General features: G+C 48.4%; 7 protein-coding genes and 1 pseudogene across 23 annotated transcripts; 5 read left to right on the top strand and 3 right to left on the bottom strand.

The window, feature by feature from the left end:
• The first annotated feature begins 2,307 nt into the window (after positions 1-2,307).
• On the top strand, positions 2,308-10,834 carry SPATA20 (spermatogenesis associated 20). Of its 3 annotated transcripts, XM_065910449.1 has the most exons (18): positions 2,308-2,422; positions 2,612-2,807; positions 3,101-3,218; positions 3,367-3,546; positions 3,648-3,712; positions 3,883-4,037; positions 4,116-4,259; positions 4,364-4,565; positions 4,933-5,063; positions 5,167-5,271; positions 5,494-5,568; positions 5,666-5,875; positions 5,958-6,150; positions 6,471-6,639; positions 6,920-7,131; positions 8,548-8,747; positions 9,730-9,810; positions 9,978-10,834. In XM_065910449.1, the coding sequence occupies exons 3-18, from the start codon at positions 3,142-3,144 to the stop codon at positions 10,146-10,148; spliced, it is 2,370 nt and encodes a 789-aa protein (XP_065766521.1). In that variant the 5' UTR covers positions 2,308-2,422; positions 2,612-2,807; positions 3,101-3,141; the 3' UTR covers positions 10,149-10,834. The 3 variants fall into 3 exon arrangements, with proteins under 3 accessions (XP_065766521.1, XP_065766520.1, XP_065766522.1); XM_065910448.1 differs by having other exon boundaries at positions 2,612-3,218; XM_065910450.1 differs by lacking the exons at positions 2,612-2,807; positions 3,101-3,218 and having other exon boundaries at positions 2,313-2,422.
• Positions 10,835-16,189: 5,355 nt separating this feature from the next.
• On the top strand, positions 16,190-78,297 carry CACNA1G (calcium voltage-gated channel subunit alpha1 G). Of its 4 annotated transcripts, XM_065911046.1 has the most exons (35): positions 16,190-16,874; positions 23,916-24,027; positions 24,182-24,315; positions 24,711-24,808; positions 27,115-27,274; positions 27,757-28,057; positions 28,225-28,317; positions 30,572-31,355; positions 33,092-33,468; positions 45,339-45,490; positions 46,301-46,486; positions 46,585-46,699; positions 46,780-46,935; positions 51,249-51,333; positions 51,416-51,609; positions 52,605-53,036; positions 53,745-53,845; positions 54,035-54,158; positions 55,919-55,987; positions 56,146-56,330; positions 57,112-57,238; positions 58,679-58,804; positions 59,397-59,486; positions 60,280-60,472; positions 62,242-62,295; positions 67,200-67,351; positions 68,107-68,216; positions 68,923-69,056; positions 69,342-69,412; positions 69,539-69,617; positions 69,710-69,831; positions 70,168-70,521; positions 75,247-75,424; positions 75,752-75,921; positions 77,214-78,297. In XM_065911046.1, exons 1-35 carry the CDS (start codon positions 16,633-16,635, stop codon positions 77,952-77,954), a joined length of 6,801 nt encoding a protein of 2,266 aa, XP_065767118.1. In that variant the 5' UTR covers positions 16,190-16,632; the 3' UTR covers positions 77,955-78,297. The 4 variants fall into 4 exon arrangements, with proteins under 4 accessions (XP_065767118.1, XP_065767119.1, XP_065767116.1 ...); XM_065911047.1 differs by lacking the exon at positions 62,242-62,295; XM_065911044.1 differs by lacking the exon at positions 16,190-16,874 and having other exon boundaries at positions 23,921-24,027.
• Positions 78,298-84,977: 6,680 nt separating this feature from the next.
• Positions 84,978-133,911, top strand: ABCC3 (ATP binding cassette subfamily C member 3). 3 transcript variants are annotated; one of them, XM_065910417.1, is made up of 31 exons: positions 84,978-85,111; positions 98,023-98,199; positions 98,542-98,667; positions 98,873-99,010; positions 99,835-99,960; positions 100,171-100,232; positions 100,898-101,029; positions 102,426-102,617; positions 105,883-106,060; positions 106,158-106,319; positions 106,835-106,927; positions 108,179-108,382; positions 108,487-108,633; positions 109,046-109,133; positions 109,485-109,551; positions 109,770-109,896; positions 109,978-110,154; positions 115,663-115,830; positions 116,147-116,339; positions 117,861-117,975; positions 118,202-118,295; positions 118,393-118,600; positions 118,886-119,196; positions 120,330-120,529; positions 120,673-120,799; positions 121,812-121,913; positions 124,490-124,636; positions 124,772-124,930; positions 125,519-125,685; positions 130,248-130,442; positions 132,986-133,911. In XM_065910417.1, the coding sequence occupies exons 1-31, from the start codon at positions 85,067-85,069 to the stop codon at positions 133,092-133,094; spliced, it is 4,536 nt and encodes a 1,511-aa protein (XP_065766489.1). In that variant the 5' UTR covers positions 84,978-85,066; the 3' UTR covers positions 133,095-133,911. The 3 variants fall into 3 exon arrangements, with proteins under 3 accessions (XP_065766489.1, XP_065766488.1, XP_065766490.1); XM_065910416.1 differs by having other exon boundaries at positions 118,148-118,295; positions 132,986-133,910; XM_065910418.1 differs by lacking the exon at positions 108,179-108,382 and having other exon boundaries at positions 118,148-118,295; positions 132,986-133,910.
• A 1,153-nt stretch (positions 133,912-135,064) lies between these two features.
• Positions 135,065-151,169, bottom strand: ANKRD40 (ankyrin repeat domain 40). 2 transcript variants are annotated; one of them, XM_065909046.1, is made up of 5 exons: positions 150,780-151,169; positions 144,650-144,798; positions 143,458-143,943; positions 138,078-138,250; positions 135,065-137,467 (listed from the first exon to the last, which is right to left on the bottom strand). In XM_065909046.1, the coding sequence occupies exons 1-5, from the start codon at positions 150,911-150,913 to the stop codon at positions 137,321-137,323; spliced, it is 1,089 nt and encodes a 362-aa protein (XP_065765118.1). In that variant the 5' UTR covers positions 150,914-151,169; the 3' UTR covers positions 135,065-137,320. The 2 variants fall into 2 exon arrangements, with proteins under 2 accessions (XP_065765118.1, XP_065765117.1); XM_065909045.1 differs by having other exon boundaries at positions 138,069-138,250; positions 150,780-151,167.
• On the bottom strand, positions 150,966-159,696 carry LOC136150143 (large ribosomal subunit protein eL15-like; annotated as a pseudogene).
• A 23-nt stretch (positions 159,697-159,719) lies between these two features.
• On the top strand, positions 159,720-182,820 carry LUC7L3 (LUC7 like 3 pre-mRNA splicing factor). 8 transcript variants are annotated; one of them, XM_065908688.1, is made up of 14 exons: positions 159,904-159,956; positions 168,920-168,986; positions 169,223-169,398; positions 170,072-170,129; positions 171,884-171,923; positions 172,915-173,059; positions 173,437-173,511; positions 174,323-174,427; positions 175,653-175,814; positions 176,202-176,485; positions 177,175-177,335; positions 180,669-180,809; positions 180,915-181,020; positions 182,375-182,820. In XM_065908688.1, the coding sequence occupies exons 6-14, from the start codon at positions 172,937-172,939 to the stop codon at positions 182,406-182,408; spliced, it is 1,191 nt and encodes a 396-aa protein (XP_065764760.1). In that variant the 5' UTR covers positions 159,904-159,956; positions 168,920-168,986; positions 169,223-169,398; positions 170,072-170,129; positions 171,884-171,923; positions 172,915-172,936; the 3' UTR covers positions 182,409-182,820. The 8 variants fall into 8 exon arrangements, 6 of the variants coding, with proteins under 6 accessions (XP_065764756.1, XP_065764758.1, XP_065764757.1 ...); XM_065908686.1 differs by lacking the exons at positions 169,223-169,398; positions 170,072-170,129 and adding an exon at positions 181,477-181,542 and having other exon boundaries at positions 159,721-159,956; XM_065908684.1 differs by lacking the exons at positions 169,223-169,398; positions 170,072-170,129 and having other exon boundaries at positions 159,720-159,956; positions 177,178-177,335.
• A 6,809-nt stretch (positions 182,821-189,629) lies between these two features.
• Positions 189,630-194,529, bottom strand: ANKRD40CL (ANKRD40 C-terminal like). 2 transcript variants are annotated; one of them, XM_065908863.1, is made up of 4 exons: positions 194,493-194,529; positions 191,488-191,568; positions 190,571-190,731; positions 189,630-189,773 (listed from the first exon to the last, which is right to left on the bottom strand). In XM_065908863.1, exons 1-4 carry the CDS (start codon positions 194,527-194,529, stop codon positions 189,630-189,632), a joined length of 423 nt encoding a protein of 140 aa, XP_065764935.1. The 2 variants fall into 2 exon arrangements, with proteins under 2 accessions (XP_065764935.1, XP_065764936.1); XM_065908864.1 differs by lacking the exon at positions 191,488-191,568.
• A 63,483-nt stretch (positions 194,530-258,012) lies between these two features.
• Positions 258,013-264,389, top strand: WFIKKN2 (WAP, follistatin/kazal, immunoglobulin, kunitz and netrin domain containing 2). The gene is made up of 2 exons (XM_065909489.1): positions 258,013-259,035; positions 261,510-264,389. Exons 1-2 carry the CDS (start codon positions 258,832-258,834, stop codon positions 263,028-263,030), a joined length of 1,725 nt encoding a protein of 574 aa, XP_065765561.1. The 5' UTR covers positions 258,013-258,831; the 3' UTR covers positions 263,031-264,389.
• Positions 264,390-282,427: the final 18,038 nt, after the last annotated feature.

A 282,427-nucleotide genomic window follows, 5' to 3' on the forward strand; every position in this document is an offset into this window, starting at 1 on the left:
ATGCATCTCATGTTCATCTCAAACCAACACATCCAAACAGAACCGCTTGAGCCTCTCCGTGTCAGCCTTCTCAGTACCAGCCCCATTCTGCACTTCACTTTTGACACACACCCCCATAGACAATCCTGATGATGTTTCCTTTTCTGCTGACCTCAAATCTACCACCTTCTCTCCATCTCCACCTCTGCCTAGTGCAGACCTCCCAGAGCTCTCTGCTGGGTCCTGCTATGGCCTTTGAACCCTTCTGCTTCCACTCTTGCCTCTTTACAGTCCATTCACCACCAGAAAGCTGGAGGGACCTTTCCAAAATGCAAGGTCACTCCCTCGACTAAAGCCCTTCCACAGCTTCCTTCTGCTCTCATCAGTAACCAAACTCCTGCTCACAGTTCAAAACCTGGCCCCTGCCCTCCTCCTCAACGTCACCACCTCATCTGCACCTCTCTTCCCTGTGCTGTCTGTCCTACAGCTGTGCTTCTGCGGCACCTCCGCCCTGACTCACTGCTGTACCACAGGGCCTTTGCACATCTGTTCCTCCTGCTTCCCCAGCACTTCCCCCAGGTCCTTTCCAGATTGCATCCTCTTGTTCTTCGAAAGCTGCTACACAAATGTGATTTCCTTAGGAAGACCTTCCCCCTCCTCTCTCCCACCAGACAAGTTTCCTTGTGGTACCTAGTCATGGCACGTCTCACAGTGGGTGGTTGTACATTAATTTGTATGGCTGTTGGATTAGTTTTTGCCTCCCTTATCAGACTATGAGTAACACAAGGATGGGATGACCTGGGCTCTCTCTGCCCACTGTTGTACCTAGCATAGTGTCTCATGGGCACTCAATAAATGTTGACTAAGGTAACCTATATGCAGGTCAGGAAGCAAGTTAGAACTGGACGTGGAACAACAGACTGGTTCCAAATAGGAAAAGGAGTGCATCAAGGCTGTATATTGTCACCCTGCTTGTTTAACTTATATGCAGAGTACATCATGAGAAACACTGGGCTGGAAGAAGTACAAGCTGGAATCAAGATTGCGGGGAGAAATATCAAGAACCTCAGATATGCAGATGACACCACCCTTATGGCAGAAAGTGAAGAAGGGCTAAAAAGCCTCTTGATGAAAGTGAAAGAGGAGAGTGAAAAAGTTGGCTTAAAGCTCAACATTCAGAAAACTAAGATCATGGCATCTGGTCCCATCACTTCATGGCAAATAGATGGGGAAACAGTGTCAGACTTTATTTTTTTGGCCCCAAAATCACTGCAGATGGTGATTGCAGCCATGAAATTAAAAGACACTTACTCCTTGGAAGGAAAGTTATGACCAACCTAGATATTAAAAAGCAGAGACATTTCTTTGCTAACAAAGGTCCGTCTGGTCAAGGCTATGGTTTTTCCAGTGGTCATGTATGGATGTGAGAGTTGGACTGTTCAGAAAGCTGAGCACCGAAGAATTGATGCTTTTGAACTGTGGTGTTGGAGAAGACTCTTGAGAGTCCCTTGGACTGCAAGGAGATCCAACCAGTCCATCCTAAAGGAGATCAGTCCTGGGTGTTCATTGGAAGGACTGATGCTGAAGCGGAAACTCCAATACTTTGGCCACCTCACGCGAAGAGCTGACTCATTGGAAAAGACCCTGATGCTGGGAGGGATTGGGGGCAGGAGGAAAAGGGGATGACAGAGGATGAGATGGCTGGATGGCATCACCAACTAGATGGACATGAGTTTGGGTAAACTCTGGGAGTTGGTGATGGACAGGGAGGCCTGGTGTGCTGCGATTCATGGGGTTGCAAAGAGTCGGACACGACTGAGCGACTGAACTGAACTGAAGGGTAGCAAATGAGACTCGTAAAATACCTGATAGCACCTGAAAGTTGGTTCATTATTATTATTCAGAGGCTTCCTGAGGGGGTGGGGTTTGAGCAGGACCTTCAGGTGAGGGGGCAGAGCAAAGGCGAAGCTCCGAGTTCGGATGGCCTGGAAAAGCCACGCCTTTGCCTCTCACCTCATTTCTCATTTGTAAAACGGGCAAGGGTTGGAAAAAATGAACGGAGGCTCTGGCTTTCCACGGCCCTGGCATCCTCACAGCCTCCATATTCTCCGTAAGAGGGTTACCGCCCCACAGGCCCTGAATTAGGTCCACCCAGTTTTTTGCACAGACCTGTGTCCTCCCAAGCCCCCAGTATACGGTCTGCAGTCCCGTGATCGGCCACCGAGCGGCGCTCAGAGACCAGCCTGCTGCCCGCCGTATCGGTGAAGACACTCCCCCGGCCGGTTCGGTGCATGGGCCTGCCCGTCGCCGCTTCCCTCCCGCCCTCCTCCTGTCCGCAGCGTCGGGGCCGACCGCCACCAGCAGCCATGCTGGGCGCGCGGACCTTACGGTGCCGCGGCTTCCTGCTGCTCGGGACCGGGCCAGTCCTCGCCTTGAGCTACAGGTACGGGCGGGCGAGGGGCACGCTTCAGCACCCGGCGCCTGCGGAGCCCCGGGGTCAGTTGTCCTGGCGCTGGTCCCCTGTGCCTGCCCGGTCACCTCCCCACCCCATGCCTGCCTTCCCCCCCAGACTAGGACCAGCTCCTGCGACCGGGCTCAGACAGTAATCCTCTCCTCTCTCCCTCCCCTCCAGCTGCAGGGCTCGCTTGCCGCAGGAACTCTCCAGGAAGCCTTCCTTGAACCCCAATGCTGGGCCAAGGGTTCTTGTCCGACAGCACTCTGGGCTGGCCTGTCACAGCGCTTGATGCTGCAAAGGCTTGTCATTACTTAGGCCTGCCCTTCCCAGGCCGAGCTCCCTGAGATCAGACCCAGTTACTGATTCTCTGAGGGTAATGGGGATCTGGCACAGGACCTGGCCCCCCAGAAGTGCCCACTGGATGAATATTGAGTGAGGGAGTCCCTGATGCCATTTGAATTTCTTCTCCTTGCCCCTCACCTGGCCCAGTCCTACACACAGCAGCCTTCCTGCCCAGATCATATACCCAGGCAGGCATGCCAGAGATACCTCCAGCCCAGTCACCCTGGGTGGGGCCCGGTGAGGGGGAGAGAATGGAGCCTGAAAGACCATTCCACCCATTGTGACTCGCCCTGACCTCACAGTCATCATCGTTCCCACCACCAGGTCGAGAGGTTGGGGGAGACTAACCTGGCAGGGAGCCCCCAATGAGCCACCTTTCTTCACCCCCCCATAAACACAAGGGGGAACACAAAGGCCACGGTCTCCCCCGTGGTTCAGAAAGGTGGGTTGGGCTGGGAGCAGGGGGTTCCGGGAGAGGTACCACGGGGCATGGGGGGTGGGGGGATGGTCAGGTGGGCCTCTGGGCTGGGTGTAGGTGGAAGCAGTGGAAACTCCTGGTCTGATCTGCCTGACCCACCTGCCCACACCAGGGGTAGCTCCTCCCGGGACAAGGACCGAAGTGTAACGGTCAGTAGTTCGGTGCCTATGCCTGCTGGAGGGAAGGGGAGCCGGACTAACTGCCCTCAGTCCACGCCCCAGAAGGTCCCCAACCGCCTGATCAATGAGAAGTCACCGTACCTCCTGCAACATGCCTACAACCCTGTGGACTGGTGAGTCCTCTCCTGATGCCCTCCTGGGGCAGCTAGACCCTCAATCTTCCTACTGCCCCCCTCCCAAGCTAGTGAGTGATGCCCCACTCTACTGGCCTTAGGTACCCCTGGGGACAGGAAGCCTTCGACAAGGCCAAGAAAGAAAACAAGCCAATTTTTCTTTCAGGTACTGCATCCACCATTCCTGGGATGGGCGCAGGGGAGTGGTGGTAGATAGGGGATGGGTCCTTTGGGCCTGGGGCCTTCCAGGAAACTAGATGCTAGGGCATTGTAGGCCCAGTTGGAGCCCTTTGGCTGCCCCTCTCTGACCAGTCACTGGTCGTGGCCCCATACCAGTGGGGTACTCCACCTGCCACTGGTGCCACATGATGGAAGAGGAGTCCTTCCAGAACGAGGAGATTGGACGCCTGCTCAGTGAGGACTTTGTCAGTGTGAAGGTGGACCGGGAGGAGCGGCCTGATGTGGACAAGGTGTATATGACCTTTGTGCAGGTGAGTGGTCTTCCCTTGGATGGGTGGCTGCCCGTGTACGTGGGGCTGCTCCCCTCACCCTTGCCCTCTCTCTGCCAGGCCACCAGCAGTGGCGGGGGCTGGCCCATGAGTGTGTGGTTGACTCCCAACCTACAGCCCTTTGTGGGGGGCACCTATTTTCCCCCTGAGGATGGCTTGACCCGAGTTGGCTTCCGCACGGTGTTGATGAGGATACGGGACCAGGTGGGTATGCCCTGGGGGATGGAGGGGGCCGGGGGTCAAGGGTGAGGGAAACAAGGGGTCCTCACCCCATGCTGACCTCCAGGTCTGCCCCCTGCCTCCCACAGTGGAAACAGAACAAGAGTACCCTGCTAGAAAACAGTCAGCGGGTCACCACCGCTCTGCTGGCTCGGTCAGCGATCAGTATGGGTGACCGCCAGCTGCCGCCTTCCGCTGCCACCATGAACAGCCGCTGCTTCCAGCAACTGGATGAGGGCTATGATGAGGAGTATGGTGGCTTCGCCGAGGCCCCCAAGTTCCCCACACCAGGTCCATGCCCCCTGCCCCATGCTTGCTGCAGCCCTGGCCTGGCCTTCCAAAGCCTACCCTTGTCAGTGACCTCTTCTGACTCCTGCCTTGATTATTAACTTCCTACTCTCCTATCTGGTCAGTGACCGCCTAACCCCATCCTGCCTATCAGTAGCTATCTAGTGAAGCTCTGACTTTTGGTCTTAGCAGGGACTCTCTCTGATGCTGACCTTGGTGATTACCACCTGTCCTCTGAGTTGACCTAGCCTATCCAGAGAGACTGCCTGTTGAGTGAACCCCTAACCCTAGCCTGGCCAGAGTCCTGATCACCCAGATCTTGGCCCCCTGCCTTCCTGTTCTCTAACCTGCATGTTCTTGGTGTCCGCAGTGATCCTGAGTTTTCTGTTCTCCTACTGGCTCAGCCACCGGCTAACCCAGGACGGTTCTCGGGCCCAGCAGATGGCCTTGCATACCCTGAAGATGATGGCCAATGGGGGTATCCGAGACCACGTGGGGCAGGTGATGGGGGGGCCCAGGCATTCCTTGGAGAGGGCGACTGGCGGCAGCGGGGTGGGGGCAGTGGCTGGGGTCAGCCTCCAGCCCCATGTTTGTCCTGGCACAGGGCTTCCACCGCTACTCCACGGACCGCCAGTGGCACGTCCCCCACTTTGAGAAAATGCTATATGACCAGGCACAGCTCACGGTGGCCTATTCACAAGCCTTCCAGGTGACCCCTGACCCCAGCCCTGAGCGGAGACCCAGCCTGTGCACCTGCTCTTGGCTGCCCCTTCCAGGGCCTTCCTGGTGACCTGTGGCTCCCCCTTAGCTTCACCCCTAATTCAGTCTCATGTCCACTACCCAGCCTCCCTCCCTGCCCCCCTGGGAGAACACTTACTGCCCACCTCGTACCTAGAGACCTCTGCTTACAGCCTCCTTCCTCCCCACTCAGATCTCTGGTGACGAGTTCTACTCCGAAGTGGCCAAAGGTATCCTGCAATACGTTGCTCGGAACCTGAGTCACCGGGTGTGTGTCCACTGAGGCAGGCGGGCCTGGCTGCGGGAGGGCTCGGGGCCTCCACTGCCCTGAAGGGAGGGGCTAGCCAACTCTCCCCTCTCTACAGTCTGGAGGCTTCTATAGTGCAGAGGACGCAGACTCCCCCCCGGAGCGGGGCATGCGGCCCAAAGAGGGCGCCTTCTACGTGTGGACTGTCAAGGAGGTCCAGCAACTCCTCCCTGAGCCTGTGCCGGGTGCCACCGAGCCTCTGACCTCAGGCCAGCTCCTCATGAAGCACTATGGGCTCACGGAGGCTGGCAACATCGGCCCCAGTCAGGTGAGGACTGCTGAGATCACAGGAGGGGTCTTGAAACCACGCAGGCCAGTGGACTCGCTGGGACAAGAGCTGTCTTTCTCAGGACCCCAAGGGGGAGCTGCAGGGCCAGAACGTGCTGACCGTCCGGTATTCGCTGGAGCTGACTGCCGCCCGCTTTGGCCTGGACGTGGAGAACGTACGAACCTTGCTCAATTCAGGTCTCGAGAAGCTCTTCCAGGCCCGGAAACATCGGCCGAAGCCGCACTTGGACAGCAAGATGCTGGCTGCCTGGAACGGTGAGGTGGTGTGTCTGAGGCCTGATCCGTATATCGAATTCCCTTCACAAGGGCCCTTATGTATGTCAGGCACCTGCTGAATATTAATTTTTTCTTTGTCAGGTTTATTGTCCTTAATTTACAAATGAGTGAATTGAAGCCTACAGTAATCCAACCAAGGTCACACAGAGACAGGAGCCCAGCCCTGCCTGGCTCTGGAGCTTAAACTCTTATGCACTTGCCCTGTTGCTCCAGGGAGATGTCAGAGCTTGGGGGTTTGGGATGGACATACCGGGAGGGTCCCGGCCAGGGTCACAACCACCTGTGTCTCCTACCTCCAGGACTGATGGTGTCTGGCTTTGCTGTGACTGGGGCTGTTCTGGGCCAGGAGAGGGTGATCAACTATGCCATCAATGGTGCCAAGTTCCTGAAGCGGCACATGTTTGACGTGGCCAGTGGCCGCCTAATGCGGACCTGCTATGCAGGCGCTGGTGGGACTGTGGAACACAGGTAGGGTACCGGGCAGCCTGGGAAGGCTTGCCTCCCTAGGCATCCCAGGCCTCTCTCTGCCCCTCTCCTCCCCTCTGGGTAGGTGCTAGTCCTCGTTCTGCTTTCTGCCTACTGTGAGCTCTTACCTTCCTTGAGACCATTTGCTCATCTGAGAAATGGGCTAACAGGACCTACCCAAGAGCTAGATTTTGAGGGTTAAATAAAAGCATGTGAAAAGGGCCTCTTCTGTGAAAGTGCCTTTCTTCCTGGCCTGTCCCCTCCCCAATGCCTGTCCCCCTAGCAACCCGCCCTGCTGGGGCTTTCTGGAGGACTACGCCTTCGTGGTGAGGGGCCTGCTGGACTTGTATGAGGCCTCGCAGGAGAGTGCGTGGCTCGAGTGGGCTCTGCGGCTGCAGGACACGCAGGACAGGCTCTTCTGGGACTCCCGGGGCGGCGGCTACTTCTGCAGTGAGGCTGAGCTGGGGGCTGGCCTGCCGCTGCGTCTGAAGGACGGTCAGTGAGGGTGTAGAGCTGGCCTGGGGTACTGGACCCAACTGGGCTTGGTTTTTCCTGGGGGAGGAGTAAGTGCAGTGTGGTGGTGAAGAGCTGGCAAGGGCAGAGCCCAGGCCCTCTTGGGCCTACACCTTTAGCACTGAGTGACTTTGAATTGGTCTCTACATTTCAGAACCTCAGATTCTTAATATGCAAAATGGAGCTAATGGTGACTTTTCCTTACATGGTTGACACGAAGATTAATGTAGCTAGTCTGTGAACATGCTTAGTGACAGTAACTGACATGCCTAGATAGACTAAACAAGGCCAACTTCATCCCTACTCTCATAAGGCTTCCTAGGCAGTAAGGGAGATAATGCACAGACAGTCCTATTTAAAGCAAAATCGCACCACAAATGCACAGTTAAAATTGTGAGTGCCATGGAGAAGTAGGAGCTACCCACTGTGTCCCCTGTTCCTGACTTTTCTCGGTGGCATTTAGCATCACCTGATGCATCTAGTCTGTTAACAGCACCCGGATTTAAGTGTCATGGGGTCAGGGTGTTGTCACTGCTGTAAACCCAGGATCTCCTGCATGTCTGGTATGTAATTAGGCACTCAATAAATGTTAACTGAATGACTGAAAGGGCCCTGACAGAACAATGGTAGGGCCCAACTCAGCAGGGAAGTCAAATTAAACCTGTACAGGTGTCATTTAACCAAGGACTGGAGGGCAAGATAGAGCCATGTGGTCCTGCAGGAGCAGGAGAAGGATTTCAGGTGGAGGGAACAGCCCCCGAGAGGCTCTGAATGCGCAGCTTGTGTCCTGGAGGGCAGAGGGGCAGAGGCCAGCATGAGCGGAGGATGCCCGGGGGGCCGGATCCCTGCAGGGTCTTACAAATGTGGCAAGGAGTAGAAGGCTCTGGTGAGTTTTGAGTTGGTTGTAATCTGCTCTGGTTTAGATCTCAGAGTATCACTCTGACCAATGGTAGAGGAGGGATGGGGAAACAGGGAGGCCAGGTAGGAAGCCATTAGTGGTGCTCAGTCCAGGCAAGTGATGGCGAAGGTCCAGACAAGGCAGAGGTACAAGATGGGAGAAGTGGTCAGGTTGGATCTCTTCTGGTCACAGACCCTGCAGATTCACAGAGGATTAGAAGTGGGAGGTGGGGAAGTCAGAAGGAGGGGCAGTTGGTGGCCGGGTGGAGGTTTCAGTTAGGAGATGCAGGACCCTGGGGGGCAACAGCTCAGTCTGGGCAGGTGGAGTTGAGGAAGCATGTAACGGTGCAAAGGGCCAGTTACTGCTGGGCCTGGCATTCATTCTCAGACCTGGGACAGGAGCCAGTGGGCAGGGACTCCACCCCATCCCCCTGCCATCCTGGCAACAGTCCTGGACCAGGGTCCTGGGACCGAGTGACCCTCCCTCCCTGTCCCCTGCAGACCAGGATGGCGCAGAGCCCAGTGCCAACTCCGTGTCGGCCCACAACCTGCTTCGGCTGCATGGTTTCACGGGCCACAAGGACTGGATGGACAAGTGTGTGTGCCTATTGACCGCCTTCTCCGAGCGCATGCGCCGTGTCCCTGTGGCATTGCCTGAGATGGTCCGTGCCCTCTCAGCCCACCAGCAGACCCTCAAGCAGGTGGGGCCCTTGGGCTGGGACCCAGGGTGGAAGGGAGACTGGGGTTGCAGTGGAGGCATGGAGTGAAGTTCCTGGGGCTGTCCCCAGAGCTCAGGTCCATGAGTGTGTAGCCCTGTGTGCGTGTGTGTCTCCGAGGGAATGTCTGTAAGGCTGCTTTATTCAGGCAGGAGAGTCTGAATGTGTCTGAGGCAGGTCTCCATCATGAGCAGGTGCCTTTGTGAATTCCTATGAGTAGGGTTCTTAGAGGAGAGGGTTAAATATGGATCCCTGTGGTTGCTGAAATGTGTGTCTGTGTGCCTCTGTGTGTCGGTATAGTTGGGTCAGCAGTGCAGTGTGTGCAGGTATATTCCTCTGACTGTATGTACCTATGTGTGTGATTGCTGTGTGTGTGCATCTGGATTTGCATAACTCTGGAGGTGTGTGACTGTGTGCCTGCCTTTCGGTGCATGCTGGGGTGAGTGATCACCAGTACACGATTGCCTGGTTGTATGCGTATGCCCCATGTTTAGTTTTGCCTGCTTATATTTGTATGTTTGCCTGTATATCTGTGCCTCTGTGTGTGTTTATGTGTGTATGTGTATCTGGGTCTGCCTCTCTGTGGGCATCTGCTCTGTGTATATGTGATGACTCTGTGTCTCCCTGTGTGTGGCTGTCTGTGTTTCTGTGTGTCTTCCCGTGTATCACGTCTTATGTGTGTGTGCTGGTGTCTCTGACCGTGTGTGCATGTCCCCGTGTATCTATCGCTACATATGACCCTGCCACTTAGTGTATTCTCATTTGTGTGTGTGTGTGTATGTGTACATGTTCTCACCTGCTGAGCAGTGAATCTGATGCAGCCTCCTGGCAACTGATCTGGGGGATGCTGAGTCCCCATTTCTTCTCAGGCATATAGGATGGGTGGCAGGGGGATGGGGAGGGCCTCTTCGGTCTGGATCCAGCCTCTTTGCATCAGTCACTGGAGTTACCTTTCTGTTCTGGCTAGATTGTGATCTGTGGAGACCCCCAGGCTAAGGATACCAAGGCTCTGTTGCAGTGTGTCCACTCCATCTACATCCCTAACAAGGTTTGGTCTCTGAGCCCAGCCCCACTCTCGGCCTCCCCTGCCCGGGACCCTCACTTCCTCAGCTCCCCGGCATCTCTGGCTCCTCTGAAGGCTTGGGGAAGAAACCCACCAGTGGGTCCTGCGGGTGTTTGCGTGGCCCCAGGTGACTCTCTCTGCTGCTCTCCCAGGTGCTGATTCTGGCTGATGGGGACCCCTCGAGCTTCCTGTCCCGCCAGCTGCCCTTCCTGAATACCCTTCGGCGGCTAGAAGACCGGGCCACTGCCTATGTGTGTGAGAATCAGGCCTGCTCGATGCCCATCACCGACCCCTGCGAACTACGGAAACTGCTCCATCAGTGACTGCCTCCCCTACCTTGGGCTGGGGCAGAAGGTGGAGCTTCCCAACCAACCAGAGACTCAGGCCCTGCAGGGCCCTGCAGAACCTTTGGCCACCCCCGGGCACCATGTCAACAGGTGACCTCGGCCATCCTTGCTGCTCCCCCCTGAGCACCCACTCACCCTGGAATAAACCTAACAGCGTCCCGCGGTAACCTCTGGGCCTCAGCCTTGCTTGTGAGAGAGGGGCCTCGGGCTCCAGCATGGGAACCAGCAGCCCAGGGTCCCTTTTTCTGGGAGCCCCTAGATGACCCCCCTGCATTCTTGGATTCCTCTTTTACCTTTAAAGTTCACCAGACTGACTCTACCCCCCTCCATGGTATTGCAACCTGAGTGAAGCTGAGGTCAGGGGACTGGTAATGCTCATCAGGGATGAGGGTGGTGTGTGGACTTGCACACAAGAGGAGAAAGACCAGTCCTTGCCCTCAGACAGGGTTAAGAAAGGGCGCACTGCCTCTCTTCCCGTTGTTTCCTCCAATTTTAAGCTGGAGATGCCCATATGAGCTTTTATTTTTCATGGAATTTGCATATTTTCTGGTCCTTCCCATTGTCTCCTCCAATTTTAAGCTGGGGAAGTGGGATGCTTCATAGGAGCTTTTATTTTTCATGGAATTTGCATATTTTCTGGTCCATTATAGGAGCTGCTATTATCAGGACCACGGACATTTCTTTTGGGGTATCTATCCAGCTCCCAGCCTTCCCACAGAAAGTTGTATTGTCCATCCCCCTGATTTCATATATGTCAGTCCAGGGAAAGACTTTTCTTTCACTTGAAGCATCTGTTGGGTTGGAAGTCCTTCTCCAAACCGGAGTACTTCCTGCTGCAGGGACAACCTCTCCCTGCCTGTGATTGCCTTCTGTTCCCTCAGTGTTGGGAGATGTTCACAAGATTCATCCTTGGCACCAACACCTTCACAGGTCCTAGAAACCCCATCTAGTTTTCCTCCAGGGAGAAGGGACTAGAAGCATTCTTTGGAAAGGGCAAGTACAGAGTAATGGGGCTGCACCTCAACCCTCAGCCCTTTGGGGATCTGATGAGCCTAGGTACCCTTGTAATCCCAGAGCCAGGCAGTACAGAGAGCCAGGAGAGGGTGCTAGAGATAAGATCTGAATGGGGCCACTGCTTGTGGGGATGTCAGCAGAGGGGAGGAGTGGAGCTGGAAGGGGCTGGGAGACTGAAGTAAATCACTTCAAGTTCTGCTCAGGACCATCGCCACCCCTTGCACACTGTTAATCACAGCCACAAATGGTCACTGGGACCTGGGTATGGGCAGATGGGCCGGTGGCTTGCCACCGGCCGATCTGGAGAGGATTAGGGCTCCAGCCAACAAGGTCAGCTAGCCCTTTCTGGCTGAAGCCTGTTCACCCTGGCCAGGAAGTCTGGACAAGCAGAACCTGGTCTGGGGTGCAATGAGGAGGGAGGGTGGTGGTTTAGTCGCTAAGTCATGACCAACTGTTGCGACCCCATGGACAGAGGAGCCTGGCAGGCTACAGTCCATGGGATTCTCCAGGCAAGAATACTGGAGTAGGTTGCCATTTCCTTCTCCAAGGGATCTTCCCAACCCAGGAATCGAACCCGGGTCTCCTGCATTATAGGCGGATTCTTTACCAATTGAGCTACAAGGGAAGCCCAAGGAGGGAGGGGTGGAGTATGGTAAAGCACAGGTAGCCTTTTTTTTTCAGCCCCAGCCCTGGCTTTGAAAATGTCTAGGCAGTTCGCAAAGCCCTCTTAACTCAGTTGTCCCACTGACTCTCATGAATGAGATGGCAAGGTAGGTATCTTCTGCTTCATACGAATAGTTGTTCAAGACCCAGAGAGGGTAAGAAAACTGGCCTGAAAGCATCCAACACATCTCATTCTTTCTGGGGTCTTTGGCATACAATAAAGGCTACTAAGGCTTCCTCTTCCCCCAGGAAGTCTAGCTATAAAGGAGAGTCATTTGGTGTTTTCTGCCCCTCCATCCAGACTTCTGTGGTGGATAGGCAGTAGAGAATCTGCCTGCAATGCAGGAGAGTCAGGTTCGACCCCTGGATTGGGAAGATCCCCTGGAGAAGGAAATGGCAACCCACTCCAGTATTCTTGCCTGGGAAATCCCACGGACAGAGAAGCCTGGCAGGCTACAATCCATAGGGTCCCCAAAGAGTTGGACACACCTCAGCAACTCGCCACCAACAACAGTGCCCCTTTATCCAGTCTTCTTTCTCATCTCACCTCTTTTCCTTGCTCTGATATCAGGCATGCACCTGACAATAAAAGTGAAAGTGAAAGTCACTCAGTTGTGTCTGACTCTTTGTGACCCCATTCGTGGAATTCTCCAGGCCAGAATACAGGAGTAGGTAGCCTTTCCCTTCTCCAGGGGATCTTCCCAAACCAGAGATCAAACCCAGGTCTCCCGCATTGTGGGCGGATTCTTTACCAGCTGAGCCACATGGGAAGCCCGAGAATCTTGGAGTGGGTAGCCTATCCCTTCTCCAGTGGATCTTCGTGACCCAGGAATCGAACCAGGGTGGATTCTTTACAAACTGAGTGATCAGGAAGCCCACACCTGACAATGGGAGTTGGTAAATGAGTTCTGAGGAGAGTTAGGGCCTTAAAGCGTTAGTTCTCTTAGGAGTGCTTGCATTTTCTAAAGAGGGCACAACTGAGCCTAAGTCTTGCTCAAATGTGGGGTTTTAAGTCTTCAGCCTCTCTTTTCCTTTTCTGGTCCCTCTTGAGTATACTCCTTGTTCTGCCAGTAGGACTGTCCTGGAGGAGCTGTGGGCCAGGGCCATTGGAGACAGGGCCTTGTAGTTTGGGTAGTCATTTAAGTAATTCCATCATTTCCTGGAGCCTCAGTTTCCTTATCTGAAAAATACCACCCAGTTCCCAGCACCCACACAGCCACCAACTCCCAAGGCTGTGAGGTGACTAAGTGGGACAGTGTTTCATTGCTGGGCAGAGAGCATCACCAATGGGAAGATTCTCTCAGTTCTGAGGGAGCCATCCAGACTTGGCAGAGGTGTAAATGGGAGTGGGCTGAAAGGGCTGGTGGAGCAGGGTCTATATGGGGGTTCTCCTCTAAAAGCAGAGGAGGTTTTAGACACAGATCAGCTGAGACCCAGAGAAAGGAATTTCTTATCCCTCCCATTCCCCTTGTCTGCCTGAGGTTATTTATTCATCTAACAGATTTATTAAGCACCTACTTACTATGTGTCACCAAAATGATGAGCAAAATGGACATAGCCCCTGCCTTCAAGGAACATAGAACCTAGAGGGGAATACAACCATTTCATTGCCATAAATAGAGACATAAACCCAGGCTGGGCTAAGTCCTCTGAGATTACAGACTCTGGCCTGACCCAGTACTGTGTCCTCAGCACTTTGGCACTTAGTAGGTACTATAATACTTACTAAATACTTGCTGAAAGAAGGCCACCCTGAGGAGGTAATGTCAGAGCTGAGGCTTTGGAGTTAAAGATGATTTCATGGCTTCCTTTGCCTTCTTTGTGGGTCCTGCCTCCCTCCTTACCTCCTGCACTCAGACCAACAGTGAGCATCTCTGATAAGGATGTCAGAGTCCCCTGGTGTCCTGCAGAGGAGTCTGGATGCCTTAGGTGGCCCCAAGCTCAGGGATGATTTGCCCTGATGGTGCATGTTATCTGCCCCCCTTTATGGATATGTTCTAGAACAAAGTTCAACCCAGAGAAAAGAGTTAGAGGATGGTCTGGGTGCTGGATAAAGGTGTGTGGTCTGTTGACCCTCAGGAAACCTGACCATTGGACTAGGCAAGCCTTTCTGGCTTCATTTTCTTTGTTAAGGTTGGGGGGGGGGTGGTGAATAGAGTGGGGCCTCTTTCCCTGATCTTGTCTGGGAAGGGCAAGCCAACTCGGTCGACTGCTGATAGGGAAAAAGGTGTCAGGCTCTGAGGGAAAAAGGTGTCAGGCTCTGAGGGCATACTGTAATAAATAGTCCCCTCTCCCAGAAGACCACTGAGAGTTCAAGACTGGCGCTGGGCGCAAGCCGAAATGAGAACAGAGACTCCCGCCAGGAGAGAAAGGCACTTCTTCAGGGATCTGCTCATTAGCATGAAATGCAAAAAGCCCGGGCTTATTTGCACAACTAGGTGCCGGATTCGGCGAAAGGGCAACCTGGGAGGCAGCAACTGCTCTGCCCTCCCCACTGCATTCCCTGAAACCCGCCTGGGAGGGAGCTGAGACACCCACCCAACTCGGCAGGAGGCGTGGGTGACGCAGCCTTGGGAGAGCGAAAAACGCCAGGGAGTCGGGGTGAGAGCGGGGGGATGGCGGGTGTAGGAAGGTCATCCAGTCCATTCCTCTGCCTCTCGGCGGTGGCACGTAAGCGGCCCTGAAGTCTCCAGAGAACTAACTGATTTGCTTGGTTGCGCAGTGTCTACCTCCAGCAGAGGTGGGAAAGCGCTTCCCGATGTCTTAATCCTGGATGCCCTCTCCGCCCCACTTCACTCCAGAGCCCGGTTCCAGGGTACACACCGCCTTTAGGGGTAGCCCTGCGGGAGAGAGGGACCTGGGGCCGACAGAGCCGGAGGATTCAGGAGGGAGAGGCGGGATGAGGGCCGCGGTCTGCGCCCGTGTGCGTGAGCGTTGAGTAGCAGCAAACCCTCGAGGACCTGCTCGGGGTAAGGTGGAAATGTGTGAGGAGAGTAGCCCTGCCAATCTGCTTTCCTGCAGACAGGCATATTGGAACTTGGGAAGGAGAAACTGAGGCACTGAATGCAGGCTTCGTGAAATTGCAGGTTAAGAGTCGGCAAAGCCCAGTTCTATGCTTCCACCGCTTCTCACACACTGGAGACCCCTGCAAGTCCCTTGGCAGGAAAATCCCCTTTCTCTGCAGTTGCTCTTAGAGATCTGGGCTCTGGGTCCATTGTGACCTGCCTGGGGCCATGTGTTCAAGCACGAAGCCCTCTCCGGAAGCTCGGGAGTGTCAACATGAGATCAAGGTCAGCAGGTTAGGGTTAGGAGATTAGGGTCAAAGTAGCAAAAGTGGACCTGGGAGGAGGACCAACAAGCCCAAGAGGTTGGTAGAGACCACGCCCAGACCCTGCCTGCTTCAACCTTTCCTTGGCTCCGCCCGTTTCCCTAAGACTAGCGCCCTCCCAGCCTGAAGTCCTATCCCCCGGACTTCCCGCTCCGCTCGCCCCTTCCTCAGTCCTGCTCCCAGGCTCAACTCCGGGATGAAAGATTAACCAAGGTTTTGCTCTAGGACCCTGGTCACACCCCTCACTCCGGGCCGTCCGCTTCCTTCTGCACCAGGCCCTCCCAGAGCTGAGCCCCGCCCTCCATTTGCGGTCCAATTCTGGGGTCTTGGACAAAGGATGCCCCGGGGCCCGCGGCGATATCCCAGGACCCCACTCCAAATACTTCTGAGTCCCTGGGGCTCCCTCCAGAAGAGTCCCAGAGCCCTTAGCGGCCAATAGGAAAGTGGGTTCGGCCTGGGTAGCTGTCTAATTGGCTCCGGTCTTCGGGAGCTAACACCAGGGGCAAGAGGAGGGGAGAGGGGCGGTCCCGGGCTTTGGGGTGGGAACCGGATTCCAGCTGTGGCTCTCTCCCCGGCACCCCCGCCCTCACTGCCACGCCGACCGGCCAATGGACGTGCGGCTCGGGGCCGGCGGCGCGCGGTCATTGGCTGCGAGGCTGGCTGGGGAGAGGCGGGGCCGAGGCTTGAAGTTGGAGTGAGGGATCCAGCTGTGGTGTGCGCCCGGCTCCTCGCCGCCGCTTTCGCTTGCTCTCTCCGCGTCTCGGCCGGAGGAGGAGGCAGTGGCGCCGGCGACAGCTACGGCAGCAGCAGCCACCGCGGCGGCTGCGGCGGCGGCATCTCCGCCTCCACCCCCGCCTGGGACGGCCCCTCGTCACCTCCCCGCCCCTCCTGGACCGGGAGCCGGCCGCCGGGAGGAGGAAGGAGCCGCCCCCCACCCCCTCCAAACCCACCCCCAAAGAGATTCCTCCTCCCCTCCCCCGCCGCCGCTGGCGCGGAGCCGGGACGATGCTGACCCCTTAGATCCTGCTCCAGCTGCGCCGCGGGAAGAGGGGGCACCCCTCCTCGGAGCCCCCCCTCCAGCCCTCTTCTCTCTCTCCCTCTTGGGGCCGCTTCGCCGAAGGTAGCGCCGAATCTGGCGACCGGAGCCTGGGCGCGAAGCGAAGAAGCCAGAACAAAGTGAGGGGAAGCCGGCCGGCTGGCCCGGGGGGCCCTAAAAGCACTGGGGAAGCGGGACTCGCGCCAGGCGGGGCTTCCCTTCGACCCTGCGCCCGGCGGGCAGCATGCCCCTGCGGGCAGGGGGATCTGGGCTGAACTGGCCCTCCCGGGGGCTCAGCCTGCGCCCTAGAGCCCCCCAGATGCGCCCCCGCCGGGGCCCCCCGCTTGCGTGAGGACACCTTTTCTGAGGGGCGCCGCTAGCCCCTCTCGAAACCTCCCGGGGCCCCGGCTGGCCAGAGGATGGACGAGGAGGAGGATGGAGCGGGCGCCGAGGAGTCAGGACAGCCCCGGAGCTTCATGCGGCTCAACGACCTGTCGGGGGCCAGGGACCGGCCGGGGCCGGGGTCGGCGGAGAAGGACCCCGGCAGCGCGGACTCCGAGGCGGAGGGGCTGCCGTACCCTGCACTGGCCCCGGTGGTTTTCTTCTACTTGAGCCAGGACAGCCGCCCGCGGAGCTGGTGTCTCCGCACGGTCTGTAACCCATATCCTCCGGGGCAAGACGGCCGGGCTAGGGGGTCCGCAGGGGGGCGGGCCACCGCCTGAGGGAACCAAAAGCCAGGTGAGTCGGAGAAGTGAGCTTGGAAGATGGACAGATGAGAGGGGGGCTGCTAGGGAGGGGAGGGGGTGTTAGAGTGGGAGCGGAGACGGGAGCAGGTTTGGCTGATACCCCAGGCGAGCCCCACCTCGGTACACACACCTCAGTCCTCCTTGATGGGTTGGGATCCAGGCCAGGAAAAGAGAGGCGACGTGCCCCCATTGGTTGGCAGCTGGATGCTCTCCAGATGTGGGCAAGGGAGGGTCGTCATCCTCCAGATGTGGGAAGCTTCGGGAGCCCGGGAGCTCTATTCCGCCCGCCGCCAGTTAGCGAGCTGGGTTTGGTTTCCGAGTTTGGGGGGTGGGGTGGGGAGGAAGCTGCGGGTACGGGGGAGGGGGTACCGCAATCTCCTGGGTTTTCCTCCTGCCCCAGTTCCAAAGTTTGCAGTGGATTCTAGGGTCTAATTCCTCCACCCCACCCCACCCCCGCCCCGACCTGGTCCTTGAGACTGACGTTTTCACTGACCCTGAGGGAGATGATGGGGGGTGGGGACCAGGTCCTAACCCCCGCCAACCCCCACCCCACGGGTTGGAGGCACAACAAGGAGATTCCGGCGGCGGCTGATGTCAGGGGCGCAGAATGAGAACAAGATGTGGTGGCGGAGAGCTATCTGCCCCCAGAGTCGGAGTAAAGACCCTTTCAGTAGGAACCCAGGGCTCTGAGTGCCTCCCTTCTCCCCATTTCTTTAGTCAATGCGGGGTTGCTTAAGGTTGGCTTGGGGAGTTTTGTGCTAGATTTTTTCTTGTGGAGGGAAAGACTGTGGCAAGAGCTTTGGCAAGTGGGGGATGGGATTAAGCAGGTCCAAGTTACCCATCCCTTTTCTATAGGAGCACTCCTGCCTGACTGCAGAGCAGGTATGGGAGACCACAGCCTTCCGAGAAAGCAGTAGGGGGCACCGGGGACAGTGAGACTGTGAGCCGGTTCACTGAGGAAAGCTCAGGTCCACCACCTCATGTCTACTCCTTGGATGGCTTTGTGAAAGGCAAGCCCCACATTCCAGGAAGATAGATTTAGCACTGCCTTCTCTCCTGTGCCCTGTCTGGAATTGTGTGGGAGACCCCAGCCCCCTCCCCGCCATGGCTTCTCCTCCTTAGCCCCTAGCACCAAGCTCTGCTTGACTAATGCCCAGCTCCAGGCTCCTGGGTGAGTCCCACCACTGCTGAAAGGAATGGGGACTGGGATGGGCTGCCATCCCTGGTCTTGACAGCTTCTCCTGGCTCTTTCTTCCCAGCTCAGAGGCCCTTTTGGACCCAGAGTGAGAGATGTCAGGTCTCCCCTGTAACCAGTTAAGAGCCCAACTGAGACTCTGCTTTGGGGAGGGGGAGAGCGTGGTGCCGCCCTCTCTCTGCAGCTCTGCTGCCTCTAGTGCGCAAAGCAGAGATGTGAGCCTGGGTCCCCCCAACCCCCATCCTGTGCACCCTGTGGGTCTTTAGGAAGCTCCCCTCATCATACCCTCTCTCCATCCCCTGCCCTTTCCTTTCTCTCTGAGCTGCAGGAAAAGGGGGTTGCCTCAAAGGTCTGTGGCCTGCTGAACTGGCACATTTGGGCTCCCCATCCCCCACCCCAGAGTCCTCTGTCAGTGGTAGAGATGGGGAACAAATGTCTCTGCAAAAGAACAGTCTCAGGGCATCCCTCCTCTCCACTCCTAATCACCCACCCTCTCCATGAATGTGGAAAAGCACTAGACCCAACCCCTCCTTCTCAGGAGCCCCCGGGGTGTGTGGTGGTGGTGGTATGTGTGTAGAGAGAAATCTCTTCTGTTTCCCTCCAAAAAGCCGCAAACCTCTTGGCCAGCATCTCCCCCATCTACCCTATCTTAGGTGCTAGTGGATAGTCTGGTATCAGATTTCTTCCTGGAGGAGGTCTGGAAAAGGGCAAGTGGAGAGGGCTGGAATGAGGAAAGAGGTGGAGGCCCAGTGCTCATCTTGGGAGTCGGGGGGTGGGGGGCTGGCTTACCTCTAGTGGTGGGAGTCTGGGCTGTGGGACATCAGCTTTACTAGGTCTGGACAAGCCCCTAAGCCTGGATTGGCTGAGGATGGGTGGAGAACAATTTCTGGGCAAGGGAGCTGCTTCAGATGTGCCCTCCCCATACTCATCACATCCTGTATCAAAAGAAACCTGTGTTTTCACATCAGAGGGGCTCTGGACTGACTCTTGGACCTCAATCTTTCTCTCAGTCCTTTTGGTATCCTCGAGGCTTCCCTTGGCTGCACCTCTGGGCCTGAGGGATAGGACACCTCCCCTCAACTAACTGAAGCTCGCTGGGTTCTTCTTGGCATTCTTCTCAGCCTCTTTAAGAGACCAGGTTTCCTAGAGAGGGGATCTAGACCCAGGTGGGATGTGGTGTATGTGTGAATGTGTGCGTGTGTACATATTTGTGTGTGTGTGTTGGGGAGGAAGGGGTGACAGCAAAGGAAGGAGGAGCTTGGAAGTGTATATTTTGGTCCTGGGGAGACCAGGGCTTCATGGACAGTCAGAAAGGTCCCCCTCCTCCCAGGCTATAGGGAAGGGAGTGTGTTGGACTTTGCAGTATGTGTTTCTTCAAGTGTGAGGGAGTGAGTTTCCCCTCCTGGGAAGGAGATCCTGAGCATTCCCTCTCGGCTGTTGTGTCACATCTGGAAGTTTGTGTAGGAGTTTCTCCAAGCTCAGAGCCCAGCACAGCTTTTTCTCATTTGGAAATCACAGGCTGGCATTTGGGATGCCGAGAGGGGGAGTGGGAAGGGGGCCAGAGGGGGAGAAGGGAGCCTGCCAGGAGTGGGGGGAGGAGAAGGGGGAGGCCTGAGCAGCAGGAGCCCTAATGGCTTCCAGAAGTGAGTGTGAGTGTGTGATCTGCGTGTGTCTGCGAGTGTGTGTGTCTGGAGGGGAGGGGGCACCAGGAGTCTCTGGAGCTCTCCTTGCCACCATCCCAGTGTCCCAAGTTCCCTGGCTTCCCTTCCCTAGGGAGAAGTCTCCATTTTGATCCTCAGAGAAAATAGAAGGGAGGTGTTTCTTCGTATCTCTTCACCAGTTCCCCCCTCTCGTTTTCAACCCCAAGGCCCCCCAGAGAGGGTTCTGGGGAGAAGGGCTGGGGCTAGAGAACTGAACTATGCTGAGTGGGCCAGAGCACCCCCTCGCACTCTTTCTGTCCCAGGTCCACCTTCCTTCCCGGCTCCACACACGCTGTGCTCCTCTGAACTCTTGGGGGACTCCCCATCACCCAGAGTGCCAGTTGGAGCCATTCCTGGGATTATCCCGACCACATAGCCCCCCTTCACCCTTGCCTGCTCCCGCCCGAGCTCTCACCCCACCCTGCGTGCCTCAGCCAGGATGGCGACAGACACAACTGCTCACACACACACACACACACACACGCATGCACGCAGACACACACACACAGAGTCACAGACATTTGAATCAGATTTCTGGCCTATTTTCCCTCCCAAAGGTTCCAGCGGGCCGGCTTTCTTGTGTCCCCATGTCTCACGTCTGTGTCTCTGGGTGGGGCTGGCTGCCTTTCTCAGGGCTGCAGTTTTCAGTTTAGCTGGAAACCTCCCTCCCCACACACCCACACTCTGGAGCGGGCGATGGGCAGACCACTGTGAAACAGGCTTGTGGTGGGGGGGTTGGCTGGGGGAATCCCCTTTTCAGCTTCCCAACAGGAACCCTGCTCCTGAGCCCCTAGGTCTCACCCCACCTGGGGAATACTGAATCTCATAGACACCAGCCTCTCCGGGGGGCAAATGAGACAAGCATCCCACCTTCCCAACAAGTACGAGGAGGCCAGGACTCCTGGGTCCAGGCCAGTTTCCTCTTCAGCGCTCCTTAGTCTCAGATTTGCAGGCTCCTAGCAGGGAATGGGATACCTAGGGGGCTGCTTCCCTTCTCAATCATGCCTTGCCTGGAGCCCCCACACCCCTGGAAGTGGTCCAGCTCTACCTTCTTCTCCCTTATAGCTGCCGAACTAGGCAAGGGCTCAGGATAAAGCCCCACAGAGAAGACTCAGTTGTGCAGATAACATGTTCAATTTTTTTTCTTGGAGGGAGGAGAGGGGGAGGGATGGAAGTGGGGTTCCTCACCCTGCCATTTCCTTTTTCTCTGCTTTTGATGGTGGGTTGTTGGGAGAAGAAAGATCCTCCTTTCTCCTACCCACCTCCCCCTTTGGGATCCACTCCAGCCCGGACAGTCACCATAGCAACAGTAGACATGTGACTGCACAGGTCTCTCACAGTCACCATGGCAACCAGTGTCCCCCATTCCCCGGGTTACTATGGAGATTTGTCACATGGTTCCCCCCTCCCTAACCTGATAACCTGTGGGTCTCTCCACTTCCCCTTCCCTTCATGAGGATAAGACAGAAGCCTGGGTAAGGGGAGTTCATATGTGAGAGGGTCCTTCTTGTTACCATGGCAACAAATCCACACCACCTGGTGACACATCCTCCTGTTGTTATGGCAACAGAGGAACATCACATAGTGACATACGGCTATATTCTCAAGGAAATGAGCCCTACCCTGACAAGGGTGAAACCCCCCCCCCCCATTAATTATTCCTCAGTTGAGATTGTCCCAAGTTTTCCTGTGCCTTGGCGTTTCCACTTTCTGTTTATGTTTACCTATAGGGAAAGGGGAGAGGTGAGAGTGGCAGGATGTACCTAGGAGTAAGGTGAGTTGTCTATGGGGGCTTTTAAGAAGGGGCTTCCATTGTTAAGAGCTGGAGGTGAGGTTATTTGCAGGCAGACTCTGGCTGTAAGAAGCCTCAGTATGAGCATGTGTACGGTGTGGATAGAAAGATGGACAGCTCCTTTAGTGTCACTTCTCCCTGCTCTGCCCCCGGTTACCATTAATTTATCGCTATTGAAGCAATTAAGGTAGGAAAACATGAATGGGAGATACATCTGGCTTCTAGGCAGCGATATTGATTGATTGATTCATTCATTCATTCATTCAGTCTTCCCGTGTATTGATCATCTGCTACATGCCAGGCACTCTAAGCTGTGTAGGGGCTTGGATGTATCAGGGTGCCCCTGCCTCAGCGAGGGAGATGAAACAAGGGCACAGATGATGTGATGGACTCACTGCCATTAGGGAGGTCCACACAGGTGTCCCAGGAGCTCCTCTTTCCAGGAGAACTACCCGCCTCCCCCCTATGTGGAGACATCTGCTCATATGGGTCCCTTCCAGAACCTCTTCCCTACAGAAGAGAGGAGGGGGCTATCTTGGGGAAAGCAGGCCAGTTCTTGAAGGTAATTGTGTCCTTCCTTTTTCAGATGATGGTCCCAAGGGAACTCCTTCCCTGTCCCCTTTATTCCAGGGTGACCCCTGGCTGACCCTCATTCTGGGGAGAGATCCACTGGGCTCTAGCTTTACTCAGGAAAACAGCTCCATGGAAACAGAGCACTCATTTGATTTCCCCATTCCATCTACTTACCCCAAAAGCATGGAATTTTTTAAAAACTCATATTCCTGTGAGGATGTGAGGTTAGGGAAATTGTAGTGCTTTGGGAAGTTTGGGTACCTGTCAGTGGAAAGGGATGTGAGTCTGAGGGAAAAGGGCCTGGGTGATAGGAGGGGGTAGGAGGGCTTTGAGATGGTTGAGTGTGGACTCCCGGAGAGGGAGACTGGTCTGAGGTTCAGGCCAGAGATGGGGTATTAGAACCAGCTTCAAGGAAAGTTCTTGGGTCCCTGGTCAAAGCCTTCTCAACTCTGAAAGTGGAGTTATGACAGGAAAATTCCATCTGCTCAGGGCCCTGTCTGTTGCACTGAGTCTGGCTTCTTGGGTCACGCTGTGGGCTGCCATGACACCCTCTGCACCTTTATCCTTCTCCTTCCTCTGGCCCCCCATTTCTGCTTGTTTCTAGCCCCTTTAGTCTTTCCCACCCCTAAGAAAATGGGATGCTCAATCTGTGAGCTTGATCCTTATAACTTTCTAAGGTCTGGAAGCCATTTTGTACATTCTCCTGCTGAAAGGCTAGAAGCAAAGCCCTTAATGAAATCAACTATGTGGAGAGACTCAGGGTTTAAAAAGACCTCTGTCCCCCTTGCTGCAAAGCAGAGCTTTGCTGGAAACCCTAAGGAGTGGTGGTGGCATGGTCTGTATACACAACTGTCTGCTCTGCCCAGGCTGGGGGCTGTGTCCAGTACAGGGGCTGGTGTGTAGTGGGTCCTTGTTACTTAAACGTGTGAATGTGTCTGAAGGCCATCTGAGGGCTTTGAGAGGACAGAGGGCTGGTGGGGAAGAGGCAGCCTGTGTCTCTGGTCATGTGGCACTTGTCTGCCTCAGCCTATCAGTTTGGTGCCAGTGTGGTTGTTACAACCCCTTCCATGTAGCCTGAGCAGCTATGGAAGCTACTATCTCAGATCAGAAGCTTAGAAACCTCCGTCTCATCTGGGTCTCTTCCATGACCTTCAGCACATGACTTTGTGTGGGCCTCAGTTTCCTCGAGTTCTGCAGAGGAAGGTGATCTCTTCTAGCTCAGATACTTCCTGAGGCTGTTGTGAGCATCCAGTGTGGCATGCTGTGAAAGTGCTTGGTAAACTGTAAGGCAGGCATAATCCGACTTTAGGTTTGTGTCACACATTCACATACATTATCTCATTTGCTTCTCACATCTTCCCTGTGAGGTAGGGAGAATAGGATTCAGATTCAGCAGCGAACTCTTAGTGCCTGGCATTTCCAACAAGCACTGTTGATTTTATCTCCTAAATGGCTTGTGCAAATAGTCAGGATATTTGTGGCTTTTCCTACTTTACAGTAGAGGAAGCTGGGTCCAGAGAGGTGAGATGACAAAGGTGGGTCTGGGCCTGGGGGCCAGTATGATATGTAGGCCAACATCCTCCCAGCACACCTGGCTACATCTTAGATGGAGTTGGGAGGTCAAGCAACAGGAGGTGCTTGGACAAGACAGTGATCAGTTTTCACCTGGCCAGCTGTTTCCTTGACCACTTGGTACCTGGTTTGAGCGCATCAGTATGTTGGTCATCCTTCTCAACTGTGTGACCCTGGGCATGTTCCGGCCATGTGAAGACATTGCCTGTGACTCCCAGCGCTGCCGGATTCTGCAGGTGAGCACGTGTGTGGTGAGCGAGGGGGCAGTTCCTGATCTTTATAACCCTGACTCTGCAAGAGGCCTTGAGCCCAGAGGTAGGGGTGGGGATGGGGTGGGGGGGATTTGCCCACCCTTTTCTCAGTTTCAGCAGCCTTTTGTCCCCATATCAGGCCTTTGATGACTTCATCTTTGCCTTCTTCGCTGTGGAGATGGTGGTGAAGATGGTGGCCTTGGGCATCTTTGGGAAAAAATGTTACCTGGGAGACACCTGGAACCGGCTTGACTTTTTCATCGTCATTGCAGGGTGAGGGCCTGGAGTGGAAGAGTGATGGCTCAGATAAGTCCCTTTCCCAGGTCCAGGGTTCTAGGCCTGGCCCCCAACCCCTGCCCACTTACAGCACTGCCTTCTTCCTGGCTGTTCACTAAGGGTCCAGGGCTGTCCTGCCTATAGTGCTCAAACCCATGCTTCTCTGAATTCCATGGCCCCTCTATCCACACTCTTTTCTGTTCAGTCTCTGATAAGAAGTTTGTCCTTGGATTGAGGGTGGCCTTGCCCCTAGGGAGAGAGTTGGCTTTTCAGGGTCCCTTGGTGGAAGGGGAGGATTCTTGCCCCATCACAACAGGAGTCCTCATTGACCTCTTTTGACCCTCATGGTGGCCTCAGACTCAAAGGGCTTCCCTTTGGCCCCCTCCCTGCAGGATGCTGGAGTATTCACTGGACCTGCAGAACGTCAGCTTCTCAGCTGTCAGGACAGTCCGTGTGCTGCGACCCCTCAGGGCCATTAACCGGGTGCCCAGTGAGTGACCCCTCAGCCCTCGGCCCCTGGACAGGGAACCCCAAGAGGAAATATGGAAGCCTCAGATCCCACCCCTACCTCCTGGCCACTCACAGCCCTCATCAAGTCTGGCACAATGAGGCAGACCCCCTCAGAGAAGGGCTCAGTAGAAATCTGGGTCACTGGAGCCAAAGGGAGCTCCCATACCGGCTGTGGCACTGTGAGATTTACCTGGAAAGGCTCTTCCCCCTCATTTCAGCCTGATTTTAGGTCCTAGTCTCAGGAGGTCTCAGATGACCTGTTCCCTTCAGCTACACTATCCTCCTTCCAGTGGAAGAGGGGTGAGGGGAAGCAGGGTAGAGAGCTGGCAGGCCAGGAGGAATGGGTGCAAAGTGGGACAGCCTTTTCTAGCCAGAACCACATCTCATGCAGTCTGGTTCTCGTTGGAACCGCAGTGGCCACACTGAGCATGGCTTCTCTCAAGACAAGGCCGCTCCATGCCTCATCCTCCCGCCTATGTCCCTTTCCACCCCCTTCCAAGCCGCTGCAGCAACTGACTGCCGGGACCATTATCTAAATTAAACCGCATTGGTTTCTGAGCCAGCCAGGCTTTGGCAGCTCCAGCTCCCCCCACATCCCGCCCCCCACCCTTGCTCAGGCCCCCATTGCAACTCCCCAGCCTACACAAACTGCAGATGGTCTCTGCTGCTGTCCCAGTGGGGAGGGTGGGGGCATGTTTCTGGGGCTCTGTCTGTGGTAGCAGTAGCCCCCTTTGCTGCTTATGCACACATGCCTCGGTGTGTATGTGTGTGTGTCAGGGTGGGCAGAGGTGCTTGAGTGTGTCTTCCAGGCATTGAGGTCTGTTGGTGTTAACGGGATCTCCAGACAGAGGCATGCTTTCCCTTCTCTCCCACCCCAGGTGATGGCTGGCAGATTTATAGGCCTCTAACTACCAGTGTAATTCCCTTAATGCAAACCCTGAGGAATTGATCTGTTGGAGCCCAGAGAAGCTGAAGGGAGCTGGGGCTGGGGGAGGGGAGAGTGACTGAGTGAGAAGACTGGACTGGCTGGGTGGGAGGGCTGGGGTGGGTGGGCTGCTGTAGTCATCAGGAGGGTTAATTAGCAGCTTCTTGGAAGCTTTTTTTCCTGGAGGGGTCAGGGAGTGGCACTTTAGGGCACATGAGTGGCACTTTAGGGGTCAAAACTAGTCACTAGAGGTCTGTGTGTTTGACAAGGGCTTGGTGGCCTAGGGGCTAGTTTGCTCATGTCCGCTGAGTCATGTCCAACCCCATGGACTGCAGCCTGCCATGCTCTTCTGTCCGTGGGGATTTTCCAGGCAAGAATACTGGAGTGGGTTGCCATGCCCTCTTCCAGGGGATCTTCCCAACCCAGGGATCAAACCTAGGTCTCCCACATTGCAGGTGGATTCTTTACCATCTGAGCCACCAGGGAAGCCCATTAGCTAATTTTGACATCCTAAATCTGGATTAGGGAAGGTGGGCAGTATCCAACAGTGTCTTAAGGGGCAGGTTTGTGGAGGCTTTCCCTGTGAAAGGGGTTGTTAACACATGGCCACCTGAGAAAACAGCCTCAGTTCTCTCGGGTCCTGATGTGGGGAACTGGACCAGGCAGAGACTAGACTCAAGAAGGGGGCTCAGGACCGTGGTGAAGTGCAGGTCATCTTGGTCCCTGCTGAGGGCTTTTTTCTCAAAGGGAAATTCCTCCCAGCTAACATCCCTGCTGGAGTTCTCTGCCTTGGTTTCCCCAATGACTTTGGGGTCAGGTGATTATGACTGATGAGAGAAAGAAGTAGGATGGGAGTGTGTGGTGTGTGTGCGTGTGTGTGTGTGTGTGTGTGTGTGTGTGTGTGTGCTGGGAAGTGAGATGCAGAACCAGAGAACCTGGTTTTTAAGTCCTGGCATCTATACTTGGCAGCTCTGTGACATTGGACAAGTCATGCCAGTCCTCTGAGCCTTGACCCTCATCTGCAAACTGGGGGTGATGGTATCCGCTCTGTGATGATGTTAGGAGAGTGAGGTGGGATGTGGTGCTGGAGAGTGTTTTGGACACTGTGGCCACTCTGCTCATCCTTGCTGGCACTGTGCTCTGACGGGTGTGGGTGGGCCGAGAGGGAGAGTGGGCAGGGGTTAGGGGCTGGGAGGGCCGCCCACAGAGTTAGCAGTGTCTGTTGGTCTCCCTCCAGCTTGAGCCGGGCTGCCTCAGCCTCGGAGGCCCCGGTGGGCCCTCTCTGGGAGTGCTGCCAGGCCTGTGGCAGTCAGCCTAGCCCGGCCAGCCTGGCACCCCCAGCGTGGCTTCTGCCCCCACAGGCATGCGCATCCTCGTCACGCTGCTGCTGGACACGCTGCCCATGCTGGGCAACGTCCTGCTGCTGTGCTTCTTCGTCTTCTTCATCTTCGGCATCGTTGGTGTCCAGCTGTGGGCAGGACTGCTTCGTAACCGATGCTTCCTGCCTGAGAATTTCAGCCTGTGAGTGGCACATGGGCGGGAGGTGACCTGGGAGTGACTGTGGGGCTGGGACCTCCCCCAGTCCCTGTTGCTGGTGACATATCTGTTCTGTTATTAATGATGTGCCTGGCGATCAAACTTGGCTACACCCTGAAGTCACCTGGGTAGTTGAGACAACTGCTAAGGCCTGGGTTTCCCGGCTCCCCTTTCTGATATCATTTGTATGGGGTTCAGCCTGGGTGTGGGGATTTTTAAAAGCTCCTCATGAGCCTAAAGTGCAGTCATTTTGGGAACCACTGCCCTAGAATGGAGCCTTCCCATATCCCGACTCTGGAGTTTCACCCTCAAACTGCGTGTTCCTGGCACCCCTCATGTGCACCCACAAACCCCTGCCCCTGCCTCATACTTGCCCTGAGTGCCTCAGTGCATCCACCCAGCTCTCCCTTCCTGGGCCCTGTCCCCTGAAGACCCTGGTCTCAGCCTCATTCCTGTCCGCTCCTCAGGCCCCTGAGCGTGGACTTGGAGCGCTACTACCAGACTGAGAACGAGGATGAGAACCCATTCATCTGCTCCCAGCCTCGTGAAAACGGCATGCGCTCCTGCAGGAGCGTGCCCACGCTGCGCGGGGACGGGGGTGGCGGCCCGCCCTGCGGCCTGGACTACGAGGCCTACAACAGCTCCAGCAACACCACCTGCGTGAACTGGAACCAGTACTACACCAACTGCTCCGCGGGGGAGCACAACCCCTTCAAGGGTGCCATCAACTTCGACAACATTGGCTATGCCTGGATCGCCATCTTCCAGGTGGGGTAGCCCGGGCATTGGGAGAGTTCCCAGAGCCCAAGTGCTAGGACACAGTCCCGGCTTGGAGTAGTCATCCTCAGGCTTGAGTTGGGATCAGGGCCTCTAGAGGAGACTGCAGGAAGCTCTAGGGGGCCCAGAAATAACCTGCCCCTTTGCAACTTCCCCAGGTCATCACGCTGGAGGGCTGGGTCGACATCATGTACTTTGTGATGGATGCTCACTCCTTCTACAACTTCATCTACTTCATCCTTCTCATCATTGTGAGTGTTTCCTCAAGCTCTTGTGGGGATGGAGGATGCTGGGGAAATGGATAGGGGAAGTCCAGAGAGGGGACTTGCTTGGTCTGAAGTTCTAGCTGTCAGTGCTAGCTGTCAGTCTCATAGAGATGCAGGCAGAGGGCCCCTGTTCTGAGGAGTTAGGAGGAAATCCAAAGTCAAGGCCTGTCACTTATCAGCACTTAAAATCTTGAGCAAGTCATTCCCCATGAGGCCCCCAGCCCTACCCTGGGCATTTGTTTCTTCATCAGTAAAATGGGTGGTTCTCAACCCAGGGTGATGCCACCTCTCCTAGGGGGCACTTTGGAAATGACAGAGGGTGGTTCTGCTTTTTATGAGGACGAGGAGAGCACTTTTGGCATTTTGCTGAGAGGCAGGGGGTAAATAGTAGACACCTTGAGATGACAGTCCTGCAAACAAGGAATTGTTCCACTCCTAATTCCCATCATTTGGTGTTGAGAAACTGTGTGATCTATTGTTCCAGCTCAGAAGTTCCAAGACTTTATGAGGACAGAAGACAGAGGCAAAAGTAGCAATATTTAGTAGTTTTAATCACTACCGTGATTAATAATTTAATTGCTACCACTTATAGCTAATATTTATTGAGCACTTACTATGTGCCAGTCCCTGCTCGGAGTGCTTTTTTGTGTGCTGGTGCGTTTAATCCTCACTAAGACCCTGTTATTGTCTCCATTTTACAGATGAGGAAACTGATGTTTCCTCATTCGTCTGACCCAATCATGTGCTTTGAATGTGCTTTGTCTTAGTCTTGCTGGGCTGAGTGCTGCCGCTGAAGTGTGCTGTAACATCTGCTGCCCGCTTCGTCCTCAGATTCCCTGTGAGGTGGCAGGTGCAGGGACTGTGGGCCTCATCTTCTAAACAAGAACTCTGAGCTCCAGAGGGCAGGCTTGCTGGAGCTGAGCATTCAGCCCCAGGCTATTGCCTCCAAATCCAACCCTTTTCCCACGTCACCAAGAGGCCAGTGACATAGCCAGAAAGAAAGACAGATAAGAGAAAGATGAGAGAAGGAGATGAAGATCTACTCAGGACTTAGGCTCCAGAGAGAGGTGGAGACAGAATAAAGACCTGTTGGTGAGTGAGAGGGGTCCCTGAGAAAGAACAGCCCCCCAACCCCCAATCGTCCCTGATGGGGAAAAGTAGCCAGGCTTGGAGCCTGTTCCCTTCCCCCCACCATCACCCAGGCAGCAAGGTTAGCACCTCTGGGAAGTGGTCTGTGATCTTTTTCCCCATTCGGCTCTCTCTGAGCCTGGGGAGTGGGAGGGAAGCAGACAGAGAGGTAAGGGACCTTGTTTCCACCCTCCCACACACCCCATGAAAAATCTTTCCAAACAGCTCTCCGGAATCACACTAGTGAAGCTAATTATCATAATTACTAGGACACAATCTAGAAAAAAAAATTGCCTTTCACCATAAATATTCATTACTTTCATTCTGGATCATTGTCCAAGCAGTTGCCATCCCAGAGGCCCGGGGTGGGAGTGGGGGGTGGGGACTGAGGTATGGAAGTGGAGACGTGACAATGTGGTCAGGTCAGAGTGGCAGCCTGGCTAGTCTGCAAGGTTCAGGGTCGGCCTGTCACCCAGCTAGGGGAGAGGAGAAACATGGTTTGGAAAAGGGATGCAGGCAAGGCCAATGGTCATGGGGATACTGAGGCCCCAGGGTTAAAGGTCTCACCCAAGGTCACACAGCAGGACTTGGGACTGGAAACAAGAGTTTGGTAAATGGTGTTTTTGCCAGAATCTCAAAAGCTCAATCCAATGTGAAAACCCATGTCCCCCAAGTAGCATTCATTTCCATAGCCTTCTCTACTCCTAACAGAAAGTGAGAAGGGGGGTGCTCAGGATCTCGGATGATGGGATTGTTTAGGGGTGGGGAATTTGGGAGATTTCCTTGCCAATAACCTCATGATCAATAGCGATTCCTTGGAATTCCACAGAGGTTGGTTCAGGTCTTAGCCTTGCTGTGCTGAATGATCATGGGGAAATTCCTCAACGTCTCTGAACCCGTTTCCTCACTTGTCAGATGGAGATAATAAAAGTGTCACCTCTTAAAAAAAATAATGTCACCTCTTGAGATTGTCATGAGAAGGAAACAGGATGATGCTTGGACAATTATTGAGCCTAGTATCTGGCACATAGGAAGCGCTCAGCACTTGGCAGCGTGCACTGTGATCCCCTTTCCTTCTGGCTGTCTCCTTTTTTTATCCCTACCCCAATAGGTGGGCTCTTTCTTCATGATCAACCTGTGCCTGGTGGTGATTGCCACGCAGTTCTCAGAGACCAAACAGCGGGAAAGCCAGCTGATGCGGGAGCAGCGTGTGAGGTTCCTTTCCAACGCCAGCACCCTGGCCAGCTTCTCCGAGCCCGGCAGCTGCTACGAGGAGCTGCTCAAGTACCTCGTGTATATCCTCCGGAAAGCAGCCCGAAGGCTGGCCCAGGTCTCCCGGGCAGCGGGCGTGCGGGTCGGCCTGCTGAGCAGCCCAGCGCCCCGTGGGGGCCAGGAGCCCCAGCCCAGCGGCAGCTGCCCTCGCCCCCACCGCCGTCCGTCCGTCCACCACCTGGTGCACCATCACCACCACCATCACCACCACTACCACTTGGGCAATGGGACTCTGCGGGCCCCCCGGCCCAGCCCACAGATCCAGGACAGAGATGCCAGTGGGTCCCGCCGGCTCATGCTGCCACCACCCTCAACACCTGCCCTTTCCAGGGGCCCTCCAGGGGGTGCAGAGGCTGTGCACAGCTTCTACCATGCTGACTGCCACTTGGAGCCAGTCCGCTGCCAGGCACCCCCTCCCAGGTCGCCATCGGAGACGTCGGGCAGGACTGTGGACAGTGGGAAGGTGTACCCCACCGTGCACACCAGCCCTCCACCTGAGATGCTCAAAGAGAAGGCACTAATGGAGGTGGCCCCCGCCTCTGGACCCACCACCCTCACCAGCCTCAACATCCCACCCAGGCCCTACAGCTCTATGCACAAGCTGCTGGAGACGCAGAGTGCAGGTAAGGACTCTGGGTGGAGGCATGTCGGTGCCCCTCGGCCGGGGACCAGGTGATGTCCTATCCCAGGGAGGGCTGAGGGGGTCTGGAGTCAGAAGCACAGGGCCTGGATTCCCATTCTGCCTCTCTCGGCCTTGGGACCTTCAACCAGTCACATCGCTTCTTGGAGCCCTAGTTTTCTCATCTATTAAGATGGGAGTCATAATTCCTACTTTGTAATGATAACAATAGCTGTCTGTAACAAGCACCTATGCTCTGCTCTATGCTGTTTGCAGTTGTTGACGATGGCTGTGTGCCTGTTGCATGCTTCACAGGCAAAACACCATTGGGTCCTCTTATCAGTTGAAGTGATAAACTTTCCTTATTTTACTGATGAGGAGGAGGAGCTTGGAGAGGTTGTGTGACTTGCCCAGGGCGCTGTCATTGGTGAGGGGTGGAGTCAGGGCCCTCTGACTCTGAGGTCCATGCTCTATAGCCCTTGTTGCAGGCTCAGAGGGGGAAATGGTGTATGACTACGGTGAGCCCCATGCCCCGTGCTAAGGGGACTCATGTAAATACAGATGTCACTCTGTCCGCATAGAGAGACCTGGGGCTTGGTGCAGCAAGTCCTCAGAGGCCTCTAGACTGATGGATAGAACACCCAGTGTTGTGGGGAAGGAACATGCTTGTGCCTTGGGGCATCCCCCAGTCAGGCCGGGGTGATGAGCCCTCCTCTACAGACTCACTGCAGCCGAAGTCCAGGGCCTGTGCTTCAGGAGGAATGTGGCACGTGGGAGAAGTGGGATATTTGTGGGCTGTTATGTGGGAATGTGGGCTGGACAGGAAGGTGCCATCACAGAACACAGTGGGAAGGGTTCTTATGCCAGCTCCTCTATTACCCTGCCAAGGGGCGCCAGCCAGCCACACACACGTATGGTTCCGTTTCCCTCTGTGTAAAAGGCGGGGCTGGGACCGTCACAGCTGTGAGTGGTGCTTACTGATGTCCTCCTGCATGCAGGCGGAAGGGCTGGGCCCCAAGCCAGGCGTCTTCACATCCGTGCTTTACCTGGGTGGTCTCTGAGGTTCCTCGCAGCTCTCACAGTCTATGATCAAAGCTGGATTTAAACGGACATCGGTGTCTTGGGATAGGTCACTGTGTACGTGCACACGTGCTGTCCGGTGTGTGCGTGTGTGCATAAAGGTGACCTCTGTGTGTCTGTGCCATCTACGTGCACATGTCTGGTGTTCATGTATGCATGTGTCCACACGTGTCTGCGGTGTGTAGGTGCATGTGTGCACACACAGGGTGGTGCTCTTGTTTAGTGTGTACGCACGCCCATGTGTGCACATGCCTGGCATACATGTACTGTGTGATGTGTATGGATCTGTGCACACCTGTGTTTGGCTCTACATGTATAAATGATTGTAAATGGTATGTGTATGTACACGTACATGTGTGTGCAAGTATGTATCTAGTGCACAAGTGCAAGTGTTTGGCGTGAGAACATACATGAATATATAAGGCTGTCCAAACCTGAGGACAACCAGCAGTGACTGTCAGTGGGATGCTATTGGCATTTGGGGGTGTTCTGCTGCTCAGGATCACCCACATTGCAGGTCATCAGTACCCTTGCCCACCAAGTGCCTAGTACCACCACTGAAAGAACTCCAAATCCCCCACTCATTTTATATACATGCTGAGGGAAGGTCACCCCAAGTAGGAAAGCCTGGAGCCTCTAACCTCTACCTTCCTGTCCCAGGCGCCTGCCAAAGCTCTTGCAAGATCTCCAGCCCTTGCTTGAGGGCAGCCAGCGGAGCCTGTGGCCCAGACAGCTGTCCCTACTGTGCCCGGACCGGGGCAGGGGAGGTGGGGCTCACTGGCCACGAGATGCCTGACTCAGACAGTGAGGCGGTTTATGAGTTCACACAAGATGCTCAGCATGGCGACCTCCGGGATCCCCACAGTCGGCGTCGACGGAGCCTGGGGCTGGATGTGGAGCCCAACTCTGTGCTGGCCTTCTGGAGGCTGATCTGTGACACCTTCCGGAAGATTGTGGACAGCAAGTACTTTGGTCGGGGAATCATGATTGCTATTCTGGTCAACACACTCAGCATGGGCATCGAATACCACGAGCAGGTAGGGGCATGGGCAAGGCATGGTTCTTGGGGCTGGGGATCCTCTATCTTCCTCTCCTCCCACCCCGAGTTCTGTTTCCTCTCTTGTGCTATCAGTCTGCATGGCCAGGAGGACAAAAGGGAGCTGCACCGATGCGTGGGAACTCTTTGGAGGATGAAAGCCAGTGAATGTCACGCAGTCTTGGAGTGTGGAGGTTGCCTAGGGGCAGGGTCTGAGCTGGGTGTGTTTTATCGGAAGGGTTCTGAGAAGAGGTGGGCTTTAAAGGATATAAATGAGTGGCGAGCATCAGATATGGGCAAGACCTTCTTGGAGGGACAAGTCATAGATGGGGGTGGGTGGGGCCCTCTGGCATCCACCTGACTCAGTAATTAGGGGTGTGATTGACTGGTGGCAGGAGGGGGCTGTGCAGGTAGAGATGAGGAGTGGAGGCCTGGAGCTGGCGCCTGGGGAGGGCAGAGAGGGTGGCCATCTGCTTCGGGCCTCTGTTCTGGGAGCCGTGCTGCGAGCGGGGAGGGCGCTGCTGGGTAGAGGAGTGCTCCCAGCTTGGTGAGGGGACTTGAAACCTTTGCGTTTGAGGAATCATTCTAAGAACCAGGATGTTTAGTCAGGAGAAGAGGAGGCTCAGCAGGGACAGGCGAGCTGTCTTCAAATATTTGAAGGGCTGTCATGTGGAAGAGGGAGCAGGCTTATGTTGTGGGGCCGATAGCTGCAAGCAATGTGATTTGGGCTGAGGCAGGGAAGAGGCTGTTTTCTCTCTCAGAGCCATGCAAAAACAGAAGGGGTGGCCTGGGGAACCCCACTGACCCCCCCACTTCCACACTGGAGATGGGAGCAGGTATCATATGGCCTCACAACTGGCTGTGGCTTCATCCCCCACAGGATTTCTTCCAGAAGTCAGCCCTTCCCCCGGTTTGGCCTGCGAGGTCACCCCCTTGGCGGATTCTTGAGAAAGGAGGGAGGCCAGCAGCAGGTGCTGTGGTTCGCAGGAGAGTCAGGGCTGCCAGAACCTGACCTTCCCCGGTGTAGACGGGAGCCAGACACTGCCCCAACCCCTCAGCTTGTGGGTAGAAGCCTGTGGGAGCCAGAGGTGTGGAGTGGGTGCACACGTGTGTGCATGCATGCACGGTGTGGCAGGGGCGGGGTAACCATGGGGAGCAGTGCCCACCAAGGAGTGTAGGGATTGAGATGGGGTATCCTAGGTCCAAACCCGGGCTGGAGCAAACATGTGATGTTCACTTTTCAGGGGGTTCTGAATCCCCTTACCATCCACCCCACTTAGCTCCTACCCCAATTGCCTTGTCTAGCCGAGTGCACCTCAGCCCCAGCCCTTTCCCCATCACCATCATACTATATTGACACCCCTTCCTTTTGTGTCAGTGACCCCCACTCAACCAGCTATACCCTGTTCCTTTCCTGGGGTGGGGAAAGCAGAGAGTGTGGACAACTTGGGTCCCACCTTGGGTAAGGTGGGGGGAAGTGGGGGGAGGGTCAGGATACTAGCTGCAGGGTCAGCAATGGCATTTTGGTGGGTGTGTTGTGTCTGGGTGCATGGGGCGTGGGTATGTGTGCTCACGCCTGCTCAGCCAACCTCTGGGGAAGGGGTGTTCTGCTCTGCCCGGCTGGCTGGGGCACGATCCAGGTAATGGCAGCTCCTCATCTCCCATTATGCTGGCTCCCAAGCCTGAACCTCAGCCTCCTCTCCCTCACCCCGGTTCTGGCCACGGTCAGATGCCCCTTCCCCAGGGGGTGCCTCCTCCGCTGCTGATGGAGGATTTGACTATGCTGGAAAGAAGCTGAGTCACAGAGACAGAGGCCAGATGAAGCTGCAGCAAGAGGGCTTTCAGTTAGACATCAAGAAAGACACCCCCTTGGGGAAGAAATAATAGCAATAAGTCAGAGACGGCTGCAGCATCTCCTTACCCAAGTTCCTGAGGAGAGCGGGGGACAGCCTCTGAAGCCTTCAGCAGCAGGGAGTCCTCCTCAGTGGTGGCATAGTGTCTGCTCCAGGGAGGAGTTTGTCCCAGTACCTGGTTGCTAAGGGCCCCGTGGGGTGAGTGGGAGTCCCCAGCAGGCCAGGCAGATGACTGACTGCGGCCCAGCAGGCTCAGAGGCTGGGGGTGGGAGAAAATCCCAGAAGCAGCCATGGTCCTGTGCTTACAGGCACTGTGGCGTGAATGTCCCGCCATCTGGGTCCTGGAGCCTGAGCAGGCTTGGGAGTTGGGAGCAGGGAAAAGTGCAAGGAGACATGGAGGCCAAAAGACAGAGACACAGAGGGAGACAGAAAGAGAAAGGGAGAGACAGAGATGGGGAGATGAAGGCAGAGAGCAGGATGGAGACCTGGGCAGGGGGTGAAGGGGTGGGGGAGAGATAAAAAGACAGGAAAGCAGAGACACAGAGACAAGATGGTCAGAGATATAGAGAGGGAGATGGAGACTTGGGGGAGGAGACAGGGACAAGTGGAAGTACAGAGATGTAGGGGTGACAGAGACAGTTGTGGAGAGGAAGCCCAAGAGAGACCAAGACCTGGATGCAAACAAGGACAGGCCGGGCAGTGACCACGAGACAGAGGCTCTGATGGAGCCTCAAATGGAGGAGAGGAGGAGCCAGTTGAGCAAGAGAGCTGAGAGACACAGAACGGAAGAGCGTCTGCAGATGCTGATAGAGGTGAGGGCCAGAGGCTCATGGTTTCCCTGCGGTGCTCATAATGAGGCAGTTGTGTCCATCGATCCTGGTATTGATCAGACTGGGGGGCGCTGGAGAGGGTGTTGCTGGTGCTTCCCTGGAGGAGGAGCCCAACCCTCTTTCCAGCCCTGTCCTCTCCCACCGTCACCAACCTTACCCTTCATTCGGTTTTCCTGTCAAGAACAGAGATACTCCTGCTGCACTCTGCCAAGCTCTTGACTGAGGAAGCACTCATTTTGTCATACCCCACCCTACCCAAGGTGAACCCCATGGTGTTCACACTGTCCTGCTTTCCCCACCCCTTAACCCACTAGCTGGTGGAAAAGGGTCAGGGCTGGTTTGTACAGAGAGACTGGTGAGGAGCACAAAGACACAGGACTCTGAGAAGGGAGCAAGACTACGACTTGAGGTCGGAAGTATAATCTGATAGAGGGTAGACATGTGTGTGCCCCACCCACTAGGGGGCAAAACCCGGAACAGGGAAATTGCAAACTATCCATCTGTCCATCCATCCATTCCACACATGTTTTCTGTGCATCAGAGTTGGGCCCAAGCAGTGGCATGTGAATAAATGTTTAATAATCAGCCCTTTAAAAAGAAAAAAGGTCCTGATTTGTGGTATTTGCACTGTTCACCAATTTCCATGGTGCAATTGCTCCCACTGTGGCTGGTTTCAGACTCCCGAAGTAATGTCACTGCATGTGAAGTTAGGAAGAGAAGTGCATAACCAGACGCTCTAGTACAACACTGGGCCAAGGCACTCTGTCCTTCTTCTCAAAGACCCCACAGACAAATAAGCAGTCACACTTACTTGATGTAGTGCCTGCTTGGAAAGGATGCTCAGAGGAGTCGCCCATGACCCAGACTGGGGAAAGGATTCAAGAAGGGCTTCAGTAGAATATGACCTGGGAGCTGAGTTTGAATGGAAAGTGGGATGTAGCTAGCAAAGGGTGGAGGGTAGGGCACAGCATAGGGGAGGACTGGAAGCTCCAGACCCCCAAACAGAGATTTATAAGGAGTTCAGAGTGAATTGGGCACTGGATTGGGGCTGGGATGGCAAGCAACAAGAAATGAGCTTGGAAAAGCTCAGAGCCAGGTCCTGAGAGGAATAGGATGGAGTTTGGATTTTATCCTGAAGGTGATAGGGTGCCAACAAAGGTTTTAAGCAAGTCCATGGTATGTGTTTGTATTGTATCAATCTTCCAGAAGTCATGTGGGGAGCAGAAGGGAGTGAGAGATGGGAGGCAGGGAGGCCAATGAGAGGGCTACTGCCATAATACAGCCAGTTCATATACCCTGTCCCTGGAGACACAGAGAAGCATGCTGGGAGGAGCTGGCAGTGGCTGAATCTGTAGAACTCAACTCCAGTTGGATATTTGTGAGTTGGCAGCAAGGATGACACCCAGGTTTCTGCTTCTGGGAGGAGCCCTGGGGCTTGTGCATATTTGGACTGGAGGGCATTGCTTACAAACTGCCTGTGGGATGCCCAGGGTGCCTTTGGCGTACAGAAGAGAGGTGTCTCCTGGAACCTGTCTGGCTGGGTATGCATGGGGGCAAGGCCCTCCAGGAGGGTGGGGTCTTAAGGACACAAGAACTTCATAATCACCTTTCTTCCAAGTTCTGGATTGCTGAGAGTTGGGGCCAACCTCAAGCTCAAGAAGAGAGACAACAAAGGGTGGACTGGTATCCCGGGCTGCAGAGAAGAGAGAGGGAGGATCCAGAACAGACAGTCTTTCAGGCCATGAGGACAGGGCAGGTGATTCTTCTGCTCGTTTCTCAGACTCTGGGCCCATCCTGTCACTCTAGATACGTGTACAGGGAGGGTTTCTATTTATAAGTGAGTGAGGTCAGCTGTTCAAGGCAAGGGAAGCTGGGGGTGGGGTAGGGTGAGGAAGAGACCAGATGTGGTAGGTCTTAACTTTGAGGGGATTCACAAACTCCTTTTGGATTCTGGTAAAAGCTGGGGCCATCTCTCTAGAAGATAGACACGCGCATGGATACCCCAGTGTGGACTTTGAGGACAGTTTACAGACACCTGTCCTATTCCTTGGGCCTCCCAGGAGCCCTTGGCCCAGACAGAGGAGCTGGGACTACAGGCCAAATAAGACTTTGGAGGACAATCTCTTACAGATGCCTTGGCCCCAGACTTTCAAAGTTTCTCCACATGTGGGAGGGAGAAAGGTGCTTTTTGGGAGATGGCCTGCTAAAGGGGGCTTCCTCTGGCTCTACGGCTCCCCCAATTCATCAAACATGGGGAGTGCCACCTGTGCACAGCACATTTGAAGAGAATAATAGACTGGGGGTATGGGAAGTGCCAGGAGCTCCTTCGGTTCCAGCAGAAAAGTCATTCTGCTTGATTATGCCAAATGCCATAAAGGAGATTTCCGGGGACAGAAGAGAGATTCTCACACCCAGGTCGGGGATTTTGGAGGGCTTCCTGAAGGAGGTGTCTTGTGAGCATGGCCTTGAAAGAAAAGTGTCATTGGCAGCTGAGGCCAGGAGCAGAGAGGTCGGGTGGAGGGATTGGAGGGAGTTCTGGCAGCCTGGCCTGGGAATGCACAGGGAGGCATGGGATGCTCTGAAGGACCATCATATAGCCTCCCCCACTCCACCCCAAGTTATCTTAGCAGGGGCGAAGTGAATCCAGCAGTGCTCTTGAAGCTGGAGCTTCCAGGAGGTGTGGGCTGGTTTGGGGGCGGGACCCAGAGACTATTTCTATCGTCCAGATCAGAGGCAAGGAGGGCCCCCAGGATGGCGGAGGGGAAATAGAACTAGTGGGTGGGGCACAGCCATTCCATTGGCAAGGTCTGTGGGCCCAGGCACCTGCTGCTAGAGGGATGAAGGGCAGGCACAAGTCCTAGATAACTCCTAGGTTGCAAGATGGAATCCTGGAGAGGGAAGTCCTTGGGGCCAGGAAGCCGGGGAAGGAACAGGTTTGGGAGAGGAGGTGAGAGGGTTTGTTTTGGATGTGCTGCATTTGAGCTGGCTGTGGGCCATCCTGGGAAGGCTATCAGGCAGGTTGGCTCTCTGGGTGAAGAGCCAAGGCTTGGAGGGAGATTGTTTTGTGTTGTTCACACCCTAGTGACCGCCGGAAAGGTTGGAGTGCAGGAGATGGAGAAGCCAGAGAGCCCAGAGAAGGAAGTGGGCTCAACTGAACTCTGAGGAATGTTGGCCAGAGGGGAGGAAGGCAGTGGGAGAGGGAGAAGAGGGCAGGAAATGGCCAGCAGAGAGTCCAGGAAGTAGAGGGAGGTGGCCATAGGCAGGGAGGCTGGCGCAGGCCCAGGTATTGCTCAGGCATCCAGAAGTTGAAGACAGGGAAGAGGGTTCCGGGAGAGAGCTGGGATGGTGGGGCCCAGGGTGCAGGGGTGAATAGGCCTGGATCCATGTGAAGGCTTCAGCTTTTAGGCAGGGGAAGGGATATTGGAGACATGAGGAAACAGGGACAGCTGATGGAATGAGATGGCGCCCAGGGGAGCCAGGGTGTGGGTGAAGGTACAGGTTGGAGGAGGCGCTGGCTCCTTTCCAGGTGGGAGGAGAGACAAGTAGGTTGCAGGATGCAGAGCTGTTTGGGGGAGGGAAGTGGAGCCCCATGAAGCAAGAGGCCAGGTTGGAAGTGGGATGGAGACCTAGGGGAGGAAGATCTGAAGCAGCTCTTGGGGTGAAAGATGGAGACCCAACAATAGAGGATCATGCATACAGGTACAGAGCAACCCTGGGGCCCCAGAAGGGTATTTCCCTGTCCAGTCAGCATAGGTTCGTAAATAGCAAAGCTCAGCAATTTGACAGTTGCAGCAAAGAGGCAGGCTTGGGGGAAGGGGGAATAACCTGGACTGGACAGGAACCCTCTGAGATCTGTGGCCTGAGGGAAGCCTTTAGATGATCCACCACAACTGGATAGAGAGGGTGTACAGGCGAATGAGGGGCAGGGGCCATAGCTTCAAAAGTTTAGGTCACAGAAGCTTGGGCTGACTGTCTCAGGCCGAGCGAGCCCTGTGGGTGTCCTGTGCCTGCTTAGCTTGTGTGTCCCCCTGGGGTGGCTCTGGGGAGCTGACAGGAGACCACGGGGAGAGACTAAAGTCACCTCTGGTTATGAGGTACTGAAGCAAAATGACACTTAACAATGGGGCCTAGACGGGCTAGAAAACATGCTGGGAGGCCCCTCCAGGGGGACGGTGAAGAGCAAGGCCGTGATCTGTGTGATGAGGCCTGTGAGGTCTCCTAGAAACCTCCTGCTGCCCAGGCGTCCCCTGACTTCCCACACCTCCTGGGAGGAGGAGGAGAAGGGGCGAGGTCCCACTGACCCAGTGGCCCTTACCCCATCACTGTGGCCCCCCTGTACCACCTCCTTTGAGTGTGAAAGTGGCCGGAAGAACTGTCAAAAACAGAGGTGAGGCGAGCCGAGGAGTCAGAACTGGGGAGCAGAGATTTCAGGGTCCCTGGAACAGGTGGCCTCAGAGGAGATAGGGGATGAGGATGGCATCTGGCAGGGCTAGGGTGACTCCCCTCAGTTCTGGTCTGGCTTGTCCCCGCCTGCACCCTCCCTGCAAGAGGCACATCCCTGTCTGTCAGAGCCGGCTCGCAGGCCTCCCGCCTGGACCACTGCAGTATCCCCTAATCGCTCTCAGTCTCTTCGTCTCTCCAAGCCATCCACAGGCTGCCACCACTGCAGTGGATTAATCTTCTTAATATACCATTCTGCACACCTCCCCCCTCCCCCCAGAAGATCATGGGCAGAGGCAAGTCCAGCCTGAGGCAAGTCATGGAGCAGAGTCAAGGCCGTTCTGGCTGGCCCTGCCCACTTGGCAGCCTTGATGCCTAGAGGCTCCTCCCACCCCCTGACCAGGGCAGACACTTGGTCCTCGGTCCTGGAGGAGGCCCTGCACATTTTTTCCTCTGCTCCTTTGCTCACGCCCCATGGCCAGCTGGGCATACCTTCCACGGGAGTTCTCCTCCCACTGCCTTCTCCCCACTGGCCCACTGACCTCAGCTGGCTTGAGTTCCTGGGGCCCTTCTGGTGTCTGCCTCCACACGGTGCTTAGCTGCAGGCACTCTGCGCTGCCACGTGTGAGGGCTGCTGCCACTGTCAGTGCCCACGGGGCCACTCAAGCAGGACTCTGGCCTGGGTGTTTCCACAGGGCAGAGCAGCCTTGCCACAAAGGGGTGTTACCCTGTTTAATAGGAGAGGCCACTGGGAACCAGCAAGGTTAAGGACTTGCCTAGGTCACCCAGGTGGAAAGTCTCCGAGTTGGCAGGCCTCCTGCATTCAGGTTTAGCCCCACCTCTTAGCAGGGTTGCACACACCATGGGCACTTTAAGGGTTAGTGGATATAGGTGCTCTGGGTTTCAGGGGAGTTCTGGTGCTGGGAAGTATTGAGAAGCTTACCTGGGGCCCAGTTACTCCAGGCTGACAGGCTAAGGGGAGGGGAAGCATTGGCAGATGGGAGATGGGACATGTACAGTTAGCGTCACAGAGAGAAGAGCCTGGGGCCTGTGGGTGAGAACCTCAAGCTGCCTGGCCTCCATGTGCAGAAACCCCCACTGGGCCTTGACATCTGTGAACAGGAGGGAGGATGCAGTCTAGACCAGAAAAAGGACTTCCTGGCAGCCTGAGGGGCTTGTATGAGTTTGTGCTGGCGGCCTGGGTGTGTGCGGGGCGGCAGCATATAGAGATGTTGGAGGGAAGTGCAGATGGGCCTTTCTAAGCGAGCGATGTGACCTCCATCAAGTCACCACATCTCAGAACCTCAGTCTCCGTGCTGTCAAGGAAGCCTACATCCCTCCCTTATCTGGTGTGAGCAGGGAGGAAACGGACTTCTGGGAGGAAGGGCTTAGCGGTGCAGGGCCTGTGGATGGCACTAGTCAGAGTTGGCTTCCTCTCTGCCCCTTTGCAGCTGCAGTGACTGTGATCATGGCTCTGGTCCCTGGGGCACCGGTGTTGCTAAGATTGTGTCTCTGCGTCCTCATCCTGCATTTGCAGAACATTCCCAGCTTCCGATTTAGTAACTTGGGCAGACCTGCTGGCTGTCTGAGAAAAGAGCACTTTTTTCCCATGGATCACAGGGAATTCGGGGCCCTGGGAGGGAACAGGCATTGCCCATAAGCTTGTGCACTGAGGCAAGCAAGCGAAGGCTGGGGGAGAGCACCAGCCAGGCCCTCCTTCCTATCTGCTTCTTCAGTCCTGGAGCCTCCTGGCTGGGCAGGCTGGAGTGCTGGCCTTTGCCGCCACCCCTCGAGGAGAGCAGTGACACAGACCTTCGGGGAGCCTGCACCATCCTTCTGATGAGGCTCTAGGTTGGTGTGCTGGCGGGAGTGTGTGTGTCTGTGTGTATCTATGAGCCCTCAGCTACAGACTGTCGCCAGCCCTGTAGACAACATCAGGAAACGGTGAGAACACCCCTCTCCACACGCCTGGATGTACTTCAAGGATTCACTAGTGAAGTAAATACATGATACCAAAAGCGATTGTGTTTTCACCATTTTATTAAGTTTTGTTTTTGGTGGCTTTTTTTTTGATGTTTAATTTATATTCTCTAAAATATACCCATTATATGTGTACCGCAGTTATACTTTCGGACTCATTCTTTATTAATGCCTCTGTGTTCATGTGAAATATAATTTATATACCTAAGAAGACACTTTACATGTTCAGTCCATCCATGTGTCTGAATTCATGGGCCCCTCACTGTTACCTTTGGATTCTGACTGCCTAGTCTTATTGGAGCCAGAGAAGGGTGGGATTGGGTCCCACTCCCTGGCTCTCCCCATCCTGTGAATTTACACTGGCCATGCATCATCTTTTGGCCTCTTGTGCTTATCTGCAAGATGTGGAAGGGGAAGGCTGTTGTGTGGATGGTACGAGGTGAGACCCATAGGGCGTCACATCCATGTGGCCTGCGCTTACCATCTTTATCAAATCCAAGAATGGACAACTGGGTAGATGACAGAGTGACAGAGAGGCAGGTTCACTGACCACAGCTTTCTGACAGACTGGACTTGGGACAGAAGGTGGGAGATCCACTTAGGCGGGGGGTGGGGGGCGGTGCCTGAGCCCTGGGCTTTAGCTGTCCTGACTGTGGCCCCTTCCCCTGCACTGTGGTCCTCTGTGACCCACTTGCTAAGTCAGGTGGCACTGCCCTCACTCACAGTCTGGGGGGCAGACTCTCACTTGAGATCTGCTGGAGCAACATGACAGTTACTGTCTCTGGACAGCTGGCTCTCGGCCCTGCCAGCTGGCCCTGGCTCAACTCCCCAGACCTGTCTCTGGGGAGAATCCATTCGTGGGCTGAAAACTTCTCTCCTTCTGAGAAGCCATTGACCCCTGAAATGCCCCTCATCTGCCAATCAGAAGGCCCAGCCTACCACCTCTCCCACTTCTCATCCAGGCTGGCCGCACAGATTGGGACTATTAAGATACATTTGGTGGTACCCAGGGTCTTACTCCATGCTTGGGTGACCTACCAGGGCAGCTGGCCCGATGAGGCAGCTGGGTAAACACGGGGAGGTGTCTGATGGACTAAGGACTCCATTGGTTATTTATTCAAACTTTTAGAGCAGCTAGTATGCACCTTGGGCTTTGGGAGTGATCAAAACACCTCATCAGGTGGGCAGTAGGCTCCATCGAGTCAAATCATTTTTCACTCTGCAGCTTCAGTCATCAACCAGGTTGGGCCTCCCTTTCTCCCCTGACATGGCTCATTCCCCGTGCTCAACCCTGCGATGCCTTCCCCTCCTCTCTGCCTGGAGAGACCCTATTCACCCTCAGAGTTCATTTCAAGTGCTGTCTCCCAACTAAGGCTTTCCCAGTGTGTTCCTCACTCACCTTCTCTCCTCCAAACTCCTGGATTTACTGTCTGGATAATTTATTTTGGCACCAAAGCATCTAAGGCCTCTTGTGGTTATTTGACTGTTTTGTATGTGTATGATTTGTTTCCAGCTAGACTCTGAACTCCTAGGAGGCAGGGAGCATTGCTGGCATGTTTTTGCCTGCCTGGTGGATTATATGGTTGGGACTTAACATTAAGAGGGATGCTCAGTCACTCAGTCATGTCCGATTCTTTGTGACCCCATGGACTATAGCCTGCCAGGTTCCTCTGTCCATGGGATTATCTCAGCAGCAATACTGGAGTGGGTTGCCATTTCCTCCTCCAGGGGATCTTCCAACCCGGGGATTGAACCTGCGTCTCCTGGGGCACCTGCATTGGCAGGCAGATTCTTTACCACTGAGCCACTATATTAAGAGGGAGGAGGTACTCAATATTCTGTGCTAGAATAGCAAATGAAGTAGAGTTTGTCATTAATTCTGATGACCTCTCTAGGATGTGTTCGCTGCCCTAATCCCAGACCCTGGGTAGGAGTATTAATTACTTCTAGTGTTTTACATTTGACCAGAGAGATTAAGGATCTTGCTAAAGGTCACACAGTGATTTGACAGGATAGGCTGAGAGTTACCCCAGGTGTCCTAGTCTCAGATAGCAGCTCCAGGTGCCACCTCATGTGTGACATCTCTTCTTGGGGATCTCCCTTCTGCTCATTGGTGTGTTTGTACATGCTTGTTTGTGTGTTTGTGTACACATGTGGGTGTGTATGTGTGTGCATGTATGCATTTGTGTGTGTGTATGTGTCTACGTGTATGCAGTGTGTGTGTGTCTGGAAGGAAATAACGTTGCCAACAGTTGTCCAAGAGAATGCTGCCAAGTCCACAGATTGATTGTGGAGAACGTGTGACTTCGCGTGTGGCTGTGTGACTGGATATGCGTACGAGGCCTTGGCAATCACCCTCAGGTGTCCACCAGCATCAGTGCACTGCTGGCCTGGGCCTGCTGAGCTGACGTGACAGCACAGGACAGGTTGGGTCTCGGAGCACACAGTAGGAAGTGGGCGGAACCCACAGCCGAGGCCTCCAGCGAGCCTGTGGCCCCAGGATCTGAGACACAGCTGAAAATAGCTAGGGGCTGGGGGCTTTGTGCACTGGCCACCCCTGAGTATATTTTCTCGCGGATGCTTTTGGGGAGCGTCTCCACCATTAGCCTGAGCATTCAGCACCCATACTACCTTCTCCCAACCCCCACCCCACCCCCAGCTTGCTGTTCCTGCTCCTGGATTTGTAGGAAGGCCAGGTGTTTTTGAGGACTGGGATGAGGGGCTCAGGGACAAGCCTCTGCTACTTCATGGCCCACCCTGTCTTCTAGCCTGAGGAGCTCACCAATGCCCTGGAAATCAGCAACATCGTCTTCACCAGCCTCTTTGCCCTGGAGATGCTGCTGAAGCTGCTAGTGTATGGTCCCTTTGGCTACATTAAGAACCCCTACAACATCTTTGACGGCGTCATTGTTGTCATCAGGTATGACTGCCCCTCTGCTGCCTCTTGCCTGAGGAGTGCCCTTAGGGTAGTCTGGGTAAGGAGCCACACACCCTGCTCCTCTGGGCCTGGAATCAGGCCTCACTGACCCAGAGGCCCCCTGCTCGCCTAGCTGGGGATTCTCTGTGCCCCTCGCAGCACATACCACACTCTCTCTCAGCCCTCCCTTGCTCACACAGAATGTGGTCTCCCATCTGCTTTGGCCAGGCTCCTCTGAAATCTCTGCTCTCATTTCCAGTCCTTGTCCTTGACCCCATGCAGGCCTGGGGTGGGCAAAGACTGGGGAGTTGGCTTTGGAGAAGAGTTGGAGGAGGTGTAAGGCCCAGCCAGCTGTCCGTGCTTACAAAGCGCTTGGAGACTGTCGCACACGCTGGCAACTTGCTTTAGGGTTTCCAAGACCTTGGGAAAGTGTTCCACTGTTCCCCCCACCCGCCCCAGGCCCTGGGCCAGAAGAACTGCTTTATTGCTTTTTGGAATTGGCTTTAGATTTCATTAGAAGAGAACAAAGCAAACGTTCCATAACTTGAGGCTGTTGCTTTGGCTGATGGAGGGAGCGGACTGGCCCCGAGGGGAGAGCGGGGAGGGAGGGAGCTATCACCCAGACCCCTGCCTCTTGGAGCTCCTGCCTAGAGACCCAAGTTTCCGTCAGCACCCACTTTCTCAGTGCTAGCCAGGCCAGACCCTCAGGTGCTGCTGAGCCCTCCCAGTGGGTGGGGTGGGAGAAAGGTGAGCATGCAGAGGCCTCAGGCTCAGGCTCTGGCTCCTGCCTCCAACCCCCCCCACCCCTTGCAGTGTGTGGGAGATCGTGGGCCAGCAGGGGGGCGGCCTGTCGGTGCTGCGGACCTTCCGCCTGATGCGGGTGCTGAAGCTGGTGCGCTTCTTGCCGGCGCTGCAGCGGCAGCTCGTGGTGCTCATGAAGACCATGGACAACGTGGCCACCTTCTGCATGCTGCTCATGCTCTTCATCTTCATCTTCAGGTGAGGGCAGGTGCGGCATCCATGCCAGCGGGATGAGGGCCTGAGGGGCAGGGGTTTCTGGGGCCCTGACCCCCATCTCGCGGCTCCTGTGTCTTCAGCATCCTGGGTATGCATCTCTTCGGCTGCAAATTTGCATCTGAGCGGGATGGGGACACGCTACCGGACCGGAAGAATTTTGACTCCCTGCTCTGGGCCATCGTCACTGTCTTTCAGGTGCAAGGGCAACAGGAGAGGGTGGGCAGGGTGGTGGGTGTGCCCCGGTAAAGGCCCTGACTCCCATCCTCGGCCCACAGATCCTGACTCAGGAGGATTGGAACAAGGTGCTGTACAACGGAATGGCCTCCACGTCATCCTGGGCGGCCCTTTACTTCATCGCCCTCATGACCTTTGGCAACTATGTGCTCTTCAACCTGCTCGTTGCCATTCTGGTGGAGGGCTTCCAAACGGAGGTAACCCCCTGCCTGCAGCAGTCCACTTCCAGGAGGAACTGGCTGCATTGCTGGAGTGGTGGTGTCCTGGGAGGTTCTGCAGGAAGTGTCCTTCAGACAAGGCTGGGGTACTAGGACTGGGGGGTTCTGAGTTTCAGGCAGCTCCTTGGCACTCGAAAGACAGGGTGGTTGTTGGGGGGAGTATCCCTGGATCCAAGGTGAGCTACTGAGTGGGCTTCCCCGACAAAGTCGGCTAGACTCTACCCCAGGGAGCTGGACAAGATGAGTGCTGGCACATGGACAGCTGGATCCCTGAGCACAGGTGTGCTTGGAGACATCTGGAAGGAACCCATCTGAGTTGAGGGGTGGGGGAAGTTTGCATGCAATCATCTGGGTTTTGGCTGAGCTGGTGAAGATGGCACCAGCGCCCGGGCAGAACTGAGCTGCCCTGGGTGAGAAATGAGCCCAATTAGCTGCGGGCATGGCAGAGATGAGCGTCCTATTTCCAGCCCAGGCTCCATCACTTTCGTCATAGGCAGCATCATCAATTAATATTGATTTACATTGATCCCACCCTCGCCCGGCCAGGACGCAGTCTCTGCCTGAAGGGCTGCATACAATTCTGCTCCTTTAGCTCAGCCACTCTTCCTACCCGAGCCCCAGGCCCAGCCCAGCTTCCCAGCACCTTGCACAGGGCAGGTCAACTCAACCTAGAAATGCTCCAGGTTGGGTGTGGAGAAGCTCTCGGTCCAGTTCTCTCCGGGTGACCCGGATGGAAGCTCCCGCTGCGGCCTGGTCTATAAATATCCAGCACACGGTGGAAAAACAAAAGTCTATTTTCTGACTCTTTCCCAGCCTTACGAGGGAGGGCTGTTCCCTGTGGGCTGGGCTGGACTGGTAGGTGCGGGTATACCTCTCCCACACTGGCCTCCTCCCATTGTAGTTCCGTAGTTAACCATTATTGCATATCCTCCCCACCTTTAGTGATGCCTGGGCCTTTTCATGGGAGGGAGGGACATTGGTACTCTCCCTTGGATGGGACCTTTATTAACCCTCTGTGGCCCAAAGGGTTAAGGATGTCAATGTGTTCCATATGAGTCAAGGTCTACATGGAGACCCACCGCTTGGCCACTGCTTTTGGCCTGGGGGTGGAGGAGCTGAGTGGAGACAGTGGTCCTTCAACCTCTTCCAAACCACAGCTCCTGACAGTTAAGATTCCCTCAGAAAAATTCCTGTGGAACCCTGTGGAAATGGAAAACATCCCAAGCCTATTTCCCTCCTTCAAGTGGCCGTTTGGCCTGCTTGGCAGTCCTGGAGATGCCTGGTACTGGCACCCCTCCCCATCCCTGGTCCTTCCAGCAGACACCTTGTTAAACAGAGCTGCTGAGCTGGCCTGGTTGCTAGGCAGCAACAAAGACTGTGTGGGAATGGAGAGCATTCTGGCCTTTGGGCCTGGCCTAGTCATTCTGGCCCTCCTGGGGGCTTATGGCTGTCCCAGCATGAGGCGTTCCTCAGGGTCTGGGGCGGTACCCTCCTCAACAAGTGCCTAGGAGAGGGTCTCTCACTCAGGGTGTGATGCTTTGGATCTGGGGTGGGATGGAGAAAGGATTTCAAGAGCATCCTCTCCGTGGGGGTGGGCAGCAGCATGGCCCTGAAATGCCCATGTGAGGAGCTAGATCAGCCACTCACTATCCTATAAATCCCTGGGTCAGTGCAGAGGTTGGTCACTCAATGCCAGTGACCTGGTCTCCTGCAGAAGCACCTGCCCTCAACTGCATGGAGTTTTCAGAGGCACACTTGTAGCTCTGAGGGAGCCCCAAAATCTGGCAGAAGAGGTTGGCTTTTGCTATTGTGATGACCTGCTTTTTTACAAACTAGGCAACCTACCTCAGTGGAAGCAGTGGCCTCCTCCATTTTCTTGGCCATCATCAGCAGGAGACCTCAAGGGTCACCCCTTGCTGGGCTTGCCACCCTGCCAAGAAGTAGGAGAAGGTAGCCTAGGAGTCTGGGCCAGCGGGGTTGTTGACTTCCCAACTTGCAGGGGGCAGCGCCCTGAATCCCTGAGTATTTATCATCTGCACACTTAATTGAATGAACAGACAGCAGGCCCTGTGTGAGGCCATTAATTGATACCAAACAACCTCGTAGCCATCATCCTAGTTTTTTTGTCATTATTTGTCACATCCCATCCCAGTAGGAGCATGCTGATGTGGAGGGCACAGTGAGGAGTTAGGAGGCCTGTTCCTGTGCCTGGCCTTTGGTCTCCTTCCCCGCCTCTGACTTCCATCCACTCCTCCTTCCCACCCTCCCTGCCTGCTGCTTCAGAGCCAGTGAGAGGTGAGCTAGAGATTCAGGTACCAGGCCCACATGCATCTCTTATTCTCTGTATCACTTGGGGCAGTTTTTTTTTTTTTTAACTTCTACAAACCTCAGATGCTTCCTGTAAGATGGTGCTAGCTGTACCTCCTTCTCACCTGGGTAAGCTAGTGTTAATGAAGCAGTTTCTTGATGCCTGGCACACCCCCAGTGAATGGTAGCTGTTATTCTTAGAATTACTGGGGGCTCAGTCTCCTTCCCTTTCCCTGTTCCCATCTTTGTGGCCTGTGCCCTCACCCTTCAGATTCATTCTGGCTCCAGGGCCTGTGGTTGAATTCTGGAAGGTCCTTCTGTCCCCTTTCTTCTCCTCTCTTGCCCCGTGTCTCATTTCCCCCACTGTTGGGTTTGCACCCATCCGTTTCTTCCTCCTCTTTCAACACTGCTGTTTGAAAGCCGGGCGCCTGTGACCAGTGCCCGTCCCCTGCCTCCCCTCTCCCTGTAGGAAATCAGCAAACGGGAAGATGCGAGTGGACAGTTAAGCTGTATTCAGCTGCCTGTCGACTCCCAGGGGGTAGGTATGCGATCACGAGTCAGCATGCCCCCCGTGCCCCATGCCCCCCACTCTGCCTCTGTGTCTGTGCTTGTGTTCCCGCTCAGCTGCTGTGCAACCTGTGGTGGCTGTGGTGGTCCATGGTGTCGTGAGGTTTGCTTTGATTTTAAGTCCCTTCCCCCTGGAGGACACTGAGGGGAGGGCCTCCTTGCCTCTGCCCTATTCACCAGCAAAGGGCACAATCCATCCCGTCAGACCAGTGGATGACTGGAAAAGGAAGGGATTTAGAATCCTCTGTGTGCACGTGTGTGGTGCACCGCGTGTGCGTGCCTCTGCTGTGGTCCCTGAAGACTCTGAGTCCTCGGGCCTCGGTGGAGTCGGGATCTCTGGCCATAGACCGAGCTCCCCCATCTCGCTCCTCCTCCTTGCCTTAAGCTCCTGTTGGAGACCCCACAAGTTGCCTCATCTTAGGACAAGTCTTTGGAGGATGTGGGGGTGGGTCTGCCTCTTGCCAGAATGTACCGGAATGTTCAATCTACTTCTGTGTCTCTGGCCCCTTGACCACCCAGGAGGTCCAGCAGGTACTCAGGGGCACACTCCTCCTCTGGCCCCCACACCAAGCCTGTGCCTTACTGTCCCCTGCACTCGCACCAGAATTCGGGGCAAAGCCAGGGTTCCCATGGGACTCCACGGTACTGTGCATTCTGAGCAGCCCCCTGGAGATCCCACTTGATAATTAAAGGCCTCGTTAGGGATGTAAACTGAGTTAATGAAAATGATCCCCTGAGATGCCAATTACGCAATATTTATGTCCTTATCAAAAGTAGCAATCAAGTATTTCTTAATAACTTCTTAAGGAGAAGTGTGTAATTACTGGGGAACCTACTGACCTGCTAAGGAGGAAGAAAAAACTGTCCCAGAGACAGGAAGAGAGGTAAAAATGGGGCCAGGGTAGGAGGTGGGTCTTTGGGAAGAGGGAGGAAAGAAGTAGAGAACATCCCTTGGGCTGAACGGCTCTGTCTGGGGTCCTTCGATTTCTCTCTGGGGTCCTCGGGTCTGAGGCTCAGGGGAGGGCAGTCATGGAGGGAAAGCAGAGGGCACAAGTGGCCTTTGGAATTGAGGCTCCCGTGACCACTTCACTCAGGCCCCCAGCTCCCTCTGACCTGTGTCCCCCACCCGCTGGACTATCCCCTCTCCCCTCAGCCCTTCTTGAGCCAGTTCCAGCCAGGAAAGTTGTGCTGTGGGTTCTGGAGATAGTCCGACCTTCTCTGAGCTGACAGAGGCCCTTGGGATACCTAGGCCCCAAGCCTGGGTGGTCTGGTCTGAGCCAGTGCATGCCTCGTGCCGTGGCGGCTGGTTCCGTGTGGCCTCTATGTGGTGTGTGTGTGTGAAGACAGGGAGACCTTGGTCCATCCCACTAGCCGCTGCCAGGCCAGGTTCCTGATAGCCCACTGCTCTCCCACCCTAGGGAGATGCCACCAAGTCGGAGTCGGAGCCTGATTTCTTCTCTCCCAGCCTGGATGGTGATGGGGACAGGAAGAAGCGCTTGGCCTGTGAGTACCTCTCTGCAGATACAGGCCCTGGCTCTTGGCCAGCCTTGAGTGGACTCAGGGTCTCGCCCTGTCTCCCCTGCAGTGGTGTCGCTGGGAGAGCACCCGGAGCTGCGGAGGAGCTTGTTGCCACCGCTCATCATCCACACGGCTGCCACGCCCATGTCGTTGCCCAAAAGCTCCAGCAGTGGCCTGGCCGAGGCTCTGGGCCCTCCCTCCCGCCGCACCAGCAGCAGTGGGTCGGCTGAGCCAGGGCCACCCCACGAGATGAAGTCACCGGTAGGGGGTGCATGTGCGGGCCAGCAATGGGAGTTGTACAGGGGTCAGGAGGGAAAAGAGGTGGAACCGGTGGGCCCAAGGGAACAGCCTCTGAACCACGGGCTAGACAAGGCCCAGGGTGTTAGTAGGGCTGGTCTTCTAGGCAGACACCAGAGCCCTGACCTTGAGGACCAAAAAGCAGTGTTCTAGTTCTACTTCTTCTGTTCCCCAAGTGTCCTTGGAGATAAGACTCAATATCTGAGACTCCTCTGTAAAATGGGAGGTCCTTACCTCTTTAAGTCCACAGGGTCACGAAGAGTCGGACACAGCTGAAGCAACTTAGCATAGCATGGCATGGCATGCCTCCTTTAGACCTCATCTTCGTAACAGCAAACCCCATGCAGATAGTGATTCTGTGCTAGACACTGTTCTAGACATTGCTTATAAGTGTTCTTTTTTTTGGGCTTTTATTTATTTATTTATTTATTTTTATTAGTTGGAGGCTAATTACTTCACAACATTTCAGTGGGTTTTGTCATACATTGATATGAATCAGCCTAAGTGTTCTATTAATAAACGCATGTAATCCTCGTAGCAACCCTCTGGTAACACCAACATTATCCCCATTTTACAGATGGGGACCTGAGTCTCAGATTACCAGAGTGAACTGGGGGAAACTCCACAGTGAGCAGGTGACAGAGCCAGCATTTTAGTCCGGGCGGTTGGTGTCAGGGCCCATGCTGTCACTGTGATTTTATACTGCCACTTAACTAAATGAGGAATAGGTGCTAAGGTCATATCTCTTTTATAGATGAGCAGCTGAGGCACAGAGAGGTTTAGCGACTTGCCTAAGGTCACACAGCTGGTGTGAATCCAGGCATCCAGATCTAGGGCCCCTGCTCACACTTCTGTAGTGATGTGATGCCAAGAGGCTCACAGGAGCCAGGATGAAGGTGAGGGGGTGCAGGGCCATGAAGCTCTGGCTCAGACCAATCTCTCCTCTGTTCACGCCTCAGCCAAGCATCCGCAGTTCCCCACACAGTCCCTGGAGTGCAGCAAGCAGCTGGACGAGCAGGCGCTCCAGCAGGAACAGCCTGGGCCGTGCCCCCAGCCTGAAGCGGAGGAGCCCAAGTGGGGAGCGGAGGTCCTTGTTGTCGGGTGAGGGCCGGGAGAGCCAGGATGAGGAGGAGAGCTCGGAAGAGGAGCGCACTAGTCCAGCGGGCAGTGACCGCCGCCACAGGGGCTCGCTGGAGAGGGAAGCTAAGAGCTCCTTTGACCTGCCGGACACACTGCAGGTTCCCGGGCTGTACCGCACAGCCAGTGGCCGCGGCTCGGCCTCCGAGCACCAGGACTGCAACGGCAATTCGGCTCTGGGACGCCTGACTCAGGCTGTGCGGCCCGATGACCCCCCACTGGATGGAGACGACGATGATGATGAGGGCAACTTGGTGAGGCCCCTGTGGGCACAGTGACCACTCACCCCGCCTGACCTGGTGCAGGACTGCACAACTCCCTCCCAGGTGTTTGGCATTCAGGCAGTTACCATCATGCTCAAGGGATCTCAAGGGGTATCAGCCCTGAAACCAAGCTCCAAACAGCCCCTTTGTCCCTCTGCCCACCCCACCAAGCCCCAGATCCTCATCATGCCTGGGACTGCAGCTCTGCGTCCTTGTTGGATAAGAATGACTTCAGGCAGATGTGTATGAATCTTTCATGGCCCTCCCCCGTGACTCAGAAAGACCCATCACTCATCTCTCCAAACTGATGCCTTCCTCTGTCCCCCTCTTATATCGACCTCATCACAAGTCTTGATTTCACACCCACTTTTACGCATTCACCTTTTCCCCAGCCCTCTCACCACCACATTTAACCCTGGGGATGGGGCTCAGGGACCCGGGACCTCAAGGTTAGCACGTGAGAAGGGGCCAATGTCTGCATCCTTGGTGTGTCTTTGGACAGGCAGCTGTGATGAGGGCAATGTTTGATAATTGATGTGGCTCCCAAGCCCAGTGGGGAGGGAAGGAGGGAAGGTAGGCAGGTGCTGGGCCGGAGTGGAGAGAGTAGACTAGGAGTGAGGGCCACAGAACTGTTGAAGAGTGAGGGATCGGGAACTGGGAGACCTGGCCCTGCTCACTCCCCGGGCCATCCTTCTACAGAGCAAAGCAGAACGGATGAGGGCGTGGGTCCGAACCCGGCTCCCTGCCTGCTGCCTGGAGCGAGATTCTTGGTCTGCCTACATCTTCCCTCCTCAGTCAAGGTCAGCACCCCGACCTCTCCTTCTCATGGGTAATTCTCCTGTGACTCCATCCCGGGGATGCTAGAAGTGTCCCTTGACATGGGGGTGGGTGAGAGCAGGGCCTCGGGCTGGGAGGGCCCAGGATGGGCAGTGCCCCTCACTGCCATCCCGCCTTACCCCCGCTCAGCCTTTGCCTCTGTCTTGGAGCAGGTTCCGCCTCCTGTGTCACCGAATCATCACCCACAAGATGTTCGACCACGTGGTCCTCGTCATCATCTTCCTGAACTGCATCACCATCGCCATGGAGCGCCCCAAGATCGACCCCCACAGCGCTGTGAGTCACTGGGGCTGACGGCAGTTGCTTGGTGCCCTGCCCTCCCGGGTTAGCGGATTTGAACCCATGCAGCGAGCCAGGCAGGCAGGGAGGCCCAGAGAGAAGCGGAGGCAAGGAGCCAGGAATCTCCCTGATTCTGACTCTTGCAACTGGATGCCTCCTGTGTCTTCACCTGTTTCCCTTCTGTGAAAAAGCAGCCAGCTGGGGCGCTTGCTCCTAGCCTGGGCAAAAGTAAGCTTTGTTGCCCCCGGCTGTTTGCAGTGGTGTCTTCTTGTGCACCAGGGCTTGTGAGGCCTGTGTGCGAGTCAGTGAGTATTGCAGTGATGCCAACGGTGAGACTGGCCCTAGCTGGTCTGAGTGGTCGAGGGTCTCCTTCTCACCAGGACCTGTGCGCTGACGGGGAGGCACCCTGCCCAGCCTGCCCCGTGGGTGATGCCCCATAGAGGAGGGAATCTGTCCTTTGCTCCTCTGGGTCTTGCCAGGTTACGAACAACTAGAGTTTTAGGGGCCTTCGGGGCAGCATTGGTCACTTATACTTGGCTTTGAACCTGCCAGTCCTCCTCAGGAGAGGAGAGGCCATGGGTCAGAGTGTGTGGACTCACCCCTTCATGCCTGACTTCTTTAGGACACTTCTGGTCCTGGGAGCTCTCTCCCCAGTCTGGCATCACAGCCTGTCCCCCCCCAACAATGAACTGAAGCCTAGAAAGATGGGGGGCTCTGTTCCCCCACCATGACATTTTGCACCACTAACTTGGAGGTAGACCTCATCCTCGTTGCTGCCTCCCACACCATTGTTCAGATTTCAACTTTAAAGGCCTATGTTTTCCTTTAGGGTGGGCTCCAGCCGGGTCAGTGGGAAGGGGTGGTGGCGGTGGAGGGAAATGGGCAATGCAGGGGCCAGCCTGGGAATAGGTGAGAGCCTGTATGTATGCAGTAAGGGAGGCCAGCCACACTGGCCCCCTCATCTGCCTCCTGCCCAGGGCCCTGCCTCAGAGCTCACCGCGGCCAGGTCTCTCCCCCACCTTCCCCTTCAGCCCCTCCATCTCCAGCTCTATCACGTGCTTCTCCCTCTCCCCACTCTCCCTGTTTCTCACTCCCTCTGACACACTTTACCCGTTGCCTCTCCAGCTCTCTACACCCCTCTCTTGGCCACACAACGACGGAATCAGCTCACAGATGTCAGGGGCTTGGGCCGCCTTCTCTCCTGCCCGCCCGGCCTCACGCTATGCTTGGCATAAACATGGTACCTGGGGATGCACAGCCTGTACTCAGGCCCCCATCTTGCCCTGCGGCTCCATTTCTGGGGCACACAGCAGGAGGGCAAATGCGTGGAGCAGGGACGAGTAGGATGAGGCATTGAGAGATCAAGCTAAATGCTGCTCCAGTTTTAAGAAAGGAATCAGTGAATAGGGCCTGAGCTCTGGGGCTCAGAGACACACCGTGGTGGGAATCACTTTCCCTCAAGGCAACTCCAGGAGGTAGGGGGCAGGAGCGGGACTGGGCTCAGAGCTCTGAGCAAGTCGAGGGGCTTGACGCTGGCTGCTTGTGTGTGTGTGTGTGTGTGTGTGTGTGTGTGTGTGTGTGTGTGTGTGTGTGTTTGAGGGATGATGGGAGAGCAGGCAGGAGACTGCATGTTGAGGAGAGTGGGGGGTGGTTGTTCCCAGTTAAACGCTGAAGGCAGTTCCTGGCTTCTGCGTGCAGAACAGACCCCGCCCACAAAGGGGGTCCCGGCGGCAATACCTGCCTGCTCTCTTTTACAGGAACGAATTTTCCTGACCCTCTCCAATTACATCTTCACCGCAGTCTTTCTGGCTGAGATGACAGTGAAGGTGATGGGCGCGGGGGGCGGCTCAGCATTGGATGGGAGCCATCTGGTTTCCGGGTGTGGGGCGGGGAGGGCAGGGGAGAGGCTGGGCCTCAGAGTGGGGCAGGGCTGGGGAATGACTGCAGGGAGGAGGCAGTGTTGGTGACGCGGGGGCATCCCCAGGTGGTGGCGCTGGGCTGGTGCTTTGGGGAGCAGGCCTACCTGCGTAGCAGCTGGAACGTGCTGGACGGGCTGCTGGTGCTCATCTCCATCATCGACATCCTGGTGTCCATGGTCTCCGACAGCGGCACCAAGATCCTGGGCATGCTGAGGGTGCTGCGGCTGCTGCGGACCCTGCGCCCGCTCAGGTGCCCCTGCCAGGCACACCCTGATGGCCAGCACCCCATCTGCCCCTGCTTCCTGCCTGTGACTCCACCGGGAACCCTGCCAGCCACTCCCGGCATCACTTCTCACTTGGTTTAGCTGTGGCCCCAGTGGTTTCCCTCCACAGGCACCCCCCTCAGGGACCTCCCCACGTGACACTCCTACAGGGCACACTATACAAGGGCCCATAGGCAGCTGCATGCCCTTCAGCTGCAGCTCCCCCTATGCGAGAGGGTACCCCACAGGGGCAATACTTGATTCTCCCTGTGAAGTGACAGACTTGTTTTCTGCTTCCCCACTTTTTCCCCCATCCCAGGGACTACCCACCAGATAACACTTCTAGCAATGGATCTGTACTGTTAGGAGACCCTCCCCAATCAGACAGTCACCCCAAACCCCAACTGAGAGTCAGAAATTTCCATGGGTGGGGACATGGATAAGGCAGATACTGACTGACCAGTGAGGTTTTCCTGGCTGTGATAATCCGCCTCCCTGTCTGCCCTCTACACGCTGCACACAAGTTTATCTCCCCATCCCCACAACCTACTGCATCCCTGGGTTGAGTCACCACTCAAACCCCATCCTAGAGGTCTAGGTGTGGGGGTGGGTGGGGGGGTCTCTGCACAGTGACCCCAGAAGGCCAACCTCTTCCCTTCACTTGAGCCCAGGATGGGGACCAGTGAACCAAGATGGGAGGGGGTGGCAAGTAGGGCCAGAGAAGGTCTGAGCCGGGAACCCCTCTTACCCGCCTCCCTCCCTCCCCAGGGTAATCAGCCGGGCACAGGGGCTGAAGCTGGTGGTGGAAACGCTGATGTCCTCGCTGAAGCCCATTGGCAACATTGTGGTCATCTGTTGTGCCTTCTTCATCATATTTGGCATCCTGGGGGTGCAGGTTTGTGGGGGTCCAGGGCCAGCTGTCAGCAGAAACCTGAGGAGTGACCTGCCTCTTGGCCTGGATGCTGTGGCTCCAGGAGCTACTACTGCCACCTTTATCCTAGAAAAGCCTTGAAGCCAAAGGCCCTTGGGCTCCTTCGCCTCCTGGGCATTTTGCCGAAAACTGGGAGCCTAGAAGAGGCCCCCAAGGGGAGAGGGCCTTGAGGGGCTTCTGACCAGTGCCGCATAGGCTGCTCCTTTGCCCGCTCACGCACTTCTCCGAGTTCAGACGCTGGCCTTGGCCTGCAGTCTGCTCAGGGGTCCCCTCCCTCCCTCCCCTACTGGAGCCAGTGGGCTGCAGGCCAGGCCTGGGGATCCAGGGCCCAGACAGCTGGGCCAGGTTAGCAGTGAGCTGGCAGGCAGGCGGGTGCAGACCCCAGACGAGGCAGTGAGTGGGGGCTGCTGGGGAAACTTGGCCTCTGGCCCAGGGAGGGAACTTGGCTTTGGAGGAAAAAGAAAGGGAGCTGCCTACAGGATTTAGCAGGCACCTCCGAGAGCCAGGGGAGCGTGTTCATCCCTCTCTTCCAGAGTACCCCTCCTCGCTCCAGGCTCCAGACATTTCAGCTGTAGCATAGAGGGCTGGCTGTTGGGCCAGAGGGAGCTTCTGGTTGGCTGCCCCCCTCCCTACCCCCTCCTTTGGCTTCCTGGGGTCTCCACTCTGCCTTGGGCGGGGGAGGTGTTCTTGGGTTTCCTCAGATTCTCTGGCTCCAGAGACAAGGCCCGAATACATTCGCTAAGACTGTGTGGTGCCTCTCTGCACACCCGGTGCCCCTTCCGCTTCTTGCTTCCAGCCGACTTAGGCCCCCTGCTCCTCCTGTCCCTCAGCCCCTTCCCCACAGGCATAGCCTGGTCTGTTCTAGAGTTAGGGTGAGCTTTCCAGTCAGAAGGACCTGAGCCTGAGCCCCGTTTTTGCCACCTTCTGGTTGTATAAACCAGTTTTCCTCATCTGTTGAGTGGAATCCATATACCTTGCCCGCCCCCACCATTAAACCAGATCTCTCGGCCCTCCCGCAGCGTGTCTGGTTCAGTGGGTCTGGAGTGGTCCTGAGAATTTGTATTTCCAGCACGTTCCCGGATGATGCTGATGCTGCTGTCCAGGGACCCCACTTGGAGAATCACTGGCCTCCCCCTTCGTAGGAAATGAATGACTGTCCCCCTCCTTCCACCCTTTCCCAGTCCCCTCCCCTAGGACCTTTCCTTCCTCTCCAGGGACTCTGCTCCAAGGAGCCTGGAGGAAGGGGTGCCCACAGGGGAGGTTACTGTCAGTATGTCTCTGACTTGACCGAGCACCTGGCCCTCACCTAGGGTGTGCCTGGAGCTCTTAGGCCCCAGGGCTGGTCTGGGCTTCCTGTGCTCACAGCTTACTTCTTTCTCTGTCTCTGGTTATGTGTGTGTCCAGCTCTTCAAAGGGAAGTTCTTTGTGTGCCAGGGCGAGGACACCAGGAACATCACTAACAAGTCTGACTGTGCTGAGGCCAGTTACCGGTGGGTCCGGCATAAATACAACTTTGACAACCTCGGCCAGGTGAGTGCCAGGCTCTAAGGTGGAGGTGGGAGAGGTGGCAGGAGTCTGGGGAGGATGCAAGTCCATGCTTAATGATGCATGCAGGGCAGTTGGCTCACCTCTGTTTCATCATTAGTGAATGGGTCCTAGTGGGATCTCCATGCAGTGAGATGATGTATTTCTTTAGCACGGTACAAGGTACCGTACAAGGTACAAGGTACCGTACAAGGTACAAGGTACAGGTGTAATGTCAAAATGATTCTTTTTCTCATTCCACATTCATAGAAACAGAAATGTAGAAAATGAAATAGCTCGCTCAGTTTTGCTGGTTTATTTCCCTGCCTCACTCTGGTTTTGGTTTCTGGATTTCCAGAACTCTGGGGTCCATTGCTCTGCCTGGCTGAGGTCATCTCCCATGTCTCTTCTGGCTTCATAGCAGCTATGGAGCCTTGGGACAGAGAACTCTCATGGAGCCTGGAGTGTGACTCCAAGCTAACCTCTGAAGACCTAGGGTCCCCCAAGCTATTGCCAGGAGGTGCTTTGGGGGTCACTGGTGGGTGTCTTGGCTATACATCCTAGGTTTCAAATGGTCCTTTCCTCCCCTTCCCCCCAGGCCCTAATGTCCCTGTTCGTGCTGGCCTCTAAGGATGGCTGGGTGGATATCATGTATGATGGGCTGGATGCTGTCGGTGTGGACCAGCAGGTAGGGCTGAGGTGGGCAGTATCCATCTTTGGACTCAGGTCACTCACAATGAGCCAACTCCAGGTGTGATGCGTGCAGGCAGTGGATAGAAAGACAGCAAAGCAGGTTGGCAAAATGCCATCCAAGAGGTATTACGTCTTAATATCAGAGGCTGTAACTGGTGGCCTGAGGACAAATGTGGGCTTGCTTTATTGGCTTGCAACATATTTAAATTTTTTTAATTAGTGATAAACAATTAAACAGCTTCCCTGATAGCTCATATGGGGAAGGATCTGCCCGCCATGCGGGATACCCAGGTTTGATCGCTAGGTTGGGAAGATCCCCTGGAGAAGGGCATGGCAGCCGACTCCAGTATTCTTGCCTGGAGAATTCCATTGACAGAGGAACCTGCTACAGTCCATGGGGTCACATAGAGTTGGACATGACTGAGTGACTAACGCTACCACTAAACAATTAAAAATTGACAAGTTTCACATGAAGAATCCAGATTTGGGTCTGCTCAAGTCCAAAGATCTGGAAACACTGGACTTGCATTCCCTAAGGACAGGAGTCAACTGAAACAAAAAGCAACTTCCCTGCTTTTGGATAGAACATCCACTCTCTACTTTACCACAGTCCCCAAACCTCTCTACTGGCTAACGCCAAATGCGTACCATTCATTGACATCACCTGATGGATCTGTGTATAACTGAGTATGCAGGCCCTGTCTTAAGGAACCCAGGCTGGGGGGCAGCACCTGTGACAGTTACCCTCAGGCTAATATCTTCACTTGTCCTTCCTGCTCCCCCACCAGCCCATCATGAACCACAACCCCTGGATGCTGCTATACTTCATCTCGTTCCTGCTCATTGTGGCCTTCTTTGTCCTGAACATGTTCGTTGGTGTGGTGGTGGAGAACTTCCACAAGTGTCGGCAGCACCAGGAGGAAGAGGAGGCCCGGCGGCGAGAGGAGAAGCGTCTACGGAGACTGGAGAAAAAGAGAAGGAGTAAGGAGAAGCAGATGGCTGGTCGGTAGTCTTTCCACATCTCTCTGAGTCGAACTTGACCTTGGCCTTGCGACTGTAGGGGGCCAGGGGCTGGGGCTGGGGCAGGGAGAAGATGCTCCCACCCCGTCCCCACCTCCTTCCCCTCGAGAGCATGTCAGCCTTTAGAGCCTGCATGAAGCAGACCGGTTCAGCCCTGAGGGGTAGGGGAGCTCCCCTCCGCGGGCCTCCCGGTCTCAGCATCGTGCTCCCCAGATGATGCCAGTGGGAGCTGAGGCACAGTCCCTCCCAGCCTGACTCTGAGAGGAGCCTCATGGGATGAACACCCCGCTTCATTGCCCTGTGCCAGTATCCAGTGACCCTGACCTTGGCACTTGGCACCTTACCAACCCCACGGTTGGTGAGCAAACATCTGCAACCTGCGGCTGCCCAGTGTCTGTAGCTGATGGGCAAGGCCTTGGCAGAATGTGCAGATGGACCATGGCGGGCAAACCCCAGACCGCTGCTTTCTCCCTATTTCCAGCAAAACTCCCTGGCTTCCCGATTGTCTTTTTTTTTTTTTTTTTGCTAAGCTGTTCAAAAATACCCACCCAGCTCAGGGAGGGTCTGAGGTCACAGGAACTCTAAACTCATGACGCTCTGGCCTTAGACCCTTTAGCCCTTCATCTACGACCTCCAACACCTCTTGCCACTGACCGGGTGAGGCCCCTACCCCAGGCCTCCTCACACTCCTACTATGGGTGGCCAAGACTAAGCGAAAGACTGCAGATTCCAGGACACGAGGCGTGAGTGCGGGTCCTGTTGTGTCCCCATGTGTCTCCAGGTGTGTCTGCACTTGAGTCAACTCCCTATCTTCAGGGCTCCTGCCTGTCTGTCTGGTACTCAACAATCAATCAGTGTAACTCTGTCTCAGTCGCCCACGTCTGTCTGAGTGTCTTTATGTGTGGGTTTTTCTAAGCTTTTGTGTGTCTGTCTGTTTCGTCTGGGGGTTTCCCCTCTTCTCTCTACCCTTTCACAAACCGTCTTCCTTACGCCGATAAGATGCACATGGTGCTCTGGGTTTTCCCTTTGGTTTGTTACAATGTGAGTACTATCAAGCAGATGGAGGGCTGTGGTGCCCCCAGCCCCTGACTCTAGTGCATCTGGAGCCAGAGGAGGGCTGCTGGGGGCTGTGAAATGAAGCGGGCAGGACAGAGCTCATGCTCCCTGTGAGAGGGGCCGCTCCAGGGTTAGGACACTGACCTCTAGGCAGCAGCTCTGGGATAGGGGTCCCATCTTGGTTCCTGGTGGACGACTGAAGCTGAGCAGGCGTGCTGCCCCCAGCAGCCGTGCTCCCACCCCTCCTCCATCTGCCCCTCCTTGCAGTCTGTCTTCTCGGCAGGACATCTGCAGATGGAACTCTTTTGGCAGGAGGTACCTGTGGCCCTGCCTGACCAGCTGGCTCCCCTTCTGGGGTCTGCAGCCTTCTCAGGTGCAGCTGAGGCCACAGCACGAGAAGGAGTGGACATCTGTTCTGAGGACAGGCTTCCTCCTCTTCTCAGGCCTCTGACTCCCTGCCCCTGGGACCCTGATGAGCTGGCCAAATTGCTCAGCTTCCTCAAGTGCCCTGTGTCCGAGTTTGGGGCTGGTACTCAGGACCCGCCACCCTTGCTCAGCATGCCCTATTCATAGGCAGAGTGAGGGCCATAGCCCAGGGGAAGCGAGCTGCTGAGGGGACCCTGCCCAGCCCACCTGGTCCGGCCAGTGACCGATGTCGTGTTTCATTCTTTTAGATCTAATGCTGGACGATGTAATTGCTTCCGGCAGCTCAGCCAGCGCGGCGCCAGGTACTGCGTCTGGGGTTGTGGGTTCCAGGGTATGGCCCCGGGCGGTCAGGCCCACGTCATGTGTGTGGGCATCCTCTTTGCTCCCTCTCCGTGGCTCACTGATTCTGTCTTCTCAGGGTGAGGGGTTCTGGGTTCTGTGGCATCCCGTAGGCCTGTGCCAGCTGGACGGGAGGTGAGGGCCTTATCAGGCCCCTCCAGCCAACTTCTCTTGGTGGCCTCTCCTTGTCTGGCCAGGCTTTTGAGGCCCTGCTCCCAGGCCCCTGCCACTTCTTCCCGTTCCTGTTCCTCCTGGGTCACACAGATCGATTATTAGAGCTGCAAATCTCTCCCTCCTCCTTTTGTCCGAACGGGAGACTTTGATCCAAGCAAGCAGGATGAAAGGAGCAGAGAGGGAAAGGATTTGTTTTAAAAATGTAACAATGAATAATTGAACAGACTCATTAATAGTTAAGTAATCGCAATGGCCACATCATTGCTACAAACAGCAGGAATTGGGACTGGAAGATCTGAGTTAGCCACAAGCTTCTCCTCCAAAAGCCAAAGATTTGGGAGTGAGTTGGATCATTTTCTTTGAGAGCTGTGTCTTTGGGAGGGCCCTCCTGGTTTTGCCTGCACCCTCCCCTGCCGCCCCCCACCAGTCCTCTGGCCCCTGCTCTCCCAACACAGCCCCCAGACAGCGGTTCAGAGGTTCTGAGAATCTGTGAAGTGTTGTGGGGCCTCATTACCCAGCTCCGATGTCTCCATCCAGTGGTTCCCAACCTGATTGTCCCTAAGGGACCCCCTTGTCATCTTCTACAACAGACCCCACAATGTAAAAGACCTTCTCTGAAGTTGACAGCATGTCAGTAATGACTTTGTTTCACTGGTTTTACTAATCAAAGACATGTCTAATTGCTAATCAGGACTTATGAACTGCAGAAGCTTTCACGTTGAACGACGGCAATGACCATTTTGCCGTTAAATTAGTCTGGGGGGTCTTAGCACAGACATATGTATGGTTGCATTTAAGCTTTTAAAAATATTGAAAAGAACCTCAGGACCCCCATGTGACTGCCTCCTCAGGCTGTTGAGGGCTTGGGACTCCAGACTGGGAACCATGGCCTGTACCTTTCTCTACTTTTCCAAATTCCCTCAGGAGCCAGGCTCCTGCGGACACTACCTTGTGGGTGCTGGGCTGCCTGATCACAGGGGAACCCCTGAGCTGCCATCTGAGAGGTCATGCCTGGGGCCCTGGGTGGGTTGATGATGTTTGGCATTAGAGACCACCTGGGGGCCCAGGAGGCTCCAGCCTCTTTGTATCTGAATTGCCTGGGCCCGCATCTCTGAATTGGGCTGTACTGTGCATTCCTGATGTTAAGGAATGAGAGGAGGGTGAGGGGACGTGGCCTTCAGCTTCTACCTTATGGGTTCACCTAGTCTGTACACTGATGTGTCCACACAAACACACTCGTACCAGAATACCATGGATCTGGCCTCAGAGGCTTCTCCCCCAAGACTCAACCCATGCAGATTTCCATGGCCCTGACACCATTTTCTGACACACCCACTTAATGATAAGCACTTTTTACTCTCTTACTGTACCCCCTTTGGGGGACATTCTGCCATGCTCCTGTGGGCAGAGGCAGGTATGTACACTGGTTACAATAGCGTCTCACCTTTCCAGCTGGTGATGAAGACTCAGAGATCCCAAACAAGGGCTCAGACCACCCCTATCCCTCTTACCTAAACCTGTTGTTCTGTGTGGTCTATACTAGAGTTTTCAAACTTTCCTGTGCCTAAGAATCCCCCAGAGGACATAACTGAGCCCCACCTTAGAAACTCTCACAGTGGTCCAGGATAGGACCTGAGTGTCTGCATCTCCAGTCAGCTTACAAGGTATGGCAATGTTGGTGCATCAGTGTACCCAGTGGTGTGATGGGGATGAAGTCACACCCACTAGCCTGGAGTTGTTGGAATCAAACATGTGCACCATAGTTCCCTGCCAGCACCTCTGCCACCCTGTGCTGCCCCCAGCAGGAGCGGAGTAGCCAGATCCCAGGGAAAGGCTGAAGGGAAGAGTCTGCTTATCAGGAAAAAGACCTGATGAGACACCTCGGTCCAGCCCAGCTTCCAGGTGGAGGGAGAAAACGGGGCTGCCTCCAGCACCAGATTGGCTCCCCTAGGCCTCCTGTGGCACCCGCCTCCAACTCACCCTCTCTCCTTCTACCAGGGCCCACTGATCAGGCCCGGCTATAGCCGCTGAAGTTGGCCTCTGTCTTGGGGGCCTGTGTCCCTAGGAGTGACCCCTGCCTTCCTCCTATTCCACCACTCCCCTTTGCAAACCCTCTGCCCTGGCTGTGCCTCGGGCTCCCAGTGACACTACTAACTCACTCTGCCTGTGCCTCTCACTCACAGCCTTGAACCCCCTCCTGCCCCTCTCCTCTACTCCCGCCCCTGATTGGGGGCTGGGCAGTCCCGGGGGGTGCTCTTCTCCTCACTGTCTGACTCTGGTATTTTCTCTGCCTAAGGTAACTCATACAGGTAGGAGGCAGGGAGATAGGGCCAGGGCAACCAAAATGCCAGTGACCACTGGTCCAGATCCCCTCCTGGGCTACAGCAGGAGCCGTTAGAGCAGCAGACCCACCCAAGGCTCTGCCCAGGGGGGTCTCAGTTCCTTCTCTGAGCCCGGGTTCTTGCCAGTAGAACCGAGGGCCAGGAACAAAACAGGTGCCATCATCCAGAGTGCAATAGTGAGAGCCTTTGGACAAACTTCGAGGGCACCCTCTGGGCCAAAGCCCCAAGGCTTTGTGTTTAAACCCACCTGGCAGCTGGTGAGGGACTCTTCAGGTACTGGCTTGGTCGCTGCCTCACAATGTGTACAGAACTAACTTTTTAATGGGCCTCCTTCTCTCTCTCTGTAAAACAAAGGGATTGGCCGAGGAGATGCTTATCAGGTTGGCCCTGGTGCACTTTGGACCTGGGCTCTAATAGAGGGATTTCTGGTAGCCTTGGCACCTGCTGGTCTGGGGTCAGGGCTGAGGGTGGAGGGGTTCTGTACACACTTCAAGGGCCTGGGACTGGTCTCTGTGAACAGATGCCCTGCCTCAGTCGTCCCACCCCACCCTCCCTCTGGGCCTCCACCCGCTCCTTGGGCTCCTAGAGCAAGGCCAGGAGGAGGTAGCAGCAGCTCCATCTGGCCTGGGGCTGCCTACACAGACAGACTGGGGTGACAGGGGAGGGGGGATTCTAACCTCTCCTCTGCATTGTCTCAGCTAATAACAGGGCTAATAAGGAGCCGCTTTTTCTAACCTAATTGTATTCAAACATTTTAGTTAATTCTCCATTCATATTTTAGCATAATGGGATGGAGTGCTCTCGGCACTTATGGAGATTAATGCAGAGAAAGAGTTCCAGCTGCTAAGGCAACGCTGGGCGACTAGCGCCCTCTTGTTCTGTGGGTACTGAGGAAGGAAGGAAGAGGCTGGCTCACCACGTCTACCTGCCATGGTCGCATCGCTGTGTGGATGACCTGTGGCCTTCTGTTGTCCCCTGTCCCTGGCCTCTCCACCCCCATCTTTCTGGGGGCCCAGAGGGCCGCCTGAGCAAACAAAGTCATGGCTGGCTGGCCCATCTCTGGAAACAAAAATATGGCCTAATGCATCCTACAGTGCACCAGAACACTTGGGACTGTCTGCCTCTCGGTTATCCACACCTCAAGGCTGATGCTGGAGCGCGGCAGCTGGTGAGGCTGAATGGGCAGCTCTTGGGCATTCTTCTTCCTTCGGCCTTTGGTGGGGGCCCACCCAGGCCACTCCTTGCCTCAGTTTACCTCTCTGTTGAATAGTCCTGCATGGGAAAGAACAGTTATAACCAAGCTGGCCTGAGCCAAAGCTTCCTGCCGCCCCGGCACAGTCCTCAGAGGCTACAGCCCTGGCTGGCTTCTGCCGTAGACTTCCTGAGGGGGAAGAGCTGTCTGGGACCTGAGGTTGCCCCAAGGCCCCCATGCGGTGCCTCTTCTGTCTTTGTGGCTGCCTCTGATGACATGCATCCCCAACTTTGTGTGACCTTTCCTCACACCTGGAGGAGGGGCCCCCTGTAATCTCCTGACCCCAGATTTGTTCTGCCTGCTTAGTAGGTCAACCTGGTACCGTAATTTTTATAACTAAGTGGTTCACTAATTACAAGAGAAATATGATGCCTCTGACAGATCTCAGACAGTGCTTCCTGCTTCCAGCCCAGCCTGCAGGGGAAGCTGCTCTGGTCCCCAGGAGCAGACTGGGCACTGCCTCTTTAGAAACTGGGTGAGCCCTGTGGCCTCCCCTCTGCCCTCTCCCGAATGAGGGTTCAGGAGACCAAGGCCCTGCCCCCATCACGGGAGGCCCTCTGAGCGGGTTGGTGCAGTCAGCCAAGAAGACATCCAATTTCCAATCTCCGATTTTATCTCCAAATCCCAGCTCTGTTGTAATCTCCTCTGCTCCCCTCAAGAGCCTAAGCTCGGTAAAGGAGTAAGAGCCTTCACCTCTCCATTGATGGAGCTTCCTCTGAAGCCAATAAGATCAGTTGTTTTTCGTCTATTGATCGGACCTTACAGCAGAACACCGAGTTGAGGGTGTTACGAGGGGCTGCTGGATTTTGGAGGCTGCCTCGGGGAGGGGGCTCACCCGGTGTCTACTGTGGGTGGGGAGCTCCGCATGTCCTGACCCCTTCTGTGCCCAACCACAGCCAGTAGAACAAATGCTTGAAGGGGAAACACCAAGAGAGGGGCTCCTGCCCAAAAAGAGCAGTGCGTGGAGCGTGAGGATGCTGATGACGCTGGAATGTTTCAGCTCTGGCATTAGAGGCTGGTGGCTGTGAGGGACTGTGGGTGGAGGGGGCACAGCGGGCGGGGCCCAATGGCTGCTCTGTTCTCCCTGCTGCCCCACCAGAAGCCCAGTGCAAACCCTACTACTCAGACTACTCCCGCTTCCGGCTCCTCGTCCACCACCTGTGTACCAGCCACTACCTGGACCTCTTCATCACGGGTGTCATTGGGCTGAACGTGGTCACTATGGCCATGGAGCACTACCAGCAGCCCCAGGTAGGACTGAGTGACTGGCCATCCCGGCTCCACCTCCAGTCATGAGCCTGTGGGTGAAGCTAACCCAGCCCGAGTCAGGGCACCTCAGGCGAGTGCTTGGCCCCCTACAGGGGATCCTCTTGTACCACTTGCAGGGACTCGTGAAGGTCAGTCTTGTCTTGGTTTTACAGATGAGGACGCTGAGGCTCAGAGAGGTTAGTTGACTTGACCGACTAACTGGGCAGTGAAGGACCTGGATTCTTCACCCAGCAGATATTTGTTACCTTAAATCAATAAAGATGTTCAGTGTTCTTGACCTGTGAGGATAAAGAAGGCAGATCTATGCCCACCCTTTTGGAATTTAGATTCTAGTCAATATCCAGCTCCAAACCTCACCTGTGATCTTTGAATCAGCTTCCATCATCTGCCTTCCACATCTTAGTTTTCCCATCTGTAAAATAGGAACATTGAATTGACAATGCAAAAGACCCCTTTCACTTCTAGCATTCTGTGCCTTCCAGCACATTGTCATGTGATCTCCTCACCATCCCTCAAGGAGAGAGATCTTTCAACACAGAGTTTGGATCATACATGTGAATGATACACCTACTCTATCCTAGAGTGTTGGCCAATGATCAGCCATCATGGTGAGAAGGGAGGAAAGTTCCCCTTAGACTCATACTGTCTCCCAGATCTGGGAGGAATGATAGAAGGATCAGGACGGGCATCTTCCCTGGGCCTTAAGAGATCTTGTGTCTTGCCCCCATCCCTGCCAGATCCTGGATGAGGCTCTGAAGATCTGCAACTATATCTTCACTGTCATCTTTGTCTTGGAGTCAGTTTTCAAACTGGTGGCCTTTGGCTTTCGACGGTTCTTCCAGGACAGGTAAAGGGGAGCGGGGGATGAGGGATGGAGGAGTGGGCACATGTTTTCCAGGGAGCTGCCCCAGAGGATCTAGTGCCTGAAGACCTTTCTTGACTCTTGGGGTTCAGACTCCACTCCAGGACCTACCCAGGGCAAATGGTGCAGTGTGGGTGGGCGGATATCCAGGGCCTGGGAGATGGGAGGGGAGAGAGGGAGCTTGGCAAGAAAGGGCCTGGGGACAGCGAAAATCAGTGTGGCCTAGACTAGAGCCAGACTGCCTGGACCAGATCTGAATCCTGGCTCCATCACTTAGAAGCTGGTAACTTTGGGTAAGTTACTTAAGTTACTTAATCTCTCTCAGTTTCTTCAACCATAGAATGGGATATAATAACTGTATCTACATCACAGAGTTGTGAAGATTTTGAGTTCCTATTTGTAAAGTCTATCAAATAGCATTTGACATAGAGCAAAACCATATAAGTACTAGATAGAAAAGCAAATGAATAAAAGTGAAAAGCAGAGGCCCTAGAACTAAAGTCCTAATCCTACCTGTGGTACCAACTGGCTGTGTGACCGTAGCTAAAGCACACCTTCTCTGCAGGAGGGAAAGGCTGGACAGGCTGACCTCCACTCTCCTTTCTGTGGCTGAGAATGTGCCACTCATGTTGCCACAACTACCCCCTCCTCTGCAGTGCCCCCTTCAGGGAGCTGTGTCCTGGGCTTTCAGGTGGAACCAACTGGACCTGGCCATTGTGCTGCTGTCTATCATGGGCATCACACTGGAGGAGATTGAGGTCAATGCCTCGCTGCCCATCAACCCCACCATCATCCGCATCATGAGGGTGCTGCGTATTGCCCGAGGTCAGTGCCGGCTGCCTGCCCACCATGGCCACTCTTCCAGGGTGACCTGCTCAAGGGGAGATAGCAGAGGTCAGCTCTGACTGGCTAGGGAGGAGGTGGGTGTGGGTTCCATCAGCCTTTCTTCTAGCCTCTGCCAAAGGGGAAGGGTGGGGGTGAAGCCATGGCAGCCTGGCTGGCTGGGGCTGGCCATCCCACCAGCCCCAGCCCCGGCCCTGGCCCTGGCTCCACCAGCTGTGTGACCTGGGACCTAGAGGGGCTAGCTCATGACATTGTCCTGTTCTGCAGTGCTAAAGTTACTGAAGATGGCTGTGGGCATGCGGGCACTGCTGGACACAGTGATGCAGGCCCTGCCCCAGGTAGCTGGGAGGGGGGAGTGGGCGGGAGGGGTCCTCTCGGGAAGGAGAGCATGCTCTCCAAAGGGGTGGGGGAAGCTGGCTCGGAGATCTAGCGGCACCTTTTCCATCGCTTTTCCTCTTTTCCAGGTGGGGAACTTGGGACTTCTCTTCATGTTGTTGTTTTTCATCTTTGCAGCTCTGGGCGTGGAGCTCTTTGGAGACCTGGGTGAGTTGGATTAGGGAGGGCAGAGGAGCCAGGGTTGGAGACTCAGGGACTCTTGGGTAACTCAAGCCTCTATCCGCTTCCCTCTTCCTCAGAGTGTGATGAGACACACCCCTGCGAGGGCCTGGGCCGGCATGCCACCTTTCGGAACTTTGGCATGGCCTTCTTGACCCTCTTCCGAGTCTCCACAGGTGACAACTGGAATGGCATCATGAAGGTGAGAGCCCCCCACAGTGAGGCCCCTCCCAGGGCTGGCTCTGGCCTCAAGGAGATGTCCCCACTTCTTGGCTCAGGTTAAACTTGATGTGAATAAAAGCATGTAACCTTCTACCCTCCATGCTGGGACCCTCTGGGACTCCCTCTCCCCAGGACATTCTCTAACTCACACTTCTCAGGACAGTGGTTCATGCTCTTCTGCCCCTTGGACACCACCACTCCCTCCTCCTGCCCTTCCTTATCCCCCTGCAAAGCTCTGTGACACTGGACATCTGACTTCCTGTGAAAGCTCTGTCCACTGTCCTCCCAACCTCACTCCTCTAACCTGCCTCTCCAGGACACCCTCCGGGACTGCGACCAGGAGTCCACCTGCTACAACACGGTCATCTCCCCCATCTACTTCGTGTCCTTCGTGCTGACAGCCCAGTTTGTGCTGGTCAACGTGGTCATTGCCGTGCTGATGAAGCATCTGGAGGAGAGCAACAAGGAGGCCAAGGAGGAGGCTGAGCTGGAGGCTGAACTGGAGCTAGAGATGAAGACGCTCAGCCCACAAGCCCCCTCACCACTGGGCAGCCCCTTCCTCTGGCCTGGGGTCGAGGGCCCCGACAGCCCTGGCAGCCCCAAACCTGGGGCCCCACATGCCACACCCCACACTGGAGCAGCCTCCCACTTCTCCCTGGAGCACCCCATGGTGAGCAGAGAACCCCTCCTCCGCCTCTAGGGAATGTGGAACAGAGACGGGTGGTATGGGTGCTCAGCAGTTCGGCGGGTGGATGGTGTATGGGGACCGGGCAGCACGCAGACCCTAGGGCTCCTCCTGAATCCCCTGACCCTCCTGCCTCGATGTGGAGAGGTAAGCAGGCCCTCGCCTGTCCTCAGAGACGGCTGCCCACACTCGCAGTGTGGGGCCACCCCAGCAAGCTGTTGTTACACTTGCTGGCTCATCTGTCCTGGTACCTCCAGTTTGGCTGGGACTTCCCTTCCTGGCTTCTAGGCTCAAGGTTGTTTTCTGTTTCCTATCTGTTTCTCTCTTACCCTTGCCCTGATTTTGCCGAACTTCTTTCCTTCCCCACCCTCAACCTGCCTGATGCCATCTCTCAATCTTTTTTCCCAATCTTTTATTTCTTTCCCCTTCTCTCCCTCTGGGCTCTTCTCATTTTCCATCTCCTATCTGTCCTTCCCCCTCCCACACCTCTGTCTCCTCCACCTTGCCCACTGCCCCCTTTCTCTGTTGTTATTGTTATGTGTGTGTGCACATGTGTGTACATATATGTGACCTCTTTTTCTCTGTCTCTTCTCAACCCCTGCCATGACACTTCCCATCACTGCCCCTCTGACCCTCACTCCCCTGACTCTTTGGCTCCCCTTATGGGCTGGTCCTCCCCAGGACAGACAGCTGTTTGACACCATATCCCTGCTGATCCAGGGCTCCCTGGATGGGGAGCTGAAGCTGATGGACGAGCTGGCAGGCCCAGGGGGCCAGCCCTCTGCCTTCCCTCCTGCCCGCAGCCCAGGCGGCTCCGACCCACAGGTTACTGTCCCTGTGCTGTGCCCCTTCCCCTGACTGTGCTGGGCTGTGCCATGCTGTGCCATGCTTCTGGGGAGGTGGCGGTGTTTCCTGCCCACTGGGTGTCTGGGGAAAGAACAGCTTTGCCTCAGTTGAACCTTGGGCCTGGCAGGAGGTGGCCAGGGGTTCTTTAGGCTGAGATCCACCTCTGGAACACATAGTTGGAAGGCAGCGATGCTGAGATAACACTAATGAGGGAGAAGATTAGATGGAGGAGGGCTTTGGAGAGGGCAATCGTAAGAAAGAACCTGGAAGAGAAGAGGAGCAGAAGACGAGTTGGCACTGGGTTAGCAGATGGTCGGAGTGATGAACGAGATCCAGGGGAGAGGTGCTGTGGGGGTGAGTGCGGGTGGCCAGGGGACCCGCTGAGGGACATGTCTTAGGCTACAGTCTGCTCGGTCTCCGCATCCACTGCCCTCTCCACTAGTTCTCCGTTTGGTGGCCTTTTAAGCTATGGAAACCGCTGGGCATGGTGGATGCTATCTGTAGCCAGTGGCTTCTGACCTGGCCCTGAGAGGGGATGGAAGGCTCCGGCCAGGAGTGGGTTCAAGGACCTTGGCTTCTTCCCTAAGCCCTGCATCTTCCCACAGCAGTACATGCTTTTCTCCTCCAATCTCATCTCAGTGCGGTCTTCCACTTCCTGGGGTCCTCTTCCTTCTCCTCTTAGGATCTGTCTCACCACCTTTGATCCCCTCCACTTGGAGGTGCACCCCAAAACCCTCCTCCTAAGTCAGGGACTGCAGGAAAGCCCCCGGTAGACCCAGAGTGGAAGCAAGGAGACAGGTTTCAGTTGGAGATAGAAAGCCTAGTGTTCCATGGGCCATGATGGATGATGGGGTGGGCAAGCAGGTTCCCAGTACCTGGGACACCTGTTAGCCTGATCAAAGAGATGGACGGTGATCCTTAAATAGGAAGGGACCTTGCTCTAGGATTCCTGACCTCTTGTTGGATTCAGTCTCAGATAGTCTATAGGGTCCTGAACCTGGCAATGACCTAGACTGATCCCTGGGAGATTGAGTCCCTTCCTGAGTCCTCTCATCCTGAAGGAAGGTCATGGGGAAAGGTGCTGGGGGAGAAGATTTTGAGAAGATGACCACACAGTCAGCTCACCTGGGAGGCACGGCCCCACTCTCCCCCAGGGTCCTGCAGGCACTGAAGCCTAGCTGCAGATCCCAGGTGAGCCAGCCAGATGGTGTAGTAGCCCAACTGAGTGTGCCCATCTCAGACCAGTGAGAGGAGAGCCCTCCCAGAACCCAGGTTGGAGAGGGCAGGCGGAGGACGGCCCAAGAGGGGAGATGCCAGAATTTGGGGGCAGGCCAAGTCCTGCCAGGCTTTTGGATGCAGAGAGAATAGGCAGAAAGCGGTCGTCAGGCTGGCAGCTTTGTCCCCAGCACCCCCTACGCTGCTCTGTCTTGCTGGGAGCAGAGAGGCGCTTTGCGGGCCTTTCTTCATTTTTTTTTTCTGGTATCTTCTTTATAAGAGTCAGAAGCCTTCCCAACTCCCTGCTCCCTCCCTGGATGGTGGTAATGTGGGAGGGGCTGTCAAGATTCCTGCAGCATCTTTAGAACGTGTTTCTGTGTCTCCTCGCTTTGTCACTGTTTGCTCCAGCTCTTTGGTGCCTGTGCAGCCTCTCTGATCAGAGCAGGGGTTTGAAGTGGGGGGAGGGGAGGTGCTCTCAGTTTACTTGGGAAAGGGGTGGGAAGAGAAAGGAGGGCCTTTCTCCTTATGCTCTGTGAACAATGGGAAAAGAGGGGCTCTGTGTGCGTGTGTGTGCATGTGTGTGCGTGCACATGTGAGAGAGCGCACTGTCCTGGTTTCTTATGCCTGATCATCTCTCTCCCTGTCTAGATCCCTCTAGCTGAGATGGAGGCTCTGTCTTTGACGTCAGAGATTGTGTCTGAACTGTCCTGCTCTCTAGCTCTGACGGATGACTGTTTGCCTGATGACACTCACACACTCTTACTTAGTGCCCTGGAGAGCAATGTACATACACACAGCCCCCCACTGCTCCCCAGTCCCCCAGGGGCAGGCTGACTGCGGGGGCTCCAGGTCCCTCCCCCTCACTCTGCTGTCAGCCCTACCCAGAGGCAGCACTTAGCGCCCCAGTCTTTACTAAGGTCCCCCACTGTGGACAAAGAAATAAGATTCAACTGGGGCCTTGCCCAGAGGGCCCAGGGCAGCAGTTGTGAAAGGGTTAATCCAGATACCCAGGAGTGACGGAGCTCAAAACAGAAGTGTCATCAGGCAGCTGACCAATGTGCCTGTCTGGCCACAGAGTTGGTTTTTGTATTTGGAGCCCCGTGCAGGCCAGCCCTCCCCCTTCCCTGCACCCCTCCTTCCCACCTCCCCTCTTCCCACCTCCCCCCAACATGAGCCATTCACCACCACGCAGTGGGTGAGAGCCACATCTCTGCTGCTACCACCATGCCCTTCTCCACCTGGGGGGGGGAGGGGGGTAATTCCTGTCTCCCCTGTCACTGTCCCTGGGTGTCCCCACGTCCAGAGGGGCTTCTTTGTGTTCTGACAGCTTCTCCACTTTTACCCAGCTCTCCCATCCACATCTAACAGTGAGCAGCCCCCTCCTCCCTACCTTCCCCTCCTCTTGGAACTTAAGGAGGGACAGGGGCCCATTTCTCACAGCAGGGCTCTGCTGACCATAGATTAGGGGTCCCTGGTGGTCTTGGAGTGGTTGGCAGAAGTGGAGCCTGGGGCTGAGAGAGGAAGCAGAGATCCAGACTGTTTTCTGACAGTCATTCTCAGGCCTGCTGGGACTACTTACCTGGCTGAATCTTCAAGGGGACAGGAATCTACGGCCTCTCTGAGAACTAAGAATGGACGTGAGAACTAGGAATGAGAACTAGAGATGGAGAAATCTCTTGGGAACAAATCTTGTTTCCCTCCATCTGGGGTCAAAAGCTGATGACTGCCTTTCCTTGAAATACGATTTTAAAAATCCACTCTCATCTCTAGTCTGTCCACTAAGGCAGGACCTGAGACCATGGTATCCAGGCCTTGCTCACCACCCACCACCTGCCAGAGTCATTGTTTAATTAAAGAGAGGTGGGGGGTAAACCAGCTGTGACCCATCCCCTTAGTGATCATCCATCATTCAGCTCACATTAACCCAGCCCTTGTCTAGTGCTGGGTGCTGTGGCTGCGTTAAGAACTGGATGATGAAACAGCCTCTGTTCTGCAGGGAGTCTCTGGCTGCCTCCTCTTCTACTCATTGGGAAGGTTCTCCTCCACTCATCAATCCCCCCACAGCCCCAGCACAGTAATTGAGATAGGGAGTATGTGCGTGTTAAGTCACTTCAGTCATGTCCAACTCTTTGTGACCCTATAGACTGTAGCCTGCCAGGCTCCTCTGTCCACGACATTCTCCAGGCAATCTCCAGGTGGGATGCTGGGGGCAGGTGGTGCTATTAGCTTTTAACTCTCCACTGTGCAGCTTCAGAGCCTCTCAGTGAGGCCTTGAGTATGACTTCTTGTGCTGCCTGCAGGGCTGGGGGCTGGGGGCTGCTCTCCGTCCTTTGAACACCTCCTCACCTCTCCGTCATCCCCAGTGGGAAGCTCCAAGATGTAGTATGAATAGTTTTCTGGGGGCAGGGCATCCTCCTACCCACTTCCTCTCTGTGTTTAGAAGGCTCATCCATGTGTCTGGTCCTTCTCCCCAACCACATTCATCCCATCACCACCTTGTCCAGGGAGGGGATGGGGGCCAGGGTCTGGGTGGGGTGGTGGGCTTCTGATTCCCATCGCCAAGCTCTGCCTCAGTTACCCAATCTGATGCCCCTCTTCCTCCTACACCCCCCACCCCCCGCCCCCGGCCCGGCCCTATTCCTTTTGCAGATGGAGTCCCACCCTGAGGAGGTGCCTGTCATGCTGGGACCAGATCTGCTGACTGTGCGGAAGTCTGGGGTCAGCCGAACGCACTCTCTGCCCAATGACAGCTACATGTGCCGGGATGGGAGCACTGCCGAGGGGTCTCTGGGACACAGGGGCTGGGGGCTCCCCAGAGCTCAGTCAGGTACCAAGGCTGGGGGCAGGCCCGCCTGGCTCACACTGGGAGATCCGCCCTTGCCTAAGCTCAGTCCTGCCCTCTGGAAGTAGGGGTACTGAGGCAGCAAAGAGGCCTCTCCTGCCTCTGAGGAGCCCCCAGCCTGAAGGGGTCAGCTGCTCCTGCCTGAGGGAGCCCCCAGCCTGAGGGGAGTGGCTTTCAATCCAGGGTGGGGATGGGGTGGTGAAAGCAGAGGCCCCAGTTGGGGGACAGTGGACAGTGGATGGGAAGGACTCAGGTGGGGGTCAGCACATTGACTGTCCAGGTCTTCTCTCTCCCCCCTACCTCCCCTCACAGGCTCCATCTTGTCCGTCCACTCCCAGCCAGCAGACACCAGCTACATCCCGCAGCTTCCCAAAGATGCACCCCATCTGCTCCAGCCCCATAGTGCTCCCACCTGGGGCACCATCCCCAAATTGCCCCCACCAGGCCGCTCCCCTTTGGCTCAGAGGCCACTCAGGCGCCAGGTGAGCTGGTATAGTGGGTGGGTATGGGCCGGGACTGGCCTCTCTGTTGGGAATCCTAGGCTGCTGGTGATGATGAGGCTTGCCACTTCCATTCTCCCAGCACACATTTATTGTGTGCCAATGACGTGCCAGACTGAGTTCTAGATGCTGGGGACACAACTCTAGGCACAGCAAAGTGGTCTGTGTCCCCTTGGGGACACAGAAGAGGCCAGAGACCAGAGAGGGTCATGGTTGTCCAGGGACACATGTCAGGTTGGAGACAGAACCTGAGTCTCTGGATTCCCTTTCCATGTGCAGAGTTGCCCCATGATTCTCTGTACTTGTAGACCTAGCTAAGGGGCACAAGGCATGTTTTGGGTGTTTCCACTTTTGGTGACTCCCAGGGCCCACCTTCCAGATCCCACACTCAAGGAGCACAGAACAGAGGCTCGGGTAGCCAGGTGAGGCTTGTCTGCCCCCCTGTGACAAGGCCACTGCCCATGCTGTGTGTGTCCCATGTGTGAGGATAGCTACATGAACATCTGCTTCAATCCATCATCACCTTTGGGAGCAGGCACAGTCCTCATCTGCTTCGCAAATATTCACTGAGCAGCCTCCATGTCTGGGCACTGGGGACAGGGACAAATGAGACAACCCCTGCCCTCTGGAGCCCGTGGTATAATAGCAGAGACAAATACCCTATCAGGTCACTGCAGCAACAGGGTGCTCACCTGTGTGGTGCAGCAGAGAGCAGAAGAGGAAGAAGTCAGTTTTACTTTGGGGTAAAGATGGTCGATGGACATGAGTCTGAGTAAACTCCGGGAGCTGGTGATGGATAGGGAGGCCTGGCATGCTGCGATTCATGGGGTCACAAAGAGTTGGACACGACTGAGCGACTGAACTGAACTGAAAGTTGGTCGGATATTACATCACAGAGTACTTGAGCCCATAAAGTCAAAGGATGCTTGCCATTTGGGAAGGGTGTGTAAGGCCAAAGAAATAGCCTGTGCAGAGGCTGGGAGGTGTGAAGGAGACAGCTGGGGAGCAGAGCTGGCCCAGTGCTTTCTGCGATCGCATGGGCTGGGAGCTGTATGGAGCAATTCCTGCAGGCCTGGGGGTGGGGACACAATGGACAACAGAAAGCAAATAGTGCATGCCCCCTATCCCCCAGTAAAAGCAGACACTGAGAACCCCTGCTTAAGGTGGTCCTGCAACTCCTTGGAGGGGAAGGAGGGGTTGTCTGACCTGCCAGGTGGGACAGTTCATGGGGGAGAGGAAGCCTGCAGGCTAAGCCCTCCCCCCACCCCATACAGGCAGCAATAAGGACGGATTCCCTGGACATTCAGGGCCTGGGCAGCAGGGAAGACCTGCTGTCAGAGGTGAGTGGGCCCTCCCCGTCGCTGGCCCGGGCATCCTCCTTTTGGGGCCGCTCCAGCACCCAGGCTCAGCAGCATTCCCGCAGCCAGAGCAAGATCTTGAAGCACATGCCCCCGTCAGCCCCCCGCCCAGGCCCAGAACCCACGTGGGGCAAGGGCCCACCAGAGACCAGAAGCAGCTTAGAGCTGGACACGGAGCTGAGCTGGATTTCAGGAGACCTCCTGCCCACGGACAGCCAGGAGGAAGCCCCGTCCCCACGGGACCTGAAGAAGTGCTACAGCGTGGAGGCCCAGAGCTGCCCGCGCCGGCCTGCGTCCTGGCTGGATGAACAGAGGAGGCACTCCATCGCAGTCAGCTGCCTGGACCGTGGCTCCCAACCCCATCTGGGCCCTGATCCCTCCAGCCTTGGAGGTCAGCCTCTAGGGGGAGCTGGGAGCCGGCCCAAGAAGAAACTCAGCCCACCCAGTATCTCCATAGACCCCCCAGAGAGCCAGAGCCAGGGCCCTCGGCCCCCACCCAGCCCCGGCGTCTGCCTCCGCCGGAGGGCTCCGTCCAGCGACTCCAAGGATCCCTTGGCCTCCGGCCCTCCCGACAGCATGGCTGCCTTGCCCTCCCCAAAGAAAGATGTGCTGAGTCTCTCCGGTTTATCCTCTGACCCAGCAGACCTGGACCCCTGAGTCCTGCCCCACTCTCCCACTCACCTCTCTCCACTGGGTGCCAAATCCTAGCTCCTCCTCCTGGGCTGTATTCCTGAAAGGTTCCACATGGGCACCGAGGAGGTGCTCCTCCTTGCCTCAGTGGCGCTGGGCATTGGCAAGCAGAATTTCCAGAGTTAACAGCAGCAGCCCCGGCTCTGGACAGCCCTGGCCACCTTGGCTCCAAGAGGAGAGAGAGGCCCAGCAGAGCTGAGGTTCCCGACACCAGGAGCTGTTGGGAGAAAGCAATACGTTTGTGCAGAATCTCTATGTATATTCTATTTTATTAAATTAATTGAATCTAGTATTTGCGGGATGTACGACATTTTGTGACTGGAGAGATTTGTTTCCTTCTGCTTTTATGTGTCTCAGAATATTTTTGAGGCGAAGGCGTCTGTCTCTTGGCTATTTTCACCTAAAATAACTAGTCTAGTTATGTTCCCTCTTCTTGCAAAGCACAAGCTGGGATTGAGAGTGCATTACAGCCTTGACGGGGGCCCATCTTCAGTGGAGAGCAAGAACCATTTTGGAAACTGTAATGTAACTTATTTTTTTCCTTTAATCTTGTCATCATTTTCTGTAGGGAAAAAAAAGAAAAAAAAAAGATTTTACAAATGAAATGGAACCTTTTTATATATACATACATACATATCTATATATATAATAAAGTAATTTTCCAAAATAAAAAGTTAATCACGGTCCAGAGTAAAAGCCAAAGAGACAGTTAGGCATTTCCAGATGGCACTGGACAAAGATTCCTGGAGATGGGGAGTGGGTGGTGGGGAGGGAAGGGGTCAGAGCTGCGTGTATGTGTGTGTGTGTGTGTGTGTGTGTGTGTGTTAATACCCAGAGAGAGAGAATACAGCCTGGTCACCCAGGGGTGAGGGAAGAGGGAAGTCCCTCTGTTGGTGGCAGGTTGGACAAGCAGGGTATACTCCTGCTCCTATCAAAGCTTTATCGCTTCCTCTTAGCCAGGCAGCTCTGTGAATGTGAGTGATGCCAGATTAACTCTTATTTCTGCTGACAGCTATCAGCCCCGCATTGAAAGCTGGAAATTGGCATAATGAAGCTGTTTTTGTTTAATGAGGCTGACTGAGGCTGGGGGAGGCATCTCAGCTGCTGTAATGGAGATTGGGGGGTGCTTGCGGGGAGGAGGCAAGCGCTTCTGCGTTTTCCTTCCTCAGGCTTCAGCCAGGGTGACCTGAGTGGTCTGGGCTTCAGCCTGTTGCCCTGGGGGGTGGGGGGGTGGGCACCAAGAGGGCCCTGGCACTGCAGGAACTGCCCCATTAGGACTGGCAATGGGATTAAGCCATATAAACAGTGAACTACTCCCTCCTAAGATGAAGGAGCCAGGGCTGGGACCTCTCAGTGGAGTTGATAGGGAGATGGCCCCCTGGGGGGTGATAAATGAGCATCGTCAAGGTGTTTACACTGGCTGCTGCTGCCTGCCCAGTGGGAACCCGATGAGGAGGCGGGATGGGGTGGGGGGGTGAAGGCAGCCAGGCAGTCTGAGGGGGGGAGGAGGTGGGGAGGAGGAGGCGCCAGCAGCATAGCCCAGAAGAACCTCCTTTCTGGTACTACCACAGGCAATATTCTTTTGTCTGAAACAAAATAATGTCTTGGTGCCAAGGGCACTAACCACTGGCTCAGCCAGTCTGTCCCTGCCAGCCACCCCCGAATATCTGCCTCAGCCCCACTCCTCTGAACACCCTTAACCCCTTACCCCTAGCACCTTCAAACCCCAGGACTCTTGAAACCTGAAAGGCAGCTCGGCCTAGGCAGCTCTCACCCACATCCCCCATTGGAACCTGGGATCCCGGTGAGGTTGGGGAGGCTGCTGAATGGTTGGACCTGGAAGTTTTGTGCTGTTTCTCCCTCCACTCAGTCCCAGACTTCCCAACCATCCCCTGCCCCCAGGACCCCTCAGAGTCAGAGTGAATATTTCAGGGGAGAGAATTGTGGCCTCTGCCAAAAATGTAAAATCTTTATCAATGATGAAAGCTGCTGTGTCTCATTAAAAGGGTACTGAAGTAGAAATAATGACACTGCTGAATCTTATTAACAGTATGTTATTCACAATCTTAACAACAAGGATGCTAATCTCATGATGCTTGTCTGAATGGTTATTTGATTCTGCCCTAGGATACATTGGGGGTGGGGAGTGGAGGAGTCTGAAGGAGGCTAGGGTGAGGGGCTGGTGGAGGCAGCAGGTCTTGGACTAGAGCCTCCAGGACAGGGTTGGAATGACCAGGAGCTTCGGGGATGTGAGGGCTTTGGGAGGTAAGAAATCTACTTCTGGCACTTATACGTTCAGCCTTCTTCTTGTGGGTTCAGAGGAAATTGTGTTAACAGCTACAGGCCCCCATCTCAGGCTTTCCTCCACCTCAAGGTCCAGGAAAAAGTCTATCTAGGGGCGGGAGGACAAGGAAGAGCTAGTGGAGCTAGGGCTAAAAACAAGCCTGAGATTCATCTGCCGTCTCTCACTTACTTCTCACAACACCCTAGCAAGCAAAGTACCACCGCTATCATTTTCCCATGAGGCAATGGGTTCAGAAAGGTTTGAGTGACTTGCCCAAGATTACAAAGCCAGGGGGTGGCGGAACTGAGGTCTGAATCTTGATCTGGCCAACCTCTAGACCACTGACTTCACACTACCCCAGCCTCTGTCCCATTGCGGAAGGTATGGGATATGGTGTGAGGAGTCCTAATCAAAAAATGACTTGCCAGGGAAGACTTTCCCAAAGCAGTCACATTTGTGTTCATGAAAATGTACTCCTGCACTCCCAGTATGGTGTCCTCAGAGGCTTGGAGAAGCCCATAGCCCTCCACCTTGTGTGGAGAGAGGCTTGACCACAAGGGAACGTGTCCCTCAGCTCCAGGTACCTGGCCAAGAGCTGGCCAAGGCTGACTCTGCAATTTCCCAGTTTCCCAAGCACCGCCTTTCCCTAGTGTAATGTTCCTCCTGAACCTCAAGGCACCTGCTCCCCTCCTCCTCCTCCCACCCTCTTCTTTTGTCTCCTCCTGTCCTCTCCCCTGCCCCACCCAGACCTCTCCCACTTTCCAAACATTTTCACCTCCACGTCACCCTTAATCCCCACCCATCACAGCCCAGTGCCCCATGACCTCCTCTCCTCCTCTCACCTTTCCTGTGGGGGGGTGGGAGGGGAGCGGGGTGGGTGAAGGGCTGTCGAGAGCAGTGCAGTGAGGGCATCAAACTCCAGGTGGCTCCACAAGGCACCTTCGCCTGGTGGTACCTTGGTGCCCCTTCTGTAGAGGCACCTGGCCAGGAAGAGGACACCTTCCACAAACAGGTGCTGTGTACAGCCCCCATGGGAGGAGACAGGCTCGCAGGGCCAGTGAAGGACTCATCTATACCTGGGGAGTCGCAGCCATTGGAGTGCTGAGCCCACGGTGCCCTGTGATCCCAGCCCACAACCCGTGGACCCAGGACTAATCCAAGATAGTGGTTTCCAGGAGGGGAATTAATTCTCAAAAGCGAGTTTAGGTGTCAACTGATGCCCTGCTCTGAGGACACAGCAAGGAAGATCCAGGAGGTGGTGGCTCCAGTGAAAACCCAGGAGGGAATTCTGCTAAGAAACGTTGGAATTCTGTGTGTCTTAGCCCTGGTCCAGGTGTGGAAGCTGCTGACTGTGGCTCACCGAGCTAATTAATTCTTCTTGCTTTGAAAACTCCTGAAGCGGGCACAGCAGCCAGTGCTCACACACCTGCCAAATCAGATCGAAGTGCAGACTGGGAGCAGGAGGCCTCCTTGCAGAGTCCACAAGTAGGGCCAATGTAGGCCCCACCAGGCTGGGGTCTGGAGGAAGGAGGCCCTGTCCCACCACGCAGGAAAAGAGAGCTGAAGTTTGAGAGTTGGAGGTTGGTTTGGGGTTTGGGGGTGCTCCAAGCCTTCAAGAAGTCATGGGGGGTAAAAGAAAACAAGCAGTGAGTGGAGGGGAGAACTGGCAGCCTTTCCTGTTCTATACCTTCCCCCTGTCCCATCACTTCCTACCTGACTCTCTCTGTTTGCAGGATTTCCTGTCTCTGGGTCTCCCCGACACCCACTTGCTCTGCTTTCTTTTCTCTGCTGTCACTGCTGCTCAAAGCTGTACCTTGCAATTATCTTATCTTTCCATCTTTCTGCCAGGAAATTCCCGATGCTGAGTTCCCCTGGGATGCTCGCTGGCAAGGGAGACGCAGCACACTCTCTGTGTATCCTGCCTGGAGCTGCAGTCAACTGGGGAGAGGGGATGGGGCTGGAGCCATTAAAGCTGGGGGAGGTTCAGTTCCCCCCTATGCTGCTGCTCAACCCATAGGTCTTTACTGCTCCTCTCAGGAACCTCAAGCTGGAAACATCTTGGGCCTGAAAACTCCGAAGAAGAGTAGACAGTACTCACAGCTGAGACTGTACCTAATGCTACAGCAGCCTTGCTACTTATGACCTCTTCTAAGGATACAGGATTACTGTTTAGTCAGTCGACAAGTATTTCCTAAAGGCCAACTTTGCCAGGCACTATCCTGGGTGCTGAGGACATAGTGATAAACAAGATTATCCTTGGGAAGTTCCCGGCAATCCAATGGTTAGGACTCCACACTTCCACTGCAGGGGGCACTGTGTTTGATCCTTGGTCTGCGAACTAAGACCCTGCATGCCACGTGGCCAAAAACAAACAAAAAGTAAACAATATTATCTTTAAGATGTTCACAGTCTTTTGGGGGAGATAAGCAAGACCATTAGTGATAAGAATACAGGGAGGGAGGGCTGTGCAGAGAAAGGATCTCTACTCAGGATTGGGGTGAGGGAGGTGCAAGGAAGGCATGAGGGAGAAGGGCTTGAGTAAAATCTTCAAGGATGAGTAGAGTTTGTCAGGTGCAGAAAGGGAAGTGAGGCATTGGGAGGAGAGTATGCCAAGCAGTCTTGAGGGGGACACAACAGCGAAGGACACAGGAAATTTATCCTGCCCAGAGGATGCATGGAAATAGCCCAGCATTCAGAAGACATGGAGCTCATCCTGACTCTGCAGGGCAAAAGGAGGGCCTCTCTCTTTTTGTTTTGGTGAGAATGACCAGCAGCTTAATGTCTAGGAATATTGTAGCTGTTACTCAATGGCTTTGTGAAAGGAGCCACATTCCATGAGAGGCCAAACTCCCAATGAATGCCTCAAGAGAGAGGGGAGGAAGCAAGGATTGCTAGGTGTCCCACTACGATCTCAATCTTGGAGGTTCCCACTCAATGCCACAGGCTAGGGAAAGGCTCTCCAGTAGCAAAATGGGAAGGCTGGGGCCAAAAGGGATGGTGTTGCAGCCACAATGCTGAAGACAGAACCCAAGTGTCCCAGTCCCAAACTAGAGGAAAGGTTGGTGGAGGATTCCCAGCTCCTCCACAGAGAAGCCTAGATCAGCAGGGTGGGAAGAGACCCTAGATGGCATCTTGTCCAAGTTACTCAAGAAACTGAGTCCCAGGGACATCAAGGGGCTTGTCACACTGTATACTAAAGATTCTGCCCAAGGTGCGGCAGGGGTGGAGGTGATTCCGTCGATCTCTGCCCTCAGGGACCTCTCAGACTGGCAAAGAAGACTGATTCTTCACAACTAAATATAACCAAGACAGACTGCGACAGGAGTGTGAAAACTGCAGAGTCTGGCTCAGAGATGGAGGGGGCTAGGAGACTGGGTGAGTGGGGGGGAGGGGGGCAGACAAAGGGCTAAGAGGACTTGCCCAGTGGCAGGGGAGAGGCCCCAGTCTCCTGCCTGGGGAAGGGGGAGTCTTGTCCACCCTGCTCCCACCTCCACCCCTCTCATGCTGGCTCAGATCTCTGTTCTGATAGCTCATGGTTGAAGACTTCCTTCTGGTGACTTCCTGTCTGCCCAGAGGGATAGGAGGTGGCTGGGGCTTCTATGCTGTCTTGCTGGCACCCACCTACACCTGCTGCTGAGCAGCCAAGCAAGAAAACACTTTCTTTCGAGAACAAGTGCAGGGAAGGGATCACCTGGGCAGATCCTACAGACAGGAACAAGGTTGGGAGGGAAGAGGAGGGAAGAGGTGCTGGGGGAAGGGGAGATTCTTTCTCAATCTCAAGAGGGGTGATGAACTGGCTTCTGGGGTCACGTTAGGGAAGAGAGGATGACTAGGGGAGTGGAAAATGGAGGGAGGGAGGGGTCAAGCTTTGGAAAGCAGGAGAAGGAGGCCATTGACCCCCCCCAACACATTTTACAGATGGGGAATGTGGTGACTCGGTTTTAGGAGGGATGTGCTAATGTGGGGCCCTTCCTGGAGCCTCACCTGCCCATCTCCCACCCTTACCAGGCTGAAGTGGAGCCTACTTAATGTGCCAGGAGATATGCTCGAGGCTTTACATACCTTTCACATTTAATCTTCAGAGAAATCCTGTGACATAGGTACCTTGATTATCCTTGTTTTACAGAAATAAAAGTGGAGGCTGAAGCAGCTGGTGCAAAATCAGGGAGGGACAGAACCTCAGGCAGGCAGCTGTTCAAGATAATCACGGGAAGCCACCATCTGAACGATCCTGGGACCCTCTCCCATTCTCTCTCCTTGGGTGCACACACACACACACACACACACACACACACACACACACACACACGTGCACACTGTGTGTTGGTCTCTGCCAGTTCCCAGATAACTCACAAGCTCTTCCCATTTCACAGATGAGGAGACTGACATTCAGAGATGAAGGTGGCAGGGGTTTATTCACGACCACGTTCCTTGACTCCTGGGGGGCCCCTCCCCCAGCAGAGTCCGGGAGCGGGTTGGGTGTGTCGCTCTTGGAAACAGACCCAGCTCCCGTCCCCAGCAGCTTCATCTTTCTGGGACTTCTCTCGACGCGGCACAGGGGCCACCTGAAGGGGTTGTCGTTGTGTCAGTGGCCTCCTCCTGTCCCCCAAACCTTCCTGGAGCCGCAGTTTCGGGGAGGCGCTGTCGCAATTCGACCCGAAGGGCCTGGGGGAAGGGCTTGCGGGGGCGGGCCGGGGCGGAACGCCGGGGCGGAGGCGGCTCCAGGCGGTCGCTAGGTCTGTCCCGGGCTGGTAGGCGATAGTGCTCGCCCTCCTCGCAGCCGCGCCCGGACCTCATGGACGCTCTGTGCGGTTCCGGGGAGCTCGGCTCCAAGTTCTGGGTAAGGAGGTGTCCCTGGACTGAGGGCGCGAACTGGCTAGCCCTTACACAGCTCCGGGGAGAGGCGCTGTGGTGCGGGGAGGAGGCCTGGGTGGCACCGCCCAAAGCCTGGTCCCTAGTGGCCTCCCTGTCCCCCCAGCCGCATGGCAGAGTCTGGGAAAGCCAAGTACTAGGCTCCTTCAGGGCTCGGTGGGTGGCATCCTGAATTAAGAAGGTGTCCCCGCTTGCCCCCCTCACCCCAGTCCCTCTCTGGGGCTGACTGCAGGGGGCAGAAGAGGCATGTCCCGGTCCCTCAGATGCTGATAACCTTCAGCACCTGCCCCATGAACTAGGACTTGGATGCCCACCCCTGCACCTGGTTGACCAGGTGCTTTGGGAGGCTGGCTGCCCTGGGCTTTTCTCTCCTTCAAGGGTTCCTGCCCTCTTGGAAAGAGTTCTTTCTTTCTTCTGGGCAAGAGCTGCCAGGGAGCAAGCGATCCTCACTGCCCCAGCTGCAGGAGTGAGAGGCAGACCTCACTCTGGAGGCAGGGCCTTACAGGTACAGGGTATCAGGATTTCCTGGTCCACCCTCTCCTTTTACAGATGGGGAGAGGAGGGCCTGGAGACTTGCTCAAAATCAGCCAGTTAGAGCGGCATAGAGCTGGGATAGAAAAGCAGACCTTCTGATTCACACACCAAATCTCTAAGATGTTAGGCTGCTTTTCAGGCTGCTGACTGCAGACTCCCCGATAGTTCAGGTGCAGTCCAAGTAGACAGCCCAAGAGCTTTCTTACAGTTTTCAAAACCTGCTCACAGCAGCTCCTTTGGTCATCATTGCCGCTCTGGGAGGCCAAGCGGTGGTGCGTCTCCGTTTTACAGATGAACTCAGATTCGAGGTGGTTATCTGGGCCTGCCCAATGTAGGCTGGTCTCAGATCCAGGGCCTCAGCATCCCAGTCTCTAAATCTTTCTCCCATTTCAGGTGTTTGTACAGGTATACTTGGTGTTGTATGTGCCTAGTGTGTGTTATCCATGGGTGGGTGCTTGTGTGGGTGCGTGTGCCTGTGTGTACATAAGTGTGTGTATACAGTCAGGAAACCTACCCTTGGTCTGTGTTTGGGCTGGACTGAGGAGTTACATGGATTTTTTAAATGTGGGGCATTGGAATACCTGTAAAAAACTATTTGGGGGGATCACTCTTTTTCTCTGGTCACTAATTGATTCATCAGAGATGGTGTGAATTCTTTTTGGCTCTCCCTCTTGCCCAGCCCCACTGGAACCCCATCTGTCATCCAGCCCGACCTGGTCACTTGTTACCAGAGTCCAGAAATTGTCCCCTTGGCTCAAGAGTAGACTTCCTCTCACTGCCCCTTAAGCCTGACTGATGTCGCCATGGCAGATCACAGTGTCTGAGGTGGCCAAGCAGAGGACTTGTAAATCAAGGGGGCAGATGTGCCCACGCCTCAAATGCAAGGGCCCCTTGTTCCTGGGTAGACTGTTAACCCTAAAGCCTTAGGACTCTCCCAAGAACAGACTTTAACAGACCAGGAGTTGGTGAACTCAGGACTCCTTTCCCTGTTCTCAGGCCTTCCATGATACTGTGGAATCCAAGTGTCAGAGCTTGTGGGCTTGGAGCAGCCGGTCCAGTCCCTCGTTACAGACCTGAAGGAAGGGGTAACTGAAGGAAGGGATTTTTCAAGGTCACATGAAAGTCCGCTACAGATTGCTGGACTGGAAAACAGGACCCTGAGATATGGTTCTTACTTTGCCATTGCCTGACTGTGAACCTTTGGGCTTCTGGACTCCCTGGTCCCTGAATTTCCTGTTGCTTATGATTTATGTGCGCCTCCTCTGAGAACCCCAGGGTCCATGGGAGTCAGTGCATCTATGTTAGGTTCAAGAGGTGACTCCATCGAGGTCTCTGAGTGGATACCTCAGATGACAAGGGAACTGACAACTCCTCTTCCTGACTTCAATGTCTAAGCACCTTCCATTTTCCACATTATCTTCTTGGCTCCTGAAAGCTGTTCTAGGCTATACCCAGTGTGGCTGGTGACTGGAGGTGGGGTGAAGAAAAAGCAGGAAGGTTCCCAGCTCATCCTCTGAGTGTTTGCAGAGCTGAGACAAGGGGGGCAGGGTCTGAGGCCTGGAGGCTGAAGCTATAACCTCAGCTCTAGCTCAGTTACCCAGCAGGCCTGGAGTTCAGGGCTCCTCATTGATGCTGTGCTAGTTTGCAGCTCATATTCATTGTGTGTCTAGTATACTTGTCCCTGAACCTTTTATCTTTGAGGCCTGTGGATGACCCACTTTGTTGGAAGTTGGTTCAGGGCAGCCAGAAAATACCTGAGCCAAGGGTGAAAGGCAGGGGCAAGAGACATGGTTCAGGCCCCTCTGGGCCACTTGTTTATTCTACCAAGCCTTTTTGCTAGCTTATCCTCCCAGCCTGTTTTTCCACCTGTGAAATGGGGAAATAACCCATCCCTTAACTATCTCACAAGACATATGGAGATCAAATTAGAAACAGTATGTGAAGTTAAAACTTTAAACTCTCTGTTGGTAAGATGTTCATGGGTCATGATATCCCTGGGAAGAGGAATAAAGAGGAAAAGAGATGAGGTTAGCAGGTCTAGATTTGGGAAGACCTACCAAAAAAGGGCTGGCACGGCCATTGGGCCAGGGGCTCCCATTTCAGCTGTTTCCTGGGTAATTTGTGGATAAATCTGTCTGCCTTAGCCCCAGCTAAAGGTAAGAGTAGGAACCCCAAGGGGACTCCTGAACCCCCTGGACATGTGCATACATGCTATGTACTCACACACACTGTGCACTGGATGAGTGAGTCATCCTTTCTTTGACTCTCTCTCTTACCTCTACCCGCTTTGGGGTGAATTACCAGCGTCTCTGATCATGCTTGGGAGTGTGTGGAAATAAATTCCAAGGGAATGAACTGTGGCCAAGTGACCCAGGGATGATGGATCCAGAGATGCCTCTAGAACAAAGAAGGTGGAAGTGTCCCTTTGATGTACCATGTTGCCTCTTGCCCAGAGGATTACTCTGTTCTGAGCAGTGGAGATAGGGGAACACCCACATGGTAATGAGGGTGCACAGAGAAAGGGCCTTTAGCTGTTTGTCCTAAGGAGGTCTTGACCTGTTTGCAGAATTAACTTTCATCTGATGGCTCCAGGAAATTCCTGGGAGGCTGATGCAGGCTTAGAAATCCAACGGTCCTAACCAAGAGAGCTGTCCAAAAAATGTCACTGACTACCTGAGCAATAGTGAGCTCCCCATCACTAGGGGGCTCAAGCACAGGGTTAGTAACCACTTGGTGGGGGTGTTGGAAAGAGGAAGGAGGTGGGGTCCTGGCCTGAAATTCTGCGACCAGCTAGGAAGAGAGAACATGTGGTCAACAGGAGACTCACCAGTTCCTCCTCTGAGATTTTCAGACCTCTTTCCCTGACCCTCTCCACACTCACCACATGGAATTACCTGGCAGCAGCTCTTGGCAGAGTCCTGTGGGTCTCCTACTGGTCAGGCACCATTTTTCACTTTCACTATTCCCTTGGCTGTTTACTCACCCTAGGGAGGGGCAGGGCTCTGGTTCCTAGACCCTCCCTGTGTCTCCTGCTCTGTTCCAGCTAGTGCCGTTCTGTTATTCACCAGCTGTGTGACTTTAGGCAAATTGCTCACCCTCTCTGAGTTCCAGCTGGGACCTCCTTCAGGTCTAGTTGCTCAGTTCTGATTCTGAGGACCTGAGCCTCAGACTCAGGGGGGTTATGACTAGGGTTCTGTGGACTTTAAGGCTCTGGGTTGTCAGGGTCTTCCCCGGCCTCCTCCTGGGTCACTGCACAGTCTGAATAGATGGCCACCATAACATATGAGTAACAGACAAGGCTCTGATTTCAATGTATTTTGATTCTTAAATGAAGATAGTAACCCTCAAAGATCTGGGGAAACTGGCAGAGGCAGGGATGACTCAAGCAGGTAGTAGGAGGTGGACACCTCTCAGCCTGCTGGACACCAAACTCCACCCTCACCAGAAGCCCAGTCTTCCCTGCCAGGCTAGGGGCTCTGGAATCCCTTCTCTCCATCCCATCTGGGGCACCAAAACTGAGCCTGTGAACTTCTGTCTCCTGTAGAAAGATTAGGTCCCCAGGCTGGCCTCTCCCAAGCCCTGATGTCCCAGACCTGGTCTGGAGAGCTGGAGACTTAGGGAAGGAAGTGAGTCAAGGAAGTGGCACTTGGGAGGGAACTTTGCCAAGCCCGCCTGCTGGTCCTCTCACCAGGAAATGACCTTGGAGCACGGGACCAGCCCCTAGGGAGGGAGGCCCCAGTGGGGCCTGCCAGCTGATTGGCCGAGGAGGCAGGATCGGAGCACCTGGGTCGTGTCCACCCCTCCCTGGTGTGGCTGACCCAGGGGCACAGATGCAGCAGGATTCCTGTTGGGATGGGGCAGTGAGACTTGGATGTGTCACTGCTGTGTGTGGGGCCTCCCCTCCCCGACCTGGAGCTGCTCCTGTTTCCAGGGCTGGATCCAGGAGGTGTTCCTGGGCTGGGGTGGGTGCTCATGGGGGCTAATCCGTGGACTGGATTTCTCCTTCTAACTGGATAGTCAGGTTTCTAGCCCAGCGGCTCCCAGAATACCAGCTAGTCTGTTACCCTGTGATGACAGCCTCTTTCCCTCTGCTCTGTGAGAAGAGCCACAGCAAGGAGGTGGTTTGAGGGCAGGCTGTACGGCTGAAAGGAGATTTTTAATGTTTCAGGAGATCTGGACACACATGTTCTGTCCCCAGGGTGGTTTGTCATGTTGGAACCCTGACAGGAACTGGGGCTCTGGAGCTGCCTGGCCTGGGGTCAGGTCTGGCGTCAGCCCATGCAAACCGGGGCTGGTCACTTTTCAGCCATGAGTCTCAGCTGTTGTGGACATTAAATAAAAATCTTGGAACACAGTGGTGCTCAAGTACCCGAAGTTCTTGCTGGTTGCCAAGGCCCTTTCAGAAGCAGACGGACCGGCCAGGCTGTGAGCCACAGATTTTTGCCTACAGACCCAGACCCTTCCAAAGGCTACAGTTAGTGCGTGTGAGCAGGCCCTTGCCCTTTTCCTGTACCTCCATTTCTGCTGAGATAATGAACTTGTCAGTTGATCCTTCTCCCCACAACACAGGATTAAGGAAGTAATTACTCTTCTCTCGACAGAGGCTATCAAAACGCCTGGGGCCCCCGGGGGCTGGAAAGTCCCTAAAGGCGCTGTGGCAGAGGGCTCTTGGGTCCTTACTGCCACCTGTCCCCTGCCGGGGTCTGTAGGTATTTCAGTCTTGGTGCCCATGAAGGGCCTCCCTGGTATGTGGTCCACTCTGGGTTCCAGACCTTATCAGTCCCATTCCAGCTGTTTAATCACATTGTTAATGTCGTTGTTGTTGCCGTGGAAACTGTGTGGGTGGCAGTGGGGGCGGGCTGTGGTCTTGGCTCCCAGCCCAGCTGGTGTTCTTCAGACTGGGGATTGGGGGCTGGTGGTTTGAGAAGGGATCACCCATCCTGCCCTGTGGGGTTGCAAGGAGTAGTACGGGTCCATGACCTCCACCAACCCTCTCCTTTACACTTAGCTTTGTTTGGGTCAGAGACCCTCTCGAGTGTCTTGGTGTCAAGGAGAGAGCAGTCTGAGCTCCTGGGCATTCAGCTGCAGATGTGGGCTTTAGAGAGTAACTTTAACTTGTCCATTTATTCTTATCTTTCTTTTATCCCACAAATGCATAGGAGTGTGGTCTCTGTACCAGGAACTCTTCTAGGCAGTGGGGCTGCCTAGCTGGCCCAGCAGAACAAACAAACTGATCCTCACGGAGCACATATTCCAGTGGAAGAAGCCAGAAAAATTATAAACATAACAAATAACTCAGTTATATACTATCCTAGATAGCGATACTATCCTAGATAACGGTAAGGGCTATGGGAAAAGAGGATAGGCTTGCAGGGGTGGGGATACAGGGCCCAGATGGGGGTTGCAGTTCCAGTTTTAATTAGAAAGGTCTTGTGGAGGGTGGACCTCCACAAGATCTGAGATCTGAGTGCAAGCTTGCAGGTGATGAGGGCATGTCGCAGCAGCACTGCCTTGAGCCAAGCGCAGGCCTGACCTTTGGAGACCACAGAGGGCAGGAGGCAAGGGAGAGAGGGCAATGGGGAAGCTGAGGTCAGAGAGACAGGGGAGCAGATAATGTGGGTCTCAAAGGTACCCTGGGCTTTTACTCTGAGTGAAATGGGGAGCCCTTGACAAGTTTTAACCAGAGCAGTGACATGGTGCATCACTAAGATGTCCTGCTTAGGTTTCATGAAGACTTGCCTCTAACTGCTGTGCTGAAGGAGACTGCTGGGTAAGCGGCAGGAACAGAAGCAGGGAGATGAGAGAGGGGTCGATGCCACAATCCAAGTGAGAGAGTGGGGTGGAGAGGAGCAGTTGGATCCTGGACCTATCAGGGAGATTCAGGTGAAGATGCCTTTTTATAGATAAAAAGCATTGGATATAATCCTTTCATGTAGTTCAACCTAATAATTTGAAGGGAGAATAGACAGGATTTCCTGAAAGGTTGGGTGTGAGTTGTGAGAGAAAGAGAAAGAACCAAGGATGACTTGGAGGTTTCCAGCCTGAGAGAAGGAAAGCATTTTCCTGCATCGAGGTGGGCAGTCTGGAGGAGGGACCAGCAGGAGTTCTATTCCGGACATGTTGTATCTGGTGGGTCCTGTCATTGTCTTAGCAGGCTGCTGTGCTGTGCTATGCTTAGTCGGGTCTGACTCTGTGACCCCATGGACTGTAGCCCCTCAGGCTCTTCTCTCCATGGAATTTTCCAGGCAAGAATACAAGAGTGGGTCGCCATTTCCTCCTCCAGGGGATCTTCCCGACCCAGGGATTGAACCCACATCTCTTGTGTCTCCTGCATTTGCAGGTGGATTCTTTACCCCTGAGCCATCTGGGAAGTCCTTAGGTCTTAGCAGAATGTCTTAGGCAAATAGATAGTCTGGGGACAGAGGCATGGACCGGTATGCTATCTCCTGGAGAGGGCTCTACCCAACTGAGCCCAGGCCGGATCTCCCTGTGGGTCATCTGGTCTTCCTAAGATCTCTTGATTGTTGCCACAATGGAAGTTTATGAAACCGAAACAAGGTCCCAGCAGCTTCTGCTCGTGACTGCTTCCTCCAGTATTGCCCTATTTGAGTCAAGGTGCCTTGCTGTTCAATCTCCCCCCGAAGTGAGCTGGCTGGGATGCTATCACTACTGCCATTATTCATGCTCAGAGACAGGATCAGAGAGATGAAGGCACTCACACACGATTCCACAGCTCCAAAGAGACAGCCTACACTGGGTCCTCTACATCAGGGTCTGTTCTCATGGCCGTTCCGTGCCTACCTCAAAGAGCCCTGCCCTTGACCCCTCGCAAGCGTGATTCCTGGTTGTGCCTTTGAACTCAGGCTCCAATCCCCCTGCACACGCTCTCCCTCATCAATCAATGAATAGACCTTGGTTGACAAGGTCAATCTGGGCTGCTCCTTGTACCTGACCCTGTGCTGGAAGGTGTGGGACAAAAGAGGAGAGGAGTAACAGTAAGGTCCAGTGTCTACCCCGAAGGGCTCACATCGCTGTAGAGAGAAGATTTATTCACAGGTGCAGGGCCAAGGAGCATAAGGTGGGAGTGTCTCGGTGTTACTAGGCCTGGTTGTTCCTCCCAGCTCCTGACTGCCAGGTGTCCTTGGACCTGTTGCCAGAGCAAGTAGAACCTGTTTTTTCTTTTGCAAGCCAGGCCTAATACTGTTCCTCTTCTTTTCTTTTGGAATAATGACCACTTAAGTGCTATAATAAAATGCTGCTGAAACATAAAGGGCCTCGATCTCTCTCAGGTAATAGTCATTTGCCTGAGTGCCAAGACCATACAAAACAAAGCAAAGCCAAGCCCCTTGGAGGCTGGGGCACCCCAGAAATGCTTTCTGTAGAAAGAGTAGCTCAAATTGGGCCCAGAGAGGTCAGTAGTTCACTCCCTCCAGGCCCAAAGACCGGGTGATAAGAGCTGGGTATAGCCTTGGGCCAGGTATCGGACTGGTAACTAAGAGGATGGGATTAATGGGTTTGTGAAGGGTTAAACAGGGTGTGGCTGCCACTTGAGGGTGGAATGGATCAGTACATGGTCCTTTTTTTTTTTCCATTTATTTTTATTAGTTGGAGGCTAATTACTTTACAACATTGTAGTGGTTTTTGCCATACATTGACATGAATCAGCCATGGATTTACATGTATTCCCCATCCCGATCCCCCCTCCCACCTCCCTTTCCATCCGATCCCTCTGGGTCTTCCCAGTGCACCAGCCTTGTCTCATGCATCCAACCTGGGCTAGTGATCTGTTTCACCCTTGATAATATACATGTTTCGATGCTGTTCTCTCGAAACATCCCACCCTCACCTTCTCCCACAGAGTCCAAAAGTCTGTTCTGTATGTCTGTGTCTCTTTTTCTGTTTTGCATATAGGGTTATCATTACCATCTTTCTAAATTCCATATATATGCATTAGTATACTGTAGAACTTTTATAAACAAAAATGTTTCCTTACTATGTGTGTGCATGCTCAGTCGTATCCGATCCCTTGCGACCCCATGGATTGTAGCCCACCAGGCTCCTCTGTCCCTGGGATTTTCCAGGCAAGAATACTGGAGTGGGTTGCCATTTCCCCCTCCACATGGTCCTTTTATACAATGGACCACGTGTAAGAATGGGGAGGAAGCATCCCCACACTCAACACTGAGGATATGGTGGTGGTGGTTTAGTCGCTAAGTCATGTCCGACTCTTGCGACCCCATGGACTGCAGCTGGTCAGGCTCCTCTGTCCATGGGATTCTCCAGGCAAGAATACCAGAGTGGTTTGCCATTTCCTTCTTCAGGGGATCTTCCTGACCCAGGAATCGAACCTGGGTCTCTTGCATTGCAGGCAGATTCTTTACCGACTGAGCTACGATGCCACCCTTCAAATGCAGTGCAGAGTGAAGAAGCTAGACTTGAAGGATCTAGGCTGTGTGGTTTCCTTTATAGGAAAGTCCCACGTGGGCAAAATCACATGTTGTTGGAACTCAGAACAAAATTCCCCTGGGATGAGGAGTGGCTGAGAGGAAGCCCAAGAGGAGTTTCTGGGCATCAGCCATGTCCTGTTTCTTGATTTGGGTTCTAGTTACACAATCATGTTCAGTGTGTGAGAATTCACTGAGGTGTATACTTAAGCTGTGTGTGCTTTTCTCTAAGTATATTATACTCGGATAAGAAATGTCTTAAAGAGGAAAACCATGCAGGCCGGGGTGTCTGCCTCCCCCATCTTGGAAGAGCCTGACCAGGCCTACAGTGTAATCCCGCTCTATGATCCGGTCTTCAGCCATGGGCTGGGTGCCAGTGCTCAGTGCTCTGCTGGGCCTTAGCTTGCATTGCTTGAGTGACTACCGAGTACTGGGTTCTAGAATACAAGATGTATGTGGCACAACCTCTGCTTTCCAGGGTTTGAGTGAAATGCCCCCAAAGCAGTGTGTCTGTGGACCTCACGCTCCCTAGAGGCAGGAACTGTTTGTCCCAAGTGTGCCTCCACCCCACCTCCCCAACCTCCCCACCAAGCCCATAGCAGGCCTTTACTGGAGCATCATCAAGTGGAAGACATATTCTGGAAGGCAGCTCTTTAGGTCTTTAAGTGCTGAGTTCAGAGCAGGAAGGATGCTCAAGATGGGAGAGGTGGCTCCTGAGCTGGGCCCGCCACCCTGTCCTGTTGTTGTTGGGATTTTGACAGGTGGAAAGAGGGACCAGACTGAAAAAAGGTGTAGGAGTGCAATTTAGAGTGAAGTGAGTTTGGCAGTGGGGGAAAGGAGCAGTGGGAAGGCAGGAGGGGTGCTTGGACTTGACTCCAGGAGCGGGTCTGGGGACACGAGGCAAGGGGCACAACTCTGCATTTCAGAAATCTCGCAGCTGTGGGCGGGTGCATTAGAGGCAGAGTGCTGACCCAGATGGAATGAAAGAGTGGGGACAGGCTGAGGAACGGGAAGCAGGGTGTGCAGACCACTCCGTGAACTGTTTTCTTAAGATGATAGAACTCAGGCATATAGTTTAATAGTTTAGATAGGTGGAAAGTTCAAGGCCAGCTGTGGGACTTGAATGCCATTCTTGGACTTTGTCTTCTAGTCAGTATGAAACCACTGAAGGTTTAGAGGGAGGGTACAAGGTTATCCTTTTGTTTATTCATTTATTCAACAAATGTTTAATCTATTTAAAGCAAATTTTTGGTGAGCACTTAGTACGTGCTGGGCATTGCTCTCAGTAGTTAGGATACATCAGTAAATGAAATAGAGATTCTTTAAAAAAAAAAAAAAAAAAAGATCCTTTCCTTCAAGAAACACATATGCCAGCAGGAAGAGATGAAAGAAAACACATTAAACTACTAAATTATATAGCATGTTAGAAGGTGGTAGGTATAGGGAAAAGAAAAATCAGAGAAAGGTTAAGGGAATGCTGGAGATAGGGTGTAAGAGACGATAATAAACGGAGTGGTCAAGGTAGGCCTCAAAGAGAAATAAAGACTTACGGATACCTAAGGGAGGAGTGTTCCAGACAGAGAGCAGCAAGTGCAAAGGCCTCGAGGCAGGAACATGCCTGGTGTGTTCCAAAGTAGTAATGAGGCCACTGGCTGGAGTGATGGAGGGAGAAGCAGTGAGAGAGGTCACAGGTTGGCAGGAAGGTACGCTGTGGGGGCCTTGTAAGCTCTTGTATGATGTGTAAATGGAGAAGTCCAGTGGGCAGCTGGATATAGAGTTGAGGATTTGGAGAGTAGTGGGGTAAAGTTAGGGCTTCTCAGGTGGCGCTAATGGTAAAGAACCTGCCTGCCAATGCAGGAGACGTAAGAGATGTGGGTTCTATCCCTGCATCAGGAAGATCCCCTGGAGGAGCGCATGGCAACCCACTCCAGTATTCTTTCCTGGAGAATCCCATGGACAGAGGAGCCTGGTGGGTTACAGTTCATAGGGTCCCAAAGAGTTGGACACGACTGAAATGACTTAGCATGCAGGCATGCACGGGAAGAGATAAACTTGGGAGCCATAGGCACGTAGATGAGACTGGATGAGATTGCCCTGGGGTTGAGTGCAGATGGAAAAGGAGATGGAGAAGAGGAAAGAACTGAGCTTGGGGGCACTCTGATGCCAAGAGAGGGAACCAACAAAGAGGCTTAGAAGGAAAGAAAGACCAGAAAGGAAGGGGAAGACCAGGAGAGTGTGGGCAGGGATTTGGGCCCATAGGACATAGAAAGGAAGAGACCAGAAAGGAAGAGAATCCCATGGAAATTGCTCAGGAAGAGATGAGAGCTTGGGCTAGACTGATGGCTGAGGGGCCAGGTGGGAGGGGCCCTGTGGGAGATGTTATCATCCCAGTGTTACCTTTGAAGAAACTAAAGCCCAGAGAGGTAAAGCTCAAGCATCTTGCCTAAGGTCGAACTGAAAGGAGTAGAGTCAGTAGCAATGAACTTAGCAGTGAACAATATTTACATAGTCAAAAATATGTAAACTCTGAATGTTTATTTAGCAACAGCCCGTGATGTTTCTACACTGGAAGGCTAAGGGAGTTCAAGTGGAGAGGGAGATAAAAGCCTTACCTTCTAGTGAGAAGAAAATGGCAAAAGAAAATAGCAATTACCAAATAGTGGTAGATCATGTAATAATAATGAAAGCAAATTGCTTAAAATCATGAAAGTAGCTCCCAGAACAATGTTAGCATGTTTGACATATTTACCCCAGGAAAATGGAGCTAGGGGTGGGGAGTAATGAGGCAGGGTACCATTTTCCTTTTCACAGTTAGACTTAAAATTATATGCATGTTATAACTTTGAGAAAAATAAAAATGGTAATTCTTTAAACGGGCAATTAGAAGGTAGGAGGTTCTATCCTTTGGTATTGTCTCTAGGTGGATGGGCTTGTGGGTGAGGCTTGTTTTTTATTTGTTTTTTAGTTGTTTATATTTGATGAGCTTTCTTTAAAGAATGTCTAATACTTTGCAAGAAGGGAAAAAAGGATTAGTTTGTTGGTGGCCTTGGGGGAAACAATTTTAGTAAAATATATGTTTGAATAGTTTCCCCCATCCATTTCCAAAAAAATTCTTAGGTGTAAAGACAAAATGGAGGGTGGGGATCTTGTCTGGACTCAGTGATTCCCAAGGACCCAAGACTTTCAGTGCTAGAACCAGGACAGTCCTCTGCAAAATGAGAGGATGGGTCACCAGGGCTTTGTTTACAAAGCTCTCTCCACATCACCTTGTTCCTTTGAGTTCACTCCCATTGAGGGAGGTAGGTGGGGTGGGGGATGGCCTCCACTTTTAACAGAGAGGCAACTAAAGCTGAAAGAGGCTCCCTACCCCTTCCCTGGGAGACTTAGAGAGGAAGTGGACTCTTCAACCATGTGCATATACTGCTTTCAACCATGTGCATATACTGCTTTGATAAAGTAAATTAATTAAAAAGAAAAAAAAAGAGTGGAAATCTAGAATGACAGAAAGCAGTTCAGTGGTTGCCTGAGAGGGATGGGCTGCAGAGGGGACACAAAGGAACTCAGATAATGGTGGAATATTTGATATCTTTATTGTGGATAGAGGTTTTGCAGGTGTTTACAACTGTCACTCACTGGATTATGCACTTTAAATGGGTGCAGTTTATTGTGCTTAAATTATATGTCAATTAGAGAGAGAGAAAATATGAGGAAATGAGGAAACTAGCACCCTTAGCCTCCTGGGAGAGCTCATGCTTGGGACAGTGTCTGCTTATTTGCTCATTTAGCCTTTCAAGATCACACACCTTCCAACCACTAGGGCGCATGGAGCAGCTCTCTGGCCCAGCCCCCTTCCTGGAGCGTGAGCCCATTGCTGCCCCTGAATTCTTCTCTCTTTTCCCAGGACTCCAACCTGTCCCTGCACACAGACAACCCGGACTTCACTCCCTGCTTCCAGAACTCCCTGCTGGCCTGGGTCCCCTGCATCTACCTGTGGGCTGCTCTGCCCTGCTACCTGTTCTACCTGCGGCGCCACCACCAAGGCTATATTGTCCTCTCTCACCTCTCCAGGTTCAAAACGGTCAGAGGCTCAGGGCTCTCTTGTGAGTGGGCCCGGAACCTGAATGAGTCCCTTCCCCCACCCCAGTGACTGGACTGGGCTCCCCAGCCTCACCCGCCCTGCGCTCAGGGCCATGGCAGCCTGCCAGCTGGGTCTACAGCCCGTTGAGATAATCTCTGGGGAAGTTCAGTCAAGGTCTCCAACAATGCCCTCCCACTCTGGAGAAGCTTCTGAGCAGTGCCCAGCCCGGCCCTTGAGGGCAGGCCTGGGCAGATCTGTTGGTTTCAGGACCAAAGGCCCCTCCCCAGGGGGGGCTCTCCGTTTCTTTGAGGATGGAGGCTCCAACCTATGCCCTGTTCATAGGCCTTGGGCGTCCTGCTGTGGTGTGTCTCCTGGGTTGACCTCTTCTACTCCTTCCATGGCCTGGTCCACGGCTGGGCCCCTGCCCCCGTCTTCTTTGTCACCCCCTTGGTGGTGGGGGTCACCATGGTCAGTGCGGGACCAGGAGATCTGGGTGGGGGAGGATCTCTAGTGGGTTGTGGGATGCTGATGGGGGAACCGTGGGCTCTGAGGAGAAGGCTGGATACCTTAGAAGGGGGTAACCCCAGAAACATCTAGCCATGGGTCGTGGGGAGGGATGGAGTCAGGTCCAGATGTGTGCTCTGGCCCAGCGCCTGCTGCTCTCACTGCACAGCTGCTGGCCACCCTGCTGATCCAGTATGAGCGGCTGCAGGGGGTCCGGTCCTCGGGCATTCTCATCATCTTCTGGTTCCTGTGTGTGGTCTGTGGCATCATCCCCTTCCGTTCCAAGATCCTTTCAGCTTTGACACAGGTAAGGGGAAAAGAGAAACCTGCTAGGTCCACACCGTCTAGGAGTTGGCCCCAGAGCTCAAGGTCACTGTTGGCTCCCAGACTCCTCCTCTCTGCCCCCCCCCCCCCCCCCCCCCCGCCCAGCTCCCAGGACCGCCTCTGCTGTTCAGTCCCTTTTGTGTCATTCCTTACTTGTTGCCTCTCTGCCGAGAAGCCAATTGGTGAGCAGGGTGAGAGTCAGTGTAACCAAGGAAATGCAGCAAGATGAGCCCTTCGTTAGCTGCTTGTGGAATGTAGCCACTGCCACTGTTTCCACCACCATCAAATGCAGTTTGTGCAGTGAGAACGTGTGTGCAACCATGAACAATTCTGGCTTCCTTGGAGTCCCATTATCTTGTTCTCCCCCTTTTTCCCACCTCCCTCAGTTCCTGGTCTTCCTCTTGATCTTCAGTGGTGGGGTGGGGGGGAAGGTGATGTGGTGGTAGGAGCACTGGGGATCAATCTAGTATCTCCCTATTTCTCCATCTCAAGAGAAGTCAGTCAAGTGTATTCATAAGAGCACAGGCTGGGAACAATCCAATTACTTTGTGATCTTGGGCAAGTTCCTGAGCCATTTGAAGCCTCATTTCTTCAATTACACAAAGTGATGTAGGTGAGCAGGGCAAGTCTCCACCAAATAGCAGACCCCTTATGATCTTTCCCCTCTCTCAGAGCCCTTTGGGTGGGGGACCCAGGGGCCCCCAGGGGCTGACTCCTACACAGAGGGGTCTGGTGCCCCCAAGAAGCCCTTTGGACTGCAGGCCCCGGGATCCCCAAGCTATGATGTTGCTCCCCTCTCTCCCCCAGGGCAAGATCGCAGACCCTTTCCGCTTCACGACCTTCTACATCTACTTTGCTCTGGTGCTCTCTGCCCTCATCCTCTCCTGCTTCAGAGAGAAGCCACCGTTTTTCTCCCCTAAGAATATCGACCCTGTAAGTTTTAATGGAGTTGGGTGGTAAAGGTGGTTCCACAGCCCATTGGTCAGCCCAGCCCTTCCAATTCATTCGATCTTCTTGTCACCTCCAGGGTGTGCAAACTAGGGCTTGGAGCAGGAAGGAGTGAGGCACCCTCCTCCCTCTGCTCTGCCTTGAGAGGGTGATGTGCACTCCTGATTTCCCCTGTCTCACTCTTTTACCTTCTAGAACCCCTGCCCAGAGGCTGGAGCTGGCTTCCTCTCCCGCCTATCTTTCTGGTGGTTTACAAAGTGAGTTTACTGTTCCCTAAGCCTGGGAATCTGGGGGTGGGGTTGGATAGTTGGGGGATTAGAAAGAGGAACAGGAGCAGGCAAAGAATCCCGGAGTTTGAGGAACTGTGAACCCCAGTGGGCATGGGGCAGGCAAGGGTGGGGAAACCTATCTGTTTGGGCTGGGGGCTGAATACAGAAGCCAGGCCTGGTCTGGTTCTGATCCCAGGGCACAGGCCAGCCCAGTGTCTGGCAGGCCATGGGGACAGGCCCAGGGTTCTAGAGGGAGAATTAGTTCCCAGCTCTTTGGTCAGGGATAAGCTTGCAGCTGTCATTTCCTTGGGCATCTCTCAGAGGAGCTAAAGCAGGAGAATTATGTCTGTGACCTTGGTGACAGCTCATTAACCGTGTTGCACTGAGGAAGCTCCTGGGCTTGGGATCCATCCAGTGGGTCTTGTCATCGCTCAGGGCCCCCGTCAGCATCAATTTCATCACCAGGGCCCAGGAGTCAATGGGGCATCTGAGAGGGAGGGAGAAAAGGCTGGAACTTGGAGTGGGAGTCAGTGTAGGAATAAAGGAGACACTCTTCTTGGCTACTGTCCCCCCAGGGACACCCTCCTGCCTGGAGACCCTTGTCCCCAGGCCCCTAAACTCTGACCCAGTGTGGTGCTGCCTGCCCACTCCAGGTTGGCCATCCTCGGCTACAGGCGGCCCCTGGAGGAGCGAGACCTCTGGTCCCTAAACAAGGAGGACCGCTCCCAGATGGTGATGCAGAGGCTGCTGGAGGAGTGGGAGAAGCAACAAGATCAGGCAGCGCGGTGAGGCCCCCCTTCCCCCGGTCCCCGCACCCCTCCACCCCATCCCCTTCACACAGCCTGGGTCTCCTGCAGGCAAGGTTGGTAGATCACATGGCTGGGGGTGGAGAGAAAAACAGGTGCAAGTGGTCCTGGGGTGTGCAGTTTAGGCCTGCATGGGGCCAGCTGGAGAATGGCTGATACTTTCACGCTTACTTGGTCCAAGGGGCTTCCCTGGTGGCTTAGACAGTAAAGAATCTACCTTCTGTGTGGGAGACCTGGGTTCAATCCCTGGGTTGGGGAGGTCCCCTGGAGAAGGGAATGACTACCCACTCCAGTATTCTTGCGTGGAGAATTCCATGGACAGAGGAGTCTGGCTAGCTACAGTCCACGGGATTGCAAAGAATTGGACACAACAGAGTGACTGACACTCTGTCTGAGGGGTAGTTCTAAGATTAACCCAGTCAGTCTGACAGCCCTACTGCACCGGCTGTAATGTCTTTGTGTGACAGATGACATCACTGAACACTGAGTTTTGATGATGTACCCAAGGTCCCCTAGTTGGTGGTGGCATGGGCAGAATCCACACCCAGCTGTCTGGCCCCCTACAGTCACCACTGCACTGCCCTGACTGACGTGAAAGGTTGATTCCAGAGACTTCCCTCAGGAGGGTAAAGGACCAGGAGAAGAAGGTTAAGCCAGCATCTCCACTTAATCCTGCCTTCTATGTGGAGGCAACAGCTGGAGGAGATTACCATCTGATTGAGGGCCTTCCCACTGACCCAGGAGTCTGTCTTGGGCTGACTACTCAGACAAAAAATCTGAGACTCTTGAGTCCTCCTTCTTCACCCACATCCCCCCCAGGACCAAACCCTTTTGCTTTCCACCCACAGTCTGGATCCCAGAAGTCCCATGCTAGTTCTATCTGAACCTCTGATGGCCAACTGGCTGTGGAGGAGCCAGGGACTTGGACCTGGTCATCCGTGTCTTGGGTTCATGGCTTGGAGCCTCTGAGACCTAATGGTCTCCAGTCTGCCTGCTGCACCCTATTTCTGTCCCTTCATGCCACATCCACTCCCTCCCTGCTCAGCCCCCCAGTGACTACGCCACTAGCCATCCCTGCCCAAGTTTCCTTTCTCATAGCATTCTCCTTGGAGCCAGCCCTGGAGAGGCAGATGCTGGAAATTGCTGGGTGTATAGTTCTTGGGGAGCAGTTAAGACACCCCTTCATATATCCTCTAGAACCTAGAGACAGAGTCACTTGGGGATTCTCAGCTGGAAAGTTGCATTGTCTATCCCGATTCTGAGAGCCAAGAAAGCAGCTCCCCCTCCTACCTGCTCTTCAATAGCCCCGGTGGCCCTTGGCTTCGTGGGGCCTTTGTACCCACTCCTACTCACTGTTCCTTCCTCCTCGGACCAGACGCCAGGCTGCAGAGGCTTCGAGGAAGAAACTGTCCAGCGAGGGTGAGGTGCTGCTTGAGGGCCGACCCCGGGCCCAGGAGCCCTCCTTCCTGCGGGCCCTGATGGCCACCTTCAGCACCAGCTTCCTCCTCAGCATGGGCTTCAAGCTGATCCAGGATCTGCTGTCCTTTATCAACCCACAGCTGCTCAGGTCTGTGCACGTTCCCTTCCACATGGCCCTTCCTGGGACAAGGGGCTGGCCTGGGGGATGACGAGTGGGGAAGGAGCCCCAGTCCAGGAACTGGAGGGGCTAGCCTCATTTTCTGTGTGACCTTTGGCAAGTGGCAGAGCCTTTTGCACCTCCTTTCCCCATTCACATCCAACTTACCTGGCCCGAGTACAACTGCCAGGTACCCTGATGTATACCTTAACAAACAAACAATTTCTCTCTTTAAATCCTCCCAACAGTCCTACAGAGGATTCCCATCTTACAAATGAGGAAGCAGAAAAACAAAAAACAACAACAAAAATGAGGAAATAAGAGCTCAGAGAAATGAAGTGATTTGCCCAAGAGCACACAGCTGGTGAAGATGGATTTGAGCTCAGAGCTCTGAACTCCAGCTATGGTGCTCTTTCCAGATAGGCTCCACCATTTGTCCCCTGAGTAGCTGGGGCTAGAAAGTGAAAGTGAAAGTGAAGTTGCTCAGTCTTGTCCGACTCTTTGCGACCTCATGGACTGTAGCCCACCAGGCTCCTCCATCCATGGGATTCTCCAGGCAAGAATACTGGAGTGGGTGCCATTTCCTTCTCCAGGGGATCTTCCCGACCTAGGGATCGAACCCAGGTCTCCTGCATTGCAGGCAGACGCTTTAACCTCTGAGCCACCAGAAGGAGCTCTCAAATGAGGGAATGGGAAGGAGCCCTCACTCCGTTGCCCCTTCATCCATGAATGTGTGCATTCATTCATTCAACAAACATTTTTTGAGCCTCCAGGGTCTCAGAATAGTGCCAGACCCTAGGTATACAGAGATAAATAAGATATGGTCTTAAAGTCTTGTGGGAGAAACTGGTGTGTAAATCTATTAGAGCACAATGTGGGCAGAGGTGTATTCGGGTGTCTGAAAAACCCCTCAGAGGGGCAGGAAGCCAGTCTGGGAAGGGGCAGGGTACTCTTGCCAGCCAGGGAGGTTATCTAGTTTGGAAGGACAGGCAACTAACTAACTAGATGAAGAAGGAGATGAAGGTGCAGAGTCACAAAGGCCTGAAACAGCATGACTCAGGAAATCCAAGTACTTATGAATGCTAGAGGGAGGGTGACTGGAGGGAGGGGCAGAACAACAAAGGGAGAGAGGGAAAGCTAAGAAAATCCTTGAAAGATTTGTAGCCAGGGAGGGGCATCTGGCTTTGCATCTGGAAGGAGCCCCGGCTGGTAGTGTGGGTGGGGTAAGGCAGTGTAGCCAGATGGAAGTGGGCCAGCTAGGTCTAAGGAAAGTCCAGGTCAGGAATGAGCTGGATTCAGGAGCTACTCTGGAAATGGGTGCTTGTGTCGGAAAGGGAGGGGACAAAGGTGACCTGGCTTCTTGGATAGCTAGAGGATGATGGATTTTTTTTGCTGAGATAGTGAGCTCAACAGGAAGAGAGACCTGGGCACTGAGCAGAGTGGTGAGCTGCATCTTTGCCATGTCAGGCCTGAGGTGCTGGTGGCCCCCAAGGGGAGATTCCCAGCTAGCGGGAGGTCAGAGAGTTTTCAGAGTCATCATGGAAGCCCAGGGCTCCATCTCTTTGGCTAACCCCTCCCACAGAGGGGCCTTCCCATGAAGGCAGACAGAGTCCTAGGGCATTCTGACAGGTATGGGGGAGCAGAAGACTAACTTGGAGGGGCCAGAGTTGGGAAAAGAATCCAGATTGTGGACCAGGGAACACATCCAGGGAAAGCCATGGCCTCCAGTGAAGCAAGTTGACCAGTAAAATAGAGCCTGAAGAAGGCAACATGGAGTTTTTTGGTGACTTTGCCAAAAACGGAAGCTGAGATAAAGGGGAAGGGCCTGAGAGAGGGGTGTCTGCAGTGGAGATAGGACCAATGAAGGTCTAGAAACGTCCTATAAAAGTTTTTAGTTTCCTAGGGTAACAGAGCCCCACAAACTGGGTGGCTAAAAACAGAAATGTATTCTTTCATGATTCTGGAAGCATGGTCTGAAATCAAAGTGTCAGTGGGTTGGTTCCTTCTGGAGGCTCTGAGTGAGATCCGTTCAGCTTCTGGTGCTGCTGGCAGACTAGACTTTCTTGGCTTGAGACTCATCGCTCCAATCTCTGCCTCCATCTTTGCATGGCATCTTCCTGTATGTGTGTGTGTGTGTGTGTGTGTGTGTGTGTGTCTGTCTGTCTGTCTGTCTGTCTGTCTGTCTGCATTTGTGTCTCTGTGCAAATCTACCTGTCTTTTCTCTTATAAAGATTTCAGTCACTGGATTCGGGGCCACCCTGTTCCAGTACGACCTTATCTTAACTTGACTACATCTGTAAAGACTCTGTTTCCAAATAAGAAACATTCATAGGTACCGGGGGTTAGGACTTGAGCATGTCTTTTGGGGAGTCACACCCAAACCCACAGCAGAAGAGGCCTGGCCATGACTGTGGAGGAAGCTTCATGGGGCCAAGGGGAGATTTGTCCTAACATGGAAGAGACTTGATCATGTTAGTCGGCAAGGGCACAGAGCTGCCGGTGGAGAGGAGGTTTCTGAAGATGAGACGAAAGGGGGTCAGTGATGAAACATGCTCCTGAGGAGGTGGGTGGGATCTGGGGCTTATGGGGTAAAATCCAGCGTGGAAAGTCGGAAGGACGCCTCCTGTCCTGAGGCAAATGGAAGAGGGTGAATGTTTGCAGCGAAGTTTGTAGTTGGTAGGGAGTTCTCAATGGGAACAAGTAAGTGGGCCACTGCTGAGAGAGGTGGGGAGTGAGGACAGATCAGAAGGTAAGAGGTGAAGAGGACTGTGGGAGAGGAATTAGATTAGGGTCCTGGAGAAGGTCACTGGGCAGCACTCAGCACTGGGGGCTGATATTGAAGAGGATGGATTTCAGTGGCAAGAGTCTGCGTTCATGCACTGGACTCAGAGCCCTCAGCAGTCCAAGCAAAGGTGCAGGAAAGTCTAATCAACAGACATGTGGCATTGCTTCCTGCCACATGGTCCAAGGAGGCAAAGCAGGCAGGCCAGTGAGGTTGGTGGCCAGAGAGTAATAGAGGTGGGTGGAGGGAGGCCATGGTAGATGGGAAAGGAGGTGGAGGCAGAAAGGAGTAAGGAGGCAGAGTCTTGCGGCAGCTCTGCCCTGATTCGCATGGTCTGGATTGGGGCTGTGGAGGGCCAGCAGCCTCCAAATGAGACGCTTGAGAAAGTGGAAACTGAGGGGCAAGAAGAGAGCAGCAGTAGGGGAAAAGCCTGGGGAGATTCCCCACCCTTACTGTTCTCTCCTCCATTTGCAGCATCCTGATCAGATTTATTTCAAACCCCACGGCCCCCACCTGGTGGGGCTTCCTGGTGGCCGGGCTGATGTTCGTGTGCTCCGTGATGCAAACCCTGATCTTACACCAGTATTACCACTGCATCTTTGTGATGGGGTTGAGGTTTCGCACGGGGATCATAGGTGTCATCTATAGGAAGGTCAGCTGGAGCGGGGCATGAGGGGCTGGGGAGGCCAGCCCGGGGAACTTTGGAGAGACTCGCACGACCAGTCCATCAGCCAACTGTCCACCTGCAGGCTCTGGTCATCACCAATTCAGTCAAACGTGAGTCCACTGTAGGAGAAATTGTCAACCTCATGTCAGTGGATGCCCAGCGCTTCATGGATGTTGTCCCCTTCATCAACCTGCTGTGGTCAGCACCCCTGCAGATCATCCTGGCAGTGTACTTCCTCTGGCAGGTGACTCCTGAACCCTGCTCTCTGCCTCCTTCTTCTGACTTCTCCTTCCTTCAGATGGGACAAGAGAGAGTTATTCTGGGTCAGCAGAGGGGTGGGGGACAGAACTATGAGGATGCTGGTGTCTGCAATCAAATCTTTCCAGCCTGTGTGATTGTCCCGCTCACAGAACCTAGGGGAGGGAAGAGGGATTTGGAGATGAGGTGGGTGTGACTCTGGTTGTCATTGCCTATCTGTTTGTATTTGCCTTCCTGTGTGTCTGGACACCCTTCAATGGAAACCAGTGTTTGTCCCTATCTGTTGTCATTACCTGATGGCTGGCTGTTTCTGCAAATGTTTTTGCAATTTTGGCTTTATCTGTATGTTTACTTTTCACTGTCCATCTGTTTGGCTGACCACTGACTTTTGCTTTGGGCCCATCCCCGCATTTCAGGTCAATAGGCCTCTGTCTGTTGGGTTCTGTCTATATACTCTGTATATCTGTCTGTCTGTCTAATCTATCCATTGTGCACCCTCAGAACCTGGGTCCCTCCGTCCTGGCCGGAGTTGCTCTCATGATCTTGCTAATCCCGCTGAACGGAGCTGTGGCTGTGAAGATGCGTGCCTTCCAGGTGGGTGCTAGGAGACTGAACTGCTCCTGCCTGGAGCCCTGGCCAGGTGCCTGGTGGAGGGCAGTCACAACCTGGGCCTTATCCACTACCTTGCTTACTGAGTACAGATGGCTGTAAGCCAGTTTCACAAACCTCAGCTTACTCTAGCCTTACAACCCTGAGAGGGTTTTAGAAACATTCTTATTTTGCAACTGAGGAACCAAGGCCCAGAGAGATTACAGCAAGCCAGAATCAGATAGAACTTGCCTCTTCTGGTCTAATGAGAGTTTCTCCGCTACATTGCACTTAGTGTAAATAGCCTGTCATTCAGTCCTTTATTTGCAAACATTTACTGAAGTCTTCCCTAACTTCCCACTGTACATAGAATAAACGACAAATTTCCATTACCACCCACTAGGCCCCTGCTCACCTTTCAAGCCCTCACCTCCTGGAATGTGGCTGAGTTTCAGCCAGTCTGGCCTTTCTTTTCTCCAAATCACCAAGCTCTGCATACCTCTGGGCTATCATACATACTGTTCCCTGAAAGGTGCTTCAGCTTTTCTTGCTTGCCCAGTTCCTTTCCTTCCTTCATAAACATAAACATTGATTTCCTAGCATAGGATAAAATTTTGATTTCCTAGCATAAACTTTGATTTCCCGGTTCTTATCCAAATTATTCTTATCCCAGAATCCTGTTACTCCCATTGGAGTATGCATAATGACTTAGTGTAAGCATTTATTCAGGTGATTGTTTGCTTCCTAGCTACTTCTCCTATCAGACTGTCAGCTTTATGATGGCTAGGGCCTTCAGTTGTTTGTTATTATCTGCCCTACATCTAGCACATGGCCTGGCACATAGTAGGTACTCAATAAATTGGGACTGAATGAATAAATTAGAGTGACCTGATACACCTTGGGTTGGGGGCTGGGGAACAAAGAGAAATAAGGGATCTATTCCCTCAGGCTCACGTGGATTTGAGGCAGTATACATGTTCAGGGTGCCCTATGAGAACATGCCTTAGGAACCCAGGGAAGGAGTCTGGGATGGTCAGTGATGGGGTACTGAGGCTGGAACTGGATTTTGTCCAGCAGAGAGGAAGGGAGCTTGGCCTGGGCATTCCAGGCTGGGGTACAACACAGGCTGGCAGGGAGGAGGGTGGAGGAGTGGTGAGCAATCTAGCTGCCATGTGTGTGAGTGCAGAGAAGATGTGTGCCCCTATTGATAGAGGTCTGGGGAGGGGCTCGGGTATGCACTTGCCACACTTTCCATAGGTAGAGCAAATGAAGTTCAAGGACTCACGCATCAAGTTGATGAGCGAGATCCTGGGCGGCATCAAGGTGCTGAAGCTGTATGCCTGGGAGCCCAGCTTCTTGAAGCAGGTGGAGGGCATCCGGCAGGATGAGCTCCGGCTGATGCGCCAGGTTGCCTACCTCCACGCCATATCCACCTTCATCTGGGTCTGCACCCCCTTCCTGGTGAGGCGCCCATACCTGGGCTGGTGCCCCATCTCCTGCTTGGCCAGCCCGGGCTTCTGAACCCAGCAGGTTCCACCCTGACACCCATCCCCACCACTGCCCAGGTGACCCTGACCACCCTCGGAGTATATGTATCCGTGGACAAGAACAACGTGCTGGATGCTGAAAAGGCCTTTGTATCCGTGTCGCTTTTCAACATCTTAAAAATTCCCCTCAACATGCTGCCCCAGTTAATCAGCAACCTGGCCCAGGTAAGCCTGGGTAGGGCTGGGGTTCTAGTGGAGTTTGGGCAGGTTGATGGGGCTGTTTAGGATCAGGGGATAATCAGGGAGAGTTATGGGAATCAGGGGAGGGCCATTTGGCATTATGAAGAATTGTTCCAAGATGAATGAGGTTAATAGACTCATGGGCCATTTGGAGTCAGGGTTAGGTAGGGTTTCTGGAAACGCAATTTCTGGAGACAGCCTCCGCTTACCAACATGGACCCTATCTTTGGCAGTGGGACCCAGCCAAGACTCAGTCATGAGAAGGGACCCAGCACCAGCATCTGGGCCCTCAGGGGGTCCAGCCTCACCCAGGAAGTTGGGGGCCAGCAAGGGTAAGAGGAGATGGGTGTAAGAAAGGCATAGCTTCCAGGGCTGACTCACACCCTTCTGCATGCAGACCAGTGTGTCTTTGAAACGGATCCAGCATTTCCTGAGCCAAGATGAACTTGACCCTCAGTGTGTGGAAAGAAAGACCATCACCCCAGGTCCAGACAGCTTCCCTTAACCCAGCCACTTCTCCAGAAAATTCTGTTTTAAGTTTTTAACTTTTCTCTTGTGACCTCCTTTTCTTCATCCTCTTTTCCCATCTGCCCTCACTCTGTGCCTGCCCTCTTCCTCTTCTGGTTCTTTACTCTCTGTTACCTCTTCCCAGGCCTCCACGATCACCTTCCTCCTCTAGGGCGCTTCTTACTCCTCCCTGGGACGTCCTGCCACCTCCCTCCACCACCCCCAAGCTTCCTTGTGCTCCCCATTGCTCCTTGCCCTAGGACTCTTCCACCCAGGGATCCTCTCCCTTGCCCTGGGCTCCCTGACCCTGTGCACCTCTGTCTTACCAGGCTATGCTGTCATCATACACAATGGCACCTTTACCTGGGCCCAGGACCTGCCACCCGCCCTGCACAGGTACCAGCTTCTCCTTCCCTTCTCAGCTGCCTAAAGTGGACTGCAATTCAGATCATAGCAGAACCCACCCCACTCCCACTCTTCAGTTTTTGACCTGGGAAGCAGGAAGAGCCTCAGGTGCTGCCTGAAAAGGAGGAGAGCTTGGGTCTTCAGGTGGAAGGTGGGGGACAAAACCTCGATGCTTCCTCTGACTGGGCTACTTGTCTCCTTACCCCCAGCCTAGATATCCAGGTGCCAAAAGGGGCACTAGTGGCGGTGGTGGGGCCTGTGGGTTGTGGGAAGTCCTCCCTGTTGTCTGCCCTGCTGGGAGAGATGGAGAAGCTGGAAGGCAAGGTGTATATGAAGGTGAGAGGGGCAGGGATTACTGGGAAGGGAAGCTTGGGCAGGTCTTGGGCAAACCCCGAGGTAAACTTCTCCTTTGGCCAGGGTTCCGTGGCCTACGTGCCCCAGCAGGCATGGATCCAGAACTGCACTCTTCAGGAAAACGTGCTATTTGGTCAAGCCCTGGACCCCAAGCGGTACCAGAAGGCTCTGGAGGCCTGTGCCCTGCTAGCTGACCTGGAGGTTCTGCCTGGCGGGGACCAGACGGAGATTGGAGAGAAGGTACAGTCTCTTCTCTCACTCTCTGGGGAAGTTAGCACATACAGTTGCCAACCTCAATTCAGCTCAGATCCAAATATGCATTCATTCATTCACACATTCATCTATTAAAGATATCATGCCTAGCTCTGTGCAAGGCACTGGTAAAGCAGATCTATTACTGGGGGAAGCTGACTTGTAAACAGGTAGGGGCTGTAGAATGTCCTGGAGGCCAGGCTAAAGGCCTGTTCAAGGTACTGGGAAGGAGTAAAGGAGGTGGTCTACATAAGGAAAAGCATCACTTTTGAGCTGAATCTTAACAGCTAAGGAAGAAGCTCTTATCATTCATCAGATTTTATGACATACCTACTATATGCCAGGCAATATTATATATTAGTAAATGTGTGTGCATGCTAAGTCACTTCAGTCGTGTACAGCTCCTTGTGACCTCACGGACTGATTCCTCCAGGTTCCTCTGTCCATGAGATTCTCTAGGTAAGAATGCTGGAGTGGGTTGCCATGCCTTCCTCCAGGGGATCTTCCTGACCCAGGGATTAAACCCACATCTCTTATGTCTCCTGCATTGCCAGGCGGGTTCTTTACCACTAGCACCACACGGGCAGGCCATACATTAGTAAATACACCAGACTAAAATCTCTGCCTTCATATAGCTTACATTCTAGTAGGGAAAGAGATGTTAGCAAGATAAATCAGTAAAATATATAATGTTAGGTGAATGCTAAGGGGAAAGGATGTGCAAGGTTGTATTATCAGTATGCTTTGTGAAAGCCTCACTGAGAGTTGGAGACTTGAACAGAGTGAAGGAGTGGTCTGTATCCGGGAGCATGAAGCCCTGTCTGGGACATTTCAGGCAGAGAGAGCAGTAAGTGCAAAGGCTCTGAGGCAGGAGTGTGATTGGGGCATTTAAGGACCAGCGAGAAGAACAGCGTGGCTGGAATGGAATGAGCAGGGATGAGGAGGAGGAAATGAAGTCAGTGAGGTCCAGGCAGCAGACATAGGGCCTTAAGTCTACTGTAAGGACTGTGGCTTTTACCAAGGGTGATGGAAAACATTTAAGGGTTCAGTTCAGTTCTGTCACTCAGTTGTGTCCAACTCTTTGTGACCCCATGACAGGGCCAGGCTTCCCTGTTCACCACCAACTCCCAGAGCTTGGTCAAACGTATGTCCATTGAGTCAGTGATGCCATCCAACCATCTCATCCTTTGTTGTCCCCTTCTGCTCCTGCCTTCAGTCTTTCCCCAGCATCAGGGTCTTTTCCCATGAGTCAGTTCTTCTCATCAGGTGGCCAAAGTATTGGAGCTTCAGCTACAACATCAGTCCTTCCAATGAATATTCAGGACTGATTTCCTTTAGGATTGACTGGTTGGATCTCCTTGTGGTCCAAGGGACTTTCAAGAGTCTTCTCCAACACCACAGTTCAAAAGCATCAATTCTTCAGAGCTCAGTTTTCTTTATAGTCCAACTCTCACATCCATAACATGACTACTGGAAAAACTATAGCTTTGACTAGATGGACCTTTGTTGGCAAAGTAATGTCTCTGATTTTTAATATGCTGTCTAGGTTGGTCATAGCTTTTCTTTCAAGGAGCAAGCATCTTTTGATTTCATGGCTGCAGTCACCATCTGCAGTGATTTTGGAGCCCAAGAAAATAAAGTCTGTCACTGTTTCCATTGTTTCCCCATCTATTTGCCATAAAGTGGTGGGACCAGATGCCATGATCTTAGTTTTTTGAATGTTGAACTTTGAAGCCAGCTTTTTCCTCTCCTATCTGCGTATCTGAGGTTATTGATATTTCTTCCAGCAATTTTGATTCCAGCTTGTGCTTCATCCAGCCTGGCATTTCACATAATGTACTCTGCATGTAAGTTAAATAAACAGGGTGACAATATACAGCTTCCCAATTTGGAACCAGTCCGTTGTTCCATGTCCGGTTCTAACTGTTGCTGCTTTGAGGGTTAGTGTTAGGGTTAAGGATGGAGGGCATTTGATGCAATTTGATGTGACTGGAGGTTAGCAGTGTACAAAAGATGCAGGGTAAGGTAGAACTTTGATGACTTTAGTTAAGTTTTTTTTTTTTAGTTAAGGTTTTGATCTTTACCCTAAAAACCATGGGATATCAATGAAAGTTTTTATTTTTTTATTAATGTATTAATTTTTGGCTGCTGCAAAATATACATAACATAAATCTCTTTTTTGGCTGTGCTGGGTCTTGGTTGTGATGGAGGGTTTCTTCAGTTGCAGTGCATGGGCTCTAGAGTGTGGTGGCAGTAGTTGTGGCACAAGGACTTAGTTGCCCCATGGGATGTGGGATCTCAGTTCCCTGACCATGCAAGGGTTGAACTCCTGTCCCCTGCATTGGAAGGCAGATTCTTAACCACTGGACTGTGAAAGAAGTCCCCATAACATAAATCTTTACCTTAAAAATCTTTAGAAGTATATAAATCAGTAGTGTTAAGTTCATTCACACTGTTGTGCAACCAATCTCCAGAACTCTTTTTATCTTACAAAACTAAAACTCTGTACCCATTAAACAACAGCTTTTACTTATCCATTCACCCATCAATCGACACTTGGGTTGCTTCCACCTTTCATATATTGTGACTAATACTACTATGAACATGGGTGAGCAAAGGCCTTTTTAAGACCCTAGATACCCTAAAGTGGAATTTGTAAATCAATTCTATATTTTTATTCTTTGAGGAACTGCCATACTGTTTTTCATGATGGCTGCACCATGTTATATTCCCACCAACAGTCCACAAAGGGTGCAACTTGCACACATTGTTTTCTGGGGTGGTTGTTTGTTTTTGGGGGTTTGTTTTTTTATAATAACCATTCTAATGGATGTGAGGTGATATTTCATTGACATTTCAATTTGCTTTCCCCAGTCATTAGTAATGTTGAGCACCTTTACATGTGTTTGTTGACAGTTTGTATATCTTTCTTGGAGAAATGTGTTATTAAAGTCCTTTGTCCACATTTTAATCAAGTTGTTTAGTTTTTGTTGTTGAATTGTAGGAGTTCTTTATATATACTAGATAGTAACCCCCTATCAGCTATATGATTTGCAAATATGGTCTTCTATTTATTCTGAAGGCTGCCATTTCACTTTGCTGATTGTGCCCTTTGATGCACAGAAGATTTCAGTTTTAATGTGATCCAATTTTTCTATTTTTACTTTTGTTGCTTGTGCTTTAGATGTTATATTCATAAAGTCATTGCCAAGTCCAATGTCATGAAACTTTTTTCCTGTGTTTTAGAGTTTCACCTCCTTTTTAATATACTAACGATTTCAATGTATATTCCTACAAAACAAAGACATTCTCTTACGGATCTATGGTTATCAAAATCAAGAAATTTATCATTAATACAGTGTTACTATCTGAAAATCACTGTCTGACCTTTGAAATGTCATAGTTTATCCCAGTAATGTCTTTTTTAACTGTGTTCTTTCCTGGTTTAGAATTCAGGCCAGGATCATGAGTTGCGTTTAGTTGTCATATCTCTTCGCTCTCTGTCGATCTGGATAATTTCTCAGTCTTTGTCTTGTATTTTATTTTTGAACATCTGTGTATTTATTTTTGGCTGTGTGGGTCTTAGTTGCATCACGCAGGATCTTTGTTGCAGTAGAAGAGCTCTTTCCTTGGGGTGTTCCTTACGCCCCGCAGGCTTCTTTCTAGCTGTGGCACACGGGTTCCAGGGCACGTGGGCTCCGCAGTTAGTGGCACAGAGGCTCTCGAGTGGAGTGGGCAGGTTCAGTAGTTACAGTGTGAGGGCTTAGTTGCTCCACAGCATGTGGATCTTAGTTCCCCAACCTGGGGTTGAACCTGCGTCCCCTGCGTTGGAAAGCAGATCCTTAACCAGTAGGCCACCAGGGAAGTCCCAGTGTGTCTTTTAGAATATCAACACTTTTGAAGAGTACAGGCTAGGTATTTGGCAAAGAGTTTCTCAATTTGAACACAATCAGATTTAGGGTATATATATGTGTGTATATATGTATATACACACATATATATACTTTTCTTTTTTTTTTGCAGGGGGTTGGGAAACCAAAGAAGTAATGTTGTATCCTTCGTGCATCATATCAGGAGGCACATGATGTCAGTGCATGTCTTACTGACTATTGTTAACTTTGATCTCTTGATTGAGATGATATCGTCCATTGATGATTTCACTTTACAACCTTCATTGATTTTTGCCTGAGTCAATGTTACTATGATGTGGGCCAGATGTTGAGTTTGTAACTCCATTCTCTGTGATTATTAGTTGGCGTTTTACTCTAAGAAAGAGCTTTCCTCTCCTCCCTTTTTACTTATCCTTTAGTGTCTTTCTGTCAGTGTGGGCTCATGTTTTCTTATGTGATTCCATGGGTTATAATCCATTACTATCATTTTTCATTTTGATGTTCAACTTGTCAGTGAAGAGTTTTAAGCAGGGACATGAATCGCATTTTGAAAAGTTGCCCTGGCTGCAGTGTGGAGGGGCCCAAAGGCACAGGAACCAGTGAGGAGGCTCTCCTGTTGGTCTGGGGAAGTGATTTGGGCCTGAGCCTGGCAGTGGGGATGATAAACTTTTAAGTAGGAGTCCGAGATTATTGGAACCCAGAGCAGACCTCCCCATCTACAATCTAACTCCTCCTTGCCATCTCTCCTGGACCCACACTGACCTCACAAGCCTAATTTAGTGCCCGGAACATAGTAGCACTGAAGGAAGACTGGTTGGTTGCAGGCATGTTCACATGTCTCAGTCACTGTAGCTGCCATGGCCACCCCTTGTTTCTCAGCAGCTGCAGCTCCCACCCCACATTTGCTCTCCCCAGGGGTCAGTTTCTTAGGGTACCCCTAAAGAGCTAAGCCTGTTCCAGAGGGAATGAGGAAAGCTGGTGGCAGGAAAGTAAGGTGTACCTCTGGGGTCTGCCCTCTGGGCTCTGCCTTGCTATGTGTCTGAGTTTCTGCATAATGGGTTTAAGAGTGATCTTACTTTCCCTCTGGTGTGTGAATGATCTCAGGGTTGATGAACTCTGAGGTGGATGCTGGGTTTCCATTCTTGCTTTTGCCCTTAATAGTTTGGGACTTTGGATGAAGTCATTAACATCTTGGGCTCTAGTTTCTTCATCTAGAAAGTGGGGCTAATGATACCTCCCTGGAAAGACTGACATGAGGACCAGAAGGGATAATTGTTATGAAAGTCATCTGCAGATCATTTGGGCAATGGGAGACTAAAAGGTCTTTTAAGGACCTCCTGGGGATTTCCAGGATCCTAGAGTAAGATGGTGGAAGGCAGGGAAACCAGCTGGGCAGGGAGCAAGCTGTCCTCACCTGCTCTAGGAGGACTCTGAGAGCCACCACCCCTTCGTCCATGACCTTAGAGCCTCCCAGGGACAGGACCAGGCATATGAAATGTGAATTTAGAGGTCTGCCTTGCTGAATGACAATAGGGTTTTTGCCTCCCTTGTGATGGCCTGACTCTCTTCCACCCAATACACACTTCTCACCTCCCTTCTCCATCAGGGCATTAACCTGTCTGGGGGCCAGCGTCAGCGCGTCAGTGTGGCCCGAGCTGTTTATAGTGATGCCGACATTTTTTTGCTGGATGACCCACTGTCAGCCGTGGACTCCCATGTGGCCAAACATATCTTTGACCAAGTCATTGGGCCAGAAGGTGTGCTGGCAGGAAAGGTGAGGCTCCCAGAGGTTAAAGGGGCTAAAATGAAGATAAGGCTACAGGAAAGGAGTGGTGGGATGCCAAGGGGTTTGGTGAGACCTGGACATATGGAGTGCCTAAGGAACAGGCTGGGCAACCGGGAAAACCTGGGGCAGGGGAGGGAATGCCCCTCGGGCACTGAGTTGACTTTGGAGAGCACAGGTTGAGTCCCTGATGTGCCTGCTCATGTTGCTGGTACTCAAGCACCTCACGCTTGTTCCGTGGCCCTGCAATGTGCCAAGGGTGTGTGCTGAGGGCAGTAGGAGTGATAGCCTGCTGCCTTCTCCCCAGACCCGGGTGCTAGTGACGCACGGCATCAGCTTCCTGCCCCAGACGGACTTTGTCATAGTGCTATCTGACGGGCACGTGTCTGAGATGGGCACCTACTCGGCCCTGCTGCAGCGGGATGGCTCCTTTGCCAACTTCCTCCGCAACTATGCACCTGATGAGGACAAGGAGCACCAGGAAGCCGACAACAGGCCAGGTATCTGCCATTCTTGGCTCTTCATATTCCCCTCCCCGCCCTGCATCTCCCCTGTCCTGGGGCATCTGAGTGTCTCTGGACAGCCCCAGTGTTATGCAGGGAGGTTCTGGAGTATTTGGGTCATCCATGTGATGTCAGACACCAGCAAGAGGGAAAGGAAACTGGATGGAGTCGAGTCCCTCCTCCTCCTCTTCCCTCAGTCTTCCTATGTGTCGAAAGGGCCTATGGGCCCAGGCCCAGCTTGTACAGCAAGGCTGTTTTACAGATGAATTGTTTAGTAAATATGCAAGTGCTTTTTGTTGCTGTTCAGTCGCTCAGTTGTGTCCAACTCTTTGTGACCCCACGGACTGCAGCCAGGCTTCCCTGTCCTTCACCATCTCCCAGAGCTTGCTCAAACTCATGTCCATTGAGTCGGTGATGCCATCCAACCATCTCATCCTCTATCGTCCCCTTCTCCTCCCGCCTTCAATCTTTCCCAGCATCATGGTCTTTTCCAATGAGTCAGCTCTTCGCATCAGGTGGCCAAATATTTGAGCTTCAGCTTCAACGTCAGTCCTTCCAATGAATATTCAGGACTGGTTTCCTTTAGGATTGACTGGTTTGATCTCCTTGCAGTTCAAGGGACTCTCAAGAGTCAACTCCAACACCACAGTTCAAAAGCATCAATTCTTTGCCGCTCAGCCTTCTTTATGGTCCAGCTCTCACACCCATACATGACTACTGGAAAAACCATAGCTTTGACTATGGAAGTGCTTAGAAAAGTCATTTATTTATCAACAAATATTTACTTATTGAGCAACTAACTTTGTCTGGGCACTATTCCAGCAATAGTGAGACAGCACTATTAATAGTACTACTGAGACGGCAATGAACAAACAGAAAAATCCCCTTCTCATGGAGCATATTGAGACATTGAGACCCCCTTGTTGTTCAGTCCTGGCTCTTCAACCTCAGGCTCTGGGCTGGCTCTCAGACCTTCTGGGCTTTCTTGTCTACTTCTGTATATGCAGTTAACATGTCTCAAGCATTTACTAAGGGCCATCTATGGGGTTGCACAGAGTTGAACACGACTGAAGCGACTTAGCAGCAGCAGCAGTGCCTGTTGCAAGCTCTTGACACACATTCTTTCCTTTAATCCTCACAATGGCACGGTGAAGTAGGTACTATTATTATCCCCACTTTACATGCCCGCCTAAAGTCATGTGGTGAGGAAGTGGGATTTAAGCTCAGCCAGGCTGATTCCAGAGCCCAAGCTCCTGACCCTTATATTTGAATCCTCTTCTCCATAGTCCCTGATGGGAAGCTTTTCTTCCTATCTAACATAAGTCTTTCTTGCTGCCCCTTTTTTTCTCAATACAAAATTGGTCATTTATTTTTATTGTTGTTCTTGCTGTCCTCTCGGTCCCTCTCATCTTCCCTTTTGCTAATCCATTCAGTCCTCTTCATTGGAGTGGGACTGGGGGATAGCAGGGTCTTGCAGGGTGAGCTTGCCAACCTCTCCTTTCTGCCTCCCCACTGTAGCCTTGGAGGACAAAGAGGATGAGGGGGTACTGATGATTGAAGACACGCTCAGCAATCACACAGACCTGACAGATAATGAGCCCGTGACATACGAGGTCCAGAAGCAGTTTCTGAGGTGAGCTCCTGAGAACTGTCCACCCCTGGGAGATGGTGTCAGGGCCCCCACGCCCTGCTGGGGAGTGGGGCAGATGGGTGTTCTCCCTGACACTCCCTGGGGCTCCAGCTGGGGCTCTGTCTGTGGTTGTGCTGGAGGCTGCCTCTCTGGGCCTGACCCATTGCCTCCACAGACAGCTGAGTTCCATGTCCTCAGAAGGAGAGGGTCAGGGTTGGTCTGTACCCAGGAGGCGCCCGGGTGCGGCAGAAAAGGTCGTGCCGGCAACTGAAGCAAAGGCGAGCCATGTGCTGACCCAGGAGGAGAAGACAGAGATGGGCACTGTGAGTAGGCTGGGCGAGGAAGGCTGGAGAGGGTGGCAGGCCCCTAGCACTCCCGGGGCTCACGGGAGTCCTCTGTTTGACCGCTGTGGCCACACAGGTGAAGCTGAGCGTGTACTGGGATTACGCCAAGGCTGTGGGGCTGTGGACCGCTCTGGTCATCTGTCTGCTGTATGGGGGTCAAAGCGCAGCTGCCATTGGAGCCAACGTGTGGCTCAGTGCCTGGACCGATGAGGCTGTGGTGGACAACCAGCAGAACAGCACCTCCTACAGACTGGGTGTCTATGCCGCCTTAGGAATTCTGCAAGGTGAGCCTGCAGAGATACTTAGAAGGGGCGCCAGGGTTCCCTTCCTCGTCTCTGGGCTGCTGGGTCCCCCAAACCATGCCCTTGCCTCTGAATCTCTCTCCACCGTCACAACGCTAGTGACTCCCTGACCTGCCCTACCTGCCTCTGGGTCTGTCTAGCTCATCCTAGCTATGCCTTGCCTTTGAGACTACCTAGTTCACCGAGGAGATCCCTCATCTCGGAACTTGCCCCTGCATTCTGCCCCCTGGCCCAGGTGAACAAGTGCCCCTCTGCCTCCTCCATCAGGACTCCTGGTGATGCTGTCAGCTATCACGATGGCGGTGGGCGGTGTCCAAGCTGCCCGCTTGCTTCACCAGGCGCTGCTGCACAACAAGATGCGCTCGCCACAGTCCTTTTTTGATACGACGCCCTCAGGCCGCATCCTCAACCGCTTCTCCAAGGACATCTACGTCATTGATGAGCTTCTGGCTCCCACCATCCTCATGCTGCTGAACTCCTTCTACAACTCCATCTCCACCCTTGTGGTCATCGTGGCCAGCACTCCGCTCTTTGCTGTGGTCATCCTTCCTTTGGCTGTTCTCTACCTCTTTGTCCAGGTGCGCCCTGAGTGAGTGGGCATGACTTAGCGTGAGCATGGCTGTTGTGTGGGCCGGGCTCTCTCGGGGGCCCCCAGTGGCAGATGTAGGGAGGGCACACCCCCTTCACCTTCACAGCTGGATTTGATTCAGTAAACACCTTTTTGAAACTCATTTTCCTCACTGGGTAAAATAGAATCACAGATCCCACCTCATAGAGTTATCAATAGGATAAAATTAAATCCTTGTCAATTATGACTGGCCCTGGAACTCCTTCCTGCTGGCTATTTTTTAATAAAATATTGTCAACAGTTTAAGACACATTATCCTTCCCTTGTTTTTAGGTATCATCTAAACTTACATGCCATATCATATGATGCATATATGATATATGATGCATATCATATAAACTTACATGTTTTTTAACATAGACGAGTGATAATATTCAGATACAGTTAACTCTAAAAGGCATTTGTGTTGCTGATCCCCTGTCCTGCCATTAATCAGTTGATGAAGGTAACCCACAAGTGGTAGAAGCTCAGGCCTGTGTGTGAAGACTGTGACCTGGGCTGCACTCTGTCCTGGGACAGGGACTTTCAGCTGTACATCCTGCATGGCTCTGGCCATCTTGGGGCCCACTGGGTAGAGGATGGAAGATGGAGGCAGACTGTGGTTTTGTGGGGCTGACATTTAAACAACCGAGGGGTGGAGTCGGGAGAGGCTCTTTAAGAAAAAGAATATGAAATTATCTTATTTTTGCAAATTTTGCAAAATTTTGATTGTGTGAACATATTGCCAGGCCCCTAAGTGCAGATAGGCATTGTCACTGACTTGGGAAGCAAAATGAAGTCAGTGCGATAATTCAGGCCTGCAGAGTGAGGGGCCAGGAGCTAAGAGGGAATCGGGAAAGGCTTTGTGGACAAAGTGGCCTGAAAGACTTGAGCAGAGCTGAGCAGAGGGGAGAGAGTGGGAGGAGTTCATGGAGCCATATCAGGATCCCAAGTCTTGGGTTCTTTCGGGCGAGGGAAGGGAGTGAGGTCTTATGGGGGCAGTGGGACTGACGGGGAGGTGGCTCAGATGGGCCCAGGGGACACGCAGGACTGAGCTGGGATTCCACGATCCTGACTCTAGGTTCTCTCTCCAACCTCTGTCAGCGCTTCTATGTGGCTACATCACGGCAGCTGAAGCGGCTGGAATCTGTCAGCCGCTCGCCCATTTATTCCCACTTTTCGGAGACAGTGACTGGCTCCAGCGTGATCCGGGCCTACGGCCGCAGCCAGGACTTCGAGACCATCAATGATGCTAAGGTGGACACCAACCAGAAGAGCTGCTACCCCTACATTGCCTCCAATAGGTCAGAAACCACTCCGTCAGCCCCTGCTCCTTCCATGAGTCCCTGCAGGAGAGACCCTGGTGTTCTGGGTCCAAGCTCCTCCTTTCCCCTAAACAGCCCCCTTCCTGCATCTGCCCCATTTCCTCCTTGCCTGATCTCTACAGGTGGCTGGGGATCCGGGTGGAGTTCGTGGGCAACTGTGTTGTACTCTTTGCTGCGCTCTTCGCTGTGACTGGAAGAAGCAGCCTGAGCCCAGGACTGGTGGGCCTGTCTGTGTCCTATGCCCTACAGGTAGGCAGAGGTCTCAGCCCCAGAGTAGGGCCACCCCTGGGGCAGAGGCCACAAAGGTTTCATAAGCATCTCCTGAGTACCCCACTCTACCCAAAATGGGGATTTTGATCCCCCAAACTGTGAGCTCCCAGTCAGGCATGGAGAGTCACTCCTACCAGCAGGGGATGATACTTTGGGGTGTGCAGATCTTAGTGGAGGAAGGACAAAAGGTAAGAGCCCAGAGGAGGTCTCTACCTGGGAGTGTTGGAGAAATGACCTTGGAGCTTGGCCCTAAGAGACAAATAGAAATTTGCTGTGCCTGCACAAGATCTAGAGGTCAACCCTGACAGGGGTCCTGGGCCAGGGACATGAAGAGCTAGACTACACCTTATTTCACAAGCCTGCAGAGAAAGTACCTGGAGCAGGTAACTAGAGCCTGAGCAGGTCACGCTGATATTGTCAAAAGGTTAAACAACTGCAAATGGAATTTTTGTGAAGCAGATCATATTTGCAATGTCTCAGGTGACTCAAGTCTTTGAGTTTTGATAAATAAAAGACAATCCAGACAGGTCAGTCTTCTCAAACTATTCAGTGTGCCTATGAATCTCCCGGAGATCTTAAACTGTAGATTCTGATACAATGGGCCTGGGGCTGTGGCTTTTTCGTGTCTATCAGGACTTCTTGATTCACGAAGTGTGGTCCGAGGACCAGTTGCATCACCTGTGAGCTTGTTAGAAATGTAGATTCTCGAGTCCTACCACAAACCTACTGAATCAGAAGCTACGTTTTAACAAGATTCTCTGGGAAATCTTTCTTGTGCATGTTAAAGTTTGAGAAACACTGGGATGGGGGGCCATTATCACTGCCTGAGGTACAGTTGTGATTAGAGCCCCAGGTGGCATAGCTGTGGGTTTGCCCAGGCCCACCTGGGTCATAGTTGGGATAGGAGCATAATGAAGGAGTCTGAACTCCTCCCATAGCCATGTCAAGGGAGTACAGATTGCCCCACTTATGACCCAGTCCCTCTGGCTAGGTGACGTTGGCTCTGAACTGGATGATACGAACGATGTCAGACTTGGAGTCTAACATTGTGGCTGTGGAGAGAGTCAAGGAGTACTCCAAGACGGAGACAGAGGTGGGTACGGAATCAGCCTGGGGCAGGCAGAGTTGAGAATAGCTGGCAGGGGTGCTTGATGGCCCAACATCCATCCCTACATCCCCACATCCCCCTAGGCCGGCTCTTCAGGTGGCTCTTCATTCAACCCTTAATGAATGTCAACCAGAGGTCTATGCGAGGAGGTGTAGAGGATTCAGAGTTGGACAAGGCAATTCCTGATGAGTAGATAACAGCTCCCGTGTTCCAAGCCCTCCTCACTCACAGTACTCTGTCCTCCCTGGGGCCGCCAGTCCGGTGACCTGCCTCTGTCCCTCGGTCCACGAGTTCATCAGCCTGGACTCTGGGCTCCACCAGTGCCAACGCTCTCACCTCCCTTGCCCTTCTCTCTCAGTCATCCTCTCTCCAGTTGAACCCATCTGTCTACCTTCTAGATGCCGGTGCTCAACTCCCAAAATGTTGCTGGAGAAAATCATTGATTTGACTTCAGGTTTATAACCACACACCACTGCTGGGTATTCCCATCTTGCTTCTCTAAGAAGCATGTGTTTCCAGTTTCAGAAAGATTTGTTTTGGCCATTCCCTTTCCTTAAGCTCCCACTCCCTGGGCTCAGCCATCGACCTTGCCTAACAGTTCAGTGAGGAAATAGGTTAGGAGATGTGAACTCCCTCAGCCTTCCTGCTGCTAGACTTTCGAACCTGCCTGTGTCCCTTCACCTCTTCCCTCTTTTAGCAGGAAATGTCCCTTCTCGTTTGAAAGTCCACTCCCTCTACTTGTTGGCATGGCTACCCGAGGACTTCACTTCCTTAATTACATGCTACATCATCCATCTTGCTCCCTCTGTTGGATGATTCCCATCCACATGCAAAAATATGCACTTGTACCTTCCGTTCTAGACTCTCAAACCAAGCCTCCCTTTCCTGTATCCCACTTCTCTGCTCTCCTTTGTCATGAAACTGGCTTTAAAATAGGTGCTCTCCCCCTGCCTCATCCCCGGTAGCTTGTCTGCCTGCTGCAGCCTCACTTCTGGCCCTATCACTCCGCTGGATGCACTCAGCCGTGACTTCCTTGGTTCCAGAGGTGGGGACACTTTGCCGTTCTTCTCTAGTCCAACTTCTTGGCATTACTTGGACAAAATACCCCTCGCTGCTTCTTGAAGGCACTTCATGGTTTCTGTGACCTGAGTTCCTGCCCTTTCAGCCCCCATTGAGCCCCCACCCCATCTGTTCCTCCCAACCTGGCCTCTCCTGTCCCTGGGGCCCCCATCTGTCCCTGTCTTCCCCAGGCTTCTCTTGTCACCCCCTCCTCCCCCCATTCTCTGGGATCTTCACATTCTCTCTCTTCAATTTCCCCTGTCTACATACATGATCCTTTCGCCACAGCCTCAAATATTCTGCCCCTAATCCTGCTACCCATTGTTTTGATACCTCCTTAAGAGAGCATGGCAACCCACTCCAGTACTCTTGCCTGGAAAATCCCATGGACAGAGGAGCCTGGTAGGCTACAGTCCATGGGGTCTCGAAGAGTCGGACACGACTGAGTGATTCCACTTTCACTTTTCACTTTCATGCATTGGAGAAGGAAATGGCAACCCACTCTAGTGTTCTTGCCTGGAAAATCCCAGGGATGGGGGAGCCTGGTGGGCTGCCGTCTATGGGTTTGCACAGAGTCGGACACAACTAAAGTGACTTAGCAATGGCAGCAGCAAGAGAGCAGATTATCTGTACTGGCTGCTTTGTTTTTTGATTGCTGACACTCTGACTCCCCTATTTCAAAACATCCTACCCTCTGCCTCCCTAAATAGTAGCAGAGAGATCCCTTAAAAACATACCAAATCACATTATTCTTCTGTGTATGGCCCTACATCTTACTCAAGGTAAAAACAAAACAAAACAAAACAATAAAACAGTCCTTAAACTGCCCTGCAAAGCCCTACATGGTGGGGTCTTCCACTACGTGTCTCCTACCTCTCACCTTTGTCACTGTGCTCCAGAGCACACCTGGAGGTATTTGTCCTTGCTGTCTCCTCTGCCTGGCATGCCCTTCCCCCAGATATCTACTTGTCTTGTTCCATTACTTCCTTCAGGTTTTTATTTAAATATCACCTCCTCCAGGAAGCCTTCCCTGACCACCCTGTACAGAACAGCAACACCAGGCACTTCACCATACTCATCACCATCTGACATTATATAGACTTACTTATTTGTTAATTGTATGCCTCCTTAGATTAGAATGTAAGCCTCACAGGGACAAGGACTTTGTCTAGTTTACCATTGTTCCCCCACTACCTGTCATGAAGTACCACTCAATAATAAAGAATGGTGAAAGGGGGGTGGGGGCAGGTGGAAGGGGCTACTTAGGGATTTTGGGCATGAGGGGAGTAGAGGAGGGCAAAGTTCTATGGGGAATAATGTCAGATGGATAGAGTCATTGAACCACAAGGCTGGGCCACTCAAGCGCCAGGGGCTCCCCACCAGGGTCCCTGGTGGGTGAGGGTGGCAGGGGCCTGGGAAGAGAGGCAGACTGAAGGTGCAAGGGGCTGGGCTGGGGAAGAGATGTCCCCCTGATGCAGAACCTGTCTTCCCATGGTGGCCAGGCCCCCTGGGTGGTGGAGGGCAGCCGCCCGCCAGCAGGCTGGCCACTGAAGGGTGAGGTGGAGTTCCGAAATTATTCCGTGCGCTACCGGCCGGGCCTGGAGCTGGTGTTGAAGGACCTGAGTCTGCGAGTGCATGGTGGCGAGAAGGTGCGTGTGGGGCGGGTTTGTGCCTGGGGGATGTGGGTCTGTGGGATGGCAGGTACCCAGCCTAGAGATCTGCTTAGGCTCCCAGGGGAGTCCCGGAGACAGACTCACCAACTCCCCAGCCTCTACCCCCTCCAGGTGGGGATCGTGGGCCGCACTGGGGCTGGCAAATCGTCCATGACTCTCTGCCTGTTCCGCATCCTGGAGGCAGCTGAGGGCGAAATCTACATCGATGGCCTCAATGTAGCCGACATCGGGCTCCATGACCTGCGTTCTAAGCTGACCATCATCCCCCAGGTACTGGCCTGGCTTTGTCTGGCCACACTGACCAGTGACCCTGGGGGCAGGCCCCACGCTTGTCCTGTAGCTTGAGGTTCAAGACCGGGACCTCTATCTGGGAAGCTGGGGAGCAGGACAGCAGGAGCAGAGCCACAGAGCGACCACCTGTCATGGTTCTGGAAGGGACAGATGTATCCTGCTCAATATCACCCTGTCCTCTGACCTCCTAGACCAACAGAACCACAGACTCTCCCGTACGGCCCACGCCAGAGGTGTTCTATTCTGCTGTCCTGGTTTCACAGCTCTGAATTACGTTTCACTTTTCCTGGCTTCTCTGGAGTGTTTTTCTGCCGACTGGACACTTTGGAGTCAGATTAGCGGCTCAAGGTTTCTACTTTAGCAGGGGACTTTGGGTTGGCAAAGCTGAGGTTTATCACGTCCCCACAGGCATTTTTCTATCTCCTTGGCCATTGCCTACCTCCTGGAGGGTTGGGGACACAGTGGAAATGCCGCCATCTCAGTCCCTTTCTTGTTGCCTGGCCTCAGGGCCCATGGCTCCCTATGGGGCCTGAGCTGCCTCCCTCTGAGGACTTGCTTTGTTCCCAGGACCCCATCTTGTTCTCGGGGACCCTGCGCATGAACCTGGACCCCTTTGGCTGTTATTCAGAGGAAGACATGTGGCAAGCTTTGGAGCTGTCCCACCTGCACTCATTTGTGAGCTCCCAGCCCGCAGGCCTGGAATTCCAGTGCTCCGAGGGTGGAGAGAATCTCAGGTAACAGCTGGGAGTGGGTGGGTCAGGAATAGCACTCTGCTGCACTAGAGGATCTAGCATCAAATGACACCCAGGCCAGCCCTGTCCTGCCCTCTCACTAACATCTTGTTGTTCAGTCACTAAATTGTGTCCAACTCTGCAACCCCATGGACTGCAGCACGCAAGGCTTCCCTGTCCTTCACTATCTCCCAGAGTTTGCTCAAATTCATGTCCACTGAGTCAGTGATGCCATCTAACCATCTCATCCTCTGTCACCCACTTCTCCTCCTGCCCTCAATCTTTCCCAGCATCAGGGTCTTTTCCAGTGAGTTGGCTTTTCATATCAGGTGGCCAAAATATTAGAGCTTCAGCTTCACCACCAGTCCTTCCAGTGACTATTAAGTGTTGATTTCCTTTAGGATTAACTGGTTTGGTCTGCTTGCTGTCCAGAGGACTCAAGAGTCTTCTCCAGCACCAGGATTCCAAAGTATCAATTCTTCGGCACTCAGCCTTATCTAGGGTCCAACTCTCACATCTGTATATGACTGCTGGAAAAAACGTAGCTTTGATTATATGGACCTTTGTTAGCAAAGTAATATCTCTGCTTTTTAATATGCTGTCTAGGTTTATCATAGTTTTTCTTCCAAAGAACAAGCATCTTTTAATTTCATGGCTGCAGTCCCTGTCTACTGTGATTTTGGAGCCCAAGAAAATAAAATCTGCCACTATTTCCATTTTTCCCCCTCTATCTGCCATGAAGTGATGGAACTGGATGCTATGATCTTCATTTTTTGAATGTTGAATTTTAAGCCAGCCTTTTCATTCCCCCTCTTTCACCTTCAACAAGAGGCTCTTTAGTTTCTCTTCACTTTATGCCATTAGACTGGTATCACATGCATATCTGAGGTTGTTGTTATTTCTCCCGGCAATCTTGATTCCAGCTTGTGAGTTATGCAACCCAGCATTTTGCATGATGTACTCTACGTATAAGTTAAATAAGCAGGGTGACAATAAGAGCCTTGATGTACTACTTTCCCAATTTGGAACCAGTCCATTGTTCCATGACCGGTTCTGTTGCTTCTTTTCCTGCATACAGGTTTCTCAAGAGACAGGTAAGGTGGTCTGGTATTCCCATCTCTTTCAGAATTTTCCACAGTTTGTTGTGATCCACACAGTTAAAGGCTTTATCATAGTCGATGAAGCAGAAGTAGATTTTTTTTTTGAATTCCCTTGCATTTTCTATGACCCAACCAATGTTGGCAATTTGATCTCTGGTTCCTCTGCCTTTTCTAAATCCAGCTTGTACATCTGGAATTTCTCAGTTCATATACTGTTGAAGCCTAGCTTGAGGGATTGTGAGTATTACCTTGCTAGCATGTGAAATGAGTGCAACTGTACCATAGTTTGAACATTCTTTGGCATTGCCCTTCTTTGGGATTGGAATGAAAACACCTTTTCCAGTCCTGTGGCCACTGATGAGTTTTCCAAATTTGCTAGCATGTTGAGTGCAGCACTTCCACAGCATCATCTTTTAGGATTTGAAATACCTCAGCTGGAATTTCATCACCTCTACTAGCTTTGTTTGTAGTAATGCTTCCTAGGTCCCACTTGACTTCACACTCCAGGATGTCTGGCTCTAGGTGAGTGAGAAAGAGTGTATCTTTCCCTTTCTCCTTCGCCGTTCACTTCTTTTCTCAGCTATTTATACAGCCTCCTCAGACAACCACTTTGCCTTTTCTGTGTTTCTTTTTCTTGGGGATGGTTTTGGTCATTGCCTCCTGTACAATGTTACTAACTTCTGTCCATAATTCTTCAGGTATTCTGTCTATCAGATCTAATCCCTTGACTCTATTTGCCACTCCCACTGTATAATCATAAGGGATTTGACTTAGGTCATATTTGAATGGCCTGGTGATTTGAACTCAGGGGGCACTCTATTGTATTGAGCATATTCTGCGTGCCAGGTTTCTCACAGACTCCTCACACAAGCCCCAGAGAAATTGAGCTAGGGCCAAAGGCACACAGCTGGGAGAAAGCATGCCTGGGATTTCAATTAGGTCTGGGAGATTCCAAGGCCCCAACCAGTCTTCTCTTGTGAGGTTGTCAATGCTGTGCTTCACCTGATGAGGGGGTTGTGGACCGAACCTGTTGAGAAGACAGAGGAAACATTTAGAACTTTAGAGAAGTCTTTTATTTTTTCTGAGTTGGATGCAATTTTGTCTCTGGTTTAGAAGTAGACAAAGTGAGCTCTCCAGGCCTTTCTTTGCTTCCTTATAGCCCCAGATTTTATATCCCCAGTCACTGGGTCATATATCAGAGAAAGTCAGAGTCACTTCTTAATGAGTCTAAAAGCTTGAGATAGATGTACCTGTGTTAGCTGTGTGATTTGGGGCAAGTTGCTTAACCTCTCTGTGCCTTCTTTATCTTAACTCTGAAAGGAGTGTGGGATAATAACAGTTCCATTCCTTTTAGCACCATGCTGCCTAATAGCCACATTGAAAAAAGAAACAGATGAAATAAATTTTGGAATTATGTATTTTATTTAGCCCAGTATATCTAAAATATTATCACTTCAACATGTAATTGATATAAAAACTATTACAGATATCTTGCATTTTTTCATATTAAGTATAAAATCCTATGTGTATTTTTATACTTAGAGCACACCTCAGTTCAGATTTGCCACATTTCAGGTAGTCCACAGTCAAGTGTGGCTAGTGGCCATCATTTGGACAGGGCGGTTTTATGGGTTTTGTGATTAAATGGAAAGCACTTAGTTCGGATATACTCCTGAGAAATTTAGCTATCCTTATTATTCTACTCAGTCCATACCTACAGACTGGACTCTCTCCAGACAAAACAAAAACAAAAACTTGTACATTTCAGTTCAGTTCAGTTCAATTGCTCAGTCGTGTCTGACTCTTTGCAACCCCATGGACTGCAGCACGCCAGGCCTCCCTGTCCGTCACCAGCTCCAAAGTTTACTCAAACTCATGTCCATTGAGCCACCCAACCATCTCATCCTCTGCCATCCCCTTCCCCTCCTGCCTTTAATCTTTCCCAGCATCAGGGTCTTTTCAAATGAGTCAGCTCTTCGCATCAGGTGGCCAAAGTATTGGAGTTTCAGCTTCAACATCAATCCTTCCAATGAACATTCAGGACTAATTTCCTTTAGGATGGACTGGTTGGATCTTCTTTCAGTCCAAGGGACTCTCAAGAGTCTTTTCCAACACCACAGTTCAAAAGCATCAATTCTTCGGCGCTCAGCTTTCTTTATAGTCCAACTCTTACATCCATACATGAATACTGGAAAAATTTAGTAGTGTTCAAGGCACTTTGGCCTCCACTATCTCCTTTAATCTTTACTGCAGTCCTGTGGGCTAGAAATGAGGCTCCAAAGTATAAAATTATTTGCCCAAAGCCACTTAGTTAGTAAGGGGTGGGGCAAGGAAGTGGGAGTATTTGCCCGAAGCCTTTCCTTGCTGCATCATAGCCACTGGTGGGATGCCCCTGCCTCTGCCGTCAGCCCTGTAAGAATGAATGTGGCCAGTCCCTGGATCTCACTCACACAACCACGTTGAGAGTAGCTGGCAGACAAGCCTAGGCTACCAGACCCTATGCCCCATAGCTGTTTTTTGGCCCATTCTCCGATCCCTGCTTGCCATCAGCACCTCTCTCCAGATCATCCCCTCCATCCTCGCATCAGCCAGGACCTGAGACAGAAATCCACTCCCCTCCTCCCTCCCTGGGCTTGTAGTCACTTTAAGTATAACCTGTATCCTCTGCCAGTCCCACCATAAATCAGTCCTGAGTTCTATCTGGCAGCTCATTCTGCTGCCAAAACCTTCATTAGTTGCGGGAACGGGCTGAAAGAGAGCCTGGTCTTCACTCGGGCTGGAGTGACTCACCCCTTTGGGAAGGGCTGAGGTATTTGTCCTTGGGTGTGGGGGTGCTGTAGCCTCTGTGGTTGGGAACACAGCCTTGCTTTGTTCATTAGCTCTGGCTTCCAAGGCAGGGGTTGAAGTATGCATTCCACCCCTCCTCCACCTCTGCAGAGACCAGACATGGGGAGCCCCCCAGATCCTCCTCTGCCCTGCCTCTTCGGAGTTCCCACAATAGAGCCCTGATCTGTATTTCCTGTGGGGGCAGGAGATGGCTGAATTATGTGATAGTAGGCTCAACAAGATAGCATGATGCATGCAAATATCCAGGAGGAGTCATTTAAGTGTGTTATCACTAAGGTGTAAATGACTAATAGAGTGAAACAGAGAAACTCGGTAACATAGCTGAAGAGTGAGAACAGGGAAGAAAGCTCAGAAAGAGGAAGCTGGGGGTGCCAGAGAGAGACTGGGGGTTTCAGTGTTAAGTGCTGGCTCTACCTCAAGGCCCCTCATCACCCCAGTGGTGTCCAGACCTCAAGTCTGTGTTCCAGGAGTACTGGGCTAAGGCAGAAATGGGAGAGGTTAGACAGAGAGCCAGCCCTAGGCTAATGAAAAGGAGTGGAAACAGAAACAGCTTGGGGAGTAAAGCCTGGAGGGCAGGTTGGGGGCACCCAGCTGGAGTCTTGTTTTCTCTATTCCCAGTGTGGGCCAGCGGCAGCTCGTGTGCCTGGCCAGAGCTCTGCTTCGCAAGACTCGAATCCTGGTTTTAGATGAGGCCACAGCTGCCATCGACCTGGAGACCGACGACCTCATCCAGGCCACCATCCGCACCCAGTTTGAGACCTGCACCGTGCTAACCATCGCACACAGGCTGAACACCATCATGGACTACACCAGGTAGGGCGCTGGAACCCGAGCAGGGAGGAGCCTGGCTGGGTCTCCTGGGCCATGGCGAAGGGACAGGCAGATCAAGTTTATCTGGATGTGGGGATATGGGAGCCTTATGGAATATCTGCGGTATGGAAGGGGGATAACAGCATGGGTTACCTGGGCACTGGGTGCACAGTGATGGTTTCGGAGACACAAGGGACACTTTGGAGTTGCCAAAATGTTGGGAATGGGCATGTTGGGGCTCCTGAGGCTCGGTTCACTCCCCCACCCCAGTCCTTAATGCTGAGATGAGGGGAACTGGATCTTTCATGCCAAATCCTGTCACTTCCTAAGCACCTTGCCCATGGCTTCATTTGCTCCTCATTCCCATCCTCTGGGCATATAGACCAGGAAGCCACTGAGGAAAGGTGTATGATGCTTGGGTCCCTGCCTTGGTGAGCCAGACACACCATCATGCAGAATAGATGCTTTGTTGTGGGAAAGCAGAGGGCTGAGTCCCAAGCCTGGCTCTGCTGCTGTGTGACCTTGGGCAATTTGCAAAACCTTCATGAAACTCTGTCTCTCGAGGTTGTTGTAAGTAATCAATGAAATAAAGTATTAAAAGTGCAGGTGATCCTAGAATATGTTGATTTCCTCCCTAACCCCTTGTTGTAATTCTCCCTAGAATCAGCTTCTCAAAGAATTAGGGAAGAAGCCTTGCTCTTGGTATCTTACAGCTTCCTTGGGGAGTCAGCTCATTCAGCCAAAAGGAAAAAATGTGACCTGTTCTCTCATTGTGCCTAATGTCAAGGTGTGGCGCTAGAGGACAGGGTAGGGGTTGGGTGACTCAGAAGCCTGATGGAAGTGAGCTGGTACTGGACTGCCAGGCTAGCTCCGTTGGAGACACAGGAGCTCAGAGTGAGGAAGAGGCAGGAGGCTGCAAAGAATCTATGCTGAGGTGTATGGTGGGAGTACCGCAACAAGGTTTCATTCACAAAACAAACACCTGCAGGGTGTGGAGAGGGGGGGAAACACACACACAGGGCAATGGGCAGACCTTGTCCCTGTCTCCAAAGTGTCCCCACACAGGTCCCAGGGGCTCAGAAACCAAGCTGAGAATGCCTGATGCTACTGACTGTTCCATCCCCACCATATCCCCACTCTCCACACCTATTCAAGACCCACTGGGAGAAGGGTGGGTAGGAAGGCTTGAGCCCTGGGTCCACCTGAGGGAAAGGGCCAGACCGACAGGATCTCTTCCCAGGCCTAACTGAAAATGGATTTCACCAGCAGCCCTGAGGGGCAAAAACTCAAACTGACCTTGGGGGTTGGGAGTTCAGTCATTTGAGTGGATCAGAGAAATTAATGAAATAATCACTACTGAACTGTAACTAGAGCCTGCAGGAACGAAGCAAGGGTCCACATGTGTAGCCAGAGGAGCCAATCCATACAGGCAGCGAAGGAGCCAAGGGCCTGGGCTTAGAATTCTGCTCCCACCTCACCCTTGGAGCCAGCTTGTTGGCCCTGCACTAGGTGCACCCTGTGTTTAGTTGGCAAGAGATTCTAAGCCCAGGCTCAGGCTTGAATTCTCATCCTTAAGGGCACCAGCCAAGCCCTAAAGGATGAGTAAAAGTTGGATGGCAAGAAGATGTGATAGGGAGGGAGCTGGAAATTTCAGAAGGCACATGCAAAGGGCCGGAGGTAAGAGGGCACATGAGTGGGAAAGTAGACAGGGCAGTAGAATCAAGAGGAGGGGAAGAAAGATAGGCCTCACTTTGCTGCACTTTGAGGACCATGGGACAGCGTTTAGTCCTTACCCCAAGAGCGAAGGGAAGTCACTGAAGGGGGCCGTCTCCTAGACTTCAGTTTGGACAGTGGCTAGACAGTGATGTTCACAGACACACCTCTTCCCATAGGGCTCTTCCAGGAGCCCCACAGGTGGGTAAACGAGTGCATGCAGTCCAGGCCCTCCTACTGGGGAGCATCTCCTAGGACTTGGGGGAGCCCTTTCTGCTGCCACCTCATCCTGGGAGCCAGCTTGTCAGCTCTGCACTAGGTGCACTTTGTTACAGTTGGCAAGAGATTCTAAGCCCTGGCTTGACTATGTATGTGTGGGCGGGGGGAGACCCACCCATCAGCCACAGCCAGGTTTGTAGCCAGATTCCAGTGTCGGGCCTCACTGCAGCCGTTTCCCGCCGTGTGCCTTTGTGAGCTGGCACAAAGCAGATGGATGCATACAGGCCCGTGGCTCCCTGCCCACAGCCCTGTGACCCTGGCGAGGGGAAGGGCTCATTAAGGAAGGTGTTCAGAGCCCTGACTAGCAGAGATGAATAGAACCTTGTGTTTGATCCTGGAAACTGCCTCATCTGCCAGAACAGCAAATGGAGTGGCTAAAATAACCAGTCTTGCAAGTGTGCCCATGTGGCACAGTGCTTGTGTTGGGTGGGTTAACTGAAGTGGGAGGGTTGGCATGTCACGGAGGGGTCCAAGCTATACTCAGAAGGGCAGGGTTGGACCATGAAGCCAGATCTGGGCTGATGGAGACCTGATCACTTCTTTTCTTTGGCTAGGGTCCTGGTGCTGGACAAAGGGACGATAGCTGAATTTGATTCTCCAACCAACCTCATTGCAGCCAGAGGCATCTTCTATGGGATGGCCAGAGATGCTGGACTTGCCTAAAATATATTCCTGGTCTTTCTTCTTGGACATTCTTAGCTTTCATCACGAATGGAAAGGACACCAAATATGTCTACAGAATGGACTTGATGGCAAACGTTGGGGACATTTGTTAGGTTTTTGTCCCTGCCAGGTGCCTTGTAGGATGACCATGCTAAATGCTTCAGGGGGGGAAGTGAGGGCCCAGAGGTGAGTGATATGCCCAAGGTCATTGCTAATATGAGGCAGAGCTCAGATTAGTCCCCGAAGTCTCCTGATTCCCAACATGGAGTTATTTCCACACTGTACTGCTTATAATCATTTCAAGGGATGACCTCCCTACCCCCATGATTTTTCATATTTTCTAATCTGAAGAGGTTTTTTTGTTTTTTGTTTTTTTTAAATAAAGCTTTCTCCTCTACAAACAGAAGACTGCTAGGTCAGGCCATCCCTAGGAACTCAGTCCAATACTCTGGGGTCCTGGCCTGAATCCATTAAAAATGGAGCACTGATGAAATAAAGCTATGTGTTAACAATACATACACTCCAATGTAGCCTTTCTCTCTGTTCACAAGGTCTAGGGGCTAGGACCTTTAGAGGAGGTGGAAAGGAAGGAGGGAGACGCAGAGGTAGCCTTTATATACATCTACATGGCTGGAATTATCTGAAAACTTCAGACCCAAGAGCTTTTGGCTGAAAATATTGTCTTCACAGCCAAAACTCACTGGGTAATTGCCAGTAGTTCCTGTTCTACTGTGCAGAGGCTGTAAAAAGGTGAGAAATAAAGCCCCTGATATCTGACCTGAGGCCTCTTGAGAAAGCTGCTGTGAACACCTCCACATTTATGTCATCCCTCAGACCACTATGCCTGCTTCTCTAGGGGATGAGAAGTGCACAGCCCTTTATTTCCTTGCCCCTTTAGCATTCTGTTCCAGACAGGTCCCCATAACCCATGAGGCCTCGAAGTCACTCATCTTCCTCACTCTGGCTAAAGCAGACTGCGGGAGCACAGGGCAGCCCAGGGCCTACCCCGTTTTAAACGTCCCAGGCTAGTAAACGCGATGAGGGGGATCTTGCTTTTTTGAACAAGCCAATGAAATGTTTATTTTTCTGCAGGTCAGAATTTACCTGGTACATGGCCTTCAAGTTTTCTGGTCTCCTCTTTCATTTCTCCAACGTTTATTCTTGGTATAATGTGACTGGTTATGGATGATGTTTTTTTTCCCCTCCATCTTAAATGGTTTGCAGTAGGTGTGGAGATGGCTCCTTTGATCTGATTTTTCTATATGCGTTGGGCCAGCTTGTGCTGCAGGACTATTTGTTAAAGGCTAATCACATTTTTGGGGCTGGCCGTTTCTGCCCAGGATGTTTATGAGTGTACAGAGGAAGACTTCCATCCTTGTGATAAAGCAAGTATAAAAGCACCAAGGCCCAAATTATTCTGCTTCTCCTTGGAGCTAAGAAAAGGTCTCTGCTATGCTTCCTGATTTATCAGGCCAATTTGGCATGACGTATGCTTTGTGAGGCTCTAGCTGCCCCAAACCAACAGAAATGCAGATTCATTCAGCACCATTCTCAGCTAAAGATCTGAAAGTGTAAGGCTGCATTTCCTCTCCTGTCTTAGAAGTTTGACTCTGAGCTCATTGAGACCCTGACAGCCCAGAGGAGAGACTCAGTGGTATAGAGTAAACAGGATAATCAAAAAATGTGGTTAATAAGGATGACCTCCATCTAGTGGGCTCAGCTACTCTGGGGAAATGAAACTGACTGCTGTGAACTTAGAGGAAAGACACCACACAAAATATGTCTCCGGTGCCACTAACAGACTTAAGCGCCATGATGGCAGCAGGATGGAAGAGGCTCAGATGGGGACCAGTTCCTTCTGTTTTTCCACCAGAGGGTCTTGTCCCTGAAACTGTTCAACAATCCGAACCCCCTATGATTAGAAGTACAGAGCTGTTTTAGGAGGACAAAATAAAAGAATAGGGGCTTAGTCAGTTAATATTTAATTTTAATAATACTTGTTATGCTTGAACAGTCAGCAGTGCACAAAGTGAATATTTACACACAGTGTGAACACATGCTTTAAATATGTAGTAGAGGAGGCGGGGCAAATTCACAATTAACAAAGCTAAAAAAAAATCCTTGTTATAAATTACACAAAACATATAAAAATATTTCTCTGAATGCATAGATTAAGACTTTAAACTCACCTACCAGCAACTGTGCAGTCTAATTCCACTGCCATACTCAAGAGTCAGTTGACCACAGAGGACATTATAAGAAAGATGCAGTGCAGCGCCCATCTCTCACTTGTGAATTCCTCAGCCTCTGTTTCTAAGCCCAGGAAATGCCCTGGAGCTACTCCTCTGTAGGCCACCTCCCAGCCAGGGACCTCCACTGCTTCTGAGAATCTAATTGATCTAGATGGCTGGAAGAGTACTAACCCCAGTGATTGAGACACATGATTGACACACATTAATACTGAATTTATTTGTTCCAAGATAAAACTAGCCTTAATTGTATCAGTAAATTGTAACTTTTTTCAAAGGTATAGGGAAAAAAAGGTTAGTATTTCTAGCTTCTGCCTGGTTGAAACACAAGGGAAGTTTCTTCTTTAAAGTATTTCAGAGAAAGGGAGTAGTAAGTAACCTTTACTCTGCCAGACAAACACTGCACAAAGTGAGTAACTCACCATCAGTAATTAGTGAATTACAATTAAGTCACTGAACAGAGTGACTCCACCTCACAAAGTTGGCCTTGAAAACACCTCAACCTCAGCTCAGCATTTAGGCAGCAGCAGGAGGCCATTATCTTAGCACAACACTCTCTTCCACTGACATCTTCTGCACCTTCTCTCTCAATCGTAGTGTTCCAATAAAATTAACCCAGTTAGGAAGTTAAGTTTCTTTGGAAACTATAGGCACTGTGGGGAGAAAGCTTCTTAAGACAGCAGGGATGCTCTTCAACAGCTGGCTTCAAAACCCCTGCTCTCCTGTTTATCTAAGTGTGCTCATTCTTATTTCTAAAGTTAAGCTATTTAGTTCAACAAGACAGTGGCTTTTCTTTTTAACATTAATGACAGTGAAGGGAAGGAAAAGAAGCCTTAAATGCATTCTTTAGAAAAATTCTTACACCATGCTCAAGAGTTTAATCAGGTGTTTGTTTCCAGAACAAAGCCTGGTAGACTCACATTGACTTTGTTAAGTAGGTTAGTGGTGGTTGTGGGGGATCCCTAAAGATTAAACAACTTGTTTACAAAAGCAACAGATTTCAGAGTTGTGTAAAAATCTTAATAATTTCAAAATAATCTTTATCTTTGATACAAAAATAAAGACGCTAACTCCTTTAGTTCAGTTTCCCACAATAACCTTTAAAATAGCAACAGATTCTGTCTGGAAAATTGCTTCTCATTTCTAGCGGAAAATGAAAGTGGAGAACACGGACCAGCAACGATTGTGCTCGTCTCTTTCAGTGAGATTAAACAGACACGCGAGGACAGAACTGCTTCAGTTTAAAAAAAGAAAAAAATAGCCGCTGCTCTTTCAGAAAGCGTCAGAGAGCCCTCTAGTGACCACAAAGGGGAGTTAATGCAGAGATGACTACAGCAATGGCTAGAGACAGAGAGTCACGAGTGTTTACAATGGACAAGGTGGGGGGAAGGGAAGCTCTTTTGGTTAACAGCGTATTTACATTAGGTAACTGTATTCTTAAATACTTTTAACCTGAGTAACATTTATAAGTATGTTATGTGAAACCTCAAAGCCTCAAGTCACACCACAATTCCTGTGTCCAGTACCTCGGCTTTCCCGTTTTCCTCTCTAGTCAGTTCACACTTCAGGGAGAGCTGTGAACACGTAACACCGAGAGAAGTGCGTCCTGGCCCTTCAGGTGCACCGTCAACAGGATGGAAACAGGCTCCGCTCCCTCTCAGCGTCTGCCTAGACAACTCTCTTACACACACAGAAAACACACTCGGTAAAGAACCGTCGGCTTCTGCCTCTCCAGGCCACTTCTCAGCTGTTCACAGCTTCAAGCAATAGGTTTATTGTGCACCAAGAGGCTTGGAAGAGTGGCACCGCTGCTTGGGGGTCAGGGGCTTCCTACCTTGGCAGAACGATGTTAGTATATACTACGAAGTGGCATCAGGGGCCCACCTTGGGCATCCAAGGCATTAGATCAATGGCTTGTCCTTGGCCCAGAGGTGATGCACACTGTCACAATACTCAGTAATAAAAGTTCCTGCTGCATTAGTAAGTCAGTTTTGAAGCTCTCCTATTGTAGCAAGGCCTTTCAGTCAGTGTGGATGCAGCATTTCTGAACAGAAAATTATTTTCACTTATCATTAAAACCAGTTCCAGCTCTTGAAAATCTTGGAGTCGAGCGACATCTTTGTCCTGAAACAAAAATAGGTTAACTAGATTAAGAGGAGCCCCTTGTCTCTATGGTTTTGGTGTTCTGTGTTGAAACCAGTGGTAGTGTAGGAAAGTCCCCAGGAGCATGAACGGGGTTAAAATGTAGAAGCCCTAAGTAGCATCTGTCACTCCCAGACGAGCACATCATGAAAAGCAGTGCAGGGGTGTTTTCCTCAGGTGCCCTGAGAAGCCAGAAGCCTGACATTCAGGGAACCCAGAGATGTTGGGAGGACCACACATGTACCTAAATAGAGGTGCCCTGTGATTTAGCCTGGTTCTTATGTTATAAAACACAAGGCACATCCAATAGTACACTAAGGTAATCCTTACAGATCACTACAGAGAAACAACTAAAAATAGGTACATGTGAACAGTAATTCAGAACATTCTTTCTGGTATCCTACAACTTTTATAAATGCCAGTATCTCTATAGGCCCAGGAGAGGAAAGAAAGCTTAATGGAAGACCACCCTTTGCTCTTTTTCTATTCTTTTCTCATTTCTTTAACTATGACTCACACACCCAAAGAGGAAGGTGTGTATTTTCCAAATGGAGAAATCAACCACGTAACAGACCTTTCTTACCTTTCTTACCAGAGTATTGGGTAACTTTCTGATCTTCTCCACTTGATCAGGATTAACACCCAGCTCACAGCAACTCACTCTGAGCAGCTCTTGGTAGGTGAGCTCCTGTCGGTCCAGTTCAATTTCAATGAAATCATTTTCTCTAAGAGATGGGTTCTGAATCCTCACCTTGAGTACCAGCTCTAGGGGAAAGGGGAAGAAGTGTTAATGAATCATTCTAGCATAGTCAGCTGATGCAATTTAAGATCTTTTCCAGAAGATGGTTACTGTTAATCATGCCCCATGCTGAAGACCTATGCCACCCAACAAGAAAACCAAGCACAGTCAGTACCATTTGCTCAGGTTCAATTCTGGCTCTGCTGGTGCAGCTGCCTGCATTGTCCTCCCTATGTCTAACACTGTGGTTCATAAAGTAAATGGGCAGCAGAAGGAGATAGTGGACAACCATCCCAACTGTACAGAAGGATAATTTACTTCTGCTACTGGAGCTAAGCAGGTAAAGGCTTGAGAATGGGTTTGGGTTTCAAACTACACATAAGCAGGGTATGGGGAAGAGAAGAGAAAAGGCGACATGGGAAAGATATGGTACAAGAGTTACTCTACAAAGATTTAACAATTGTGGATCTAAAGATATTTATGAGACATGAAAATCCTTGCAATAAACACAGTACAAGAGCAAAAAGATAAGCTACTAATAAAAATGAAGTCTATGATTTAAATGCCTTACTTTAATAAGGGAAGAATCTTGGCTTTGGGAGTAAACAAAGACCATTATTCGTGGATCTGGGATCTAAACAGTCTGCCCTTAAATTCTGAGCCTGGCTGCAAAGAAGGCTCAAGCTAAGCACATACGTGCTTTTGGTAGTTCTGCTTTGCTCTTTATATGGCATCCCTGGGTCACTGTTAGCAGCACCTAGAGTAACAGGTCCTCAAAAACAGAAAGAAGGGAGTTACTTATGTGGAAAAACAAAGGTAACACTAGACTATACCCTACGGTGTCTGACTAGAATTGGAGGTATTAACATAAACTTAGAGTTTTTAATATTTTATTATTTTATTTTATTTATAATTTAATATTTTAAATTATAAATAGATATAGCAATATAGAAAAAAGTGTGTTTGTTTGCTTGCCTTTTAATTTCACTAATCCTCTCAGGCTAGTGTGCAGCTTGATATCCAGGAAGTATATGTTCATTTTCTACTTTTCATCTAAAATATCAATGGAGAGTTTGTTGCTTTTGTCATAAATTGTGGGAGCTGCTTTCAACTCTCTTTTTTTGTGACCTTTTGAACCTTGAATGACTGTGGTATGAATGGGTATAATCCCTCATCTATCCTGTACTAGATGTGTGACTCTGGACAAATTGCCTCTTTGTGTCTAACTTTCTCCATTTCTAAAATGTACTAATGGGAATTCTCTGGTGGCCCAGTGGTTAGGACTCGTTGCTCTCACTGCCAAGGCCTAGGGCCAATCCTTGGTTGGGGAACTAAGATCCTTCAAGTCATGTGGCATAGCCAAAATAAGTAAATAAAAACAAAATGTACAAAAGTCTGTTGTAACAATTAAATGAGAACTCAGAATGCTCTGAAGTTATGTTACTATGTACATAAATGTTTAGTTTATAAATAAATCTTCCTGGTGAATCTTTCATTATTCAATTGTTCTTTATTGTTTGCTTGCCTTTTTCTTTCTTTTGTAATTCTGTCCTCTGAATGAGCTAAGAAGAAATGATACACTAGTAGCAATGAGCACATCTAGTGTTCACATTCTGGTTTCTGAATACCATTCTGCACCAAGAAAAACCAGGGCTCCTTGGAGAAACGCGTGATTCCAAGGCTGGGTCAGGGAAGTTGCACTAGGGAGCCTGAAACATCTTGCTGCACCACAAAGTAAGGAAATGAGCTAAGAATAATGAAGATGTCCAAGAGACACAAGAAACTAGCTCCAAGGGGCTCCCTCTGGATCAGTCTGGCATAATTTGAACATCAAAAATACTAATGAATTATCATCCAATAAATAATAATCTATGCATTTTCCATTGCTGTAAATGGCAGAGAAGGGAAGGACCTTCTTTATAGGAGAATACTGCTCATTAGAGTGGAGGAAAAATGAAAGCATACTCTATAACAGAACTGGCCTGGACTCTTCAAAAATCTGAAGGCCAGAAGGTAGTTAAAGGCTGAGGAAATGCTCCAGATTAAAGGAGGCTACTCCAATATGACGGCCTAACACTAACACAGCAGGCAGGGGTGGAGGGAGTAAAAATAGCTACAAAAGACACTGCTAAATGGCTAATAAAATTTACATATAGACTGTGGATTAAAGAATAGTATTACATCAAGGTTATATTTTCTAAATCTGACTGTTGTATTGTGATTATGTAAGAGACTATTTTGTTCTTGGGGCTTCCCAAGTGGCTCATTGGTAAAGAATCTGCCTGCCAATGCAGGAGACGCAGGAGACAGATTTAATCCCTGGGTCGAGAAGATCCCTGGAGTAGGAAACGGCAACCCACTCCAATATTCTTGCCTGGAAAATCCCATGGACAGAGGAGTCTGGCGGGCTCAGTTCCTAGGGTCACAAAGTGTCAGACTCAACTGAGCACACATCCTTGTTCTTAGGGAAAAAAAACACATAAATAGTTCTGGGTAAAGGGGCAAAAAATAATTTATAAATCTCATTAAAGAGAGTTCCTTTTACTAGTCTTGCAACTTTTCTGTAAGGTTGTAATTACACTCAAAACTGCAGCCGAAGATGGAGAAGCTCTCTACAGTCAGCAAAACTGAGACCTGGAGTTGACTGTGGCTCAGATCATGAGCTCCTTAATGCAAAATTCAGACTTAAATTAAGTAGGGAAAACCACTAGGCCATTCACGTATGACCTAACTCAAATCTCTTATTATACAGTAGGAGTGACAAACAGATTCAAGGGATTAGATCTGATAGAGTGCCTGAAGAACTATGGATGGAGGTTGGTAACATTGTACAAGAGGCAGTGACCAAAACCATCCCCAAGAAAAAGAAACACAAGAAGGCAAAGTGGTTGTCTGAGCAGGCCTTACAAATAGTTGATTAAAAAAAGGGAAGTGAAAAGCAAAGGAGAAAGGGAAAGATATACCCAACTGAATGCAGAGTTCCAAAGAATAACAAGAAGAGGGGGGAGGTGGGAGGGGGATCGGGATGGGGAATACATGTAACTCCATGGCTGATTCATGTCAATGTATGACAAAACCCACTGCAATGCTGCGAAGTAATTAGCCTCCAACTAATAAAAATAATTGGAAAAAAAATAATAAAATAAAATTTCATGCAGTTAAAAAAAAAATAACAAGGAGAGATAAGAAAGCCTTCTTAAGTGAATAATGCAAAGAAATAGAAGAAAACAAGAGAATGGGAAAGACTAGACATCTCCTCAAGAAAATCAGAGATACCAAGGGAACATTTAATGCAAAGATGGGCACAATAAAGGATAGAAACAGTAAGGACCTAACAGAGGCAGAAGAGATTAAGAAGGGGTGGCAAAAATACACAGAAGAACTGTAAAAAAAAGGTCTTAATGACCTAGATAACCACAATGGTGTGGTCACTCACCTAGAGCCAAACATCCTGGAATGCAGTCAAGTGAGCCTTACGAGCATTACTATGAACAAAGCTACGGAAGGTGATGGAATTCCAGCTGAGCTATTTCAAATCCTAAAAGATGATGCTGTGAAAGTGCTGTACTCAGTATGCCAGCAAATTTGGAAAAATCATCAGTGGCCACAGACTGGAAAAGGTCAGTTTTTATTTCAATCCCAAAGAATGGTAATGCCAAAAAATGTTCAAACTACTGTACAATTGTGCTTATTTCACACGCTAGCAAGGTAATACTCAAAACCCTTCAAGCTAGGCTTCAACAGTACATGAATGGAGAACTTCCAGATGTACAAGCTGGATTTAGAAAAGGCAGAGGAACCAGGGATCAAATTGCTAACATCCACTGGATCATAGGAGAAGCAAGAGAATTCCAGAAAAGCACCTACTTCTGCTTCATTGACTACACTAAAGCCTTTGACTGTGTGAATCACAATAAACTGCGGAAAATTCTTTAAGAGATGGGAATACAAGACCATCTTACCTGTCTCCTGAGAAACCTGTATGCAGGACAAGAAGCAACAGAACCGGTCATGGAACAATGGACTTGTTCCAAAGTGGGAAAGGAGTACGTCAAGGCTCTATATTGTCACCCTGGTTATTTAACTTATATGTAGAGTACAAAATGCAAAATGCTGGGCTGGATGACTCACAAGCTGGAATCAAGATTGCCAGGAGAAATATCAATAACCTCAGATATGCAGATGATACCACTCTAATAGCAGAAAGTGCGGAGGAACTAAAGAGGCTCTTGATGAAGGTGAAAGAGGAGAGTTAAAAGGCTGGCTTAAAACTCAATATTCAAAAAAAAACCCAAACCAACAACTCAACATTCAGAAGTTCCCTGGTGATCCACTGGCTAGGACTCCAAACTCCCAGTGCAGGGGGCCTGGATTTGACCCCTGGTCAGGAAACTTGATCCCACATGCCGAAACTAAAGATCCTGCATGCCACAACTAAGACCCAGAACAGCCAAATAATTGTTTTAAAAAAGGAAAAAGAAAAAAAAAAAACCCAACATTCAAAAAACAAAGATCATGGCATCCAGTCCCATCACTTCATGGCAAATAGATGGGAAAGATCAGAAACTGGCAAATTTTATTTTCTTGGGCTCCAAAATCACTGCAGACAGTGATTGCAGCCGTGAAATTAAAAGATGCTTGCTCCTTGGAAGAAAAGCTATGACCAACCTAGACAGCATATTAAAAAGCAGAGACATTACTTTTCCAGTAGTCATGTGTGGATGTGAGAGTTGGACCCTAAAGAAGGCTGAACACGAAGAATTGATACTTTGGAATTGTGGTGCTGGAGAAGATTCTTGAGAGTCCATTGGACAGCAAGGAGATCAATCCAGTAAACCCTAAAGGAACTCAGTCCTGAATATTCACTGGAAGGACTGACGCTGAAGCTGAAGCTCCACAACACTTTGGCCATCTGATGTGAAGAGGTGACTCACTGGAAAAGACCCTGATGCTGGGAAAGACTGAGGGCAGGTGAAGGGGGTGACAGAGGAGGAGATGGTTGGATGGTATCACCAACTCAGTGGACATGAGTTTGAGCAAACTCCGAGAGATGGTGAAGGACACGGAAGCCCTGCAGTCCATGGGGTTGCAAAGAGTAGGACACAACTTTGCAACTGAACAATACTCAAAATAGATAAATCCTATCCCCACTCCTCAAAAAAATAGGAAGTAAAGAACTAGACCCCTAGACAACTTTGCCCTTTTCAGAGGCTACTTGCTGATGAGAGGTTACCTTGCATATTAAATGGAAATGCTCCAGTGAAGAAAAATGGCTGGAATGCTGGCGCTGGTCCTGCATATGTCCCATTTTGAGGCTCCAGAGACATTGGTGGCTTGGATGGGACAGTAGAGAACAGGGATCGAGTCTGACTCACTGGTGGCTGACAAACAGGACCTGGTTTTGTGCTTTCTGGTGTTCTAAGTATGGCAGAGGGGGCAGACACATCCCCATTCTGAACCAGTGCCAAAGAGGTGTGGTCACGTGGAAAGGGCCCAAGCAGGGGAGGTTCTCCAGGGGGCAGCAACGGAGGCGAGCCATCTGCAGGGGGTGATGCAGGAGGTGTGGAGGGGCCCCCATTCTGTAGCTGGGCTGAATCCTCTGATGCAGGTGTATAGATAAAAGGGAAGGCTGGGTTGGCCAAATAGTTGGGAACAAAGGGCAGTTCTGACTCTTTCTTCAGCTGGGGGTGGTCGTCGCTGTCACCATCATCATCTTCCACTTAAAAAGATGAAAACACAGAACACTTACATAGTCTTATAAAAATGAGCAAATAAAGGGACTTCCCTCATGGTCCAGTTAAGACTGTGCCTCCCAATGCAGGGAGTGCAGGTTCGATCCCTGGTCAGGGAGCTAAGATCCCACATGCCTCTTAGCCAAAAAACCAAAACATAAAATGGAAATAATACTGTAACAAAGTCAATAAAGACTTTAAAAGTGGGCCACATTAAAAAAAAAAAAAAAAAAACATTAAAAAAAAAAAAAAAGATTTCATACAAAAGAAATTACCAAGAGTCTCCTGTGAAAGTTAGTGTCCTTTGGTATACAACAAATATTTTAGTCAGTATTTACTGTAGGTTTTTCGTTATCATTTTTATCTCCTTAAAAGCTTACAGATAAAAACCCAAAACTTTATAATGTCTACCTTTCCAGAAACAGCACGGAATAATTATCTTGGCACAGTAAGACTATCTTACTTCTAGAAACAGACTGGCTGTTTAGGGTCAAGAATATATACAGGGAATATACATATATATTTAGATACATATATATAATTATGACTGATTCACGTTGTTGTTGGCAGAAATCAACACAACATCTTAAAGCAATTATCCTCCAATTTACAAAAAACTTTTTTTTAAAGAATATATACAATGATAACACAAGTCTCAGTTTTACAATATCAAGTTACCTCAGAAAAACTCACCTCCCATAATCTTCCTAATTTCTCTTCTTGATGTTAGCTGGACAGGCATTTCTCCCTTTGTGGTAAGAATCTCTTTGTCAGCTCCTGATTTCAGTAAGTAAGAGACCACCTGACCGTGATTGCGCTTACACGCCCAATGTAAACAGGTCCTATCCCCAAGAAAGAACAAAACAGTGATTTAAAAAGTGGAGAGGTGATCTGGGATTTCAAGTTCTACACATCAGTAAATAAATATATGCAAGCCTGTTAGGGTTCAGTTAGAACCAGAAAATCAGACTGGTAATTTTAACTTTTCGGAAAGCAGATGATCGAAATATTTAACATGCTTAAAATTTATTTTTTCATTTCTGATCCTTGGAAAGAGCTAATTTATCCTAGGAGCTTTATTACAACGGCTTCCAGAAGGCTGGCTGCCTGGCTAGCTAGATAACTCTAAAGATACTGCTCAGTGTCCCTCATTATATTGTCCTAGTCTCTTTAAAATATACTTTTACATGGCCACATTCCTTTTAAGAGAGTACCAAAAATTGCTTTGTGTGCATCAAATGCACACAAGTGACATCAAATGTCACTTGAAGATTAAATATTATCAGGCTACTAACCATCTCTCATCTGCAGCTTGCTCTGCCACTAAACTTATTACTACAGCAGGTTCCTATATGAATCTCAGTTACTCTTTTGCTTTTTACTTTTCTTTCCTTCACACATACACAAAAGGATTTCCATTTTTAAAAGTTCACTTCTCTAGTTCTCTCCAGAAGGCTACAAACATATTCTTATTTGCTTAAATACAAGGCACTACACACATACTTTTAGTTCCTAAAGCATCTGAAAAATATACATCAATGGCCAAAATTTTTGGGAACTCTTCTGAAGTATTAAGATTCATTTAAGTAAAACTAATTGTTTACGATTGTATACTTAGGAAGGAATTATGCACCCTCTAAAAGAGCTATTATTTTAACACTGCACAGAAATAGGATTAGTGTGCTGGCCAAAATTCCATCTTAACAGAGCTACTAAATTCATCCCCAAGGAAGGAAAATACTTTTTCTCTGTTTTGAAATGTCCTCATTCACCAGCTCTCTAACTGAACTGAGATAAATATCTTCAGAGCTTTTAGACGAATATAAATATGGCAAAGAATAGAACATATGTTCAATAGTGAGGATTAGGTCACCCACTTGAGAAGTATAACTGTCTAGAAAGTACATTTGGTTCCAGGAAAAAACAGATTTGTCCTGGGTACCTCGAAATTTATGACTTACAGAAAGTCAGCTTGTCTGGCTGACTACGAGCAAACTCCACTGATGTTTTAGAGTGATATTTGAAACTATTATTCATTAGAATCAGATTATTAAAAAAAAGAACCAGATTATTCAGGTGCCTTTAAAATGTACTTCATCATAAAAAGAATTCCAATTTGGGGAAAATAAAAGAGTCTTGATATGGACTTCTAAAGTATAAGCTCCATGAAGATAAGGAAGTATCTGCTTGAATATACAGGTACTTAATTGATATTTGCTGAATAAGTGAACCAAGGACAAGGTGGACACTGCTTAGAGTAGAAGGATCCTGTATATTCTTGATTCTGGGCAAACTGTAGCTAAGAGTGTGTTTGTGTATGGCTGTCTTGAAAACTTGAAAAATGAATAATTATAAGCATTCAAAAATGAATAGAACATGATGAGAAAAATATGTTCTTTTCTGGAAATAAAGTGCTCACTTGTAAGTAGTAAATCACTTGTTCACAACAAACCTGAGAGTGAAGGAAGTAATATTCTGCCAGTGGATCTGAGACATTTTGGGACAAACCAACTGCCAAAGTATCACCATGTAAAGTGGGGCTAAGTCAACACAGCACATCCTCCACAGCCTGTACCCTGAGTGATCATTTATAGTCCAGACTTGGGTGGCTCCAGGCAGCCATAATTCACAGGCACTATAGCCAGGCAGTATTTTCAACTTCTTCATGAGCTATTATACTTGTTTCTTAAAGCCAAGGGGTATGCATGACACCTGAATTACAACTGACGTGGAAGCTCAATCTCTGAACTTTGATTCTTTAAGCTTTAAATCTGCAGTCAGAATATCCTATCAATGCTGGGAAGTATTGATATTTCAGACCAGAAATCTGAAATACGGGCCTCCTATCAGTGCTGGTAAGTATTTCAGAGCAGAGACATAAATTTCAATTGTGCAGAAATTGTGGTTACTGGGCAACTAAGAATTAAAAGCAGTAATCATTCTGCTTTTCTGTGCTACTGATTATGTTTTCTGAGGGTAACCTTTATATGATTACCCAGCACACTGCTTAATTAAAAAAAAAAAAAGTTAAAAAAAAACAGAACTTCTTTGGTGGTGCAATGAATAAGAAAGCTCCTGCCAATGTGGGGTACTAGGGTTTGGTCCCTGGTCTGGGAGGATTCCACATGCCTTGGAGCAAATAAGTCTGTGAGCCACAACTACTGAGCCCATGCTCTAGCGCCTGAAAGCCACAACTACCGAAACCCATGCACCCTTGAGCCTGTGCTCTATAGCAAGAGAAGCCACTGCAATGAGAAGCCTTCACATCCCAACGGAAAAGAAAGCAACAAAAATCCAGTGCAGCCAAAAAGAAAAAAAAAATAGTTAACACAGATATAGTACTTTACATACTGGACATTGTTCTAAAAGCTTTACATATATTAATTCATTTAGTCCTCTAAACAACCCAAGTTAAGTACTATCCTCAGCACTCCCCGGTGATCTAGTGGTTGGGAACCCGCCTGCCAATGCAGGGAACATGGTTCCATCCCTGGTCCAGGAAGATTCCACCTTTTACAGGGCAGCTAAACCTGTGCGCGGCAACCTGAGTGCATGCTCTAGAGCCTGAAAGCTGCAACTACTGAGCTTGAGTGCCGCAAATACTGAAGCCGGCATGCTCTAGAGCCCCTGCTCTGAAACAAGAGAAGCCACGGCAATGAGAAGGCCTTGCATGGCAACAAAGAGTAGCCCCTGTTCGCTGCAACTAGAGAAAGCTCATGTGCAGCAATGAAGACCCAACAAAGCCAAAAATAATTAAAAAGCAAACAGGCAAAAAAGTCTCCTACTTTACAGATGACAAAACTGAGGCAGTCAGCAAATAAGCAAAACAGACAGTATGGTATACAGCAATTGTGTTATAAGGACAATAAAAGAAGGAAAGGGATTGAGGAATGCCAAAGATAATGGAGGGGCATGGCACAACTTTAAATTAAGGACCAAGGAAAGACTCATTCAGGGGACATCTAAGCTAAGACCTGATGGAGGTGAGGGAGAAAAAGCATTTAAATGAAAGGAAGAGAAAACACAAGGGCCTTGAATCAACATTGTGCCTGGTATTTTGTTTGTTTTACTTATTTTGGCTGCACTGGTTCTTGGTTGCTTCACAAGGGCTTTCTCTAGTTGCAGCGAGCAGGGGCCACTCTCAAGTTTCGGTCTGTGGGCTTCTCATTTTGGTGGCTTTTCTTGTTGCAGAGCACTTGCTCTGGAATGCTCTGGCTTTGGTGGCTGGGGTACACGGGCTCAGTAGTTGTGGCTCACGGGCTCTAGAGCTTGGGCTCAGTAGTTGCGATGCACAGGTTTAGCTGTCCCACGGCGTGTGGGATCCTCCCAGACCAGGGATTGTCCCCCGCACGGGCAGGCAGATTCTCAACCACTGCACCACCAGAGAAGTCCTGTGCCTGGTGTTTTCAGGAAAAGCAAGAAAGTCAGGGGAGAGAATGAAGGGAGCAAGGGGGCAAATTCAGAGATGAGTCCTAGAAATAAAGACTGAGGGACAAGGATTTGAACCGTAGGACCCTGTGGGCTTTTCCCCAGTTTGAGATTGGAGCCATTAAAGGGTTTTAAGCAGAATTAAATGATCTGACTTATGTTTTAAGTCAGGATTCTTCTGGCTGCTGTACTGAGAAAAGACATAGGATAGGACTAATGAGGAGGCTACTGCATTAATCCAGGTGACAGATGGTGGCTTTGCACAAGAGGTGCAGTGGCAGAACTTGTGAGGAAACGGTCAGATTCTAACTACATCACTGCTAGTGAAGCTGGCAGGATTAGCAGCTTGACTGGATGTGGGTTTTGAGAGAAAGACAGAAGGCAAGGAGTGCACCAAAGATTCTGGCCAGCCAGTGCAGCTCAGATGCTCAGATGAGGACTCAGAGGTAGGCTGGGGACAGTTAGGGGTATGAGGGAGACCAGGAACTCAACCCTGGACATGAAGAAGTCCTATTAGATATCTTCCCCCAATTAAATCTATGAAAGCCTCTTCATAGTTCAACAATCTTATATTTTCTGAGCACCTACTATGTGGTTAAGAAAGTATGGTTTCTAAGACTCCACTCTACCACTGTAGGGGGCACGGGTTCAATCCCTGGTCAGAAATTAAAATCCCACATGCTCCAAGGTGTGGCCAGAAAAAAAGAAAATTGTGTGGGGTGGGAAGGAGGGTCAAGAGGGAGGGGACATATGTATATCTATGGCTGATTCATGTTAATGCATGGCAGAAACCAACACAATATTGTAAAGCAATTCTTCTTCAATTAAAAATAAATAAATTGAAAAAAAAAAAGAAAGCAAGTATGGTTTGGAGGCAGATGCTGGGTTTGATTCCCAGCTCCATTAATTACTGCAAATTCTTGGGGAAACTTTGTTTTTCTTATCTGCAAAACAAGGGAATAACAATAGCTCTGTCCCTAAGCAGCTATGAATGAGATGATACACAAAAATAATACATTTGGAACCTTGTTTGCACTACAGAGCAAGCTCAGTAAATGTTACCTACTTATATGATGCTGCATTTCCTTAAATGTTCACAACTCTTCTGAAATAACTAGAAAATGAAGTGACTCTGGCAAGGTCATATTGCTAAGCAGGAATGGAGAAGGACCAGCACTAAAGTCCAGGCTTGTTCTTCTACACAACACTGCCTCCCAGTGCCAAAACAATGATTCACAGCTTGTGAACCACACAGCAACGCTAGAAATCGCATACACAGAAAAGCACACACAGAAACCACACACGGAAAAGCCAGCTAGTTTGTAAACACTTTAACAAAATAAAACAAAAAAAAGCAATTTCTACTGTTTCCTGGTTTTCTGAATAGTCACCCAGGCTGTTTTCTTTGGGATAAGTTGGTTGATGGATTTGTGAGGAAGTAAGGAAACGGTGATTCTGGTCCTGGCTATTGACAGTTGTGTGACCTAGGGCAGGTTATTCTCTGGGATTGAACCTATCTCCAATGAATCTTTTAGTTTTAAACTGCATGATTCCACTTTAGAAAATAAAACATTTGCAAACTCACTTTAATTCTCAGCTAGCAAACAGCCTGGTTAAGCATTACTTGGATCAAATAAAAAAATTTAAATGAGAAGAGAGCAGAATAACACCATATTCAGTAACTTAATACAAAAAAATTGACCACCAGCACTTCTTAAAATGTGGCTCCTTATTTAGTTGGGAAGGACTCAATCACTGGCATGCATCTGAAGCCTTGGGTAAAGTTCCATATTTGAAACTGTTTTAAGAAAACAAAACAAAACATTATCTAGGATTAATGAATGAGTCTTCCAGCCACAGGCAGCTGTGGGTAGCAGCAAATCACTGCTGCAGTAGGACAATAGAGAAGCAGAACAGGAATGCAAGTGATTTATTTTCCCTAGTCTTGGGAAAAGAAATCGTGCTAAAAAAAAAAAAAAGAAAGAAAGAAATCGTGCTAGTTTATAAGATCCACGTTTGCTCAACTGTTTATGCTTTTTGCTCTGCACAGATGTGTTCTTCAGAGTAATTCCAAACTCGAACTGGTGTGAGCTCCAAATGAGGGTGAGAGTAATCAGCACCTTTCGGGACACGTTATGGGGGTGGGGTCGGCGGGGCACGGGGCGCCAGGGTTCGGGTGGGCGCTGCCGGCGCAGGACCACGTGGGCCGAGATTTGGGCACGACACGCCGCAGACTCTCCGAGGCAGGGGGGCCAGTGCTAGCCTCCAGAGCGCACAACCTCGTTGGCTCTGGGGTGCCGGGCCACGCCTTAGCAGGCTTCCGGGGCTGCGCTAGGCCGAGGTCGCGTCCCGGGCCGGATGCCCTGACCCTAGGCCTCCCCCGCTCCCCACTTACCAGCCGTTGACCTCATTTTGGGAGTTCACATCCACCCCGCTCTCCACCAGTTTCTGCACCTCCCGAATGTCCCCCAAGGCCGCGGCCTCCCGCAGCCTCTCCTGCTGCTCCTTCTGCTCGAGGAGAGCGCTCATTTTTCCTTGGCCCCAGGTCCCCGCCAGGGCACGCCCGCCCAGCCCTGGCCGGTCAGCGCCGCCGCCGCCGCGGACCACTCCCCGCCATGGAGAGACCGCGCGGGGCACACCTGCCCCGCTCGCGCTGCAGCCCGTGCCGAGCCAGGGGCCTCCGCTCCCCCTTCGTGGCACGCCCGCCGCTCCCCTGCTGCTCCCGGCCCACGGGCCTAAGCCTCCTCCCGGCCGCGCCTCCCACAGGCCGGCTCCGGGGGAACCTATTCAGAGTGACAACCCTGACCCAGATATTTTCCGTTCCTACCTTCCGCGCGCGCGAGGGCTGGCTGTTTATGTAACTGCTGCACAATATTATCTGCCGTGATTCACCAACTATTTTTAGACCTCCCCACCCCGCAGCTTCCAGAGAGGAGGACAGACACGAGGAAAGGGAAGAATGCGTATTTGAGAGCCAGGAAAGCCTAATCCTCTGGAGCAGGGTGTTTACCAGGCATCAAAAATAATTGGTTTAAGAAAACAGACAAAAATAATAGTAATAATTGGTTTTGTTTTTCCCCCAGTTTGCTTGGCTCTTTTTCCTTATCTGAATCAACTCTTGCCTAGCAGGATGGGGAAATGGGCTGAAAACGATCCCACTATTATATGCCCATTATTGCAGAAATAGAATACACGGTTCTTTCTTTTGACACTGCTTGGGACCATTCAGTTCGATCATTTCAACTGCTGTTGTCTTACTCACATTTTAGAGATTTCTTCTAATTTGGCTTTCAGGAAAAATATTTATATTGTGCTCAGAGTCTATAAACTGATTCATTACTGCTTTTAAATCATAATTAATTACTCTTCGTGAAGGCCATGTAAGGAAAAAAAGAAAAGAACACCAAAGAGGCTTTCAAGTTATTCCAGTCTTTAATATCAGGAGCTAGGGAGAGAAGTGGTCCAAGTATAAACAGCATTCTTCCTGACTGTCTGCCTAATCAATCTAAGGAGGCTCAGAGCCTGGGCTGGCACTGCTGTACTACACAGCAGGAGAAAAAGAAGAGTATTGTTGTGCTGAGCCCAGGTTCCTAGGCGAGATCTTCCAATGTGGCACAGGATGGAAGCTTACAGATGGGGTTGGAAGGATTAAGGAGTAACCCTGGGGTGGGGAGGAGGAAGGCCTGAACACAAGAGATAAAATAGGAAATGACAAATTTAGGCATGGAGTTTTCATTTCCCTCTCTTGGGGCAGCCCAGGATTTGCACAGCAAGCACTTTTCTTGCTGTGCCTGCGTGCTCAATCGATTACTTAGCAACCCCATGGACTGTAGCCGGCCAGACTCCCTGTCCATGGAATTTTCCAGGCAAGAATACTGGAGTGGGTTGCCATTCCTACTCCAGGGGGTGCATCTCTTGCATTGGCAGTCAGGATTCTTTACCACTGAGCCACCTGGGATGCCCTTTCTTCTTGCTACTGTTTTATGAAAAACTCATCTGTTTATTATGTTACAGTCATTCACACAGTGCACATCAGGTGGTGCTGAATACAAACTGACTGCATACTTACATTGACCTTATAGTGAACTGGAACTCTGCTTGAGGTTACATTTTCATTTGTCCCCCAACACCAACTTTAATTCTCAGCATGGTACTCCATCTGAAACTGATGTGCATAATAGTACTGGATTTGGGCCCTTCAGCACAATTCAAGGGACAGGGGAGTAGATAGTGGCCTCTTTAAAAAAAAGAAAAAAGTAGCAGTTCAAAAAGCTTGGTAGAGAGCATACATCAAAATCTGTGAGTTCTCTTTGTAAGGATTTATTTGTTAAATTACCCATGTGCCCTACAATAACTATTGAATCAACGAACATAAATATTTTCTTAAACAACCTCTGATGCCTGCATGCTAAGTCACTTCAGTTGTGTCCGACTCTTTGCGACCTTACCCACTGTAGCCCACCAGGGTCCGTCTTCTGTCCATGGCATTCTCCAGGCAAGAATACTGGGGTGGGTTGCCATGCGGATCTTCCTGACCCAGGGATCACTTGTATCTCCTGCATTGGCGGGTTGGTTCTTTACCACTAGCACCACCTGGAAAACCCTAAACAACCTCTACTTATCTTTAACTCCAGTATTCTGCTTGTTATTCTCACATTAAAAAAATAAAACTTTCTCTGCAAACAAAACCTTTACCCTGGCCATAACTGAATGCAATCTGATGGCTATTCATTTCCTTTTATCTACACTTTGTCTTGTCTCGGGAATTATCTTAACTCCCTGGGCGTATCAGACATGTATTGTTTGCCAGGCACTATTCTAGGCACTGAAGATCCTGCTGCAAAGAAATCAGAGTCCCTTATTTCAAAAAACATGCAGTCTAGCCAGGGAGACAAGACAAATAATACGATGCGATAAACATTATATATACTAGAAGTCCTATGGCATATAGCATAGTGGTTGTGAGTATGGAGATTATAACCAGAATGCTTTGGTTTGTATACCAGTTTTGCCTCTCGTATCATCTTGGATCAGTTACTTAACCTTTCTGTGCCTCAAATTCTGCATCTGCAAATAGGAGTGATAATAATAGCACCTACTTTGCAGGATTTTTCAAATGAATTGAATGACTATGTGTAAAGTTTGGATGTTGAAAACACTCTGTGGTGTATTACAACAAGGTTGAGTCAAGGAAGAGAGCATCTGATAGAATAGGAGGATAAGTGGTGGTCAGGAGACAAAGATAACACCGAAGTTTCTGGCTGGGCAAATAGTAGTGCAATTTACTAAGATCTGGATCAAAGAATGAAGAGAAAGTTTGGGGTATGTTGATGAATTCATTTTTTAATCAGTTGAATTGAGCTTTCTGAAAACATGTAGTTACTACTGATATCAACATTTACCCACTGCCAGACACTATGGTAAATGCTGTACCTGAATTGTCTCAGTTATTAATAGTTCTCACAACAACCTTATAAGTTAGGACCATCATTATTATCTGAAGCATAGAGAGGTAAGTAACTTGCCCAGTACTGTACAGTTTAGTGACAGAGCAAGGCTGTGAACTCAAGAAGTTCAATTCTAGAGCCTGGTGCTCGCTTCGGCAGCACATATACTGAAATTGGAACAATTCTAGAGCCTGTGCTTTCTTTCCTGATTTTCATTTGAGTGGAGATGCCTAGTAACAACAATAAGCCCGGTAAACAGTCATGTATATGGGTATAATATTTCAGAAGGAGTTCTGGGCTGGTGATTTGGACTTGGTAGTCATCAGCAAAAGAAGCGAACTAAAGTCATGGGAACAGAACTGATGGCCCCAAGAGAGTATGTTGAGTGTCAAGAGAAGACAGCCAAAGACACCCAAAGAACACCCAATATTTTATTGATGGACAGAAAAGGAGAAATCCTCAAATGAGACTGAAGAGGAGCAAACGGAATAGTAGAAAGAAAAGCAAAGGAATGAGAGGGTTTGGAGAGAAGAGAGTGATCCACAGGGTTAAATGCTGCGGAAAGGGCAAGAAAGAAAGAACTGAAAAGTGTGAATGGATTTAACCACAAGGAGATTCCTGATGACCATGGAGAGATAAGTGGTAGGGATGGCACCCATACTATAATGGGCACTGCATCACTCCAATAAAGCTGTGGGGTTCATCACATTCATCAACAAATCTACATGGCTATTTTCTGCACTCCTCTTCCATGGAATGTATTTTACATCTGTTGTACCAAACAGCAATTTAGACACTGACATACAAACTTCCTAAAAAGATAAAGCAAAGACAAAAGCATTTCTCTTATTAGAAACAAGATATACCATCACTTATAGCTTCCCTGGTGGCTCAGCGGTAAAGAATCCACCTGCAATACAGGTTTGATCCCTGGGTCAGGAAGATCACCTGGAGGAGGGCCTGGCAACCCACTCCAGTATTCTTGCCTGGAGAATCCCATGGACAGAGGAGCCTGGCGGGCTGCAGTCCATAGGGTCACAAAGGGTCAGATGTGACTGAAGCCACTGAGCATGCATCATTCTTCAAACATTATTGTACTTTAACTTCTGTAATTTGACAATGCATTCACGAAATAATTTGTAGACAACCTAGTTTTTTAAAACTTTATTTATCTAGTCATTTATTTTTGACTGTGCTGGGTCTTCCTTGCTGCTTGAGGACTTTCTCTAGTTGTGGTGAGTGGGGGTTACTCTCCAGTCATGGCACACAGGCTTAATTATCCCACAGCATGTGGAATCTTCTTGGAGCAGGGATCAAACCTGAGTCCTCTGCATTGGCAGGCGAATTCTTAGCCACTGGACCACCAGGGAAGTCCATAGACACAGTTTTCACAGACAAATTAAAAAACACTTCTTAGACATGAATGTCCTGGTTTATCACGTTAAGAATTTCAGAAACATTACTTATGTTAACAGAAATGGTGGAGCTGGAGTATACCGTGCCATCTCCCAGCTGCATAATGAGAACCACCAGTGGTACTGTGAAACTTGTCACCCTTTCCGAGGCCATGGTTCTTTAAACTTGTGGATGTCAGCTCTTGTAGCTTGCTGTGCTTTTGGACTGGTTTGGTGATCCATTGGGTGTTAGGATTTCTTCTGGTAGCTTTATGGAATGAGGATAACCTCAAAGAATCTGTCTGTAGAATCTTCACCAACCCAGTAAGAATCCAGGACTCTCAGAGCCCCAGAGCGGCATCCAGCTCACTCCTCAACAGAAAGAAGGCTTCAGGCAAACTTTAGCCATGATAATCAGGCTTGCCGTAACTGGCACCCTTAGGCGTTTATGGCCAACACAGCTCACAGGAATCTGATATGTGACATAACCTTGCTTGATCTTGTGTACCAGTCTGCATGCTTTATGAGGCCAGGTAGGATGGAGGGTCCTGCGGGGTGCAGAGAGCTGGCAGTACTGCCAGCAGCACACCTTGAGAAGAAAGTGCATTACATGGGACTGCTTCTGCCTCCATAGCTCTTGGATATATTTGAAAGCGCCTATTTTGGCTTACCTTTGAGATAAACTGAAGGCTGCCACCCGATGGAAAGGGAGAAACTTTCATTTAAAAGAAAAGGCTGATAATGGCAGTATCACGTGACCAACCCCAAAATGTACAAGGTAAAATGGCAGCACAAAGAAGATGATCAGTTGTGTGTGACAGGCAGAGAATGAGGTTCCGGGTTGGCTTTACAGAGCTGGTGATGCTTGGCGTGTGACCTGAGAAAGATGGGTAGGTGTTTCTGGGGTGAGGAAAGAGCATTCCATGTCTAGAGCAGTGTAGTGTGATGTGGTAGGAAGCAGGGGTGTTCAGGGTGTGAGGGAACAGTAGCAAAAAGTTGGAGAAGCAAGCTCATGGATGACCTTGGTGTTTAAATTTTAGATGGGGACCCACTGAAGGATTTTGAGCAGGAAAGAGACATAACCAGGTTTACATTTAAAAAGATTGAGGCAGCAAAGCAAATAGAGGATGGCGTCATGGGACCACACAGAAGCATTAGTAACTGTGGCTTTGTTTCTATATTTGTTCCCCAGAGCTGTCAAAACAAAGTATCACAGACTTGGGTGCTTAACAGAAATTTATCCTCTCACAGTGCTGGAGGCTAAAAGTCCAAGATCAACGTGTCAGCAAGGTTGATTTCTCCTGAAGCCTCTCTCCTGGGCTTACAGCTGGCCACCTTCCCACTATGCCCTCACATGACCTTTCCTCTTTGTGTGTGCCTACCTGGTGTTTCCAAATTTCCTCTTACAAGGATACCAGTCAGATTGTATTTGGGCCTATTTTAACATCATTACCTCTCTAAAGGCTCTGTTTCCAAATGCAATCACATCATGAGGTCCCTCTGAGAATTTGAACATATGAATTTGTGTGTGTTTGTGGTAGGGCACACAATTCAGTCCATTACACTCTGCATTAGCAACACATATGGAAAGGGGTCTGCACACCACAGACTGATAAGGTTGTTTTTCATCTCATCATCAGAAAATAACCAACTCATATAATCTATAAAAGTTATGTATAAACTGGGCATTGTGATTTGTTCATAAGACTACTTTTGGGAATTCCCTGGTGGCTCAGTGGTTAGGACTCTGAGCTTCCATTTCAGGGGACATGGATTGTATCCCTGGTTGAGGAACTAAGATCCCAGATGCTTTGGGGTGTGGCAAAAAAAAAACAAACCACAAAACTTTTATTCTCTGAATCCATGATGCCCAGTAGTTGATGCTGGTACTGGTTGAACTAATGAAAAAGGTAAATGAGTGAATTCGTTATCAGCAGTGGTAATACACACTGTGGCTCTGGCTACCCTTAGAGTCTACAAAAAAAACAAGCTATACTCTAAGACTTGCCTAGGATGGGACAGGGTGGGAGCTCTTGCCTCTGAGATCCAAAGGACAGTAGTTTCCTTTTATTTCATTTGAAATTATCATTACATTTTTGTCTTCCATGGATCAGGAGCTCTCTGACAACCAGGTCTTATACATCTATCTATATTCTTGGTCACTAATGCAGTTTCTGGCACGATGCACATGCGCCATTGAAGTCTGCGCAATGAATGAGGGAATTAGAAGTTCTGTGGTTAGGTTAACACTTTGGGTGCCAGAGTGGAGCCCAGATTAAACCCTTGGTCAGGAACTTGAGATCCTGAAAGCTGTGTGATGCAGGCCAAAAAAATTTAAAAAAAAGGTTTTAGTGAGCAGAAGCTGTAACTCTGCACTCAGGTTTTGTAAGTCCTGTTTGTAGTTCAAGATGAATACTTTTTTCGCCCTTTTTGGTGGTCGTGGCAGTGGTGAACCTTCAAAATGCTTCACTGAGAAAACAGCAGCCATCAACTGAAAACTCCCTTATCCCACTGTTACATCTACAAACTGATTTCTATCTTTTCTCTTCTGTAGTTTTAGTGGAGAAAAGGTCCTTTTTTCCTAGGAAAGGCCAATATGCCCTGGAGCCTACACTATTACTTTCCCCTCTTAAGAATTTGGAACTTTAGCTATTCTCTTATCTTCTATCTTCAACACTCAGTTCAGTTCTGTTGCTCAGTCTTGTCCGACTCTCTGGGACCCCATGGACTGCAGCACGCCAGGTTTCTCTGTCCATCACAAATTCCCGGAGCTTGTTCAAACTCACATCCATCGAGTTGGTGATGCCATCCAACCATCTCATCTCCTTTGTCGTCCCCTTCTCCTACTGCCTTCAATCTTTCCCAACATCAGGGTCTTTTCCAATGACTCAGTTCTTTGCGTCAGGTCTCCAACACTAAACATATTCTAATTTCCCATATTAAAAAAGCCTTCCTTAACTCATACCTCCTTTCACTTCTCACCCTGTCTTGCTGTTTCCCTTCTTCAAATGAGTTGCCCATCTGCCATTTTACCCCCTCATTGTCCCTTCATTCTTTGATCCATTTCAGTCTGACTTCCAGCTACAGATTCAATGAATTCTTTTTAGTCTTCTCATGCCAGACCTTTGGCAGACTTCTACAATGTTGGTCACTTTCACCTTCTTAAACAGTTCCTCCATTTTTCTTTGATCTTCCCTGACTATACTCTTCAGACTTTCCTCTTACATATTTAACTTCTGTCTTACATCTTTGGCTTTCCTTTCACAGCATCCTATGCTGGTTCCTTCTCTACCCCTTTAAAGCAGCATCTCTCAAATGTTTGGCATCTTCAGGACACTTAATGAGAATCCTGCCAGTTTTAGGTTTACTTAAAATAATGATGAACATTGCTTCATGTAATGAAAGGGCCTTTTTCTATACTACTCTCTCTGCCTTGAATTATTTTCTGTCCACTTTGTTTGGCTGGAGAGCCATCATCTTTTAGGTCTTAAGTCATTTCCACAGACAGTCCTCTCTGTTACTCTTTGACACAACCCTATTTTCCCTCCATTATGATCATGATTTTTGTTGTTGTTTAGCTAATGATTAAACTTAAAAGGTGTTGGGCCTGTTCTACCTGTCTCACGTGTTATTTTCACAGTAACATCTTATGTATGTAGAGAGGTATTACTATAAATCCTAATTTTACAGATCGAGAAAGGAAGGCCGAGTGGCGGAGCTGGGATTACCAACCTAGACGATCTGTCTTTAGAGTCCATACTTTTAATGGTGCTAGAGTACTTATTACTAAAATTTATGTAGATTTATTTATTTATTTTTATAGTGACTGTCTCACTCTCTAATCCTCAAGGTCTGTGAGAGCAAACACCATGTCTGAAAGGTTCGGAGCTTAGCTTCAGGAGTTTACCGGGTACATGGTAAGTACTTAGTTATTTGTTCAGTAAATGAATTAGTAATTAAAAACAAGATTCCGGTCTGGGAGGCATACTCCTCCCTACACTCCTCGTGACCTTGTAGAAACTTCCTTATCTCTTCCTGCCTTGTTAATCTGGGGAGTCGGAGTGGGAGGACTAACCCAGGTAGAAGAAGCGATAAGCTCAAAGCTAGAAGAATGGAGTCGGAAAACGGCAAGAGTGCTGATCTTCCGTTTCCTCCACTGGAAGACGGCATAGAGAGCACCTCGTGAGATAAGTGATACGCTACCCGCTGCCCTTTTCTTTATTTCAGAGTGGTGTTGAAGCTTCAAGGCGTAGGCTCCTACTTCTGTGAAAGAGAGTGGGCAACGCGAGCCCACGATAGAGAGCAGCGGACTCGGCCACCGTGAGTAGCTTTGGCGCGGCATAGGGCGGTTCCGACGTGCAGAGGCGGAGTCCCGGCCTCGGAAGGCTCCGCCCCCGGGCCGGCGGAAGCGGCCCGCTCTCAACTCCCTGGTCTGGGCGTGTCCCCGCCGGCGCACGCGCGCGAACGGCATGCTGGGAAGGCGCCCGCGCGGCGGCCATTTTGTCTTATCGGCTCCTGGTTAGAGGAGGCATTTAGGCCTGCTAGGGCCCCTGAGAGGTTCGCGACTGTGTTGCCGGCGTTTTCTTTAGCAGGTGCCAGGGCTGGTGGGAGCAGCCGCCCGAGGAAAGCACCATGATTTCGGCTGCGCAATTGTTGGATGAGTTAATGGGCAGGGACCGAAACCTCGCCCCGGATGAGAAGCGCAGCAACGTGCGGTGGGACCACGAGAGCGTAAGTCCCGCGGGCCTTGGGCCTGTGCCTGGGCGCCATGGGGGAGGGGAACGGCGCGGGCTGGGGCTAGCCAGGGCCTCGGCAAGGTTTGGGGCCCCGGCAAGGTTTGGGGCCCGGCCGCCCCGGGGTCAAGTGTCTGACCCAGTGGCTGGAGGGAATCGGGAGAATAGCCTAGGAGGGAGGAGTCTGCCTGGATCCTTGTTTAAGGGATGATTTATTGTTGTTTAAGTATCAAGAAAGTGAGAAAAAGAAGACTCTTGGCAAAATTGAAAAGCAGCTTAATGAGGCAGGGAAACGCGGGAAAGGAAGGAGTATTTTTGTACATCTAGAGGTTTCGGAGTTTTCACCTAGCTGTGAAATAGGGAAAAGGGCAAATTTGGCCGTTATTTGGCTGAGCGTCATATCGTGGCAGTATATTCAGAAATGTTTCAGTTTCGACGCTTATATGGGGCAATAAAATTTTAAAAGAGGTCTTGATAGGGTTCACCGTGATTTACAAATATTGTTTGATAGCAGTACGGTCTGGTAAGCCATTCTTGTAGATAATTGTCAAGGCTTTTTCTTCATAGGAAGCTCTTTGATCCTCTTAACCCTGTAAGGGTTAATGAGTATAAACCCAGTTTCACAGACGAGACTTGAGAGGCTCATCCAACATCTTGTCAAGTTAAATGGCGAAACTAAACCTAATCTTTGTAGTCTTGTTCACTTTTCTGTTCTGTGAACATGATGTCTAACGTTTGTTTTAGGTCTTACCTGAAGAATGGATGTGTAATTAACTTCACATGCGATTGTAATCAAACAACAAGATAGTTTAAAAACGGTTGCTAGTCAAAACATGAAGGAATTGTTAAATATGCCTTTTTTTGTTTGTTTTTTTTTAGAAGTTGCTTACTCATTTTAAACTTACGCTTTGGTCACAGTAAAATTTCTCTTTTGCTAGTGTTTGACTAGACCTGTGGGGTGCTGCCCGATTCTAAAGTAGTGTGAAGTGTTACAGTAGAATTCTTTGTACGGGTTAAATGGTTCGATAATATCACTGACTCAATGGGCATGAAGTTGAGAAAACTCCGGGAGCTAGTGAGGGACAGAGAAGTCGAGTCCTGCAGCCCATGGGTTCTCGAAGAGTCGGACATGACTTTGCGACTGAACCAACAACAAATTTTAGAGGTGAAGCTTTTTAAAGCTTTTTTTCCCTTGACTTTTGGGTTTTTCCTCAAAAAGAGTGACTTTGTTGCTTGCCTTGACCCTTCTGTTTGTAGGCATTTCTTTGTCACGATGAAGTAACTTTTTCTTTTGCCACTTCATTCCGTGATCTCAGCTATGCAAAAAGAAAAAGATGAACTACTATGTTTGACTTGATGTGCAAATAGGACGTTTATCTATTTTGAATTACAGAGAGAAAATTGCTTTTGATTGCGTGCTCATCAGCTGTAGCAGCCTGTTTGCCTAATTGGTTTTGAACAAGAATTGTGGAAAAACGTTTTTCCCTGGTGGTATTTTATTGCCACATTGCGTGGGATGCGATGGGTTTATAACCTTAGCAGTGATGAAGTTCTCAGAAAAGCAACTTAAGTTTTATGTCATCTCAGTTATATTAAATCTGCTTTCCTTTCAGGTGCAGCCCCCCTCTTCAGTGTTTCTCACTGATTTAAACTTTTGATGTTTTTGTCAAAATATTTTATGCCTTTAATGACAGACTACACTTCGTTTTGGATTCAGGGATTTGAAAAAGTCAATTGCTGGTATTTCAGATTTCTGTCTGCAAGAAGACATTGGTACAGACCAGGAATGTAGCATGTGACTTTTTCTAAATAAGTTAGAATTATTGTAGGGTTTTATAAAGCTGGGGAAACTTGTGGCATCACTTCTGGGTCACTTGGCATATGTTGTTGGGTGTTTGCTAAAATCCTGGAGTAATGGCCAACCACAGTATATACTGTAAGGGTCTTTTCTTTTTTGATGGGGTGGGGGGGGTTGTCTGCACTGGGTGGCTTGTGGGATCTTAGTCCTTGTGAAAAGTGAAGTCGTTCAGTCGTGTCTGACTGTTTGCGACCCCATGGACTGTAGCCTGCCAAGCTCCTCCGTCCATGGGATTTTCCAGGCAAGAATACTGGAGTGGGTTGCCATTTCCTTCTCCAGGAGATCTTCCCAACCTAGGGACCGAACCTGGGTCTTCTGCATTGTAGGCAGATGCTTTTATCATCTGAGCCACCAGGGAAGTCCTTAGTCCCTGACCAGGGAGCAAACCCAGGCCTTGTCAGTGAAGGCGGAGTCCTAACCACTGGACTGCCAGGGAATTCTCCCAAATATTTTTGCGTTCCAGTTCTACCTGGAAATTTTTCTTTGCCACACTTTCACTAGATGGGGAAAGCCATTTCAGCTGGGCGGGGTCCTTTTGTTTAACAATGAAATGGAAGCTTCATTGTTAAAAATAATTCCTAGGTATCTGTATTAAGATAATCTGTGGAATTTGTTTTAAATGCAGAGATGTATTTCACCAGTGCCCATCCCCCATTCTGATTCTGTCGGTCTACAGAAAGGCCCCTGAAATCTGCATTTTTTTAAATGGCATCTTTATCCATTCTAAAACTTGTAAACTAATGCTTAATGACCCACTTCCTCAGTACTTTGTTTTTAAATGTTGAACTAGGAACACTTGGAGGAAACTCATTTTTTAAGTGAAGGCTGTATCTGTGATGCAAATTATTGACTTATTTGTAAAGATGTATGTAAGTAACCACTATCAGGGAAAGTGCTTTACTATACAGGTGTTTCCAGCTTTTGTAGATTGTCACCTTTTTGATCTAAGAGAAATTGGTTTTCAACTAAAGCCATTAGCTTTAATACTCTCCCAAGGATTCATTGACACACCTCCCTCCCTCATTGATTAAAATTTTACATTTCCTTGAGATTAGTATTTTTGCATTAAGCAATTTGTTTCCTCTGCTTTATTAATCCTAAACAACCAGAGTAATGAGGAAAGCATGTGATTTTAACTGCCTAGGGTGAACACCTTTCAGTTAGCGTCCACATGGGACGATTTCAGTGTTAGAGAAGGCATTGGCAGCCTTTGGATAATCTGGAGTTGAGATTGTAGGGGATTGTAATTAACGTCTGGTCTGGAGCTTTTATTGTTAAATTTATAGCAAGAACTTTGTAGTTCAAATTGAGGATTTTATTTTGTCGTGAAAGTCTCTCAGTCGTGTCTGACTTTTTGTGACCCCATGGACTATACATTTCATGGAATTCTCCAGGTCAGAATACTGGAAGTGTGTCGTTCCGTTCTCCAGGGGATCTTCCCAGCCAGGGATCGAACCCAGGTTTCCTGCATTGTAGGTGGATTCTTTACCAACTGAGCCAACAGGGAAGCCCAAAAGTGAAAATTTTTTTTAAACCATTAACTCTGATTCTAATATATAAAATGAGACCTTGTTTATCATTTATCAAACTCATGTATGCCCTCTGTTCAGTGAACGCTTAATAATTTATGAAGGGAGTTGAAATAAATGTTCTTTTCTAAAATCTTCCCAATATTAACAGATACCATCACTTACACCGAAAGTTGTTTGGAAAAGAAGAAACAGTTAAGTTTATTGTCCACATTTTTTACTTGTGGCTTTTTTTTTTTTTTTAAACATTTGAAAAGGGTATTCAGAATCTGAGCAGGAAACCAGAAGCAACAGAAGCAAAAAATTAGTGATGATAGTGCATGGCATCTACAAGTGTTTTGTTAGACAGTTTTAAACCATAGTCATCAAAATGTTTTTTCTGTCTTAAGTGTAGACATTTCCTGCCTCACTGTATAGTACAGGGTAAGCGTTGGGCTTCTTGGAATTTCCAGCAGTCTCTATGTAATGTAGATAATTACTGTTTGCTTTTTCTCTTCAAAACTTGAAAATAGAAGTGAGTAGTGGAATGAACTCTGTGCATCCATGTGTGTAAGACACATTATCAGTATATGACCAGTATTACTCCTCTGTATCTCCTACTTCTTTCATTATTTTAAGGCAGTTTTATCATTTCAGCCTTAAAGACATGTCTAAAATGTGAGGACTCAATAACCACAGTATTATCACATTGAAAATATCAAGGTATTTCCTCAATCTTTGGTTGATTGCTTCTGGAAAACCATGTCTCATTAGACTGTAGACCTTTTTTTTTTTTTTGGATGCCCCATGTAGCTTTCAGGATCTTGGTTCCCAGATGAGGGATTGAACCCAGGCCCTCAGGCAGTGAAAGCTCGAAGTCCTAACAACTGGACAACCAGGGAATTCTCAGTGTCTCATTAGACCTGATTTCTTTTTTTTTTTTTTTCTGATTTCTTAACAAGGGGAGAAAGTAGCTTAAGTTAGTATACAGTGCTTCATTGTTTATGAAATATGTTTAATTTTCCATTTCTTGTAAGTTAGAAAGTTCCTGTGATTATTTTACAAAAATGTATCACTTTAAAACATTTTTTATTTTTGGTTGCAGTGAGTCTTCGTTGCTGTGCACGGGCTTTCTCTAGTTGTGGCGAGTGGGGACCACTCTTGTTGCAGAGCACAGGCTCCAGGCACTTGGGTTTCAGGAGTTGTAGCAGGCAAGCTCAGTGGTTGTAGCACATGGGTTTAGTTGCTCCGCATCATATGGAATCTTCCCCAGCCAAGTATCGAACCTGTGTCCCCTGCATTGGCAGGCGGATTCTTATCCTCTGTGCCACCAGGGGAGTTCTGAATGTTTTTTTATAAACCTTGTTAAAAGTTGGGATTAAATGACTTTGGGAAGTAATGGAAGGCTTCTTAGCAGAAGAGAGATGTTTACTATTCCTGCTGCTGTGGAAAATTGATTAAAATTTTATGAAAACTTTGTGTAGGCAATAAAAAGAGTGAACTGTGATTAATTACTATATTAGAAAATTGATTTTTACTGTTTTATGTTTCCTCCAATTTAGGCTTATTAAAATAATTCTTTTTTTTTTTTTAGACGTCAACTTGGCTTATATAAGTACACATGCGTGTGTGCATGCCAAGTTGCTTCACTTGTGTCTGATTTTTGAGACCCTATGGACTATAGCCCGCTAGACTCCATGGAATTCTCCAGGCAAGAATACTGGAGTGGGTTGCTATGCCTTTCTCCAGGGGATCTTCCCGACCCAAAGATCAAACCCCCATCTCTTATGTCTCCTACATTGAAAGGTGGTGTCTTTACCTCTAACTCCTCCTGGGAAACCCATATAAATGTAATATATATTTAATAACTTTCACTTATACTGTGGAGACCGTCCTTGTAGGTACAATGTAAATGTACCTTAGTTTATTTCATGTAGATTTTGTCAAGTTCTTTTACAATTATCAACCAGGCTGCAATGAACATTCTGGTACATATAACTGAATCACTTGTAGGATAGGTTCCTAGAAAGATAATGACTAAGTTAAGTGCATATTTTACATTTTGATGGATGTTGCTAGGTTGTCCCACAGCTCTAGTAACATTTGGAGTGTTCCTCTTCCCAGCAGTGTATCTAATGCCAGATTTTGTTTTTATTTTTCACGTTTAATGTGATGGAAACTCACGATTAAGTTTTTCTAGTCAGATTCCTGAGATTGAGTGTATCTGCATTCTCTTAAGTGGTATTGAAAAGTATGCTGTTGATACTGAACTCTTCTGGTCTTTGCTATTACTTTAACTTATCACAAGAATCACAATTACGTTGTGATCGTAGTTCTGGCGTGCTGCAGTCCGTGGGGTCCTGAAGAGTAGGACACTCCTTAGCAGCTGAACAGCAGCAACAACACATTCTGCCTTTGCCCCGCTCCCCCCGCCCCCTCTTCTGAGCCCCGTTGGTTATCAGATTGTTGGGTCCACAATGGACATGTAGTAAAGACTTGCTGAATAAAAGCCTGTTAATATTTTTAGTTAAACATTCTCAATCTCTGGGAAAGGTTAAAATAAGCAGTTTAAGTAGCTAGGGTTTATTGGGTAGAGTAACAGTTGTTTTCATGTACCATTTCTTTACAGCAGTGTCTTAAGCAGAGTTGGAGGTTAAGAGCACACAGAACAAAGAATTAGGAAAATAGGTTTTAATCTGTATCTTGTAAGTAGTCTCATGCCTTCTTGAAACTCCAGTACTTTGGCCACCTGATGTGAAGAGCTGACTCATTTAAGATTGATGGCGGGAGGAGAAGGGGACAACAGAGGATGAGATGGTTGGATGGCATCACCAACTCAATAGACATGAGTTTGAGTAAACTCCAGGAGTTGGTGATGGACAGGGAGGCCTGGTGTACTGCAGTCCATGTGGTTGCAAAGAGTTGGACATCACTGAACTGAACCGAAGATGCCTTCAGGGCAGATCATGTGGTTGATCTCATCTCAGATGGAGTGATAGGACTAAATGACAGGTAAAGCTGCTGGCATATCTTGTTTGATTGTCTTGAGTGCCTAAAGACGTATTTAAGAAAGTCATGGGTATTTTAAAAAACAGACTGAATGGCAACCAACTCCAGTATTCTTGCCTGGAAAATCCCATGGATGGAGAAGCCTGGTAGGCTATAGTCCATGGGGTCGCAAAGAGTCGGACACACTGAGCGACTTCGCTTTCACCTTCTCAATAAACATACTAAAATTTACAGTCCCACTATGAAATAGTTATTATCTCCTTTTTTTTGTATTGGGAGTACCAATACAAAAGAGTTACAGATTTAGTTTTTCATAGTTGAAAAGTGGCAGCCAAAAATCAAACTGTTTTGATTCTCCAGGCATACCGATTTCCACTTGCCTATTTCATACTCTGCTGAGTTTGTCTTTTCATGCCTGGAATGTGTTGTCGTTCATTTCTGAACTTAAGCAGTTCAGAAAGTTAACCAGGTTAAGCTTTACCACCTGACATTCCTGACTAAATTCCTGTTTGTTTCTAGTGACAGCATGTACTGATACACTTAAAATGATGCAAAAATGAACAAATCAGACTTTTTAATAGTTAGGTATATAGCATTTTAAAACTTTTGTCTTTTGCACATATAGAGCCCTTTTTAAGTTGAGGTACAGTTGATATATCTATATAAGTTTGGGGTATACAATTTTTAAAGATTGTACTCTATTTATCGTTACTATAAGGGGCTTCCCAGGTAGCTCAGTGGATAAGGAATCCGCCTGCAGTGCAGGACTTCGATCCCTGGGTTGGGAAGATCTCCTGGAGGAGTCCATGGCAACCTACTGCAGTATTCTTGGCTGGAGAGTCCCATGGACAGAGGAGCCTGGCGGGTTCCATAGGGTCGTAAAGAGTTGGACACAACTTGAAGCAATTGAGCACACACATAGTTACTATAAAACATCAGCTGTATTCCCTGAGCGGTACTTCTTTGTAGCTTATTTAACTTATATTATATATCATAGTCTGTGCCTCTTAATACCTACCCCTATTTGCCCCGCCTCTTCCCTCTCGCCACTGGTTCTCTACATTGCAGAGTCTGTTTTGTTGTTGTTATTTTCACTAATTTTATTTATTTTTCTAGATACCTCAAATACATACAGTGTTTTGCCTCTGTTTGGCTTATTTCACTAAGTATAATTCCCTCCAAATCTATCTGTGTTGTTGTGAATGTCAAATTTCCATTATTTTTCATGGCTGATTATTGTTCCAGCATGTATATTTACCTCATTTTCTTCATCCATCCATGTGTTGATGGACATTAAGGATGCTTTCCTTCTTGGCTATTGTAAATAATGTTGCTGTGAACATTGGTGTGAATTACTGTTTTCATTTTCTTTGGATGTATACTCTGAAGTGAAATTGCTGGATGAAATATAGTAGCTTTATTTTTAGTGTTTTGAGGAACTTCCATGTGATTTTTTTCAGGGTGGCTGCACCAATTTACATTTCTACCAGCAGTGTACCAGGGGTTCCCTTTTCTCCACATCCTCGCCAACATGTTATTTCTGGTCATACTGAGCCTTTTTAATAATTCAGAGTATTAGGAGAATTTCCAAAAGAAAGTGGTACAAAGATACTATGATATATGGCTATATGTAACAGGATTAATATTGATATAAAGCTAAATCTGTTGTTTAGACATAATTTTTGAATCTGGTTGTTCTTTATGACCTTAGTTCTTCTGGACATAGCTTATGGAACCTCACTGCTTCAAATAAGTGTAAAACAATTGATCTTTGAAGCAAAAAACAGTATTTCAAATTCAACATCCAGTTCTAAATGTCTCAAAAAAACTCATTCGATCCTAAATTTAGTAGACCTTTTCTATGTTAGACTTGTACATTGATAATTTACCCAATAGCACTGAAGGGTTATATGGAGATATTTTGGAATTTTGCTTAACAGATTTTGGTTTGCAGTGTTACAAAATTAAATTTAGGATAGAACAATCTCAGAATATATCTGAAGGAGTTACAAAAGTACCAGTGCGAGAGAATTGAAAATTGGGTCTCATGTTAATAATTCTTCCTCATACCTTAGAAGTCACTCAGTGTTGGCATGTGTGAAAATACCCAGGACACCTTAGGACCTGTTACGAGATATTAAACCAGATCGCTTTAAATGAGTGTTATTTGGAATTTAGGCAGTGATTTCCAAATCTCGTGTGTAAATCTTTAACAAAGTTAAAACAATAAGAACAATAAAGTGTTTTGTTTTTTGTTTGTTTTTTTAAATAAAAAAATTACCTTTATTCTGGATGTCTTTATCCAAAAGTTGTTTTTTCTAGGGAGTAAGGCAGTGATTTCTATTATGGTAGAAATTGAAAATGCTCTCAACTGTCAGTCTTGGATTTCTTATACTGAAATCCAGGAGTCTGAAAGTCATTAGTTTGCCTAACTAAATGACTTAACAAATGAAATTGTTCTTAAACTTACTTGGTTGAAAGATGTAGATCATGAAATGAGAAAATGGTTATTTGGCATTCTTTTCTGGCATAGTTTTAAAACTGACCAATTTCAAAAAGTTAAGTTACGTTTGTTTTTTTCACTAGGTTTGTAAATATTACCTCTGTGGTTTTTGTCCTGCGGAATTGTTCACAAACACTCGTTCTGATCTTGGTAAGTAAATTTTCTATAATTTTTATTGCATTTATGATTAAAGAGAAAGTGATACTTTATAATTTTGGAAAGAAGTTTTCTGTTAAAGGTGTTGATGATTTCTTTCCTGGCTTTTTAAAAAATGTATTAACAAATGCCAGTCTGATTAAACATGGTGGCTTATTTGAATCTACATATGTATTTCCATTCCCTCCTGAAACCCCCTCCACTAAAATGAAAATTTAAAAACAAAAAAGGTGTAAACAGAAGACGAGATAACATTAGAGATGTCAACAAACTTTTGGAAGATGACAAGTGGATGGAAGAATAGCAGAGAAACCTGTATCCTAAAAGCCTGCAGAAGGGGATATTAAACAGAAGCAAGAGTTTGATCAGCAGAACCCTGGACAGGCTCAGGATTTGAAGGCATCAGGTACCATAGAAGGCAGAGTTGAATTATGGGGCTGAAAACCAGAGATTAGTCTAGTTCAGGGTTTCTCAACCTTGATATTTGACATTTTGACCTGGAAAATTCTGTGTTTGGGGAGGTGGGAGGGTCTCCTGTGGGTTGTAGGATGCTTAGCAGCATCCTTGGCCTCTATGGAGTAGATGTCAGTGAAAATCTCCCAATTTTGACAGCCAAAAATGCCTCCAGGCACTTGTAGATATCCCTGGCAAAGCTGCCCCATGTTGAGAAGCACTAGTCTGGGTGGTCTGACCTGTGCATCAGGTAATTCTGTCTTCCATGCCTACAGCACTGGAGACTAGGGGGTTATGTTCTGAAGAAATTGGGCTAAATGAACCACAAAATGCAAAAAAAAAAATCGACCATTTTCTCTCCAGGATGGTACATAGCTAGTATCATTCTAGAAACATAAAATGGAAATTAAATTCGTTAAGCACAATGCTTGCCCTAAAGCATAAAGAGCACTTTATGGCTGGATATATCTAGGTATTGGGATTTACAGATATAGGACAGGGCAGTAATGAATAAAAATGAGACTGTAAGAGAGATTAAATGAGTCTGTTTTCTTAATAGTGAGGTTTTCCCATTCCCTTCCTCTGCCCTGTTCCTAGAAGGATACAGCCAGATGTTTTTTCCCCAGGCAGAAGAGAAGAGGATTCTTTAGAGAAAGTGAACAGTTCCAGAGAAGTGATCTACAGGTACTGACCCTTGGGGAATCTCCTAAAAGAAAGTCTTGCTGCCTGATTTTCCTGTGGTAAAGCCTGTTAGTTGACAAACCCTGCCTGTGCATACCAACTTCAAGTCAGATTTTGGAAGTGTTTGGCCAGCCAAGGATTGCTATTTGAAGAAAACCTTCAAACATAAAAGATTAACCAAAACCAACAGAAAAAAAAGAATTTAGTGGAATATGGTGGATAATGGGAGAAAACAGAAGAAAGAAATTTTTAAAGCTGTAACTAAATTTAGTATCCTCAGAGAAATAAGAGAAAATATCAGGAGGAATAGCATGCTATATAAAAAGAAAAGTTTTGAAAAAATTAAAAGTTCTTGAAATTAGAACTAGAGAAATATGAACATCAGTGGGAGGTTTTGAGGATAAAATTGTGGTATGTTTGAGAAAAAATTAAAATTTGAAAAAGTTCTATCAGTCCAGTGCTGTGATAGCTAATTAAGAGAGTTCTAGATAGAGAAAACAGAAGAGGGAAAAATCTTAAGATTGCATTATTGAAGGATTTTACTCTCTAGGTGTAGTGGAATCCTTCTAGAACTCAGCACAGCAAATGATAAAAAGATCCATATACCAAAGCACATCATTGTGAAATTCCAGAACACCAGGGGTGGGGTGGGTCACACAAGATTATCAATCAGAATGTCCTCGATTTGTCAGTAACAACACTGGAAGCTTGAAGACACTGGAGAAACATCCTCGGGATTCTGGATGGTAAAATGTTTTTACCTAGGTTAGCTGTATAGCCAAACAGCAAAATATGAGTTTGAAAAAAGACATTTTCAGGCATGCATGGTCTCAAACAACATTATCTACCAGGAATCTTTTCTGTGGAAACTCATGGGTGTAAACCAAGAAGGAAAAAAATAAGAGATCCAGTAAACTGTATCTAGTACAGACCAGAAAATGACTTTCAAAGGATGACAACTCTACTAGTGAGCTTAGGGGGAAAAAAGTAGCTCAGATTGAAGCAGCTCATGGAAGAAAATAAAGCTGATTTGATTATCTGATATATTTTGAATCTTGAGGGAGATTATTATTGAGCTAGTTTCTATAGCTGAGTTAGTGTCTGGAGTGAATTTGGAACTAGAACATACAAGAGACTGAACTGAAGAAAAAAATTCCAGTAAGTGTATCAAAAGTGTTATCATAATGCCCTTTTTGCTTAAAGCAGGAGTTAATAGTACATGGCATCAAAATATAAACACTGAATGTTCATTTAAACTAAATTTTTCATGCCTAAGATAAACCAAGAAAAAGCAAAATAAGCATAGAATTTAGAAATATGGAGGCAAATTCCAGAAGATAAAGCTAAAAAGGTTAAAATTGATTGCCTTTTGGAGATGGTAAGAGGTAGGACTAGGGTGTTAGTCTTACAATATTTACAGAGACTAATAAAATGTCAGTGGTGGTTCAGACCAAAGGTCTGCCATAATCCTAGCTTACTTCTTGGCAGTAAGGAATAATTTTTTCATCCCTCCTACTCCCTCTCTTCTTTTACCATATAGTACCTCTTGAAAGCTAAGGAGAACAATTTTCATGTGCGTACTCGGGCATGTTGCTTCATGATTTAGCAGGCTCAATTTAGGTGTCTGCAGACCACTCAGTGATTAAATGGATCTTCTTTCCTTTTTTTTAAAAAAAAACAACTTCCTTTGTTTTGGCAAGAGAAAAGTTAATTTCAATAATTTATATTGAATACATTCATATTTCTTGTTGTTTTAGGACCATGTGAAAAAATCCATGATGAAAATCTACGAAAACAGTAAGTTATCTTTTTTGGGATCATCCCCACCCCCAGTCTTTATTTGCCTTAAAGGAAATAAGGATTGAAGAAATAATTGGAATTTATGTAAAATGAATGTCATGTCGAGGTCCTAGTCATTGGTTGGGGGTCGTAGAAAGTGATACAGCTATATGTAGCATCACCATATGAGTTCATACTATATGCCAAGAATAAGCCTAAGCTTTTTTTTTTCCCCAATATCCCACCTTTTAAAAAATTTTTTGCTAAGTTGCTTCAATCATATCTTGACTCTTTGCGACCCTATGGACTGTAGCCCACCAGGTTCCTCTGTCCATGGGATTCTCTGGGCAAGATTACTGGAGTGGGTTACCATGCCCTCCTCTAGTTTTTATTTTTTAGTTTATTATTATTATTTTTTGGCTGCTCTTCCCAGCTTGTATGATCTTAACTCCTTGGCCAGGAGTTGGACCCAGGCCATGACAGTGAAAACACTGAGTCCTAACCACTGGACCTCCAGAGAATTCACTCGTGGGTTTTTTTTTTTTCCCTTTCACATTTGTCTTTTAACAGACCTAATTTTATAAATGAAACTCATCCTGGAGCCAGGGTCACAAATCCAGTATAGTGTTCACCTAGATTTGCCCACTTGTACCATCTGTGCTCTTGATACACTGTTGAATGCTACCTTCTTTACCAGGATGAGGGACAACTGGAAATTCACTTCTTATGTGTGTGCCTGGTTTACACTTCAGAGATTTTTTTCTTTTTCTTTTCTTTTTTTTTTTAAACTTTCTTGGCCATGCCACGTGGCGTATAGGATCTTAGTTCCCAGACGAGGGATTGAACCCAGGCCTACAGCAGTGAAAGCAGGGAGTCCTAATAGTTGGCCTGGGAATTCCCTACTCTTCAGTCTGAATGCAATAGTTCACGAGATTAGTGAAGATAGAATATGAGAGTTGTAAATGGATAAAGAATTGGAAAGAAAATAATTTTATTTTTGTTTTATTAGGTATGAGAAGAGTTCTCGTTTTATGAAAGTTGGCTATGAGAGAGATTTTTTGCGATACTTACAGAGTTTACTGGCAGAAGTAGAACGTAGAATTAGACGAGGCCATGCTCGTTTGGCATTGTCTCAAAACCAGCAGTCATCTGGGGTGAGTATGAATTAATTTACGATCTTTGTAAAGTGTCCTTTCCTCTGGAAACTGAGATCTCCCTAGTATTGAAACTTGGGCTCAAGTTCAGTCATTTGCTTTATATGTTTAAAAATGACATAAAAACTTAAAAAGATGGTTTTTTCCCGATCTTTATTAGTAAATGAATACTTTGTTAATCAGAAATTTTTTATCTTAAATATCAGTAACTGACAAAATATGCAACTGATTAACAAAAATTGAGATAATTGAGTTACTGTCCTTGTGGTTTAGCATTTCAATTATTAAATACGAATACTAGGTATGGTAAATGGAAATTTAAATGTTTATTTTTGTATTTTAGTTGTTGATAATACACATTCTATTGTCTTCATCAGGCAGCTGGTCCAACAGGCAAAAATGAAGAAAAAATTCAGGTTCTAACAGATAAAATTGATGTACTCCTGCAGCAGGTAAGAATTGGAACTCCTACTAGAATTGCTAAAATTAAAAAGACCGACAGTCTCAAGTATTAGTGAAGATCTGGGCAAACAAACTATTTTACTCTGTTGGGGTTATTTAAAATGATGCAGGCACTTTAGAAAAGAGTGTCTTTCTTCAAAGGTTAAGAGATGCATCATGAGCTATTCCACTGCTAGATATTAATCTAAGAAATGAAAGCATATGTGTACACAGAGTTGTATACCAGTGTTTATAGAGGCTTTATTCATAATAGGTGCCAAAAAAAACCCCAGACAAACCTGGAAACAAATGTCTGTCAGTAGATTAATGGGTAAACAAATTGTGATGTATCTATATAGTGTGATAGTACACAGTGATACAAAGGAATTAACTATTTGTAATGATATTGATGAATCTTAAGATAACTAGATTGAGTGAAAGAGGCCAGAGCCTCATAGAAGGAATAGAGTACGTGGTTCCATTTAAAAACAGTTCTCGAAAATGCAGACTGATTTATAGTGACAGAAACAGACTGGTGGTCGCTTTGGGAGGAGATGCATCATAGAGACAGGGGGAGACTCGGTGAGATCTCTAGGATCCAGTCTACCCTGAAGGTTGTCTGTGTGCTTTCTGTCAAGTGTACATAGTTAATGCTGTGGGGAAAAAAAACGATTAAGGGTAAATCACACCAAAGAGGCTTCACTAAACAAAACAAAACAGACCCCAAACAACTTCTATATGCTAATGAAGCCGGAGGGTAAAAAACATACTAGGACAGTGTGGTTAGAAAGATATCCTGACTGCTTTTTGAATTTCTCTCAGATTGAAGAATTAGGATCTGAAGGAAAAGTAGAAGAAGCCCAGGGAATGATGAAATTAGTTGAACAGTTAAAAGAAGAGAGAGAGTTGCTTAGGTCCACAACTTCGGTGAGTAGCAGTCCAATTTTGGTATAACCATGCTGTTAGCTGTGTATTGCTAGGATCTGTTTCTATTTAGGAACAATTTTCTAATGTCACCAAACTTTTAAAGGGTCACATAGTATTTATGATTTCAGGTCATAAGAATTGTAATAAAAGCTCTGTTTTTACATTTATGTTACAAAATAGCTTTAGACAATGTGTAAACAGATGTCTGTAATTTTGTTTCAATAAAACTTTGCAAAAACGTCTCTAGCTGCTGGCTTGGTAACCTATGCCTTAGATAGTTAAGTATTTTGGTTGTGCTTAGGTTTTGGTGTTTTGTTTTGTTACTAATCAAATTACCTTACTACAAAGTTGGTATACTCCTAATAGTACCTCCTACTTACTTAACTTTCAATTAGATGATACAGGATACATGTTTTGGATATTGATGGTAAAATATAATTGAGCATTGGTTCCCAAATATTAAAGGGTATGTTCAGATTATATGCAGTGAGTTCAATTCCTTAATGATTTTGAAAAACTTTTTTTATTACTTATTTTTATTATTATTTCTGGTTTTTCTGGGTCTTCATTGCTCTACTTGGGCTTTCTCTAGTTGCAGAAAGTGGAGGCCACTCTCTAAACTCATAGACTTCAGTAGTTGAGGCACAGGGGTCTTTAGCTGTAACTCGAGGGCCCTACCTAGAGCCTGCAGGCTTTAGTATTTGTAGGACACAGTCTCAGTAGTTGTGGCTTACAGACTGTGGAGCTCAGGCTCAGTAGTTGGTACATATGGGCTTAGTTGCTCTGAGGCATGTGGCATCTTCCCAGACCAGGGATCAGACCTGTGTCCCCTGCTTTGGCAGACAGATTCCTATCTACTGCGCTACCAGGGAAGTCCCAAAAAACATATATGGAGTCCACATCTTTAACCTGTTGAACCAAGCGGGAAATGAATTCAGACTAAAATAGGTAGCTTTCTGAAAGGTAGATTAACTTTTTAGAGGTGATATGGGTAGTTCAAGGGTTACAATTGAGGGATGGGGTCTTAATACTTCTTGGAAAGTTGATTGCTGTTGTCATGCTTCCCCTGTCTAAAAGTTGCTGCTAAGTATTATGTCTTTGGGGAAATGGAAAGTAGCAGTTCACAAAATTAAAAATCTTTTCTAAATGTTATAAATATTTTTGAGGGGGATTTGTTTGTTCTCTCTTGATCAGATATTTTATAATAACTGATGTATCGTTTCAGACAATTGAAAGTTTTGCTGCCCAAGAAAAACAAATGGAAGTTTGTGAAGTGTGTGGAGCCTTTTTGATAGTGGGAGATGCCCAGTCCCGGGTAGATGATCATTTGATGGGAAAACAGCACATGGGCTATGCCAAAATTAAAGCTACTGTAGAAGAATTAAAAGTAAGTTTCTTAGAAGCATATATTTTAGCTATACCTAGTACTTTATATTAGTGTGGTTAAGAATTGATTGTATAGATTTAAAACTCTAATTGATATTTTTGCTCTGTTATTTGAGGTAGTGATAATTCCTATAATATTTAGCTATTTATCAGATTAGCAAAGTGCTTTATTTTCTTTGCTCTGTAGTGTCAGAAATTTGGGAGAACGAATATTCCTGAGGGTTTAGTCAAATATCTTGTGTACATACATGGTGTTAAGATTTCTCCATTTCACTTTTAGGGTATCAAATTTCATAAGTTGGTCTACAGTTGATTCATGTTAGGCAGCTGTTTGACAATGTCATTAAGGTTATTTAGTTCTAAAAAAAATCAAATTTGATTTCCTTAGGAAAAATTAAGAAAAAGAACTGAAGAACCTGATCGTGATGAGCGTTTAAAAAAGGAGAAGCAAGAACGAGAAGAAAGAGAAAAAGAAAGGGAGAGGGAAAGAGAAGAGAGAGAGAGGAAAAGACGAAGAGAAGAGGAAGAAAGAGAAAAAGAAAGAGCTCGAGACAGAGAAAGAAGAAAGAGGAGTCGATCAAGAAGTCGGCATTCAAGCCGAACTTCTGACCGAAGATGCAGCAGGTCTCGGGACCACAAAAGATCGCGAAGTAGAGAGAGAAGGCGAAGCAGGTATATTGAACACATAAGACAGTGCCAGGCATATAGTGAAAGTGTTAGTTGCTGAGTTGTGTCTGACTCTTTGAGACCCTGTGGACTGTAGCCTCCCAGGCTCCTCTGTCCATGAAATTCTCCTGGAAAGAATATTGGAGTCAGTTGCCATTTCCTCCTCCAGGGGATCTTTCCGACCCAGGGATTGAACTGGGTCTCCTGCATTGCAGGTGGATTCTTTACCTAGTGTCTGAGCCACTATAGTGAGTGTGCATGAAATAATAGTAGTTACTGGTGAATTATTTGGTACTTGGAACCCTCTTAAGTCTCATTAAGCACTTGGGCGGATGAGAGTTGACTCCTTGAACATGTTCATCTTGTAGGCAATTTCACTGCTCCTCCTTAGGCCGCCTAAGGAGATTTGATGCAGTCTTATTAGGGAGTTAGTATAATGGATGAGTGCTTCTCTTACTGATTCTAAGACATTTAAATCATAAATTATTTTGGGTAGGATTACCTATTTGAAAAATTAAAGTTAAGGACTTTCAATTTTCAGTTCTTAAGGTTTCTTATAAAATGCGTTTTAACAGTAGATTGTATTCATTTGCCTTTAAGAGTGATTTTTGCTTTAACAGTATGTAATTCTTCAAGGTTTTTTCTCACTGTAATATCAGCTGAAGTTGCTCTCCTTTTGTTTCAAATTATTTAAGAAGTAGAGATCGACGAAGAAGCAGAAGCCATGATAGATCAGAAAGAAAGCATAGATCTCGTAGTCGGGATCGAAGAAGATCAAAAAGCCGAGATCGAAAGTCATATAAGCACCGGAGCAAAAGTCGAGACAGAGAACAAGATAGAAAATCGAAGGAGAAAGGTTAGTTTTTGTGAGAATTTGATTCTTTAAGGGACCATTTTCACTTTGTCTCCTCACTAACTCACTTTTCTTTATAGACACAAGCAGAGTTCCACTTCAGGCTATATTTATTTTTACTTTCGATGAACCCCATTCAATAGGAGACAAGTCTTATTTTCTCTTCTCCTGCTGATTTATGAGAATGACAGTTGACCTTGTGTTTTCTTTATGTTAAAGTTGCATACTTCAATTTATATCTTCAAGGCTTATCATTTAGATTTTTCCAAGTATTGCATTACCTGTTAGGATTATTAGGCTATAGAATTCTTGGTTACTGCAACATTTTTAATTTTTTTTGACAACACTTGCTGCAGTATTCCATAATATCTTGAAGAGTAAATGTATGTATGGTATTGCATTGGTCTTCAAGTACAGCATTTACAGTACTTCTAAGTTTGCATAAGTTGGATGCCTTATGTGTGCGTGCCATGCCCCCTCCCCCCCCAGTGCGCGCCTTTTTTATTGAAATATGCTTTTTCCCATCTATTTTTTCCTTTGATTTTCTGTGGCATTCCAATAGCTAGTTGACTGCACTCTTAATCAACTTTTCATTTTCTCTTTGGCATGTTTTCACTTTCTCATCTTTCAACTTAGCCTTCATTGAACGATGAACGATAATTCTTTTAATCATTAGGGTCCCATTTCTGCATATTCTTCAGATTCTTTGTACACCTGTTTTTTTGGACTGGGCTATTCTGCTTTGCATGGTTTTCAGGAATGAGAGAAAGGGCTTATTTCTAATTTTCTTGGCTCTGCTTATTCCATCCTGTTCTGCCTATCTGTGTCCGTGTTTGATCACCAACATGTGTGCTCACATATGGATTTATTATATTAGACATGTATGTGATACTCATTATTTTCTTTTATGAAACTAGTCTGGTTTTTGTGGGGTTTAACTGAGTTGAGTTAGGAAACCAGCACAAACAATGGATTATCTTTTTTTCTTTCCTTCAGTCTTCAGCTTTTATTTTTCCTCAAATAAGTGCACCTTCTCTTTTTAAAATACTTAGATATATTGGCTTTTTCTAGAACATGGAGCAAATGTTAAAAAGTAGGAAACGGTGATTTTTAAAACTTTCATGAGCTTTAGTATCTGCCATTTAAGTTCAGAAGTTATTTTTGTGATTCAAAAGGCAATTGATACCAAGAATTAACTGACTTTTATTAGTTTTTAACTAAGCTTCACACAACCGTTTGGCAAGACTTTTCTGTATAATGTATTTGGGGGGTCAGCTCTCAACAACCAGATATATCTCTTGTCAGAGATGAAAGTAATCACTTTGAGAACTAAAGCTCTTCACTGTATCTTCATTTGTGTCACTTAAAATACTTGGATTAGTTCTCAGGGACAGAAAGTAGGCAGCTTTTATAACTATTTAGGATCAAAATTGAGCTATAAATTGCACTGGCCTGATTTAAACAGTTTGTGTAATTTTTGGAGAGAGCCGAGAGGATGAATTGCCAAGCAATGATCCTTATTACAATGATGACATCATAGAATATAATCAGATTTGTTTACATAAAATAAACTGCATTGTGTTTAGATTATGGACAAATGGATTTTCCTGGTGAGATGTGGAGGAAGGAGTGAAGACTTGATTCAGGGAAAACTCTGTCTCTGGTCTATCTTGAAAGATTGGCTTTGCCATTGTAGATTTATTTTAAATGTTGGGATCTCTTTTAAAAGTGACATAATTTATTGATTTTTTCAATTAACCGTGTGGCCAGTTAGCCATTCTTATATATATAACTGAAGGCCTGAATTTTGAGGTCAGATATGAGTAGTAGTGAACATTGGAAATGACAGTGAGTAAGAGGAGCTCACGTGCTGTAATGAAAACACTTTATCTCACTCCACAAACAAAAAGTGGTTTCTTGCACAAAACTATCTTTGTTAACACCAACCAGTTTAGGGTGCTCTCTTTTGTCAAGAGAGGTTCCTTTTTTAATCCATAGCCCTGAAGTCCACCACACTTTGTGGATGTCCTTAGGACTATTAAGATCTACCATATTTATATAGGGCAGAAGATAAGATTATTGGACTGACTACTAGTCCTCTACGGGGCAACAAGACGACTCTTCCTCATTGAAGCTACCTGTGCAGCGGAGAAGCCCATAAGGCACAAAGGGAGGACTTTCCCACAAGGTCAGTTAGAGCACACTGTACTGGCACAGTTCTCATAAGTGAACAGACAAGACATGAAGCAAGTCCTGCAGTCAGCTACTTGGACATTGCTTTGTGAATTTTGCAAGTGTTATGGACTGAATATATTCCTTCACATAAGATCTTCAATTCTTAATGTTCTTTGAGTGAGTGCCCCCCAACACCCCCATAACCATACTTTTTGTTACCATCCCTCTCCCAGTTATTTGGTGTTGCGTCTTAACAACTTTGTCTAGAATCTGTAGAGGGTTCCGCTTCTCTTAAAACATCTTTCTGTCTTATCAACTATTCTGTTAGACTAGCTATTCTTAGTTTTAAAGAGAAAGATGATTTTTCCAGGTTTGTAGTTTGCTTTAAAATTTTCTGTAGAAATCTTTTGTTAGGCAGTACTTGGAACTGACAAAGCTAGAACATAACTTGCTCCATGTACCACTTTTTGCCTCTAGTCTCTAGTTTGACCATTCCAAAGAAAACAGAAGGAAAATTTGACCTTTTTTCACCCTTTATTTGCAGCTGAGGTGAATTTTTATTTCTCTCTTTGGAAAAAATAATTTTGAGATGGCGTATGTGTTACTTAGCGAAGTACAAAAGTTCACTAATTGAAATGGGATCTAAGATCCACTTTCATTGGTATTGTCCCTCTTGGGTCTTCAAATATATATAGGTATAAGTTATCTTTTGCATTTAAAAATATATCGTTGCAGAAGCATGCCTATAAATGTTCACCTTTTGCAGTTACTGTTTTTACCTTTTTAACTTAGTTCATGTGGACACAGTTTTTTGTACTATCTTTCTTGCCTTTCCCTTTGCCTTTCGATGGTCTTTACTCCAAGTGAAATTTACTTAACTTTTAGATTCTGCAGTGATTTGGTGTTGCCTGTGCATATCACCAGTTTGAGAGAATTTGCCCACTATTTTTACCTTTTGCTTTCTGTAATTCCCTGTCCTGCCCTCTCCCTCCTTTATAAATTGCAAATTTTATCCCTTTGATAGATTTATCAAACTGTGTTACTTGAAGTCTGTGGGAAATGATTGTCTTTTCATCTCTAAATTGTTTTCACTTTTCAAAGTGTCATATATGTTTTGTATTTTACTTTAAAATCCATGATCAATGTCTTCTTTTATGGCAGAAAAGAGGGGATCTGATGATAAAAAAAGTAGTGTGAAGTCCAATAGTCGAGAAAAGCAGAGTGAAGACACAAACACTGACTCAAAGGAAAGTGATACTAAGAATGAGGTCAATGGGACCAGTGAAGACATTAAATCTGAAGGTGACACTCAGTCCAATTAAAACTGATCTGATAAGACCTCAGATCAGACAGAGGTAAGTGTATTGTTTCTCACTTTGATTAGGGCTTTTTGTTACTGTTTGACAGTGCAGCGTAAGTATGCACAGATGAAGATGGAACTAAGCCGAGTAAGAAGACATACAAAAGCATCTTCTGAAGGAAAAGACAGTGTAGTCCTGCAAAACATTTTGAGGTACATTGTTTTGTCTCAGCTATTTTGTAGCAGACTCGTGCCCCCCGTTAGTGTGCCTCTTTGCAAATTATTGCCCACGTTTGTAATATAGTCGCCATTGAAAAGTTAATTATCCTTTTTTTAGGGATTTTGCTGTCATTTCTTGTTTTTTTTCTTTTTTTTAATAAAAAGGTTGAACTGTTTTTTATTTTTTTTCTTTTTGGTATTAAGTCCATCTTGTGTTGGTACATTGGCAGAGACATATGCTTTAAAACTTAAATATTTCTGAGGCACATGTTGGACTACTTTGTTTTAATTAAACTGCTAGTATTTCTTTGTCAAGGATGTTTCTAGTTTTTTGCTTTATTGCCTTGCATTCTAATGCAGTTTGTTCTGTAACTCGAGAGCCAGTAGCATTGGATTGATGGAAGTGTAGGGTTTATGAATTATTGCAGCTGACTACCATACCTCACACAGCGTTGGTGTTGTGAGCGGCCCATGAAAAGCCAAATTAAAAATCAAGGATTCAGTCAAACTAAGCAGGTACTCATGCCAGGTACTCCTTTCTCTACCCACATCCATGTTTGAATGCTATTGCCTGTGATCTTTACGCTTAACTGTTGTGTATCTTTTTGTTCTTTACAAGAAGCACAGAGGGGTTTTTTGTGTTTTGCGTGAAAACTTATAATCAGATGTTAACAGAATGGAATTTTTTTTCAACTGTGTGTAGGGATGCAGTGGTGCCCAGAATTAGATATCTTTAAAGAATTTTAAATACAATAAACACTTCATATTATTCGCCTTGTTACATTCAATGCAATTCTCAAGTCTTTAAGAGGTATGTTGTGTTTAATATTTCCTACTGTGTAGGAGAATTTGCAGTCAGCCATAGGTATATTAGGAATAATCACTGGCTGATACATTTAAAGCAGCAGTGAATAGCAAGGACAGACACCTTTAAACAGAAACACAAAGAACTGATGAACCATGTAGAATGAATTTGGGTTTTTAAAGAACTGTTAAAAGTCAATCTTTTTGAGGGTTCTTGAAACCTGTAAACTGTTCATTCTTTGGGCTAGTGGCATGGGATTAAATATTCCTAATGAAAGGAAGTACCAATTAGTTGAATTGTTGATGACCTTCCTTTTCTAGAATAGCAATGTAGTGTTATATTTGTGTGAGCCATTCACATAGAGGCAAGCATACACAGGCACATGGTTTTAAAAAACCACACTGATGCCTTGATAATTGAAAAGAATACAAACATTCCATATACATATATTAATTAGTAGTTAGTGACTGGGCCACTTAGTCATGAAAATTTGCCTTATACATGTTGTCTAATTATCATTTTTCCGCAAATTTTGCTTTGTAGGAATACTGTTGGAAGATTTTTGGAAGAAAACTGAAAACGGCATAAAGTGAAGATCGACATTAAAATGAGGTGAAAGAAAACTATAGTGGCATAGAAAAAGTATAAAGCTCGGTTAGTTTGTTTGTTTGTTTGTTTTTAATTAAAAATTAATTCAGGACTGATGTGACCTATCAGATTTCAGAACATGTATTAATAGCATATATATGCCACTGAAAACTTAGGTCCTGTATCATATCTTTTTCTTTAAGACTTTTTAAGAAATATTACCTAAACATGTGGCTTGCTAAGTGTTTAACTGCAAGTTTTCATTCTTGGGACTTTGAAAACGAGATTAAACGTTAATATTTGTGTGAATCAGACTAAGTGGGATTCCATTTTTACAACTCTGCTATACCTAGCCTTTGGATTTAGAAGTGAAAATAAAGTATCTCCGACTTTCTGTTACAGATTTGTCTCTTTGTCATTGAAAAGTTTTAGTATTAATCTTTTTTTAATAAAGTTATTGACTCTGAACTAGTCCCTTGTTTTAAATATGAGATACGCTGTTACTAGAGATCTTGGTGTACAGTTTTATCTGATTTGTTCTGTTTAAGACTAATTTTTATAGAATTTCCACAGTTTAAATGTTTTAAATAATGGTGCTTCAATTTTTAGTAGTTATGAATACATTTGGATTTTGCTTTTAATAACAAAGATATACAATGAATTGAAATATATTTTTACATCCCTGAGAGATTTCTTTAGTAGTACAAAATTCAAAATATCCGTCTGACAAACACTATCATCCTCTAGCTGTGAAATAAATGATGTAGAAAAGCATTCAGACACTTTTAGCTGTTTTTTTTGTCTTAGAAATCCTGTATCAAGATTTTTTTAACCTGGTCTTATAAATATATTTATTTCTGTGTATGGAGTGTATCACATCAAACAAGGATTTTTTTTAAATGCTTAAGGTAATGGGAGTGTGTGGGGGGGTCATGTTCAGCAAATTTGGCAGCACATTTCTAGTTATAGCCAGCTTGTTGATTGTATAAAAGTATTATTAGCTCCAGCTGCATGTGTCATAGTTCATATAAATCAGTTCTTCATGATTTACAATTTTCAAATATTGCTATCAGTTTATAGGTAAAGAAACTTGAGTTGGTGCATTATGTGACTTAGCTGATGTCTTATAACTTCATGTTGATGGAGAAACTAGCACATGGAATCTAGGTCTCCACCTCATGGTCCACTGCCTCACTTTATGCCAATGTAGTTGTTCTAATAGGCTTAATAATAGGCTACAGAATTTAGCCTCCACCAAGCTTTGGAAAATAATGATGCTTCACAGGCTTTGTATGAAACAATTCTGTGGGGACAGCACTCCTGGCTTACCTAGATGGAGATAGACGGATTATCTCTGAATTTGTGAGGATTAATGTAAGATGGGAAAACAGTCTAACAAAAAGTCGGTCACCTCCCAAACACTGCTTTGTGTAGTTTGACAAGATATGGTTGTAGAATAAAGGTCATAAAGTGAAAGTTTACCAGTTTCTATTACCGAGTATTAAGAAAAACAGAAAACAGAAGAAGTTTATTTAAGTATTAAGATACTTAGTCATTAAGGTGTTAAATTGGGTATTAAAATGCCAAGTTTGTTCTCTTCTGCCACATATATAATCATTCGCTAATTTAATGAAGTACAATAAATGAGTTTATGAAATCTTCATCTGTATGGATCACTAATGATGATCCCCATCAAATTTTAATATAAAATTTGAAGGGGAGGCCTTGTCGCTTGAGGGGTCTATGACTAAAAGTCTGGCCTTGTTTGTGGAGATCTAGAAATTGGATCACATCCAACATCCCAAATTAATTAGGCTCAAGGAAATTATTCTTACTAACCAAATTCAGAAGAATCCCATGTAGTGGTCATGTGCCTATTTACATTGAGAAATACACATTTCTCTGGTACAGACCAAAAAGTTGTCAGTTGCTTCATGCGTATTTCTCTTTGAAAAGCCTTTAGGGGGAGTCGATTTGTACTAACTAGACGATTAACTTGGTAAGACTGCAAGCAGCAATCAGTTTTTATTTTTTTTTGCAATCAGTTTTTAAAACTTTTTTTATTTTGGAAAATTTAGTGGAAAAGTAGGACAGTGTAGTTAACTTTGATTAATGTTCATCACCAGTAAGATTCAGTGACCATTCTTACTCTGTGTGTCCCCTGTCCCTGTTATTTTCAGGCAAGTCTCAGACATACTTAATTTACAAATGTTTCTGCATGTATCACTAAAAGACTTAAAATTTATTAATTTAAATAAATTGGGTAAACTTGAGTTCATACTGGTCTGGTGGGAGCCTGGTAATTGAGCCTGGTAGTTGCTGTTCTGGCATCCTCCTTTTTGCAGGGTAGTGACACTCATCTTCACCCTTTTTGTTAAGACATCTTTTCTTCAAACAGATCATAATACAATAACTTTTCAAGTTGGATTAAAACATCTTTCTTGTCTTCTTAAGCTAATTATGTCACCCAGCCTAGAGACACCTTCTTTCCTTATATAACATTACTTACCTGCAGGTGATCTGTCTGGTTTCTTCAATACAGTGTCACAGCCATATCTATAAGGTGTGAGAACACTTTGACCACATGTGGGTTGAGTTCAGTCATTTGATTAAAAATTTTTAGAGATGTTAAAACTGAACAATTTAGGGTGGAAGTGCTTTTAACTGTGTCTGTTCTGTGCTTTCAAAAATGTGTTGTAGATGAGCTGTGTGAGTATTTTTTAAATGTGCATAAAATGAAAAATACTTGAACTTGTGTATATTTTCTGTGGGGTGGGACTTCCTGCAGGGCTGGTTTTCAGGTTTGAGTTTGGACTGATTTTTAGTTTATGAAAAAATCCCCAGGTGACTGCTTTTTAAGAATTTTGTATGACAGTTGTTACACTTGTGTATGGTTTGGAAAAACAACAGAAATGTTTTGTGATATGTCTCTTCTGCTCCTGCTCTTCTTTTCCAGGAGCTACTAGTGTTAAGAATTATTTTTCCAAGTGGTTTTTGTGGGGAGGTGGGTGGTGGGGGATGTAATCATTTATATGTATGAACCTTTTAAAATATATCACAGTACAGCATATTTTCTGAATCTTGCTGTTTTCACTCATTGTATTTAGAAACATTTGAGACATAGGAGATAGCAATTTTAAGTTTAAAAATGTAGTTTCAAAAGTCCATTTCAGTAAAAGAAGTAAATGTATTTTTCATGGTTGTATTAGATTTTTAAATTTCCTAATTTAAAAATGCAGTTTGAGAGTTTCATAGTTGATCTGTTTCTTCCCCTTGGCCATCCCAAATAGATCAGTTGGCATCAGCTTTTAAAAATGTTTAGGAACAACAGCTTTAGAAAACAGTTGGGCCCAACTGTGCGGTAACTTCTGGCTGTCCCATCCCGAGATACATGCCCTAGAGAAACTTTCATGCATGTGTGCCAGGGGATGGATGTAAAAATGTCATAGCAGCATCATTTGTAGTAGGAAGAAAGGAAGCAAAAACAAACTGGAAAGACTTGACATGTCCAACAGACCAGGGGACACATGTTGTGGTACTTTGCTATAGTGGGATTCCAAGAAGTCAGACTGAACTACCGCTACACATGTGAACATGGAGAGTCTCTGGTCAGAAAAGCAAGTTGCAGAAGAATAATCCAATTCCTTTTCTGTGAAAGTCAAAACCAGTCCATAAATATATGGTAAATGGAAAGCAAGGAAATGATTTAACACGATTCAGTGTATTGGAGGGAGATCATGAAGGGCAAGAAGGATCCTTCAGAAGAACTGGTGGTGATTGTTGAAGCTGGGTGGGTGGTTTCTTTTTTAAACTGTATGTGTATGTGCTTTTGTATGTATATTTCTTAATAAAATTTAAATTTTAAAAAATGGGAAAAGGTCTTGATGTAGGTAGTAAGTAGTAAAATAGATACATAAACAGTGTATTTCATGGAATTAAAGTGATAGCAGTTTTAAAGGGTATTGTTTCTCGAGTTCCGGACTTTGGGTCTTAATTGTAGACTTTAAAAGCTAGAAGAAGGGCCTCCGTGTATGTTTTCTTTGTGATACATTATTTTTATCTTGAAGTAATTTTCATTTGGGTGTCTGCCAGGAAACTGATTCTGCTTCTGTATAAGCAGCTTCCAAGGAAGCTTTTTCTCTCAGATTTATATCAAGGAAGGAAAACTGCCATTCTCCTGACCCATGGTTAACACATCCTTCCCTTTGTTCAAGTTACATTGTCACCTCAGAGGGGCTGCTCTTGGTCCTTGTTTTACTCTTTAGAAGGACTTACATGAAGTGTTTAAATAATGTTTGCTCTGTAAAGGGGAAGTGGTTGAAATTTGAAAGGCACCTCGTTCAGTTCAGTCACTCAGTCGTGTCCGACTCTTTGTGATCCCATGAACCGCAGCACACCAGGCCTCCCTGTCCATCACCAACTCCCGGAGTCCACCCAAACCCATGTCCATTGTGTTGGTGATGCCATCCAACCATCTCATCCTCTGTCGTCCCCTTCTCCTGCCCTCAATCTTTTCCAGGGTCTTTTCAAATGAGTCAGCTCTCCGCATCAGGTGGCCAAAATATTGGAGTTTCAGCTTCAACATCAGTTCCTCCAATGAACACCCAGGACAGATCTCCTTTAGGATGGACTGGTTGGATGTCCTTACAGTCCAAGGGACTCTCAAGAGTCTTCAACAACAACACACTTAAAAAGCATCAATTCTTCTGCGCTTAGCTTTCTTTATAGTTCAACTCTTACATCCATACATGACTACTGGAAAAACCATAACCTTGACTAGAGTAAATAAAATTCATGTAGCTAAAAGGCCTTGTATCAGTTACCAGTGGCCCTTGTATACTTCCAAATGTATACCCCAAATCACTTCGTTATATGAACCATAAGCATTCTAGACCATTTCTAAATATGTTCTGGAAATCTTTTTAGGATAGCATTCTGGTAACTGATTTGTTTTAATGACTTGAAAATGGCATAATCCTACAGCAGAATTGTATGTCACCCAGAAATTAAGTTTTTACAATCTGCATGAAATACTGGTGGTTAAGACTGCTTCCACTGCAGGGGTGAGTTTGATCACTGGTGGTGAGGGAGCTACGATCCCCGTCCCGAGTAGTGTGGCAAAAAATAATTTTTTTCATTAAAATTACTCTCGACATTTGAGATATTTATTAATCTTCAGCCTTAAAACTGTCGCTTCTAGAAAATACATTTGATGCAGGTTGTATTAACTTGAAATGGGTATGTATATTTAATTTTATCAACCTTGTGGTAATTGCTGTCCTTATTGATCTTATTGTACTTCACTAGGTGACACCTGTGCAGGTTCTGTTGTAAGCTTTCCAACAGTACTGTTTTCAAATAAATTTATTCTACCATATTCACTTAAAAACAACCTAAAATCTCACTTTTCCACAAGCAGTGATTTGGGGCCATTAACCAACCTTCAGTTCATGCCTAAATTTATCTTAAGACAAATTGAAAATAACAGGGACAAAGCACTTGGGGATTGACCCCCTGTCATCCCCTGTCACACCCCTGGCAATGGAACACCAAGCTCTGGGTGGCATTGCCTTTCATTAGGGGGCGTGCTATCTTACAAGTGTGACTTGGATGCCAGACTTATATTTGGTGCTGAGGTTCTCCTAACCAAAACCCCGTGGGTACTAAGTAAACTGCAGATTTAGGTTTCATACTCATTTCATGAATAAAATGATACACATTTCACTTGCACTATTCAGAACATTTTCCATTTTTTTTTTTTTTTTTTGGCAGTGGGTGAGATAAGTGTTGATGCAATGCCTTAGTGTCCCTTCACCCTTCATCAGAAGTGAGCTGTTGAGGATTTGGAGATGAGAGAGGGATGGCTTATTTCATTGTGCTTGCCCAGGAGGTCTCTGGGACTTTTTCCTTGATTCCATAAGGGTTAGAGATGACTTCACACTGGTGTGTAAAAAAGTGTGTATTAATGAAAGTTGGTAAATGGAGTCAGGCAGGAGTGCACTTTCGATGCTGTATGCTGTGCCTTGGCTTTTCTGCAAGTTGTTAGGTTGAAAAGTGGTTTACTCAAGTTGTGTAAGTCCTGCCGTTTAAAGGTTGTTGCTATGAGCTGTGTACGATGCCAAGATTCTTGACCTCTGGGCCAGTGGCAAGGCTTGATCGCTCAGAGCTTTTGTGTAATAAAGTTTTATTAAGTATAAAAGAAAACTGACACAGACATCAGAAAGGGGCAGAAAGAGTGCCCTCTTGCTAGGTTTTAGCAAGAAGTTACATAAGCTGCTAATTAGCGAAAAGAAATGTCTCAAAACTCAAGAGAGTGGCACCAGACCCCTCACATGCATTTTGAGATAGCATTGGCACAAGGTGAGTCATCCCGTGCCATAAGACAGTTGACATAAATCTTGAAGAGAGGCAGGTTTCTAAACAAATACATAGTTTTATTAACATAACTTAGAACATTTCTATGAGTAAAACATACTGGTTTGCTGAGCCATTATTGGTTCTGAGTCTTAGGTGGAACTGACTTGAAGAAAGAGTCTAAAGTAAATACATAGTTCATTAACATAGCTTAAGCATTTCCATAAGAAAAGCACATTGGTTAGCCTCAAGGTTTGAGAAAAGTTCAGGTGGAACCAGGTGTCATGACAACATAGAATTTTTAAAGAGACCTTTTAATTTTTGTATAGAGAAGAAAAAAATTACATCTGACACTTGTTTCCTCCTGTTGCTTAAGAGAGAAAAAAAACATCTGATGCTTGGGGACACCTAGTCTTCCTGCCTGTTACCCTCTCCCCATTTTGTAGATTTAAAAGTTGTTAAAAGGAAATGATGGTAAGAGATGGTTTTAGAAGCTAGGATCTTTAAACCAGCGTGTCAAGTGGGTCCTGGCTTTCCCAGTTCCAGTTAACTCACCCTGCCCTTAATGGAGTTGTGAACAGAGCCTGGCCATTTGTCTTGAGTCTCAGGAGCGCATACTTGTGCCTAATCAGGATTGGGGTACAACTTCACAAACTAAACTTGCGTTGATAGGTATCATACTTAAAATTTTTAAAAATACTTACATTTGTCAAAGTACTTTGAACGTACTCTACTCCCAAGCCTCGAGAAGTTGCAAAACAAGGAAATAAGTACATACATGAAGTTAGCAAACTGTTAGATGCATCCAGACTTCATTATTTACAAAATATTGATTCCACTTTTTCATTTCTGCAATTTAATACGTCATTTTTGCAGCATTGCTGTTGTAGCAGGGCTTCTCTAACAGAGATGGTGTATATTCTGTCAGTTCAGAGCTTCCATCTTTCATTAAAATGAGTTCTACTTCCTGAAAGTCCTGTAGTCTTCGAATGTCTTTGTCCTTAATATGAAAAAGAAGTCACATAATGGTTCATAAATACATGTAAAGTTATGATGAAAAGGCTTAATAAGATTACCCCAGCATTGTTTTCTTTCCATTAATGGTAAACTAAGTCAGCAGTTGAGAATTGTTTTCCTTTTCTGTTTTTTTGTGTTTCACACCTTGTTGCTGATTTCCAAGGGGAATAAAGTCTCAATTTTAAAAAGACTTTAGTCCAGGGCATTAAAAATATATATATATCTGAAAGTATGATCATCCCACCACTTTTAGTTTACAAAGAATATTTTGTTAGCCACGGCACCATTAAGAATTGCTAAAAAGCATTTTGAAAGTTGCTTTTTAAAAAATGCCCAAAGAGATAAGAATTTTCCTCATGTTAAAAAATGAGATTTGTTTTTGAATCATAAAAATACATACAAATGCCCCCAGTTTTGTTTCCTGAGATTGCAAAGGCTTGACTTTGCTAAGCAGTTAAGAGTGGCTTTGTATTTTCTGTCCATGGGACCAGTCAGCTTTGTGGAGTTTGGAGGCTGGCCATACATACTGAACTAGGGTTTTAAATTTTGTTGTTAGTTGTAATTCAGACAATTTAAAAGAGTGAGTAAATTAAAGGTATGCAAATCTGTAAAAGCACCAGATTGAAAATAACCCAGCTATCATGTTTGGCTGTCCTGCATCTAAAATGTCCAATGTTTTGGATCTGTTTTCATATTAGTAATACAAAAGCTAGTGATCGGCTTCAATGAACATAATTTTACCCACCTAGAGCCCAGTCTCTATTTAGATAAACACCCTACCTTTCTGAGCAATGTGTTTGGTAGCTTTCTGATCTTCTCTACTTGCTCTGGGTTAATCCCCAGTTCACAGCAGCTTACTTTCAGTAGATTTTGGTAACTCAGCTCTTGTCTGTCCAGTTCAACTTCAATGAAGTCATTTTCTTTGTGGCTCTGAATTCTGACTTTAAGTACCAGCTCTGGATCACCCACAAATTTTTTTTTAAAAGAAACAAAATACCCATTTTAGACATCAATTATACAAAGAGCTGAATAATAATAAAATAATAAAAGGCATATATGAACTTTTAATTACCTGAAACTTTGATAGGAATGCTGGGCAAACTCAGGTGTATACCCCATTATACTCACCAAAAGGCAGTGTGAAGCCAGGATCTAAAAAACCCAGTGTGTGACATGCAGTACCCTTGGCAATACATCTGTGTTGGGTGTGCCTTGTTGGGTGTGCTTTGTTGGCTGTTTGAAAAGTTTCAAGAAAATGTGAGCCCTGGGGCTCTATATTCTTAAGGCTGCAGATCATCCTGTTGATGCCTGTTGGATCCCCTGGGACTTCCAAGGTGAGAGGATGGTAAACAGGATAATTCTACCATCTTTGGAGACATCTTTGCGTTTCCCTGATGGCTCAGCTGATCAAAGAATCTGCCTGCAAAGTGAGAGACCTGGGTTCGACCCCTGGGTTGGGAAGACCCTCTGACACTCCCGTATTCTGGCCTGGAGAATTACATGGTCTGTATAGTCCTTGGGGTCGCAAAGAGTTGGACGTGACTGAGCGACTTTTCACTTGGAGACAGTGGCATTGGTTTTAAGTCTTAAAACTTGATTGTCATGAGAAGGGGCAGTCTTGACTAAAGGTGGAGGAAGTTGATGAAGCCAAATGATGAAGTTGGCTTTGCAACATGACCTAGGGGTTGAATCCTCACCTACGCAGGTGTCATCAGGTTTGGCATGATCCCCTGGGTCAGTTGGCAACTGTTGATTTGAGCTTCCTTGTTTATATTCGCCTGAGAAAGAATTGGAGGAGACATGAGAAACAGCAGCAGCTCAGCGTTTAGCTCTGCCAACTCTGTCAGTTAGACAAGGGACAATAGAGCCCCATTGCCACTTTCTGCTCTGCAGCTCCTCACAGGAAAAAACTCGAAAAGGGCAGTTGTTATACTCAGACTTCAATAGGAATTTTCCTTTACTGCTTAAATCAGAAAAGGAACTGAGATAGTATTTTTAAATGGTATGTAATCTGAAGAAGAAATATTTATAATCTGTGTGCTTAACTCGTTTCTACTTAAATATATTTGGCATTGAGAGTTTTGTGTCTCCAGATCTTCAGCAGAGTTGTGCAGTTAAGAGAGTCCCGTTAATAAGGAGAAGTTTCTCAACCAGAGGGAAGGAAAAGGAGGGAACATTAGAGCATCCAGGTGCCAGGCGTTTTACATAGAATATCTTCCCAAGGCTACTCTGTGCTGTGCTAATGCCTGGGGAAATGATTCAAACAACAATTAAAAACCCAAAGTGACCTTTGTGCTGGTGTTTACAACAGGAGAGAAGAGATTAATCAGGTGACCTCAGGTAAATGTGATATTACAGTTGGAGGCCTGGTGAGATCAAGATACACAGTAGTGTGAAAAACCTGGAAAGGGGTCAAGAAAGACCTCCCTGAAGGCTAAGTGACCTGACATCTGAAGGTTGAGTAAGCTTAACTTAGATCCAGAGGGTGGAGAGAGAAGAGCTTTTCAGGGCCTGGTAACAGCAGAAGGCCCAGTGCAGCGAGGCAGTGGTTCTTTAGAAAGAAAAGCAATTCAGCATGGCTGAGTGTGTCAGGATTGTAGGGTTATCCACCAACCTCTGCCGCCCAATCTGTGGTTGCTAGTCATGTGAATTGGGATATGCTCTAAGTATAAAATACGCACTGGATTTCAAAGACAGGAAAAAATGTAAAATTCTTTTTAATTTTTAATATTCATTTTATGTTGAAATCATAGTTTTAATTTATTGGGTGAAGTAAATGTTTTATAATTAATTTCACCTGCCTTTTCAATCTGGCTACAAGAAAAAGTTTCATTACCTATTGGCTTGCATGCTAAGTCGCTTTAGTCTTGTATGACTGCAATCCTATGGACTGTAGCCCACCAGGCTCCTCTGTCCTTGGTATTATTCTCCATGCCAGAATACTGGAGTGGGTTGCAGTGCCCTCCTCCAGGGGATCTTCCCAACACAGGGATTGAACCTGTGTCTCTTAGGTCTAACCTGCTTTGGTAGGTGGGTTCTTTACCACTAGTGCCTTATGTAATATTTTAATTGGACAGTGCTGGTGTGAATGAAAGGTCTTTATTCTAGAGCAGCGTCAGGCCATTAGACAGTGTTCAGGAGAAGACTGTCATAATCAGACTTGCATTTTGGAAAAAAGAATCACAACAGAAACCTCACTGGCCTCACAATAATCCCATGGGGTATAAGTATTATTCCCATTTTAAGACAAGAAAATTGGGGCTGAAGGATAAAGTAACTTGGAGTTTGCTCCAGGAAATGGCAGGACCTGGATATGACCTATTAAGAGGAAAGTGAAAAGAAATTGTTAGTCATTCAGTCATGTCCAACTCTTTGTGATCCCATAGACTGTGGCCCTTTGCGATTCAAAAGTCCTGGCATCTGGCATCTGTCCATAATTCTCCAGGCAAGAATACTGGAGTGGGTAGCTGTTTCCTTCTTTCTTCAGGGTATCTTCCTGACCCACGGATTGAACCTGGGTCTCCTGCAATGCAGGCAGATTCTTCATTGTCCGAGCCACCAGGGAAAAATGTGGCCCAGGGCAAAATGGCTACCCAAAGAATTGCAGCCTCCCCACCCAAATGCTGTTACCTGGATAGGGGTGACTTGGGGCCCCTGCCTCTTCCCTGGCCGGTGGGCCTCAGAGCATGCCCTGCCTTGACCACCTTTTGCTTGAGTCACTGCCGGTTACAAAGGCGACAGAGGAGTGAGGGGCTTTGGTGGAGGTTGGAGTGTGGTGGGCTGAGAGAGAGGAATCACACATTCGAGCCACAGCTCCCGGTCTCTCAGCAGGTGCTCCATTGTCCCATCTGATTTGGCTTACAAAACAAACTCAAAATTATAAGAAATTTCAAGCCAACAACCACAGAGCACTTAATCCCCAGCATGAGGTCTGTCTGCATGTAGGACTGCACAATGCACAACTGCTCTGATCTCAGGCCCATTGAAGTCACTTCTGCTTGGGGCTTAAACCGTACTTTTTCCACACTGCTAAATGCTTCTCCGAAAGATAAGATAGTCTTGCCCAGTGCTGCTCTCTCCCAGGACAGAAATAATGTCCTTGTGCCCTTCCACTCTAGCCGTGGAGGGAGCTCCGTGCTGGTCTGGGAGACAGTGACCCAGACATCTGAACTGGAACAATGCCCTTCTCACCCTTTCACTGCTCACTCCACACAGCATGAGATGTCCCCCACCTTGGCCTACCACGTGCAAAAGCATTTCATTTTCGTGATGGACCTGTGGATGGACAGAGTTTCTTAGAGGTCAGAAAGCATGCTCTTTGAAGTCTGGCAGATTTGGATCTGAATTTTTCCTATGCTATTTAGTAGCAGTGACACCGTAGACAAGTCACTTAACCCTTCTAAGCCTGTTTTCTGATCTGGAAAATGGGATTGATAATCTCTACCTCACAAGATTATAAGAAGGAATGAGAAAATGCACAGAAAGTACAACCACTCCTAGCATGTACTGAGCACCAGTATTTGCTGGCTGCTATTATTAATTATAGCCATTGATACTTGCCTCCCTCTGAAAGGACCCATGGCCTACTTGCTCTGCTCTTGACTACACCACTGGCAGAGTGGAGAAGGTCACCTCACCCCTTCTCAGGCCCCCCCAATATCCTCCTTGACAACCATGTTGGAAGCAGGGTTTAAAGACTCACCTGAAGGCTTCTTCACATCCAGTTGGGGTTCAGCCATGAGTAAGTTCTATGGTCTGTCAGATCAGCAGCCCCTCCAGCATTTATACTGAGCTTCCAATCAAATAAAAGGCATGTTTTAAAGCTTCAATGCATCTGTCTGCTTTGAAACGCTATGTTCTTGTTTGGCCAGTGAGCTAGGGCAGGGTTGGCCTGTTTTACAGATAGTCAAACTAAGGCTCTGGTGTTTCGTATGACTTGCACGGGATGCTGCAACTGAAGGGACTGAAATTCAATGCTCTCTCCTCTCAGCCTGTGTCCATGGGGAAGCAGTGCAGGCTAATAATGCCCACCCAAAGGCCCCTGAGAGGGGAGGCCTTTGGGGGCACAGCCCTCCTTGGGAAAGGTTAGTAGCTACTACCTCAAGGGATAAGAAAAGTCAAACAGTATCTTGAACAGACTCCCTCTCCTCCCCAATTCTCTCTCCCCTTTGCCCCAGCACCTTCTTCATCTGTGCATGACAAGAAAGCAAGAACACCTGGGCACATACCTTGGGAGACTCCTCTTTGGCAAGGATCCTGAGTCCTTGATTCCAAACATCAAAATGGTGAAGGCAGGGGCTGGAGCAGGAGGTTTTATGAAGGGTGGGCGGGGTTGGGCAAAGTCCTTGGGCAGGGCTGTAGTCTCAAAGGGCTGAAGGTAGGAACTCACATGTTTGGGATGACTCTCCCATTTCATTGAACACCAGTGTCAGAAGTGGGATATCAGGTGGGGCTCATTATCATGAGGCTAGAGGCAACCGTGGCGGTCAGCGCCCATAGGTTTATCAAACTGAGCTGTGCATTGAAATCACCTGCAAAGTGTGATGCGGGTATCGGGGTTCTACCCTCCAGTGAGTCCTGTTTAATTTGTCTAGGGTGCAGTCTGGGTCCTGAAATTTTAAGAGACCCCCAGCTGATTTTAATGTATGGCCAAAGCTGAAAGTTTTGACCAAACTGCCTAAAGTGCAAATGGGGAAATGGAGACCCAAAGCATATAAATGCTCCCTGATAGTCACAGGAGTAGCTGAGCACAGGCCTGGGGCTGGATCTGGGTCACCTTGTTGCCAACCTGATGCTGTCTCCTCAGCATGCCTGGTGTCCTGCCAAGAATGCAGGAGGCCCCACCCTGGGCAGAGAGAAGGAAGCAGCAGGGTTTCACCTGGCCTGACCTCCTAAGGGAGGGGAAGAAAATGCACTTTGGCAGCTCCGCTGCCAGGGTGTGTCACCCTTAAACAGAGCCACCCTCCACCCCTCACCTGAGTGGATGGGACTGTGAAGGTAGAGAGACGGGGGATAAAAGTGCTTGTGGTTTGAGGGGAAGCCTCTTGCACCCCCAGTGTCCCCATGTCACTTGCTTGCTCTGTCCATACACTCGCCCACTCCCCATTCACTGGTTCACTCATTCATGCATTCTCTCAACAATACTCACCTTTTCTTGTTGTTTTGGGGAACCTTCTTTTTTCTTTATTTATTGATTGCACTGTGCGATTGCAGGATCTCAGTTCCCAGACCAGGGATTGATTAACATCCCCAGGCCATGGTAGCGAAAGTCCAGAATCCTAGCCACTAGGCCACCAGGGAACTCCCTTGTATTTTTATTTTTTAAATAAAGTAAATACATGCTCTAGAGTAAAAAGTCTAGTGTTAAAAATCAGAGCCCATTAGCAAGCAAGAGCGAAATGTTTGGAGGCAGCCACACAGGCCTGGGCATGAGTCTTTTTTCATTCATTATGTTGGGCAGTTAAGGGACCCTTCTATTTAAATATTAGCTTTTGTGGGGGGGAGATTGGGGGGTAGTTTTTAATTTTGATAGAGCTTTAAATTTACAGAGAAGTTGCAAGAATGTATACCCTTTACCAGTGATTAACAATTTGCCATATTTGCTTTAATTCTCTCTTCCTTGGTATATATATGCATGTGTATGTGTATAATACACACACACACAGACACACACACACACATACACACAAATTTCCCCCCTGAAATTTGAAAGTATGTTGTAGATATGCTCCTTTATCCCTTTATCCCTAAAGACTTCAGGCTGTATTTCCTAATATCAAAGGTATTCTCTTATATATCCAAGATATGAGGATCAAAATCAGGGAATCTAGCTTTGATATAATGCTGTTAGCTAAACCATAGTTCATACTCAAAATTTTCAATTAACCCAACAGTATCATTTTTAACGTTTTTCCCTGGCCCAGGATCCCATTCAGAGTTATGCATCATGTTTAATTTTCATGTCTCATACATTTCTTTAATCTAGAAATGTGCTTCAGCCTTTCGTTGTTATCCTAATATTGACATTTTTGAAAAGTCCAAGCGAGTGATTTTGTGGTTTGTCCCTCATTTGGGTTTGTCCAGTGTTTTGTTGTGATTAGGATAAGATTATGTGCTTTGGTTGGGACAGCACAGAAGTGGTATGTCTTTCTTAGCACATAATAATGGGAGGCACATCTTGGTTTGTCCCATCTTAGGGGATGGTGACTTCAGTCACCTGTGAAAGGAATTGTCTGCCAGGTTTTTCTATTTTAAAGTATGTCTTTTTTCCCCTTTCTTAATTAAGATGTAACTTATGAGGAGGTACTGTGAAACCATACAGATATCCTATTCCTTCTTCAAATATCCTGTTCCTTCCTTCACTCCAGTTTCCAGAATCCACTGAAGGTTTTACTTGAATCAGTGGCTACTGTGATTATTGCAAAATAGTGATACTCTGGTTCCATTTTCCTTTCTACATTAATTTCTTATTCTACTATAAGAAAGCACTTTCCTTCTCCTTCACTCATTTATCATTTGTGTGGGCTCATGGATTCTTATTTTATTCATTGAGTTATATTTTATAATCCATTCAGTGAGTTATAATCCATTATTCCCATTATTTATGTTGGTGCCCAGATTATACCAGCTGTGTACAGTGTCTACTTACAGCTCTTTCCTATATCCTGTTATCCTTTCTCATATCCATCACTTTATGAGAACTCTTCTTGGCATATCAACTTGTACTTTCCCTGCCTCAGCCCTGGAGTCCATCATTTCTCCAAGGAGCCACATTCTGTTCAGTGGGGAACAGTATACTCATTCCTATGTGGATGCCAAGAAGAATGCTTCTAGGTCCTCTTAGTGGAAAGCTAGGGACACACATACACACATATGTCTGCACCTATTTCTTGTGTGTATATTAATCTATTAAATACAGCAAGTTCATACTGACACTTCTGGTTCCATTTAAAAACAAAAGAATTTTCCCTAGCTTTCTCCAATTCCATTTTGTAGTTCTTTTCCAACTGTGGGAAATCTGGCTCTTAACATCTTTAATATATTTACTCATTCGCTCAGTCTGACAATACACAGACCAAGTAGTTTCAGAATTGCTTATTTGAAATACAGTTGGGTTGATTGTATTTGCATTTTAGGATTCTTCCCAATCCTTATTTATATATATATATTTTGAGTATATAGCTTGATTCTAAGAGTCAAAACTATTCAAAAATTAGAGTCGTGTCACTCAACATTTCCATGCCTTCCCTGTGTGCTCCTCTGTCCCCTGCAGGAAATTGCATCCTCAGTTTCTGACTTCCGGTGCTTCTTTTTGAAAAATCAAACATATACTTGTGTATTTCCTTATTATTCCTTTCTTACAGAAAAAGTGGTATAAAATTATTTTCTTTTTTAAAAAATTATTTTCTATTTTGCTTTTTTTCCCACTAAACAATATATCTAGAAATCATTCCATATCAGTTCATAGATATCTTTCTCACCTTCCCCCTACGCTCTATAGTGTGGGGATTCTATAGTTTATTTACCAAATTGTTTATGTACAGGTATTCAGTATGTTTCCAATATTTTGCAGTTACAAACAAACAGTGATGTAATTAGTAATATTGTATCCATGTATTTTTTATTATTGGAGATACATATTCTGGGTAAATTCCTAGATGTAGGATTCTTTGGTCAAAAGTAAACACAAACTTTTTGTTAGCTATTACTGTATTTCCCTCCATGAATGTTTAACCATTTTTCATTCCTATCAGCCGCATGTGAGAGCAACATCCACAGTGTTGTAAAGTTTTGTAATTTTTCCAATCAGATAGTAAGAGATAAAATGTAAAAAGGCAGGTTTTATTATTATTGAGGTATTGGTGAGGCCAACAGATCAGGAGACAACTGACATTGAAAAGATAGTTTGTTACAGTTCCAGAGAGGAGGAGGCCATGCCATGCCACCCAGGGCCACACAGAAAGGCCCCAGGGTTGGCCAGGAGGCAGAATGCGGGGGAAATGTAGACAAGAGCCTTTATTTCATGGGAAGTAGGAAATCGGCTGGCTGAGCGCCGAAGAATTGATGCCAAAGAATTAATGCTTGGACAACACTCTTGAGAGTCCCTTGGACTGCAAGGAGATCCAACCAGTCCATCCTAACGGAGACAGTCCTGGGTGTTCATTGGAAGGACTGATGCTGACGCTGAAACTCCAATACTTTGGCCAACTCATGCGAAGAGTTGACTCATTGGAAAAGACCCTGATGGTGGGAGGGATTGGGGGCAGGAGGAGAAGGGGACGACGGAGGATGAGATGGCTGGATGGCATCACCGACTCGATGGACATGAGTCTGAGTAAACTCCGGGAGTTTGTGATGGACAGGGAGGCCTGGCGTGCTGAGATTCATGGGTCACAAAGAGTTGGACACGACTGAGAGACTGAACTGAACTGAACTGAACTGAGGCAAGTATAGGATTGTCTACTTTTTGTCATTTCAATGGGCTCTTGTAGAGGCTGTGTGGGGGTTGCCTGGAGCTTTCTGGTACCTGGTCCTGGGGTTCACAGGGGCAAATAGAGTATGAGAACTTTCTATCTTGCCACATTAGAATTCCTTTACTGTTCTAGCTTTGTCTATTAGTTGTTGTTGGGTTCTTCTTGTTGTTCAGTCAGCCAGTCATGTCCGACTCTGCAACCTCATGGACTGCAGCACACCAGGCCTCCATCTGTGTCCCTCACCATCTCCTGAAGTTTGCCCAAGTTCATGTTCGTGTACATGTGATGCCATCCAGCCATCTCATTCTCTGACACCCTCTTCTCCTTCTGCCCTCAATCTTTTCCAACATCAGGGACTCTTCTAATGAGCTGTTCACATCAGATGACCAAAATACTGGAGCTTCACTTCAACATCAGTCCTTCCAATGAGTAATCAATGATTTCCCTTAAGATTGACTGATTTGATCTGCGTGCTGTCCAAGGGACTTTCAGGAGTCTTCTCTAACACCACAGTTCGAAGGTATCAATTTTTCAGCATTCCGCCTTTTTTTACAGTCCAGTTCTCACAATTGTACGTGACCACTGGGAAGACCATAGCCTTGACTATATGGACATTTGTCGGCAGAGTAATGTCTTTGCCTTTCAACACATTGTCTAAGTTTGTCATAGCTTTCCTGCCAAGAAGCGATCGTCTTCTGATTTCATGGCTGCAGTCACCATCTGCAGTGATTTTAGAGCCCAAGAAGAGGAAATCTGTCACCACTTCCACCTTTTCCCTCTCTATTTGCCACGAAGTAATGGGGCCGGATGCCATGATCTTAATTTTTTTTTAATATTTAACTTTAAGCTGGCTTTTTCACTCTCATCAAGAGGCTCTTTAGTTCCTCTTCATCCTCATCAAGAGGCTCTTTACTTCCTCTTCATTTTCTGCCATTAGTTTGGTATCATCTGAATATCAGAAGTTGTTGATGTTTCTCCCACCTACCTTGATTCCAACTTGTAACTTATCCAACCTGGCATTTCTCATGATGTGCTCAGCCTATAAATTAAAAAACAGGGTGACAGCAGACAGACCCTGTACTCCTTTCTCAATCTTGAACCAATCAGTTGTTCCATACAAGGTTCTAACTGTTGCTCCAGGTTCCTCAGGAGACAGGTAAGATGGTCTGGTATTCCCGTCTCTTTAAGAGCTTTCCACAGTTTATTGTGATCCACACACTCTAAGGCTTTGGCGAAGTCAATGAAACAGAGGTAGATGTTTTACTGGAATTCCCTAACTTTATGAATGATCTGTTAGTAGGCCATTTCAATTGTTGGTAGATAATTCTTTATGGGCCTCTTGCATGCAGTTAGTGGAGCATAGGCATTGGCTATCTTTGGACTTGTTCAAGAATATTTGTATAGTGAACAACCTTGAAAGTTAGAGATAGTGTCTCTCTTTGGAGCACAGGGCAGATTTCTTTTTTTCTTTTTTGGCCATGCTACTTGACTTCTGGGATCTTGGTTCCCTGACCAGGGATTGAACCTGGGCACTGGTAGTGAAAGTACCAAGTCCTAACCACCAAACTGCCAGGGAATCCCCAACGGGCAGGTTTTCTTTATTGTTCAGTTGTGGGGGAATTACCAAGATGGCTCCAGTCAGGCTCTCTTGCCCCGCACTGTCACGCCTTCTTGCCCCATGTTCTGTAAGCAATGACTTTGCCCAGTTATGTAACAGCTGAGATCGCCGTGCATGTGCCTTATGAGGTTCTTGCTTGTTTGCGGGCTACTTTGTGTGGTATGCCTGTATAAGCTTCACCTGGAAAAGCCCTGAAGGGTTGTGTGCAGTTATGTTGTGTTATGTTATATCTGCTGCTACGCCTGCTGTGCCAGCCAGAAGAGAATAAGCACATCTGCAGTTCCTAGGCTCCTCTTCCAGCCTGCTAACTCACACCTTGCCTACACCAGTATAATAAAGATAACATCTCCCTTTGGGACCAAGTTCAGGCAGGCTGACTTCCTAAACTTGGGGAATCCTCATCTGTAAACTTTTTTCTTTAAAAAAAATTATTTGCATATGTTACTTGGAAAAACTATTTTTAATGACTGAGGAAAGTATTGAGGCAAGTGATCCAGAAGACAGCCTGCAGGATCCTCCCTCACATGGAGAAGACAGCTGGGAGTGCCTGGTTCCTAGGGATGTTACGCCACCACTGAGCCAGAATAGACCTGAGATTGTGATGAAGAGTGAGAAGTCAACACACTTCCCTGTTTCTGTGATTAACAGTATAGGGACCAGGCAAAAATGACTTGACTGCTTGCTCCAGGAAATATTTGCTCCTGGGAGATAAGACTGTGAATCCATTAAATAGTACTTGGCCCTTAGCAGACCCTCAGACTGGCTTCTAGGGTTGGAGACTCAGCTAAAGATTCAATTTGACTTTATAAAAAAGATGGCAGCTCTGGGAAAGGAGGGCGGTATAGGAAGAAGAGTCCTACTGGGTTACTTGTGAGTGCAGGGCCGTCTGTGATTTGCTTAACTCTCTCTGAGCCTCAGTTTCTTCATCTGTATAGTGGGTGATAATAAATGATTCCTTTTATACAGTTCATGAGGTTCTCATGGCAAGCATACTGGAGTGGTTTGCCATTCCCTCCTCCAGTGGATCACGTTTGTAAGAACTCTGCTATAACCCATCTGTCTTGGGTGGCCCTGCACGCCATGGCTTTATTGAGTTACGCAAGCCCCTTCACCATGACAAGGCAGTGATCCAGGAAGGGGTCAAGGCTATGGTCTTCCCAGTGGTCACTTACAACTGTGAGAGCTGGACTGTAAAGAAGGCAGAACGCCAAAGAATTGATGCCTTCGAACTGTGTTGCTGGAGAAGACTCCTGAAAGTCCCTTGGACAGCAAGGAGATCAAACCAGTCAATCTTAAGGGAAATCAACCTGAATATTCACTGGAAGGACTGATGCTGAAGCTGAAACTCCAGTATTTTGGCCATCTGATTTAAACAGATGACTCATTGAAAAAGTCCCTGATGGTGAGAAAGATTGAGGGCAGAAGGAGAAGAGGATGTCAGAGGATGAGATGGCTGGACAGCATCACCAATGCAATGAACATGAACTTGGATAAACTTCAGGAGATGGTGAGGGACAGGGAGGGAGACCTGGCGTGCTGCAGTCCATGAGGTGGCAAAGAGTCAGACAGGACTGGATGACTGAACAACAGCAGCAGCAGCAACAATAATGATTCCATCTGTTCTGCAAAGACAGAATGTAAGAGCTCTGTATCAGTCGTTACTATTGTCATTGCTTCATAGAACCCTGGTTGGCCTTAGAGAAGCCAGTTCAGACGAAAGTCTTGGGTGCCCACTAGGGTACAGGAGAGGATGGGGGTCTCTGTTTCTTCAGGGACAGTTCTGTTTACCAAAGACCCTTCACCCACTAGCACCACTTTCCCTCAACTGTTTTTTTTTGTTTGTTTGTTTTTGCTTTATGTTTTATTTTATTTCTTAAACTTTTATTGTGTATTGGGGTGTAGCTGATGAACAATGTTGTAATAGTGTTAGGTGAACTGTGAAGGCGCTCAGCCATACATATACAATGTATCCATTCCCCCTCAAACTTCCCTCCCATCCAGGCTGCCATATAACACTGAGCGGAGTTTCATGTGCTATACAGTAGGTCCTTGTTGGTTATCCATTTTTATTCATTTATTTATTTATTTTAAAGTGAAATGCATTTTTTTTTGAAATGCATTTTTAAATTTTTAAATTTATTTATTCTTTGGCTGTGCTGGGTCTTCAATTTCAGCACGGACTTTTCTCTAGTTGCAGAGAATGGGGGCTACTCATTGTTGCAGTGTTCAGGCTTCTCATTGTGGAGAATATCGTGGAGCTTGGGCTCTAGGTGAGTGGGGTTCCAAAGTTGTGGCACACAGGCTAGTTGCTCCCCGGCATGTGGGATCTTCCCATCTCCAGAATCATACCTGTGTCTCCTGCATTGACAGGCAGACTCTTTACCACTGAGCCACCAGGGAAGCCCCCAGTTATCCATTTTAAATATAGCAGTGTGCACATGTCCATCCCAAACTCCCTAACTATTCCTTCCCCCATCCTTCCCCCCGCCTCCTCCTGGTAACCATAAGTTCCTTCTCTAAGTCTGTCTCTTCCTATTTTGGAAGTCAGTTCATTTGTATCATTTCTTTTTAGATTCCACATATAAGGGATGTCATACGCTATTTCTCCTCCTCTGTCTGACTTACTTCACTCAGTATGACACTCTCTAGGTCCATCCATGTTGCTACAAATGGCTTTATTTCATTCTTTTTAGTGGCTTTTTAATACTTTTTAACAGCTAGTCCCTTAGCTGTTTTGTTTGCTTCTAGGGGACAGAGGGCGCTATTGTGGCTAGATATATATATATATATATATATATATATATATATATATATTTTTTTTTTTTTTTCCCACTACACCACCCCCCCCCCACCCCCACCTTAGTCCTAGATTCAGCAAGAAGGCTCCTTTGAGACGCTAATCTATAGACAGCTGTTATAGATATAGTTGGCTGTTAATCCCCTATGGTGCTTGAACTACCCGAGTGGATGGGCAGAGTCCCAGAGCAGCTGCACAAAAAGGAGATTTTAATAACTTGTTAGGGTGGTGGTTTTTCTATTATGAGGGCTTCCCTGGTAGCTCAGCTGGTGAAAGAATCTGCCTACAGTGCAGGAAACCTCAGTTCGATTCCTGGGTCAGGAAGATCCCCTGGAGAAGAGATAGGCAACCCACTCCAGTATTCTTGGGCTTCCTTGGTGACTCAGCTGGTAAAGAATCTGCCTGCAAAGTGGGAGACCTGGGTTTGATCCCTGGGTTGGGAGGATCCCCTGGAGAAGGGAATGGCCACCCACTCCAATATTCTGGCCTGGAGAATTCCATGGACTATGTGGTCCATTCATGGGGTCACAAAGAATCAGACACGACTGAGTGACTTTCACTTAGTATATTATGCTGCTGCTACACCACAAAGTTCAAGAGACTAACAGTCCTCCCCCAGGAGAAGGAAATGGCAATGCACTCCAGTGTTCTTGCTTGAAAAATTCCATGAACAGAGGAGCATGGCGGGCTACAGTCCATGAGGTTGCAAAGTCTGCCACAACCGAGCAGCTGAGCTCAGCACAAGAGTCCCTTCTGCAGTCTGTGGGGCTTCTCCCTAGGGTGCTGCTGCTACTTCTGTTTATCTCAGGTTGTGGGTGTCTTCCTCACTCCCGGAGACTCAGGAAGACCAGAGGCTGAGAGTTCCATCCCCTGCCCAGCGTACCTGCTGCTGTGAACTGTGAGGCTCTCACTGCCCTGATTCCTTTCTTCACATTTGTGTCTATGTGCTGGTTAGTATCTATGGTATTTGTTTTGTTTTTTTCAGTCGGTCTACAAATAACTTTATTGAACAAATAACCCAACAGCCTTCCTAGATTGAGGACTACCCTCCTCAAGCCATTTCTCACACTAACTTGAAGCACAGAGTTTGCACAGTAAGGAATGTGTATGTGTATATATATATATATATATGTATGTATGTATGTATGTATGTATGTATCATTTCTATGTAGAAGTCAGACTTTGCCCCAACAACATCATGGACTAGACTGCTGCTGCTGCTGCTAAGTCACTTCAGTCATGTCCGACTCTGTGTGATCCCATAGATGGCAGCCCACCAGGCTCCCCCATCCCTGGGATTCTCCAGGCAAGAACACTGGAGTGGGGGTGCCATTGCCTTCTCCGATGGACTAGACTAGTTACAAGCTATTTGCAAGCTTTTACATTTCTTTTTTTTTTTTTTTTTTTTTTTTTTAAGCTTTTACATTTCAAGTATTCCTTTTATGGTTGTTCTCTCCTTTCTACCCCTACACAGGGCTCCACTGCTTTTCACTTGACTGCTCCTGAAAGGATGGGTATACCGAATGGAAAGGGGTTGTGGGCTCCTCAGAGCTACTGGCACCAGCCCTAGGGTGCTGTGCCTTATCACAGGGTTGTGGATGTATAAGGGCAAGGGGGATTAGACACTGTAGGTGGGATGGGGCACAGGCATCCAGAACCCTTCCTGATCCCCCTCCTATGCCCTCTCAACTTGGGGTGGGGGACAACAGCTAGTTGCAGTGGGGAGGGATCATCCCAGCCCTGGATAGAGGGAGAAACCTCCTACACCAGTCCCTACTCCTGTTAACAGTCAGCAAATTGTCCATTAATCTGGGGCTGGAACAAATGGGCAGGTAGGCAGGAAGAATCAGGTTTGTTCTGCCCCTAGCTTCTGTCCAACACTGCAGGAATCGAGGTAGCGAACAACTGAAGTGCTCCAACAAGAGAGTAAATGCAGTGAGGGAAAGGAAGCTCCCGCTTGCATACAGCTCCAATAGCCCTGGGGCTGGAAAAAGGCAGACCTTGCTTGTAAAGTGCTGTCGTCTCTAGCAAGGCTGGGCCCTAGCAAGCTTGGAAGATGCAGGCCAGGCAAGAGGACAGGAACCGGCGTTCCTGACTAGCACGTGCCCTGCCATGCTCCTTGTAGGGATTGCTGGGAAAGGTGGACTGGTAATTCCACCATCAGCCCTCGCCAGCTTCCAGTCACCTCTGGTCCACATACAAACCAGCAGCCAACCGGCATTTAGGACAGCCCTGCTCACAGCTGAAGGTTCCAGGCCAGTGGAGTTTATTCACAGTTGTGGCCCCAGTCTAGGTTCCTCACTGGAAGCCACACCTTGAGCCCGGGGGTTTCTTGCTGGGGCAGGAGGTGTTTATGCCTGTCACTGCCCTAGGCTCACACCTCACAGAGGATCACAGGGAAATCCACAAGGATGAATCTAGTTTCACGGTGCCCTGAGGAATCAGGTTCTTAATTCACCTGCCTCAACTTGGCCTGCTTCTGCCTGTTCTTGGTGACAATTGTCTCCTCAAGGAATTCGTGAGCCAGATCCCCATCCTTGTCATAGAACATGGAGCTGTGGCTCATGAATACAAAGTGGGGCATCACTCGGGCCTCGAAGTTGCCCCAAAGTTGCTCAGCGACCTCTGGGCCAAGGCCTCCTCGCCCTAAGGCGAAGAGCCACAGGCTCTGAACTTTGGAGCCACCGCTGCCCATGCCAGGGTGGCAGGCGCATGGCAGGCCCCGGGGCAGTTTCACTCTTACAAGGCTGTTGCTGCCGTGCCCTGCCTGAGCCGTGGCTTGCAGACACCGCTGCCATTTTCTCTCCACAGATACTTCTGGTATTTGTTGTTTTTTATTTACAAAGCAATATAATGCTTTTTGTTAAAAAAGAAGTTTAAAAAAAAAGCAGTCAAAACCTCAAAAGCCTGGAAAGTAAAAAATTCAGTTTTCCTTGTGTACTGCTGATCCTCTTTACACTGTCTGCACTGTTCGACGAACCCAGAGTAGGCAAGGTGGGAGCTAAGAATCTGGAAAGAGTCTTGAGGAGCTGTAGGAACTGCAGATATGTTTATTCTCTCCTGGATGGCATGGCAGCCATAACACAGCCTCTTTCTTGACTGATGCATCAGCCATAACATAGCCATAGCATGACCATGATGCCACTCCAGTGTAGCCCCAGTGCAGCAGCAGCCAGGGCTCTCATGAGGCAGCTCATACAGGCGTACCCCACAGAGTAGCCTGTGACCAAGCGAGTACCTCGTGACACGCGTGTGCGGTGCTGTAAGTGATCTCAGCTGTTACATAACTGTGCAAAGTCATTGTTTATAGAACATAGGGTGAGAGAGCCTGAGTGGCACCATCTTGTTCATTTCCCCACACCTGGGCACCTTCCAGGAAACCCCAGAGTTCCCACAAAGGCAGGGGCATCTACTGCCTTGTTCTCTGATGAGTGTTCAGCACACAGGAGAGACCAGTGCTTGGTGCTTTGGAGTACCCAATGTTCGTTGAATGAATAAAAGAATTATGAGTAAATGAGCATGAGTAAATTCATGGTGTGAATTTTCCAGTATTTTTTCTATGTGTACACCAGCATAAATATAATTAGGGAGGAAATGGTATCACGGTATAAATGTGATTCTGAACTTCTTCCAAATCGAACGATTCATTGTGGGTATTTCTCTTATGTTATGGTATACTAGGAAATGGCAACCTACTCCAGTATTCTTGCCTGAAAAGTCCCACGGACAGGGGAGCCTGGCAGGCTACAGTCTGAAGTGTCATAAAGAGTCGGACATGACCGAGCTGCTAAGCAGTAGCAGCGGGGTTTCTCAGCTTTGGCACTATTGATACTCAGGGTGAGATTGTTCCCTGTTGGGGCTCAGTCCTGTGTGCTGTAGGGTATTGGGTAGCATCCCTGGCTGCCACCCACCAGAGGTCAGTAACACCCTCCACCATATGATTAAAAAATATAAGGTTCTCTCAGTTCAGTTCGGTTCAGTTGCTCAGTCGTGTCCAACTCTTTGCAACCCCATGAATCTCAGCAGGCCAGGCCTCCCTGTCCATCACCAACTCCCGGAGTTTACTCAGACTCATGTCCATCGAGTCGGTGATGCCATCCAGCCATCTCATCCTCTGTCGTCCCCTTCTCCTCCTGCCCCCAATCCCTCCCACCATCAGGGTCTTTTCCAATGAGTCAACTCTTCGCATGAGTTGGCCAAAGTATTGGAGTTTCAGCATCAGCATCAGTCCTTCCAATGAACACCCAGGACTGATCTCCTTTAGGATGGACTGGTTGGATCTCCTTGCAGTCCAAGGGACTCTCAAGAGTCTTCTCCAACACCACAGTTCAAAAGCATCAATTCTTAAGTGCTCAGCTTTCTTCACAGTCCAACTCTCACATCCATACATGACCACTGGAAAAACAATAGCCTTGACTAGACGGACCTTTGTAGGCAAAGTAACGTCTCTGTTTTTTAATATGCTGTCTAGGTTGGTCATAACTTTCCCTCCAAGGAGTAAGCGTCTTTTAATTTCATGGCTGCAGTCACCATCTGCAGGGATTTTGGAGCCCAGAAAAATGAAGTCTGACGCTGTTTCCACTGTTTCCCCATCTATTTGCCATGAAGTGATGGGACCAGATGCCATGATCTTAGTTTTCTGAATGTTGAGCTTTAAGCCAATTTTTTCACTCTCCTCTTTCACTTTCATCAAGAGGCTTCACTTTCCTCTTCACTTTCTGCCATAAGGGTGGTATCATCTGCATATCTGAGATTGTTGATATTTCTCCCGGCAATCTTGATTCCAGCTTGTGCTTCATCTAGCCCAGTGTTTCTCATGATGTACTCTGCATATAAATTAAATAAGCAGGCTGACAATATACAGCCTTGATGTATTCCTTTTCCTACTTGGAACTAGTCTGTTGTTCCATGTCCAGTTCTAACTGTTGCTTCCTGATCTGCATATAGGTTTCTCGAGAGGCAGGTCAGATGGTCTGGTATGCCCATCTCTTTCAGAATTTTCCACAGTTTTTTGTGATCCACACAGTCAAAGGCTTTGGCATAGTCAATAAAGCAGAAATATACATTTTTCTGGAACTCTCTTGCTTTTTCGATGATCCAGCGAAGGTTGGCAATTTGATCTCTGGTTCCTCTGCCTTTTCTAAAACCAGCTTGAACATCTGGAAGTTTACGGTTCACATATTGCTGAAGCCTAGCCTGGAGAATTTTGAGCATTACTTTACTAGCATGTGAGATGAGTGCAATTGTGCGGTAGTTTGAGCATTCTTTGGCATTGCCTTTCTTTGGGATTGGAATGAAAACTGACTTTTTCCAGTCCTGTGGCCACTGCTGAGTTTTCCAAATTTGCTGGCATATTGTGTGCAGCACTTTCACAGCATCATCCTTTAGGATTTGAAATAGCTCAACTGGAATTCTATCACCTCCACTAGCTTTGTTCATAGTGATTCTTTCTAAGGCCCACTTGACGTCACATTCCAGGATGTCTGGCTCTAGGTGAGTGCTCACACCATCATGATTATCTGGGTCGTGAAGATCTTTTTTGTACAGTTCTTCTGTGTATTCTTGCCACCTCTTCTTAATATCTTCTGCTTCTGTTAGGTCCATACCATTTCTGTCCTTTATCAAACCCATCTTTGCATGAAATGTGCCCTTGGTATCTCTAATTTTCTTGAAGAGATCTCTAGTCTTTCCCATTCTGTTGCTTTCCTCTATTTCTTTGCATTGATCGCTGAGGAAGGCTTTCTTATCTCTCCTTGCTATTTTTTGAAACTCTGCATTCAAATGGGAATATCTTTCCTTTTCTTCTTTGCTTTTCGCTTCTCTTCTTTTCACAGCTATTTGTAAGGCCTCCTCAGATAACCATTTTGCCTTTTTGTATTTCTTTTCCATGGGGATGGTCTTGATCCCTGTCTCCTGTACAAAAGTTTCTCTAGATGTTGTCAAATGTTCCCTGCCTGGGAGGCAAAATTGCCCCCGTTGAAGAATAGCAGTTATATAGACTTACCTCTTTTTTGGGGGGGGAGGGTAGGCATCTCAGAGTATTCCAGAATGTCCTCATGGAATTTTTTAGCTAATCCTTCATTGATGCACCATTGTTTCCAGACCCTTGTAAGGGACCTACCTGAACATTTATGTAAAGGTTTCTGCAGGAAACTTCCTAGAAATGGGATTGCTGGACCAGAGCAAGGGCTGGCTTGTACCAATTTGTGTCCCTTCTGACAGGGCACAGTGAATGGGAATTAAATTTTGTCTTTGCCCATCTGATGCTGTTTATAAGTAATGGAACTTCTTGTTTTGTCCTCTTATAGAATTGCATTGGCTATTCCTTCTAGAAAAATGTTAAAAACAGTAATGATTGTGAGGAACTCCTTCCTAGCTCTGACTTTAGCTGTGTTCTTGGAAAAAATGTTATCCCATAGACATGTGTGTGTGCATCTTATAGATATAAATTCATTTTCCAAATTCTCTGCACTAAGGCTTTAATGTTCTTTTCGATCATAAGTTTGCTTATGAGAGAGTTTTAACGTTTCTGAGTGATTGGTGGGTTTCATTTCTACTTTTACTATTTATTTCTAATCTTTTCAGTTGTGGTAAAAAAAATATATACGGCTTGTGTGTGGTATTTCTTTTGGAATTAACTAAGATTTCCTTTGCAGCTCAAGTCAATTTTTGCATATGTTTATAAACACCATATTACCACTACAACTACCCCAGAGCTACACCCGCGCAGAGACACCCCCTGCTGTGTCCTCAGAGTTTTGAACAATATCTGGCATATAGTCAGTGCTCAGTGTAAATTTGTCAAATAAAGGAGTGGATGAGGGGTCCTTGGAAAGGTGTATTTATTACTGTAACATATAACTTCTGAGAAACATGATTATTTTCTTTGTTGTTCAAGTATTCAGTTCAGTTAAGTTGCTCAGTGGTGTCTGACTCTTTGTGACCCCTTGGACTGCAGCACGCCAGTCTTCCCTGTCCATCACCAACTCCCGGAGCTTGCTCAAACTGATGTCCATCGAATTGGTGATGCCATCCAACCATCTCATCCTCTGTCATCCCCTTCTTCCACCTTCAATCTTTTCCAGCATCAGGGTCTTTTCCAATGAGTCAGTTCTTCCCATCAAGTGGCCAAAGTATTGGAGCTTCAGCTTCAGCGTCAGTCCTTCCAATGAATATTCAGGATTGATTTCCTTTAGGATTGGCTGGTTTGATCTCCTTGCAGTCCAAGGGACTCTCAAGAGTCTCCTCCAACACCATGTTCAAAAGCATCAATTCTTTGGCGCTCAACTTTCTTTGTAGTCCAACTCTCACATCTGTACATGATTACTGGAAAAACCATAGCTTTAACTATATGGACCTTTGTTGGAAAAGTAATGTCTCTGCTTTTTAATATGTTGTCTAGGTTGGTCATAGCTTCTCTTCCAAGGAGTAAGCGTCTTTTAATTTCATGGCTGCAGTCACCATCTGCAGGGATTTTGGAACCCAAGAAAATAAAGTCTGTCACTGTTTCCATTGTTTCCCCATCTATTTGCCATGAAGTGATGGGACCAGATGCCATGATCTTAGTTTTTTGAATGTTGAGTTTTAAGCCAGCTTTTCCACTCCCTTCTTTCACTTTCATCAAGAGGCTCTTTAGTTCCTCTTCGCTTTCTGCCATAAGAGTGGTGTCATCTGCATATCTAAGGTTATTGATATTTCTCCCTGCAATCTTGATCCCAACTTGTGCTTCATCCAGCCTGGCATTTCTCATGATGTACTCTGCATATAAGTTAAATAAGCAAGGTGACAATATACAGCCTTGATGTACTCCTTTCCCAATTTTGAACCAGTCCACTGTTCCATGTCTGGTTCTAACTGTTGCTTCTTGACCTGCATACAGATTTCTCAGGAGGCAAGTAAAGGTGGTCTGGTATTCCCGTCTCTTTAAGAAATTTCCACAGTTTGTTGTGATCCACACAGTCCAAGGTTTTAGCATAGTCAATGAAGCAGATGGTTTTCTAGAATTTTCTTTCTTTTTCTATAATCCAGTGGATGTTGGCAATTTGATCTTTGGTTCCTCTGCCTTTTCTAAATCCAGCTTGAACATCTGCAAGTTCTCAGTTCATGTTCTGTCGAAGCCTAGCTTGGAGAATTTTGAGCATTATTTTGCTAGCATGTGAGATGAGTCCAATTGAGGGGTAGTTGAACATTCCTGGGCTTCCCTTGTGACTCAGTTGGTAAAGAATATGCCTGCAATATGGGAGACCTGGATTTGGTCCCTGGGTTGGAAAGATCCTCTGGAGAAGGGAAAGGCTGCCCACTCCAGTATTCTGGCCTGGAGTATTCCATGGACTGTCTGGTCCATGGGGTCACAAAGAGTCGGACACGACTGAGTGACTTTCACTTTCACTTGAACATTCTTTGGCATTGCCTTTCTTCTCTTAATGACTGAGAGATGTTTCCAGTGTGTGTATTTTCCCATACATTTTGTTAAGTTTTGCCTTATGTATTTTTTAAAATAACAGATTTATTAAAATATAATTGACTTGCTGCTGCTGCTGCTGCTACGTCGCGTCAGTCGTGTCTGACTCTGTGTGGCCCATAGAGGGCAGCCCACCAGGCTCCAGTCCCTGGTATTCTGCAGGGAAGAATACTGGAATGAGTTGCCATTTCCTTCTCCAGTGCATGAAAGTGAAAAGTGAAAAGTGAAAGTGAAGTTGCTCAGTCGTCTCCGACACTTAGCGACCATGAACCATAGCCTACCAGGCTCCTCCGTCCATGGGATTTCCCAGGCAAGAGTACTGGAGTTTGGGTTGCCATTGCCTTCCCCCTAATTGACTTGACATGCCATAAACTTATTCATTTTAAAGTGTACAATTTAGTGTTTTTTAGTATATTCACAAAATTGTGCATCCATCACCACTGAAATTTCAGAACAACTTCATCACTATGAAAAGAAATCTCTGGTGGTCCAGTGATTAAGAGTCTGCCTTGCAATGCAGGGGGTGAGAATTTGATCCCTAGTTGGGGAGTTAAGTTCCCACATGCTGCAACTGAGAGTGGAGGCAGCCAAATAAATATGTAAACATTGAAGAAAAGGCATCTCGTGTCCATCAGCAGTCAATCTCCATTCCACCTTGCCTAAACCTCAGCAAATACTAGTCTATTTTCTCTCTATGAATTTGTCTATTCTGAACATTTCTTAATGGAAACATGTAATATGTGGCCTTTTGTGTCTGCTTCTCTCATTTGACATGTTTTCAAGGTTCATCTATGTGGTAACATCTATCAGAGTTCATTCCCTTTTATCACTGAATAACAATCCATTGAGAAGACAGGCTACATTTATCCATTTATCACTTGCACATTTGGGTCCTTTCCACTTCTGAGCTATCCATTATGAATTATGCTGCTATGAGCATTCTTGTACAAGTGTTTGTGTGGACTTGTTTTCATTTCTCTTGCGCGCATATATAGGAGTGGAATGGCCAGGTCATAGGATAACCTGAGAAGACTCTTAAGAGTCCCTTAGACTTCAAGGAGATCAAACCAGTCAATCCTAAAGAAAGTCAACCTTGAATATTTATTGGAAGAATTGTTGCTGAAGCTCCAATACTTTGGCCACTTGGTGCAAAGAGCTGACTCATTGGAAAAGACCCTGATGCTGGGAAAGATTGAAGGCAAAAGGAGAAGGGGGAGGCAGAGGAAGAGAGGGTTAGATAGCATCATCAACTCAATGGACATGAATTTGAGATAGTGGAAGATCTCAAGATAGTGGAAGATAGTGGACTGAGGCACCTGGTGAGCTGCAGTCCATGGGGTTGCAAAATATCAGACATGACTTAGCAACTAAACAACAACTATGTGTTTAACATTTTGAGGACTTGCCAAATTGTTCTCCAAAGTGGCTGTGCCATTGTACAATCTACTAACAATGTAAAAGGGGTGCAATTTATACACATTCTTGTTCATACTTGTTATCACCTGTCTTCAAATTTTAGCGTAAGGAATTCTTGCCCGAGTTTCTGCCTGTGGTTTTGTATTTCTCTAATGGTTAATCATGTTGAGCATATTTTCATGTGTTTATTGGCCATTTGTACATATTCTTTGGAAAAATATCCATTCATATCCTTTGTGTATATTAAAATTGGATAATTTGTCTTTTTATTGTTGAGTTGCAAGAGGTGCTTGTTTGTTTGTTTGTTTTTACATATTCTGGACACAAGTCCCTTATCAGATATATGATTTGCAAATATTTTCTCCTGTTCTATGGGTTGTCTTTTCATTTTCTTGATATATCTATGTTTTTATGTTAAGCCGTTGTATATCCTTCAGCATTCTAAAGAAATCTGCTCTGTCTTATGAATTTCTTTCCGAGTTGAATTCAGCTTTGACCTTCAGGTGATGACCGTGGTTTTCTTTGGTTTCCACGTGCCTGTGTCTCTACCTGTTTCTAAAGTGAACACTATTGTTTTCAGTGTGTCTCTTCTCAGCATGTGGTCATCGCTCAGTCAAGGTTCCTTCCTTCCTTCCTTTCCTCTGTCCTCACATAAGCCCTCCCCAGACCATGCCTTCCTGGAATAGCCACTGCTGTCACTGGACTGAGGTCCTAAGTCTAGACCCCAAAGAAGATGTGCATCCAAAAACAGAAATATAGACCAATGGAACAAGATAGAAAGTCCAGAGATACGCACTCACACCTTATGGGCACCTTACCTTTGACAATGGAGGCAAGGATATATACAATGGAGAAAAATAGTCTCCAACAAGTGGTGCTGGGAAAACCGGACCACTACATGGGAAAAATAAAAGGAAATTAGAACACTTCTTAACACCATACTCAAAGATAACTCAAAGTGAATTGAAGACCTAAATATAAGACCAGAATCTATAAAATTCTTAGAGGAAAACATAGGCAGAACATTCTTTTACATAAAACACAGCAAGATCCTCTATGACCCACCTTCTAGAGTAGTGGAAAATATATAGCAAAGGACATTATATAAACAAGGTGAAACAACCCTCAGAATGAGGAAAATAATAGCAAGTGAAACAACTGACAAAGGATTAATTTCCAAAACATACAAGCAACTCATGCAGTTCAATACCAGAAAAACAAACAACCCAATCAAAAGTGGGCAGAACACCTAAACAGACATTTCCAAAGATGTACAGGTGACTAATAAACACATGAAAAGATGCTCAACATTGCTCATTATTAGAGAAATGCAAATCAAAACTACAATGAGGTATCACCTCATGCTGATCAGCATCAATAAATTTACAAACAGTAAATGCTGGAGAGGGTGTGAAGAAAAGGGAACCCTCTTGTACTGTTGGTGAGAATGTAAATTGATAGAGCCACTGTGGAGAACAGTATAGAGATTCCTTTAAAAACCAGGAGTAAAACTACCATATGACTCAACAATCCCACTACTGGGGATATATCCTGAGAAAATCATAACTGAAAAGGACACATGTACCCCAATGTTCATCGCAGCACCATTTACAATATCTATGACATGGAAGAAACCAAGATGTCCATTGACAGATGAATAGATAAAGAAGCTGTGGTACATATATACGATGGAATATTACTCAGCCATAAAAAGAAACACATTTGAATCAGTTCTAATGACGGGGATGAACCTAGAGCCTGTTATACAGAGCGAAGTAAGAAAGAGAGAGACAAATATCGTATATTAGTGCATATATATGGAATCTAGAAAACTGGTACTGCTGAACCTGTGTGCAGGGCAGCAGTGGAGATGCAGACACAGAGAACAGGCTTGTGGACACCGTGGGGGAAGGGGAGGATGGGATGAACTGGGAGAGTGTCATGGAAACATGCATTACCATGTGTAAAATAGATGGCGGTGGGAATTTGCTCCTCTATGACTCAGGGAGCTCATACAGAGGCGTGGGACAGGGTGGGAGGTGGGAGGGATCTTCAGGAAGGAGGGGACATATGTATCCTTATAGCTGATTCATGCCGGTGTTTGGCAGAAATCAACACAATATTGAAAAGCGATTATCCTCCAATTAAAAAATAAATAAATTGTTAAAAGAAAAGGGAAGAAGAAGACGTGCATCAGCACCTCCTGTAGCCTCAAGGGCCCTCTGCTCACCCCTCCCATCTAGAGTCACTGGCAGGGTGGATTTGGAGCCCTGAGCTGCCATTCTTCTTACATCCACCAGGGGCCGTCCCACACCTCCAAGAACTTGGCATTTTAGTTAATCTTGTCCCTCCTAGTCCTCCCATGTCTCCCAATATCACCTTCGGGTTTAAAGCCCCAGAGCAGCATTCCCTATTACCCAAAGAGCCTGTCTTTTCAGCCATTGTGATTTAAGCTGTCTTGTGGAAAATCAGCCCAATGAATTTCAATACCTCTCTGTTGAAGTTTCCTCCTCTGTAGAATGGGAGTAACTTCCCACCTTTCTCAGAAATAGCATATATAGTATTTAGTGTGGAGCTTTGACACCCAGTAGGTGCTAATAAAAGGAAATCATTTACCAAGGCTTCAAAGTCCTACTAATGTCTCTCTCTCCACAACTCTCCTGAGAGCTCTCCAGGCCAACAGTCCTCTGCTTTTTTGGTCAATGACGGTGGTGGGTTTCTTGGGGTGGAATGTTTGACTAGCAGGTACAAACTTCCCAGGCCACAAAGTGACCTGTGTAAACATTTTTATTTTCCATAACTGACATTAATTGCCATCTGAATTTTCCATGTTGCGTGGTGTGGAAGCATTTTCTTAAAGAATTCAGGGTTTTCTTCAGTCAATTTTGTTTCTGCATCCCCTTTTCCCTGGGGCTTCAGCTCGTGCTGTCAGTAGGGAGAGGGCTTCTGATCTTGGTCACTTTCATTTTCTCTGCTGACATCTGTGGGGTTCTAGTCCTACTGACCATCATTTTCTGGTCTCTGGTCACCCTGCTGGTGCCGGCAACTGGCACCATTCACTGAGATGGCCAATGGTCCATCCAGCTTATGTCATCATGTCGTATCATGCTGACCCTCAGCTTCCTCTGGCCCTAGACCCTCTCTCAGCCACTTCTGTGGTAAACTTGGGAGAGGGGGCTGTCTCCGGGCCTTTTTGCCCAGATAAGCCACACCACTGGGCCTCCTTATATGTACATACATGTTGGGTATTCTGAGAGGATGGTGTCTCCATGCCCTTGCCCAGGAAGCAAGCTGCTTCCTCTTTGAGCTCTGTGCTTCTCCATTCCAGCCCATCCTCTGGGTAGGAAGAGAATATGCCTTCATAGTTAGTGTTTTTATTGAGCCAAGAACTTCAGTATTCCAGGCTTAGCTCCTTTTGCTTCTCTCTGTTTCTTCTGGAACAGCTCTGACCTGGGGACTGGGGACACCCTCGCTGCCATTTGCACTGGGGCAGGGTGATATGACGTACTAAGAAAGAAGCCTGCCACAACTTTTCTCTCTTTTCCGGGTTCTCTGAGTGCAGGCTGACGTGTGGCTGCAGCACTCCAGTGAAGTTTTGTGCTCATGGTGATGTGCAAGGTGGAGTCTGGGTGAGGACTGATGGAGGTTTTCTGAGGGTTGATACTCTGCTTCTTCAGAGGGCAGATGAGCCAGAATTCCTGGCTGTAGACAAGAGAAAACAAACTTCAGTCTGAAACGAATTTTCTGGCAGCATGGTGGTGGGCTGTAGAATCACAAGATAGACTGGAGAACCAGGTATATGAATTGGGCAGGAAGGCTGGGAGGTAGAACCATAGGCAGAACTGCTGAGGATGGGCCTGCTGACATCACGGTCAACACTGGCCCTTGGTGCTGGTTGCTATGCCCCCAACATCAGAGGAGAAATGTCTCAACGGTCCCAGCTTCTCTGTGACCCTCAATCACAGTCCAGGTCCTAAGCAGAAGAGCTCAGGTTGAGTAGCCAAGCTGTTTCTGCCAGGATCTGGGAGAGGGAATTTGGCCCCACTGGGCTTCCATAGGGGAATCCTGCCTCCTGCCCATCTAGGGATCTGCTCAGGGTTTGGATGCTAAGCAACCAAAAACAACAAATGCCATACATCTTTTTTATTTACCCAATTGTGCATTTGCCAAGAGGCAGTTTCAAACCTGCCTCATCTAGGCAGTCTGATACCTGGAGTGCGGCTTGTTTACACTGCTCAGAGAGCTTGCCAAGTCTGGTTAAGTCATACAAACAGACTAAGTGCTTTCTGATAGTTCTTATACCGGTCTTCTTACGACGGCTAATGTAGTGGTTAACATTTATTGAATCATGGCCCAGGCACTGAGCTAAGTGCTTTACGTTGATGATCTATTGGGTCTTAGTCGCTGCCATTCTTTCAAGGAGGAAACTGAGGCCAGACGGTTTAGTAACTTTCCCACATTCACATGGGTTTAAATGGGAGAAATGCAGACTTAAATTCAGGCAGCCTCTCTCCAGAACTTGGCTAGGAAAGGGCTCTGCTTTTCATAATCCAGTGGAGACAGATGTTAAACTAGTAAACACAGCACTGTGTACATGATTACAATGAGAACTGGGAAGGGAAAGAGCAGGGTGGGAGGAGAAAAAATAACAGAGCCAGATTCGTCTGTAGGGGTGGTGGGGGTCTCGGGAAGGTCTCTGTAAAGTGCTTAATTTTAAGCTGTGACCCCAATGACAAGGATTAGCCAGGCAAAGCAAGGGGAAAGTGGTAACAGCAAGTGACAAAGGCCAGAGGCAGGAGAGAATTGAATGTGTATGAGGAATGAACAAGGGCTAGTACAGCTGGAAGGGAAAGAGGGGTCCTCTGGGCAGGAGGCCAAGGCATTTGGGCAGGTCTTTCTCAGCTCAGAACTCCTCCGCTTCTCTCATTGCTCACCGCCTCCTCCAGTCCTTACGCAAACCCTCCAGTGCTAATCTCCCAGCTGTCAGAATCCCACCGCTTCTCCCCACCTCCACAGTGGCCACCCTGGGCTCATCACTGCAACATCCCTTGGGTCCCTGTCTCTCTGCTTTGGCCACGTTCCTGTATCAGTTGCTACCAGCACTAGAACAATCACACCCACCTCAGCGTCTCATCTCACAGATGAAAAGGCCCAGTCTCACAAGGGTGTGCAATGTCCTCCAGGCTCTGGCCTCTGTGGCCTCTGTGCTGCTATCCCTCCCTCCCTGGGCTGCAGGCCCAGCCCTGCTGTCTCTTCACACCAGGCAAGCTCCTGCCTTCAGTCCTTTGCACTGGCTGTTCCCTCACCTGGCCCAGAATGTTCTCTGCACCATATATCTATGGGTCCCTTGTCATTTGCAGGCTTGCCCAGAGTTGTTCTCATGGTGGACCGGAGGGCAGAGACAGAAACACACAGCCCTGCCCTCAAGTCACGTCTATCCACAGCTTACTGCCCAGTCATAGGACTGAGCCTAAAGTCAGAGGGAGGGGCACAGGGACTGTAGAATGTGCCAGAAGACAGGGAGGGTGGAGGACTAGGGCCCTTTTGCACTTGACCTAGATCCCTTGACCTGAGCTCTGAATCCATGCCCCACCCCCCACCCCGCCCTCCCCACACACAGGGACCCACCTCCTTTAGTCATCATTTTGTTTTCATTCAACAGATATTTACTGAGCATTAGAGATGGGGCAAGGCTTGTTCTAGATGCTGGGGGCACAGCAGCACATAGAGTCACATGTCCCTGTCCTTTGGGAGCTTACAGTGCTGTCTATCGACAACACTCAGTGGACAGAGAGAGAGCAGTGTGAAGTGCATTGTGAGGCCCCGGAGGCGCAGTGAGGAAACAAGAGACGGGCCCTATCTGGGGCGGAGCAGCCGGGAGAGTCCTCGTGAAACTGTTTACCTCAGATTGGAACTTGAGCCCCTGTGCTGGGACTCGAACCCTGACAAAACCCTGCTTGGGACTTTCTAACCCACACGGCCAGGACTCAAACCCAGCCAGAACCCAGGGACTTGAACCCACAATCTTTTAATTCGAATCACTCACCCAGTGTCTGGACTCACTGAGGCTCAGGTTCTTTGTGTCTCAGCGCAGGAGGAATTCAGCAAGAGGCAAAGTGATAAGCAAGAAATAGATTTATTAATATAGGACACTTGTAAGAGATGCAAGTGGGCAGGTGACGGAACTCTGCCCCGAGGATTGAGTGGGCTACAGTTTATAATGGAAAAAAGGGGAGAGGGGGAAAGACTTCCTTCTTCAGGTAGACATAGATGCAGGCATAAGGCATACAGAATTAGTTCCTCCTTCACTAGCTCCTCCTTCATGTTAGGCAGGAAAGTGTCTGACCCTATGAGATCAAACTAGGATTATTAGTAGAAAAGTGGTTTCTTCTATCTAGTGGCCTGGGGCATATCTTGTGGTTTGTTTATGGTTTTATAATTAAGCAAGCTTGCTTCATTGAATAATGTTCCAATAGCTTTCTTGAGCTATCACTGACTTACAATGACCTCCCAAAGTTTCCTAGGTTTCCTTTTCTATCTATAGTCCCCTATTGGGACTTCTACCAGTACTTGTATAACTATCCTATTCTATCCTTATTGGATAGAATGCTGATGAAATGTTTGAGATGAACCCTAACGGGAGAAAGTGAGCCACAGGGCTATGTGGGGAAGAAGGTTTGGGGCAGGGCATCTGCAGGTGCAGAGGCTCTGGGGCAGAAATTCTGGATGAGCCTGTGGAGCAGTGAAGAGCCCCAAGGCCTTGGAACTGGGAGGAAGGAGGTGAGATAGTGATGATGACTGGGGCATCATGGGCTCTGTGGTTTGATGAGCACTTGGGTGGCGAGCAGAAGGTTGAATTACACTTCCAAAAGGCCACCCTGCAAGAGAGGCTGGAAGCCCCAGGGGGAGGCTAATTTAGCTGTCCAGGAGAGAGTTGGTGGTAGTGCGGGACCATGGCAAGAGGTCAGCCTACACCTTGGAGGTGGTCCCAATAGGGTTTGCTGATGTCCTGGAGGAAAGGGAGGCAGAACAGGGGTTAAGTGGAGCTCTTATTTGCTTAGATGGAGAGTTCCAGGTGGGGACTCAACTGTAGATATCCTCTGGGAGGAGACGGTCTTTGAAACTGGGATAGAGCAACTGAGGGAAGTATGGTGTCTTGGGGGGGGCCCCGATTTTTGTGGGGAAAGCAAGAGGTCATTTGAAGGTCACTAGCCACTTCATTCATTTGGCACAAACTTACTGATCATCAAGGCTAAGCCAGACGCTTTTCAAGATGCTGGGGAAACAAAAGAAAAGAGACAGTGTCACCACTCTGATTTGGTACCTTGCTTTCTAGTGGGGCAGACAGGCCATGAACACATATAAGATAAGATTGTTACAGGGAAACACATGATAGTGGTGGAGGGTGACTGGGGGAGTCACACCTGGGCTGGGTCATCACCTGGGTCATCACCCAGGCAGCCGAAGGGACCAAACTCATGATCTCCAGGAGGACCTCAGCCCCACTTGGCTTCTCTTTGTCCCCCAAAGAGGCTGCTGTGTCATGAGAAGGAGAGAAAGGGAATGGACACGATGATATTCTGAGGTCTTTGGGAGGGACTTTGTCCTGAAGGAGAAGTCCCTGTGGAAATGTCCTGCTCTCAAGATTTGGGCATTAGGAATTTCTGATGAAAAGACAGGTTGAAATGGAGAGTCAGGGAGGCAGAGAGCCTGTGATGAGATACAAGACCATGTCCCTGAAGAGCAAAACTGCTCAGCCCGCTGCAAGATTTTTAGCTGAGAGTGTGTGAAAGGGGGCTGCACCCTCTGTACTGGTTGAGAGTTTCTGCTATGAAAAGAATTTTCTTTGTGCTTCCTGGAGCTTTATCCTGCAAAGTATGGGGGAGTGGAGTGTGGAGTCTCTGAGGGCTCCTAAACCACAGCTCCCCTCTCAGCCCTGCCATGGCAGAGATGGGGGCTTCAGGTGATCTGTCTGCGACCTTTGGGGACAGCAAGAAGCTCACACAGTGGAGTGATTTAGATCAACTAGACTTTAAAGAAGCAGACTCAGACAATTGTGTGCAAGCTTTGTGGGTGCTTAACTTGCAGTAAATTAAAAGGCTAATACACGAGAGCTGTGGCAGAATATAGAGCAGGGGGGTGGTAAGATTTGGGAGACATAAATTTATATGCACAGGAAGAGCATGGTTACGGGGTGGAGGGATTGGGAAAGTTAGAGTTTACATGCTTGAGTGAACAATGAACTATTTACTGAATTATGAACCACAGAAGGAGAAGCAGATTTGGGGAGGGGACGGCAAAAAAGGATCAAGTTCTGTTTGGGAAGTCTGGTACACTGCTATAGATATGAATCTGAAGTTTAACAAAGCAGATGAACCCATAAATACTGAATCTAAGGTTACCTGGGCCTGGAGGGTATTTGTGGCAGAGACAGGCCAAGTGATAACTCTGTCTCTTTTCTTTGTTTTTTGGGCCCCACTGAGAGCACAATCGCAGCCTCCCTTACAGTTGAGGGGCCGTGTTTACGTGGCTTTGTTCTGGCCCACGATGCCATTTCTGGGCCTGGCCTGTTTCGGTTGCCAGTCCTCCACCATAGAGGTTGGCAGCCTTTTTCTGCAAAGGGCCAGATGGTAACTTTATTAGGCCTTGTGAGCTACACAGCCTCCCCGACAACAATTCAACTCTGCCCTTGTAGTGTGAAAACAGCTGTGGCAATATGTCAACAATGGGTCTGACTGTGATGCAATAAAACTATGTCTACAAAACCAGGCCACCCCCTGCTCTGCTCTCTTGTACTTGCTGCCTGGGTTCTGGTGTCCAGGCCTCCCTCAGAAGCTGTGTATGGAGACTGGCACAGCCTTACTTAATCTGTCTAAGTCACTGAATGTTTGCAAGGAATAGAGGTCCTTGGTCCTTTGCTCCCTAGCCTGCTTTTTATACGAGTGCAAAGTAAACTTACAGTGTGTTTAGCAAATGAAATTTGGGGAGAGTTACCTCTTAAATGAGTTAATGTTTTTTTTTTTTTGAGTTAATGTTTTTAAGACAAATTGGTATTGCTGTTGTTCAGTCACCCAGTCATGTCCGACTCTATGCGACCCCATGAACTACAGCACACCAGGCCTCTCTATCTCCCTCACCATCTCCCAAAGTTTGCCCAAATTCATGTTCATTGCATTGGTGATGCCATCCAGCCATTTCATCCTCTGACACCCTCTTCTCCTTCTGCCCTCAATCTTTCCTAACACCAGGGACTTTTCCAAAGAGTTGGCGGTTTGTATCAGATGACCAAATCACTGTAATTTCAGCTTCAGCAGAGTTCTCTTCAGTACCACAGTTTGAAGGCATCAATTCTTTGGCGTTCCGCCTTCTTTACAGTCCAGTTCTCACAATTGTATGTGACCTCTGGGAAGACCATAGCCTTGACTATATGGACCTTTGTCGGCAGAGTAATGTCTCTGCCTTTCAACACATTGTCTAAGTTTGTCATAGCTTTCCTGCCAAGAAGCAATCGTCTTCTGATTTCATGGCTGCAGTCACCATCTGCAGTGATTTTAGAGCCCAAGAAGAGGAAATCTGTCACTACCTCCACCTTTTCCCCCTCTCTTTGCCATGAAGTAATGGGGTCAGATGCCATGATCTTAGTTTTTTTAATATTTAGTTTTAAGCTGACTCTTTCACTCTCCTCCTTCACCCTCATCAAGAGGCTCTTTAGTTCCTCTTCACTTTCTGCAGTTAGAGTGGTATCATCTGCATATCTGAGGTTATTGATGTTTCTCTTGACTCTAGTTTGTAACTCATCCAGCCAGGCATTTCTCTGATGTGCTCAGCATTTGGGTTAAACAGGGAGACAGCAGACAGCCCTGTCGTACTCCTTTCTCAATCTTGAACCAGTCAGTTGTTCCATACAGGGTCCTAACTTGCTTCTTGACCTGCATACGGGTTCCTCAGGAGACAGGTAAGATGGTCTGCTATTCCCATATTTTTAAGAATTTTCCAGTTTGTTATGACCCACACAGTCAAAGTCTTTAACAGAGTCAATGAAACAGAGGTAGATGGTTTTCTGGAATTCCCTTGCTTTTTCTATGATGCAGCAAATATTGACAATTTGATCTCTGGTCCCTCTTCCTTTTCTAAACCCAGCTTGGACATCTGGAGATTCTTGGTTCACATAATGCTGAAGCCTAGCATGCAAGATTTTAAACATGACCTTACTAGCATGTGAGATGAGTGCAATTGTCCAATGGTTAGCACATTCTTTGGTACTACCCTTCTTGGGAATTGGGATAAGGATTGACCTTGTCCAGTCCTGTGGCTACTGCTGGGTCTTCCAGATTTGCTGGCATATTGAAAGCAACACCTTGATGGTATCATCCTTTAGGGTTTTGAATAGCTGTACTGGAATTCCATTGTATCCACTAGCTTTATTTACAGCAGTGCTTCCTAAGGCCCACTTGACTTCACACTCAAGAATGTCTGGCTCTGGGTTACTGACCACACTATCATAGTAATCCAGCTCATTAAGATATTTTTTGTACAGTTCTTCCATGTATTCTTTCCATCTCTTCTTGATCTCTTCAGCATCTACTAGGTCTCTACTGTTTCTGTCCTTTATAGTGCCTATTTTTGGGTGAAATATTTCCTTGATATTTCCAATTTTCCTGAAGAGATCTCTAGTCTTTCCCCTTCTGTTATTTTCTTCTAGTTTTATGAACTGTTCATTGAAGAAGGCCTTCTTGTCTCTCCTTGTTATTCTTTTGAACCCTGTGTGAGGATGTACATTTCCCTTTCTCCCTTACTTATGTTTTTTTTTTTTTTTTTCTCCCTTGCTTGTTGTTTCTCTTCTTTATTCAGCTATTTGTAAAGCCTCTTCAAATAACCACTTTGCCTTCTTGCTTTTCTTTTTCTTTGGGATGGTTTTGTTCACTGCCTCCTGTACAGTATTACAGACCTCCATCCATAGTTCTTTAGGCTTACTATTAATTAGATCTAATTCCTTGAATCTATTTGTTACCTCCACTGCATATTTATAGGGGATTTGATTTAAGTTGTACCTGGCTGACTTAGTGGTTTACCCCTCTTTCTTGAGTTTAAGCCTGAATTTTGCAATGAGAAGTTGATGATCTGAGACACAGTCAGCTCCAGGTCTTGTTTTTGCAGGCTGTATATAGCTTCTCCTTCTTTAGCTACAAAGAATGTAATCAATTTGATTTGCATATTGACCATTTGGAGATGTCCAGGTGTAAAGTCATCTCTTGTGTTGTTGAAAAAGGGTGTTTGCAATGACCACTGCATTCTCTTGGCAGAATTCAGTAAACCTTTGACCTGCTTCATTTTGTTCTCTAAGGCCAAACTTGCCTGTTACTCCAGCTATCTCTTGACTTCTTACTTTTGCATTCCAATCCTCAATGATGAATAGAACATCTTATTTTTTTTTTTTTTTTGGTGTTAATTCTAGGAGGTTTTCTAGGTCTTCTTACAACAGATCACCTTCAGCTTCTTTGGCATCGGCGGTAGGGGCATAGACTTGAATTACTGTGATGTGGAACAACTTGCCTTGCAAACAAACTGAGTTCATTCTGTTTTTGAAGTTGCGCCCAAGTACTGCATTCCTGACTCTTGTTGATTATGAGGGCTACTCCATTTCTTCTATGGCATTCCAGCCCACAGTAGTAGATGCAATGGTCATCTGAATTAAATTCACCCATTCCTGTCTATTTTAGTTCATTGATTCCTAAAATGTCAATATTTATTCTTACCATCTCTTGCTTGACCACGTCCAATTTACATTGATTCATGGACCTAACATTCCAGGTTCCTATGCAATACTGTTCTTTGCAGCCTTGGATTTTACTTTCATCACCAGACACATCCACAACTGAGCATCATTTCCACTTTGGCCCAGCCGCTTCATTCTTTCTGAGGCTATTAGTACTTCTCCTCTGCTCTTCCCCAGTAGCATATTGGACACCTGACCTGAGGGACTCACCTTTTGGTGTCATATCTTTTGGTCCTTATATACAGTTCATGGGGTTCTCATGGCAAGTACACTACGGTGGTTTGCCATTCCCTTCTCCAGTGGATCATGTTTTGTTAGAACTCTCGACTATGACCCGTCCATCTTGAGTGACCCTACGGGGCATGGTTCATAGCTTCATTGAGTTATGCAAGATCCTTCACCACAACAAGGCAGTGATCCATGAAGGGTTCCTAGGAGTGGGGTTTTACCACAGTAAAAGTCTGAAATGCATGGAATAGTTGTGTAGTTGGGGGCAAGTGGTGAGGAGACCATTTTGGGGATCTGGAAAGATGGAGACCCATGCTATGCGATGGCAAAACATTTGGAAGGATGGTTGCTATATATGAGCAGGCCAACTGTCCTCTGAGCTGACATTCTTGGGGCAGTGGTTGTAAAACAGATTTCCATAGAGAACTTTGGTTTTATAGGCAGTATTTAAGGTATTAGAACAAAAAGATGAGGGCAGGCAAAAACTGGCTGATTTGCAAGCAAAACTGAAATGAAATAGGAAGATCCTAGAAACCTGGGGCCTTGCTTGGGAAAGCTGACTGCTTCTAGATAGTCAGAAGGAATTCATATTCAACCGTCTTTTGAGCAGCAAAGGCCCCTTAAGCCTCAGCCCTGTGCCAGGTCAGAGGAAGTGGGTGGCCTGAGAGCCTCGGGTGTCTGTTAGTGTATCCAGGGAGATGGCCCAAGGGCAGGAAGTCAAAAACCAGTCTGAAGAATGGTGTCTCAAAATGAATTTTGCATGTGGTCACTGACACCTGAGACTGACTGGGAGCAGACAAATGAAGAGCCTTTCAGGTTTTGAGGGATCTGCCCTGTCAATTAAGCCAGAAACCTGAACTAAAAAAAATTTTGACCCTTTGGGCTTAGAGCCATCTCAGGCCTCATCTCAGGCTGAGCCATCTCAGCCATCTCCACTTTTACCAGTGGGAGTTGCAGGCTGCAAGAGAGAGGCAGTGACCTAGGAGGGCATTTCTCAATACCTACTCTGAACCAGGCACTGGGGCAGAGTGGCAGCAGAGCCCTGGAGAGGGAGGGGAGTTGCGGAGGTTGGGCAGGGCAGGGCAGAGTCTCCCGCCAGGCAGCCACTTTTCCAGCGCCTGTCTGGCTGGATTTCACAATTGCTATGATTAGAGCCTGCTCTACACCTTGCATTCTTCTCCTGATTGGGGTGTTGTACGGTGGATATTCTGCCCCTGGATACTGTGTGTGTGTGTGTGTGTGTGTGTGTGTGTGTGTGTGTGTGTGTGTGTGTTGGAGGCAATGAGAGGAAAGGCCAGTTGAAGACAGATGACTTGTTTTTTAGTTTGTTGATTTCCAGACCACAAGGACTTCCCGTAGCACAAAGGGTAAAGAATCTGCCTGCTCTGCAGGAGACCCAGGTTTGATCCCTGTGTTGGGAAGATCCTCTGGGGAAAGGGAATAGCAACCCGCTCCAGTATTCTTGCCTGGAGAATCCCATGGACAGAGGAGACTGGTGGGCTACAGTCTGTGGGGTTGCAAAGAGAAGGACACGACTGAGCGACTAACACTACTACTACTAGACCACAAGGAACCACACTGGACCTAGAGAGAGAACTGTGTATCTCCTGGGGGTCCCAGGGTGTGGCTAAGGTCCCAGAAGGCAGAGAGGGCACAGGAGTGGGAATGTGTTCCGTGTGGGAAAGGAGGAGAGGAACAGTGCTTCAGTGACCACAGGGGCGCTGTGGGGAGAGAGCAAATTAGCCAAGATGGCATATCCAGGCTCTCTTGCCTCACGTTTTGTAAATAATGACTATGTAACAGCTGAGATCATTTATAGCACTGCACATGTGCGTCACAAGGTACTCGCCTGGTCACGATCTACCTTGTGCCGTAGGGGTATACGAGCTCCACCTAGGAAATGGCAGCATTATTGCTTCGTCACGGCTGTGTCCGTTGGGTCAGCCATGAGAGGAGAGAATATAGAGTGTCTGCGGCCACTGCTGCTGCTGTATCAGCCAGGAGAGAATAGCGTGTCTGCAGTTTCTACAGCTCCTTGAGTCTCCTTCCAGCCTCTTAGCTTGCGTCTTGCCTACCCTGAGTTCAGCGAACAGTGTGAACAGCAAGGCAATTGGGTCATGAGAGTAGAGTCCTTATGGATGGACTTAGGGCCCTTATTTTAAAAAGGCCGCAAACTCTTCCACCCTTCCCTGATGTGAGGACGCAGCAGGATGAGCCGACTGTGAACCAGGAAGTGGGCTATCACCAGACACCCAATCTGCCAGTGCCTTGATCTTGGACTTCCCAGCCTCCAGAGCTGCGAGAAGCCCAAGTGGACTAAAACAGGTGGTATTCTGGCCAACAGAAAGGGGGTAGAAGTGACATCTGCGTCTGTCGTAAAAACCCAAGAGACCTTCCACACTGTTCTCCGTGTTCTCTCAGGTCCCTGGCTGGAGACAGACGCCCAAGGCCTCCATGGAAGCCACATGGTGAAGAAGGCAGGGGTTGGACCCTTGGTGGCTCTGTTGAACACAGTGCCAGCTGGATTTTATGTGAAGAAACATCCCTCTATTGCATTAAGCCACTGCAACCTTGGATTCCCATGTCAGAGTGGCTGGTATCACCTTCATAGCACCTAGTGGAAGCCATGGGGGCACAGAAGCCAGAGCAGGGGTCTGGGGGGTGGCAAGAGAGGGGTTCTGGGGATCAACGCAGCTCCGCTTGAAGGGCGGGTGGAGAGATGAGGGTAGCAGGGCTTCTGGATGAAAAGGACTATGGTGGCTGGAGAAGGAACCTGTTAAGATCCTGTTGCAAATAATTCCTGGGTCAGTCTCAGAGAACAAGCGCGGCCCTGAATAAATCCTGGTGTGGGAGACGGGTCACCACAGTGCCATATGGCAAATGCAGCTCGGAGCAAGAGGCAACGCTGGGTACCCAGCAAGATACTCAGCCCAAAGTGGTGAGAGTGGGGGTTCTAGGTGAGGGGCTTATGGGCCCCTCTGACAACAAGACGAAAACTAAGGCCCCTCTTCTCAGTGCAACACAGGCAGCTGGCACACACCATATGACCCCGTGCTCAGAGTTTCTGTAAAGGTCCAAAGGCAGCCTGGGAGCCAGGGGGAAGAACCCTTGCCGTGACCTCAGTTAATTGACTCCCTTGGCCCTGCAGGGATCTGTACATTGAAAGGAGGGGACAGACACTGGGTGGAACTGGCTCAGAGTCAGACAGCCGGAAGAGGTGGCACCTGGATTGCGGTCAAGCTGGTCTGATCTCCTCCTGTTCTCTCTGCAAAACACCCAGAGGATCTCTTCAGCTGTCCGGAGGCATTGCCACCACAGAAGATGGCTGGAATGGCCACAGGAGAAAAACCCAAGGTCTGGAGACAGGCCAGGCCTGGCTCAGGAAGGGCACAGATGCTGGAGCTCAGGCCCAGCTTCATCCACAGCCCATCTGGGGGGACGGGCAACACTGAGGGAACGACATATCACTGGTGTGGGTGGCTGGAGTGGGGCCATCCCTGGAACCTTGGAGAAGGTGCTGCACCCTGGGTGCCTACTGCCTGTTTGCCCCTCTCCTTAGTGAGAAGTCAGGGTCTGGGCTCTGCTGAACTTTCCTCAGCCCAAAAATTTCATCATTAAGCCTTTGCTCCTGCCAACCTCACAAGGAAAATGACTGGGAACAGGAAAGGACATGGCATAGGTTCCAAAAATCACTGTAGGGAATTGGAGACATTTTCAGCACTCCAGAAGGATATGAGTGAGAAGCTCTTTTTGGTCATTGGTTATTGGGTAGTAAATGGTTGACTGGTGACCGCTTGTTCAACCTGGGAAAGGAACCGCAACTTCAGGTGTCTGGGTCATTTGTGAAGAGAACAGCAGTGGCTGGATCTGGTAGCGTCAAGGATCCAGGAAGAAAATGATGTCATCTCACAAGGGGTACGCTGCTCTCAGAGTGGCAGTAGAGCCATGCGGCATGAGTTCACGTGGGGGCTAATCTGGAAGTCTTCGCCAAGGTAGTCTGAGGGCTATCAGGCTTGGGTGAGGGTCAAGGGTCCCAACTGGGTCCTACGCAAAGGGTGGGGCATTCAGAATTCATGAGAGTAATTTAGAATTGCCCCTGATGAGTGAACAATGATGGGGCAGCTTTCCCCAGCTGATTTAACTTATAGCCTGGCCCCTCAGAACCATCCCTATGGAGGCTGCCAGGGCAGCTCTGGATCTCAGGAGCATGGATAGCATGCACAGGTGACTTCATGTCCACAAGAACCATGAGGATGGCTAACTGCTGTCTAAATGGCTGTCTCCTTCATTTGGGCACACACCCATACCACATTCTCAGCTTCCTTTGCAGTTTGTTGAGGCCATGAGACTGAGATGAGGCCCATGGAATGTGACAACCTTTCTAGGCCTGATATAACTGTAGAAAACATCCTCATTGCATGGTCCTTCATGACCTCTCCTCTTTTGTTACAATGATCTTGGAAGCCATGTATTGATGATAACAGAGCCCAGATATTTGAAGAATTTTATTATGAGAGCAAGTATCCCCAGTCATCAGAACTGAACCCGCCTGGGACTGTTCATGTGAATAAGAAATGAACTCAACTGTGTTTATGCCATTATCATTCCAGCTTGCTTACTGCAGCATTAACTTGCCCTGATAATAAGATGACCACAAAGCTTTCAGGCCACAGTCTCAGTTTTCATGTCTAGCTATTCTGACACCTGTTCAGCAGTTTAGGTTCTCAGCCAGAATAAGATGTGAAACTTGAACTTCTCGGAGAACAGTGCCCATCTCACTGGTCACAACCAAGTCATTTGCCTCAGATTATTGGTATGTGGTGGTCTGAACTACTTTGGGGAGCCAGTCTTCTGAACTTGTCCACCATTGAAGGTAGTCTTAATTGCTTCCACTTGGATTGTTGATCTCAGCTAGGACCAGATTTTGTCAAAGAGGTGGTACATCTGTGTTTATATCCTATGGTAATCCTGTGTCCCCATCAATACACAAAATGCAGCACCCTAGGTGAAGCTGGCTCAGAGAAGACCAAGGAGGCCAAATGAGTGGATTTCTCAGCTCCTGAAGGCCTCGGGTTATCATTTAAGGCTGAACCTTTCTCCTTGTTGAGGGGCTGGCTGTTGTGGTGACAGGGGTGAGAAAACAGTGATGGAGTTTCTCTGGTGAACCTTAGGAACATTGAGTATCTTTGGCAGAAAGTCTACTCAAACTGGGCTTCCCTCATAGCTCAGTCAGTAAAGAATCTGCCTGCAATGCAGAAGACCTGGGTTCAATTCCTGGGTCGGGAAGATCCTTTGGAGAAGAAAATGGCTACCTACTCCAGTATTCTTGCCTGAAGAATCCCATGGACAGAGGAGCCTAGCAGGCTACAGTTCATGGGATCGCACGAGTTGGACATGACTTAGCAACTAAACCACCACCTACTTAAACTAATTAAAATGAAACAAGGAGCCTCTATTGGAAGGACACTGAGGAAAGTCCGAGGGAGTGTCAGCAACTGTGCTGTGTCTGAGACCTCAGAAGCTGGGGTGCTGTCAGTCAGGGATATAACCCCCCCGTGGTTGTCCATCCTTCAGCAGCAGCATCCATATATTTCAGCCCCATCAGAAAAGAGGGGAATGTCTCAGTAGAGAAGCCCTAGAAATGGCTCTCATGGGTCTGACTTGGCAATCATGTTGCCAGGAGAATAGTGTTCAGTCTGAGTCACAGCTGACTCTGCAGCCTGGGGCAGGAGCTGAGTAGAAAAGCTTAGCTTTCATTAAAATTCAGAAGCAGCCAGAGGCACCTTTATTCTAAAACCAGTATCTGCAGAGAAAAGCAGACGGAATTACTTTTCTGCTAAACACCTGAACAATGTGGGCTGAGACTCCAAGCCTACGAGAAGTTGAAAATCTTATCGTTGGGCCTCCATATCCATGGTTCCCCAACATCACAGTTCGAAAGCATCAATTCTTAGGCACTCAGTTTTCTTTATGGTCCAACTCTCTCACATCCATACATGACTACTGGAAAAACCATAGCTTTGACTAGACAGACCTTGGTCGGCAAAGTAATGTCTCTGCTTTTTAATATGCTGTCTAGGTTGGTCATAACTTTTCTTACAAGGAGCAGGTGTCTTTTAATTTCATGGCTGCAGTCACCATCTGCAGTGATTTTGAAGCCCAAGAAAATAGTCTGTCACTGTTTCCTTTGATGCTTTTGAACTGTGGTGCTGGAGAAGATGCTTGAGAGTCCCTTGGACATCAAGGAGGTCCAACCAGTCCATCCTAAAGGATATCAATCAGTCCTGAATATTCATTGGAAGGACTGATGCTGAAGCTGAAGCTCCAAAACTTTGGCCACCTGATGCGAAGAACTGACTCATTGGAAATGAGCCTGATGGGAAAGATTGAAGGCAGGAGAAGGGGACGACAGAGGATGAGATGGTTGGATGGCATCACCGACTTGAAGGACATGAGTTGGAGCAAGCTTTGGGTGCTGGTGACGGACAGGGAGGCCTGGCATGCTGCAGTCCATGGGGTCGCAAAGTGTCGGACATGACTGAGTCACTGAACTGAACTGATGGGTTTTCCAGATGACTTAGTGGTAAAGAATCTGCCTGCCAATGAAGGAGACATGGGTTCAATATCTAGATCACGAAGATCCCCTGGAGAAGAAAATGGCTACCCACTCCAGTGTTCTTGACTGGGAAATCCCATGGACAGAGGAGCCTGGTGGGCCACAGTCCACGGGGTCGCAAAGAGTCAGAAATGACTGAGCAACTAAATTTCAGGAGCTGTTTCCACTGAAGAGGAAAAGGGATCAGAGTGGTGCCACCAGGAAGTTAGAAGCCAAAAGGGGAAGAGGTGAGGGATGGATTCTCCCAGTAAAAACTGATTTCAGACCTCTGGCCTCCAGAGTGTGTGAGAGAATGAATTTCTGTTGTTTTAAGCCACCAAGCTGGTGGTAATTTATCACAGTAGCCTCAGGAAACCAACACGCAGTGCCACAGAATTATCATTAAACTGTAATTGGTAGAATATTCTGTCTTATTCAAAATGCAAAATTAGTGTGGTTTTACTGCAAAGGTTCTGACATTTTATATCACTCAAAACTACATCAATTTGTTTACTTTTAGGAGCAGAGAAATGAAATATTTAATTGCCTGTGTGTGTATCAAAAGTATTAATTTAATGAATACAACATTTAAAATATGACACGGTCTTAGAAAGCCTATTTTGGTATTTCCTGTTGGAAAAAAAAACATGCTGGGAGCCTCAGAGAAGGGACATGATCTTGACCCCTCTTCCATCTATTTGACAGTGGGGTCCTGTTCCCCATAGGGCCTGGGTGGGCTCCTCCCGCCGTGGCTGCACCACCTGCACAGTAAAGACCACCTCTGGGCTCTCTTCGAACCACAGAAGTCACCAACCTTCTTTCCCGCTCTCACCCTCTCATTCCTCACCCACCACATCCTCACCCACCACACACACTCACTCACGCATCCTCACCTACCACATACCCTCACCCACCACACACCTTCACCCATCATACTCCCTCAGCCACAACATAATCTCACCCACCGCACACCCTCGCCCAGTACACTGCCTCACCCACCACACCTCCTCACTCACCACCATCCCTCAGCCACCACACACCCTAAACCTCAACATATCCACACCCAACAAACTCCCTCAGCCACCACACACCCTCACCCCCTACAATACCCCCGCCGTCACACATCCTCACTCACCACATACACTCACCCACCACTAACCTTTGCCTACTACACTCCCTCAACCACCACACACCCTCACCCACCACGCTCCATCACCCACCAAGCACCCTTGCTCACCACATATCCTCACCAATCATACACTCTCACCAACCACACACCCTCACCACCACACTCTAGCCCACCACACACTTTCGCCCACCGCATGCCCTCTCCCACTACTCTCCTTTCGTCACCACACATACTCACTCACCACTCTCTCTTACCCGCCAAAGAGCCTCACCCACCACACATTTTCACCCACCACACTGACTCAACCTCCACACATTCTGACCCACCACACACCCTCGCCCACCACACGCCCTCACTTGACACCCACCCTCACCCACCACACACCCTCACCCACCACACACCCTCACCCACTACACTCCCTCAGCCACACACACCTTCACCCTCCACAGACCTTCGCTCACCACATACCCTCACCCATTACTCTCCCTCAGTCACCACATATCCTCACTAACCACTCTCTCTCAGCCACCACACACACTCACCCACAACACATGCTCACCTACCACACTCTCAGCCACCACACACCCCATACACTTTTCACCTACCACACTAACTTACCCTCCACACATCCTCACCACCACACACCCTCACCTAACACACACCCTCAACAAACACACCCTCACTCACTATAGTTCCTCAGCCATCTCACATCCTCACCCATAGCAGTCCCTTGGCCACCACACATCTTCAGCCACCACACCCCTCAATCACCACTGTCCTACCTCTCCAGCTCCGTCTCTGTCATCCCCCCTGGTGTGCTGGGTATCTGGAAAGGTGCAGTCAACCTCTTACACACTCAAGAGTGAGAATCTCTGTCTTGGGTATTAGTGGCAACCAGTGAATTGTCACACCCAGAGAAACTGTCCAGGAGCACGACAGCCTGTGGAATGGCCTAGAGAGATCAGTGATGGCTGGGGGCACCTACCTCTCTCCCCCTTCCTCTGACAGATGACTTTGATAGTTTCTAAGAGGGGTCAAATCTGCTTGTGAGGGTGAGGTAAGCCTGGCCTGGGTGACACACTCCAGGCTCATGCCTCTCCAGTAGCCAAAAACAGCCAGAGCCAGAACTCCAGTCGGAATTGTGGGAGAAGAGGAAAGACCAGAGATTCCAGTTAAACAAGGCCGAGGCTCGGGTTCTAGTAGGAATTTGGAAACCTGGAAGGTGAGTCAAGACTGTTTTTTCAGAATGGAAAATAAAATGCCAGGTCCTCCAGAGCCCTGTCGACAGGCTGTGCCTGCTTGGGGCTCCTCAGTCCCCCAGGCGGGGAAGGTGAGTTGAAGCATTTCTAATGAGCACCCCAGCTTCTAGTGCACATGTGCTGTGTGTATTTGTGTACATGTGCATGTATGTATGTACATGGAATTGGGTATTGAAGCACATATATGTACGTGTGTTTGTGTTTAAGTGTGTTTGTGTGTCTTCCCAGGTGGACTCTTAAGGAGCCAGTGACTTCCTGGAAGGTGGAGGGAAGGAGAGCATGCTCAGGGATGCTGAGGATTCTCACCTGGAGACTTGGTGCCCGTGATTCCAGAAGAGTGACTGATTTGCACTTGCAGAGACATGCACCCTGAGGTGATCACCCAACTCCAAAAAACCAGGAGGGAAGATTGGGGCTTGCCTTCAAACTTCCAAGGAAGGGACTGTTGTGGCACCAGCAAAGGAATTCGAGAGCAGTGCCCCGTCCAGTCCTGGCCTTTGGGGCCCTCTTTGTTCTTGGTTGTCATGGTCTTGGGCTACTCAGAGACCCTTCCCTCTGTCCCAAGCTGATCACAGTAAGCACAGAGCTGACACTCAGCTTCCTGGCATCGATGTTTTACAACCTGATTTCCCGTCTGTGGAGCCCCACCACTGCACTTCTGATGCTCCGGGGTCTCTCCTCTTAACCCAACTGGGTGGACTCAGCCTCCAGGCCCTGCTGTGGCTTCCAGTGATTTGGGGGTCTGGGGTTCTCTCTGTACCACCTCCAGTCACAGAGTGGCTATATGGACCACCCTGGCTTTCGGCAGAACAACCTTCCAGTCAAGTGACAATTAAAAAGGTCTCCCCAGTGTGCCATCAACTCCCAATTAATCTCTCTCCCACCCCACCCAGCAGCAGCCCAGGCTTAGTCACTTCATGCCAGTGTATACACCTGGCGACTCTGTTCTGTGGAGCTTCATTTGTGGCCATCCCCCATCCCCAGCCTTGGAGTTGAAGAAGAGAGGATAGACTGTGATGCCAAAACCGACTTGGGGTGGGGCTTTAAACAAGGATGAGCTGCTGCTGCAAGGATGCACAGAGGCCACGGATGGGGAATGATGAGCAAAAAGCACCAGCAGCACTTGAGTCAGTGAGGACCTTGCATAGGAGGGGACACAGAGGGGGAGTCCTGGCCTGAGGGCAGGTCTGAGGCTGGTAAATTCACAGTGCTTCACTGGACCCGCCTCAGGGACACAGATTGGTGGCTTGTCTTCTCCGCCCACCTCTTTGCCTGGCTCATCTAGACTCCTGAGGCAGACCTTGTAGGTCTAGGCATCTATCAGACTCAGAGGCAGAGTGATGCAGCTTCTTTATCTTTGCTTCATTTTAAACATGAAACTCCCCAAAGCTAACTTCTCATGTTTCATTGGCTGGAATTTCTTCACCTCCCCACCATGCCTAACCAATCTCTTGGCAAAAGACCTGAGCCACCAGAATTGCTTTGGAGCAATTAAAGTTCATGCCTCGGGCTGGGCAGAGGTTCTTCCTTGAAGAGAGGGTGAACAAAATTGGGGTCCAACCGGCAGGATGATGTGGGGGGCGGAGGCGTTGGTCAGGCAACAGCACCTGCGGAGGCCTGGGTGTTTAGGAACAGCATAGCTGCTCCAAAGAAGGATGACACTTGAAACTGAGGCAGAATCCCTCATTCGCTCAGATACCTTTGGCCCCAAGTGACTTTAGGCTAAGGTGACAGGGCCATGTTGACAATCTTGTCCTGAGTGATTCCACCAACAGTGGACCACATACCCCCTCACTAAGTGCCTCTCCTGGACATGGTTCTGAGTGAGCTTTGTGGAAGAATGGCCATGACCTTAGTGAAGCAGGAGGCCAAGGTGTGTGGACCCAGACGTGGCTGGAGATTGTGGGGAATTAGGGTTTGGTAGTGAGCATGCCAAGGAAAGGTAGAAGAGAGGCAGCCAAGGGGAGGGCTGGCTCTCAGGGTTGCGAGTTCCAGGGATTGGGGGAGCAGCTGGAGGGTTTGAAGACCCATGAACATCTCGGCCACCAACCTCAAAGGGGCCCCAGATGCCTCCAGAGGAGGAACTGGAGGAGAGGACTGAGTCTTCTGGTGGGAAGAGAACTTAAGCACAGTTCTGGAGACGCCTGGAGACCAGCACTCAGAAAGCACCATGAAGCTGGGTACCTGAGTGTGGTTCACAGAATGACACTCCTCTCCCTACTGATTCCCTGAGATGTTTGTGTCCTGATCCCTGGGTCCTGTGATACATAAATTTATATGGTAAAGAGGACTTTGCAGATGGGATCAAGTTAAGGGTCTTGAGATGTCCTGGATTATCAGGTGGACCCAGAAGATGCTGCACTGCTAGCTCTGAGATAGAGGAGGGGGATGTGAGTCTAGGAATGTAGGTGGCCTCTAGACCCTGAAGGCAAGAACAGATTCTCACTGTATTGGTTTCCTGTGGCTGCTGTTACAAATCACCTCAAATCTGATAGCTTAAAACAAGAGATATTTATTCTCTTACCCTTCTGGAGGCCAGAAATCTGAGGTCAAGGTGTTGAAGTCAAGCCCCCTTCCTGGAGGCCTCAGGGAAGAATCTGTTCCCTGCTGCTTCCAGCTTCTGGTGGCTGTTGACATTCTTTGGTTTAAGGCGCATCATCCCAATCTCTGCCTTCTCCACTCTATCTTCTCATCTGCATCTCTCTAACGATACACGTGACTGCATGAAGGCCCACCCAGAAAATCCAAGAGAAGGTCCTCCTCTCAAGATCCTTAACTTAATTATACACCTTGTATGGCAAAAAATGGTATTCCCTTTTGCTGTGTAAGGTACTGTTTGGAGGTTCCGGGAATTAGGTCAATGATCTCATAAGGCAGATTTGGAACAAGGAGGACACAGAGAACAGAATAGGCAACAGCTATCTTGGAGGCAACTAGGTGTCACTTGGACAGAGAAAGTGAAGAAGAGAGGACTCAGATTTTCCTCCTCACCATAGATCACACAGCTTGGTCTGCCATGTCTCCTGCTCATCTCTCTGGAAGCATCTTTCCCCCTCAAGCTCCTTGGTCTCTAAAATCTGGTCAGTTGTGTTAAACTTCTGCTTTCTCAGAGGTTCCTCTGTGCTCTACCCTTAGCCGTCGGGCTCCTTGCCTGGAACACTCTTCCCACACCCACTGAACCACCTCCCAGCCTGCTCCCTCTGTGGTCTTTGGGCTGCCTTCTTCTGGTTCTTTTGTGACCCTCCACTCTCTGCCCCCTCTCCGCTGGGTCCACAAGTGTCACAGGGCACTTAACACAGCACCTTGCACCCAGCAGGTGCTTCATAGGCACCTGTGGAATGGTCAAATTGGGCCTATGAGATAAGTGACAGGGCGGCCCTTGGTGGCCCGTGACATGCCAGTAGGAGAGGTGAGGAAGTGGAGCCTGGGGGCTTAGAAACACTTTGGCGTGTCTCTACCTCCAAAGGTACACCCACCATGTTTCTTTCTCTAGAGTTTTGTCCCCCATTCCTGACATAAAGCTCCTAAAACCCTTGTAATTTCCTGACTGATAGAAGCATCTTTTTTTATATTTGGTCTTAGTCCCTAGTTCCTTGGAATCTCCAGTGATGAGTGTCTTTTGTTGGCTGACTGGATAAGATGATGGGATGGAGGGGTTGGGGTGAGGGCCAGAGGAGTGGGACTAGCTTCAGGATAGCATCAGGGAGGGATAGTTTCCAGATGGCTTCAGGATAGGGGCTGGAGGCCCTTGAAAGACCAAGAAATGACTAGAAGATTGGACTTTTAGCCCCAACCTGACCACCCAGGAGGAGAGAGGGACTGGAGATCAAGTTAATCAGCAATGGCCAATGATCTAATCAATCATGCCTGCATAAAGAAATCATAAAAAAACTACGGTGGGAGTGGGGTAGGGTTTTTGAGAGCTTCTGGCTTATCAAAGTGCTGAGAGTGGTATGCAAGCCCCTCAAATCTTGCTCTATGATCTTTCTGTTTGATTGTGCCTGAGTTGTATCTTTTATGATAGTTCAGTTTAGTCGCTCAGTCATGTTCAACTTTTTGCGACCCCATGGACTGCAGCATGCCAGGCTTCCCTGTCCATTACCAACTCCTGGAGCTTGCTCAAACCCATGTCCATCGAGTCAGTGATGCCATCCAACCATCTCATCATCTGTCCCCTTCTCCTCCTGCCCTCAATCTTTCCCAGCATCAGGCTTTTTTCCAATGAGTCAGTTCTTTGTATCAGGTGGCCAAAGTACTGGAGCTTCAGCTTCATCATCAGTCCTTCCAGTGAATATTCAGGACTGATTTCCTTTAGGACCTGGTTTGATCTCCTTGCAGTCCAAAGGACTTATACCACAATTTAAAAACATCAATTCTTTGGTGCTCAGTTTTTTGTTTTTTTTTTTAATAACACCTTTTTTTTTTTTTTTTTTTTTTTTAAATAACACCAGTGCTCAGTTTTTTTAATAGTCCAACTCTCACATCCATAGATGACTACTGGAAAAACCATAGCTTTGACTATATGGACCTTTGTCAGCAAAGAAATGCCTCTGCTTTTTAATAAGCTGTCTAGGTTGGTCATAGCTTCTCTTCCAAGGAGCAAGCATCTTTTAATTTCATGGCTGAAGTCACCATCTGCAGTGATTTTGGAGCTCCCAAAAATAAAGTCTGCCACTGTTTCCCCATCTGTTTGCCATGAAGTGATAGGACCAGATGCCATGATGTTAGTTTTTTGAATGTTGAGTTTTAAGCCAGCTTTTCCACTCTCCTCTTTCACTTTCATCAAGAGGCTCTTCAGTTCTTTGCTTTCTGCCATAAGGTTGGTGTCATCTGCACTGGCAATAAATAGTAAATAAACTGTTTTCCTGAGTTCTGGGAGCTCTTCTAGCAAACTATCAAAACTGAGGATGGGGTTGTGGGAACCCCTTAAATTTATCTCCCAAGGGGAGACAGGGGGTCTCCTTGTCTCATAAGGGAGACTGCCAGATTGGTGAGTGCCTATACATTGTCTACAGCATCACTTCTGTGCCCACTTTTTGCTTTCCCACCCCAGCAAGTGGTGCTGGGACAAGTCTGACTGCAGAAAATTGTCTCCTACTTGGGTTACTTGTGAATTTCCTTGTTTCTGTGTTTTTCTCCTCAGTTTATTTCCCAAATATTTGAGTGAAGGAAACTTTGCCTTTGGGGAGTGCCAGACAGTCCTCCATTTCCAGTCTGCATTCAGTGGGAGTGTGTGAAAAGACAGGTTCCTTATCCCAGTGAGATCAGGACAAGTTTCACCAGCCATCCAAGTAACTCTCATGTGTGCCAGAATTGGGATTCTTAAAGACCCTCCTTTAAGTTCATGCCCAGAGGAGGAGCATATCCTATCTGTAGACAATACAAGTCTGCCTTCCAATTATAGCTTCTAAGTTGAGAACTTATGTCTCCTCCTTATGAATCAATTTAGAAGAAACAACCAGAGTGGTGGCTTATTCTGTAAAATTCTATTCATTCATTCAATAAATTCTTACACTTTGCTAGTCACAATGCTAGGCATGGATGATGCAGTGATGACTAAGACATGGTCCCTTCCCTCAAAGGCCTTGGAGTCTGGTTGGGGAGACAGGTAATCACATTCCAGTGTGATGAATGAGACTCGTCGGAGGGGCAGGATCAGGGTCAGGGCATCAGGAAGCAGAAAGCAGCGACTTTCTTTTCCTTGTGTGTGTGTGAGAGAGAGGCAGAGAACCAAAACAAAGCGTCATGATTTAGTCATAGGTATTTTAGCATTCTAGATTTTTTTCATTCATAATTTAAGAAATAAAAATAATAAACCTGCTTCTGGATATGCTACTAAAGTCTTCCTTAGGCCAGAAGGAAAATGTCTTTCCAATTAGTTCATTATGGAAATGTGAAGGCAGATTATATGTAGATAAATGACTTTAGCATTACATAAGTGTGTTAGACTCTGGAATGGTTTCTGTAAAAGCTGAGAGGAATCAATTTCCGATATAAGATGACATCTGGTCTGTTGCCTTTGGGGAAGCAAAGGTATTTCTGGACATCTCAGAGCCTGCAGATAGGGCCTGACTACCAGTATCCAGATGGCCACGAAGTTTGGGGCATGAAAGAAATCACTCAGGGCAATGACTTGAAACCCTGGCTACACATTCAGAATCACTTTGGAGCTTTTAAAGCTACCACATCTGACCTCTCTATGACTCTGCTTTAATTAGGAGCAGTCAGGTGCTGGTACTTTGTAAAAGGTCCCCAGGTGACTCTAATATGCAGCCAGTGCTGAAAACCCCTGTCTATGGGAGGAGGGGATGTGGAGGCAGAATGAAGTCTGGGGAAAGGCGATAGGGAAGAAGCTACCAGGGAAGTAGGTGAGAAGCAGGAGGGTCCTAGCAGAGGAGCAGTGGGCAACAGGTCACATGCTGCAGAGATGGAAAGGAGCAGGGCTGCGTGTGCCGTTTAGGGCCACGCCACCACTGGTGGATTTAGCTGCTGGTTTGTCAGCAGAACGATGTAAGCCAAGCTGGACCTGAGTGTACAGAAGAGAAGTGAGTCAGGACTTGGAAGGTGAGAAAATGGATCCAGAAAATGTAGACTGACTTTGGAGATGAGTGTTGTCCGTGGAGAGGGTATGTACATTACAGGAAGGGGGACGCCTCCCGGGACCTGAGAATAGGCCCTTGTCTAACACTTGGAAATGAATTGTCCAAGGAGACACAAATGCTGACAAAGCAAAAAACTTTCCTGGGAATGGGCACCCAGGTGGAAAGCAGCTAGGTAAGCAGACCCAGAAGAACCGCTCTGCCATGTGGTTCAGTCTCAGGTTTTGTTGTAATGGGGTTAGTTTCCTGGTTTTCTCTAGCCAGTCATCTTGCTTGGCCCATGTTTGGTCTGACTCAGGGTCCTTCCTGGTGGTGCACACATCTCTCAGCCAAGTTGGATTCCAGCGTGAGGGTTTCTGGGAGGCTGGTTGGATGTATGGTCTCCTCCTTCCTCTTTGTCCCCTCCCAAATTCTCCCAGTTAGAAACACCACATTTTTAATCAGACCTCCTGTTGCAAGACAACTCAGGCAAGTGGTTATCATCATGCCTGGCTAAGGCAGGCAGTTTTAGTTAACAGTTCCCTAACACGTGGGGGTCAAGGGAATGATTTAGTCATCTGTTGAGGATGGGAGAGACTTGAGAGTGTCCAGATGCTAATAGAAATGGCCCAGTTAAGAAGAGCTGGTGGATGTTTGGAAGAGAAAAGGTGTAATTGATGGCAGCAAGTTCCTAAGAAGGTGGAAGGGGAGACAAGTGTGGGGACCTGACACAAACAGTGTTGTTGTAATAGGAGGGATGATGGAGAGGACGAGGGCAAGGGCAGGGGGTCCTCTCACTGCGTGCTTCCAGGAACACATGGGCGCCAGCAGTTTGCTCACTGATGGGGCTCCGAGCCCTCTGTCCATGTCCTCTTTCCCCCGATGCAGTCTGTTGCTTTTCCTTTCTTCGGTCTTCCCTTCATGGCAGCCAGACCTGGAGCCACTGTCCTAGTGATGGGCAACCTGGTCTGAGGTCTGGCTGTCCCCTCTTCCTGGTCCACCTTCTCCATGTGTAACTAGGTGTCTAGTTGGTAAGCCAGCTTTAACCCCACAACCTGCACCCTGGGGAGGGAAGCTGGGAGACGAATCCCTGAGGTCCTTGACCTCAGTCAGGGTCTGTGCTGCTGGAGAATCTCTGCAGTGGCCCAGACACTAAGGCCCTAAGACTAAGACTGATGGATACACTGGTCCCGCTGGCATTGTCCTTTGTGTGTGCCCACTCCTTCTTTGGGAAACCATCAGGGGGTGGATTAGTCACAGGGTTCAGGTATCGAGCCTTCATCCCAGCACCCTCATGCTCTCTGCCCTCAAGTGGTAGGCTCTTTGCCTCTCCTGATCCTTGCTACCTGAGGCTACACTGGGCATCAGGCAGGCTCAAGATCACTGCCTATGGGTTGAACCCGGAAGGTGTGTAGGGCTGGCCCCTTGAACAGGTGTCTTCTGCCCCCTCTCCACCTTCCTGCTCGTTCCCATTCCCCTGTGCTGCCCTGGAGTTGGAAACAGCCTCCTCTGTCCTCAGCCATGATGCCTACCCTCCTGATCCATGTTAGAGAGGCATCTGTCTTTGTATCCCTCACTGGCAGGAAGTCCTAGTGGCTCCTGACAAATGGGCTTGGCCCATTTTCTGCCCCGGTCTGTGTCTGGTTGTGTCCTTATCCATTCTGCCATGAAGTTGGGAGTAGCTTTCCCCCACTCACCTCTTTCATGCTCCTAGGAGATGTCCAAATACTCCATATGTTTTCTGTCTGCTGCAAGCAATGCCTTGCCAATGGCTCTTCTGCAACCTACTCTTAATTAGCTGCAGATTGGGTTTGTTTTATATGTTTGTTTTCTCAAATTCCTCACCCAATACCTGCCCAAAACAGAATCCAAACCACAAAGGAAACATTTTTAAATGGAAGAATAAAATCAGGTCCTCCTCCTTGGTGGTGGTATAGGCATGGACCAGAGATTCCCCGCTCTGAATCAAGTCCCTCTTGGACTTGTGTGACCTTGTTCCTCTCCAGTCACCCTGGCTGTCTTCCCGCTCCTCAGATGTTCCATGCAGCCTTTGCATGTATTATTCCCTCTTTGCCTAGCTATGTGTGATCTATCCTTCAGGGTTCAGCATCAGTACTACTTCCTCTGGAAGTCCTACCCTGACCCCTACTCTACATTGGAAACAAGTCTCCTGCTCTTACTTTTCTCCCCTTGAGTCTGCCTGGCCAGGTGTTCAGAGCTCCTCCAGCTGACTTCTCACTCTTTACAGGTAGAATACAAAGACCAGTGGGGGGGGGGGGGTGCAAGCCCTGTTGCCTGCTGAAAGGTATCTTGTATGTTTCCTTTAAGCACCTTCCGTCATCTGTCCTTGATATTCATTTGTGCAGTTGCCTAGTTTCTGTAACCTATACCAAAATTTCAAATCTTTGAAAATGGAGGGCACAACTCTTTTTTTTCAGTAACTCTTTTATTTTCCACCATCTCCACAGTTTAAAATATAACACAGGACACACAACAGCTGCTTGAAAATGTTTGCCAAGTAAACTGCAAATAATCAATCACCCTTGGCTTTGGGTCTGTTGGCCTAGGGTTTTTTGATGTTGCACTCCTTCAAGCTCACAGTCCAGACCCTCTAATGACGTGGCTGCAGGGAAAGATTCAAGTGCTCCGTCTCAGACTCTATAGGGCACACTGACAGTATACTTGTTTCTGACTCCTGACTTGTCATGAGCTGAGCAGCTGAAGCTTGCCTCCACAGCATCCCTGTAAACCTATCCCACTTATAATTTGCTCTAAAAACTATCCCTAAATTTAGGTGGGGGGGGTGGTAAACATTTTATTTGCTTATGGTTCTGTGGCTTAGAACTTTGGGCAGGGCTCAGTGGGGCTGTTCTGTGTGGCATTGTCTAGGGTATTTACTCAACCACATTCAGCTGGTGGCTGGGCTGGGCTGGGCTGGGAGGTCCAAGAAAGACATTCACTATGATGCTTCTTCATGTCTCCATGTGTTTCTCTCCAAGTAGTTAGTGGCTGTTCAATTTCAAATTCTAAATGTTCATTGATGGAATAAAGGAAAATAATTGACTTGTATATATGAACTTGGTTTCCTGAAGCCTTAAGCTTGCTGATGGAGACAACCAAAGTCCTCAAATCCCAGTCCTTTTATTCTTCTCAACCTTCCCAAATAATTTTCAACTTTTGAAATACTGAAGAGTGCATCACATGTAGAAAAAGTAACTATTATTTTATAAAACTTTTGTTTCAATTGTGCATAGGAATATGAATTTTGCATCACAAAAAAGGCTATTTCTTACTATGTGTTTCAGTCAAAACATGTGAAAGCCCAAGGATTACAGATTAAAATTGGGCTTGGTTCAGCTCAGCCCCTTCTTTAGCACCTGTTTCCCGAAAGCTTGTCCAATGCCACCAGCTCTCTTGCCTTACAGGGTAGAGCAAGGCTTTTGCTACTGGGTTCAATTTTCAACTACTGTGGCCACTCAAAGCCTGTTGGATGTCTTTATTTTAAGACCATCTAGACCATGAGGCTCTGTAAAAGAGTAAATCAACAAAGAGAATATACTTCTGGGAAGCAACTAAGAGTAGTTTCAGTTCAGTCATTCAGTTGTGTCTGACTATTTGCGACCCCAAGGACTGCAGCAGACCAGGCTTCCCTGTCCATTACCAAGCCTGGCGTGCTGCAGTCCATGGGGTCACAAAGAGTTGGACAGATTAGTTTAGGAGGAACTAAAAGGGCCAGGTCATGGCAGTTGTGCGAATTAGGCATTGACCTCTGGCCTTTGGGATCAGGTAGAGTGAGTTCACAGGTTTGTACAACTCCGTAGTTTGTACAACTCTGTATAACTCTATAGTTGACTATAACACGTCCTGTTGTTCACTGGACATGAAAGTCTTCAGTGAGGTCCCGCAGGTGTCTGGCATCTGAGTCGCTTAAAACTTGTGGCCCTTTACCAGCCTCAGCTTGACTGAAGGAAGCTGTGATGAAACCTAACAGTTGCATTTTCCTCAGCAAGCTTCCTACAAGGAGAATTTCTTTTTCACTTTCTGGAGCAGCACCTGTTCCTCCTCCCTCTTTCCCTTCCCATCTCTGCTCCTTCCTACATAAATTTCATTACTGAAAGAAGGCAGAAGGCGATTCCTAGCCTGTCAGTCCAAGCTTCCATGGGGCTGTTTCTCTGCCAACTGGCTGTCACTTCCAGGAACCAGGTACAGCTTGTATATCCTAAGTTTGGTCTGGGAGCAGAGTGTGACTCCCTCTGTTCTGTGTGATGGTAACCCGGGGCCCACATGAGAAGAATGGGTTCCTGCCCATTGCCTCTTTTCAATATCCAGTACTTGCCACCTTTCAGTCACAGGGGCATAGTCCAGCCTTAAAATTAAGTCCAAACCCCTTGCCACAGTCGAATGCCCATTAGGATCTAATCCCTGCCTTCCTTGGCAGACTGGGGCCACCAGCTACTTCTCTCTCTCTCTGGACTCCAGCCATGGCAGACTTGCCTTTGACCTGCCTAAGGTTTTCTTCACTTCAGTTAGATCCTGTTTCTTCTGACTGACCCAATTCTTCCCTTCCTTGGATGTCCCCTGCCTCCTGGACTCCCCCCTAGCATGCTTCAGCTATAATTGGATTCTTGACTATATAATAAGCTGTTTTACACCTTTCTCTCTACCTAGACTGTATGCCTCCCGAGGTCAAGGACTATATTCCTGATTTATATCTCTACTGTTTCATACAAAGCCTGACACATAGTAGGCATAAAATCAATTTTTACTGAGTGAATGACTATAGAATGATAACATCCTTTCCCTGGGACTGTCCTAGCAGCCCCCCCAAATCATCTCAATATTTGTTATGTTATGAATCATACAACAATTCACCCTCCTACCTAAACCACTTTTCCCACTACTTGTCTCAGTGTCTGGGTTCAGTCTTCATCCAGATTTGGAGCAGTGGACTTGAACTCATCCCCACAGCTCTGGCATCACCGACACCAGCCTCTATTCCTTCCTTAGACAGGGCTCAGTTTGTGAGATGTTCACTGTCAAAAGAGTTGAGTTAAACATCCCTTCTCCAGGCAACCCCTTTGCCCAGCTTCTCCCTTGAAACTGCAGTCATCAGTAAGCCCTACATGACAAAGCTGATCACACCCACTGCCGTGCAGAGCACCCTGACAGCTTCTAGGGGCTTATGGGGCCACCTCAGTCCAGCTTTATCATAGCTCACTGGTATCCCACAGAACTGCAGGCATCTCTGAGAATTCTCATCCATCTTTACCTAACATCACATTGTCCTGCATGTCAACTGACTTCAATCCTGGAAGCAGAAACTACTTTGCAGGGCAGACAAGACCAAGGGTTGCAAAATGAAACACCTCACCAGCCAATGGGTCCTGGGAATGGTCCCTGTGGCAGATATTGTGGATTGCCTACCCCAAAACCAACCACAACTCCATTCTCCCTTGTTGCAAAGCTGGAATCATCACCTTTGCAGGCTCCCTTGTAGCTAGAGTCATGTGACACCATCCTTGCTGAAGTGCTGTGGCCTGAGGTTCTTAGAAGTCTTCCAGAATTCCCTGGTGGTCTGGTGGTTGATCCCTGATCTAAGAAGATTCTGCATACAGCCAGACATCTAAGCCTGCATACCACAACTACTGAAGCCCATGTGCCCTAGAGCCTGTCCTCTGCAACAAGAGAATTCACCACGATGAGAAACCTGCACACTGCAATGAGAGAGTAGCCCCCATTTGCTGCAACTAAGGAAAGTCCACTTGGAGCAACGAAGACCCAGTGCAGGCAAGAAATACAATAAATAAACTAAAAAGTATGTAGAGCTATTGCATTAAAAGGGAAATAAAAAGGCAAAAAGGCTTCCCTCCCCGAATAAACAAATGTGGTTCCAGGGGTTTGACTCTTCCCCTAATCTGGGTCCAGAATGAGGAAGTATCTAGGGAGCAGCCATCATCAGACATTAAGGGCAAAAGCCACATGCTGAAGGTGACAGGAAAGATAAGAACCACAGCCCTGAGAAATTAGTCAAGCTGCCTTGAACTTCTTACTCTGTGAGAAAATTTAACTTCTAATTATTTAAGCCACAGCTGCTCAGGCTTTGTTACATGCTGCTAAATGCACTCCTAACTGACAGTTATTTTGACTGCTTGTCTCTAACCCTCAGATCACTGGACTCCTCCTGCCAAAAAAGTCCTTGCCTGTGTCTCCTCCTTATCCAGCAGACATGCAGTGACTCCCATCCATAGCCACTTCCTCTGGACCACTGCCTTAGTTCACCCACACCAATGCCAACTGAGACGCTTCCTATGGGGCTAGACCCACACCCAGGTTGTCAACCCCTCACTGCTGCTGGTGCCTGAGGTTCTGTTGCCAGCTGACTCTGGGTCCCTGGCAAGATAAATGTTTCTGTGGTTTACAGTGTGATCCAGGCTTGGACTCCCCAAGGTGTAGGTGGCCCACCCCCTCACCTCTGGACTGCCCCGTTGACCCTTTTTTTGGTCTTGTCCCAAAGTGGGGTTGTTTTTGAACAATTTAGGCAGAGGGAATGGCCTAAACTAAGATTTAGACAGCATGGTAGAAAGGGAAAAAACATTCTAGTTTGCCCAAGACTAAGGAATTTCCTGGGATGCTGGAGTTTCAGTGCCAAAACCAGGCCAGTTCCAGGCAAACCAGGATGACTGGTCACCCTGGTGGGATGCTCAGAGACCATCAGTAATTCTGTACAGCTGGAACCTGCAGGGTGAGCAACGAGTCTGGAGAGGAGGCAGGGTCAGCTCTCAGCAGTCTCCCTGGGCCATTTAATCCTGACCAGGAGGGGCCATTGAAGAGTTTGAGACAGGTGTGTAAGTTTCCTAGGGCTGCCATAATAAACTACCACAAACTTGGTGGCTCAAGACAACATAAATTTATTTTCTGGAGGCCAGAAGCCCTCCAGTGGGGCTGCATTTCCTCCAAAGGCTCCAGAGCAGAATCATTTTCTTGCCTATTCTAGCTGCTGATGGCTCAGGCATCTCTGGGCTTATGATAACATTGCTCTAATCTCTGCTTCCATCTTTAATGGCCTACCTTCCTTCTGTGTCTCAGCCTTCTTCTACCTTTTTCTTTTAAGGACACCTGTCACTGGATTCAGGACCCTCTTGGATAATCCAGAATGGTCTTATTTCAAGATCCTTAACTTAATCCTATCTGCAAAAACCTTTTTCCTAAATAAGTTCACATTCATGATTTCAGGTGTTAGGACATGGATATATCTTTGTTGGGGGTGGGCTACCATTCAACTTGGACTTCCCCGATGGCTCAGTGGTAAAGAAAGCTGCCTGCAATGCAGGAGACACAGGAGACAAGAGTTTGACCCCTGGGTCAGGAAGATCCTCTGGAGGAGGAAACGACAACCCACTCCAGTATTCTTGCCTGGAAAATCCCATGGACAGAGGAGCCTGGTGGGCTCTAGTCTATAGGGTAGCAAAGAGACAAGACTGAGCAGCTGAGCACGTGCGCGCACACACACGCCATTCAACCCACTGCAACAGGGAAACAACATGTTCAGTTCTGGAATTAAAATGGTAACTCTGGAAGCAGAGGAGAATATGGTTGAAGAGGGGCTCTTCGCTGTTAAATATGACATCAGGGAGGCCTGGAGAGAAGCAAAGGGATGCATATGTGAAGAGCAGTGTGGGAGCTGTGGTGGGTCCCAGTGGGCACCTTCCTTCTACCCCTATGGCTGCCCACATGATGTCCAGACTTTCTCTGACCCCCCTGTCCAGGCCTGCTCCTTGCAAACTCCAGTACCTTTTTGCCTAGACTAGGCTGATGGGCCCAGGGGTGGCTGTACCCTACCTGGCCTGACTTAGAGCTGGTCTCCGGAGTCCTGATTTACAGCCCTAGAACTACCTTGTCACTCTCAGGGGTGACAGACACCAGGAATGCTCACTCCTGTCCTGTAAGCACATGGTCTGCTTGACGAATCCATTCACTCACGGGACCATCCACTCGTTCCTCCAATGCACATCGGTTCAGTGTGTGCTCTCTGCTGGAGCCATGCACCAGACACAGTCCCTGCTTGCCAGGAGTTTCTAGGCCAGTCTGGATGATAGATGAGAAAGTAGCTTCAGCACTACACAAACTATGCCCAGGTGTATCACAGGCAATCCCAGGAGGGTCACCGGGCCAGGGTGTACTCACAGAGGGCCTCAAACGTGGATTTTTAAAAATTAATTTTTACTGAAGTATAGTTGCTTTTGGCTTCCCTGATGGCTGATATATCCACAGTGGTAAAGAATCCATCTGTGATGCAGGAGATGTGGGTTCTATCCCTGAGTCAGAAAGATGCCCTGGAGAAGGAAACGGCAACCCACTCCAGTATTCTTGCCTGAGAAATTCCATGGACAGAGGATCCTGGTGGGCTACAAACAGTCCATAGGGTCACAAAAGAATTGGACATGACTTAGTAACTAAAAAATAATAGTTGCTTTATAATGTTTCTAGCTGTACAGCAAAGTGAATCAGTCATAGGTATACATGTATCCCCTCTTTTTTGGATTTCCTTCCAATTTATGTCACCACAGAGCATTGAGTATAGTTCCCTGTGCTATATAGTAGCTTTTCATTAGCTAGCTATCTTATACATAGTATCAATAGTGTATATATGTCAATCCCAGTCTTCCAATTCATCCCAACCCTTCCTTCTCCACTTGGTAACCCTAAGCTTGTTCTCTATACCTGTGGCTCTATTTCTGCTTTGCAAATAAGTTCAACTTCACCATTCTCTAGATTCCACATACAAGCCACATTTTATTAGTTTTTCTCTTTCTGACTTACCTCACTCTGTATGACCATCTCTAGTTCCATCCACATCTCTGCAAATGGAACTATTTTGTTCTTTTTTATGGCTGAGTAACATTTCGTTGTATGGACTTTTTTTAAAATCAAAGCATAGTTCATTCACAATATTGTATTAGTTTCAGGGGTACAGCAAACTAATTCATATATATGTATACACACACATACACATACATTTTGTTGTTTAGTCACTAAGTTGTGTTCAACTCTTTGTGACTCCATGGACTACAGTATACCCGGTTCCTCTGCCCTCCACTGTCTCCCAGAGTTTGCTCAAATTCATGTCCTTTGAGTTGGTCATCCATGTCCATTGGGTTGGATGAGTAAGCATCTCATCCTCTGCCACCCTCTTCTTTTGCCTTCCATCTTTCCCAGCATCAGAGTCTTTTCCAATGAGTTGGCTCTTCACATCAGGTGGCCAAAGTATTGGAGCTTCAGCTTCGGCATCAGTCCTCCCAATGAACTTTCAGGGTTGATTTCCTTTAGCATTGATTGGTCTGATCTCCTTGCTGTCCAAGGGATTCTCAAGAGTCTTCTCCAGCCCCACAGTTTGAAAGCATCAGTTCTTTGGTGCTCAACCTTTTTTGTGGTTCAGCTCTCACATTCATGCATGAATACTGGAAAAAACATAACTTTGACTGTAAGGATCTTTGTCAGCAAGGATCTTTGTTGGCAAAGTGATGTCTCTACTTTTTAATATACTGCTTAGGTTTATCATAGCTTTTCTTCTGAGGAGCAAGCATCCTTTAATTTCATGGCTGCACTGATTTTGGAGGCTAACAAGATAAAATCTGTCACCTGTCACTGTATTTCCATTTTTTCCCGTCTATTTGCCATGAAGTGATGGGACCAGATGCCATGATCTTAGCTTTTTGAATGTTGAGTTTTAAGCCAGCTTTTTCATTCTCCTCCTTTCCCTTCATCAAGAGGCTCTTTAGTTCCTCTTCACTTTCTGCCATCAGGGTGGTGTCATCTGTGTATCTGAGGTTATTGATATTTCTCCCCTCAATTCCAGCTTATGATTCATCCAGCCCGGCATTTTACACAATGTACTCTGCATATAAGTTAAATAAACCGGGTGACAATTTATAGCCTTGACGTACTTCTTTCCCTATTTGGAACCAGTCCGTTGTTCCATGTCTGGTTCTAACTATTGCTTCCTGACCCTCATACAGGTTTCTCAGGAGTTTGGTAAGGTGGTCTGGTACTCTGATCTCTTTAAGAATTTTCCACAGTTTGTTGTGATCCACAGAGTCAAACACTTTAGCATAAAGCAGAAGTGGACTTTTTTTCTGGAATTCCCTTGCTTTCTCCATGACCCAACAAATGTTGGCAATTTGATCTCTAATTCCTCTGCCTTTTCTAAACCCAGCATGTACATCTGGAAATTCTTGGCTCATGTATTGATGAAGTCTAGCTTGAAGGATTTTAAGTATAACTTTGCTAGCATGAAATAAGCTCAATTGTATGGTAGTATGAACATTCTTTGGCATTGTTGTTCTTTGGAACTGGAGTAAAAACTGACCTTTTCCAGTCCTGTGGCCACTGCTGAATTTTCCAAATTTGGTGACATACTGAGTACAGCACTTTCACAGCATCATCTTTTAGAATTTTAAATAGCTCAGTTGGAATTCCATTACCTCCACTGGCTTTATTTGTAGTGAAGTGAAAGTTGCTCAGTCATGTCCAACTCTTTGCAACCCCATGGAATGTCCATGGAATTCTCTAGGTCACAATACTGGAGTAGGTACCCTCTCCCTTCTCCAGGGAATCTTCCCAGCCCAGGGATCAAACCTAGGTCTCTCTCATTGCAGGTGGACTCTTTACCAGCTGAGCCACAAATACTTCCTAAGGCCCATTTGACTTCATACTCCAGGATGTCTGATTGTAGGTGAGTGACCACACCATCATGGTTATCTGGATCATTAAGACCTTTCTTATATAGTTCTTTTGTGTAAGCTGGCCACTTCCTCTTAATCTCCTCTGTTTCTGTTAGGTCCTTGCCATTTTTGTCCTTTATTGTACTTATCCTTGCATGAAATGTTCCCTTGATATCTTCAATTTTCTTGAAGAGATCTCTAGTCTTTCCCATTCTTTTGTTTTCCTCTATTTATTTGCATTGTTCATTTAAAAAGGCCTTCTTATCTCTCCTTGCTATTCTCTGGAACTCTGCATTCAGTTGGGTATATCTCTCCCTTTCTCCCCTGCCTTTTGTGTCTCTTCCTCAGCTATTTGTAAAGCCCCCTCAGACAACCACTTTGCCTTTTTGCATTTCTTTTTCTGTGGGATGGTTTTCGTCACTGCCTCCTGTATAATGTTTCAAGCTTCCGTCCATAGTTCTTCAGGCACTCTACCAGGCCTAATCCCTTGAGTTTATTTGTTACCTCCACTGTATAATCATAAGAGATTTGATTTAGGTCACATCCAAATGGCCTAGTAGTTTTCTTTATTTTCTTCAAGTTAAGCCTAAATTTTGTAATAAGGAGTTCATGATCTAAGCCACAGTCAGCTCCAAGTCTTGTTTTTGCTGACTGTATAGAGCTTCTCCATCTTCAGCTACAAAAAATCTGATTTCGCTATTGATCATCTGGTGATGTCCATGTGTAGAGTTGTTGGAAAAGGGTGTTTACTATGACCAGCAAAAGGAGAAGAGGGTAGCAGAGGATGAGATGGTTGGATATCATCACTGATTCAATTGACATGAACTTGGGCAAACTCTGGGAGACGATGAGGGGACAGAGAGGCCTGGTGTACTTCAGTCTATGGGGTAGCAAAGAGTCGGACATGTCTATTCAGTCGGACGTGACTGAATAACGTGATCAGCATGTTCTCTTGACAAGGCTCTGTTGTTAGCTTTTGCAGTGCTTCATTTTGTACTCTAAGGCCAAATTTGTCTTTTATTCCAAGTATCTCTTGACTTCCTACTTTTACATTCCAACCCCCTAGGATGAAAAGGACACCATTTTTTGTGATAGTTCTTCATAGAACTGATCAGTTTCTTCAGCGTTAGTGGTTGGAGCATAGGCTTAGATTACTGTGAGGTTGAACGTTTTGCCTTGGAAATGAACCAGGATCATTCTGTCGTTTTTGAGGTTGCACTCAAGTACTGCATTTCAGACTCTTGCTGATTACGAAGGCTACTCCATTTCTACTAAGGGATTCTTGCCCACAGTAGTAGATATAATGGTCATCTGAATTAAATTTACTCATCCCTGTCCATTTTAGTTCACCAATTCCTAAGATGTTGATGTTCAATCTTGCCATCTCCTGCTATGTTCTTTTTCAAAATTCTTTTCTATTATAGGTTATTAAAAGATACTGAATGTAGTTCCCTATGCTATATAGTAAATCCTTGTGTATCTATCTTCTGTGTGGTAATGTGTATCTGTTAATCTCATATTCCTTTTATTCCTCCCCTCCATCTATTGTAGATTTTTGACATTATCATTTAAACCTATTTACCATTTACACAGGCATAGACATACATCCTGACAGGGTTGAATGTTTAACTGCAACAGGTTTTGTATACCAGTTTTAGTTTTTGTTTGTTTTGCTTTTTTGTTTTAAAAACTTTACCTGTAACCCCCCAGGGTGATTTTGGCCTCCCTCAGCTTCTGAGGTCAGAAAGCCCTCCTGGAAGGTGCAGCTTCTAAGATGGGTTGGGAAGCAGTTGGCCAGGAGCAGACGGAATGGGCCAGGGAAGGAAAGTCTTCCGTGGGGAGGACAGCATTCACATAGGTTGAAGGGAAATCCTGTGTGGAACTTTTAAAGATTGAAAGAGCAACGTGGCAGCTTCCAGGGTTTGAGAAAGAAGGGAGAACTGTGAGATGGAGAAGCAAACTGAGGCAGAAGTCCATGGTAGTACAGGCTAAACCAAAGTGGAGAAGCCGTCTTTAAGCCAGAGGTCTTGAAATAGTGATCGTTCAGGAAAGGGGCCTGTTTCTCAGTCACTGTATATTTTGTGCTGTTGGAAAGGGAACTAGGGTTGTGTTTGGTCCTAAAGGATATGTGCCCCTTGGCTCAGCAGCGTGAGGGTGGGCAGAGAGAACCGAATCTGAGCCGTCCTTACTTCTCTCTCATCCAAAAGGAGAAAACAGTGAAGCAGAGAGCTTGGGAGTGAGGAGGGTGGAGTAGCCAGGGAGGTTTTTTGGGTAGGCAAGGCCTGAATGGAATGGGGGCCATGCCCCATTTTACTCTCATTGCTGGAGCCCCAGGCCCTCACTCTCCCCCGGCGGAGTGGAGAGGAGGAGCCCCACAGCCTTCTGGCTCCTTCCCTCCTGTGTTTGTCTTGGCTGAGAGCTGCCTGAGGATATTTGAAGCCTGTTCTGTCAAGGCAGAGCTGGAGGAGTCAGGACGAAGGATCACAGAGGAGGGAGAGGGAAGGGGCCTGAGGGGGGTTGCTCAGGGGGTCCTCTGACTCCGTGCATGGTGCTCAGCCTCAGCACCATGGAGCCTCCCGGTGAGGTGTCTGAAATCCCCAAGCTCCTTGATGCACACTTGCTCCAGGAAGGCATTCAAGGATTCACAGTTGCCAGAAGTGTCTCCTGCTCTTGCACTATGACCCGCAGATCTATTCAGACCCTGGCCCTCAAGCTTCCAGGGACTTGGTCCCACTAGTAGACCCCCCTGGACTGGGCAGGCTGTAAAGGGGCCTGGCTGGCCCAGAGCACTGGCCAGGCCGTGCCAACAACCAACTTCGTCATTCTCAGATCTTGATGCAGTGCTGCCTCCCCCGAGGCCCAGGGTGGACCCTCCCATGTCCTGCCCTGCACAGATGCTGACAGGTCACGTGTCCCACAGCTGAAGGTCTCCCCTGTCTGCCTCCACCATCTGCTGAGGCCCCATAATTATTTCAAGGCCACTACAGTCTCACTCTGAGGGGAGAGTTCACACAGCCCTGTAATGTAACCCAGGCCCTGGGCTGCTCAGGCAGGGGGTCCCCAGCTGCATAATGAGCCGCCAGCTTTATTGAACTCCTTGGCTTGGCTCTGACTAATCACCTCCTCTAACCAAGGCTGCCTGGCCTTCTGAGAATCCATTTGAGTACCATTGCTGAGGACTTCCTTCTCCCCAGCACCCCAATTCCTGCGCCTCAAATCTGTCCTCTTCCTCAGATATGTTTAAATAACCAGGATCAGGGCAGGGAGGCCCCCAGGGGGTTGGCCTCTCTCATCCATCTGGGAGAAAGTGTGACTGTCTCAGGTCTGGGAGCCCAAGCAGGATGGACCAGAATGGGCTGCTGCTTTGACTTTGCTGGGGCCACCTCAAGCAGAACCCAGACCTACAGCTCCCACCCCTACCCCCTTTCCTAAATCCTTGTACTTCCCTCTCACCTCTGTTACTGAAGGCCTATGCCCCAGGAAGGAGGGCCTTAGCTGAGGAGGCATCCAAGAAGAAGTATAAGAAATAGGGTCCTGCTCAGGCTTCAAGACCCAGCCCATGTCACGGGCCCAGCAGGCACCCCAGGCTTCTCCCTCCTGCCATGCCTCGGCACTTGTAAGGATCCCCAAGACTGAATACTACTCTTATGCTTTTGCATGTTTGTTTTCTGGCCAAGACTGTGCCCTCCCTGTGGACGAGGACTGCCATCTACCCCTGTGTACCCACAAATTAGCCCAGAGTAGGTGCTTTAGAAAACATCAAGAAGGGAGCGGGAGGAGATGCTTCAAGAGGTAAGAGGTTTGGTCTGTGCATGAGGGACACGGCATCTGAGATGATGCTTGGGGTCCCTATGGATCTCCAGGTGTCCCCACCATGTTTATAGCGGACGTCTCTGGAGGGAAGAGACCTGGCCCATTTAGGAAGCAGTGTCCGTGTGTTGTTGTCAATATTCTAGTGGTTTGGGAATTGTTCTGCTAAGGGTGATCTTGAGGTCAAGGGTCATCCAGAATTCTCTGTCCTGGCTGACTTCCTACTGGCTATACCTAGAGTAGGCTTTGAGCCCGTCCAAGAAGGTATGAAGGGTCCTTGGGCCCTCTGCCTTCCCACAGTGGTGGAGTTCTGTGACAAGGTCAGGATCCAGGCCCTTCCAGACAGATCTACGCCTGATTCCTTGGGGAGGGTGAAAGGCAGAGGACACCCGCAAGTTCAGGTCCCTGCTCAGGCTGACCCACCCCATCTCCATTCCCCAGAGGCCTGAGTAGGTGGGAACAGACAGCTGAGCCCTCAGCTGTCCCGGGGAGTTGGTGAGCATGGGTTCCCCTCCACCCTCCAGAGAAGGGCATGAAGGGAACAGAGTCAGAGGGAGCCAGATCCAGGGACTGTGGGAGAGAAGGCCCAGGAGGAGAGGACTTCAAAGCACTCCCTGAACAGCTTATAAACAAGCTGAGCTGGTGAGGCAGCCAGCAGGGGCCTTTCTGGAGGGGCTGGAAGCATGCACCGGGCTGTGTGAAGAGCAGAGGACTGGGGTCAGAGAGGGGAAGGCCAGAGCCTGGCGACCCCAGCCAGGCCCACCTCACCCCTCTGCGGCTTGGTTTCTTCTCTCATAAAACTGAGCTCACAGCCACACCTGGGTTCCCTCTGGGACTGGCGTGAGGGTCAGCATGACGATGTAGGTGAAAGTGCTGTGTGGGCGCCAAGCCCTGATCAGATGTTATTTATTATTCTGAGCTGTGTTTTGGTGGGAGACTTGGAAGGGCTAAGAGGGAGAGCCAAGCCTACTAGGGCCCCTTCTTCCCCAGCGCTGTTTTGAGAGTTCTCAGAGCAGAATGGCCGGGAGTGGGGCCTGGGCAGGGGGAGGCCCACAGCTCTAAATAGGACCGGGCTGGTCGGGAGACTTCCCCTCTCCTCCCCCACCTCTGGCCTATGTCCCTCCCCACTCACCTCCCTCCTAATGGTCTCAAGTGACTCCCAAGAAATCAGCCTCCTTTTCCTAGATACCTGTCTCATGTAATGGGGCTGTGACAGTTTTTCTAAGTCCTGCTCAGAAATGTGTCACTGTCCATTTCCCTTTGTGATATCAAAGGAGGCAGCACAAACCATGTTCATCAAGGGCTGTGCTGAGGCCCAACTCGGAGCAGCTGGAACACGGGTTTATGAAATTACAGGGAATTCAAAGCAGCCGGCGTCGCCTGCTGTCTGGCTTCATTACTGGGACCAGCCTCAGAGGGAAGTTTATTCCAATAATTTAGGGGATTAGGATCTGACACCCTTCATTAGCTCTTTGACATAAGCAGAAAAGACAGATCTTGCAGAATGACCCACAGACAGGAAGGAATTGGCTCAGGGGAGGAGGCAATACCCTGCCCGAGAGGAAGAAGCAAAATCCTCAGGGTGGAGGGAGGGGCACGCCCTTCTACAGAGCAGCTAGAGGTTGGGATCTGGGCTTGGCACTCAGTTTCCCCATCTGTGAAAAGATTGGGGCCGCACCCCTATCTACTGCCCCTGGGACACAGCAGCTTGGTTACTGCTCCCCAAATCCTTTGCAGTTGGCCTTGAAAAGGTAACCTCTCTCTTCCCCACCCCCTGGCAGCTTCTGGATCTTTTCCTGGCTCCTCCTCCAATACAGTCCTTGATGTTTCACAAACTTCTTGTCCAGCTTGGAGAGACTAGAGCCGGGTTGCCCCTTGACAGCAGTTTGACAGCTTGGTGGGGAGGGGTGATTTCAAAGGCCCTGCAAAGTAGGGTCCATGCATTAATGGTGGGGTCACATAGCTGTGTGACACAGGGCAAGTTGCTTACCCTATCTTTTCCTCAAATCTAAAATGAAGGTACAGTTTGTTGTGAGGATTAAATGAGAAAATGCACACAGTCTGACCCACGTTACAACCCCAGGAAATATCCTACTGCTGCTTACCAGGGGTGACCTTCTCCTTCATAAAGTGGGGAGATGACAGCCAACTGGCTCTTCCTGGGTAAAAGCTTCATGGTCGTTAGTGAGGCAGCTCGGCAGCCCAGCACTGTCCTGAGACACTGTGACCACGTAGGTTCTCTTGGAGCGGGGAGTGTGTCAGTCGAGGAGCAGGAATGTGATACGTCCCGGAGCTGGGGGAGCTGGAGCATAGCTGGTATGTGTCTCTGGAATGATTTGGGGAAAATTCACCGAAGTTGGAACTTGAGACGCAAACTACCCAGGATAGAGAGATAGGGGGCTGTCCGCACATCCCTCCACCCTGGGACCTGGTGCTGGGGTGGGAGTCGGCTTACACAGAACAGGCTGCTCAGGCCCGCCCTGGAATGGCCGTGAACTTGTTGTTTTTCCACGTCATTTGCTCTCAGATGTACTATCGGGCCGGCGATGCTAACCCTGCGGCAGCAGGTCCCTCCTTGTAACAAGTGAGTGTGTGTTCTTCGGAGGTGGCCAACGGGAGGAGGGGGCCCGGCTGAGAGGTGGGGGGAAGGGAAGCAAGCCTCTTCATGTAGTACAGTGAGCTTGCGTGTCCTGGAGCCAGCTCCCCTCAAAGCACATGCCATTTCTGGCCCCTGAAGGGGTTAAAGGCCTCCTGGAGTCAAAAACAAGCAGGTGTCCCACCGTGCCAGATACGCCGCCTAAACTGCTTCCAGCTTTTTTTTTTTCCTGCAACAAGTCTGTGATCAGCCACAGGACAGAGGAGCCGGCAGCCTGCCTGTGACAGGCGTCAGGTTAGCTCGCTCCCACTTGGGTGGCGTGCCCAGGACATAAATCCAGGCTCTGGCCCCGGTGCGGCTCCTCTCCCGGCACACTCCGGAGAAGGAACTCCCTTTATCTGAGGCTCCACAGCCCAGCGGACCCCACAGACTCGGTGGAGGCAGCCTCAGCAGCCGCAACAGCCCAAGGAGGCCCACTGGGGTGGGCAGGGCAGGTGTCTGCCTCCCTGAGGAGCAGAAGGCCCAGGGGGCCCCCAGCCCTGGCGTCCTCTCAGAGGAGGTCTCTGGCCACCGCAGACCTCAGCATGTGGGCCCTGCGGGGCTGCCGTTCCTGGTCCCGCTGGGGGCAGGGGGCAGCCCTGCTGTTGCTGCTGCTTGGGGTGCCCCCTCGAGGCCTGGCCCTGCCGCCCCTCCGATACTCTCACGCCGGCATCTGTCCCAACGACATGAATCCCAACCTCTGGGTGGATGCCCAGAGCACCTGCAAGCGGGAGTGTGAGACGGACCAGGTGAGTGTGAATCCAGAGGCCTGAGCCAGGCCAAGCAGTCTTGGTGGTGAGGCAGAGTGGGAGCTGGGTGGTGAGAACGACTCAAAATGTGAAAGAACCTGGCCCCGGGCCACATGGACATGAACAGGGTGTGATGTCTTAACTTCGAGGCCTGGAAGAAGAGATGAGCGTGATGTCAAAATTTCTCAGGGGCTGGAAATCCTCAGATTCCTGGTCTCAGGTCTGCTGAGGGCTGCTCTGAGCCAGCACTATGCCAGGCACATCAGAGAGACAGGCACAACCCACCCGCAGCCTGTCAACAGGTGAGAAACTCAGGGCACTGCACTGAACTGCACAAGGCTCCAAGGTCAGGGAGGTCAGATCCGCATCCATCTGACCACAAAGCTGATGCTTCATCCAGCCTCTGGGCCACCTCTGGGGGTTAGGCCCTGACCCTGACATCAGTGCGGGCTGATGGGGAGGGTGGGCAGGAGTGGCTCTCTGGGTGTCTGTGAGAGGGAAGTGGGCTAGGTTTCAACCTGGGAGATCCCTTAATCCTCCCAGTGCTCAGGGCAGGCCTGGCTCAACCTGGTTCTAGGACAATTCTCTCCCTGCACCTGCATTCAAGGGTTGTTCCTGTTACTTCTCCCAAGGTGAAGAGCCTGCTAGTACCTCGCACCTGCCTAGGCAGAGGTAATTCCTGACAGTCTGGCAGCTCCTGGGCTCGGACCAGTCTGGGCATCACCAAGGGTGCTCCCTCTGCCAAATGTACATAACCTATGAGAGCCCAGACTGGTCCTGGAGAGAGTGGCCTGTCCCTCAGAGAGCCCAGGAGACAACCCCAGCCTCTCACTGTTCATGAGCAATGGGGGAGCCGAGGGAAAGGAAGATAAAGACTGGCTAGGGGTGGAGAAGTGTTCCTATCTGGCTGAGATCAGGCGGTTGGTTGGCTATGTTTGTAGGCAAAGCTGTTTCAGGGGCACAGCCTGGCCTGATAAATCAGGTGGGGCTTGGAGACAGTGAGACTCTGGCTGATTTTATGTTTTGAGGAGAAGCTCCTCTGTGAGGCTGGGGACTTAGCCTATGGATACATTCTGAGCCCTTAAGTAAAAACCGTTCTGAAAATTCCCTCCAGGTTTTCTGTGCCCAGAATTACCTTCCCCTTTTCCCCAAGGACCCAGTCTTTCATGGGCCTCCAAGTCCTGAAGGAGATTCCCAGGCCAGAGTCTTTAAGGAACTGGGATGCTCTGGCAAGAAGCAGGTTTTCCTGCTGCTCAGCCCCTGCCTGCCCTCACCCCCACTAGGTCCCTCTCCTTCAGAACCCGGCTCTGAGATCTGTCCATCTCTGCCCTAGAGCCTCCCTGGTGTGGCCTAGAAGCCTATGCCAAGCAAGGGCTGCAAAACAAAGTCCCCATTCTGAGTCGAGAGGGGAAAACAGTAAACAAGTCTAGCAGGCAGGCTCCACGCAGCCCTCAGCTGATGCGGCCGCATGAGGCCAGCCCTGGTGGGGAGCAGCTCACAGAGCTATGACCAGGGCTCAGGATTAGGGGCATTGCCCACATCCTGGAGAAAATACCACGTGAAATCCTTGTTTGTGTCAGCCCCAGAGCATGTTGCTAATTTTGAGGAATTAGACTAATGCCTTTCATGACTCCACAGAGAATCAGAAGGAATTACAGCCTGGCAAGTCCTCGATGACGGCCTGGCTGACCTTTGCCACACAAGGGGACTTTTTTTTTTTGCTATTGATCTCCCCATGCAAAGTCTCACATGTTGGAACTAGCACGGCCCACAGTGGTGAGACCTGATGTCCTGGGCCTGCCTTGCCTGCCCTTCCTCTAGGCTTTGGGTGAACAGGGGCCAGCATGAGAGCCGCCTGATGTGTACATGTGCATTCCTTATGTACAGGCACAGCTTCGAACAGCTGTCCCAGCATTTGGCCAGGGCATTCCCGATGGAAAAGACTCAAAGGCAGGCTCAACTGTTCCAGGGGACACCTCACTGTGGGAATGATAAGTTGCAGACAAGAAAACTCTCATTTCTGAATCCCATCACCTGGAGCTTGAAGTCCTTTCCCACCAGTTCCCAGCTCTGAGGGCTTGAGTGTCACCTCGCTTAGTCTTCACATTCTCATTTCATCTCATGGTAGTAGGAAGACTTTCCCTCGTGGAGTATGTGATCTGCCTCTTCCCACACTGCTAGCTGTGTGACCTTGGGCAAGTTACCTTGTCTCGCGGTTATCATTGTCTGTGAAGTGAGAATGATGGCTATACCCATTGTAATAAGCATGAGATAAGTTGACAGTTGTAAACATTATTAGAAGAGGGCCTGGCAAATACTGGGTGCTATGAATACATTAGTTATTATATCAAAATGATTTTCTCATGATGGGTGAGCACATATTCCCTTCCCTGTAAACCATGGGGCAGGTGGGGGAAGCCTGTGCTATCTTCCTTCTCCTCCTTGCTCAGACCTCTTCATCTGGCTCTCCCCAGGAGTGTGAGACTTATGAGAAGTGCTGCCCCAACGTGTGTGGGACCAAGAGCTGTGTGGCGGCCCGCTACATGGATGTGAAGGGGAAGAAGGGCCCTGTGGGCATGCCCAAGGAGGCCACATGCGACCATTTCATGTGTCTGCAGCAGGGCTCTGAATGTGACATCTGGGATGGCCAGCCAGTGTGCAAATGCAGAGATCGCTGCGAGAAGGAGCCCAGTTTTACCTGCGCCTCCGATGGCCTCACCTACTATAACCGCTGCTACATGGACGCTGAAGCCTGCTCCAAGGGCATCACACTGGCTGTCGTCACCTGCCGCTATCACTTCACCTGGCCCAACACCAGCCCCTCGCCACCGGAGACCACTGTGCATCCTACCACGGCTCCCCCGGAGACCCCTGGGCTGGACGCCACGGCCCCAGCTCTGCTCAACCACCCTGCGCACCAGTCAGTCACCGTGGGTGAGACAGTGAGCTTTCTTTGTGATGTGGTGGGCCGGCCCCGGCCCGAGATCACCTGGGAGAAGCAGCTGGAGGACCGGGAGAATGTGGTTATGAGACCCAACCATGTACGCGGCAATGTGGTGGTCACCAACATTGCCCAGCTGGTCATCTACAACGCCCAGCCCCAGGACGCTGGCATCTACACCTGCACGGCCCGCAATGCTGCTGGCGTCCTGCGTGCTGACTTCCCACTGTCGGTGGTCAGTGGGGGTCAGGCTTCAGCCACCGCAGAGAGTAGCCCCAATGGCACGGCCTTCCCCACAGCTGAGTGCCTGAAGCCCCCTGACAGTGATGATTGTGGTGAGGAGCAGACCCGCTGGTACTTTGATGCCCAAGCCAACAACTGCCTGACCTTCACCTTCGGCCATTGTCACCGCAACCGCAACCACTTTGAGACCTATGAGGCCTGCATGCTGGCCTGCATGAGTGGGTCGCTGGCCGTGTGCGGCCTGCCTGCCTTGCAGGGGCCCTGCAAGGCCTATGAGCCCCGCTGGGCCTACAACAGCCAGATGGGCCAGTGCCAGTCCTTTGTCTACGGCGGCTGCGAGGGCAATGGCAACAACTTTGAGAGCCGTGAGGACTGCGAGGAGTCCTGCCCCTTCCCTCGGGGGAACCAGCGCTGCCGGGCCTGCAAGCCAAGGCAGAAGCTCGTCACCAGCTTCTGTCGGAGCGACTTTGTTATCTTGGGCCGAATCTCCGAGCTGACCGAGGAGCCCGATTCAGGCCGTGCCCTGGTGACCGTGGACGAGGTCCTAAAGGATGAGAAGATGGGCCTCAAGTTTCTGGGCCGGGAGCCTCTGGAGGTCACTCTGCTCCACATGGACTGGACCTGCCCTTGCCCCAATGTGACAGTGGGCGAGATGCCACTCATCATCATGGGTGAGGTGGATGGCGGCATGGCCATGCTGCGGCCCGACAGCTTTGTGGGAGCCTCGAGCACCCGGCGGGCTCGGAAGCTGCGTGAGGTCATGCACAAGAAAACCTGCGACGTCCTCAAGGACTTCCCAGGCTTGCAGTGAAGCCCTCTGCCCCTCCCCAGCCCTCTTTTTCTGATCCTCTTCTACTTACCCATTCCTGGCGCCCCTTAGTCAGCAAACTGGGCAAGGTCAGATTAGACGTCTTTAGGGCAACAGGGGAATATCAGTCAATGCATCAGAAAAAGGCCACCAGAGGATCTTAAATCAGCTTCTATTCTTTGGGTTTGATAATGGGGGGGGGGGGGCATGTCTCTTTAGGTGAGGGGGACAAAAGAAGTCAACCGACATTTGCAGGTTATTCCTGACGACCATTCTCCTCTGACTTTGTTATCTTCTTTTGACTGACCACTCCCTCCCCTGGCTCTCCCAGACTCCCTGCCCCTAGCCAGACTCCCAGGCAGGATTCTAGAGATGGCGGCTGGATGAATGATGGTCACAGGAAAAACTGAATGAATTGGTTTGCTAAAAAGGTAAGTGGGGATAGAAAGGAGGGTCCCAGAACTAATTGGATAAACTTCTCACAGCCCTCCAGAGCACTATGAACAGAGACCACTTCATGGCGAGGGTTGTGGGAAGCGGGAAGCCGGAGGCATGATCCAGCCCAGTGGACAACTTGCCTTAAGGGGAGGCTGCCAAGCAAGTCCTTTGGGTGGTGGCCAGCCTGTGCTTTGATCACGTTGGCCTAGCAGTCTCTGAGGCCACCACAGTGCAAGCAGAATATGTCTGTCGTGCTTCTTCTCCCTGGCCTTATTGATTGACTTATTGATGTTTGATTTGTTGATTCAGTTTTATTCAGTCCAAGTCAGTGGACATTTTCTGAACATTGACTGGGTGCCAGGTGCTAGGATCACAGAGAGATGTTAGTTACTGCCCAGCTCACAGTGATTGAACACAAATGTCCAGATCCCAGGGCTCTCCCAGAAGCAGATTAATGGCTGGTGCTCCCAGCTGGCAAAAGATCCCTTTATCAGATAGTGTGCTCTCAGTTGCCACTGGCTTCCTCAGACATAAAGTCAACAGAAGCCCCAGGATCTGTTTTGATGGGAAGAGGAATAAAGGAAGAGGAATAGCAAGGCAGGGAAGTGGGTTGGTGAAAGAAGAAGGAAAAAGGGATGACCGGGAGGTAGGTGTGGGAAGGGAAAGGAATGCTGCTCGATGCTCCCATCTGGTGGTGGTTTCCGGAGCTGCAGGGACCTAGAAGGAGGCTCTAGGTGTGGACTGGGAGGGCCAGTTTGAGGATGTGGCAGCTTGTTGATTTCTGTTTCTGGACTTCCAGGACAAGTCCGCTACCCCACTATTAGATTTAGGATTTAAGAAAGCCACTGTCAGCTCTTCATCTACCCCTCTTCAATCCTTCTCATCCTTCATTGTGTCCATGCCCCTCCAAAACTGAAGGTCATCGTGGGGCGTTCTCATTTCTTCCTCAAATGTAGGGGGAAGATGTCAATTAAAAGCTCATAGTATCGACAGCCCTTCCCGTGTGGTTCACTTGGGCTGATGTGTAGGTGGGAGCGGGGAGTGCTGGGCAGTGTCATTTGCTTTGGTGACCTACCTAGGGGGGAGCACAGGGGGAATCTGGCCAACTGGATCCCATTTGAGTGATGGAGAGACACTGCTAACACTCCGCCCATTTTGCAGCTCCAAGACTCCTTACTGTGGTGCTCACTGCAGCTCTGGGCATTAGGCACAGGAGAGCTGAAGCCAGGTGACTCACCCAGGGACTTGGGCGGGGAGGCATGCGGTGGAAGTCCAGGCGTTCTGCTTTGTATCTCAGTTCAGTCCCCCGCCCCCTCACAATAGGGGGAGACAGGAGTGGGCAGGGGGACCGTTCTGTCTGGCTGTGACTCCCTAGGGGGGGTCTCTGGGTAAGGCGTGGTCCCAAAGCCTTGGGTGCTCAGAGGATGTGACCAGGTTTCCAGGCTGCAGCAGTAAAACACCTTTGGTCTCAGGGGCTCCTGGCTGCTCCCCTTCCCAGAGATGTGTTCAGGAGCCTACAGCCAGGGCATGACCCCAGTTTGTCTGTCCCCTAGGCTGGAAGCCAGCTAAGCACGAGGGACACCTGATCCCTATGCATTTCTCTGGTCTTTCCGGGCCACGGCCCAAAGGAAGAATTCAGGCTCAGTTCAGCCCAGTCAGGCCAATCCCTCTTTAGAGATAATTCCCTGCAATAAGGAGGGGTTGGGATCAAGAAGTCAAGCTGCTCCCTGAGAGAAGAGAGGCCAGAGGAATGGGAGCTTCTCCAATCACCACCAAGAAAATGCTGAGCACAGAACTTAACCAAGAAGGTGTGAGCACAGGCTCAGGACCCACCCATTTCAGGTCTTGAAATCTGGGACTGAGGACTTGGCTCCTTACCCTCCCTCAGAATGGGGACATAGCATTGTACCTGCTTCTAGGTTGAGGTGCCCTAGTAATAGCACATCGCCTTAGAACCTGAGGGGGCAAGTGCCTATGTGCCAGCATCTGTCACCTCCCCACTTCCCTCCACTTGCATAGATGTGGGGCTGAGCCCTGCACCTATGTGGTGGAGGTGTGAGATTCAGGGGTCCAATCTCAGGCTTCCTCTCATAGGCTCACTGCTGACACATAGCCACAGACTTGGGGTCCCTGTCACACTCCAGCCCCACATTGACAGGGTGGGAAGGCCCAGCCTGTGGAGTCAGATCCACCTAAGGCTGAATCTGGGCTCTGACACATAGCTGCCATCTCTCTGAGCCTCAGTTTCCTCATCTGTAGGACAGAGCACTTCATGGAGACTTGGGGAGCTCTACCCTATTATCTGTGCCGAACTGAAAAGCCTAGAAAACAGAACTTGGCACAGATGGCTGCCCTGGGCCCCCTCCATGCCCTTGGCAGCTCCCTGGCTGAGAGCAGCCCTCCCATCGCTCTTCCATCCAGATCTTGGGTTTTGAAGGCTCAGAGACCACATAGTTTCAAATATTGTATTCTGCTGCTCAGAATTGACTACTCCACATAGGATGATTTGGGATTTGCAAAACGTAGGTACTTGGGGAAAGGGTGATAGAGAATCAATTATCCTTGTGGACCTATCACGTGGCATTTGTTTTCTGTCCTTGAAACTGGTCTGTGTCTCTTGCTCTGTCACCCAGGCCTTACACAGGAACTGACTTCTGAAAGGTGCTCAGTAACTTCTGAAAGGTGCTCAGTAACTGAAATCCCAGGGCCTGGTTGCCAGGTGACCTAGAGAGGCTGCCCCACTGGGAGATTTGGCCCCAGGACATAGGGGGATTGAGCCCTCCTTCAGGTCTGAAGTCAGATTCATCTGCTTTCCTGTCTACACTGGACATTCGTTCCTCCCCTCCTTGCATCTGTTGTCTGCCCCACACCCCCCACTCCCTGCAATCCTCTGGTCTCTCCATTTGCCTCTTCAGAGGCTTGTTCTGGTGCTGGCTGTCTCCAGACCAGCCCTGAGGCCTCTGGGGCATGGCAGCTTGGCTTTTTCCACCCTCTGCCTCCCCCAGCACCTCTGGTCTCCCAGGACACTCTGTTCCATTGTCTGCCCAGCTGCTCCATAGTCTGATGTCATCCCCTGGATAGTGGGGCCAGAGAGCAGGGACTAGGGGCAGAACCTGATGAAGAAAGGGGGAGAATAAATCCACAGCCACATAGCAGTTTCTCAGGCTGGGGAGGATGCCCTGTGTCCAGCTGTCCTGCTATAACATCAACCCTGAGTGGGTGGTTGCTACAGTGCAGGCAGTGGGTCTTGTCATCTCCATCACAAACGTGGGAGACAGAACGCTATTTTGTAGGTGGGAAAACTGAGGTGAGAGGGGATAAGAAACTTGCCCAAGATCACTCAGCCATTAAGGGACAGAGCCAAGATTTGAACCAAGGCAGTCTGATTTCTAGGCTCTTTATGCTCATGCTATGCTGTTTCTCCCAGCATGTCACACACGTGGGTGCACACACACACACACACACACAGCTCTGGGCTGGGCAGCGTGGAATCCCATCAGGAACTCAAATGTCTCCAAAGAGCCTGCCTCTCATCTACCTCATGCACACCAGCCCATGCTTATGATCCTACTCGTCACATGGTATTTCTATCACATGCTAGAGCAGTCATGGCCTAGATTCCTGAGCCTACTCACCCTTCAGGACTCAGCTCCTCGGGTGCCTCCATCGTCCCCAGGCTGCACAAACAATCTTTTCCAAGTTTCTGTCCCCCTGTATACTTGCACTCTTCCTTGGCCAGGGTCACTGCTTAGGGCTCTGAGAGGCCTGGGGGCCCAGCTCGCAGAGTTCCAGAAGGCTTCATTGGATGAACAAATGGCCCTGGGAGCAAGGGCCATGTGGTGCACCAGATGACTGCAAGGGTGTGAGGGGGCTCCTCTGGGGTCTTCCCTCCTTTTTCCCAGCTCTGCTTCCTGATACTGTCCCCTCCCCCTCTCCAAGGAGTCTGAAGTCTCCCTCTGGCTCTGGGAGTGGGTGATTAATACAGGCAGGATGGAGGGCAGGGTTCCCCAGTCCTATTCTTGGCCGTGACCTCATTCTGGAATGTGCCCTGAGGTCAAGTGACACTCCTCACTCATGGGTGTTAGGAGGAAGGAAGCTTAACCCTCCAGCTGGCAATGCCCAAGGGAGAGGGTAGGGGTGGCAGGTGGGCAGCCCACCACCCTCTCCTTCCCTCCTCTCTAGCTCCTAGGGTTGGGTTGGAGTCTCCATGTTCCACCCCAACTTACCCTAGAATATGGAACTCTGGCATCCAGGTCTCCAGCCACACTCTGGCCTCCCAGACAAGGGGAGAACAGGTCTCATCCCCAACACTTTGAGGACTGGACCCTCCCACCGGTAGGGCCTCTTCCCAGCACATCTGTTGGGGTGAGATGAGGTATTTGGGTGTTTCCTGTCCTTTTCAAGTCTTCAGGATGCTGCCAGAGACCTGACAGGATGATGATATGCCCATCCCAATCATTTGTTTTCTGTCTTGGTGTGAGGCACACACCCAGTTCTGGCAGAGGATGGTGACTGTTCTGTCTTCTTTCTGTGTGAACATCCAGGAAGTAGAGACAGGGCCTGGGGTAGAGGTGAGGACCTCCAGCAGTGGGGGAGCACAGTGCTAGAAGAGAACAGGTGGGCATTTGAGCAGGAACAACTCTTTTATTTATTTATTTTTTTTAAGATTCCACGTGCTGCTAATGCTGCTCTTCAGGGACCACTTAAAAAAATTTTTTTTTTTCTTCTTTATTGTTTTGGTTGCACTGAGGTTTTGTTGCTGCGAGGAGCCTTTCTCTAGTGGCGAGCACAGGCTACTCTTGCTCGTGGTGCATGAGCTTCGCATTGCAGGGTCTACTTTGTGGAGTACAGGCCCTAGGTGAACAGGCTTCAGTAGTTGCAGCACACGGGCTCCTTAGTTGTGGTTCAGCGGGCCCTGGAATGTGGGTTCAGAAGTTGTGGTGCATGACCACAGTTGCCCTGCATGTGGGATCTTCCTGGACTAGGAATCAAACCCATGTCCTCTGCATTAGCAGGAATATTCTTAAACACTGCACCATCGGGGAAGTCCTTTTTTTTTTTTTTTTTTTGCTGCATCACAGTACTTGTGGGATCTCAGTTCCCTACCACGGATTGAACCTGGGACCCCAGCAGTGAAAGCATTGGTAACCACTGGACCACCAGGGAATTCCCAAGTGCCAACAGCTCTGATCAGGCGCTTTACAGTTGTTGTCCAGTTTAATCCTTAATCCTTTAGTAGTTAAAGGAGACTTGCCCAAGAGCCAGGATCTCTCTGGATCCTGGGTCTGTCTGACTTTAGTGCCCATATTCTTTCCAGGGTGACATATATATTTTAAACATTTGGCTAAAGGCTGAGGGCCCCTAATGGCCAACCCCCTCCTGAACATCCATAACCACCACTTCTACTCATCCAGGAGTGCCAAGACTGTACAGAAAGTTATAAAACTGCACCCTTCAATAGTTAGTATTGAATTCATGTAAATGGCCTCATAGGAAATAATGATAAAATTTAAACATTCAGTTCCTCAGCCTCCCATCTATAGTCCAAGTGTCACATGTGACATGTTTGGTGGCTACCATATTTGACAGACATCACAGTCCTATCCAACAGAACTGTTACAAAGAATTAAACTGCAATTCTTGTTTTCTCTGTCAGAAATCTTGTGTGGGGGTGGGGGTCCTAACTCTAAGCTCCCACCCTGCCAAGGACTCCAGGGGTTCCTGCTTTATCAGGCAGCTCCTTGTTTTTGTCTCATGGGTCCTACTGCCACAAGGGCTTTGGGAATTACCCCCACTGTCTCTGGACTCTGATCTCAGCCTCAAAAAACCCCCTCATCTTCTCTCACAGAAGGCTTCTGTAAGCCTTCTTGCAAATAAAGTTCCTGATGGCCTTTCTCAATATCCCAGGGTTCCTGGGACTTCCCTGGTGGTCCAGCGGTTAAGAATCTGCCTTCGATACAGGGGACATGTGTTGAGCCCGGTCGGGGAATTAACATCCCACATGCTGCTGGGCAACTAAACCGGTGGGCCACAACGATTGAAGCCCATGTGCTCTAGAGCCTGTGCTCTGAAACAAGAGAAGCCCATGCGCTACAACTAGAGAGAAGAAGTCCCCATGTACCCAAATTAGAGAAAGCCTGTCTATTACAATGAAGACACCCCAGCCCCGCCAAAGTAATCCCAGAACAGGTACACAAACCAGGTACACAAGGGAGTACATATACACCAAGCCCCAGCAGTTGTGGCACTCAGGGGAAGATGAGTTTACCAAAATTTTAGCTAAATATGATGGAGAAGGGCTGCTGATTGGAGGGAGACAGTGGGGGCTATGAACTAAATATCTTTACAGCATGACACAGCGCCGATGGCAACTGTGATGTGCTCCCACTGGTGGGCCAGGTACTTAACAGGTCTTCAGAGATGCCATGGAAGTGCTGACTAAAGGTCTAAGAATTATTTTGTTATGGTCATTGCTGTTAGAACTGAATTGCATAAGACTTTTATTAATAAAAGAGGCACCAGATATTTTAGGCCTTAGGCCCTCCAGTTTCCATGGTATACAGGGTGAGTGGCCATGACGAAAGGCCAGAGTCATGACAGGCAGAGCATGGGTTCTTGAGTCAAACTATCTGGGCTCAAATACTGGCTCTGTGACTTTGGGTAAGTTAAGCTCTCATGCCTCAGTATCTTCATCTGTAAATAATGAATAATAACTGCTCCCACAGTGCCTCTCTAGTAGTAGTCAGCCTGGGCCTGGTAGCTCCAGCTGGTTGGAGATAATTGCTGCTGCATGTTCCCACTCATGGCAGGAAAGAACCAGATGAGAACAGGCCCCTCTCCCCAAAGCTGCCCTTGGACAGCAAAGTAAGAACAGATACAGTCTCCTTTGCTGACCAAGGATAGGATAAGGGTAGCCAGAGAGGAGAGAGAGACACACACCCTGAGTTGTACTGGAAGCAGTGAGAGATAAGTGTAGCAATGGGGTAGAGATGGGGAACATCTAGGACCTCCATGGATGCCCTAAGAGCATTTCCCTACCATTTCCGGCTCTAATAGCTTCATGCATGGAGCTGAGTTCTTACTGATCCCTTATTTCAGCACCACTCGCCTTCTCAATGCACCAAAAAGGACAAAAGAATAAAAGGGGAAACAGCCTCAGAGTCCTGGTATAACCAGTAATTCAGATTCAAAGCAATCCTCTCAATTATCACAACCAACAATTTCACCTGTGACCCTAATAAGAGGAAAGGCCAGTGTTCATGGCTGAGCAGAATGCAGCTTCAGTGAGACTTACACCAGTGGTGACCCATTCCCACCTCAGGCCTCATGGAAGGTACCCCTGCTCTTTACCACCTAGATGCCCTGATAGCGGGGTTAGTAGTTTCCATTACTAACAGCCTGAGGTACCTAGTATGTGCTCAACACACACTATCTCATTACATATTTACAACCCTGTGGTATGTTTGTCATCCATTTCAGAGATGATGAAACTGAGGCTCAGAGAGGTTGAGTAATTTACTGAAGGCCCCTGGCCAAGCACGAAACCAAGCTTAGGTCTGTCTCTGTGACTCCAAAGCCCATGCACTTAACCACAAGGGCTTCCCTGGTGGCTCGGAGGTTAAAGCGTCTGCCTGCAATGCGGGAGACCTGGGTTTGATCCCTGGAGAAGGAAATGGCAACCCACTCCAGTATTCTTGCCTGGAGAATCCCGTGGATGGAGGAGCCTGGTGGGCTACAGTCCACAGGGTCGCAAAGAGTTGGACATGACTGAGCAACTTCACCTTAATAATATATTTCACCAGAGTCAAGAATACTGAAGTACGTTTATTTTCTCTTTTGCTTCCTCCCTTCTCCCTGCTAATCCACCAGGAAGTTTCACTGTGTAAATTCTCATGAAAAGTCACGTTTAAAAGAGGAGAGGATGTAAGCCCCTCTCACAGAAAAGTAGAGAGTATTCAGGTCATTCCCTGTAGGGAAGAGGATTACACTCAATGCTTCGTATCGCTTAGTGGTCCTCACACTAACTGTAACAAGTCGGCTTTCTCAGATAGGAAATCTAAGGCTGAAAAAGTTTAATGGGGCACAGCTATTCCAGGGTGAGTTTGGGATTCAGTTTGAAGTCAACCCTAAGGTTGTCTAACCCTAGTGACAGGTTACTAGGAATAATTTTCTTTGGAGACTTAATGAAGTCCCTACACTCCTATAGACTACTACTTAGCTCTTAATAGTTACCAAGGGGTCTGGAGGGAAACCTGTGGGGCCTAGACCTCTATCTCCATACTGGTGATATTGGGGTGAGACTGATGTTTTCTGTTCCAAAGCAAGAGCCAAACTTTGTCCAGAGCAGCAATGTTCTCTGGACAGTCCCATGTGAAGGGGTTTGGCCAGCATGTGTGGTGTTTTCAGAGGATGAAAGTGCTTAGCCATAAAGGAAACTTAGGGGAGACTTGGCAAAGGCTTTGCTCAGGGAAAGTGACCCAAGGGAAAAGTGACTAGTGGCTATTAATCTCTTGCTTAGATATTATAAAGCTTCCTCATCAAAGCCTCTTTCTATAATTTAAGCTCAAACTGGAAAATATTATAAGCAACCAAAAAGCCAAGCTGGAAAGTGAAACAGCTTAGCTCTGAAAACACAAGCTAACTTGGCCAGGAGTAAAATGTGAGGGGGACAGCGAGCGGGAGTGAGCTGGAGGTGTCTGGATTTGTGCAGTGAGCACACACATTCTACCCACTCCAGCTTCTGGAAGGGCACTACCTGCTCTGAACCCTGATAATTACAAAAAAACAAAAAGAAATTCTGTCTCTAAAGGTGGGAAAACAAATGAGGTGACCCCTAGAGGGAGCTTCTAGCCTGAGGTGGTTTTTAGGATAAGCATTTAAAGCAGAAACTAGGATAGTTTCCCTTCCTGCACTTTCTTTTCCTCTCTACCACCAATTCTACCCTGGAATTCTTCCCTCACCTCCCCATCTCACCCCTGGGTCTCACAAATAAATAAATTCCAAACCACCTCTCTTTCACAATACTTCTGTTCAAAGCTTGGAACAATGAAAAAAAAATTATAATACCCAAAGTTAAAAGCAGCTTTTCCTAGGAGTGCGGGGCTGGTAGCAAGCCTTCTAGTTCAGATTCCTCTGCTCTTTTCCCTAAGAGCACAAATTCTCCCACTATGGACACATCAGATAAAGCAAAAGAACCAGGACCAAATTTTTCCTCCACTGGGGCTGGGAATTTGAGAGAGCCCACGCTTCCCCAGGTGACCCATTCTTCATAACTTGATTACTCCTCCCCAGGCTAGAACCCCTCAGATGGATGTCATCTCTCTCCGTTCTTTCCATATCTCCACATTCTCCTGTGTATGATTATCTGGGTGTGTGTGTTATTATTTGGTAGAGTAGAAGCTCTTGCTGCTGCTGCGTCGCTTCAGTCGTGTCCGACTCTGTGCGACCCCATAGACAGTAGCCCACCAGGCTCCTCTGTCTCTGGGATTCTCCAGGCTTATATATGTATCACCAGTTCCTAACCCAGTAGATGCTCGATAAGTGTGTTGATTGGGTGAACATAGGGGCTCTTTTAATGCTACCTCACCTTGACACAGTTTAAGGACTTGAATGGAATCTGACCGTCAAGTCAGCCTGACCCTTCTGCTATCTATCGTAAAGACTAGTAAAGCCCAGGACCAAAGACTTCAGGTATGTGAAGTGCCCCAAAGAGAATCTGAACACCTGGATGGCAGCAGGATGTGGATACTGAAAACTAGCCCATGACGTGCAAACTCTTACAACCCACTCCCCGCTGTATTTCTGCAGCAGATTTTCTTTTCCTAACTATGCTTGGCAAAGGCTAATATTAACACAAGTTTTGGGTTGCTGAGCAAATGACCACTTAAAGGACCAGGCCAGGTGTTTGGGGAAGGAAATGACACAAAGTATAGTTTAGATACTGTCTCCCATGTAATCAAGTGTGGTTCTTTCATAAAGCCTTCCTATGGGGATCAAAGGAGTAGTATAGTATAATGGTCAAGGATCGTGGACTTTTGGAAATAGACTCCCACAGTTCAAATCCTGACTCTACTGGCAGTAACTATGTCACAAACTCCACTTCCCTCCATAAATGAGGGAAATAGCATAACCTTCAGAGGCTTCTTCTGAAATTTAGTGAGCTAAAATATACAACTGCTTAGAACAATATTCTGCACACAGTAAATACTATAAAATGTTGATGATTATTATTGACCTTCTGAGGTTGGTTATTGCCTCAATTCCACAAGACTTTTGATAATATCAAAATTATTGTCATTCAAATGGGTAGCATGCAAAATACTGGTGCATTTACCCACTGATTGTTAAAGTCTGGAAGAAAACTTGTAATCATCAGGAGAGTGTGGTATACCTGGACTAGGGGACTTGTCCTGGGTCTCCAAACTTCTGCAAAATATCCATCAAGGGAAATGGTCTTCAGGAGGAGTCCTGCAGCTGCACACACATAGGCTCCCTCTTTTACTGTTCTTGCATCTTTCCCACACCTGAAGGAAGGGCAGATAGAAGGGACATTTGTTAACTCTTCTCTATCTGGTGTTGGATTCTTTTCCTCTGGCAGAAGCTCCTGGGGAGATGTCTTATTTCTCTTTTCCTTTATACAGAACCCCAAAAGTTCTTTGAACTAAATAAGAGTCTCCTTCCAAAAAATATTTCTTCCTAATTTCCAAAAAAAAAAAAAAAAAAGTCCTCCCTTTCTTCCAATCTATTTTCCTATCTATTGTAAGATTCAAAAGCATGAAATTTCTCCAGGTAAAACCCTTTATGTGGCTCAGATAGTAAAGAATCTGCCTGCAATGCAGGAGACTCAGTTCAAAACCCTTTATATCCTTATGGAAACTGGGTTGCTCTAGGTCTTTAGTTAAATGGCCTCTGGTAACACCTTAGTTTCTAGAAAGGCTGTCCAGGGATTGCAGCTGTCTTAAGCATTGAATTGAAATGGTTTAGGGATCCCCAACATGTTTCCTGGAAATAGAAAGGAATTAGCAGAAAATCAGTCACAGAACTCTAGAGAACTTTAAAATGAACTGGGGCTTCCCTGCAGCCCTGTGGTTAAGACTCCACACTTCCACTGGAGGGGGTGTGGGTTCATGCAAGGTGCAGCCAAAAAAAAAAAAAAAAAAAGAATGGCAGGTGGTATACAAAACAAGGAAGGTTCTTGTTCTTTTTTTTTTGAAAAAGAGCTCTGAGATCAGTAGGCAGATCTGAAGAATTAGTAAAGAAACAGCAGACATACTCATTACAAAACAAATAAAAAGCCAGCCTTCATCCTTACTAGAAATGAATCCATGTTTGGCTGGAGAGGTGGCCAGGAAAAGCCATCTGAAAGGAGTACTTGCATTTAGTTTAAAACAGAAAATGAAAAACAAAACAAAACAAACAAACAAACAAAACAAACAAACCAACAAAAAAACACAGAAAACGGAATTGTGCCTAGAACTACTGAACTCGTGTCACAGAATATCTGAACTCTGGTCTAAAATAGACAGTTGTAGGGTCCTGTGATTCCATTTCTTAAACCATACTGATAGAAGGAGCATCAGTATTCCTGTCTATCAGTATCCAGAAGTCATCAACTTATACTCACATGCTAGAAACCCAGCTAGACAATGCCATATCCATGCTTACCTTTCTAGCCTAAAGGAAGTTCAAAATTGTTTTGAATTAGTATCTGGTTTGGGGAAATATCACAATCTAGCTTTCATGCTCCAAAAGAGGCTATGGAGCCATATTCTCCCAGCTCTCTCAATAGCACTAAGGAAGGAAAAGGAGACTCAAAAGCTGTCAAAGGGCATGCGGAGAGCTAGGGTTTAAAAATAGCTGCAACCTGATGGCTGGGATAGAAGTTTATGTTTGACTTTAACGTTTTGTACAAAAACCCCATAAAAGCAATACCTTATTTTGTTAATGTGTTTTTTCCACATTATTTTTGAAACACTTGAGTGTATAGACAGAAGGGGTGTGACCTACAGCATATGCCAAGGTTTGTCTAAAAATATTTTACACCTGTTCTCTGTTCTGCACACTGGTCATATTTTATCAGTGAAGTAAAGGGCTCATAATGCCAGATGAGGAATGTGTTTTTCCTTCCAAGTCCTCAATGTTTTTCCCTTCTGTAAAGCAAACCTCCTCTTCTTTTCTACCTGCGCTAAAATAAAGCTAGAGACATTATCCACATGACCCATCTACCCTCAAAGCTACATTTTAACTCTTCCTGTTCCTGAGCAGTACTCTTTAGGAACAACCATTTCAATACTTTACACAACAGTGTGGACACTTCAGCAAACATTTTTGACTGCTCCCAAAAGGAATGCCAACTTGTACACTAGGTTTAAATCAACTTGCTGATTGTATAAAAAAGAATGCTGAAACACGGGTTTCCCTATCAGCGACTCAAAACTAGAAATACAAACTCAGTGGTATTTATTATGGAAACAAGGACAAAATAACTTTTAGGATATTACTGTAGAATTTTCATTTAATTCTCTGTTGATGCAAATAATAGACTGGACAACAAAATGTTGAATAAAGACAGTTATGGTTTTAATTTACATTCTTGCTTTCAAGGGACAACACAACAAATATGAATAAAATTCTGGACCTCGTGGTTTCTAAGAACACATTACAGTTCTTGATAGAAGGTGATTATTTCCTTGTAATTCCCTGGGGAAGTGTATAGATATCACTGTATACTTACTTTGCAGATGAAGAAACTGAGACATCTGAGTCAAATTTCTTAATATGCTTAAGAAAGGAACTAGACTCACAATTTCCAGTTGCCTCCAGACATGAGCTGCTTCCCAATGTCCTCTTTTCTAAGCTTTGCCTAATTGTAAGATGATCTCAAAGCTTCTCTTATAGATTATATGTATAAAGCAAGTCTTCTAAAATATAAATCTTAAAACTCAAACATTGAGAAATGGTTAGTAGAGGTTTAACTATTCACAAGTCAAATACCATTACTGACAAGACTTTTAGCCCAATCTAAACCTCCATAAACCCATCTAATGGTTCAGCAATATTTGGTCCAATTAAATTTAACCCCAAATCAAAATACTAGGCATTTAGTATAACAAGATTTAATACATATAGAAATTACAGAAATTCTTCTGAGCTATTTTTTAAGTGGGCTTTTGTTTATTGTGCAGTTTAAACATGTTCAAAATGAATAGCAATGATAAAAGGAATATATGTGACTTCCCTGGAGGTCCAGTGGTTAAGACTCTGTGCTCTCAATGCAAGGAGCATGGTTTCAATCCCTGGTCAGGGAATTAAGATCCCACATGCTGCAGGGCATGGCCTAAAATAAAACACACCACATAACACACACAAAAAACAATAAAGGAAATATAAGTTCCTTCATAATAGCTTATCCTTCTAAAATGTAACTACTTCTTATTTTAAATAATTTTAATTTATTTATCTATTTTTGGCAGTACTGGGTCTTCAGTGCTGCGCAGGCTTTTTTCTCTAGTTGTGGCAGTTGGGGGGGTTTTTCTAGCTGCAGTGCACCAGCTTCTCTCGTTGCACATCATGGGTTCAGGCTTCGGCAGTTGTGGCTTCCAGGCTCTAGGGCACAGGCTCAGTCGTTGTGGCACATGGGCTCAGTTGCTCCACAGCATGTGGGATCTTCCCGGAGAAGGGATCAAACCCGTGTCTCCCACCCTGGCAGGTGGATTCTTTACCACTGAGCCACCGGGAAAGTCCCCTTTCTTATTTTAAGCCAAAATATATTTATCTTTTTTAAGAAAATCTTTCAGAATCAGTTCAAAATGAGGTCATCTGGTTTCCTTAAGGTTTAAAAATAAAGGCAAAAAGACTAGTTACCACAACATCTATACGTATAGAAGTCATGTATACTACAAAGACAAGACTTAAGGTAGTTTTTCAAAGTAACTTAAATCATAGGTACTAGAAACACATTGTTGAAGACTATTTTGATAGCTTACTTGGTCTTTCCTTATATTATTTATCAACAGCACAGGTAAGGAATGTGTGTCAAAATAGCTACAGGGGGTCAGTGTTCACAATTTTACATAGAAGTGATACAGCCCTTACTCAATTTGAAGGAATCATCACCCAGTGGCTCCAAAATAAGAGAAGTAAACACAACTAAATTAAGAAAATCAAAATTATAGAATTGATATAACAATGATTTCTAAAAACATTGCCAGATAACCTGTGATTATAGTTTATGGCCACTGGATTTCCAAAGTATATCTTTCAAAACATAATCATGACTTTGGAGTATGGCTAAGAGCCTTCCACTAGCCTCTTCTCATTGACATTCTTGCAATGAGATTCTACAGGTGATGTGGCTAATATATCAAAAAAAGTCCTTATTCCTGTAACTTCAAAGTAGAATAGCAACCATTGAGAGGGAACAAAGCATAGAGCTTAAGAGCAAGAACTCTGGAACAGACTACCTGAGCTTGAATCCGAAGTCTGCCACTTATCGGCCATGCAATATTAAACTGTGCCTCAGCCCCCTTTAGGGCTTCCTAGATGACTCAGTGGGTAAAGAATCCACCTGCAATGTAGGAGACCCTGGAGACACGGGTTTGAGCCATGAGTCAGGAAGACCCCCTGGAGGAGGGTATGGCAACCCACTCCAGTATTCTTGCCTGGAGAATCCCATGGACAGAGGAGCCTGGCGGGCTATGGTCCATAGCATCGCAAAGAGTCGAACACAACTGAGCACACAGCATAGCCCCCTTCTGTAAACTGGGTTAGAACTGTGCACAGCAGAAAGTGATATATAAGTGAAGTGAAGTCGCTCAGTCGTGTCTGACTCTTGCGACCCCATGGACTGTAGCCTACCAGGCTTCCCGGTCCATGGGATTTCCCAGGCAAGAATACTGGAGTGGGTTGCCATTTCCTTCTCCAGGAGATCTTCCCAACCCAGGGATTGAACCTGGGTCTCCCGCATTGTAGGCAGACGCTTTACCATCTGAGGCACCAGGGAAGTCCAGTAAGTGTCCAATAAAGGAAGTCCAATAAGATATATGTGTCTGTTAACTTTAAAACATTAAAAAAGTATGTGTTGTATTAATTTTCCAACTGTATGCACATTGGTTCTGGGTCCTTTATTCCCTAGGTCTGCCAGGGAATTCCTGGTCCTAGGTCCCTGAAGCATAAAGATATCATCCCACGGGAGTTCCTTGGTGGGCTAGTGGTTAAGATTCTGAAGCAGTGTCCTGGGTTTCAGTTCAGTACTTGGTCGGGGAACTGAGATCCCACAAGCCATGTGGTATGGCTAAAAAATAAATACAAAAATAAAAAATAACTAAGAAAAAAATTAAAAGATGCTTGCTCCTTGGAAGAAGAACTATGACAAACCTAGAGAGCATATTAAAAAGCAGAGATATCACCTTGCTGACAGAAGTCCATATAGTCAAAGCTATGGTTTTTCTAGCAGTCATGTAAGAATGTGAGAGTTGGACCATAAAGTGGGCCATGTGTACAAGAATTGATGCTTTTGAACTGTGGTGCTGGAGAAGATGCTTGAGAGTCCCTTAGACTGCAAGGAGATCAAACCAGTCCATCCTAAAGGAAATCAACCTGAATATTCATTGGAAGGACTGATGCTGAAGCTGAAGCTCCAATACTTTGGCCACCTGATGTGAAGAACTGATTTAGTGGAAAAGACCCTGATGCTGGGAAAGACTGAGGTTAAGAGGAGAAGGTGGTGACAGAGGATGAGATGATTGGATGGCATAACTGACTCAAAGGACATGAGTTTTTTGAGCAAACTCAGGGAGATAGTGAAGGACAGAGAAGCCTGGTGTGCTGCAGTTCATGGGGTTGCAAAGATGGTCGGACATGAGTTAGTGACTGAACAACAACAACAGGAAAAAAAAGAAGATATCTTCTTAATATAACAAAAAAACTGAAGAACTCTGATCTAAAGTGAACTCAAATTGATTAAGCATCAGCTGATTGGCATACTAAACAATAGAATGAGTTTTATTAAGCAATAGCAATTTTGCATCCTCGTCAGACTTTTTCCTTATCTCATCTTGCACTAGAGTATTGTCACCCACCTTCTGACAGGCTGATATATTCTAGTCAGGCAATGAAATACATTTGATGTGCTGTGCCTATGCTATGGCTTCCCAGGTGGCTCAGTGGTAAAGAATCCGCCTGCCAATATAGGAGACACAGGTTCGATACTTGGGTCGAGAAGATTCCGTGGAGTAGGAAATAATGGAATAGTAAATGGCAACCCACTCCAGTATTCTTGCCTGGAACATTCCACGGACGGAGAGTGGCAGTTCATGGGGTTGCAAATAGTCAGACATGATTGAGCAACTGAGCACACACCCTGAGCAGGCACGAATGTCTATGCTATATTGCTTGTGTAGGAAGGTCTCCAACCAGCGTTTTACTTCGTTGGCTTAAGTACATGCAAAAAGAGGTAGTTTATCCCTGAACAATATGGGCTTGAACTGTGTGGGTCCACTTACATTGGGATTTTTTTTTTCAATAGCAAATATTATAACACTACATGATCTGCAGTTGGTTGAATCCTCAATGTAGAACTTGAAAGGACTGACTATAAGTTAGACATGGATTTTCAGCTGAGTGGAGGATGGGTGCCACTGCTAACCCCCATGCTGTTCAAGGCTCAACTGTACTTCATTTTCTCTGTGCATTACACTGACATTTAAAAACAACCTAAGTTCTGGACATTTGTTAGATTAAGTCAATTAAGTCAATAATATGGATAATATATGCAAATAACAGATACACATTAGAAAAATATTTTAAACTCAGGATACTTATAGTTTCACCTTCAAAAGTTAAGACATTAATTATAGTAAACAAAGATTATCATCTTTTTCTGTGTGTGTGTGCTGTCTTCAATGATGTGTGAGGGATTTCTCTAGTTGCAGTGAGCAGGGGCTTCTCTGCAGTTGTGATTCACGGGCTCCTCATTGCGGTGGTTCTTGTTACAAAGCATAGGCTCTAGGCTCATGGGCTTCAGTAGCTGTGACTTACAGGTTTAGTTGCTCCTTGGCATGTGGGATCTTCCCCCACCAGGGATCGAACCTGTTCCCTGCATTGGCAGGTAGATTCTTATCTACTGTACCACCAGGCAAGTCCAGGATTATTTATCCTTAAGGAGGCATTTTGACTGAAGTTGTAATTTTGACCTCTAATATAGGTTAAAGTTATCCAAAGGAGATTTAACAGTACACCTGATTTTAGAAAATGGACAATAAAGAAATATTCTAAAATCAGAGAACTACTTTTGGGAATCATCATCTTTACTCATCAATGATATATGTACTTTGTAAAGCAGCATTTTAGACACCAAGATAGGGCCATTCAGAGGCTGCCACAGTATAGTTATTGAAGAGCCACTTCCCCGAAAAAAAGGAAAAATCTATTAGATGTAAACTTTTCTAAGGTTTTCTAAGTTGTGCTAAACAAAAGCACCTTTAAAAATTTCCATTCCTCATGAACAAAAAGGGCATGAAAACAGAGAGCCTTTGTTCATTCTGTAAAAAAAAAAAAACAAAACAAAACCTCAAGGATACCAAGCTCAATTTCAAATCAACTAATTTTCTTGAACCCAATCATGATAAAATCGAGTTAATGTTTTCAGCACCGAATCAATGTATGCACCAATATGAAATTTCCCTCAGATTTTTTGTCAGTATATGCATATCCAAGATCTGTCATAAAGTTCAATTATTTAAAATATGAATACATATGTATTATGTGTGTGTTAGTCACGTCTGACTTTGAGACCCCATGGACTATAGCCCAACAGGCTCTTCTGTCCATGGAATTCTTCAGGCAGGAATACTGGAGTGGGTTGCTCAGGGATCAAACCCTGGCCTCCTGCATTGCAGGCAGATTCCTTACCACCTGAACTACCAGGGAAGAAGCCCTGAATATGTGTATTAGTGTTCTTGATTGTTACAAACTCTATTTTGTGTCTATTGGCCAGTTGCTTTTAGAAAAAGTTAACTTGAGCCTTTCTTCATTTATAAAATGACCAGTTTTCTTCCAAGTTAAGCCTATAACTTTACCCAAAAGCTTCTAGCAGAAACTAGTATTTAAAACTGTTACTTTGATCGTTCTTTTACAGCTTTTCAAACTTGATCACAAAAGCACATAAGTGATAGCATACGAAGAAAAATCTCTCCTGGTTCCAGTCACTATCTCAATACTTCTTCATAACCTCATTCTGTCCGCTAATGGACAAAGGCCTCACCATAGAGCTGACACAACAGCTTAGTTCTGTTGTTTTTAGGGCTTGTTTCCTTAAAACTTTTTATTCCTCTAAATTACAAGTGTAAAAGACAAAAGGCTTCTGTAGACTGCTGTCTAAAAAAACTCATTTGAGACCAAATTTATTTCACAAGTAACCTGGACAGTGCTGGTTTCTCACTAAAAAAGCAGAGAAAGTTATTCCAATTCAAGACAATTTTCTAATGTCAACACTGTATCAATGGATATTTAAACAGTGAAACGATTCATTATTCTACTTTAACAATGTGTCTCACCCTTGCAACTCATGGGCTAAAAAAAACAACAAAACCTCCCTAAGGAGCCACTACAATTTGACACATTGACTAATCTTTGAAGTACCAAACCAGGAAAAAACAAACCCAAAACCTGTGAGTAAACTTTGATAGGAAAATGCAGAAATACTAATATTTAACAACCTGATTTTGAATAGATGTTAATCATAAATCCTCCAGTTACAATGACTAGTCTTTAAGTGTAAGGATCAGTAAAAACAGACCTAAGTCATCTTTTTTCAAGTAGTCAGGTGAGCTGCTTTGTCAAGCAAGTTTTCTGAGCTATTCATCTCCCATGCAGAAATAGAAATTGATCCAATGATTTCTTTCTCCATATACATTTCAAATAAATTCTCTCAGTTTACATGAGAATTTCATTTTATCACCTGA

This window comes from Muntiacus reevesi, chromosome 18 (genome assembly GCF_963930625.1).
Source record: "Muntiacus reevesi chromosome 18, mMunRee1.1, whole genome shotgun sequence".
In the NCBI taxonomy this organism is placed as follows: domain Eukaryota; kingdom Metazoa; phylum Chordata; class Mammalia; order Artiodactyla; family Cervidae; genus Muntiacus; species Muntiacus reevesi.

Bases quoted from the DNA above. Each gene is read 5' to 3' on its own strand.
- SPATA20 (XM_065910448.1), top strand. From the start codon at position 3,142: ATGAGCCACCTTTCTTCACCCCCCCATAAACACAAGGGGGAACACAAA. The intron at 4,260-4,363 runs GTGGGTATGCCC...TGCCTCCCACAG, and splicing joins TGATGAGGATACGGGACCAG to TGGAAACAGAACAAGAGTAC. The intron at 5,064-5,166 runs GTGATGGGGGGG...GTCCTGGCACAG, and splicing joins TCCGAGACCACGTGGGGCAG to GGCTTCCACCGCTACTCCAC.
- CACNA1G (XM_065911046.1), top strand. From the start codon at position 16,633: ATGGACGAGGAGGAGGATGGAGCGGGCGCCGAGGAGTCAGGACAGCCC. The intron at 53,846-54,034 runs GTCAGCACCCCG...GTCTTGGAGCAG, and splicing joins ATCTTCCCTCCTCAGTCAAG to GTTCCGCCTCCTGTGTCACC. The intron at 67,352-68,106 runs GTAGGACTGAGT...CATCCCTGCCAG, and splicing joins AGCACTACCAGCAGCCCCAG to ATCCTGGATGAGGCTCTGAA.
- ABCC3 (XM_065910416.1), top strand. From the start codon at position 85,067: ATGGACGCTCTGTGCGGTTCCGGGGAGCTCGGCTCCAAGTTCTGG. The intron at 98,668-98,872 runs GTCAGTGCGGGA...CTCACTGCACAG, and splicing joins TGGTGGTGGGGGTCACCATG to CTGCTGGCCACCCTGCTGAT. The intron at 119,197-120,329 runs GTGCGCCCTGAG...AACCTCTGTCAG, and splicing joins TTCTCTACCTCTTTGTCCAG to CGCTTCTATGTGGCTACATC.
- ANKRD40 (XM_065909045.1), bottom strand. From the start codon at position 150,913: ATGAGCGCTCTCCTCGAGCAGAAGGAGCAGCAGGAGAGGCTGCGGGAG. The intron at 143,944-144,649 runs GTGAGTTTTTCT...CATCTTTTTAAG, and splicing joins AATTAGGAAGATTATGGGAG to TGGAAGATGATGATGGTGAC. The intron at 138,251-143,457 runs GTAACCTCTCAT...CCTTTCCCCTAG, and splicing joins ATTTCCATTTAATATGCAAG to AGCTGGTACTCAAGGTGAGG.
- LUC7L3 (XM_065908683.1), top strand. From the start codon at position 159,858: ATGATTTCGGCTGCGCAATTGTTGGATGAGTTAATGGGCAGGGACCGA. The intron at 173,512-174,322 runs GTAAGAATTGGA...AATTTCTCTCAG, and splicing joins TTGATGTACTCCTGCAGCAG to ATTGAAGAATTAGGATCTGA. The intron at 174,428-175,652 runs GTGAGTAGCAGT...GTATCGTTTCAG, and splicing joins TGCTTAGGTCCACAACTTCG to ACAATTGAAAGTTTTGCTGC.
- ANKRD40CL (XM_065908863.1), bottom strand. From the start codon at position 194,529: ATGGCTGAACCCCAACTGGATGTGAAGAAGCCTTCAG. The intron at 191,569-194,492 runs GTGAGTCTTTAA...ATTCTTTCTCAG, and splicing joins GGATGTGAAGAAGCCTTCAG to GCGAATATAAACAAGGAAGC. The intron at 189,774-190,570 runs GTAGGGTGTTTA...TTTCATATTAAG, and splicing joins CAAACACATTGCTCAGAAAG to GACAAAGACATTCGAAGACT.
- WFIKKN2 (XM_065909489.1), top strand. From the start codon at position 258,832: ATGTGGGCCCTGCGGGGCTGCCGTTCCTGGTCCCGCTGGGGGCAGGGG. The intron at 259,036-261,509 runs GTGAGTGTGAAT...GGCTCTCCCCAG, and splicing joins GGGAGTGTGAGACGGACCAG to GAGTGTGAGACTTATGAGAA.